The sequence below is a fragment of the Camelus bactrianus genome, chromosome 5, assembly GCF_048773025.1.
Source record: "Camelus bactrianus isolate YW-2024 breed Bactrian camel chromosome 5, ASM4877302v1, whole genome shotgun sequence".
NCBI lineage: Eukaryota > Metazoa > Chordata > Mammalia > Artiodactyla > Camelidae > Camelus > Camelus bactrianus.
This window is the reverse complement of record NC_133543.1, coordinates 7,914,898-8,203,255: the sequence shown is the minus strand read 5'-3', so window position 1 is coordinate 8,203,255 and position 288,358 is coordinate 7,914,898.

Genomic DNA, 288,358 nt, shown 5'->3' with positions numbered 1-288,358 from the left:
AAAAGTTTCTCCTGCAACCAGTTCCCTTTGTGCTAGATGAACGAACGTCTCTCCACATGCTCAGTTCTGAGAGATAAGTGTGTGTGAAAGCCGTCCTTCACCTAGCTTGTTGGGAACACAAAGTTTCTTTTCAGTTGCAAACTCCACTCCATACATATATATGGGGAGGTACTAGCTCCAACTCGGTTTTACAGTGAAAACTGCAGGAACTTCAAACCGGCACTTGGAAACAGACTGAGAAACCAGAGTAAAAGTTTCTCCTGCAACCCGTTCCCTTTGTGCTAGATGAACGAACGTCTCTCCACATGCTCAGTTCTGCGAGATAAGTGTGTGTGAAAGCCGTCCTTCACCTAGCTTGTTGGGAACACAAAGTTTCTTTTCAGTTGCAAACTCAACTATATATATATATATGGGGAGGTACTAGCTCCAACTCGGTTTTACAGTGAAAACTGCAGGAACTTCAAACCGGCACTAGGAAACAGACTGAGAAACCAGAGTAAAAGTTTCTCCTGCAACCCGTTCCCTTTGTGCTAGATGAACGAACGTCTCTCCACATGCTCAATTCTGAGAGATAAGTGTGTGTGAAAGCCGTCCTTCACCTAGCTTGTTGGGAACACAAAGTTTCTTTTCAGTTGCAAACTCCACTCCATACATATATATGGGGAGGTACTAGCTCCAACTCGGTTTTACAGTGAAAACTGCAGGAACTTCAAACCGGCACTAGGAAACAGACTGAGAAACCAGAGTAAAAGTTTCTCCTGCAACCCGTTCCCTTTGTGCTAGTTGAACGAACGTCTCTCCACATGCTCAGTTCTGAGAGATAAGTGTGTGTGAAAGCCGTCCTTCACCTAGCTTGTTGGGAACACAAAGTTTCTTTTCAGTTGCAAACTCCACTCCATACATATATATGGGGAGGTACTAGCTCCAACTCGGTTTTACAGTGAAAACTGCAGGAACTTCAAACCGGCACTAGGAAACAGACTGAGAAACCAGAGTAAAAGTTTCTCCTGCAACCCGTTCCCTTTGTGCTAGATGAACGAACGTCTCTCCACATGCTCAGTTCTGAGAGATAAGTGTGTGTGAAAGCCGTCCTTCACCTAGCTTGTTGGGAACACAAAGTTTCTTTTCAGTTGCAAACTCCACTCCATACATATATATGGGGAGGTACTAGCTCCAACTCGGTTTTACAGTGAAAACTGCAGGAACTTCAAACCGGCACTAGGAAACAGACTGAGAAACCACAGTAAAATTTCTCCTGCAACCCGTTCTCTTTGTGCTAGATGAACGAACGTCTCTCCACATGCTCAGTTCTGCGAGATAAGTGTGTGTGAAAGCCGTCCTTCACCTAGCTTGTTGGGAACACAAAGTTTCTTTTCAGTTGCAAACTCCACTCCATACATATATATGGGGAGGTACTAGCTCCAACTCGGTTTTACAGTGAAAACTGCAGGAACTTCAAACCGGCACTAGTAAACAGACTGAGAAACCAGAGTAAAAGTTTCTCCTGCAACCCGTTCCCTTTGTGCTAGATGAACGAACGTCTCTCCACATTCTCAGTTCTGAGAGATAAGTGTGTGTGAAAGCCGTCCTTCACCTAGCTTGTTGGGAACACAAAGTTTCTTTTCAGTTGCAAACTCCACTCCATACATATATATGGGGAGGTACTAGCTCCAACTCTGTTTTACAGTGAAAACTGCAGGAACTTCAAACCGGCACTAGGAAACAGCCTGAGAAACCAGAGTAAAAGTTTCTCCTGCAACCCGTTCCCTTTGTGCTAGATGAACGAACGTCTCTCCACATGCTCAGTTCTGAGAGATAAGTGTGTGTGAAAGCCGTCCTTCACCTAGCTTGTTGAGAACACAAAGTTTCTTTTCAGTTGCAAACTCCACTCCATACATGTATAAGGGGAGGTAGTAGCTCCAACTCGGTTTTACAGTGAAAACTGCAGGAACTTCAAACCGGCACTAGGAAACAGACTGAGACACCAGAGTAAAAGTTTCTCCTGCAACCCGTTCCCTTTGTGCTAGGTGAACGAACATCTCTCCACATGCTCAGTTCTGAGAGATAAGTGTGTGTGAAAGCCGTCCTTCACCTAGCTTGTTGGGAACACAAAGTTTCTTTTCAGTTGCAAACTCCACTCCATACATATATATGGGGAGGTACTAGCTCCAACTCGGTTTTACAGTGAAAACTGCAGGAACTTCAAACCGGCACTAGGAAACAGACTGAGAAACCAGAGTAAAAGTTTCTCCTGCAACCCGTTCCCTTTGTGCTAGATGAACGAACGTCTCTCCACATGCTCAGTTCTGAGAGATAAGTGTGTGTGAAAGCCGTCCTTCACCTAGCTTGTTGGGAACACAAAGTTTCTTTTCAGTTGCAAACTCCACTCCATACATATATATGGGGAGGTACTAGCTCCAACTCGGTTTTACAGTGAAAACTGCAGGAACTTCAAACCGGCACTAGGAAACAGACTGAGAAACCAGAGTAAAAGTTTCTCCTGCAACCCGTTCCCTTTGTGCTAGTTGAACGAACGTCTCTCCACATGCTCAGTTCTGAGAGATAAGTGTGTGTGAAAGCCGTCCTTCACCTAGCTTGTTGGGAACACCAAGATTCTTTTCAGTTGCAAACTCCACTCCATACATATATATGGGGAGGTACTAGCTCCAACTCGGTTTTACAGTGAAAACTGCAGGAACTTCAAACCGGCACTAGGAAACAGACTGAGAAACCAGAGTAAAAGTTTCTCCTGCAACCCGTTCCCTTTGTGCTAGTTGAACGAACGTCTCTCCACATGCTCAGTTCTGAGAGATAAGTGTGTGTGAAAGCCGTCCTTCACCTAGCTTGTTGGGAACACAAAGTTTCTTTTCAGTTGCAAACTCCACTCCATACATATATATGGGGAGGTACTAGCTCCAACTCGGTTTTCCAGTGAAAACTGCAGGAACTTCAAACCGGCACTAGGAAACAGACTGAGAAACCAGAGTAAAAGTTTCTCCTGCAACCCGTTCCCTTTGTGCTAGATGAACGAACGTCTCTCCACATGCTCAGTTCTGAGAGATAAGTGTGTGTGAAAGCCGTCCTTCACCTAGCTTGTTGGGAACACAAAGTTTCTTTTCAGTTGCAAACTCCACTCCATACATATATATGGGGAGGTACTAGCTCCAACTCGGTTTTACAGTGAAAACTGCAGGAACTTCAAACCGGCACTAGGAAACAGACTGAGAAACCAGAGTAAAAGTTTCTCCTGCAACCCGTTCCCTTTGTGCTAGTTGAACGAACGTCTCTCCACATGCTCAGTTCTGAGAGATAAGTGTGTGTGAAAGCCGTCCTTCACCTAGCTTGTTGGGAACACAAAGTTTCTTTTCAGTTGCAAACTCCACTCCATACATATATATGGGGAGGTACTAGCTCCAACTCGGTTTTACAGTGAATACTGCAGGAACTTCAAACCGGCACTAGGAAACAGACTGAGAAACCAGAGTAAAAGTTTCTCCTGCAACATGTTCCCTTTGTGCTAGATGAACGAACGTCTCTCCACATGCTCAGTTCTGCGAGATAAGTGTGTGTGAAAGCCGTCCTTCACCTAGCTTGTTGGGAACACAAAGTTTCTTTTCAGTTGCAAACTCCACTCCATACATATATATGGGGAGGTACTAGCTCCAACTCGGTTTTACAGTGAAAACTGCAGGAACTTCAAACCGGCACTAGGAAACAGCCTGAGAAACCAGAGTAAAAGTTTCTCCTGCAACCCGTTCCCTTTGTGCTAGTTGAACGAACGTCTCTCCGCATGCTCAGTTCTGAGAGATAAGTGTGTGTGAAAGCCGTCCTTCACCTAGCTTGTTGGGAACACAAAGTTTCTTTTCAGTTGCAAACTCCACTCCATACATATATATGGGGAGGTACTAGCTCCAACTCGGTTTTACAGTGAAAACTGCAGGAATTTCAAACCGGCACTAGGAAACAGACTGAGAAACCAGAGTAAAAGTTTCTCCTGCCACCCGTTCCCTTTGTGCTAGATGAACGAACGTCTCTCCACATGCTCAGTTCTGCGAGATAAGTGTGTGTGAAAGCCGTCCTTCACCTAGCTTGTTGGGAACACAAAGTTTCTTTTCAGTTGCAAACTCCACTCCATACATATATATGGGGAGGTACTAGCTCCAACTCGGTTTTACAGTGAAAACTGCAGGAACTTCAAACCGGCACTAGGAAACAGACTGAGAAACCAGAGTAAAAGTTTCTCCTGCAACCCGTTCCCTTTGTGCTAGTTGAACGAACGTCTCTCCACATGCTCAGTTCTGAGAGATAAGTGTGTGTGAAAGCCGTCCTTCACCTAGCTTGTTGGGAACACAAAGTTTCTTTTCATTTGCAAACTCCACTCCATACATATATATGGGGAGGTACTAGCTCCAACTCGGTTTTACAGTGAAAACTGCAGGAACTTCAAACCGGCACTAGGAAACAGACTGAGAAACCAGAGTAAAAGTTTCTCCTGCAACCCGTTCCCTTTGTGCTAGATGAACGAACGTCTCTCCACATGCTCAGTTCTGAGAGATAAGTGTGTGTGAAAGCCGTCCTTCACCTAGCTTGTTGGGAACGCAAAGTTTCTTTTCAGTTGCAAACTCCACTCCATACATATATATGGGGAGGTACTAGCTCCAACTCGGTTTTACAGTGAAAACTTCAGGAACTTCAAACCGGCACTAGGAAACAGACTGAGAAACCAGAGTAAAAGTTTCTCCTGCAAACCGTTCCCTTTGTGCTAGTTGAACGAACGTCTCTCCACATGCTCAGTTCTGCGAGATAAGTGTGTGTGAAAGCCGTCCTTCACCTAGCTTGTTGGGAACACAAAGTTTCTTTTCAGTTGCAAACTCCACTCCATATATATATATGGCGAGGTACTAGCTCCAACTCGGTTTTACAGTGAAAACTGCAGGAACTTCAAACCGGCACTAGGAAACAGACTGAGAAACCAGAGTAAAAGTTTCTCCTGCAACCCGTTCCCTTTGTGCTAGATGAACGAAAGTCTCTCCACATGCTCAGTTCTGAGAGATAAGTGTGTGTGAAAGCCGTCCTTCACCTAGCTTGTTGGGAACACAAAGTTTCTTTTCAGTTGCAAACTCCACTCCATACATATATATGGGGAGGTACTAGCTCCAACTCGGTTTTACAGTGAAAACTGCAGGAACTTCAAACCGGCACTAGGAAACAGACTGAGAAACCAGAGTAAAAGTTTCTCCTGCAACCCGTTCCCTTTGTGCTAGTTGAACGAACGTCTCTCCACATGCTCAGTTCTGAGAGATAAGTGTGTGTGAAAGCCGTCCTTCACCTAGCTTGTTGGGAACACAAAGTTTCTTTTCAGTTGCAAACTCCACTCCATACATATATATGGTGAGGTACTAGCTCCAACTCGGTTTTACAGTGAAAACTGCAGGAACTTCAAACCGGCACTAGGAAACAGACTGAGAAACCAGAGTAAAAGTTTCTCCTGCAACCCGTTCCCTTTGTGCTAGATGAACGAACGTCTCTCCACATGCTCAGTTCTGAGAGATAAGTGTGTGTGAAAGCCGTCCTTCACCTAGCTTGTTGGGAACACAAAGTTTCTTTTCAGTTGCAAACTCCACTCCATACATATATATGGGGAGGTACTAGCTCCAACTCGGTTTTACAGTGAAAACTGCAGGAACTTCAAACCGGCACTAGGAAACAGACTGAGAAACCAGAGTAAAAGTTTCTCCTGCAACGCGTTCTCTTTGTGCTAGATGAACGAACGTCTCTCCACATGCTCAGTTCTGCGAGATAAGTGTGTGTGAAAGCCGTCCTTCACCTAGCTTGTTGGGAACACAAAGTTTCTTTTCAGTTGCAAACTCCACTCCATACATATATATGGGGAGGTACTAGCTCCAACTCGGTTTTACAGTGAAAACTGCAGGAACTTCAAACCGGCACTAGGAAACAGACTGAGAAACCAGAGTAAAAGTTTCTCCTGCAACCCGTTCCCTTTGTGCTAGATGAACGAACGTCTCTCCACATGATCATTTCTGAGAGATAAGTGTGTGTGAAAGCCGTCCTTCACCTAGCTTGTTGGGAACACAAAGTTTCTTTTCAGTTGCAAACTCCACTCCATTCATATATAAGGGGAGGTAGTAGCTCCAACCCGGTACCAGTGAAAACTGCAGGAACTTCAAACCGGCACTAGGAAACAGACTGAGAAACCAGAGTAAAAGTTTCTCCTGCAACCCGTTCCCTTTGTGCTAGATGAACGAACGTCTCTCCACATGCTCAGTTCTGAGAGATAAGTGTGTGTGAAAGCCGTCCTTCACCTAGCTTGTTGGGAACACAAAGTTTCTTTTCAGTTGCAAACTCCACTCCATACATATATATGGGGAGGTACTAGCTCCAACTCTGTTTTACAGTGAAAACTGCAGGAACTTCAAACCGGCACTAGGAAACAGCCTGAGAAACCAGAGTAAAAGTTTCTCCTGCAACAAGTTCCCTTTGTGCTAGATGAACGAACGTCTCTCCACATGCTCAGTTCTGAGAGATAAGTGTGTGTGAAAGCCGTCCTTCACCTAGCTTGTTGGGAACACAAAGTTTCTTTTCAGTTGCAAACTCCACTCCATACATGTATAAGGGGAGGTTGTAGCTCCAACTCGGTTTTACAGTGAAAACTGCAGGAAATTCAAACCGGCACTAGGAAACAGACTGAGAAACCAGAGTAAAAGTTTCTCCTGCAACCCGTTCAATTTGTGCTAGGTGAACGAACGTCTCTCCACATGCTCAGTTCTGAGAGATAAGTGTGTGTGAAAGCCGTCCTTCACCTAGCTTGTTGGGAACACAAAGTTTCTTTTCAGTTGCAAACTCCACTCCATACATGTATATGGGGAGGTACTAGCTCCAACTCGGTTTTACAGTGAAAACTGCAGGAACTTCAAACCGGCACTAGGAAACAGACTGAGAAACCAGAGTAAAAGTTTCTCCTGCAACCCGTTCCCTTTGTGCTAGATGAACGAACGTCTCTCCACATGCTCAGTTCTGAGAGATAAGTGTGTGTGAAAGCCGTCCTTCACCTAGCTTGTTGGGAACACAAAGTTTCTTTTCAGTTGCAAACTCCACTCCATACATATATATGGGGAGGTACTAGCTCCAACTCGGTTTTACAGTGAAAACTGCAGGAACTTCAAACCGGCACTAGGAAACAGACTGAGAAACCAGAGTAAAAGTTTCTCCTGCAACCCGTTCCCTTTGTGCTAGTTGAACGATCGTCTCTCCACATGCTCAGTTCTGAGAGATAAGTGTGTGTGAAAGCCGTCCTTCACCTAGCTTGTTGGGAACACAAAGTTTCTTTTCAGTTGCAAACTCCACTCCATACATATATATGGGGAGGTACTAGCTCCAACTCGGTTTTACAGTGAAAACTGCAGGAACTTCAAACCGGCACTAGGAAACAGACTGAGAAACCAGAGTAAAAGTTTCTCCTGCAACCCGTTCCCTTTGTGCTAGATGAACGAACGTCTCTCCACATGCTCAGTTCTGCGAGATAAGTGTGTGTGAAAGCCGTCCTTCACCTAGCTTGTTGGGAACACAAAGTTTCTTTTCAGTTGCAAACTCCACTCCATACATATATATGGGGAGGTACTAGCTCCAACTCGTTTTTACAGTGAAAACTGCAGGAACTTCAAACCGGCACTAGGAAACAGACTGAGAAACCAGAGTAAAAGTTTCTCCTGCAACCCGTTCCCTTTGTGCTAGATGAACGAACGTCTCTCCACATGCTCAGTTCTGCGAGATAAGTGTGTGTGAAAGCCGTCCTTCACCTAGCTTGTTGGGAACACAAAGTTTCTTTTCAGTTGCAAACTCCACTCCATACATATATATGGGGAGGTACTAGCTCCAACTCGGTTTTACAGTGAAAACTGCAGGAACTTCAAACCGGCACTAGGAAACAGACTGAGAAACCAGAGTAAAAGTTTCTCCTGCAACCCGTTCCCTTTGTGCTAGATGAACGAACGTCTCTCCACATGCTCAGTTCTGAGAGATAAGTGTGTGTGAAAGCCGTCATTCACCTAGTTTGTTGGGAACACAAAGGTTCTTTTCAGTTGCAAACTCCACTCCATACATATATAAGGGGAGGTAGTAGCTCCAACTCGGTTTTACAGTGAAAACTGCAGGAACTTCAAACCGGCACTAGGAAACAGACTGAGAAACCAGAGAAAAAGTTTTCCCTGCAACCCGTTCCCTTTGTGCTAGATGAATGAACGTCTCTCCACATGCTCAGTTCTGAGAGATAAGTGTGTGTGAAAGCCGTCCTTCACCTAGCTTGTTGGGAACACAAAGTTTCTTTTCAGTTGCAAACTCCACTCCATACATATATATGGGGAGGTACTAGCTCCAACTCGATTTTACAGTGAAAACTGCAGGAACTTCAAACCGGCACTAGGAAACAGACTGAGAAACCAGAGTAAAAGTTTCTCCTGCAACCCGTTCCCTTTGTGCTAGATGAACGAACGTCTCTCCAAATGCTCAGTTCTGCGAGATAAGTGTGTGTGAAAGCCGTCCTTCACCTAGCTTGTTGGGAACACAAAGTTTCTTTTCAGTTGCAAACTCCACTCCTTACATATATATGGGGAGGTGCTTGCTTCAACACGGTTTTACAGTGAAAACTGCAGGAACTTCAAACCGGCACTAGGAAACAGACTGAGAAACCAGAGTAAAAGTTTCTCCTGCAACCCGTTCCATTTGTGCTAGATGAACGAACGTCTCTCCACATGCTCAGTTCTGAGAGATAAGTGTGTGTGAAAGCCGTCATTCACCTAGTTTGTTGGGAACACAAAGGTTCTTTTCAGTTGCAAACTCCACTCCATACATATATAAGGGGAGGTAGTAGCTCCAACTCGGTTTTACAGTGAAAACTGCAGGAACTTCAAACCGGCACTAGGAAACAGACTGAGAAACCAGAGTAAAAGTTTCCCCTGCAGCCCGTTCCCTTTGTGCTAGATGAACGAACGTCTCTCCACATGCTCAGTTCTGAGAGATAAGTGTGTGTGAAAGCCGTCCTTCACCTAGTTTGTTGGGAACACAAAGGTTCTTTTCAGTTGCAAACTCCACTCCATACATATATAAGGGGAGGTAGTAGCTCCAACTCGGTTTTACAGTGAAAACTGCAGGAACTTCAAACCGGCACTAGGAAACAGACTGAGAAACCAGAGTAAAAGTTTCCCCTGCAACCCGTTCCCTTTGTGCTAGATGAACGAACGTCTCTCCACATGCTCAGTTCTGAGAGATAAGTGTGTGTGAAAGCCGTCCTTCACCTAGCTTGTTGGGAACACAAAGTTTCTTTTCAGTTGCAAACTCCACTCCATACATATATATGGGGAGGTACTAGCTCCAACTCGGTTTTACAGTGAAAACTGCAGGAACTTCAAACCGGCACTAGGAAACAGACTAAGAAACCAGAGTAAAAGTTTCTCCTGCAACCCGTTCCCTTTGTGCTAGATGAACGAACGTCTCTCCACATGCTCAGTTCTGAGAGATAAGTGTGTGTGAAAGCCGTCCTTCACCTAGCTTGTTGGGAACACAAAGTTTCTTTTCAGTTGCAAACTCCACTCCATACATATATATGGGGAGGTACTAGCTCCAACTCGGTTTTACAGTGAAAACTGCAGGAACTTCAAACCGGCACTAGGAAACAGACTGAGAAACCAGAGTAAAAGTTTCTCCTGCAACCCGTTCCCTTTGTGCTAGATGAACGAACGTCTCTCCACATGCTCAGTTCTGCGAGATAAGTGTGTGTGAAAGCCGTCCTTCACCTAGCTTGTTGGGAACACAAAGTTTCTTTTCAGTTGCAAACTCCACTCCATACATATATATGGGGAGGTACTAGCTCCAACTCGGTTTTACAGTGAAAACTGCAGGAACTTCAAACCGGCACTAGGAAACAGACTGAGAAACCAGAGTAAAAGTTTCTCCTGCAACCCGTTCCCTTTGTGCTAGATGAACGAACGTCTCTCCACATGCTCAGTTCTGAGAGATAAGTGTGTGTGAAAGCCGTCCTTCACCTAGCTTGTTGGGAACACAAAGTTTCTTTTCAGTTGCAAACTCCACTCCATACATATATATGGGGAGGTACTAGCTCCAACTCGGTTTTACAGTGAAAACTGCAGGAACTTCAAACCGGCACTAGGAAACAGACTGAGAAACCAGAGTAAAAGTTTCTCCTGCAACCCGTTCCCTTTGTGCTAGATGAACGAACGTCTCTCCACATGCTCAGTTCTGAGAGATAAGTGTGTGTGAAAGCCGTCCTTCACCTAGCTTGTTGGGAACACAAAGTTTCTTTTCAGTTGCAAACTCCACTCCTTACATATATATGGGGAGGTGCTTGCTCCAACACGGTTTTACAGTGAAAACTGCAGGAACTTCAAACCGGCACTAGGAAACAGACTGAGAAACCAGAGTAAAAGTTTCTCCTGCAACCCGTTCCCTTTGTGCTAGATGAACGAACGTATCTCCACATGCTCAGTTCTGAGAGATAAGTGTGTGTGAAAGCCGTCATTCACCTAGTTTGTTGGGAACACAAAGGTTCTTTTCAGTTGCAAACTCCACTCCATACATATATAAGGGGAGGTAGTAGCTCCAACTCGGTTTTACAGTGAAAACTGCAGGAACTTCAAACCGGCACTAGGAAACAGACTGAGAAACCAGAGTAAAAGTTTTCCCTGCAACCCGTTCCCTTTGTGCTAGATGAATGAACGTCTCTCCACATGCTCAGTTCTGAGAGATAAGTGTGTGTGAAAGCCGTCCTTCACCTAGCTTGTTGGGAACACAAAGTTTCTTTTCAGTTGCAAACTCCACTCCATACATATATATGGGGAGGTACTAGCTCCAACTCGATTTTACAGTGAAAACTGCAGGAACTTCAAACCGGCACTAGGAAACAGACTGAGAAACCAGAGTAAAAGTTTCTCCTGCAACCCGTTCCCTTTGTGCTAGATGAACGAACGTCTCTCCACATGCTCAGTTCTGCGAGATAAGTGTGTGTGAAAGCCGTCCTTCACCTAGCTTGTTGGGAACACAAAGTTTCTTTTCAGTTGCAAACTCCACTCCTTACATATATATGGGAAGGTGCTTGCTCCAACACGGTTTTACAGTGAAAACTGCAGGAACTTCAAACCGGCACTAGGAAACAGACTGAGAAACCAGAGTAAAAGTTTCTCCTGCAACCCGTTCCCTTTGTGCTAGATGAACGAACGTCTCTCCACATGCTCAGTTCTGAGAGATAAGTGTGTGTGAAAGCCGTCATTCACCTAGTTTGTTGGGAACACAAAGGTTCTTTTCAGTTGCAAACTCCACTCCATACATATATAAGGGGAGGTAGTAGCTCCAACTCGGTTTTACAGTGAAAACTGCAGGAACTTCAAACCGGCACTAGGAAACAGACTGAGAAACCAGAGTAAAAGTTTCCCCTGCAACCCGTTCCGTTTGTGCTAGATGAACGAACGTCTCTCCACATGCTCAGTTCTGAGAGATAAGTGTGTGTGAAAGCCGTCCTTCACCTAGCTTGTTGGGAACACAAAGTTTCTTTTCAGTTGCAAACTCCACTCCATACATATATATGGGGAGGTACTAGCTCCAACTCGGTTTTACAGTGAAAACTGCAGGAACTTCAAACCGGCACTAGGAAACAGACTAAGAAACCAGAGTAAAAGTTTCTCCTGCAACCCGTTCCCTTTGTGCTAGATGAACGAACGTCTCTCCACATGCTCAGTTCTGCGAGATAAGTGTGTGTGAAAGCCGTCCTTCACCTAGCTTGTTGGGAACACAAAGTTTCTTTTCAGTTGCAAACTCCACTCCATACATATATATGGGGAGGTACTAGCTCCAACTCGGTTTTACAGTGAAAACTGCAGGAACTTCAAACCGGCACTAGGAAACAGACTGAGAAACCAGAGTAAAAGTTTCTCCTGCAACCCGTTCCCTTTGTGCTAGATGAACGAACGTCTCTCCACATGCTCAGTTCTGAGAGATAAGTGTGTGTGAAAGCCGTCCTTCACCTAGCTTGTTGGGAACACAAAGTTTCTTTTCAGTTGCAAACTCCACTCCATACATATATATGGGGAGGTACTAGCTCCAACTCGGTTTTACAGTGAAACCTGCAGGAACTTCAAACCGGCACTAGGAAACAGACTGAGAAACCAGAGTAAAAGTTTCTCCTGCAACCCGTTCCCTTTGTGCTAGATGAACGAACGTCTCTCCACATGCTCAGTTCTGAGAGATAAGTGTGTGTGAAAGCCGTCCTTCACCTAGCTTGTTGGGAACACAAAGTTTCTTTTCAGTTGCAAACTCCACTCCATACATATATATGGGGAGGTACTAGCTCCAACTCGGTTTTACAGTGAAAACTGCAGGAACTTCAAACCGGCACTAGGAAACAGACTGAGAAACCAGAGTAAAAGTTTCTCCTGCAACCCGTTCCCTTTGTGCTAGATGAACGAACGTCTCTCCACATGCTCAGTTCTGAGAGATAAGTGTGTGTGAAAGCCGTCCTTCACCTAGCTTGTTGGGAACACAAAGTTTCTTTTCAGTTGCAAACTCCACTCCATACATATATATGGGGAGGTACTAGCTCCAACTCGGTTTTACAGTGAAAACTGCAGGAACTTCAAACCGGCACTAGGAAACAGACTGAGAAACCAGAGTAAAAGTTTCTCCTGCAACCCGTTTCCTTTGTGCTAGATGAACGAACTTCTCTCCACATGCTCAGTTCTGCGAGATAAGTGTGTGTGAAAGCCGTCCTTCACCTAGCTTGTTGGGAACACAAAGTTTCTTTTCAGTTGCAAACTCCACTCCATACATATATATGGGGAGGTACTAGCTCCAACTCGGTTTTACAGTGAAAACTGCAGGAACTTCAAACCGGCACTAGGAAAAAGACTGAGAAACCAGAGTAAAAGTTTCTCCTGCAACCCGTTCCCTTTGTGCTAGATGAACGAACGTCTCTCCACATGCTCAGTTCTGCGAGATAAGTGTGTGTGAAAGCCGTCCTTCACCTAGCTTGTTGGGAACACAAAGTTTCTTTTCAGTTGCAAACTCCACTCCATACATATATATGGGGAGGTACTAGCTCCAACTCGGTTTTACAGTGAAAACTGCAGGAACTTCAAACCGGCACTAGGAAACAGACTGAGAAACCAGAGTAAAAGTTTCTCCTGCAACCCGTTCCCTTTGTGCTAGATGAACGAACGTCTCTCCACATGCTCAGTTCTGAGAGATAAGTGTGTGTGAAAGCCGTCATTCACCTAGCTTGTTGGGAACACAAAGTTTCTTTCCAGTTGCAAACTCCACTCCATACATATATAAGGGGAGGTCCTACCTCCAACTCTGTTTTACAGTGAAAACTGCAGGAACTTCAAACCGGCACTAGGAAACAGACTAAGAAACCAGAATAAAAGTATCTCCTGCAACCCGTTCCCTTTGTGCTAGATGAACGAACGTCTCTCCACATGCTCAGTTCTGAGAGATAAGTGTGTGTGAAAGCCGTCCTTCACCTAGCTTGTTGGGAACACAAAGTTTCTTTTCAGTTGCAAACTCCACTCCATACATATATATGGGGAGGTACTAGCTCCAACTCGGTTTTCCAGTGAAAACTGCAGGAACTTCAAACCGGCACTAGGAAACAGACTGAGAAACCAGAGTAAAAGTTTCTCCTGCAACCCGTTCCCTTTGTGCTAGATGAACGAACGTCTCTCCACATGCTCAGTTCTGAGAGATAACTGTGTGTGAAAGCCGTCCTTCACCTAGTTTGTTGGGAACACAAAGTTTCTTTTCAGTTGCAAACTCCACTCCATACATATATATGGGGAGGTAGTAGCTCCAACTCGGTTTTACAGTGAAAACTGCAGGAACTTCAAACCTGCACTAGGAAACAGACTGAGAAACCAGAGTAAAAGTTTCTCCTGCAACCCGTTCCCTTTGTGCTAGATGAACGAACGTCTCTCCACATGCTCAGTTCTGAGAGATAAGTGTGTGTGAAAGCCGTCCTTCACCTAGCTTGTTGGGAACACAAAGTTTCTTTTCAGTTGCAAACTCCACTCCATACATATATATGGGGAGGTACTAGCTCCAACTCGGTTTTCCAGTGAAAACTGCAGGAACTTCAAACCGGCACTAGGAAACAGACTGAGAAACCAGAGTAAAAGTTTCTCCTGCAACCCGTTCCCTTTGTGCTAGATGAACGAACGTCTCTCCACATGCTCAGTTCTGAGAGATAACTGTGTGTGAAAGCCGTCCTTCACCTAGTTTGTTGGGAACACAAAGTTTCTTTTCAGTTGCAAACTCCACTCCATACATATATATGGGGAGGTAGTAGCTCCAACTCGGTTTTACAGTGAAAACTGCAGGAACTTCAAACCTGCACTAGGAAACAGACTGAGAAACCAGAGTAAAAGTTTCTCCTGCAACCCGTTCCCTTTGTGCTAGATGAACGAACGTCTCTCCACATGCTCAGTTCTGAGAGATAAGTGTGTGTGAAAGCCGTCCTTCACCTAGCTTGTTGGGAACACAAAGTTTCTTTTCAGTTGCAAACTCCACTCCATAAATATATATGGGGAGGTACTAGCTCCAACTCGGTTTTACAGTGAAAACTGCAGGAACTTCAAACCGGCACTAGGAAACAGACTGAGAAACCAGAGTAAAAGTTTCTCCTGCAACCCGTTCCCTTTGTGCTAGATGAACGAACGTCTCTCCACATGCTCAGTTCTGCGAGATAAGTGTGTGTGAAAGCCGTCCTTCACCTAGCTTGTTGGGAACACAAAGTTTCTTTTCAGTTGCAAACTCCACTCCATACATATATATGGGGAGGTACTAGCTCCAACTCAGTTTTACAGTGAAAACTGCAGGAACTTCAAACCGGCACTAGGAAACAGACTAAGAAACCAGAATAAAAGTTTCTCCTGCAACCCGTTCCCTTTGTGCTAGATGAACGAACGTCTCTCCACATGCTCAGTTCTGAGAGATAAGTGTGTGTGAAAGCCGTCCTTCACCTAGCTTGTTGGGAACACAAAGTTTCTTTTCAGTTGCAAACTCCACTCCATACATATATATGGGGAGGTACTAGCTCCAACTCGGTTTTACAGTGAAAACTGCAGGAACTTCAAACCGGCACTAGGAAAAAGACTGAGAAACCAGAGTAAAAGTTTCTCCTGCAACCCGTTCCCTTTGTGCTAGATGAACGAACGTCTCTCCACATGCTCAGTTCTGAGAGATAAGTGTGTGTGAAAGCCGTCCTTCACCTAGCTTTTTGGGAACACAAAGTTTCTTTTCAGTTGCAAACTCCACTCCATACATATATATGGGGAGGTACTAGCTCCAACTCGGTTTTACAGTGAAAACTGCAGGAACTTCAAACCGGCACTAGGAAACAGACTGAGAAACCAGAGTAAAAGTTTCTCCTGCAACCCGTTCCCTTTGTGCTAGATGAACGAACGTCTCTCCACATGCTCAGTTCTGAGAGATAAGTGTGTGTGAAAGCCGTCCTTCACCTAGCTTGTTGGGAACACAAAGTTTCTTTTCAGTTGCAAACTCCACTCCATACATATATATGGGGAGGTACTAGCTCCAACTCGGTTTTACAGTGAAAACTGCAGGAAATTCAAACCGGCACTAGGAAACAGACTGAGAAACCAGAGTAAAAGTTTCTCCTGCAACCCGTTCCCTTTGTGCTAGATGAACGAACGTCTCTCCACATGCTCAGTTCTGAGAGATAAGTGTGTGTGAAAGCCGTCCTTCACCTAGCTTGTTGGGAACACAAAGTTTCTTTTCAGTTGCAAACTCCACTCCATACATATATATGGGGAGGTACTAGCTCCAACTCGGTTTTACAGTGAAAACTGCAGGAACTTCAAACCGGCACTAGGAAACAGACTGAGAAACCAGAGTAAAAGTTTCTCCTGCAACCCGTTCCCTTTGTGCTAGATGAACGAACGTCTCTCCACATGCTCAGTTCTGAGAGATAAGTGTGTGTGAAAGCCGCCATTCACCTAGCTTGTTGGGAACACAAAGTTTCTTTCCAGTTGCAAACTCCACTCCATACATATATAAGGGGTGGTACTACCTCCAACTCTGTTTTACAGTGAAAACTGCAGGAACTTCAAACCGGCACTAGGAAACAGACTAAGAAACCAGAATAAAAGTATCTCCTGCAACCCGTTCCCTTTGTGCTAGATGAACGAACGTCTCTCCACATGCTCAGTTCTGAGAGATAAGTGTGTGTGAAAGCCGTCCTTCACCTAGTTTGTTGGGAACACAAAGTTTCTTTTCAGTTGCAAACTCCACTCCATACATATATATGGGGAGGTAGTAGCTCCAACACGGTTTTACAGTGAAAACTGCAGGAACTTCAAACCTGCACTAGGAAACAGACTGAGAAACCAGAGTAAAAGTTTCTCCTGCAACCCGTTCCCTTTGTGCTAGATGAACGAACGTCTCTCCACATGCTCAGTTCTGAGAGATAAGTGTGTGTGAAAGCCGTCCTTCACCTAGCTTGTTGGGAACACAAAGTTTCTTTTCAGTTGCAAACTCCACTCCATAAATATATATGGGGAGGTACTAGCTCCAACTCGGTTTTACAGTGAAAACTGCAGGAACTTCAAACCGGCACTAGGAAACAGACTGAGAAACCAGAGTAAAAGTTTCTCCTGCAACCCGTTCCCTTTGTGCTAGATGAACGAACGTCTCTCCACATGCTCAGTTCTGCGAGATAAGTGTGTGTGAAAGCCGTCCTTCACCTAGCTTGTTGGGAACACAAAGTTTCTTTTCAGTTGCAAACTCCACTCCATACATATATATGGGGAGGTACTAGCTCCAACTCAGTTTTACAGTGAAAACTGCAGGAACTTCAAACCGGCACTAGGAAACAGACTAAGAAACCAGAATAAAAGTTTCTCCTGCAACCCGTTTCCTTTGTGCTAGTTGAACGAACGTCTCTCCACATGCTCAGTTCTGAGAGATAAGTGTGTGTGAAAGCCGTCCTTCACCTAGCTTGTTGGGAACACAAAGTTTCTTTTCAGTTGCAAACTCCACTCCTTACATATATATGGGGAGGTGCTTGCTCCAACACGGTTTTACAGTGAAAACTGCAGGAACTTCAAACCGGCACTAGGAAACAGACTGAGAAACCAGAGTAAAAGTTTCTCCTGCAACCCGTTCCCTTTGTGCTAGATGAACGAACGTCTCTCTACATGCTCAGTTCTGAGAGATAAGTGTGTGTGAAAGCCGTCCTTCACCTAGTTTGTTGGGAACACAAAGGTTCTTTTCAGTTGCAAACTCCACTCCATACATATATAAGGGGTGGTAGTAGCTCCAACTCGGTTTTACAGTGAAAACTGCAGGAACTTCAAACCGGCACTAGGAAACAGACTGAGAAACCAGAGTAAAAGTTTCCCCTGCAACCCTTTCCCTTTGTGCTAGATGAACGAACGTCTCTCCACATGCTCAGTTCTGAGAGATAAGTGTGTGTGAAAGCTGTCCTTCACCTAGCTTGTTGGGAACACAAAGTTTCTTTTCAGTTGCAAACTCCACTCCATACATTTATATGGGGAGGTAGTAGCTCCAACTCGGTTTTACAGTGAAAACTGCAGGAACTTCAAACCGGCACTAGGAAACAGACTAAGAAACCAGAGTAAAAGTTTCTCCTGCAACCCGTTCCCTTTGTGCTAGATGAACGAAAGTCTCTCCACATGCTCAGTTCTGAGAGATAAGTGTGTGTGAAAGCCGTCCTTCACCTAGCTTGTTGGGAACACAAAGTTTCTTTTCAGTTGCAAACTCCACTCCATACATATATATGGGGAGGTACTAGCTCCAACTCGGTTTTACAGTGAAAACTGCAGGAACTTCAAACCGGCACTAGGAAACAGACTGAGAAACCAGAGTAAAAGTTTCTCCTGCAACCCGTTCCCTTTGTGCTAGATGAACGAACGTCTCTCCACATGCTCAGTTCTGAGATATAAGTGTGTGTGAAAGCCGTCCTTCACCTAGCTTGTTGGGAACACAAAGTTTCTTTTCAGTTGCAAACTCCACTCCATACATATATATGGGGAGGTACTAGCTCCAACTCGGTTTTACAGTGAAAACTGCAGGAACTTCAAACCGGCACTAGGAAACAGACTGAGAAACCAGAGTAAAAGTTTCTCCTGCAACCCGTTCCCTTTGTGCTAGATGAACGAACGTCTCTCCACATGCTCAGTTCTGAGAGATAAGTGTGTGTGAAAGCCGTCCTTCACCTAGCTTGTTGGGAACACAAAGTTTCTTTCCAGTTGAAAACTCCACTCCATACATATATATAGGGAGGTACTAGCTCCAACTCGGTTTTACAGTGAAAACTGCAGGAACTTCAAACCGGCACTAGGAAACAGACTGAGAAACCAGAGTAAAAGTTTCTCCTGCAACCCGTTCCCTTTGTGCTAGATGAACGAACGTCTCTCCACATGCTCAGTTCTGAGAGATAAGTGTGTGTGAAAGCCGTCCTTCACCTAGCTTGTTGGGAACACAAAGTTTCTTTCCAGTTGCAAACTCCACTCCATACATATATATGGGGAGGTACTAGCTCCAACTCGGTTTTACAGTGAAAACTGCAGGAACTTCAAACCGGCACTAGGAAACAGACTGAGAAACCAGAGTAAAAGTTTCTCCTGCAACCCGTTCCCTTTGTGCTAGATGAACGAACGTCTCTCCACATGCTCAGTTCTGAGAGATAAGTGTGTGTGAAAGCCGTCCTTCACCTAGCTTGTTGGGAACACAAAGTTTCTTTTCAGTTGCAAACTCCACTCCATACATATATATGGGGAGGTACTAGCTCCAACTCGGTTTTACAGTGAAAACTGCAGGAACTTCAAACCGGCACTAGGAAACAGACTGAGAAACCAGAGTAAAAGTTTCTCCTGCAACCCGTTTCCTTTGTGCTAGATGAACGAACTTCTCTCCACATGCTCAGTTCTGCGAGATAAGTGTGTGTGAAAGCCGTCCTTCACCTAGCTTGTTGGGAACACAAAGTTTCTTTTCAGTTGCAAACTCCACTCCATACATATATATGGGGAGGTACTAGCTCCAACTCGGTTTTACAGTGAAAACTGCAGGAACTTCAAACCGGCACTAGGAAAAAGACTGAGAAACCAGAGTAAAAGTTTCTCCTGCAACCCGTTCCCTTTGTGCTAGATGAACGAACGTCTCTCCACATGCTCAGTTCTGCGAGATAAGTGTGTGTGAAAGCCGTCCTTCACCTAGCTTGTTGGGAACACAAAGTTTCTTTTCAGTTGCAAACTCCACTCCATACATATATATGGGGAGGTACTAGCTCCAACTCGGTTTTACAGTGAAAACTGCAGGAACTTCAAACCGGCACTAGGAAACAGACTGAGAAACCAGAATAAAAGTTTCTCCTGCAACCCGTTCCCTTTGTGCTAGATGAACGAACGTCTCTCCACATGCTCAGTTCTGAGAGATAAGTGTGTGTGAAAGCCGTCCTTCACCTAGCTTGTTGGGAACACAAAGTTTCTTTTCAGTTGCAAACTCCACTCCATACATATATATGGGGAGGTAGTAGCTCCAACTCGGTTTTACAGTGAAAACTGCAGGAACTTCAAACCGGCACTAGGAAACAGACTGAGAAACCAGAGTAAAAGTTTCTCCTGCAACCCGTTCCCTTTGTGCTAGGTGAACGAACGTCTCTCCACATGCTCAGTTCTGAGAGATAAGTGTGTGTGAAAGCCGTCCTTCACCTAGCTTGTTGGGAACACAAAGTTTCTTTTCAGTTGCAAACTCCACTCCATACATATATATGGGGAGGTACTAGCTCCAACTCGGTTTTACAGTGAAAACTGCAGGAACTTCAAACCGGCACTAGGAAACAGACTGAGAAACCAGAGTAAAAGTTTCTCCTGCAACCCGTTCCCTTTGTGCTAGGTGAACGAACGTCTCTCCACATGCTCAGTTCTGAGAGATAAGTGTGTGTGAAAGCCGTCCTTCACCTAGCTTGTTGGGAACACAAAGTTTCTTTTCAGTTGCAAACTCCACTCCATACATATATATGGGGAGGTACTAGCTCCAACTCGGTTTTCCAGTGAAAACTGCAGGAACTTCAAACCGGCACTAGGAAACAGACTGAGAAACCAGAGTAAAAGTTTCTCCTGCAACCCGTTCCCTTTGTGCTAGATGAACGAACGTCTCTCCACATGCTCAGTTCTGAGAGATAAGTGTGTGTGAAAGCCGTCCTTCACCTAGCTTGTTGGGAACACAAAGTTTCTTTTCAGTTGCAAACTCCACTCCATACATATATATGGGGAGGTACTAGCTCCAACTCGGTTTTACAGTGAAAACTGCAGGAACTTCAAACCGGCACTAGGAAACAGACTGAGAAACCAGAATAAAAGTTTCTCCTGCAACCCGTTCCCTTTGTGCTAGGTGAACGAACGTCTCTCCACATGCTCAGTTCTGAGAGATAAGTGTGTGTGAAAGCCGTCCTTCACCTAGCTTGTTGGGAACACAAAGTTTCTTTTCAGTTGCAAACTCCACTCCATACATATATATGGGGAGGTACTAGCTCCAACTCGGTTTTCCAGTGAAAACTGCAGGAACTTCAAACCGGCACTAGGAAACAGACTGAGAAACCAGAGTAAAAGTTTCTCCTGCAACCCGTTCCCTTTGTGCTAGATGAACGAACGTCTCTCCACATGCTCAGTTCTGAGAGATAAGTGTGTGTGAAAGCCGTCCTTCACCTAGCTTGTTGGGAACACAAAGTTTCTTTTCAGTTGCAAACTCCACTCCATACATATATATGGGGAGGTACTAGCTCCAACTCGGTTTTACAGTGAAAACTGCAGGAACTTCAAACCGGCACTAGGAAACAGACTGAGAAACCAGAGTAAAAGTTTCTCCTGCAACCCGTTCCCTTTGTGCTAGATGAACGAACGTCTCTCCACATGCTCAGTTCTGAGAGATAAGTGTGTGTGAAAGCCGTCCTTCACCTAGCTTGTTGGGAACACAAAGTTTCTTTTCAGTTGCAAACTCCACTCCATACATATATATGGGGAGGTACTAGCTCCAACTCGGTTTTACAGTGAAAACTGCAGGAACTTCAAACCGGCACTAGGAAACAGACTGAGAAACCAGAGTAAAAGTTTCTCCTGCAACCCGTTCCCTTTGTGCTAGATGAACGAACGTCTCTCCACATGCTCAGTTCTGAGAGATAAGTGTGTGTGAAAGCCGTCCTTCACCTAGCTTGTTGGGAACACAAAGTTTCTTTTCACTTGCAAACTCCACTCCATACATATATATGGGGAGGTACTAGCTCCAACTCGGTTTTACAGTGAAAACTGCAGGAACTTCAAACCGGCACTAGGAAACAGACTGAGAAACCAGAGTAAAAGTTTCCCCTGCAACCCGTTCCCTTTGTGCTAGATGAACGAACGTCTCTCCACATGCTCAGTTCTGAGAGATAAGTGTGTGTGAAAGCCGTCCTTCACCTAGCTTGTTGGGAACACAAAGTTTCTTTTCACTTGCAAACTCCACTCCATACATATATATGGGGAGGTACTAGCTCCAACTCTGTTTTACAGTGAAAACTGCAGGAACTTCAAACCGGCACTAGGAAACAGACTGAGAAACCAGAGTAAAAGTTTCTCCTGCAACCCGTTCCCTTTGTGCTAGATGAACGAACGTCTCTCCACATGCTCAGTTCTGAGAGATAAGTGTGTGTGAAAGCCGTCCTTCACCTAGCTTGTTGGTAACACAAAGTTTCTTTTCAGTTGCAAACTCCACTCCATACATATATATGGGGAGGTACTAGCTCCAACTCGGTTTTACAGTGAAAACTGCAGGAACTTCAAACCGGCACTAGGAAACAGACTGAGAAACCAGAGTAAAAGTTTCTCCTGCAACCCGTTCCCTTTGTGCTAGATGAACGAACGTCTCTCCACATGCTCAGTTCTGCGAAATAAGTGTGTGTGAAAGCCGTCCTTCACCTAGCTTGTTGGGAACACAAAGTTTCTTTTCAGTTGCAAACTCCACTCCATACATATATATGGGGAGGTACTAGCTCCAACTCGGTTTTACAGTGAAAACTGCAGGAACTTCAAACCGGCACTAGGAAACAGACTGAGAAACCAGAATAAAAGTTTCTCCTGCAACCCGTTCCCTTTGTGCTAGGTGAACGAACGTCTCTCCACATGCTCAGTTCTGAGAGATAAGTGTGTGTGAAAGCCGTCCTTCACCTAGCTTGTTGGGAACACAAAGTTTCTTTTCACTTGCAAACTCCACTCCATACATATATATGGGGAGGTACTATCTCCAACTCGGTTTTACAGTGAAAACTGCAGGAACTTCAAACCGGCACTAGGAAACAGACTGAGAAACCAGAGTAAAAGTTTCTCCTGCAACCCGTTCCCTTTGTGCTAGATGAACGAACGTCTCTCCACATGCTCAGTTCTGAGAGATAAGTGTGTGTGAAAGCCGTCCTTAACCTAGCTTGTTGGGAACACAAAGTTTCTTTTCACTTGCAAACTCCACTCCATACATATATATGGGGAGGTACTAGCTCCAACTCGGTTTTACAGTGAAAACTGCAGGAACTTCAAACCGGCACTAGGAAACAGACTGAGAAACCAGAGTAAAAGTTTCTCCTGCAACCCGTTCCCTTTGTGCTAGATGAACGAACGTCTCTCCACATGCTCAGTTCTGAGAGATAAGTGTGTGTGAAAGCCGTCCTTCACCTAGCTTGTTGGGAACACAAAGTTTCTTTTCAGTTGCAAACTCCAATCCATACATATATATGGGGAGGTACTAGCTCCAACTCGGTTTTACAGTGAAAACTGCAGGAACTTCAAACCGGCACTAGGAAACAGACTGAGAAACCAGAGTAAAAGTTTCTCCTGCAACCCGTTCCCTTTGTGCTAGATGAACGAACGTCTCTCCACATGCTCAGTTCTGAGAGATAAGTGTGTGTGAAAGCCGTCCTTCACCTAGCTTGTTGGGAACACAAAGTTTCTTTTCAGTTGCAAACTCCACTCCATACATATATATGGGGAGGTACTAGCTCCAACTCGGTTTTACAGTGAAAACTGCAGGAACTTCAAACCGGCACTAGGAAACAGACTGAGAAACCAGAGTAAAAGTTTCTCCTGCAACCCGTTCCCTTTGTGCTAGATGAACGAACGTCTCTCCACATGCTCAGTTCTGAGAGATAAGTGTGTGTGAAAGCCGTCCTTCACCTAGTTTGTTGGGAACACAAAGTTTCTTTTCAGTTGCAAACTCCACTCCATACATATATATGGGGAGGTAGTAGCTCCAACTCGGTTTTACAGTGAAAACTGCAGGAACTTCAAACCGGCACTAGGAAACAGACTAAGAAACCAGAGTAAAAGTTTCTCCTGCAACCCGTTCCCTTTGTGCTAGATGAACGAAAGTCTCTCCACATGCTCAGTTCTGAGAGATAAGTGTGTGTGAAAGCCGTTCTTCACCTAGCTTGTTGGGAACACAAAGTTTCTTTTCAGTTGCAAACTCCACTCCATACATATATATGGGGAGGTACTAGCTCCAACTCGGTTTTACAGTGAAAACTGCAGGAACTTCAAACCGGCACTAGGAAACAGACTGAGAAACCAGAGTAAAAGTTTCTCCTGCAACCCGTTCCCTTTGTGCTAGATGAACGAACGTCTCTCCACATGCTCAGTTCTGAGAGATAAATGTGTGTGAAAGCCGTCCTTCACCTAGCTTGTTGGGAACACAAAGTTTGTTTTCAGTTGCAAACTCCACTCCATACATATATATGGGGAGGTACTAGCTCCAACTCGGTTTTACAGTGAAAACTGCAGGAACTTCAAACCGGCACTAGGAAACAGACTGAGAAACCAGAGTAAAAGTTTCTCCTGCAACCCGTTCCCTTTGTGCTAGATGAACGAACGTCTCTCCACATGCTCAGTTCTGAGAGATAAGTGTGTGTGAAAGCCGTCCTTCACCTAGCTTGTTGGGAACACAAAGTTTCTTTCCAGTTGCAAACTCCACTCCATACATATATATGGGGAGGTACTAGCTCCAACTCGGTTTTACAGTGAAAACTGCAGGAACTTCAAACCGGCACTAGGAAACAGACTGAGAAACCAGAGTAAAAGTTTCTCCTGCAACCCGTTCCCTTTGTGCTAGATGAACGAACGTCTCTCCACATGCTCAGTTCTGAGAGATAAGTGTGTGTGAAAGCCGTCCTTCACCTAGCTTGTTGGGAACACAAAGTTTCTTTCCAGTTGCAAACTCCACTCCATACATATATATGGGGAGGTACTAGCTCCAACTCTGTTTTACAGTGAAAACTGCAGGAAATTCAAACCGGCACTAGGAAACAGACTGAGAAACCAGAGTAAAAGTTTCTCCTGCAACCCGTTCCCTTTGTGCTAGATGAACGAACGTCTCTCCACATGCTCAGTTCTGAGAGATAAGTGTGTGTGAAAGCCGTCCTTCACCTAGCTTGTTGGGAACACAAAGTTTCTTTTCAGTTCCAAACTCCACTCCATACATATATATGGGGAGGTACTAGCTCCAACTCGGTTTTACAGTGAAAACTGCAGGAACTTCAAACCGGCACTAGGAAACAGACTGAGAAACCAGAGTAAAAGTTTCTCCTGCAACCCGTTCCCTTTGTGCTAGATGAACGAACGTCTCTCCACATGCTCAGTTCTGAGAGATAAGTGTGTGTGAAAGCCGTCCTTCACCTAGCTTGTTGGGAACACAAAGTTTCTTTTCAGTTGCAAACTCCACTCCATACATATATATGGGGAGGTACTAGCTCCAACTCGGTTTTACAGTGAAAACTGCAGGAACTTCAAACCGGCACTAGGAAACAGACTGAGAAACCAGAGTAAAAGTTTCTCCTGCAACCCGTTCCCTTTGTGCTAGATGAACGAACGTCTCTCCACATGCTCAGTTCTGAGAGATAAGTGTGTGTGAAAGCCGTCCTTCACCTAGCTTGTTGGGAACACAAAGTTTCTTTTCAGTTGCAAACTCCACTCCATACATATATATGGGGAGGTACTAGCTCCAACTCGGTTTTACAGTGAAAACTGCAGGAACTTCAAACCGGCACTAGGAAACAGACTGAGAAACCAGAATAAAAGTTTCTCCTGCAACCCGTTCCCTTTGTGCTAGATGAACGAACGTCTCTCCACATGCTCAGTTCTGAGAGATAAGTGTGTGTGAAAGCCGTCCTTCACCTAGCTTGTTGGGAACACAAAGTTTCTTTTCAGTTGCAAACTCCACTCCATACATATATATGGGGAGGTACTAGCTCCAACTCGGTTTTACAGTGAAAACTGCAGGAACTTCAAACCGGCACTAGGAAACAGACTGAGAAACCAGAGTAAAAGTTTCTCCTGCAACCCGTTCCCTTTGTGCTAGATGAACGAACGTCTCTCCACATGCTCAGTTCTGAGAGATAAGTGTGTGTGAAAGCCGTCCTTCACCTAGCTTGTTGGGAACACAAAGTTTCTTTTCAGTTGCAAACTCCACTCCATACATATATATGGGGAGGTACTAGCTCCAACTCGGTTTTACAGTGAAAACTGCAGGAACTTCAAACCGGCACTAGGAAACAGACTGAGAAACCAGAGTAAAAGTTTCTCCTGCAACCCGTTCCCTTTGTGCTAGATGAACGAACGTCTCTCCACATGCTCAGTTCTGAGGGATAAGTGTGTGTGAAAGCCGTCCTTCACCTAGCTTGTTGGGAACACAAAGTTTCTTTTCAGTTGCAAACTCCACTCCATACATATATATGGGGAGGTACTAGCTCCAACTCGGTTTTACAGTGAAAACTGCAGGAACTTCAAACCGGCACTAGGAAACAGACTGAGAAACCAGAGTAAAAGTTTCTCCTGCAACCCGTTCCCTTTGTGCTAGATGAACGAACGTCTCTCCACATGCTCAGTTCTGAGAGATAAGTGTGTGTGAAAGCCGTCCTTCACCTAGCTTGTTGGGAACACAAAGTTTCTTTTCAGTTGCAAACTCCACTCCATACATATATATGGGGAGGTACTAGCTCCAACTCGGTTTTACAGTGAAAACTGCAGGAACTTCAAACCGGCACTAGGAAACAGACTGAGAAACCAGAGTAAAAGTTTCTCCTGCAACCCGTTCCCTTTGTGCTAGATGAACGAACGTCTCTCCACATGCTCAGTTCTGAGAGATAAGTGTGTGTGAAAGCCGTCCTTCACCTAGCTTGTTGGGAACACAAAGTTTCTTTTCAGTTGCAAACTCCACTCCATACATATATATGGGGAGGTACTAGCTCCAACTCGGTTTTACAGTGAAAACTGCAGGAACTTCAAACCGGCACTAGGAAACAGACTGAGAAACCAGAATAAAAGTTTCTCCTGCAACCCGTTCCCTTTGTGCTAGATGAACGAACGTCTCTCCACATGCTCAGTTCTGAGAGATAAGTGTGTGTGAAAGCCGTCCTTCACCTAGCTTGTTGGGAACACAAAGTTTCTTTTCAGTTGCAAACTCCACTCCATACATATATATGGGGAGGTACTAGCTCCAACTCGGTTTTACAGTGAAAACTGCAGGAACTTCAAACCGGCACTAGGAAACAGACTGAGAAACCAGAGTAAAAGTTTCTCCTGCAACCCGTTCCCTTTGTGCTAGATGAACGAACGTCTCTCCACATGCTCAGTTCTGAGAGATAAGTGTGTGTGAAAGCCGTCCTTCACCTAGATTGTTGGGAACACAAAGTTTCTTTTCAGTTGCAAACTCCACTCCATACATATATATGGGGAGGTACTAGCTCCAACTCGGTTTTACAGTGAAAACTGCAGGAACTTCAAACCGGCACTAGGAAACAGACTGAGAAACCAGAGTAAAAGTTTCTCCTGCAACCCGTTCCCTTTGTGCTAGATGAACGAACGTCTCTCCACATGCTCAGTTCTGAGAGATAAGTGTGTGTGAAAGCCGTCCTTCACCTAGCTTGTTGGGAACACAAAGTTTCTTTTCAGTTGCAAACTCCACTCCATACATATATATGGGGAGGTACTAGCTCCAACTCGGTTTTACAGTGAAAACTGCAGGAACTTCAAACCGGCACTAGGAAACAGACTGAGAAACCAGAATAAAAGTTTCTCCTGCAACCCGTTCCCTTTGTGCTAGATGAACGAACGTCTCTCCACATGCTCAGTTCTGAGAGATAAGTGTGTGTGAAAGCCGTCCTTCACCTAGCTTGTTGGGAACACAAAGTTTCTTTTCAGTTGCAAACTCCACTCCATACATATATATGGGGAGGTACTAGCTCCAACTCGGTTTTACAGTGAAAACTGCAGGAACTTCAAACCGGCACTAGGAAACAGACTGAGAAACCAGAGTAAAAGTTTCTCCTGCAACCCGTTCCCTTTGTGCTAGATGAACGAACGTCTCTCCACATGCTCAGTTCTGAGAGATAAGTGTGTGTGAAAGCCGTCCTTCACCTAGATTGTTGGGAACACAAAGTTTCTTTTCAGTTGCAAACTCCACTCCATACATATATATGGGGAGGTACTAGCTCCAACTCGGTTTTACAGTGAAAACTGCAGGAACTTCAAACCGGCACTAGGAAACAGACTGAGAAACCAGAGTAAAAGTTTCTCCTGCAACCCGTTCCCTTTGTGCTAGATGAACGAACGTCTCTCCACATGCTCAGTTCTGAGAGATAAGTGTGTGTGAAAGCCGTCCTTCACCTAGCTTGTTGGGAACACAAAGTTTCTTTTCAGTTGCAAACTCCACTCCATACATTTATAAGGGGAGGTAGTAGCTCCAACTCGGTTTTACAGTGAAAACTGCAGGAACTTCAAACCGGCACTAGGAAACAGACTAAGAAACCAGAGTAAAAGTTTCTCCTGCAACCCGTTCCCTTTGTGCTAGATGAACGAAAGTCTCTCCACATGCTCAGTTCTGAGAGATAAGTGTGTGTGAAAGCCGTCCTTCACCTAGCTTGTTGGGAACACAAAGTTTCTTTTCAGTTGCAAACTCCACTCCATACATATATATGGGGAGGTACTAGCTCCAACTCGGTTTTACAGTGAAAACTGCAGGAACTTCAAACCGGCACTAGGAAACAGACTGAGAAACCAGAGTAAAAGTTTCTCCTGCAACCCGTTCCCTTTGTGCTAGATGAACGAACGTCTCTCCACATGCTCAGTTCTGAGGGATAAGTGTGTGTGAAAGCCGTCCTTCACCTAGCTTGTTGGGAACACAAAGTTTCTTTTCAGTTGCAAACTCCACTCCATACATATATATGGGGAGGTACTAGCTCCAACTCGGTTTTACAGTGAAAACTGCAGGAACTTCAAACCGGCACTAGGAAACAGACTGAGAAACCAGAGTAAAAGTTTCTCCTGCAACCCGTTCCCTTTGTGCTAGATGAACGAACGTCTCTCCACATGCTCAGTTCTGAGAGATAAGTGTGTGTGAAAGCCGTCCTTCACCTAGCTTGTTGGGAACACAAAGTTTCTTTTCAGTTGCAAACTCCACTCCATACATATATATGGGGAGGTACTAGCTCCAACTCGGTTTTACAGTGAAAACTGCAGGAACTTCAAACCGGCACTAGGAAACAGACTGAGAAACCAGAGTAAAAGTTTCTCCTGCAACCCGTTCCCTTTGTGCTAGATGAACGAACGTCTCTCCACATGCTCAGTTCTGAGAGATAAGTGTGTGTGAAAGCCGTCCTTCACCTAGCTTGTTGGGAACACAAAGTTTCTTTTCAGTTGCAAACTCCACTCCATACATATATATGGGGAGGTACTAGCTCCAACTCGGTTTTACAGTGAAAACTGCAGGAACTTCAAACCGGCACTAGGAAACAGACTGAGAAACCAGAATAAAAGTTTCTCCTGCAACCCGTTCCCTTTGTGCTAGATGAACGAACGTCTCTCCACATGCTCAGTTCTGAGAGATAAGTGTGTGTGAAAGCCGTCCTTCACCTAGCTTGTTGGGAACACAAAGTTTCTTTTCAGTTGCAAACTCCACTCCTTACATATATATGGGGAGGTGCTTGCTCCAACACGGTTTTACAGTGAAAACTGCAGGAACTTCAAACCGGCACTAGGAAACAGACTGAGAAACCAGAGTAAAAGTTTCTCCTGCAACCCGTTCCCTTTGTGCTAGATGAACGAACGTCTCTCTACATGCTCAGTTCTGAGAGATAAGTGGGTGTGAAAGCCGTCCTTCACCTAGTTTGTTGGGAACACAAAGGTTCTTTTCAGTTGCAAACTCCACTCCATACATATATAAGGGGAGGTAGTAGCTCCAACTCGGTTTTACAGTGAAAACTGCAGGAACTTCAAACCGGCACTAGGAAACAGACTGAGAAACCAGAGTAAAAGTTTCCCCTGCAACCCGTTCCCTTTGTGCTAGATGAACGAACGTCTCTCCACATGCTCAGTTCTGAGAGATAAGTGTGTGTGAAAGCCGTCCTTCACCTAGCTTGTTGGGAACACAAAGTTTCTTTTCAGTTGCAAACTCCACTCCATACATTTATAAGGGGAGGTAGTAGCTCCAACTCGGTTTTACAGTGAAAACTGCAGGAACTTCAAACCGGCACTAGGAAACAGACTAAGAAACCAGAGTAAAAGTTTCTCCTGCAACCCGTTCCCTTTGTGCTAGATGAACGAAAGTCTCTCCACATGCTCAGTTCTGAGAGATAAGTGTGTGTGAAAGCCGTCCTTCACCTAGCTTGTTGGGAACACAAAGTTTCTTTTCAGTTGCAAACTCCACTCCATACATATATATGGGGAGGTACTAGCTCCAACTCGGTTTTACAGTGAAAACTGCAGGAACTTCAAACCGGCACTAGGAAACAGACTGAGAAACCAGAGTAAAAGTTTCTCCTGCAACCCGTTCCCTTTGTGCTAGATGAACGAACGTCTCTCCACATGCTCAGTTCTGAGAGATAAATGTGTGTGAAAGCCGTCCTTCACCTAGCTTGTTGGGAACACAAAGTTTCTTTTCAGTTGCAAACTCCACTCCATACATATATATGGGGAGGTACTAGCTCCAACTCGGTTTTACAGTGAAAACTGCAGGAACTTCAAACCGGCACTAGGAAACAGACTGAGAAACCAGAGTAAAAGTTTCTCCTGCAACCCGTTCCCTTTGTGCTAGATGAACGAACGTCTCTCCACATGCTCAGTTCTGAGAGATAAGTGTGTGTGAAAGCCGTCCTTCACCTAGCTTGTTGGGAACACAAAGTTTCTTTCCAGTTGCAAACTCCACTCCATACATATATATGGGGAGGTACTAGCTCCAACTCGGTTTTACAGTGAAAACTGCAGGAACTTCAAACCGGCACTAGGAAACAGACTGAGAAACCAGAGTAAAAGTTTCTCCTGCAACCCGTTCCCTTTGTGCTAGATGAACGAACGTCTCTCCACATGCTCAGTTCTGAGAGATAAGTGTGTGTGAAAGCCGTCCTTCACCTAGCTTGTTGGGAACACAAAGTTTCTTTCCAGTTGCAAACTCCACTCCATACATATATATGGGGAGGTACTAGCTCCAACTCTGTTTTACAGTGAAAACTGCAGGAAATTCAAACCGGCACTAGGAAACAGACTGAGAAACCAGAGTAAAAGTTTCTCCTGCAACCCGTTCCCTTTGTGCTAGATGAACGAACGTCTCTCCACATGCTCAGTTCTGAGAGATAAGTGTGTGTGAAAGCCGTCCTTCACCTAGCTTGTTGGGAACACAAAGTTTCTTTTCAGTTGCAAACTCCACTCCATACATATATATGGGGAGGTACTAGCTCCAACTCGGTTTTACAGTGAAAACTGCAGGAACTTCAAACCGGCACTAGGAAACAGACTGAGAAACCAGAGTAAAAGTTTCTCCTGCAACCCGTTCCCTTTGTGCTAGATGAACGAACGTCTCTCCACATGCTCAGTTCTGAGAGATAAGTGTGTGTGAAAGCCGTCCTTCACCTAGCTTGTTGGGAACACAAAGTTTCTTTTCAGTTGCAAACTCCACTCCATACATATATATGGGGAGGTACTAGCTCCAACTCGGTTTTACAGTGAAAACTGCAGGAACTTCAAACCGGCACTAGGAAACAGACTGAGAAACCAGAGTAAAAGTTTCTCCTGCAACCCGTTCCCTTTGTGCTAGATGAACGAACGTCTCTCCACATGCTCAGTTCTGAGAGATAAGTGTGTGTGAAAGCCGTCCTTCACCTAGCTTGTTGGGAACACAAAGTTTCTTTTCAGTTGCAAACTCCACTCCATACATATATATGGGGAGGTACTAGCTCCAACTCGGTTTTACAGTGAAAACTGCAGGAACTTCAAACCGGCACTAGGAAACAGACTGAGAAACCAGAATAAAAGTTTCTCCTGCAACCCGTTCCCTTTGTGCTAGATGAACGAACGTCTCTCCACATGCTCAGTTCTGAGAGATAAGTGTGTGTGAAAGCCGTCCTTCACCTAGCTTGTTGGGAACACAAAGTTTCTTTTCATTTGCAAACTCCACTCCATACATATATATGGGGAGGTAGTAGCTCCAACTCGGTTTTACAGTGAAAACTGCAGGAACTTCAAACCGGCACTAGGAAACAGACTGAGAAACCAGAGTAAAAGTTTCTCCTGCAACCCGTTCCCTTTGTGCTAGGTGAACGAACGTCTCTCCACATGCTCAGTTCTGAGAGATAAGTGTGTGTGAAAGCCGTCCTTCACCTAGCTTGTTGGGAACACAAAGTTTCTTTTCAGTTGCAAACTCCACTCCATACATATATATGGGGAGGTACTAGCTCCAACTCGGTTTTACAGTGAAAACTGCAGGAACTTCAAACCGGCACTAGGAAACAGACTGAGAAACCAGAGTAAAAGTTTCTCCTGCAACCCGTTCCCTTTGTGCTAGATGAACGAACGTCTCTCCACATGCTCAGTTCTGAGAGATAAGTGTGTGTGAAAGCCGTCCTTCACCTAGATTGTTGGGAACACAAAGTTTCTTTTCAGTTGCAAACTCCACTCCATACATATATATGGGGAGGTACTAGCTCCAACTCGGTTTTACAGTGAAAACTGCAGGAACTTCAAACCGGCACTAGGAAACAGACTGAGAAACCAGAGTAAAAGTTTCTCCTGCAACCCGTTCCCTTTGTGCTAGATGAACGAACGTCTCTCCACATGCTCAGTTCTGAGAGATAAGTGTGTGTGAAAGCCGTCCTTCACCTAGCTTGTTGGGAACACAAAGTTTCTTTTCAGTTGCAAACTCCACTCCATACATTTATAAGGGGAGGTAGTAGCTCCAACTCGGTTTTACAGTGAAAACTGCAGGAACTTCAAACCGGCACTAGGAAACAGACTAAGAAACCAGAGTAAAAGTTTCTCCTGCAACCCGTTCCCTTTGTGCTAGATGAACGAAAGTCTCTCCACATGCTCAGTTCTGAGAGATAAGTGTGTGTGAAAGCCGTCCTTCACCTAGCTTGTTGGGAACACAAAGTTTCTTTTCAGTTGCAAACTCCACTCCATACATATATATGGGGAGGTACTAGCTCCAACTCGGTTTTACAGTGAAAACTGCAGGAACTTCAAACCGGCACTAGGAAACAGACTGAGAAACCAGAGTAAAAGTTTCTCCTGCAACCCGTTCCCTTTGTGCTAGATGAACGAACGTCTCTCCACATGCTCAGTTCTGAGAGATAAGTGTGTGTGAAAGCCGTCCTTCACCTAGCTTGTTGGGAACACAAAGTTTCTTTTCAGTTGCAAACTCCACTCCATACATATATATGGGGAGGTACTAGCTCCAACTCGGTTTTACAGTGAAAACTGCAGGAACTTCAAACCGGCACTAGGAAACAGACTGAGAAACCAGAGTAAAAGTTTCTCCTGCAACCCGTTCCCTTTGTGCTAGATGAACGAACGTCTCTCCACATGCTCAGTTCTGAGAGATAAGTGTGTGTGAAAGCCGTCCTTCACCTAGCTTGTTGGGAACACAAAGTTTCTTTCCAGTTGCAAACTCCACTCCATACATATATATGGGGAGGTACTAGCTCCAACTCGGTTTTACAGTGAAAACTGCAGGAACTTCAAACCGGCACTAGGAAACAGACTGAGAAACCAGAGTAAAAGTTTCTCCTGCAACCCGTTCCCTTTGTGCTAGATGAACGAACGTCTCTCCACATGCTCAGTTCTGAGAGATAAGTGTGTGTGAAAGCCGTCCTTCACCTAGCTTGTTGGGAACACAAAGTTTCTTTCCAGTTGCAAACTCCACTCCATACATATATATGGGGAGGTACTAGCTCCAACTCTGTTTTACAGTGAAAACTGCAGGAAATTCAAACCGGCACTAGGAAACAGACTGAGAAACCAGAGTAAAAGTTTCTCCTGCAACCCGTTCCCTTTGTGCTAGATGAACGAACGTCTCTCCACATGCTCAGTTCTGAGAGATAAGTGTGTGTGAAAGCCGTCCTTCACCTAGCTTGTTGGGAACACAAAGTTTCTTTTCAGTTGCAAACTCCACTCCATACATATATATGGGGAGGTACTAGCTCCAACTCGGTTTTACAGTGAAAACTGCAGGAACTTCAAACCGGCACTAGGAAACAGACTGAGAAACCAGAGTAAAAGTTTCTCCTGCAACCCGTTCCCTTTGTGCTAGATGAACGAACGTCTCTCCACATGCTAAGTTCTGAGAGATAAGTGTGTGTGAAAGCCGTCCTTCACCTAGCTTGTTGGGAACACAAAGTTTCTTTTCAGTTGCAAACTCCACTCCATACATATATATGGGGAGGTACTAGCTCCAACTCGGTTTTACAGTGAAAACTGCAGGAACTTCAAACCGGCACTAGGAAACAGACTGAGAAACCAGAATAAAAGTTTCTCCTGCAACCCGTTCCCTTTGTGCTAGATGAACGAACGTCTCTCCACATGCTCAGTTCTGAGAGATAAGTGTGTGTGAAAGCCGTCCTTCACCTAGCTTGTTGGGAACACAAAGTTTCTTTTCAGTTGCAAATTCCACTCCATACATATATATGGGGAGGTAGTAGCTCCAACTCGGTTTTACAGTGAAAACTGCAGGAACTTCAAACCGGCACTAGGAAACAGACTGAGAAACCAGAGTAAAAGTTTCTCCTGCAACCCGTTCCCTTTGTGCTAGGTGAACGAACGTCTCTCCACATGCTCAGTTCTGAGAGATAAGTGTGTGTGAAAGCCGTCCTTCACCTAGCTTGTTGGGAACACAAAGTTTCTTTTCACTTGCAAACTCCACTCCATACATATATATGGGGAGGTACTAGCTCCAACTCGGTTTTACAGTGAAAACTGCAGGAACTTCAAACCGGCACTAGGAAACAGACTGAGAAACCAGAGTAAAAGTTTCTCCTGCAACCCGTTCCCTTTGTGCTAGATGAACGAACGTCTCTCCACATGCTCAGTTCTGAGAGATAAGTGTGTGTGAAAGCCGTCCTTCACCTAGCTTGTTGGGAACACAAAGTTTCGTTTCAGTTGCAAACTCCACTCCATACATATATATGGGGAGGTACTAGCTCCAACTCGGTTTTACAGTGAAAACTGCAGGAACTTCAAACCGGCACTAGGAAACAGACTGAGAAACCAGAATAAAAGTTTCTCCTGCAACGCGTTCCCTTTGTGCTAGGTGAACGAACGTCTCTCCACATGCTCAGTTCTGAGAGATAAGTGTGTGTGAAAGCCGTCCTTCACCTAGCTTGTTGGGAACACAAAGTTTCTTTTCAGTTGCAAACTCCACTCCATACATATATATGGGGAGGTACTAGCTCCAACTCGGTTTTACAGTGAAAACTGCAGGAACTTCAAACCGGCACTAGGAAACAGACTGAGAAACCAGAGTAAAAGTTTCTCCTGCAACCCGTTCCCTTTGTGCTAGATGAACGAACGTCTCTCCACATGCTCAGTTCTGAGAGATAAGTGTGTGTGAAAGCCGTCCTTCACCTAGCTTGTTGGGAACACAAAGTTTCTTTTCAGTTGCAAACTCCACTCCATACATATATATGGGGAGGTACTAGCTCCAACTCGGTTTTACAGTGAAAACTGCAGGAACTTCAAACCGGCACTAGGAAACAGACTGAGAAACCAGAGTAAAAGTTTCTCCTGCAACCCGTTCCCTTTGTGCTAGATGAACGAACGTCTCTCCACATGCTCAGTTCTGAGAGATAAGTGTGTGTGAAAGCCGTCCTTCACCTAGCTTGTTGGGAACACAAAGTTTCTTTTCACTTGCAAACTCCACTCCATACATATATATGGGGAGGTACTAGCTCCAACTCGGTTTTACAGTGAAAACTGCAGGAACTTCAAACCGGCACTAGGAAACAGACTGAGAAACCAGAGTAAAAGTTTCTCCTGCAACCCGTTCCCTTTGTGCTAGATGAACGAACGTCTCTCCACATGCTCAGTTCTGAGAGATAAGTGTGTGTGAAAGCCGTCCTTCACCTAGCTTGTTGGGAACACAAAGTTTCTTTTCAGTTGCAAACTCCACTCCATACATATATATGGGGAGGTACTAGCTCCAACTCGGTTTTACAGTGAAAACTGCAGGAACTTCAAACCGGCACTAGGAAACAGACTGAGAAACCAGAATAAAAGTTTCTCCTGCAACCCGTTCCCTTTGTGCTAGGTGAACGAACGTCTCTCCACATGCTCAGTTCTGAGAGATAAGTGTGTGTGAAAGCCGTCCTTCACCTAGCTTGTTGGGAACACAAAGTTTCTTTTCACTTGCAAACTCCACTCCATACATATATATGGGGAGGTACTAGCTCCAACTCGGTTTTACAGTGAAAACTGCAGGAACTTCAAACCGGCACTAGGAAACAGACTGAGAAACCAGAGTAAAAGTTTCTCCTGCAACCCGTTCCCTTTGTGCTAGATGAACGAACGTCTCTCCACATGCTCAGTTCTGAGAGATAAGTGTGTGTGAAAGCCGTCCTTCACCTAGCTTGTTGGGAACACAAAGTTTCTTTTCACTTGCAAACTCCACTCCATACATATATATGGGGAGGTACTAGCTCCAACTCGGTTTTACAGTGAAAACTGCAGGAACTTCAAACCGGCACTAGGAAACAGACTGAGAAACCAGAGTAAAAGTTTCTCCTGCAACCCGTTCCCTTTGTGCTAGATGAACGAACGTCTCTCCACATGCTCAGTTCTGAGAGATAAGTGTGTGTGAAAGCCGTCCTTCACCTAGCTTGTTGGGAACACAAAGTTTCTTTTCAGTTGCAAACTCCACTCCATACATATATATGGGGAGGTACTAGCTCCAACTCGGTTTTACAGTGAAAACTGCAGGAACTTCAAACCGGCACTAGGAAACAGACTGAGAAACCAGAATAAAAGTTTCTCCTGCAACCCGTTCCCTTTGTGCTAGGTGAACGAACGTCTCTCCACATGCTCAGTTCTGAGAGATAAGTGTGTGTGAAAGCCGTCCTTCACCTAGCTTGTTGGGAACACAAAGTTTCTTTTCACTTGCAAACTCCACTCCATACATATATATGGGGAGGTACTAGCTCCAACTCGGTTTTACAGTGAAAACTGCAGGAACTTCAAACCGGCACTAGGAAACAGACTGAGAAACCAGAGTAAAAGTTTCTCCTGCAACCCGTTCCCTTTGTGCTAGATGAACGAACGTCTCTCCACATGCTCAGTTCTGAGAGATAAGTGTGTGTGAAAGCCGTCCTTCACCTAGCTTGTTGGGAACACAAAGTTTCTTTTCACTTGCAAACTCCACTCCATACATATATATGGGTAGGTACTAGCTCCAACTCTGTTTTACAGTGAAAACTGCAGGAACTTCAAACCGGCACTAGGAAACAGACTGAGAAACCAGAGTAAAAGTTTCTCCTGCAACCCGTTCCCTTTGTGCTAGATGAACGAACGTCTCTCCACATGCTCAGTTCTGAGAGATAAGTGTGTGTGAAAGCCGTCCTTCACCTAGCTTGTTGGGAACACAAAGTTTCTTTTCACTTGCAAACTCCACTCCATACATATATATGGGGAGGTACTAGCTCCAACTCTGTTTTACAGTGAAAACTGCAGGAACTTCAAACCGGCACTAGGAAACAGACTGAGAAACCAGAGTAAAAGTTTCTCCTGCAACCCGTTCCCTTTGTGCTAGATGAACGAACGTCTCTCCACATGCTCAGTTCTGAGAGATAAGTGTGTGTGAAAGCCGTCCTTCACCTAGCTTGTTGGGAACACAAAGTTTCTTATCAGTTGCAAACTCCACTCCATACATATATATGGGGAGGTACTAGCTCCAACTCGGTTTTACAGTGAAAACTGCAGGAACTTCAAACCGGCACTAGGAAACAGACTGAGAAACCAGAATAAAAGTTTCTCCTGCAACCCGTTCCCTTTGTGCTAGGTGAACGAACGTCTCTCCACATGCTCAGTTCTGAGAGATAAGTGTGTGTGAAAGCCGTCCTTCACCTAGCTTGTTGGGAACACAAAGTTTCTTTTCACTTGCAAACTCCACTCCATACATATATATGGGGAGGTACTAGCTTCAACTCGGTTTTACAGTGAAAACTGCAGGAACTTCAAACCGGCACTAGGAAACAGACTGAGAAACCAGAGTAAAAGTTTCTCCTGCAACCCGTTCCCTTTGTGCTAGATGAACGAACGTCTCTCCACATGCTCAGTTCTGAGAGATAAGTGTGTGTGAAAGCCGTCCTTCACCTAGCTTGTTGGGAACACAAAGTTTCTTTTCAGTTGCAAACTCCACTCCATACATATATATGGGGAGGTACTAGCTCCAACTCGGTTTTACAGTGAAAACTGCAGGAACTTCAAACCGGCACTAGGAAACAGACTGAGAAACCAGAGTAAAAGTTTCTCCTGCAACCCGTTCCCTTTGTGCTAGATGAACGAACGTCTCTCCACATGCTCAGTTCTGAGAGATAAGTGTGTGTGAAAGCCGTCCTTCACCTAGCTTGTTGGGAACACAAAGTTTCTTTTCACTTGCAAACTCCACTCCATACATATATATGGGGAGGTACTAGCTCCAACTCGGTTTTACAGTGAAAACTGCAGGAACTTCAAACCGGCACTAGGAAACAGACTGAGAAACCAGAGTAAAAGTTTCTCCTGCAACCCGTTCCCTTTGTGCTAGATGAACGAACGTCTCTCCACATGCTCAGTTCTGAGAGATAAGTGTGTGTGAAAGCCGTCCTTCACCTAGCTTGTTGGGAACACAAAGTTTCTTTTCAGTTGCAAACTCCACTCCATACATATATATGGGGAGGTACTAGCTCCAACTCTGTTTTACAGTGAAAACTGCAGGAACTTCAAACCGGCACTAGGAAACAGACTGAGAAACCAGAGTAAAAGTTTCTCCTGCAACCCGTTCCCTTTGTGCTAGATGAACGAACGTCTCTCCACATGCTCAGTTCTGAGAGATAAGTGTGTGTGAAAGCCGTCCTTCACCTAGCTTGTTGGGAACACAAAGTTTCTTTTCAGTTGCAAACTCCACTCCATACATATATATGGGGAGGTACTAGCTCCAACTCAGTTTTACAGTGAAAACTGCAGGAACTTCAAACCGGCACTAGGAAACAGACTGAGAAACCAGAGTAAAAGTTTCTCCTGCAACCCGTTCCCTTTGTGCTAGATGAACGAACGTCTCTCCACATGCTCAGTTCTGAGAGATAAGTGTGTGTGAAAGCCGTCCTTCACCTAGCTTGTTGGGAACACAAAGTTTCTTTTCAGTTGCAAACTCCACTCCATACATATATATGGGGAGGTACTAGCTCCAACTCGGTTTTACAGTGAAAACTGCAGGAACTTCAAACCGGCACTACGAAACAGACTGAGAAACCAGAGTAAAAGTTTTTCCTGCAACCCGTTCCCTTTGTGCTAGATGAACGAACGTCTCTCCACATGCTCAGTTCTGCGAGATAAGTGTGTGTGAAAGCCGTCCTTCACCTAGCTTGTTGGGAACACAAAGTTTCTTTTCAGTTGCAAACTCCACTCCATACATATATATGGGGAGGTACTAGCTCCAACTCAGTTTTACAGTGAAAACTGCAGGAACTTCAAACCGGCACTAGGAAACAGACTGAGAAACCAGAGTAAAAGTTTCTCCTGCAACCCGTTCCCTTTGTGCTAGGTGAACGAACGTCTCTCCACATGCTCAGTTCTGAGAGATAAGTGTGTGTGAAAGCCGTCCTTCACCTAGCTTGTTGGGAACACAAAGTTTCTTTTCACTTGCAAACTCCACTCCATACATATATATGGGGAGGTACTAGCTCCAACTCGGTTTTACAGTGAAAACTGCAGGAACTTCAAACCGGCACTAGGAAACAGACTGAGAAACCAGAGTAAAAGTTTCTCCTGCAACCCGTTCCCTTTGTGCTAGATGAACGAACGTCTCTCCACATGCTCAGTTCTGAGAGATAAGTGTGTGTGAAAGCCGTCCTTCACCTAGCTTGTTGGGAACACCAAGTTTCTTTTCACTTGCAAACTCCACTCCATACATATATATGGGGAGGTACTAGCTCCAACTCGGTTTTACAGTGAAAACTGCAGGAACTTCAAACCGGCACTAGGAAACAGACTGAGAAACCAGAGTAAAAGTTTCTCCTGCAACCCGTTCCCTTTGTGCTAGATGAACGAACGTCTCTCCACATGCTCAGTTCTGAGAGATAAGTGTGTGTGAAAGCCGTCCTTCACCTAGCTTGTTGGGAACACAAAGTTTCTTTTCAGTTGCAAACTCCACTCCATACATATATATGGGGAGGTACTAGCTCCAACTCGGTTTTACAGTGAAAACTGCAGGAACTTCAAACCGGCACTAGGAAACAGACTGAGAAACCAGAGTAAAAGTTTCTCCTGCAACCCGTTCCCTTTGTGCTAGATGAACGAACGTCTTTCCACATGCTCAGTTCTGCGAGATAAGTGTGTGTGAAAGCCGTCCTTCACCTAGCTTGTTGGGAACACAAAGTTTCTTTTCAGTTGCAAACTCCACTCCATACATATATATGGGGAGGTACTAGCTCCAACTCGGTTTTACAGTGAAAACTGCAGGAACTTCAAACCGGCACTAGGAAACAGACTGAGAAACCAGAGTAAAAGTTTCTCCTGCAACCCGTTCCCTTTGTGCTAGATGAACGAACGTCTCTCCACATGCTCAGTTCTGAGAGATAAGTGTGTGTGAAAGCCGTCCTTCACCTAGCTTGTTGGGAACACAAAGTTTCTTTTCAGTTGCAAACTCCACTCCATTCATATATAAGGGGAGGTAGTAGCTCCAACTCGGTTTTACAGTGAAAACTGCAGGAACTTCAAACCGGCACTAGGAAACAGACTGAGAAACCAGAGTAAAAGTTTCTCCTGCAACCCGTTCCCTTTGTGCTAGATGAACGAACGTCTCTCCACATGCTCAGTTCTGAGAGATAAGTGTGTGTGAAAGCCGTCCTTCACCTAGCTTGTTGGGAACACAAAGTTTCTTTTCAGTTGCAAACTCCACTCCATACATATATATGGGGAGGTACTAGCTCCAACTCCGTTTTACAGTGAAAACTGCAGGAACTTCAAACCGGCACTAGGAAACAGACTGAGAAACCAGAGTAAAAGTTTCTCCTGCAACCCGTTCCCTTTGTGCTAGATGAACGAACGTCTCTCCACATGCTCACTTCTGAGAGATAAGTGTGTGTGAAAGCCGTCCTTCACCTAGCTTGTTGGGAACACAAAGTTTCTTTTCAGTTGCAAACTCCACTCCATTCATATATAAGGGGAGGTAGTAGCTCCAACCCGGTTTTCCAGTGAAAACTGCAGGAACTTCAAACCGGCACTAGGAAACAGACTGAGAAACCAGAGTAAAAGTTTCTCCTGCAACCCGTTCCCTTTGTGCTAGATGAACGAACGTCTCTCCACATGCTCAGTTCTGAGAGATAAGTGTGTGTGAAAGCCGTCCTTCACCTAGCTTGTTGGGAACACAAAGTTTCTTTTCAGTTGCATACTCCACTCCATACATATATATGGGGAGGTACTAGCACCAACTCTGTTTTACAGTGAAAACTGCAGGAACTTCAAACCGGCACTAGGAAACAGCCTGAGAAACCAGAGTAAAAGTTTCTCCTGCAACAAGTTCCCTGTGTGCTAGATGAACGAACGTCTCTCCACATGCTCAGTTCTGAGAGATAAGTGTGTGTGAAAGCCGTCCTTCACCTAGCTTGTTGGGAACACAAAGTTTCTTTTCACTTGCAAACTCCACTCCATACATATATATGGGGAGGTACTAGCTCCAACTCGGTTTTACAGTGAAAACTGCAGGAACTTCAAACCGGCACTAGGAAACAGACTGAGAAACCAGAGTAAAAGTTTCTCCTGCAACCCGTTCCCTTTGTGCTAGATGAACGAACGTCTCTCCACATGCTCAGTTCTGAGAGATAAGTGTGTGTGAAAGCCGTACTTCACCTAGCTTGTTGGGAACACAAAGTTTCTTTTCACTTGCAAACTCCACTCCATACATATATATGGGGAGGTACTAGCTCCAACTCGGTTTTACAGTGAAAACTGCAGGAACTTCAAACCGGCACTAGGAAACAGACTGAGAAACCAGAGTAAAAGTTTCTCCTGCAACCCGTTCCCTTTGTGCTAGATGAACGAACGTCTCTCCACATGCTCAGTTCTGAGAGATAAGTGTGTGTGAAAGCCGTCCTTCACCTAGCTTGTTGGGAACACAAAGTTTCTTTTCAGTTGCAAACTCCACTCCATACATATATATGGGGAGGTACTAGCTCCAACTCTGCTTTACAGTGAAAACTGCAGGAACTTCAAACCGGCACTAGGAAACAGCCTGAGAAACAAGAGTAAAAGTTTCTCCTGCAACAAGTTCCCTGTGTGCTAGATGAACGAACGTCTCTCCACATGCTCAGTTCTGAGAGATAAGTGTGTGTGAAAGCCGTCCTTCACCTAGCTTGTTGGGAACACAAAGTTTCTTTTCAGTTGCAAACTCCACTCCATACATATATAAGGGGAGGTAGTAGCTCCAACTCGGTTTTACAGTGAAAACTGCAGGAACTTCAAACCGGCACTAGGAAACAGACTGAGAAACCAGAGTAAAAGTTTCTCCTGCAAACCGTTCCCTTTGTGCTAGGTGAACGAACGTCTCTCCAAATGCTCAGTTCTGAGAGATAAGTGTGTGTGAAAGCCGTCCTTCAACTAGCTTGTTGGGAACACAAAGTTTCTTTTCAGTTGCAAACTCCACTCCATACATATATATGGGGAGGTACTAGCTCCAACTCCGTTTTACAGTGAAAACTGCAGGAACTTCAAACCGGCACTAGGAAACAGACTGAGAAACCAGAGTAAAAGTTTCTCCTGCAACCCGTTCCCTTTGTGCTAGATGAACGAACGTCTCTCCACATGCTCACTTCTGAGAGATAAGTGTGTGTGAAAGCCGTCCTTCACCTAGCTTGTTGGGAACACAAAGTTTCTTTTCAGTTGCAAACTCCACTCCATTCATATATAAGGGGAGGTAGTAGCTCCAACCCGGTTTTCCAGTGAAAACTGCAGGAACTTCAAACCGGCACTAGGAAACAGACTGAGAAACCAGAGTAAAAGTTTCTCCTGCAACCCGTTCCCTTTGTGCTAGATGAACGAACGTCTCTCCACATGCTCAGTTCTGAGAGATAAGTGTGTGTGAAAGCCGTCCTTCACCTAGCTTGTTGGGAACACAAAGTTTCTTTTCAGTTGCAAACTCCACTCCATACATATATATGGGGAGGTACTAGCTCCAACTCTGTTTTACAGTGAAAACTGCAGGAACTTCAAACCGGCACTAGGAAACAGCCTGAGAAACCAGAGTAAAAGTTTCTCCTGCAACAAGTTCCCTGTGTGCTAGATGAACGAACGTCTCTCCACATGCTCAGTTCTGAGAGATAAGTGTGTGTGAAAGCCGTCCTTCACCTAGCTTGTTGGGAACACAAAGTTTCTTTTCAGTTGCAAACTCCACTCCATACATATATATGGGGAGGTACTAGCTCCAACTCTGTTTTACAGTGAAAACTGCAGGAACTTCAAACCGGCACTAGGAAACAGCCTGAGAAACCAGAGTAAATGTTTCTCCTGCAACAAGTTCCCTTTGTGCTAGATGAACGAACGTCTCTCCACATGCTCAGTTCTGAGAGATAAGTGTGTGTGAAAGCCGTCCTTCACCTAGCTTGTTGGGAACACAAAGTTTCTTTTCAGTTGCAAACTCCACTCCATACATATATAAGGGGAGGTAGTAGCTCCAACTCGGTTTTACAGTGAAAACTGCAGGAACTTCAAACCGGCACTAGGAAACAGACTGAGAAACCAGAGTAAAAGTTTCTCCTGCAACCCGTTCCCTTTGTGCTAGGTGAACGAACGTCTCTCCACATGCTCAGTTCTGAGAGATAAGTGTGTGTGAAAGCCGTCCTTCACCTAGCTTGTTGGGAACACAAAGTTTCTTTTCAGTTGCAAACTCCACTCCATACATATATATGGGGAGGTACTAGCTCCAACTCTGTTTTACAGTGAAAACTGCAGGAACTTCAAACCGGCACTAGGAAACAGCCTGAGAAACCAGAGTAAAAGTTTCTCCTGCAACAAGTTCCCTGTGTGCTAGATGAACGAACGTCTCTCCACATGCTCAGTTCTGAGAGATAAGTGTGTGTGAAAGCCGTCCTTCACCTAGCTTGTTGGGAACACAAAGTTTCTTTTCAGTTGCAAACTCCACTCCATACATATATATGGGGAGGTACTAGCTCCAACTCGGTTTTACAGTGAAAACTGCAGGAACTTCAAACCGGCACTAGGAAACAGCCTGAGAAACCAGAGTAAATGTTTCTCCTGCAACAAGTTCCCTTTGTGCTAGATGAACGAACGTCTCTCCACATGCTCAGTTCTGAGAGATAAGTGTGTGTGAAAGCCGTCCTTCACCTAGCTTGTTGGGAACACAAAGTTTCTTTTCAGTTGCAAACTCCACTCCATACATATATAAGGGGAGGTAGTAGCTCCAACTCGGTTTTACAGTGAAAACTGCAGGAACTTCAAACCGGCACTAGGAAACAGACTGAGAAACCAGAGTAAAAGTTTCTCCTGCAACCCGTTCCCTTTGTGCTAGATGAACGAACGTCTCTCCACATGCTCAGTTCTGAGAGATAAGTGTGTGTGAAAGCCGTCCTTCACCTAGCTTGTTGGGAACACAAAGTTTCTTTTCAGTTGCAAACTCCACTCCATACATATATATGGGGAGGTACTAGCTCCAACTCTGTTTTACAGTGAAAACTGCAGGAACTTCAAACCGGCACTAGGAAACAGCCTGAGAAACCAGATTAAAAGTTTCTCCTGTAACAAGTTCCCTGTGTGCTAGATGAACGAACGTCTCTCCACATGCTCAGTTCTGAGAGATAAGTGTGTGTGAAAGCCGTCCTTCACCTAGCTTGTTGGGAACACAAAGTTTCTTTTCAGTTGCAAACTCCACTCCATACATATATATGGGGAGGTACTAGCTCCAACTCTGTTTTACAGTGAAAACTGCAGGAACTTCAAACCGGCACTAGGAAACAGACTGAGAAACCAGAGTAAATGTTTCTCCTGCAACAAGTTCCCTTTGTGCTAGATGAACGAACGTCTCTCCACATGCTCAGTTCTGAGAGATAAGTGTGTGTGAAAGCCGTCCTTCACCTAGCTTGTTGGGAACACAAAGTTTCTTTTCAGTTGCAAACTCCACTCCATACATATATAAGGGGAGGTAGTAGCTCCAACTCGGTTTTACAGTGAAAACTGCAGGAACTTCAAACCGGCACTAGGAAACAGACTGAGAAACCAGAGTAAAAGTTTCTCCTGCAACCCGTTCCCTTTGTGCTAGGTGAACGAACGTCTCTCCACATGCTCAGTTCTGAGAGATAAGTGTGTGTGAAAGCCGTCCTTCACCTAGCTAGTTGGGAACACAAAGTTTCTTTTCAGTTGCAAACTCCACTCCATACATATATATGGGGAGGTACTAGCTCCAACTCGGTTTTACAGTGAAAACTGCAGGAACTTCAAACCGGCACTAGGAAACAGACTGAGAAACCAGAGTAAAAGTTTCTCCTGCAACCCGTTCCCTTTGTGCTAGTTGAACGAACGTCTCTCCACATGCTCAGTTCTGAGAGATAAGTGTGTGTGAAAGCCGTCCTTCACCTAGCTTGTTGGGAACACAAAGTTTCTTTTCAGTTGCAAACTCCACTCCACACATATATATGGGGAGGTACTAGCTCCAACTCGGTTTTACAGTGAAAACTGCAGGAACTTCAAACCGGCACTAGGAAACAGACTGAGAAACCAGAGTAAAAGTTTCTCCTGCAACCCGTTCCCTTTGTGCTAGATGAACGAACGTCTCTACACATGCTCAGTTCTGAGAGATAAGTGTGTGTGAAAGCCGTCCTTCACCTAGCTTGTTGGGAACACAAAGTTTCTTTTCAGTTGCAAACTCCACTCCATACATATATATGGGGAGGTACTAGCTCCAACTCTGTTTTACAGTGAAAACTGCAGGAACTTCAAACCGGCACTAGGAAACAGCCTGAGAAACCAGAGTAAATGTTTCTCCTGCAACAAGTTCCCTTTGTGCTAGATGAACGAACGTCTCCACATGCTCAGTTCTGAGAGATAAGTGTGTGTGAAAGCCGTCCTTCACCTAGCTTGTTGGGAACACAAAGTTTCTTTTCAGTTGCAAACTCCACTCCACACATATATATGGGGAGGTACTAGCTCCAACTCGGTTTTACAGTGAAAACTGCAGGAACTTCAAACCGGCACTAGGAAACAGACTGAGAAACCAGAGTAAAAGTTTCTCCTGCAACCCGTTCCCTTTGTGCTAGATGAACGAACGTCTCTACACATGCTCAGTTCTGAGAGATAAGTGTGTGTGAAAGCCGTCCTTCACCTAGCTTGTTGGGAACACAAAGTTTCTTTTCAGTTGCAAACTCCACTCCACACATATATATGGGGAGGTACTAGCTCCAACTCGGTTTTACAGTGAAAACTGCAGGAACTTCAAACCGGCACTAGGAAACAGACTGAGAAACCAGAGTAAAAGTTTCTCCTGCAACCCGTTCCCTTTGTGCTAGATGAACGAACGTCTCTACACATGCTCAGTTCTGAGAGATAAGTGTGTGTGAAAGCCGTCCTTCACCTAGCTTGTTGGGAACACAAAGTTTCTTTTCAGTTGCAAACTCCACTCCACACATATATATGGGGAGGTACTAGCTCCAACTCGGTTTTACAGTGAAAACTGCAGGAACTTCAAACCGGCACTAGGAAACAGACTGAGAAACCAGAGTAAAAGTTTCTCCTGCAACCCGTTCCCTTTGTGCTAGATGAACGAACGTCTCTACACATGCTCAGTTCTGAGAGATAAGTGTGTGTGAAAGCCGTCCTTCACCTAGCTTGTTGGGAACACAAAGTTTCTTTTCAGTTGCAAACTCCACTCCACACATATATATGGGGAGGTACTAGCTCCAACTCGGTTTTACAGTGAAAACTGCAGGAACTTCAAACCGGCACTAGGAAACAGACTGAGAAACCAGAGTAAAAGTTTCTCCTGCAACCCGTTCCCTTTGTGCTAGATGAACGAACGTCTCTACACATGCTCAGTTCTGAGAGATAAGTGTGTGTGAAAGCCGTCCTTCACCTAGCTTGTTGGGAACACAAAGTTTCTTTTCAGTTGCAAACTCCACTCCATACATATATATGGGGAGGTACTAGCTCCAACTCGGTTTTACAGTGAAAACTGCAGGAACTTCAAACCGGCAGTAGGAAACAGACTGAGAAACCAGAGTAAAAGTTTCTCCTGCAACCCGTTCTCTTTGTGCTAGATGAACGAAAGTCTCTCCACATACTCAGTTCTGCGAGATAAGTGTCTGTGAAAGCCGTCCTTCACCTAGCTTGTTGGGAACACAAAGTTTCTTTTCAGTTGCAAACTCCACTCCATACATATATATGGGGAGGTACTAGCTCCAACTCGGTTTTACAGTGAAAACTGCAGGAACTTCAAACCGGCACTAGGAAACAGACTGAGAAACCAGAATAAAAGTTTCTCCTGCAACCCGTTCCCTTTGTGCTAGATGAACGAACGTCTCTCCACATGCTCACTTCTGAGAGATAAGTGTGTGTGAAAGCCGTCCTTCACCTAGCTTGTTGGGAACACAAAGTTTCTTTTCAGTTGCAAACTCCACTCCATTCATATATAAGGGGAGGTAGTAGCTCCAACCCGGTTTTCCAGTGAAAACTGCAGGAACTTCAAACCGGCACTAGGAAACAGACTGAGAAACCAGAGTAAAAGTTTCCCCTGCAACCCGTTCCCTTTGTGCTAGATGAACGAACGTCCCTCCACATGCTCAGTTCTGAGAGATAAGTGTGTGTGAAAGCCGTCCTTCACCTAGCTTGTTGGGAACACAAAGTTTCTTTTCAGTTGCAAACTCCACTCCATACATATATATGGGGAGGTACTAGCTCCAACTCTGTTTTACAGTGAAAACTGCAGGAACTTCAAACCGGCACTAGGAAACAGCCTGAGAAACCAGAGTAAATGTTTCTCCTGCAACAAGTTCCCTTTGTGCTAGATGAACGAACGTCTCTCCACATGCTCAGTTCTGAGAGATAAGTGTGTGTGAAAGCCGTCCTTCACCTAGCTTGTTGGGAACACAAAGTTTCTTTTCAGTTGCAAACTCCACTCCATACATATATATGGGGAGGTACTAGCTCCAACTCTGTTTTACAGTGAAAACTGCAGGAACTTCAAACCGGCACTAGGAAACAGCCTGAGAAACCAGAGTAAAAGTTTCTCCTGCAACAAGTTCCCTTTGTGCTAGATGAACGAACGTCTCTCCACATGCTCAGTTCTGAGAGATAAGTGTGTGTGAAAGCCGTCCTTCACCTAGCTTGTTGGGAACACAAAGTTTCTTTTCAGTTGCAAACTCCACTCCATACATATATAAGGGGAGGTAGTAGCTCCAACTCGGTTTTACAGTGAAAACTGCAGGAACTTCAAACCGGCACTAGGAAACAGACTGAGAAACCAGAGTAAAAGTTTCTCCTGCAACCCGTTCCCTTTGTGCTAGGTGAACGAACGTCTCTCCACATGATCAGTTCTGAGAGATAAGTGTGTGTGAAAGCCGTCCTTCACCTAGCTTGTTGGGAACACAAAGTTTCTTTTCAGTTGCAAACTCCACTCCATACATATATATGGGGAGGTACTAGCTCCAACTCGGTTTTACAGTGAAAACTGCAGGAACTTCAAACCGGCACTAGGAAACAGACTGAGAAACCAGAGTAAAAGTTTCTCCTGCAACCCGTTCCCTTTGTGCTAGATGAACGAACGTCTCTACACATGCTCAGTTCTGAGAGATAAGTGTGTGTGAAAGCCGTCCTTCACCTAGCTTGTTGGGAACACAAAGTTTCTTTTCAGTTGCAAACTCCACTCCATACATATATATGGGGAGGTACTAGCTCCAACTCGGTTTTACAGTGAAAACTGCAGGAACTTCAAACCGGCAGTAGGAAACAGACTGAGAAACCAGAGTAAAAGTTTCTCCTGCAACCCGTTCTCTTTGTGCTAGATGAACGAAAGTCTCTCCACATGCTCAGTTCTGAGAGATAAGTGTGTGTGAAAGCCGTCCTTCACCTAGCTTGTTGGGAACACAAAGTTTCTTTTCAGTTGCAAACTCCACTCCATACATATATATGGGGAGGTACTAGCTCCAACTCGGTTTTACAGTGAAAACTGCAGGAACTTCAAACCGGCACTAGGAAACAGACTGAGAAACCAGAATAAAAGTTTCTCCTGCAACCCGTTCCCTTTGTGCTAGATGAACGAACGTCTCTCCACATGCTCACTTCTGAGAGATAAGTGTGTGTGAAAGCCGTCCTTCACCTAGCTTGTTGGGAACACAAAGTTTCTTTTCAGTTGCAAACTCCACTCCATTCATATATAAGGGGAGGTAGTAGCTCCAACCCGGTTTTCCAGTGAAAACTGCAGGAACTTCAAACCGGCACTAGGAAACAGACTGAGAAACCAGAGTAAAAGTTTCCCCTGCAACCCGTTCCCTTTGTGCTAGATGAACGAACGTCCCTCCACATGCTCAGTTCTGAGAGATAAGTGTGTGTGAAAGCCGTCCTTCACCTAGCTTGTTGGGAACACAAAGTTTCTTTTCAGTTGCAAACTCCACTCCATACATATATATGGGGAGGTACTAGCTCCAACTCTGTTTTACAGTGAAAACTGCAGGAACTTCAAACCGGCACTAGGAAACAGCCTGAGAAACCAGAGTAAATGTTTCTCCTGCAACAAGTACCCTTTGTGCTAGATGAACGAACGTCTCTCCACATGCTCAGTTCTGAGAGATAAGTGTGTGTGAAAGCCGTCCTTCACCTAGCTTGTTGGGAACACAAAGTTTCTTTTCAGTTGCAAACTCCACTCCATACATATATATGGGGAGGTACTAGCTCCAACTCTGTTTTACAGTGAAAACTGCAGGAACTTCAAACCGGCACTAGGAAACAGCCTGAGAAACCAGAGTAAAAGTTTCTCCTGCAACAAGTTCCCTTTGTGCTAGATGAACGAACGTCTCTCCACATGCTCAGTTCTGAGAGATAAGTGTGTGTGAAAGCCGTCCTTCACCTAGCTTGTTGGGAACACAAAGTTTCTTTTCAGTTGCAAACTCCACTCCATACATATATAAGGGGAGGTAGTAGCTCCAACTCGGTTTTACAGTGAAAACTGCAGGAACTTCAAACCGGCACTAGGAAACAGACTGAGAAACCAGAGTAAAAGTTTCTCCTGCAACCCGTTCCCTTTGTGCTAGGTGAACGAACGTCTCTCCACATGATCAGTTCTGAGAGATAAGTGTGTGTGAAAGCCGTCCTTCACCTAGCTTGTTGGGAACACAAAGTTTCTTTTCAGTTGCAAACTCCACTCCATACATATATATGGGGAGGTACAAGCTCCAACTCGGTTTTACAGTGAAAACTGCAGGAACTTCAAACCGGCACTAGGAAACAGACTGAGAAACCAGAGTAAAAGTTTCTCCTGCAACCCGTTCCCTTTGTGCTAGATGAACGAACGTCTCTACACATGCTCAGTTCTGAGAGATAAGTGTGTGTGAAAGCCGTCCTTCACCTAGCTTGTTGGGAACACAAAGTTTCTTTTCAGTTGCAAACTCCACTCCATACATATATATGGGGAGGTACTAGCTCCAACTCGGTTTTACAGTGAAAACTGCAGGAACTTCAAACCGGCAGTAGGAAACAGACTGAGAAACCAGAGTAAAAGTTTCTCCTGCAACCCGTTCTCTTTGTGCTAGATGAACGAAAGTCTCTCCACATACTCAGTTCTGCGAGATAAGTGTCTGTGAAAGCCGTCCTTCACCTAGCTTGTTGGGAACACAAAGTTTCTTTTCAGTTGCAAACTCCACTCCATACATATATATGGGGAGGTACTAGCTCCAACTCGGTTTTACAGTGAAAACTGCAGGAACTTCAAACCGGCACTAGGAAACAGACTGAGAAACCAGAATAAAAGTTTCTCCTGCAACCCGTTCCCTTTGTGCTAGATGAACGAACGTCTCTCCACATGCTCACTTCTGAGAGATAAGTGTGTGTGAAAGCCGTCCTTCACCTAGCTTGTTGGGAACACAAAGTTTCTTTTCAGTTGCAAACTCCACTCCATTCATATATAAGGGGAGGTAGTAGCTCCAACCCGGTTTTCCAGTGAAAACTGCAGGAACTTCAAACCGGCACTAGGAAACAGACTGAGAAACCAGAGTAAAAGTTTCCCCTGCAACCCGTTCCCTTTGTGCTAGATGAACGAACGTCCCTCCACATGCTCAGTTCTGAGAGATAAGTGTGTGTGAAAGCCGTCCTTCACCTAGCTTGTTGGGAACACAAAGTTTCTTTTCAGTTGCAAACTCCACTCCATACATTTATATGGGGAGGTACTAGCTCCAACTCTGTTTTACAGTGAAAACTGCAGGAACTTCAAACCGGCACTAGGAAACAGCCTGAGAAACCAGAGTAAATGTTTCTCCTGCAACAAGTTCCCTTTGTGCTAGATGAACGAACGTCTCTCCACATGCTCACTTCTGAGAGATAAGTGTGTGTGAAAGCCGTCCTTCACCTAGCTTGTTGGGAACACAAAGTTTCTTTTCAGTTGCAAACTCCACTCCATACATATATATGGGGAGGTACTAGCTCCAACTCTGTTTTACAGTGAAAACTGCAGGAACTTCAAACCGGCACTAGGAAACAGCCTGAGAAACCAGAGTAAAAGTTTCTCCTGCAACAAGTTCCCTTTGTGCTAGATGAACGAACGTCTCTCCACATGCTCAGTTCTGAGAGATAAGTGTGTGTGAAAGCCGTCCTTCACCTAGCTTGTTGGGAACACAAAGTTTCTTTTCAGTTGCAAACTCCACTCCATACATATATAAGGGGAGGTAGTAGCTCCAACTCGGTTTTACAGTGAAAACTGCAGGAACTTCAAACCGGCACTAGGAAACAGACTGAGAAACCAGAGTAAAAGTTTCTCCTGCAACCCGTTCCCTTTGTGCTAGGTGAACGAACGTCTCTCCACATGATCAGTTCTGAGAGATAAGTGTGTGTGAAAGCCGTCCTTCACCTAGCTTGTTGGGAACACAAAGTTTCTTTTCAGTTGCAAACTCCACTCCATACATATATATGGGGAGGTACTAGCTCCAACTCGGTTTTACAGTGAAAACTGCAGGAACTTCAAACCGGCACTAGGAAACAGACTGAGAAACCAGAGTAAAAGTTTCTCCTGCAACCCGTTCCATTTGTGCTAGATGAACGAACGTCTCTCCACATGCTCAGTTCTGAGAGATAAGTGTGTGTGAAAGCCGTCCTTCACCTAGCTTGTTGGGAACACAAAGTTTCTTTTCAGTTGCAAACTCCACTCCATACATATATATGGGGAGGTACTAGCTCCAACTCGGTTTTACAGTGAAAACTGCAGGAACTTCAAACCGGCACTAGGAAACAGACTGAGAAACCAGAGTAAAAGTTTCTCCTGCAACCCGTTCCCTTTGTGCTAGATGAACGAACGTCTCTCCACATGCTCAGTTCTGAGAGATAAGTGTGTGTGAAAGCCGTCCTTCACCTAGCTTGTTGGGAACACAAAGTTTCTTTTCAGTTGCAAACTCCACTCCACACATATATATGGGGAGGTACTAGCTCCAACTCGGTTTTACAGTGAAAACTGCAGGAACTTCAAACCGGCACTAGGAAACAGACTGAGAAACCAGAGTAAAAGTTTCTCCTGCAACCCGTTCCCTTTGTGCTAGATGAACGAACGTCTCTACACATGCTCAGTTCTGAGAGATAAGTGTGTGTGAAAGCCGTCCTTCACCTAGCTTGTTGGGAACACAAAGTTTCTTTTCAGTTGCAAATTCCACTCCATACATATATATGGGGAGGTACTAGCTCCAACTCGGTTTTACAGTGAAAACTGCAGGAACTTCAAACCGGCACTAGGAAACAGACTGAGAAACCAGAGTAAAAGTTTCTCCTGCAACCCGTTCTCTTTGTGCTAGATGAACGAAAGTCTCTCCACATGCTCAGTTCTGCGAGATAAGTGTCTGTGAAAGCCGTCCTTCACCTAGCTTGTTGGGAACACAAAGTTTCTTTTCAGTTGCAAACTCCACTTCATACATATATATGGGGAGGTACTAGCTCCAACTCGGTTTTACAGTGAAAACTGCAGGAACTTCAAACCGGCACTAGGAAACAGACTGAGAAACCAGAGTAAAAGTTTCTCCTGCAACCCGTTCCCTTTGTGCTAGATGAACGAACGTCTCTCCACATGCTCACTTCTGAGAGATAAGTGTGTGTGAAAGCCGTCCTTCACCTAGCTTGTTGGGAACACAAAGTTTCTTTTCAGTTGCAAACTCCACTCCATTCATATATAAGGGGAGGTAGTAGCTCCAACCCGGTTTTCCAGTGAAAACTGCAGGAACTTCAAACCGGCACTAGGAAACAGACTGAGAAACCAGAGTAAAAGTTTCTCCTGCAACAAGTTCCCTTTGTGCTAGATGAACGAACGTCTCTCCACATGCTCAGTTCTGAGAGATAAGTGTGTGTGAAAGCCGTCCTTCACCTAGCTTGTTGGGAACACAAAGTTTCTTTTCAGTTGCAAACTCCACTCCATACATATATATGGGGAGGTACTAGCTCCAACTCGGTTTTACAGTGAAAACTGCAGGAACTTCAAACCGGCACTAGGAAACAGACTGAGAAACCAGAGTAAAAGTTTCTCCTGCAACCCGTTCCCTTTGTGCTAGATGAACGAACGTCTCTCCACATGCTCAGTTCTGAGAGATAAGTGTGTGTGAAAGCCGTCCTTCACCTAGCTTGTTGGGAACACAAAGTTTCTTTTCAGTTGCAAACTCCACTCCATACATATATATGGGGAGGTACTAGCTCCAACTCTGTTTTACAGTGAAAACTGCAGGAACTTCAAACCGGCACTAGGAAACAGCCTGAGAAACCAGAGTAAAAGTTTCTCCTGCAACAAGTTCCCTTTGTGCTAGATGAACGAACGTCTCTCCACATGCTCAGTTCTGAGAGATAAGTGTGTGTGAAAGCCGTCCTTCACCTAGCTTGTTGGGAACACAAAGTTTCTTTTCAGTTGCAAACTCCACTCCATACATATATAAGGGGAGGTAGTAGCTCCAACTCGGTTTTACAGTGAAAACTGCAGGAACTTCAAACCGGCACTAGGAAACAGACTGAGAAACCAGAGTAAAAGTTTCTCCTGCAACCCGTTCCCTTTGTGCTAGGTGAACGAACGTCTCTCCACATGCTCAGTTCTGAGAGATAAGTGTGTGTGAAAGCCGTCCTTCACCTAGCTTGTTGGGAACACAAAGTTTCTTTTCAGTTGCAAACTCCACTCCATACATATATATGGGGAGGTACTAGCTCCAACTCGGTTTTACAGTGAAAACTGCAGGAACTTCAAACCGGCACTAGGAAACAGACTGAGAAACCAGAGTAAAAGTTTCTCCTGCAACCCGTTCCATTTGTGCTAGATGAACGAACGTCTCTCCACATGCTCAGTTCTGAGAGATAAGTGTGTGTGAAAGCCGTCCTTCACCTAGCTTGTTGGGAACACAAAGTTTCTTTTCAGTTGCATACTGCACTCCATACATATATATGGGGAGGTACTAGCTCCAACTCGGTTTTACAGTGAAAACTGCAGGAACTTCAAACCGGCACTAGGAAACAGACTGAGAAACCAGAGTAAAAGTTTCTCCTGCAACCCGTTCCCTTTGTGCTAGATGAACGAACGTCTCTCCACATGCTCAGTTCTGAGAGATAAGTGTGTGTGAAAGCCGTCCTTCACCTAGCTTGTTGGGAACACAAAGTTTCTTTTCAGTTGCAAACTCCACTCCATACATATATATGGGGAGGTACTAGCTCCAACTCGGTTTTACAGTGAAAACTGCAGGAACTTCAAACCGGCACTAGGAAACAGACTGAGAAACCAGAGTAAAAGTTTCTCCTGCAACCCGTTCCCTTTGTGCTAGATGAACGAACGTCTCTCCACATGCTCAGTTCTGAGAGATAAGTGTGTGTGAAAGCCGTCCTTCACCTAGCTTGTTGGGAACACAAAGTTTCTTTTCAGTTGCAAACTCCACTCCATACATATATATGGGGAGGTACTAGCTCCAACTCGGTTTTACAGTGAAAACTGCAGGAACTTCAAACCGGCACTAGGAAACAGACTGAGAAACCAGAGTAAAAGTTTCTCCTGCAACCCGTTCCATTTGTGCTAGATGAACCAACGTCTCTCCACATGCTCAGTTCTGAGAGATAAGTGTGTGTGAAAGCCGTCCTTCACCTAGCTTGTTGGGAACACAAAGTTTCTTTTCAGTTGCAAACTCCACTCCATACATATATATGGGGAGGTACTAGCTCCAACTCGGTTTTACAGTGAAAACTGCAGGAACTTCAAACCGGCACTAGGAAACAGACTGAGAAACCAGAGTAAAAGTTTCTCCTGCAACCCGTTCCATTTGTGCTAGATGAACGAACGTCTCTCCACATGCTCAGTTCTGAGAGATAAGTGTGTGTGAAAGCCGTCCTTCACCTAGCTTGTTGGGAACACAAAGTTTCTTTTCAGTTGCAAACTGCACTCCATACATATATATGGGGAGGTACTAGCTCCAACTCGGTTTTACAGTGAAAACTGCAGGAACTTCAAACCGGCACTAGGAAACAGACTGAGAAACCAGAGTAAAAGTTTCTCCTGCAACCCGTTCCCTTTGTGCTAGATGAACGAACGTCTCTCCACATGCTCAGTTCTGAGAGATAAGTGTGTGTGAAAGCCGTCCTTCACCTAGCTTGTTGGGAACACAAAGTTTCTTTTCAGTTGCAAACTCCACTCCATACATATATATGGGGAGGTACTAGCTCCAACTCGGTTTTACAGTGAAAACTGCAGGAACTTCAAACCGGCACTAGGAAACAGACTGAGAAACCAGAGTAAAAGTTTCTCCTGCAACCCGTTCCCTTTGTGCTAGATGAACGAACGTCTCTCCACATGCTCAGTTCTGAGAGATAAGTGTGTGTGAAAGCCGTCCTTCACCTAGCTTGTTGGGAACACAAAGTTTCTTTTCAGTTGCAAACTCCACTCCATACATATATATGGGGAGGTACTAGCTCCAACTCGGTTTTACAGTGAAAACTGCAGGAACTTCAAACCGGCACTAGGAAACAGACTGAGAAACCAGAGTAAAAGTTTCTCCTGCAACCCGTTCCATTTGTGCTAGATGAACCAACGTCTCTCCACATGCTCAGTTCTGAGAGATAAGTGTGTGTGAAAGCCGTCCTTCACCTAGCTTGTTGGGAACACAAAGTTTCTTTTCAGTTGCAAACTCCACTCCATACATATATATGGGGAGGTACTAGCTCCAACTCGGTTTTACAGTGAAAACTGCAGGAACTTCAAACCGGCACTAGGAAACAGACTGAGAAACCAGAGTAAAAGTTTCTCCTGCAACCCGTTCCCTTTGTGCTAGATGAACGAACGTCTCTCCACATGCTCAGTTCTGAGAGATAAGTGTGTGTGAAAGCCGTCCTTCACCTAGCTTGTTGGGAACACAAAGTTTCTTTTCAGTTGCAAACTCCACTCCATACATATATATGGGGAGGTACTAGCTCCAACTCTGTTTTACAGTGAAAACTGCAGGAACTTCAAACCGGCACTAGGAAACAGCCTGAGAAACCAGAGTAAAAGTTTCTCCTGCAACAAGTTCCCTTTGTGCTAGATGAACGAACGTCTCTCCACATGCTCAGTTCTGAGAGATAAGTGTGTGTGAAAGCCGTCCTTCACCTAGCTTGTTGGGAACACAAAGTTTCTTTTCAGTTGCAAACTCCACTCCATACATATATAAGGGGAGGTAGTAGCTCCAACTCGGTTTTACAGTGAAAACTGCAGGAACTTCAAACCGGCACTAGGAAACAGACTGAGAAACCAGAGTAAAAGTTTCTCCTGCAACCCGTTCCCTTTGTGCTAGGTGAACGAACGTCTCTCCACATGCTCAGTTCTGAGAGATAAGTGTGTGTGAAAGCCGTCCTTCACCTAGCTTGTTGGGAACACAAAGTTTCTTTTCAGTTGCAAACTCCACTCCATACATATATATGGGGAGGTACTAGCTCCAACTCGGTTTTACAGTAAAAACTGCAGGAACTTCAAACCGGCAGTAGGAAACAGACTGAGAAACCAGAGTAAAAGTTTCTCCTGCAACCCGTTCCCTTTGTGCTAGGTGAACGAACGTCTCTCCACATGCTCAGTTCTGAGAGATAAGTGTGTGTGAAAGCCGTCCTTCACCTAGCTTGTTGGGAACACAAAGTTTCTTTTCAGTTGCAAACTCCACTCCATACATATATATGGGGAGGTACTAGCTCCAACTCGGTTTTACAGTGAAAACTGCAGGAACTTCAAACCGGCACTAGGAAACAGACTGAGAAACCAGAGTAAAAGTTTCTCCTGCAACCCGTTCCCTTTGTGCTAGATGAACGAACGTCTCTCCACATGCTCAGTTCTGAGAGATAAGTGTGTGTGAAAGCCGTCCTTCACCTAGCTTGTTGGGAACACAAAGTTTCTTTTCAGTTGCAAACTCCACTCCATACATATATATGGGGAGGTACTAGCTCCAACTCGGTTTTACAGTGAAAACTGCAGGAACTTCAAACCGGCACTAGGAAACAGACTGAGAAACCAGAGTAAAAGTTTCTCCTGCAACCCGTTCCCTTTGTGCTAGTTGAACGAACGTCTCTCCACATGCTCAGTTCTGAGAGATAAGTGTGTGTGAAAGCCGTCTTTCACCTAGCTTGTTGGGAACACAAAGTTTCTTTTCAGTTGCAAACTCCACTCCATACATATATATGGGGAGGTACTAGCTCCAACTCAGTTTTACAGTGAAAACTGCAGGAAGTTCAAACCGGCACTAGGAAACAGACTGAGAAACCAGAGTAAAAGTTTCTCCTGCAACCCGTTCCCTTTGTGCTAGATGAACGAACGTCTCTACACATGCTCAGTTCTGAGAGATAAGTGTGTGTGAAAGCCGTCCTTCACCTAGCTTGTTGGGAACACAAAGTTTCTTTTCAGTTGCAAACTCCACTCCATACATATATATGGGGAGGTACTAGCTCCAAATCGGTTTTACAGTGAAAACTGCAGGAACTTCAAACCGGCACTAGGAAACAGACTGAGAAACCAGAGTAAAAGTTTCTCCTGCAACCCGTTCTCTTTGTGCTAGACGAACGAAAGTCTCTCCACATGCTCAGTTCTGCGAGATAAGTGTCTGTGAAAGCCGTCCTTCACCTAGCTTGTTGGGAACACAAAGTTTCTTTTCAGTTGCAAACTCCACTCCATACATATATATGGGGAGGTACTAGCTCCAACTCGGTTTTACAGTGAAAACTGCAGGAACTTCAAACCGGCACTAGGAAACAGACTGAGAAACCAGAATAAAAGTTTCTCCTGCAACCCGTTCCCTTTGTGCTAGATGAACGAACGTCTCTCCACATGCTCACTTCTGAGAGATAAGTGTGTGTGAAAGCCGTCCTTCACCTAGCTTGTTGGGAACACAAAGTTTCTTTTCAGTTGCAAACTCCACTCCATTCATATATAAGGGGAGGTAGTAGCTCCAACCCGGTTTTCCAGTGAAAACTGCAGGAACTTCAAACCGGCACTAGGAAACAGACTGAGAAACCAGAGTAAAAGTTTCTCCTGCAACCCGTTCCCTTTGTGCTAGATGAACGAACGTCTCTCCACATGCTCAGTTCTGAGAGATAAGTGTGTGTGAAAGCCGTCCTTCACCTAGCTTGTTGGGAACACAAAGTTTCTTTTCAGTTGCAAACTCCACTCCATACATATATATGGGGAGGTACTAGCTCCAACTCTGTTTTACAGTGAAAACTGCAGGAACTTCAAACCGGCACTAGGAAACAGACTGAGAAACCAGAGTAAAAGTTTCCCCTGCAACCCGTTCTCTTTGTGCTAGATGAACGAAAGTCTCTCCACATGCTCAGTTCTGCGAGATAAGTGTCTGTGAAAGCCGTCCTTCACCTAGCTTGTTGGGAACACAAAGTTTCTTTTCAGTTGCAAACTCCACTCCATACATATATATGGGGAGGTACTAGCTCCAACTCGGTTTTACAGTGAAAACTGCAGGAACTTCAAACCGGCACTAGGAAACAGACTGAGAAACCAGAATAAAAGTTTCTCCTGCAACCCGTTCCCTTTGTGCTAGATGAACGAACGTCTCTCCACATGCTCACTTCTGAGAGATAAGTGTGTGTGAAAGCCGTCCTTCACCTAGCTTGTTGGGAACACAAAGTTTCTTTTCAGTTGCAAACTCCACTCCATTCATATATAAGGGGAGGTAGTAGCTCCAACCCGGTTTTCCAGTGAAAACTGCAGGAACTTCAAACCGGCACTAGGAAACAGACTGAGAAACCAGAGTAAAAGTTTCTCCTGCAACCCGTTCCCTTTGTGCTAGATGAACGAACGTCTCTCCACATGCTCAGTTCTGAGAGATAAGTGTGTGTGAAAGCCGTCCTTCACCTAGCTTGTTGGGAACACAAAGTTTCTTTTCAGTTGCAAACTCCACTCCATACATATATATGGGGAGGTACTAGCTCCAACTCTGTTTTACAGTGAAAACTGCAGGAACTTCAAACCGGCACTAGGAAACAGCCTGAGAAACCAGAGTAAAAGTTTCTCCTGCAACAAGTTCCCTTTGTGCTAGATGAACGAACGTCTCTCCACATGCTCAGTTCTGAGAGATAAGTGTGTGTGAAAGCCGTCCTTCACCTAGCTTGTTGGGAACACAAAGTTTCTTTTCAGTTGCAAACTCCACTCCATACATATATAAGGGGAGGTAGTAGCTCCAACTCGGTTTTACAGTGAAAACTGCAGGAACTTCAAACCGGCACTAGGAAACAGACTGAGAAACCAGAGTAAAAGTTTCTCCTGCAACCCGTTCCCTTTGTGCTAGGTGAACGAACGTCTCTCCACATGCTCAGTTCTGAGAGATAAGTGTGTGTGAAAGCCGTCCTTCACCTAGCTTGTTGGGAACACAAAGTTTCTTTTCAGTTGCAAACTCCACTCCATACATATATATGGGGAGGTACTAGCTCCAACTCGGTTTTACAGTGAAAACTGCAGGAACTTCAAACCGGCACTAGGAAACAGACTGAGAAACCAGAGTAAAAGTTTCTCCTGCAACCCGTTCCATTTGTGCTAGATGAACGAACGTCTCTCCACATGCTCAGTTCTGAGAGATAAGTGTGTGTGAAAGCCGTCCTTCACCTAGCTTGTTGGGAACACAAAGTTTCTTTTCAGTTGCAAACTCCACTCCATACATATATATGGGGAGGTACTAGCTCCAACTCGGTTTTACAGTGAAAACTGCAGGAACTTCAAACCGGCACTAGGAAACAGACTGAGAAACCAGAGTAAAAGTTTCTCCTGCAACCCGTTCTCTTTGTGCTAGATGAACGAAAGTCTCTCCACATGCTCAGTTCTGCGAGATAAGTGTCTGTGAAAGCCGTCCTTCACCTAGCTTGTTGGGAACACAAAGTTTCTTTTCAGTTGCAAACTCCACTCCATACATATATATGGGGAGGTACTAGCTCCAACTCGGTTTTACAGTGAAAACTGCAGGAACTTCAAACCGGCACTAGGAAACAGACTGAGAAACCAGAATAAAAGTTTCTCCTGCAACCCGTTCCCTTTGTGCTAGATGAACGAACGTCTCTCCACATGCTCACTTCTGAGAGATAAGTGTGTGTGAAAGCCGTCCTTCACCTAGCTTGTTGGGAACACAAAGTTTCTTTTCAGTTGCAAACTCCACTCCATTCATATATAAGGGGAGGTAGTAGCTCCAACCCGGTTTTCCAGTGAAAACTGCAGGAACTTCAAACCGGCACTAGGAAACAGACTGAGAAACCAGAGTAAAAGTTTCTCCTGCAACCCGTTCCCTTTGTGCTAGATGAACGAACGTCTCTCCACATGCTCAGTTCTGAGAGATAAGTGTGTGTGAAAGCCGTCCTTCACCTAGCTTGTTGGGAACACAAAGTTTCTTTTCAGTTGCAAACTCCACTCCATACATATATATGGGGAGGTACTAGCTCCAACTCTGTTTTACAGTGAAAACTGCAGGAACTTCAAACCGGCACTAGGAAACAGACTGAGAAACCAGAGTAAAAGTTTCTCCTGCAACAAGTTCCTTTTGTGCTAGATGAACGAACGTCTCTCCACATGCTCAGTTCTGAGAGATAAGTGTGTGTGAAAGCCGTCCTTCACCTAGCTTGTTGGGAACACAAAGTTTCTTTTCAGTTGCAAACTCCACTCCATACATATATAAGGGGAGGTAGTAGCTCCAACTCGGTTTTACAGTGAAAACTGCAGGAACTTCAAACCGGCACTAGGAAACAGACTGAGAAACCAGAGTAAAAGTTTCTCCTGCAACCCGTTCCCTTTGTGCTAGGTGAACGAACGTCTCTCCACATGCTCAGTTCTGAGAGATAAGTGTGTGTGAAAGCCGTCCTTCACCTAGCTTGTTGGGAACACAAAGTTTCTTTTCAGTTGCAAACTCCACTCCATACATATATATGGGGAGGTACTAGCTCCAACTCGGTTTTACAGTGAAAACTGCAGGAACTTCAAACCGGCACTAGGAAACAGACTGAGAAACCAGAGTAAAAGTTTCTCCTGCAAACCGTTCCATTTGTGCTAGATGAACGAACGTCTCTCCACATGCTCAGTTCTGAGAGATAAGTGTGTGTGAAAGCCGTCCTTCACCTAGCTTGTTGGGAACACAAAGTTTCTTTTCAGTTGCAAACTCCACTCCATACATATATATGGGGAGGTACTAGCTCCAACTCGGTTTTACAGTGAAAACTGAAGGAACTTCAAACCGGCACTAGGAAACAGACTGAGAAACCAGAGTAAAAGTTTCTCCTGCAACCCGTTCCCTTTGTGCTAGATGAACGAACGTCTCTCCACATGCTCAGTTCTGAGAGATAAGTGTGTGTGAAAGCCGTCCTTCACCTAGCTTGTTGGGAACACAAAGTTTCTTTTCAGTTGCAAACTCCACTCCATACATATATATGGGGAGGTACTAGCTCCAACTCGGTTTTACAGTGAAAACTGCAGGAACTTCAAACCGGCACTAGGAAACAGACTGAGAAACCAGAGTAAAAGTTTCTCCTGCAACCCGTTCCCTTTGTGCTAGTTGAACGAACGTCTCTCCACATGCTCAGTTCTGAGAGATAAGTGTGTGTGAAAGCCGTCTTTCACCTCGCTTGTTGGGAACACAAAGTTTCTTTTCAGTTGCAAACTCCACTCCATACATATATATGGGGAGGTACTAGCTCCAACTCAGTTTTACAGTGAAAACTGCAGGAACTTCAAACCGGCACTAGGAAACAGACTGAGAAACCAGAGTAAAAGTTTCTCCTGCAACCCGTTCCCTTTGTGCTAGATGAACGAACGTCTCTCCACATGCTCAGTTTTGCGAGATAAGTGTGTGTGAAAGCCGTCCTTCACCTAGCTTGTTGGGAACACAAAGTTTCTTTTCAGTTGCAAACTCCACTCCATACATATATATGGGGAGGTACTAGCTCCAACTCGGTTTTACAGTGAAAACTGCAGGAACTTCAAACCGGCACTAGGAAACAGACTGAGAAACCAGAGTAAAAGTTTCTCCTGCAACCCGTTCCCTTTGTGCTAGATGAACGAACGTCTCTCCACATGCTCAGTTCTGAGAGATAAGTGTGTGTGAAAGCCGTCCTTCACCTAGCTTGTTGGGAACACAAAGTTTCTTTTCAGTTGCAAACTCCACTCCATTCATATATAAGGGGAGGTAGTAGCTCCAACCCGGTTTTCCAGTGAAAACTGCAGGAACTTCAAACCGGCACTAGGAAACAGACTGAGAAACCAGAGTAAAAGTTTCTCCTGCAACCCGTTCCCTTTGTGCTAGATGAACGAACGTCTCTCCACATGCTCAGTTCTGAGAGATAAGTGTGTGTGAAAGCCGTCCTTCACCTAGCTTGTTGGGAACACAAAGTTTCTTTTCAGTTGCAAACTCCACTCCATACATATATATGGGGAGGTACTAGCTCCAACTCTGTTTTACAGTGAAAACTGCAGGAACTTCAAACCGGCACTAGGAAACAGACTGAGAAACCAGAGTAAAAGTTTCTCCTGCAACAAGTTCCTTTTGTGCTAGATGAACGAACGTCTCTCCACATGCTCAGTTCTGAGAGATAAGTGTGTGTGAAAGCCGTCCTTCACCTAGCTTGTTGGGAACACAAAGTTTCTTTTCAGTTGCAAACTCCACTCCATACATATATAAGGGGAGGTAGTAGCTCCAACTCGGTTTTACAGTGAAAACTGCAGGAACTTCAAACCGGCACTAGGAAACAGACTGAGAAACCAGAGTAAAAGTTTCTCCTGCAACCCGTTCCCTTTGTGCTAGGTGAACGAACGTCTCTCCACATGCTCAGTTCTGAGAGATAAGTGTGTGTGAAAGCCGTCCTTCACCTAGCTTGTTGGGAACACAAAGTTTCTTTTCAGTTGCAAACTCCACTCCATACATATATATGGGGAGGTACTAGCTCCAACTCGGTTTTACAGTGAAAACTGCAGGAACTTCAAACCGGCACTAGGAAACAGACTGAGAAACCAGAGTAAAAGTTTCTCCTGCAACCCGTTCCATTTGTGCTAGATGAACGAACGTCTCTCCACATGCTCAGTTCTGAGAGATAAGTGTGTGTGAAAGCCGTCCTTCACCTAGCTTGTTGGGAACACAAAGTTTCTTTTCAGTTGCAAACTCCACTCCATACATATATATGGGGAGGTACTAGCTCCAACTCGGTTTTACAGTGAAAACTGAAGGAACTTCAAACCGGCACTAGGAAACAGACTGAGAAACCAGAGTAAAAGTTTCTCCTGCAACCCGTTCCCTTTGTGCTAGATGAACGAACGTCTCTCCACATGCTCAGTTCTGAGAGATAAGTGTGTGTGAAAGCCGTCCTTCACCTAGCTTGTTGGGAACACAAAGTTTCTTTTCAGTTGCAAACTCCACTCCATACATATATATGGGGAGGTACTAGCTCCAACTCGGTTTTACAGTGAAAACTGCAGGAACTTCAAACCGGCACTAGGAAACAGACTGAGAAACCAGAGTAAAAGTTTCTCCTGCAACCCGTTCCCTTTGTGCTAGTTGAACGAACGTCTCTCCACATGCTCAGTTCTGAGAGATAAGTGTGTGTGAAAGCCGTCTTTCACCTCGCTTGTTGGGAACACAAAGTTTCTTTTCAGTTGCAAACTCCACTCCATACATATATATGGGGAGGTACTAGCTCCAACTCAGTTTTACAGTGAAAACTGCAGGAACTTCAAACCGGCACTAGGAAACAGACTGAGAAACCAGAGTAAAAGTTTCTCCTGCAACCCGTTCCCTTTGTGCTAGATGAACGAACGTCTCTCCACATGCTCAGTTTTGCGAGATAAGTGTGTGTGAAAGCCGTCCTTCACCTAGCTTGTTGGGAACACAAAGTTTCTTTTCAGTTGCAAACTCCACTCCATACATATATATGGGGAGGTACTAGCTCCAACTCGGTTTTACAGTGAAAACTGCAGGAACTTCAAACCGGCACTAGGAAACAGACTGAGAAACCAGAGTAAAAGTTTCTCCTGCAACCCGTTCCCTTTGTGCTAGATGAACGAACGTCTCTCCACATGCTCAGTTCTGAGAGATGAGTGTGTGTGAAAGCCGTCCTTCACCTAGCTTGTTGGGAACACAAAGTTTCTTTTCAGTTGCAAACTCCACTCCATACATATATATGGGGAGGTACTAGCTCCAACTCGGTTTTACAGTGAAAACTGCAGGAACTTCAAACCGGCACTAGGAAACAGACTGAGAAACCAGAGTAAAAGTTTCTCCTGCAACCCGTTCCCTTTGTGCTAGATGAACGAACGTCTCTCCACATGCTCAGTTCTGAGAGATAAGTGTGTGTGAAAGCCGTCCTTCACCTAGCTTGTTGGGAACACAAAGTTTCTTTTCAGTTGCAAACTCCACTCCATACATATATATGGGGAGGTACTAGCTCCAACTCGGTTTTACAGTGAAAACTGCAGGAACTTCAAACCGGCACTAGGAAACAGACTGAGAAACCAGAGTAAAAGTTTCTCCTGCAACCCGTTCCCTTTGTGCTAGTTGAACGAACGTCTCTCCACATGCTCAGTTCTGAGAGATAAGTGTGTGTGAAAGCCGTCTTTCACCTAGCTTGTTGGGAACACAAAGTTTCTTTTCAGTTGCAAACTCCACTCCATACATATATATGGGGAGGTACTAGCTCCAACTCAGTTTTACAGTGAAAACTGCAGGAACTTCAAACCGGCACTAGGAAACAGACTGAGAAACCAGAGTAAAAGTTTCTCCTGCACCCGTTCCCTTTGTGCTAGATGAACGAACGTCTCTCCACATGCTCAGTTTTGCGAGATAAGTGTGTGTGAAAGCCGTCCTTCACCTAGCTTGTTGGGAACACAAAGTTTCTTTTCAGTTGCAAACTCCACTCCATACATATATATGGGGAGGTACTAGCTCCAACTCGGTTTTACAGTGAAAACTGCAGGAACTTCAAACCGGCACTAGGAAACAGACTGAGAAACCAGAGTAAAAGTTTCTCCTGCAACCCGTTCCCTTTGTGCTAGGTGAACGAACGTCTCTCCACATGCTCAGTTCTGAGAGATAAGTGTGTGTGAAAGCCGTCCTTCACCTAGCTTGTTGGGAACACAAAGTTTCTTTTCAGTTGCAAACTCCACTCCATACATATATATGGGGAGGTACTAGCTCCAACTCGGTTTTACAGTGAAAACTGCAGGAACTTCAAACCGGCACTAGGAAACAGACTGAGAAACCAGAGTAAAAGTTTCTCCTGCAACCCGTTCTCTTTGTGCTAGATGAACGAACGTCTCTCCACATGCTCAGTTCTGCGAGATAAGTGTCTGTGAAAGCCGTCCTTCACCTAGCTTGTTGGGAACACAAAGTTTCTTTTCAGTTGCAAACTCCACTCCATACATATATATGGGGAGGTACTAGCTCCAACTCGGTTTTACAGTGAAAACTGCAGGAACTTCAAACCGGCACTAGGAAACAGACTGAGAAACCAGAATAAAAGTTTCTCCTGCAACCCGTTCCCTTTGTGCTAGATGAACGAACGTCTCTCCACATGCTCACTTCTGAGAGATAAGTGTGTGTGAAAGCCGTCCTTCACCTAGCTTGTTGGGAACACAAAGTTTCTTTTCAGTTGCAAACTCCACTCCATTCATATATAAGGGGAGGTAGTAGCTCCAACCCGGTTTTCCAGTGAAAACTGCAGGAACTTCAAACCGGCACTAGTAAACAGACTGAGAAACCAGAGTAAAAGTTTCTCCTGCAACCCGTTCCCTTTGTGCTAGATGAACGAACGTCTCTCCACATGCTCAGTTCTGAGAGATAAGTGTGTGTGAAAGCCGTCCTTCACCTAGCTTGTTGGGAACACAAAGTTTCTTTTCAGTTGCAAACTCCACTCCATACATATATATGGGGAGGTACTAGCTCCAACTCTGTTTTACAGTGAAAACTGCAGGAACTTCTAACCGGCACTAGGAAACAGCCTGAGAAACCAGAGTAAAAGTTTCTTCTGCAACCCGTTCCCTTTGTGCTAGGTGAAAGAACGTTTCTCCACATGCTCAGTTCTGAGAGATAAGTGTGTGTGAAAGCCGTCCTTCACCTAGCTTGTTGGGAACACAAAGTTTCTTTTCAGTTGCAAACTCCACTTCATACATATATATGGGGAGGTACTAGCTCCAACTCGGTTTTACAGTGAAAACTGCAGGAGCTTCAAACCGGCACTAGGAAACAGACTGAGAAACCAGAGTAAAAGTTTCTCCTGCAACCCGTTCCCTTTGTGCTAGTTGAACGAACGTCTCTCCACATGCTCAGTTCTGAGAGATAAGTGTGTGTGAAAGCCGTCTTTCACCTAGCTTGTTGGGAACACAAAGTTTCTTTTCAGTTGCAAACTCCACTCCATACATATATATGGGGAGGTACTAGCTCCAACTCAGTTTTACAGTGAAAACTGCAGGAACTTCAAACCGGCACTAGGAAACAGACTGAGAAACCAGAGTAAAAGTTTCTCCTGCAACCCGTTCCCTTTGTGCTAGATGAACGAACGTCTCTCCACGTGCTCAGTTCTGCGAGATAAGTGTGTGTGAAAGCCGTACTTCACCTAGCTTGTTGGGAACACAAAGTTTCTTTTCAGTTGCAAACTCCACTCCATACATATATATGGGGAGGTACTAGCTCCAACTCGGTTTTACAGTGAAAACTGCAGGAACTTCAAACCGGCACTAGGAAACAGACTGAGAAACCAGAGTAAAAGTTTCTCCTGCAACCCGTTCCCTTTGTGCTAGATGAACGAACGTCTCTCCACATGCTCAGTTCTGAGAGATAAGTGTGTGTGAAAGCCGTCCTTCACCTAGCTTGTTGGGAACACAAAGTTTCTTTTCAGTTGCAAACTCCACTCCATACATATATATGGGGAGGTACTAACTCCAACTCGGTTTTACAGTGAAAACTGCAGGAACTTCAAACCGGCACTAGGAAACAGACTGAGAAACCAGAGTAAAAGTTTCTCCTGCAACCCGTTCTCTTTGTGCTAGATGAACGAACGTCTCTCCACATGCTCAGTTCTGCGAGATAAGTGTCTGTGAAAGCCGTCCTTCACCTAGCTTGTTGGGAACACAAAGTTTCTTTTCAGTTGCAAACTCCACTCCATACATATATATGGGGAGGTACTAGCTCCAACTCGGTTTTACAGTGAAAACTGCAGGAACTTCAAACCGGCACTAGGAAACAGACTGAGAAACCAGAATAAAAGTTTCTCCTGCAACCCGTTCCCTTTGTGCTAGATGAACGAACGTCTCTCCACATGCTCACTTCTGAAAGATAAGTGTGTGTGAAAGCCGTCCTTCACCTAGCTTGTTGGGAACACAAAGTTTCTTTTCAGTTGCAAACTCCACTCCATTCATATATAAGGGGAGGTAGTAGCTCCAACCCGGTTTTCCAGTGAAAACTGCAGGAACTTCAAACCGGCACTAGGAAACAGACTGAGAAACCAGAGTAAAAGTTTCTCCTGCAACCCGTTCCCTTTGTGCTAGATGAACGAACGTCTCTCCACATGCTCAGTTCTGAGAGATAAGTGTGTGTGAAAGCCGTCCTTCACCTAGCTTGTTGGGAACACAAAGTTTCTTTTCAGTTGCAAACTCCACTCCATACATATATATGGGGAGGTACTAGCTCCAACTCTGTTTTACAGTGAAAACTGCAGGAACTTCAAACCGGCACTAGGAAACAGCCTGAGAAACCAGAGTAAAAGTTTCTCCTGCAACCCGTTCCCTTTGTGCTAGGTGAACGAACGTCTCTCCACATGCTCAGTTCTGAGAGATAAGTGTGTGTGAAAGCCGTCCTTCACCTAGCTTGTTGGGAACACAAAGTTTCTTTTCAGTTGCAAACTCCACTCCATACATATATATGGGGAGGTACTAGCTCCAACTCGGTTTTACAGTGAAAACTGCAGGAACTTCAAACCGGCACTAGGAAACAGACTGAGAAACCAGAGTAAAAGTTTCTCCTGCAACCCGTTCCCTTTGTGCTAGATGAACGAACGTCTCTCCACATGCTCAGTTCTGAGAGATAAGTGTGTGTGAAAGCCGTCCTTCACCTAGTTGTGGGGAACACAAAGTTTCTTTTCAGTTGCAAAATCCACTCCATACATATATATGGGGAGGTACTAGCTCCAACTCGGTTTTACAGTGAAAACTGCAGGAACTTCAAACCGGCACTAGGAAACAGACTGAGAAACCAGAGTAAAAGTTTCTCCTGCAACCCGTTCCCTTTGTGCTAGATGAACGAACGTCTCTCCACATGCTCAGTTCTGAGAGATAAGTGTGTGTGAAAGCCGTCCTTCACCTAGCTTGTTGGGAACACAAAGTTTCTTTTCAGTTGCAAACTCCACTCCATACATATATATGGGGAGGTACTAGCTCCAACTCGGTTTTACAGTGAAAACTGCAGGAACTTCAAACCGGCACTAGGAAACAGACTGAGAAACCAGAGTAAAAGTTTCTCCTGCAACCCGTTCTCTTTGTGCTAGATGAACGAACGTCTCTCCACATGCTCAGTTCTGCGAGATAAGTGTCTGTGAAAGCCGTCCTTCACCTAGCTTGTTGGGAACACAAAGTTTCTTTTCAGTTGCAAACTCCACTCCATACATATATATGGGGAGGTACTAGCTCCAACTCGGTTTTACAGTGAAAACTGCAGGAACTTCAAACCGGCACTAGGAAACAGACTGAGAATCCAGAATAAAAGTTTCTCCTGCAACCCGTTCCCTTTGTGCTAGATGAACGAACGTCTCTCCACATGCTCACTTCTGAGAGATAAGTGTGTGTGAAAGCCGTCCTTCACCTAGCTTGTTGGGAACACAAAGTTTCTTTTCAGTTGCAAACTCCACTCCATTCATATATAAGGGGAGGTAGTAGCTCCAACCCGGTTTTCCAGTGAAAACTGCAGGAACTTCAAACCGGCACTAGGAAACAGACTGAGAAACCAGAGTAAAAGTTTCTCCTGCAACCCGTTCCCTTTGTGCTAGATGAACGAACGTCTCTCCACATGCTCAGTTCTGAGAGATAAGTGTGTGTGAAAGCCGTCCTTCACCTAGCTTGTTGGGAACACAAAGTTTCTTTTCAGTTGCAAACTCCACTCCATACATATATATGGGGAGGTACTAGCTCCAACTCTGTTTTACAGTGAAAACTGCAGGAACTTCAAACCGGCACTAGGAAACAGCCTGAGAAACCAGAGTAAAAGTTTCTCCTGCAACCCGTTCCCTTTGTGCTAGATGAACGAACGTCTCTCCACATGCTCAGTTCTGAGAGATAAGTGTGTGTGAAAGCCGTCCTTCACCTAGCTTGTTGGGAACACAAAGTTTCTTTTCAGCTGCAAACTCCACTCCATACATATATATGGGGAGGTACTAGCTCCAACTCGGTTTTACAGTGAAAACTGCAGGAACTTCAAACCGGCACTAGGAAACAGACTGAGAAACCAGAGTAAAAGTTTCTCCTGCAACCCGTTCCCTTTGTGCTAGATGAACGAACGTCTCTCCACATGCTCAGTTCTGAGAGATAAGTGTGTGTGAAAGCCGTCCTTCACCTAGTTGTGGGGAACACAAAGTTTCTTTTCAGTTGCAAAATCCACTCCATACATATATATGGGGAGGTACTAGCTCCAACTCGGTTTTACAATGAAAACTGCAGGAACTTCAAACCGGCACTAGGAAACAGACTGAGAAACCAGAGTAAAAGTTTCTCCTGCAACCCGTTCCCTTTGTGCTAGATGAACGAACGTCTCTCCACATGCTCAGTTCTGAGAGATAAGTGTGTGTGAAAGCCGTCCTTCACCTAGCTTGTTGGGAACACAAAGTTTCTTTTCAGTTGCAAACTCCACTCCATACATATATATGGGGAGGTACTAGCTCCAACTCGGTTTTACAGTGAAAACTGCAGGAACTTCAAACCGGCACTAGGAAACAGACTGAGAAACCAGAGTAAAAGTTTCTCCTGCAACCCGTTCTCTTTGTGCTAGATGAACGAACGTCTCTCCACATGCTCAGTTCTGCGAGATAAGTGTCTGTGAAAGCCGTCCTTCACCTAGCTTGTTGGGAACACAAAGTTTCTTTTCAGTTGCAAACTCCACTCCATACATATATATGGGGAGGTACTAGCTCCAACTCGGTTTTACAGTGAAAACTGCAGGAACTTCAAACAGGCACTAGGAAACAGACTGAGAAACCAGAGTAAAAGTTTCTCCTGCAACCCGTTCCCTTTGTGCTAGATGAACGAACGTCTCTCCACATGCTCAGTTCTGAGAGATAAGTGTGTGTGAAAGCCGTCCTTCACCTAGCTTGTTGGGAACACAAAGTTTCTTTTCAGTTGCAAACTCCACTCCATACATATATATGGGGAGGTACTAGCTCCAACTCTGTTTTACAGTGAAAACTGCAGGAACTTCAAACCGGCACTAGGAAACAGACTGAGAAACCAGAGTAAAAGTTTCTCCTGCAACCCGTTCCCTTTGTGCTAGGTGAACGAACGTCTCTCCACATGCTCAGTTCTGAGAGATAAGTGTGTGTGAAAGCCGTCCTTCACCTAGCTTGTTGGGAACACAAAGTTTCTTTTCAGTTGCAAACTCCACTCCATCCATATATAAGGGGAGGTAGTAGCTCCAACTCGGTTTTACAGTGAAAACTGCAGGAACTTCAAACCGGCACTAGGAAACAGACTAAGAAACCAGAGTAAAAGTTTCTCCTGCAACCCGTTCCCTTTGTGCTAGATGAACGAACGTCTCTCCACATGCTCAGTTCTGAGAGATAAGTGTGTGTGAAAGCCGTCCTTCACCTAGCTTGTTGGGAACACAAAGTTTCTTTTCAGTTGCAAACTCCACTCCATACATATATATGGGGAGGTACTAGCTCCAACTCGGTTTTACAGTGAAAACTGCAGGAACTTCAAACCGGCACTAGGAAACAGACTGAGAAACCAGAGTAAAAGTTTCTCCTGCAACCCGTTCCCTTTGTGCTAGATGAACGAACGTCTCTCCACATGCTCAGTTCTGAGAGATAAGTGTGTGTGAAAGCCGTCCTTCACCTAGTTGTGGGGAACACAAAGTTTCTTTTCAGTTGCAAACTCCACTCCATACATATATATGGGGAGGTACTAGCTCCAACTCGGTTTTACAGTGAAAACTGCAGGAACTTCAAACCGGCACTAGGAAACAGACTGAGAAACCAGAGTAAAAGTTTCTCCTGCAACCCGTTCCCTTTGTGCTAGATGAACGAACGTCTCTCCACATGCTCAGTTCTGAGAGATAAGTGTGTGTGAAAGCCGTCCTTCACCTAGCTTGTTGGGAACACAAAGTTTCTTTTCAGTTGCAAACTCCACTCCATACATATATATGGGGAGGTACTAGCTCCAACTCGGTTTTACAGTGAAAACTGCAGGAACTTCAAACCGGCACTAGGAAACAGACTGAGAAACCAGAGTAAAAGTTTCTCCTGCAACCCGTTCTCTTTGTGCTAGATGAACGAACGTCTCTCCACATGCTCAGTTCTGCGAGATAAGTGTCTGTGAAAGCCGTCCTTCACCTAGCTTGTTGGGAACACAAAGTTTCTTTTCAGTTGCAAACTCCACTCCATACATATATATGGGGAGGTACTAGCTCCAACTCTGTTTTACAGTGAAAACTGCAGGAACTTCAAACCGGCACTAGGAAACAGACTGAGAAACCAGAGTAAAAGTTTCTCCTGCAACCCGTTCCCTTTGTGCTAGGTGAACGAACGTCTCTCCACATGCTCAGTTCTGAGAGATAAGTGTGTGTGAAAGCCGTCCTTCACCTAGCTTGTTGGGAACACAAAGTTTCTTTTCAGTTGCAAACTCCACTCCATCCATATATAAGGGGAGGTAGTAGCTCCAACTCGGTTTTACAGTGAAAACTGCAGGAACTTCAAACCGGCACTAGGAAACAGACTAAGAAACCAGAGTAAAAGTTTCTCCTGCAACCCGTTCCCTTTGTGCTAGATGAACGAACGTCTCTCCACATGCTCAGTTCTGAGAGATAAGTGTGTGTGAAAGCCGTCCTTCACCTAGCTTGTTGGGAACACAAAGTTTCTTTTCAGTTGCAAACTCCACTCCATACATATATATGGGGAGGTACTAGCTCCAACTCGGTTTTACAGTGAAAACTGCAGGAACTTCAAACCGGCACTAGGAAACAGACTGAGAAACCAGAGTAAAAGTTTCTCCTGCAACCCGTTCCCTTTGTGCTAGATGAACGAACGTCTCTCCACATGCTCAGTTCTGAGAGATAAGTGTGTGTGAAAGCCGTCCTTCACCTAGTTGTGGGGAACACAAAGTTTCTTTTCAGTTGCAAACTCCACTCCATACATATATATGGGGAGGTACTAGCTCCAACTCGGTTTTACAGTGAAAACTGCAGGAACTTCAAACCGGCACTAGGAAACAGACTGAGAAACCAGAGTAAAAGTTTCTCCTGCAACCCGTTCCCTTTGTGCTAGATGAACGAACGTCTCTCCACATGCTCAGTTCTGAGAGATAAGTGTGTGTGAAAGCCGTCCTTCACCTAGCTTGTTGGGAACACAAAGTTTCTTTTCAGTTGCAAACTCCACTCCATACATATATATGGGGAGGTACTAGCTCCAACTCGGTTTTACAGTGAAAACTGCAGGAACTTCAAACCGGCACTAGGAAACAGACTGAGAAACCAGAGTAAAAGTTTCTCCTGCAACCCGTTCTCTTTGTGCTAGATGAACGAACGTCTCTCCACATGCTCAGTTCTGCGAGATAAGTGTCTGTGAAAGCCGTCCTTCACCTAGCTTGTTGGGAACACAAAGTTTCTTTTCAGTTGCAAACTCCACTCCATACATATATATGGGGAGGTACTAGCTCCAATTCGGTTTTACAGTGAAAACTGCAGGAACTTCAAACCGGCACTAGGAAACAGACTGAGAAACCAGAATAAAAGTTTCTCCTGCAACCCGTTCCCTTTGTGCTAGATGAACGAACGTCTCTCCACATGCTCACTTCTGAGAGATAAGTGTGTGTGAAAGCCGTCCTTCACCTAGCTTGTTGGGAACACAAAGTTTCTTTTCAGTTGCAAACTCCACTCCATTCATATATAAGGGGAGGTAGTAGCTCCAACCCGGTTTTCCAGTGAAAACTGCAGGAACTTCAAACCGGCACTAGGAAACAGACTGAGAAACCAGAGTAAAAGTTTCTCCTGCAACCCGTTCTCTTTGTGCTAGATGAACGAACGTCTCTCCACATGCTCAGTTCTGCGAGATAAGTGTCTGTGAAAGCCGTCCTTCACCTAGCTTGTTGGGAACACAAAGTTTCTTTTCAGTTGCAAACTCCACTCCATACATATATATGGGGAGGTACTAGCTCCAACTCGGTTTTACAGTGAAAACTGCAGGAACTTCAAACCGGCACTAGGAAACCAACTGAGAAACCAGAATAAAAGTTTCTCCTGCAACCCGTTCCCTTTGTGCTAGATGAACGAACGTCTCTCCACATGCTCACTTCTGAGAGATAAGTGTGTGTGAAAGCCGTCCTTCACCTAGCTTGTTGGGAACACAAAGTTTCTTTTCAGTTGCAAACTCCACTCCATTCATATATAAGGGGAGGTAGTAGCTCCAACCCGGTTTTCCAGTGAAAACTGCAGGAAATTCAAACCGGCACTAGGAAACAGACTGAGAAACCAGAGTAAAAGTTTCTCCTGCAACCCGTTCCCTTTGTGCTAGATGAACGAACGTCTCTCCACATGCTCAGTTCTGAGAGATAAGTGTGTGTGAAAGCCGTCCTTCACCTAGCTTGTTGGGAACACAAAGTTTCTTTTCAGTTGCAAACTCCACTCCATACATATATATGGGGAGGTACTAGCTCCAACTCTGTTTTACAGTGAAAACTGCAGGAACTTCAAACCGGCACTAGGAAACAGCCTGAGAAACCAGAGTAAAAGTTTCTCCTGCAACAAGTTCCCTTTGTGCTAGATGAACGAACGTCTCTCCACATGCTCAGTTCTGCGAGATAAGTGTGTGTGAAAGCCGTCCTTCACCTAGCTTGTTGGGAACACAAAGTTTCTTTTCAGTTGCAAACTCCACTCCATTCATATATAAGGGGAGGTAGTAGCTCCAACTCGGTTTTCCAGTGAAAACTGCAGGAACTTCAAACCGGCACTAGGAAACAGACTGAGAAACCAGAGTAAAAGTTTCTCCTGCAACCCGTTCCCTTTGTGCTAGATGAACGAACGTCTCTCCACATGCTCAGTTCTGAGAGATAAGTGTGTGTGAAAGCCGTCCTTCACCTAGCTTGTTGGGAACACAAAGTTTCTTTTCAGTTGCAAACCCCACTCCATACATATATATGGGGAGGTACTAGCTCCAACTCTGTTTTACAGTGAAAACTGCAGGAACTTCAAACCGGCACTAGGAAACAGCCTGAGAAACCAGAGTAAAAGTTTCTCCTGCAACCCGTTCCCTTTGTGCTAGGTGAACGAACGTCTCTCCACATGCTCAGTTCTGAGAGATAAGTGTGTGTGAAAGCCGTCCTTCACCTAGCTTGTTGGGAACACAAAGTTTCTTTTCAGTTGCAAACTCCACTCCATACATATATAAGGGGAGGTAGTAGCTCCAACTCGGTTTTACAGTGAAAACTGCAGGAACTTCAAACCGGCACTAGGAAACAGACTGAGAAACCAGAGTAAAAGTTTCTCCTGCAACCCGTTCCCTTTGTGCTAGATGAACGAACGTCTCTCCACATGCTCACTTCTGAGAGATAAGTGTGTGTGAAAGCCGTCCTTCACCTAGCTTGTTGGGAACACAAAGTTTCTTTTCAGTTGCAAACTCCACTCCATTCATATATAAGGGGAGGTAGTAGCTCCAACCCGGTTTTCCAGTGAAAACTGCAGGAACTTCAAACCGGCACTAGGAAACAGACTGAGAAACCAGAGTAAAAGTTTCTCCTGCAACCCGTTCCCTTTGTGCTAGATGAACGAACGTCTCTCCACATGCTCAGTTCTGAGAGATAAGTGTGTGTGAAAGCCGTCCTTCACCTAGCTTGTTGGGAACACAAAGTTTCTTTTCAGTTGCAAACTCCACTCCATACATATATATGGGGAGGTACTAGCTCCAACTCGGTTTTACAGTGAAAACTGCAGGAACTTCAAACCGGCACTAGGAAACAGCCTGAGAAACCAGAGTAAAAGTTTCTCCTGCAACAAGTTCCCTTTGTGCTAGATGAACGAACGTCTCTCCACATGCTCAGTTCTGAGAGATAAGTGTGTGTGAAAGCCGTCCTTCACCTAGCTTGTTGGGAACACAAAGTTTCTTTTCAGTTGCAAACTCCACTCCATACATATATAAGGGGAGGTAGTAGCTCCAACTCGGTTTTACAGTGAAAACTGCAGGAACTTCAAACCGGCACTAGGAAACAGACTGAGAAACCAGAGTAAAAGTTTCTCCTGCAACCCGTTCCCTTTGTGCTAGGTGAACGAACGTCTCTCCACATGCTCAGTTCTGAGAGATAAGTGTGTGTGAAAGCCGTCCTTCACCTAGCTTGTTGGGAACACAAAGTTTCTTTTCAGTTGCAAACTCCACTCCATACATATATATGGGGAGGTACTAGCTCCAACTCGGTTTTACAGTGAAAACTGCAGGAACTTCAAACCGGCACTAGGAAACAGACTGAGAAACCAGAGTAAAAGTTTCTCCTGCAACCCTTTCCATTTGTGCTAGATGAACGAACGTCTCTCCACATGCTCAGTTCTGAGAGATAAGTGTGTGTGAAAGCCGTCCTTCACCTAGCTTGTTGGGAACACAAAGTTTCTTTTCAGTTGCAAACTCCACTCCATACATATATATGGGGAGGTACTAGCTCCAACTCGGTTTTACAGTGAAAACTGCAGGAACTTCAAACCGGCACTAGGAAACAGACTGAGAAACCAGAGTAAAAGTTTCTCCTGCAACCCGTTCCCTTTGTGCTAGATGAACGAACGTCTCTCCACATGCTCAGATCTGAGAGATAAGTGTGTGTGAAAGCCGTCCTTCACCTAGCTTGTTGGGAACACAAAGTTTCTTTTCAGTTGCAAACTCCACTCCATACATATATATGGGGAGGTACTAGCTCCAACTCGGTTTTACAGTGAAAACTGCAGGAACTTCAAACCGGCACTAGGAAACAGACTGAGAACCCAGAGTAAAAGTTTCTCCTGCAACCAGTTCCCTTTATGCTAGTTGAACGAACGTCTCTCCACATTCTCAGTTCTGAGAGATAAGTGTGTGTGAAAGCCGTCCTTCACCTAGCTTGTTGGGAAAACAAAGTTTCTTTTCAGTTGCAAACTCCACTCCATACATATATATGGGGAGGTACTAGCTCCAACTCGGTTTTACAGTGAAAACTGCAGGAACTTCAAACCGGCACTAGGAAACAGACTGAGAAACCAGAGTAAAAGTTTCTCCTGCAACCCGTTCCCTTTGTGCTAGTTGAACGAACGTCTCTCCACATGCTCAGTTCTGAGAGAAAAGTGTGTGTGAAAGCCGTCCTTCACCTAGCTTGTTGGGAACACAAAGTTTCTTTTCAGTTGCAAACTCCACTCCATACATATATATGGGTAGGTACTAGCTCCAACTCGGTTTTACAGTGAAAACTGCAGGAACTTCAAACCGGCACTAGGAAACAGACTGAGAAACCAGAGTAAAAGTTTCTCCTGCAACCCGTTCCCTTTGTGCTAGATGAACGAACGTCTCTCCACATGCTCAGTTCTGAGAGATAAGTGTGTGTGAAAGCCGTCCTTCACCTAGCTTGTTGGGAACACAAAGTTTCTTTTCAGTTGCAAACTCCACTCCATACATATATATGGGGAGGTACTAGCTCCAACTCGGTTTTACAGTGAAAACTGCAGGAACTTCAAACCGGCACTAGGAAACAGACTGAGAAACCAGAGTAAAAGTTTCTCCTGCAACCCGTTCCCTTTGTGCTAGATGAACGAACGTCTCTCCACATGCTCAGTTCTGCGAGATAAGTGTGTGTGAAAGCCGTCCTTCACCTAGCTTGTTGGGAACACAAAGTTTCTTTTCAGTTGCAAACTCCACTCCATACATATATATGGGGAGGTACTAGCTCCAACTCGGTTTTACAGTGAAAACTGCAGGAACTTCAAACCGGCACTAGGAAACAGCCTGAGAAACCAGAGTAAAAGTTTCTCCTGCAACCCGTTCCCTTTGTGCTAGATGAACGAACGTCTCTCCACATGCTCAGTTCTGAGAGATAAGTGTGTGTGAAAGCCGTCCTTCACCTAGCTTGTTGGGAACACAAAGTTTCTTTTCAGTTGCAAACTCCACTCCATTCATATATAAGGGGAGGTAGTAGCTCCAACCCGGTTTAACAGTGAAAACTGCAGGAACTTCAAACCGGCACTAGGAAACAGACTGAGAAACCAGAGTAAAAGTTTCTCCTGCAACCCGTTCCTTTGTGCTAGATGAACGAACGTCTCTCCACATGCTCAGTTCTGAGAGATAAGTGTGTGTGAAAGCCGTCCTTCACCTAGCTTGTTGGGAACACAAAGTTTCTTTTCAGTTGCAAACTCCACTCCATACATATATATGGGGAGGTACTAGCTCCAACTCGGTTTTACAGTGAAAACTGCAGGAACTTCAAACCGGCTCTAGGAAACAGACTGAGAAACCAGAGTAAAAGTTTCTCCTGCAACCCGTTCCCTTTGTGCTAGATGAACGAACGTCTCTCCACATGCTCAGTTCTGAGAGATAAGTGTGTGTGAAAGCCGTCCTTCACCTAGCTTGTTGGGAACACAAAGTTTCTTTTCAGTTACAAACTCCACTCCATACATATATATGGGGAGGTACTACCTCCAACTCGGTTTTACAGTGAAAACTGCAGGAACTTCAAACCGGCACTAGGAAACAGACTGAGAAACCAGAGTAAAAGTTTCTCCTGCAACCCGTTCCCTTTGTGCTAGTTGAACGAACGTCTCTCCACATGCTCAGTTCTGAGAGATAAGTGTGTGTGAAAGCCGTCCTTCACCTAGCTTGTTGGGAACACAAAGTTTCTTTTCAGTTGCAAACTCCACTCCATACATATATATGGGGAGGTACTAGCTCCAACTCGGTTTTACAGTGAAAACTGCAGGAACTTCAAACCGGCACTAGGAAACAGACTGAGAAACCAGAGTAAAAGTTTCTCCTGCAACCCGTTCCCTTTGTGCTAGATGAACGAACGTCTCTCCACATGCTCAGTTCTGAGAGATAAGTGTGTGTGAAAGCCGTCCTTCACCTAGCTTGTTGGGAACACAAAGTTTCTTTTCAGTTGCAAACTCCACTCCATTCATATATAAGGGGAGGTAGTAGCTCCAACCCGGTTTTACAGTGAAAACTGCAGGAACTTCAAACCGGCACTAGGAAACAGACTGAGAAACCAGAGTAAAAGTTTCTCCTGCAACCCGTTCCCTTTGTGCTAGATGAACGAACGTCTCTCCACATGCTCAGTTCTGAGAGATAAGTGTGTGTGAAAGCCGTCCTTCACCTAGCTTGTTGGGAACACAAAGTTTCTTTTCAGTTGCAAACTCCACTCCATACATATATAAGGGGAGGTAGTAGCTCCAACTCGGTTTTACAGTGAAAACTGCAGGAACTTCAAACCGGCACTAGGAAACAGACTGAGAAACCAGAGTAAAAGTTTCTCCTGCAACCCGTTCCCTTTGTGCTAGGTGAACGAACGTCTCTCCACATGCTCAGTTCTGAGAGATAAGTGTGTGTGAAAGCCGACCTTCACCTAGCTTGTTGGGAACACAAAGTTTCTTTTCAGTTGCAAACTCCACTCCATACATATATATGGGGAGGTACTAGCTCCAACTCGGTTTTACAGTGAAAACTGCAGGAACTTCAAACCGGCACTAGGAAACAGACTGAGAAACCAGAGTAAAAGTTTCTCCTGCAACCCGTTCCCTTTGTGCTAGATGAACGAACGTCTCTCCACATGCTCAGATCTGAGAGATAAGTGTGTGTGAAAGCCGTCCTTCACCTAGCTTGTTGGGAACACAAAGTTTCTTTTCAGTTGCAAACTCCACTCCATACATATATATGGGGAGGTACTAGCTCCAACTCGGTTTTACAGTGAAAACTGCAGGAACTTCAAACCGGCACTAGGAAACAGCCTGAGAAACCAGAGTAAAAGTTTCTCCTGCAACCCGTTCCCTTTGTGCTAGTTGAACGAACGTCTCTCCACATGCTCAGTTCTGAGAGATAAGTGTGTGTGAAAGCCGTCCTTCACCTAGCTTGTTGGGAACACAAAGTTTCTTTTCAGTTGCAAACTCCACTCCATACATATATAAGGGGAGGTAGTAGCTCCAACTCGGTTTTACAGTGAAAACTGCAGGAACTTCAAACCGGCACTAGGAAACAGACTGAGAAACCAGAGTAAAAGTTTCTCCTGCAACCCGTTCCCTTTGTGCTAGGTGAACGAACGTCTCTCCACATGCTCAGTTCTGAGAGATAAGTGTGTGTGAAAGCCGTCCTTCACCTAGCTTGTTGGGAACACAAAGTTTCTTTTCAGTTGCAAACTCCACTCCATACATATATATGGGGAGGTACTAGCTCCAACTCGGTTTTACAGTGAAAACTGCAGGAACTTCAAACCGGCACTAGGAAACAGACTGAGAAACCAGAGTAAAAGTTTCTCCTGCAACCCGTTCCATTTGTGCTAGATGAACGAACGTCTCTCCACATGCTCAGTTCTGAGAGATAAGTGTGTGTGAAAGCCGTCCTTCACCTAGCTTGTTGGGAACACAAAGTTTCTTTTCAGTTGCAAACTCCACTCCATACAAATATATGGGGAGGTACAAGCTCCAACTCGGTTTTACAGTGAAAACTGCAGGAACTTCAAACCGGCACTAGGAAACAGACTGAGAAACCAGAGTAAAAGTTTCTCCTGCAACCCGTTCCCTTTGTGCTAGATGAACGAACGTCTCTCCACATGCTCAGATCAGAGAGATAAGTGTGTGTGAAAGCCGTCCTTCACCTAGCTTGTTGGGAACACAAAGTTTCTTTTCAGTTGCAAACTCCACTCCATACATATATATGGGGAGGTACTAGCTCCAACTCGGTTTTACAGTGAAAACTGCAGGAACTTCAAACCGGCACTAGGAAACAGACTGAGAAACCTGAGTAAAAGTTTCTCCTGCAACCCGTTCCCTTTGTGCTAGGTGAACGAACGTCTCTCCACATGCTCAGTTCTGAGAGATAAGTGTGTGTGAAAGCCGTCCTTCACCTAGCTTGTTGGGAACACAAAGTTTCTTTTCAGTTGCAAACTCCACTCCATTCATATATAAGGGGAGGTAGTAGCTCCAACCCGGTTTTACAGTGAAAACTGCAGGAACTTCAAACCGGCACTAGGAAACAGACTGAGAAACCAGAGTAAAAGTTTCTCCTGCAACCCGTTCCCTTTGTGCTAGATGAACGAACGTCTCTCCACATGCTCACTTCTGAGAGATAAGTGTGTGTGAAAGCCGTCCTTCACCTAGCTTGTTGGGAACACAAAGTTTCTTTTCAGTTGCAAACTCCACTCCATACATATATATGGGGATTTACTAGCTCCAACTCGGTTTTCCAGTGAAAACTGCAGGAACTTCAAACCGGCTCTAGGAAACAGACTGAGAAACCAGAGTAAAAGTTTCTCCTGCAACCCGTTCCCTTTGTGCTAGATGAACGAACGTCTCTCCACATGCTCAGTTCTGAGAGATAAGTGTGTGTGAAAGCCGTCCTTCACCTAGCTTGTTGGGAACACAAAGTTTCTTTTCAGTTGCAAACTCCACTCCATACATATATATGGGGAGGTAATAGCTCCAACTCGGTTTTACAGTGAAAACTGCAGGAACTTCAAACCGGCACTAGGAAACAGACTGAGAAACCAGAGTAAAAGTTTCTCCTGCAACCCGTTCCCTTTGTGCTAGTTGAACGAACGTCTCTCCACATGCTCAGTTCTGAGAGATAAGTGTGTGTGAAAGCCGTCCTTCACCTAGCTTGTTGGGAACACAAAGTTTCTTTTCAGTTGCAAACTCCACTCCATACATATATATGGGGAGGTACTAGCTCCAACTCGGTTTTACAGTGAAAACTGCAGGAACTTCAAACCGGCACTAGGAAACAGACTGAGAAACCAGAGTAAAAGTTTCTCCTGCAACCCGTTCCCTTTGTGCTAGATGAACGAACGTCTCTCCACATGCTCAGTTCTGAGAGATAAGTGTGTGTGAAAGCCGTCCTTCACCTAGCTTGTTGGGAACACAAAGTTTCTTTTCAGTTGCAAACTCCACTCCATTCATATATAAGGGGAGGTAGTAGCTCCAACCCGGTTTTACAGTGAAAACTGCAGGAACTTCAAACCGGCACTAGGAAACAGACTGAGAAACCAGAGTAAAAGTTTCTCCTGCAACCCGTTCCCTTTGTGCTAGATGAACGAACGTCTCTCCACATGCTCAGTTCTGAGAGACAAGTGTGTGTGAAAGCCGTCCTTCACCTAGCTTGTTGGGAACACAAAGTTTCTTTTCAGTTGCAAACTCCACTCCATACATATATATGGGGAGGTACTAGCTCCAACTCTGTTTTACAGTGAAAACTGCAGGAACTTCAAACCGGCACTAGGAAACAGCCTGAGAAACCAGAGTAAAAGTTTCTCCTGCAACCCGTTCCCTTTACGCTAGATGAACGAACGTCTCTCCACATGCTCAGTTCTGCGAGATAAGTGTGTGTGAAAGCCGTCCTTCACCTAGCTTGTTGGGAACACAAAGTTTCTTTTCAGTTGCAAACTCCACTCCATACATATATATGGGGAGGTACTAGCTCCAACTCGATTTTACAGTGAAAACTGCAGGAACTTCAAACCGGCACTAGGAAACAGACTGAGAAACCAGAGTAAAAGTTTCTCCTGCAACCCGTTCCCTTTGTGCTAGATGAACGAACGTCTCTCCACATGCTCAGTTCTGAGAGATAAGTGTGTGTGAAAGCCGTCCTTCACCTAGCTTGTTGGGAACACAAAGTTTCTTTTCAGTTGCAAACTCCACTCCATACATATATATGGGGAGGTACTAGCTCCAACTCGATTTTACAGTGAAAACTGCAGGAACTTCAAACCGGCACTAGGAAACAGACTGAGAAACCAGAGTAAAAGTTTCTCCTGCAACCCGTTCCCTTTGTGCTAGGTGAACGAACGTCTCTCCACATGCTCAGTTCTGAGAGATAAGTGTGTGTGAAAGCCGTCCTTCACCTAGCTTGTTGGGAACACAAAGTTTCTTTTCAGTTGCAAACTCCACTCCATACATATATATGGGGAGGTACTAGCTCCAACTCGGTTTTACAGTGAAAACTGCAGGAACTTCAAACCGGCACTAGGAAACAGACTGAGAAACCAGAGTAAAAGTTTCTCCTGCAACCCGTTCCCTTTGTGCTAGATGAACGAACGTCTCTCCACATGCTCAGTTCTGAGAGATAAGTGTGTGTGAAAGCCGTCCTTCACCTAGCTTGTTGGGAACACAAAGTTTCTTTTCAGTTGCAAACTCCACTCCATTCATATATAAGTGGAGGTAGTATCTCCAACCCGGTTTTACAGTGAAAACTGCAGGAACTTCAAACCGGCACTAGGAAACAGACTGAGAAACCAGAGTAAAAGTTTCTCCTGCAACCCGTTCCCTTTGTTCTAGATGAACGAACGTCTCTCCACATGCTCAGTTCTGAGAGATAAGTGTGTGTGAAAGCCGTCCTTCACCTAGCTTGTTGGGAACACAAAGTTTCTTTTCAGTTGCAAACTCCACTCCATACATATATATGGGGAGGTACTAGTTCCAACTCGGTTTTACAGTGAAAACTGCAGGAACTTCAAACCGGCACTAGGAAACAGACTGAGAAACCAGAGTAAAAGTTTCTCCTGCAACCCGTTCCCTTTGTGCTAGTTGAACGAACGTCTCTCCACATGCTCAGTTCTGAGAGATAAGTGTGTGTGAAAGCCGTCCTTCACCTAGCTTGTTGGGAACACAAAGTTTCTTTTCAGTTGCAAACTCCACTCCATACATATATATGGGGAGGTACTAGCTCCAACTCGGTTTTACAGTGAAAACTGCAGGAACTTCAAACCGGCACTAGGAAACAGACTGAGAAACCAGAGTAAAAGTTTCTCCTGCAACCCGTTCCCTTTGTGCTAGATGAACGAACGTCTCTCCACATGCTCAGTTCTGAGAGATAAGTGTGTGTGAAAGCCGTCCTTCACCTAGCTTGTTGGGAACACAAAGTTTCTTTTCAGTTGCAAACTCCATTCCATACATATATATGGGGAGGTAATAGCTCCAACTCGGTTTTACAGTGAAAACTGCAGGAACTTCAAACCGGCACTAGGAAACAGACTGAGAAACCAGAGTAAAAGTTTCTCCTGCAACCCGTTCCCTTTGTGCTAGTTGAACGAACGTCTCTCCACATGCTCAGTTCTGAGAGATAAGTGTGTGTGAAAGCCGTCCTTCACCTAGCTTGTTGGGAACACAAAGTTTCTTTTCAGTTGCAAACTCCACTCCATACATATATATGGGGAGGTACTAGCTCCAACTCGGTTTTACAGTGAAAACTGCAGGAACTTCAAACCGGCACTAGGAAACAGACTGAGAAACCAGAGTAAAAGTTTCTCCTGCAACCCGTTCCCTTTGTGCTAGATGAACGAACGTCTCTCCACATGCTCAGTTCTGAGAGATAAGTGTGTGTGAAAGCCGTCCTTCACCTAGCTTGTTGGGAACACAAAGTTTCTTTTCAGTTGCAAACTCCACTCCATTCATATATAAGGGGAGGTAGTAGCTCCAACCCGGTTTTACAGTGAAAACTGCAGGAACTTCAAATCGGCACTAGGAAACAGACTGAGAAACCAGAGTAAAAGTTTCTCCTGCAACCCGTTCCCTTTGTGCTAGATGAACGAACGTCTCTCCACATGCTCAGTTCTGAGAGACAAGTGTGTGTGAAAGCCGTCCTTCACCTAGCTTGTTGGGAACACAAAGTTTCTTTTCAGTTGCAAACTCCACTCCATACATATATATGGGGAGGTACTAGCTCCAAATCGGTTTTACAGTGAAAACTGCAGGAACTTCAAACCGGCACTAGGAAACAGACTGAGAAACCAGAGTAAAAGTTTCTCCTGCAACCCGTTCCCTTTGCGCTAGATGAACGAACGTCTCTCCACATGCTCAGTTCTGAGAGATAAGTGTGTGTGAAAGCCGTCCTTCACCTAGCTTGTTGGGAACACAAAGTTTCTTTTCAGTTGCAAACTCCACTCCATACATATATATGGGGAGGTACTAGCTCCAACTCGATTTTACAGTGAAAACTGCAGGAACTTCAAACCGGCACTAGGAAACAGACTGAGAAACCAGAGTAAAAGTTTCTCCTGCAACCCGTTCCCTTTGTGCTAGGTGAACGAACGTCTCTCCACATGCTCAGTTCTGAGAGATAAGTGTGTGTGAAAGCCGTCCTTCACCTAGCTTGTTGGGAACACAAAGTTTCTTTTCAGTTGCAAACTCCACTCCATACATATATAAGGGGAGGTACTAGCTCCAACTCGGTTTTACAGTGAAAACTGCAGGAACTTCAAACCGGCACTAGGAAACAGACTGAGAAACCAGAGTAAAAGTTTCTCCTGCAACCCGTTCCCATTGTGCTAGGTGAACGAACGTCTCTCCACATGCTCAGTTCTGAGAGATAAGTGTGTGTGAAAGCCGTCCTTCACCTAGCTTGTTGGGAACACAAAGTTTCTTTTCAGTTGCAAACTCCACTCCATACATATATATGGGGAGGTACTAGCTCCAACTCGGTTTTACAGTGAAAACTGCAGGAACTTCAAACCGGCACTAGGAAACAGACTGAGAAACCAGAGTAAAAGTTTCTCCTGCAACCCGTTCCCTTTGTGCTAGATGAACGAACGTCTCTCCACATGCTCAGTTCTGAGAGATAAGTGTGTGTGAAAGCCGTCCTTCACCTAGCTTGTTGGGAACACAAAGTTTCTTTTCAGTTGCAAACTCCACTCCATTCATATATAAGTGGAGGTACTAGCTCCAACTCGGTTTTACAGTGAAAACTGCAGGAACTTCAAACCGGCACTAGGAAACAGACTGAGAAACCAGAGTAAAAGTTTCTCCTGCAACCCGTTCCCTTTGTGCTAGATGAACGAACGTCTCTCCACATGCTCAGTTCTGAGAGATAAGTGTGTGTGAAAGCCGTCCTTCACCTAGCTTGTTGGGAACACAAAGTTTCTTTTCAGTTGCAAACTCCACTCCATTCATATATAAGGGGAGGTAGTAGCTCCAACCCGGTTTTACAGTGAAAACTGCAGGAACTTCAAACCGGCACTAGGAAACAGACTGAGAAACCAGAGTAAAAGTTTCTCCTGCAACCCGTTCCCTTTGTGCTAGATGAACGAACGTCTCTCCACATGCTCAGTTCTGAGAGACAAGTGTGTGTGAAAGCCGTCCTTCACCTAGCTTGTTGGGAACACAAAGTTTCTTTTCAGTTGCAAACTCCACTCCATACATATATATGGGGAGGTACTAGCTCCAAATCGGTTTTACAGTGAAAACTGCAGGAACTTCAAACCGGCACTAGGAAACAGACTGAGAAACCAGAGTAAAAGTTTCTCCTGCAACCCGTTCCCTTTGCGCTAGATGAACGAACGTCTCTCCACATGCTCAGTTCTGAGAGATAAGTGTGTGTGAAAGCCGTCCTTCACCTAGCTTGTTGGGAACACAAAGTTTCTTTTCAGTTGCAAACTCCACTCCATACATATATATGGGGAGGTACTAGCTCCAACTCGATTTTACAGTGAAAACTGCAGGAACTTCAAACCGGCACTAGGAAACAGACTGAGAAACCAGAGTAAAAGTTTCTCCTGCAACCCGTTCCCTTTGTGCTAGGTGAACGAACGTCTCTCCACATGCTCAGTTCTGAGAGATAAGTGTGTGTGAAAGCCGTCCTTCACCTAGCTTGTTGGGAACACAAAGTTTCTTTTCAGTTGCAAACTCCACTCCATACATATATAAGGGGAGGTACTAGCTCCAACTCGGTTTTACAGTGAAAACTGCAGGAACTTCAAACCGGCACTAGGAAACAGACTGAGAAACCAGAGTAAAAGTTTCTCCTGCAACCCGTTCCCATTGTGCTAGGTGAACGAACGTCTCTCCACATGCTCAGTTCTGAGAGATAAGTGTGTGTGAAAGCCGTCCTTCACCTAGCTTGTTGGGAACACAAAGTTTCTTTTCAGTTGCAAACTCCACTCCATACATATATATGGGGAGGTACTAGCTCCAACTCGGTTTTACAGTGAAAACTGCAGGAACTTCAAACCGGCACTAGGAAACAGACTGAGAAACCAGAGTAAAAGTTTCTCCTGCAACCCGTTCCCTTTGTGCTAGATGAACGAACGTCTCTCCACATGCTCAGTTCTGAGAGATAAGTGTGTGTGAAAGCCGTCCTTCACCTAGCTTGTTGGGAACACAAAGTTTCTTTTCAGTTGCAAACTCCACTCCATTCATATATAAGTGGAGGTAGTATCTCCAACCCGGTTTTACAGTGAAAACTGCAGGAACTTCAAACCGGCACTAGGAAACAGACTGAGAAACCAGAGTAAAAGTTTCTCCTGCAACCCGTTCCCTTTGTGCTAGATGAACGAACGTCTCTCCACATGCTCAGTTCTGAGAGATAAGTGTGTGTGAAAGCCGTCCTTCACCTAGCTTGTTGGGAACACAAAGTTTCTTTTCAGTTGCAAACTCCACTCCATACATATATATGGGGAGGTACTAGCTCCAACTCGGTTTTACAGTGAAAACTGCAGGAACTTCAAACCGGAACTAGGAAACAGACTGAGAAACCAGAGTAAAAGTTTCTCCTGCAACCCGTTCCCTTTGTGCTAGTTGAACGAACGTCTCTCCACATGCTCAGTTCTGAGAGATAAGTGTGTGTGAAAGCCGTCCTTCACCTAGCTTGTTGGGAACACAAAGTTTCTTTTCAGTTGCAAACTCCACTCCATACATATATATGGGGAGGTACTAGCTCCAACTCGGTTTTACAGTGAAAACTGCAGGAACTTCAAACCGGCACTAGGAAACAGACTGAGAAACCAGAGTAAAAGTTTCTCCTGCAACCCGTTCCCTTTGTGCTAGATGAACGAACGTCTCTCCACATGCTCAGTTCTGAGAGATAAGTGTGTGTGAAAGCCGTCCTTCACCTAGCTTGTTGGGAACACAAAGTTTCTTTTCAGTTGCAAACTCCACTCCATTCATATATAAGGGGAGGTAGTAGCTCCAACCCGGTTTTACAGTGAAAACTGCAGGAACTTCAAACCGGCACTAGGAAACAGACTGAGAAACCAGAGTAAAAGTTTCTCCTGCAACCCGTTCCTTTGTGCTAGATGAACGAACGTCTCTCCACATGCTCAGTTCTGAGAGACAAGTGTGTGTGAAAGCCGTCCTTCACCTAGCTTGTTGGGAACACAAAGTTTCTTTTCAGTTGCAAACTCCACTCCATACATATATATGGGGAGGTACTAGCTCCAACTCTGTTTTACAGTGAAAACTGCAGGAACTTCAAACCGGCACTAGGAAACAGACTGAGAAACCAGAGTAAAAGTTTCTCCTGCAACCCGTTCCCTTTGTGCTAGGTGAACGAACGTCTCTCCACATGCTCAGTTCTGCGAGATAAGTGTGTGTGAAAGCCGTCCTTCACCTAGCTTGTTGGGAACACAAAGTTTCTTTTCAGTTGCAAACTTCACTCCATACATATATATGGGGAGGTACTAGCTCCAACTCGGTTTTACAGTGAAAACTGCAGGAACTTCAAACCGGCACTAGGAAACAGACTGAGAAACCAGAGTAAAAGTTTCTCCTGCAACCCGTTCCCTTTGTGCTAGGTGAACGAACGTCTCTCCACATGCTCAGTTCTGAGAGATAAGTGTGTGTGAAAGCCGTCCTTCACCTAGCTTGTTGGGAACACAAAGTTTCTTTTCAGTTGCAAACTCCACTCCATTCATATATATGGGGAGGTACTAGCTCCAACTCGGTTTTACAGTGAAAACTGCAGGAACTTCAAACCGGCACTAGGAAACAGACTGAGAAACCAGAGTAAAAGTTTCTCCTGCAACCCGTTCCCTTTGTGCTAGATGAACGAACGTCTCTCCACATGCTCAGTTCTGAGAGATAAGTGTGTGTGAAAGCCGTCCTTCACCTAGCTTGTTGGGAACACAAAGTTTCTTTTCAGTTGCAAACTCCACTCCATTCATATATAAGGGGAGGTAGTAGCTCCAACCCGGTTTTACAGTGAAAACTGCAGGAACTTCAAACCGGCACTAGGAAACAGACTGAGAAACCAGAGTAAAAGTTTCTCCTGCAACCCGTTCCCTTTGTGCTAGATGAACGAACGTCTCTCCACATGCTCAGTTCTGAGAGATAAGTGTGTGTGAAAGCCGTACTTCACCTAGCTTGTTGGGAACACAAAGTTTCTTTTCAGTTGCAAACTCCACTCCATACATATATATGGGGATTTACTAGCTCCAACTCGGTTTTACAGTGAAAACTGCAGGAAATTCAAACCGGCTCTAGGAAACAGACTGAGAAACCAGAGTAAAAGTTTCTCCTGCAACCCGTTCCCTTTGTGCTAGATGAACGAACGTCTCTCCACATGCTCAGTTCTGAGAGATAAGTGTGTGTGAAAGCCGTCCTTCACCTAGCTTGTTGGGAACACAAAGTTTCTTTTCAGTTGCAAACTCCACTCCATACATATATATGGGGAGGTACTAGCTCCAACTCGGTTTTACAGTGAAAACTGCAGGAACTTCAAACCGGCACTAGGAAACAGACTGAGAAACCAGAGTAAAAGTTTCTCCTGCAACCCGTTCCCTTTGTGCTAGGTGAACGAACGTCTATCCACATGCTCAGTTCTGAGAGATAAGTGTGTGTGAAAGCCGTCCTTCACCTAGCTTGTTGGGAACACAAAGTTTCTTTTCAGTTGCAAACTCCACTCCATACATATATATGGGGAGGTACTAGCTCCAACTCGGTTTTACAGTGAAAACTGCAGGAACTTCAAACCGGCACTAGGAAACAGACTGAGAAACCAGAGTAAAAGTTTCTCCTGCAACCCGTTCCCTTTGTGCTAGATGAACGAACGTCTCTCCACATGCTCAGTTCTGAGAGATAAGTGTGTGTGAAAGCCGTCCTTCACCTAGCTTGTTGGGAACACAAAGTTTCTTTTCAGTTGCAAACTCCACTCCATTCATATATAAGGGGAGGTAGTAGCTCCAACCCGGTTTTACAGTGAAAACTGCAGGAACTTCAAACCGGCACTAGGAAACAGACTGAGAAACCAGAGTAAAAGTTTCTCCTGCAACCCGTTCCCTTTGTGCTAGATGAACGAACGTCTCTCCACATGCTCAGTTCTGAGAGACAAGTGTGTGTGAAAGCCGTCCTTCACCTAGCTTGTTGGGAACACAAAGTTTCTTTTCAGTTGCAAACTCCACTCCATACATATATATGGGGAGGTACTAGCTCCAACTCGATTTTACAGTGAAAACTGCAGGAACTTCAAACCGGCACTAGGAAACAGACTGAGAAACCAGAGTAAAAGTTTCTCCTGCAACCCGTTCCCTTTGTGCTAGGTGAACGAACGTCTCTCCACATGCTCAGTTCTGAGAGATAAGTGTGTGTGAAAGCCGTCCTTCACCTAGCTTGTTGGGAACACAAAGTTTCTTTTCAGTTGCAAACTCCACTCCATACATATATATGGGGAGGTAGTAGCTCCATCTCTGTTTTACAGTGAAAACTGCAGGAACTTCAAACCGGCACTAGGAAACAGACTGAGAAACCAGAGTAAAAGTTTCTCCTGCAACAAGTTCCCTTTGTGCTAGATGAACGAACGTCTCTCCACATGCTCAGTTCTGAGAGATAAGTGTGTGTGAAAGCCGTCCTTCACCTAGCTTGTTGGGAACACAAAGTTTCTTTTCAGTTGCAAACTCCACTCCATACATATATAAGGGGAGGTAGAAGCTCCAACTCGGTTTTACAGTGAAAACTGCAGGAACTTCAAACCGGCACTAGGAAACAGACTGAGAAACCAGAGTAAAAGTTTCTCCTGCAACCCGTTCCCTTTGTGCTAGGTGAACGAACGTCTCTCCACATGCTCAGTTCTGCGAGATAAGTGTGTGTGAAAGCCGTCCTTCACCTAGCTTGTTGGGAACACAAAGTTTCTTTTCAGTTGCAAACTCCACTCCATACATATATATGGGGAGGTACTAGCTCCAACCCGGTTTTACAGTGAAAACTGCAGGAACTTCAAACCGGCACTAGGAAACAGACTGAGAAACCAGAGTAAAAGTTTCTCCTGCAACCCGTTCCTTTGTGCTAGGTGAACGAACGTCTCTCCACATGCTCAGTTCTGAGAGATAAGTGTGTGTGAAAGCCGTCCTTCACCTAGCTTGTTGGGAACACAAAGTTTCTTTTCAGTTGCAAACTCCACTCCATTCATATATATGGGGAGGTACTAGCTCCAACTCGGTTTTACAGTGAAAACTGCAGGAACTTCAAACCGGCACTAGGAAACAGACTGAGAAACCAGAGTAAAAGTTTCTCCTGCAACCCGTTCCCTTTGTGCTAGATGAACGAACGTCTCTCCACATGCTCAGTTCTGAGAGATAAGTGTGTGTGAAAGCCGTCCTTCACCTAGCTTGTTGGGAACACAAAGTTTCTTTTCAGTTGCAAACTCCACTCCATACATATATAAGGGGAGGTAGTAGCTCCAACCCGGTTTTACAGTGAAAACTGCAGGAACTTCAAACCGGCACTAGGAAACAGACTGAGAAACCAGAGTAAAAGTTTCTCCTGCAACCCGTTCCCTTTGTGCTAGATGAACGAACGTCTCTCCACATGCTCAGTTCTGAGAGATAAGTGTGTGTGAAAGCCGTCCTTCACCTAGCTTGTTGGGAACACAAAGTTTCTTTTCAGTTGCAAACTCCACTCCATACATATATATGGGGATTTACTAGCTCCAACTCGGTTTTACAGTGAAAACTGCAGGAAATTCAAACCGGCTCTAGGAAACAGACTGAGAAACCAGAGTAAAAGTTTCTCCTGCAACCCGTTCCCTTTGTGCTAGATGAACGAACGTCTCTCCACATGCTCAGTTCTGAGAGATAAGTGTGTGTGAAAGCCGTCCTTCACCTAGCTTGTTGGGAACACAAAGTTTCTTTTCAGTTGCAAACTCCACTCCATACATATATATGGGGAGGTACTAGCTCCAACTCGGTTTTACAGTGAAAACTGCAGGAACTTCAAACCGGCACTAGGAAACAGACTGAGAAACCAGAGTAAAAGTTTCTCCTGCAACCCGTTCCCTTTGTGCTAGTTGAACGAACGTCTCTCCACATGCTCAGTTCTGAGAGATAAGTGTGTGTGAAAGCCGTCCTTCACCTAGCTTGTTGGGAACACAAAGTTTCTTTTCAGTTGCAAACTCCACTCCATACATATATATGGGGAGGTACTAGCTCCAACTCGGTTTTACAGTGAAAACTGCAGGAACTTCAAACCGGCACTAGGAAACAGACTGAGAAACCAGAGTAAAAGTTTCTCCTGCAACCCGTTCCCTTTGTGCTAGATGAACGAACGTCTCTCCACATGCTCAGTTCTGAGAGATAAGTGTGTGTGAAAGCCGTCCTTCACCTAGCTTGTTGGGAACACAAAGTTTCTTTTCAGTTGCAAACTCCACTCCATTCATATATAAGGGGAGGTAGAAGCTCCAACCCGGTTTTACAGTGAAAACTGCAGGAACTTCAAACCGGCACTAGGAAACAGACTGAGAAACCAGAGTAAAAGTTTCTCCTGCAACCCGTTCCCTTTGTGCTAGATGAACGAACGTCTCTCCACATGCTCAGTTCTGAGAGACAAGTGTGTGTGAAAGCCGTCCTTCACCTAGCTTGTTGGGAACACAAAGTTTCTTTTCAGTTGCAAACTCCACTCCATTCATATATAAGGGGAGGTACTAGCTCCAACTCGATTTTACAGTGAAAACTGCAGGAACTTCAAACCGGCACTAGGAAACAGACTGAGAAACCAGAGTAAAAGTTTCTCCTGCAACCCGTTCCCTTTGTGCTAGGTGAACGAACGTCTCTCCACATGCTCAGTTCTGCGAGATAAGTGTGTGTGAAAGCCGTCCTTCACCTAGCTTGTTGGGAACACAAAGTTTCTTTTCAGTTGCAAACTCCACTCCATACATATATATGGGGATTTACTAGCTCCAACTCGGTTTTACAGTGAAAACTGCAGGAACTTCAAACCGGCACTAGGAAACAGCCTGAGAAACCAGAGTAAAAGTTTCTCCTGCAACCCGTTCCCTTTGTGCTAGGTGAACGAACGTCTCTCCACATGCTCAGTTCTGAGAGATAAGTGTGTGTGAAAGCCGTCCTTCACCTAGCTTGTTGGGAACACAAAGTTTCTTTTCAGTTGCAAACTCCACTCCATACATATATATGGGGAGGTACTAGCTCCAACTCTGTTTTACAGTGAAAACTGCAGGAACTTCAAACCGGCACTAGGAAACAGCCTGAGATACCAGAGTAAAAGTTTCTCCTGCAACAAGTTCCCTTTGTGCTAGATGAACGAACGTCTCTCCACATGCTCAGTTCTGAGAGATAAGTGTGTGTGAAAGCCGTCCTTCACCTAGCTTGTTGGGAACACAAAGTTTCTTTTCAGTTGCAAACTCCACTCCATTCATATATAAGGGGAGGTAGTAGCTCCAACCCGGTTTTACAGTGAAAACTGCAGGAACTTCAAACCGGCACTAGGAAACAGACTGAGAAACCAGAGTAAAAGTTTCTCCTGCAACCCGTTCCTTTGTGCTAGGTGAACGAACGTCTCTCCACATGCTCAGTTCTGAGAGATAAGTGTGTGTGAAAGCCGTCCTTCACCTAGCTTGTTGGGAACACAAAGTTTCTTTTCAGTTGCAAACTCCACTCCATACATATATATGGGGAGGTACTAGCTCCAACTCGGTTTTACAGTGAAAACTGCAGGAACTTCAAACCGGCACTAGGAAACAGACTGAGAAACCAGAGTAAAAGTTTCTCCTGCAACCCGTTCCCTTTGTGCTAGATGAACGAACGTCTCTCCACATGCTCAGTTCTGAGAGATAAGTGTGTGTGAAAGCCGTCCTTCACCTAGCTTGTTGGGAACACAAAGTTTCTTTTCAGTTGCAAACTCCACTCCATACATATATATGGGGAGGTACTAGCTCCAACTCGGTTTTACAGTGAAAACTGCAGGAACTTCAAACCGGCACTAGGAAACAGACTGAGAAACCAGAGTAAAAGTTTCTCCTGCAACCCGTTCCCTTTGTGCTAGATGAACGAACGTCTCTCCACATGCTCAGTTCTGAGAGATAAGTGTGTGTGAAAGCCGTCCTTCACCTAGCTTGTTGGGAACACAAAGTTTCTTTTCAGTTGCAAACTCCACTCCATACATATATATGGGGAGGTACTAGCTCCAACTCGGTTTTACAGTGAAAACTGCAGGAACTTCAAACCGGCACTAGGAAACAGACTGAGAAACCAGAGTAAAAGTTTCTCCTGCAACCCGTTCCCTTTGGGCTAGATGAACGAACGTCTCTCCACATGCTCAGTTCTGAGAGATAAGTGTGTGTGAAAGCCGTCCTTCACCTAGCTTGTTGGGAACACAAAGTTTCTTTTCAGTTGCAAACTCCACTCCATTCATATATAAGGGGAGGTACTAGCTCCAACTCGGTTTTACAGTGAAAACTGCAGGAACTTCAAACCGGCACTAGGAAACAGACTGAGAAACCAGAGTAAAAGTTTCTCCTGCAACCCGTTCCCTTTGTGCTAGATGAACGAACGTCTCTCCACATGCTCAGTTCTGAGAGATAAGTGTGTGTGAAAGCCGTCCTTCACCTAGCTTGTTGGGAACACAAAGTTTCTTTTCAGTTGCAAACTCCACTCCATACATATATATGGGGATTTACTAGCTCCAACTCGGTTTTACAGTGAAAACTGCAGGAACTTCAAACCGGCACTAGGAAACAGACTGAGAAACCAGAGTAAAAGTTTCTCCTGCAACCCGTTCCCTTTGTGCTAGATGAACGAACGTCTCTCCACATGCTCAGTTCTGCGAGATAAGTGTGTGTGAAAGCCGTCCTTCACCTAGCTTGTTGGGAACACAAAGTTTCTTTTCAGTTGCAAACTCCACTCCATTCATATATAAGGGGAGGTAGTAGCTCCAACCCGGTTTTACAGTGAAAACTGCAGGAACTTCAAACCGGCACTAGGAAACAGACTGAGAAACCAGAGTAAAAGTTTCTCCTGCAACCCGTTCCCTTTGTGCTAGATGAACGAACGTCTCTCCACATGCTCAGTTCTGAGAGACAAGTGTGTGTGAAAGCCGTCCTTCACCTAGCTTGTTGGGAACACAAAGTTTCTTTTCAGTTGCAAACTCCACTCCATACATATATATGGGGAGGTACTAGCTCCAACTCTGTTTTACAGTGAAAACTGCAGGAACTTCAAACCGGCACTAGGAAACAGACTGAGAAACCAGAGTAAAAGTTTCTCCTGCAACCCGTTCCCTTTGTGCTAGATGAACGAACGTCTCTCCACATGCTCAGTTCTGAGAGATAAGTGTGTGTGAAAGCCGTCCTTCACCTAGCTTGTTGGGAACACAAAGTTTCTTTTCAGTTGCAAACTCCACTCCATACATATATATGGGGAGGTACTAGCTCCAACTCTGTTTTACAGTGAAAACTGCAGGAACTTCAAACCGGCACTAGGAAACAGCCTGAGAAACCAGAGTAAAAGTTTCTCCTGCAACAAGTTCCCTTTGTGCTAGGTGAACGAACGTCTCTCCACATGCTCAGTTCTGAGAGATAAGTGTGTGTGAAAGCCGTCCTTCACCTAGCTTGTTGGGAACACAAAGTTTCTTTTCAGTTGCAAACTCCACTCCATACATATATAAGGGGAGGTAGAAGCTCCAACACGGTTTTACAGTGAAAACTGCAGGAACTTCAAACCGGCACTAGGAAACAGCCTGAGAAACCAGAGTAAAAGTTTCTCCTGCAACCCGTTCCCTTTGTGCTAGGTGAACGAACGTCTCTCCACATGCTCAGTTCTGAGAGATAAGTGTGTGTGAAAGCCGTCCTTCAACTAGCTTGTTGGGAACACAAAGTTTCTTTTCAGTTGCAAACTCCACTCCATATATATATATGGGGAGGTACTAGCTCCAATTCGGTTTTACAGTGAAAACTGCAGGAACTTCAAACCGGCACTAGGAAACAGACTGAGAAACCAGAGTAAAAGTTTCTCCTGCAACCCGTTCCCTTTGTGCTAGGTGAACGAACGTCTCTCCACATGCTCAGTTCTGAGAGATAAGTGTGTGTGAAAGCCGTCCTTCACCTAGCTTGTTGGGAACACAAAGTTTCTTTTCAGTTGCAAACTCCACTCCATACATATATATGGGGAGGTACTAGCTCCAACTCGGTTTTACAGTGAAAACTGCAGGAACTTCAAATCGGCACTAGGAAACAGACTGAGAAACCAGAGTAAAAGTTTCTCCTGCAACCCGTTCCCTTTGTGCTAGATGAACGAACGTCTCTCCACATGCTCAGTTCTGAGAGATAAGTGTGTGTGAAAGCCGTCCTTCACCTAGCTTGTTGGGAACACAAAGTTTCTTTTCAGTTGCAAACTCCACTCCATTCATATATATGGGGAGGTACTAGCTCCAACTCGGTTTTACAGTGAAAACTGCAGGAACTTCAAACCGGCACTAGGAAACATACTGAGAAACCAGAGTAAAAGTTTCTCCTGCAACCCGTTCCCTTTGTGCTAGATGAACGAACGTCTCTCCACATGCTCAGTTCTGAGAGATAAGTGTGTGTGAAAGCCGTCCTTCACCTAGCTTGTTGGGAACACAAAGTTTCTTTTCAGTTGCAAACTCCACTCCATACATATATATGGGGAGGTAGTAGCTCCAACCCGGTTTTACAGTGAAAACTGCAGGAACTTCAAACCGGCACTAGGAAACAGACTGAGAAACCAGAGTAAAAGTTTCTCCTGCAACCCGTTCCCTTTGGGCTAGTTGAACGAACGTCTCTCCACATGCTCAGTTCTGAGAGATAAGTGTGTGTGAAAGCCGTCCTTCACCTAGCTTGTTGGGAACACAAAGTTTCTTTTCAGTTGCAAACTCCACTCCATTCATATATAAGGGGAGGTAGTAGCTCCAACTCGGTTTTCCAGTGAAAACTGCAGGAACTTCAAACCGGCTCTAGGAAACAGACTGAGAAACCAGAGTAAAAGTTTCTCCTGCAACCCGTTCCCTTTGTGCTAGATGAACGAACGTCTCTCCACATGCTCAGTTCTGCGAGATAAGTGTGTGTGAAAGCCGTCCTTCACCTAGCTTGTTGGGAACACAAAGTTTCTTTTCAGTTGCAAACTCCACTCCATACATATATATGGGGAGGTACTAGCTCCAACTCGGTTTTACAGTGAAAACTGCAGGAACTTCAAACCGGCACTAGGAAACAGACTGAGAAACCAGAGTAAAAGTTTCTCCTGCAACCCGTTCCCTTTGTGCTAGTTGAACGAACGTCTCTCCACATGCTCAGTTCTGAGAGATAAGTGTGTGTGAAAGCCGTCCTTCACCTAGCTTGTTGGGAACACAAAGTTTCTTTTCAGTTGCAAACTCCACTCCATACATATATATGGGGAGGTAGTAGCTCCAACCCGGTTTTACAGTGAAAACTGCAGGAACTTCAAACCGGCACTAGGAAACAGACTGAGAAACCAGAGTAAAAGTTTCTCCTGCAACCCGTTCCCTTTGTGCTAGATGAACGAACGTCTCTCCACATGCTCAGTTCTGAGAGACAAGTGTGTGTGAAAGCCGTCCTTCACCTAGCTTGTTGGGAACACAAAGTTTCTTTTCAGTTGCAAACTCCACTCCATTCATATATAAGGGGAGGTAGTAGCTCCAACCCGGTTTTACAGTGAAAACTGCAGGAACTTCAAACCGGCACTAGGAAACAGACTGAGAAACCAGAGTAAAAGTTTCTCCTGCAACCCGTTCCCTTTGTGCTAGATGAACGAACGTCTCTCCACATGCTCAGTTCTGCGAGATAAGTGTGTGTGAAAGCCGTCCTTCACCTAGCTTGTTGGGAACACAAAGTTTCTTTTCAGTTGCAAACTCCACTCCATACATATATATGGGGAGGTACTAGCTCCAACTCTGTTTTACAGTGAAAACTGCAGGAACTTCAAACCGGCACTAGGAAACAGCCTGAGAAACCAGAGTAAAAGTTTCTCCTGCAACAAGTTCCCTTTGTGCTAGATGAACGAACGTCTCTCCACATGCTCAGTTCTGAGAGATAAGTGTGTGTGAAAGCCGTCCTTCACCTAGCTTGTTGGGAACACAAAGTTTCTTTTCAGTTGCAAACTCCACTCCATACATATATAAGGGGAGGTAGAAGCTCCAACACGGTTTTACAGTGAAAACTGCAGGAACTTCAAACCGGCACTAGGAAACAGACTGAGAAACCAGAGTAAAAGTTTCTCCTGCAATCCGTTCCCTTTGTGCTAGGTGAACGAACGTCTCTCCACATGCTCAGTTCTGAGAGATAAGTGTGTGTGAAAGCCGTCCTTCACCTAGCTTGTTGGGAACACAAAGTTTCTTTTCAGTTGCAAACTCCACTCCATACATATATATGGGGAGGTACTAGCTCCAACTCTGTTTTACAGTGAAAACTGCAGGAACTTCAAACCGGCACTAGGAAACAGCCTGAGAAACCAGAGTAAAAGTTTCTCCTGCAACAAGTTCCCTTTGTGCTAGATGAACGAACGTCTCTCCACATGCTCAGTTCTGAGAGATAAGTGTGTGTGAAAGCCGTCCTTCACCTAGCTTGTTGGGAACACAAAGTTTCTTTTCAGTTGCAAACTCCACTCCATACATATATAAGGGGAGGTAGAAGCTCCAAATCGGTTTTACAGTGAAAACTGCAGGAACTTCAAACCGGCACTAGGAAACAGACTGAGAAACCAGAGTAAAAGTTTCTCCTGCAACCCGTTCCCTTTGTGCTAGGTGAACGAACGTCTCTCCACATGCTCAGTTCTGAGAGATAAGTGTGTGTGAAAGCCGTCCTTCACCTAGCTTGTTGGGAACACAAAGTTTCTTTTCAGTTGCAAACTCCACTCCATACATATATATGGGGAGGTACTAGCTCCAACTCGGTTTTACAGTGAAAACTGCAGGAACTTCAAACCGGCACTAGGAAACAGACTGAGAAACCAGAGTAAAAGTTTCTCCTGCAACCCGTTCCCTTTGTGCTAGATGAACGAACGTCTCTCCACATGCTCAGTTCTGCGAGATAAGTGTGTGTGAAAGCCGTCCTTCACCTAGCTTGTTGGGAACACAAAGTTTCTTTTCAGTTGCAAACTCCACTCCATACATATATATGGGGAGGTACTAGCTCCAACTCGGTTTTACAGTGAAAACTGCAGGAACTTCAAACCGGCACTAGGAAACAGACTGAGAAACCAGAGTAAAAGTTTCTCCTGCAACCCGTTCCCTTTGTGCTAGATGAACGAACGTCTCTCCACATGCTCAGTTCTGAGAGATAAGTGTGTGTGAAAGCCGTCCTTCACCTAGCTTGTTGGGAACACAAAGTTTCTTTTCAGTTGCAAACTCCACTCCATTCATATATATGGGGATTTACTAGCTCCAACTCGGTTTTACAGTGAAAACTGCAGGAACTTCAAACCGGCTCTAGGAAACAGACTGAGAAACCAGAGTAAAAGTTTTTCCTGCAACCCGTTCCCTTTGTGCTAGATGAACGAAAGTCTCTCCACATGCTCAGTTCTGCGAGATAAGTGTGTGTGAAAGCCGTCCTTCACCTAGCTTGTTGGGAACACAAAGTTTCTTTTCAGTTGCAAACTCCACTCCATACATATATATGGGGATTTACTAGCTCCAACTCGGTTTTACAGTGAAAACTGCAGGAACTTCAAACCGGCACTAGGAAACAGACTGAGAAACCAGAGTAAAAGTTTCTCCTGCAACCCGTTCCCTTTGTGCTAGTTGAACGAACGTCTCTCCACATGCTCAGTTCTGAGAGATAAGTGTGTGTGAAAGCCGTCCTTCACCTAGCTTGTTGGGAACACAAAGTTTCTTTTCAGTTGCAAACTCCACTCCATACATATATATGGGGAGGTACTAGCTCCAACTCGGTTTTACAGTGAAAACTGCAGGAACTTCAAACCGGCACTAGGAAACAGACTGAGAAACCAGAGTAAAAGTTTCTCCTGCAACCCGTTCCCTTTGTGCTAGATGAACGAACGTCTCTCCACATGCTCAGTTCTGAGAGATAAGTGTGTGTGAAAGCCGTCCTTCACCTAGCTTGTTGGGAACACAAAGTTTCTTTTCAGTTGCAAACTCCACTCCATTCATATATAAGGGGAGGTAGTAGCTCCAACCCGGTTTTACAGTGAAAACTGCAGGAACTTCAAACCGGCACTAGGAAACAGACTGAGAAACCAGAGTAAAAGTTTCTCCTGCAACCCGTTCCCTTTGTGCTAGATGAGCGAACGTCTCTCCACATGCTCAGTTCTGAGAGACAAGTGTGTGTGAAAGCCGTCCTTCACCTAGCTTGTTGGGAACACAAAGTTTCTTTTCAGTTGCAAACACCACTCCATACATATATATGGGGAGGTACTAGCTCCAACTCTGTTTTACAGTGAAAACTGCAGGAACTTCAAACCGGCACTAGGAAACAGACTGAGAAACCAGAGTAAAAGTTTCTCCTGCAACCCGTTCCCTTTGTGCTAGGTGAACGAACGTCTCTCCACATGCTCAGTTCTGAGAGATAAGTGTGTGTGAAAGCCGTCCTTCACCTAGCTTGTTGGGAACACAAAGTTTCTTTTCAGTTGCAAACTCCACTCCATACATATATATGGGGAGGTACTAGCTCCAACTCTGTTTTACAGTGAAAACTGCAGGAACTTCAAACCGGCACTAGGAAACAGCCTGAGAAACCAGAGTAAAAGTTTCTCCTGCAACAAGTTCCCTTTGTGCTAGGTGAACGAACGTCTCTCCACATGCTCAGTTCTGAGAGATAAGTGTGTGTGAAAGCCGTCCTTCACCTAGCTTGTTGGGAACACAAAGTTTCTTTTCAGTTGCAAACTCCACTCCATACATATATATGGGGAGGTACTAGCTCCAACTCGGTTTTACAGTGAAAACTGCAGGAACTTCAAACCGGCACTAGGAAACAGACTGAGAAACCAGAGTAAAAGTTTCTCCTGCAACCCGTTCCCTTTGGGCTAGATGAACGAACGTCTCTCCACATGCTCAGTTCTGCTAGATAAGTGTGTGTGAAAGCCGTCCTTCACCTAGCTTGTTGGGAACACAAAGTTTCTTTTCAGTTGCAAACTCCACTCCATACATATATATGGGGAGGTACTAGCTCCAACTCGGTTTTACAGTGAAAACTGCAGGAACTTCAAACCGGCACTAGGAAACAGACTGAGAAACCAGAGTAAAAGTTTCTCCTGCAACCCGTTCCCTTTGTGCTAGATGAACGAAAGTCTCTCCACATGCTCAGTTCTGAGAGATAAGTGTGTGTGAAAGCCGTCCTTCACCTAGCTTGTTGGGAACACAAAGTTTCTTTTCAGTTGCAAACTCCACTCCATTCATATATAAGGGGAGGTAGTAGCTCCAACCCGGTTTTACAGTGAAAACTGCAGGAACTTCAAACCGGCACTAGGAAACAGACTGAGAAACCAGAGTAAAAGTTTCTCCTGCAACCCGTTCCTTTGTGCTAGATGAACGAACGGCTCTCCACATGCTCAGTTCTGAGAGATAAGTGTGTGTGAAAGCCGTCCTTCACCTAGCTTGTTGGGAACACAAAGTTTCTTTTCAGTTGCAAACTCCACTCCATTCATATATAAGGGGAGGTAGTAGCTCCAACCCGGTTTTACAGTGAAAACTGCAGGAACTTCAAACCGGCACTAGGAAACAGACTGAGAAACCAGAGTAAAAGTTTCTCCTGCAACCCGTTCCCTTTGTGCTAGATGAACGAACGTCTCTCCACATGCTCAGTTCTGAGAGACAAGTGTGTGTGAAAGCCGTCCTTCACCTAGCTTGTTGGGAACACAAAGTTTCTTTTCAGTTGCAAACTCCACTCCATACATATATATGGGGAGGTACTAGCTCCAACTCGGTTTTACAGTGAAAACTGCAGGAACTTCAAACCGGCACTAGGAAACAGACTGAGAAACCAGAGTAAAAGTTTCTCCTGCAACCCATTCCCTTTGTGCTAGATGAACGAACGTCTCTCCACATGCTCAGTTCTGCGAGATAAGTGTGTGTGAAAGCCGTCCTTCACCTAGCTTGTTGGGAACACAAAGTTTCTTTTCAGTTGCAAACTCCACTCCATACATATATATGGGGAGGTACTAGCTCCAACTCGGTTTTACAGTGAAAACTGCAGGAACTTCAAACCGGCACTAGGAAACAGACTGAGAAACCAGAGTAAAAGTTTCTCCTGCAACCCGTTCCCTTTGTGCTAGATGAACGAACGTCTCTCCACATGCTCAGTTCTGAGAGATAAGTGTGTGTGAAAGCCGTCCTTCACCTAGCTTGTTGGGAACACAAAGTTTCTTTTCAGTTGCAAACTCCACTCCATTCATATATATGGGGATTTACTAGCTCCAACTCGGTTTTACAGTGAAAACTGCAGGAACTTCAAACCAGCTCTAGGAAACAGACTGAGAAACCAGAGTAAAAGTTTCTCCTGCAACCCGTTCCCTTTGTGCTAGATGAACGAAAGTCTCTCCACATGCTCAGTTCTGCGAGATAAGTGTGTGTGAAAGCCGTCCTTCACCTAGCTTGTTGGGAACACAAAGTTTCTTTTCAGTTGCAAACTCCACTCCATACATATATATGGGGATTTACTAGCTCCAACTCGGTTTTACAGTGAAAACTGCAGGAACTTCAAACCGGCACTAGGAAACAGACTGAGAAACCAGAGTAAAAGTTTCTCCTGCAACCCGTTCCCTTTGTGCTAGTTGAACGAACGTCTCTCCACATGCTCAGTTCTGAGAGATAAGTGTGTGTGAAAGCCGTCCTTCACCTAGCTTGTTGGGAACACAAAGTTTCTTTTCAGTTGCAAACTCCACTCCATACATATATATGGGGAGGTACTAGCTCCAACTCGGTTTTACAGTGAAAACTGCAGGAACTTCAAACCGGCACTAGGAAACAGACTGAGAAACCAGAGTAAAAGTTTCTCCTGCAACCCGTTCCCTTTGTGCTAGATGAACGAACGTCTCTCCACATGCTCAGTTCTGAGAGATAAGTGTGTGTGAAAGCCGTCCTTCACCTAGCTTGTTGGGAACACAAAGTTTCTTTTCAGTTGCAAACTCCACTCCATTCATATATAAGGGGAGGTAGTAGCTCCAACCCGGTTTTACAGTGAAAACTGCAGGAACTTCAAACCGGCACTAGGAAACAGACTGAGAAACCAGAGTAAAAGTTTCTCCTGCAACCCGTTCCCTTTGTGCTAGATGAGCGAACGTCTCTCCACATGCTCAGTTCTGAGAGACAAGTGTGTGTGAAAGCCGTCCTTCACCTAGCTTGTTGGGAACACAAAGTTTCTTTTCAGTTGCAAACACCACTCCATACATATATATGGGGAGGTATTAGCTCCAACTCTGTTTTACAGTGAAAACTGCAGGAACTTCAAACCGGCACTAGGAAACAGACTGAGAAACCAGAGTAAAAGTTTCCCCTGCAACCCGTTCCCTTTGTGCTAGATGAACGAACGTCTCTCCACATGCTCAGTTCTGCGAGATAAGTGTGTGTGAAAGCCGTCCTTCACCTAGCTTGTTGGGAACACAAAGTTTCTTTTCAGTTGCAAACTCCACTCCATACATATATATGGGGAGGTACTAGCTCCAACTCTGTTTTACAGTGAAAACTGCAGGAACTTCAAACCGGCACTAGGAAACAGACTGAGAAACCAGAGTAAAAGTTTCTCCTGCAACCCGTTCCCTTTGTGCTAGGTGAACGAACGTCTCTCCACATGCTCAGTTCTGAGAGATAAGTGTGTGTGAAAGCCGTCCTTCACCTAGCTTGTTGGGAACACAAAGTTTCTTTTCAGTTGCAAACTCCACTCCATACATATATATGGGGAGGTACTAGCTCCAACTCTGTTTTACAGTGAAAACTGCAGGAACTTCAAACCGGCACTAGGAAACAGCCTGAGAAACCAGAGTAAAATTTCTCCTGCAACAAGTTCCCTTTGTGCTAGGTGAACGAACGTCTCTCCACATGCTCAGTTCTGAGAGATAAGTGTGTGTGAAAGCCGTCCTTCACCTAGCTTGTTGGGAACACAAAGTTTCTTTTCAGTTGCAAACTCCACTCCATACATATATATGGGGAGGTACTAGCTCCAACTCTGTTTTACAGTGAAAACTGCAGGAACTTCAAACCGGCACTAGGAAACAGACTGAGAAACCAGAGTAAAAGTTTCTCCTGCAACCCGTTCCCTTTGTGCTAGGTGAACGAACGTCTCTCCACATGCTCAGTTCTGAGAGATAAGTGTGTGTGAAAGCCGTCCTTCACCTAGCTTGTTGGGAACACAAAGTTTCTTTTCAGTTGCAAACTCCACTCCATACATATATATGGGGAGGTACTAGCTCCAAATCGGTTTTACAGTGAAAACTGCAGGAACTTCAAACCGGCACTAGGAAACAGACTGAGAAACCAGAGTAAAAGTTTCTCCTGCAACCCGTTCCCTTTGTGCTAGATGAACGAAAGTCTCTCCACATGCTCAGTTCTGAGAGATAAGTGTGTGTGAAAGCCGTCCTTCACCTAGCTTGTTGGGAACACAAAGTTTCTTTTCAGTTGCAAACTCCACTCCATTCATATATAAGGGGAGGTAGTAGCTCCAACCCGGTTTTACAGTGAAAACTGCAGGAACTTCAAACCGGCACTAGGAAACAGACTGAGAAACCAGAGTAAAAGTTTCTCCTGCAACCCGTTCCTTTGTGCTAGATGAACGAACGGCTCTCCACATGCTCAGTTCTGAGAGATAAGTGTGTGTGAAAGCCGTCCTTCACCTAGCTTGTTGGGAACACAAAGTTTCTTTTCAGTTGCAAACTCCACTCCATTCATATATAAGGGGAGGTAGTAGCTCCAACCCGGTTTTACAGTGAAAACTGCAGGAACTTCAAACCGGCACTAGGAAACAGACTGAGAAACCAGAGTAAAAGTTTCTCCTGCAACCCGTTCCTTTGTGCTAGATGAACGAACGTCTCTCCACATGCTCAGTTCTGAGAGATAAGTGTGTGTGAAAGCCGTCCTTCACCTAGCTTGTTGGGAACACAAAGTTTCTTTTCAGTTGCAAACTCCACTCCATACATATATATGGGGATTTACTAGCTCCAACTCGGTTTTACAGTGAAAACTGCAGGAACTTCATACCGGCTCTAGGAAACAGACTGAGAAACCAGAGTAAAAGTTTCTCCTGCAACCCATTCCCTTTGTGCTAGATGAACGAACGTCTCTCCACATGCTCAGTTCTGAGAGATAAGTGTGTGTGAAAGCCGTCCTTCACCTAGCTTGTTGGGAACACAAAGTTTCTTTTCAGTTGCAAACTCCACTCCATACATATATATGGGGAGGTAGTAGCTCCAACTAGGTTTTACAGTGAAAACTGCAGGAACTTCAAACCGGCACTAGGAAACAGACTGAGAAACCAGAGTAAAAGTTTCTCCTGCAACCCGTTCCCTTTGTGCTAGTTGAACGAACGTCTCTCCACATGCTCAGTTCTGAGAGATAAGTGTGTGTGAAAGCCGTCCTTCACCTAGCTTGTTGGGAACACAAAGTTTCTTTTCAGTTGCAAACTCCACTCCATTCATATATAACGGGAGGTAGTAGCTCCAACCCGGTTTTACAGTGAAAACTGCAGGAACTTCAAACCGGCACTAGGAAACAGACTGAGAAACCAGAGTAAAAGTTTCTCCTGCAACCCGTTCCCTTTGTGCTAGATGAACGAACGTCTCTCCACATGCTCAGTTCTGAGAGACAAGTGTGTGTGAAAGCCGTCCTTCACCTAGCTTGTTGGGAACACAAAGTTTCTTTTCAGTTGCAAACTCCACTCCATACATATATATGGGGAGGTACTAGCTCCAACTCGGTTTTACAGTGAAAACTGCAGGAACTTCAAACCGGCACTAGGAAACAGACTGAGAAACCAGAGTAAAAGTTTCTCCTGCAACCCGTTCCCTTTGTGCTAGATGAACGAACGTCTCTCCACATGCTCAGTTCTGCGAGATAAGTGTGTGTGAAAGCCGTCCTTCACCTAGCTTGTTGGGAACACAAAGTTTCTTTTCAGTTGCAAACTCCACTCCATAAATATATATGGGGAGGTACTAGCTCCAACTCGATTTTACAGTGAAAACTGCAGGAACTTCAAACCGGCACTAGGAAACAGATTGAGAAACCAGAGTAAAAGTTTCTCCTGCAACCCGTTCCCTTTGTGCTAGGTGAACGAACGTCTCTCCACATGCTCAGTTCTGAGAGATAAGTGTGTGTGAAAGCCGTCCTTCACCTAGCTTGTTGGGAACACAAAGTTTCTTTTCAGTTGCAAACTCCACTCCATACATATATATGGGGAGGTACTAGCTCCAACTCTGTTTTACAGTGAAAACTGCAGGAACTTCAAACCGGCACTAGGAAACAGACTGAGAAACCAGAGTAAAAGTTTCTCCTGCAACCCGTTCCCTTTGTGCTAGGTGAACGAACGTCTCTCCACATGCTCAGTTCTGAGAGATAAGTGTGTGTGAAAGCCGTCCTTCACCTAGCTTGTTGGGAACACAAAGTTTCTTTTCAGTTGCAAACTCCACTCCATACATATATATGGGGAGGTACTAGCTCCAAATCGGTTTTACAGTGAAAACTGCAGGAACTTCAAACCGGCACGAGGAAACAGACTGAGAAACCAGAGTAAAAGTTTCTCCTGCAACCCGTTCCCTTTGGGCTAGGTGAACGAACGTCTCTCCACATGCTCAGTTCTGAGAGATAAGTGTGTGTGAAAGCCGTCCTTCACCTAGCTTGTTGGGAACACAAAGTTTCTTTTCAGTTGCAAACTCCACTCCATTCATATATAAGGGGAGGTACTAGCTCCAACCCGGTTTTACAGTGAAAACTGCAGGAACTTCAAACCGGCTCTAGGAAACAGACTGAGAAACCAGAGTAAAAGTTTCTCCTGCAACCCGTTCCCTTTGTGCTAGATGAACGAACGTCTCTCCACATGCTCAGTTCTGAGAGATAAGTGTGTGTGAAAGCCGTCCTTCACCTAGCTTGTTGGGAACACAAAGTTTCTTTTCAGTTGCAAACTCCACTCCATACATATATATGGGGAGGTACTAGCTCCAACTCGGTTTTACAGTGAAAACTGCAGGAACTTCAAACCGGCACTAGGAAACAGACTGAGAAACCAGAGTAAAAGTTTCTCCTGCAACCCGTTCCCTTTGTGCTAGTTGAACGAACGTCTCTCCACATGCTCAGTTCTGAGAGATAAGTGTGTGTGAAAGCCGTCCTTCACCTAGCTTGTTGGGAACACAAAGTTTCTTTTCAGTTGCAAACTCCACTCCATACATATATAACGGGAGGTAGTAGCTCCAACCCGGTTTTACAGTGAAAACTGCAGGAACTTCAAACCGGCACTAGGAAACAGACTGAGAAACCAGAGTAAAAGTTTCTCCTGCAACCCGTTCCCTTTGTGCTAGATGAACGAACGTCTCTCCACATGCTCAGTTCTGAGAGACAAGTGTGTGTGAAAGCCGTCCTTCACCTAGCTTGTTGGGAACACAAAGTTTCTTTTCAGTTGCAAACTCCACTCCATACATATATATGGGGAGGTAGAAGCTCCAACTCGGTTTTACAGTGAAAACTGCAGGAACTTCAAACCGGCACTAGGAAACAGACTGAGAAACCAGAGTAAAAGTTTCTCCTGCAACCCGTTCCCTTTGTGCTAGATGAACGAACGTCTCTCCACATGCTCAGTTCTGAGAGATAAGTGTGTGTGAAAGCCGTCCTTCACCTAGCTTGTTGGGAACACAAAGTTTCTTTTCAGTTGCAAACTCCACTCCATACATATATATGGGGAGGTACTAGCTCCAACTCGATTTTACAGTGAAAACTGCAGGAACTTCAAACCGGCACTAGGAAACAGATTGAGAAACCAGAGTAAAAGTTTCTCCTGCAACCCGTTCCCTTTGTGCTAGGTGAACGAACGTCTCTCCACATGCTCAGTTCTGAGAGATAAGTGTGTGTGAAAGCCGTCCTTCACCTAGCTTGTTGGGAACACAAAGTTTCTTTTCAGTTGCAAACTCCACTCCATACATATATATGGGGAGGTACTAGCTCCAACTCTGTTTTACAGTGAAAACTGCAGGAACTTCAAACCGGCACTAGGAAACAGCCTGAGAAACCAGAGTAAAAGTTTCTCCTGCAACAAGTTCCCTTTGTGCTAGATGAACGAACGTCTCTCCACATGCTCAGTTCTGAGAGATAAGTGTGTGTGAAAGCCGTCCTTCACCTAGCTTGTTGGGAACACAAAGTTTCTTTTCAGTTGCAAACTCCACTCCATACATATATAAGGGGAGGTAGAAGCTCCAACTCGGTTTTACAGTGAAAACTGCAGGAACTTCAAACCGGCACTAGGAAACAGACTGAGAAACCAGAGTAAAAGTTTCTCCTGCAACCCGTTCCCTTTGGGCTAGATGAACGAACGTCTCTCCACATGCTCAGTTCTGCGAGATAAGTGTGTGTGAAAGCCGTCCTTCACCTAGCTTGTTGGGAACACAAAGTTTCTTTTCAGTTGCAAACTCCACTCCATACATATATATGGGGAGGTACTAGCTCCAACTCGGTTTTACAGTGAAAACTGCAGGAACTTCAAACCGGCACTAGGAAACAGACTGAGAAACCAGAGTAAAAGTTTCTCCTGCAACCCTTTCCATTTGTGCTAGATGAACGAACGTCTCTCCACATGCTCAGTTCTGAGAGATAAGTGTGTGTGAAAGCCGTCCTTCACCTAGCTTGTTGGGAACACAAAGTTTCTTTTCAGTTGCAAACTCCACTCCATACATATATATGGGGAGGTACTAGCTCCAACTCGGTTTTACAGTGAAAACTGCAGGAACTTCAAACCGGCACTAGGAAACAGACTGAGAAACCAGAGTAAAAGTTTCTCCTGCAACCCGTTCCCTTTGGGCTAGATGAACGAACGTCTCTCCACATGCTCTGTTCTGCGAGATAAGTGTGTGTGAAAGCCGTCCTTCACCTAGCTTGTTGGGAACACAAAGTTTCTTTTCAGTTGCAAACTCCACTCCATTCATATATAAGGGGAGGTAGTAGCTCCAACCCGGTTTTACAGTGAAAACTGCAGGAACTTCAAACCGGCACTAGGAAACAGACTGAGAAACCAGAGTAAAAGTTTCTCCTGCAACCCGTTCCCTTTGTGCTAGATGAACGAACGTCTCTCCACATGCTCAGTTCTGAGAGACAAGTGTGTGTGAAAGCCGTCCTTCACCTAGCTTGTTGGGAACACAAAGTTTCTTTTCAGTTGCAAACTCCACTCCATACATATATATGGGGAGGTACTAGCTCCAACTCGGTTTTACAGTGAAAACTGCAGGAACTTCAAACCGGCACTAGGAAACAGACTGAGAAACCAGAGTAAAAGTTTCTCCTGCAACCCGTTCCCTTTGTGCTAGATGAACGAACGTCTCTCCACATGCTCAGTTCTGAGAGATAAGTGTGTGTGAAAGCCGTCCTTCACCTAGCTTGTTGGGAACACAAAGTTTCTTTTCAGTTGCAAACTCCACTCCATTCATATATAAGGGGAGGTAGTAGCTCCAACCCGGTTTTACAGTGAAAACTGCAGGAACTTCAAACCGGCACTAGGAAACAGACTGAGAAACCAGAGTAAAAGTTTCTCCTGCAACCCGTTCCCTTTGTGCTAGATGAACGAACGTCTCTCCACATGCTCAGTTCTGAGAGACAAGTGTGTGTGAAAGCCGTCCTTCACCTAGCTTGTTGGGAACACAAAGTTTCTTTTCAGTTGCAAACTCCACTCCATACATATATATGGGGAGGTACTAGCTCCAACTCTGTTTTACAGTGAAAACTGCAGGAACTTCAAACCGGCACTAGGAAACAGCCTGAGAAACCAGAGTAAAAGTTTCTCCTGCAACAAGTTCCCTTTGTGCTAGATGAACGAACGTCTCTCCACATGCTCAGTTCTGAGAGATAAGTGTGTGTGAAAGCCGTCCTTCACCTAGCTTGTTGGGAACACAAAGTTTCTTTTCAGTTGCAAACTCCACTCCATACATATATAAGGGGAGGTAGAAGCTCCAACTCGGTTTTACAGTGAAAACTGCAGGAACTTCAAACCGGCACTAGGAAACAGACTGAGAAACCAGAGTAAAAGTTTCTCCTGCAACCCGTTCCCTTTGGGCTAGATGAACGAACGTCTCTCCACATGCTCAGTTCTGCGAGATAAGTGTGTGTGAAAGCCGTCCTTCACCTAGCTTGTTGGGAACACAAAGTTTCTTTTCAGTTGCAAAATCCACTCCATACATATATATGGGGAGGTACTAGCTCCAACTCGGTTTTACAGTGAAAACTGCAGGAACTTCAAACCGGCACTAGGAAACAGACTGAGAAACCAGAGTAAAAGTTTCTCCTGCAACCCTTTCCATTTGTGCTAGATGAACGAACGTCTCTCCACATGCTCAGTTCTGAGAGATAAGTGTGTGTGAAAGCCGTCCTTCACCTAGCTTGTTGGGAACACAAAGTTTCTTTTCAGTTGCAAACTCCACTCCATACATATATATGGGGAGGTACTAGCTCCAACTCGGTTTTACAGTGAAAACTGCAGGAACTTCAAACCGGCACTAGGAAACAGACTGAGAAACCAGAGTAAAAGTTTCTCCTGCAACCCGTTCCCTTTGGGCTAGATGAACGAACGTCTCTCCACATGCTCAGTTCTGCGAGATAAGTGTGTGTGAAAGCCGTCCTTCACCTAGCTTGTTGGGAACACAAAGTTTCTTTTCAGTTGCAAACTCCACTCCATTCATATATAAGGGGAGGTACTAGCTCCAACCCGGTTTTACAGTGAAAACTGCAGGAACTTCAAACCGGCACTAGGAAACAGACTGAGAAACCAGAGTAAAAGTTTCTCCTGCAACCCGTTCCCTTTGTGCTAGATGAACGAACGTCTCTCCACATGCTCAGTTCTGAGAGACAAGTGTGTGTGAAAGCCGTCCTTCACCTAGCTTGTTGGGAACACAAAGTTTCTTTTCAGTTGCAAACTCCACTCCATACATATATATGGGGAGGTACTAGCTCCAACTCGGTTTTACAGTGAAAACTGCAGGAACTTCAAACCGGCACTAGGAAACAGACTGAGAAACCAGAGTAAAAGTTTCTCCTGCAACCCGTTCCCTTTGTGCTAGATGAACGAACGTCTCTCCACATGCTCAGTTCTGAGAGATAAGTGTGTGTGAAAGCCGTCCTTCACCTAGCTTGTTGGGAACACAAAGTTTCTTTTCAGTTGCAAACTCCACTCCATTCATATATAAGGGGAGGTAGTAGCTCCAACCCGGTTTTACAGTGAAAACTGCAGGAACTTCAAACCGGCACTAGGAAACAGACTGAGAAACCAGAGTAAAAGTTTCTCCTGCAACCCGTTCCCTTTGTGCTAGATGAACGAACGTCTCTCCACATGCTCAGTTCTGAGAGACAAGTGTGTGTGAAAGCCGTCCTTCACCTAGCTTGTTGGGAAAACAAAGTTTCTTTTCAGTTGCAAACTCCACTCCATACATATATATGGGGAGGTACTAGCTCCAACTCTGTTTTACAGTGAAAACTGCAGGAACTTCAAACCGGCACTAGGAAACAGCCTGAGAAACCAGAGTAAAAGTTTCTCCTGCAACAAGTTCCCTTTGTGCTAGATGAACGAACGTCTCTCCACATGCTCAGTTCTGAGAGATAAGTGTGTGTGAAAGCCGTCCTTCACCTAGCTTGTTGGGAACACAAAGTTTCTTTTCAGTTGCAAACTCCACTCCATACATATATAAGGGGAGGTAGAAGCTCCAACTCGGTTTTACAGTGAAAACTGCAGGAACTTCAAACCGGCACTAGGAAACAGACTGAGAAACCAGAGTAAAAGTTTCTCCTGCAACCCTTTCCATTTGTGCTAGGTGAACGAACGTCTCTCCACATGCTCAGTTCTGAGAGATAAGTGTGTGTGAAAGCCGTCCTTCACCTAGCTTGTTGGGAACACAAAGTTTCTTTTCAGTTGCAAACTCCACTCCATACATATATATGGGGAGGTACTAGCTCCAACTCGGTTTTACAGTGAAAACTGCAGGAACTTCAAACCGGCACTAGGAAACAGACTGAGAAACGAGAGTAAAAGTTTCTCCTGCAACCCGTTCCCTTTGTGCTAGATGAACGAACGTCTCTCCACATGCTCAGTTCTGAGAGATAAGTGTGTGTGAAAGCCGTCCTTCACCTAGCTTGTTGGGAACACAAAGTTTCTTTTCAGTTGCAAACTCCACTCCATACATATATAAGGGGAGGTACTAGCTCCAACTCGGTTTTACAGTGAAAACTGCAGGAACTTCAAACCGGCACTAGGAAACAGACTGAGAAACCAGAGTAAAAGTTTCTCCTGCAACCCGTTCCCTTTGGGCTAGATGAACGAACGTCTCTCCACATGCTCAGTTCTGCGAGATAAGTGTGTGTGAAAGCCGTCCTTCACCTAGCTTGTTGGGAACACAAAGTTTCTTTTCAGTTGCAAACTCCACTCCATACATATATATGGGGAGGTACTAGCTCCAACTCGGTTTTACAGTGAAAACTGCAGGAACTTCAAACCGGCACTAGGAAACAGACTGAGAAACCAGAGTAAAAGTTTCTCCTGCAACCCGTTCCCTTTGTGCTAGATGAACGAACGTCTCTCCACATGCTCAGTTCTGAGAGATAAGTGTGTGTGAAAGCCGTCCTTCACCTAGCTTGTTGGGAACACAAAGTTTCTTTTCAGTTGCAAACTCCACTCCATTCATATATAAGGGGAGGTAGTAGCTCCAACCCGGTTTTACAGTGAAAACTGCAGGAACTTCAAACCGGCACTAGGAAACAGACTGAGAAACCAGAGTAAAAGTTTCTCCTGCAACCCGTTCCTTTGTGCTAGATGAACGAACGTCTCTCCACATGCTCAGTTCTGAGAGATAAGTGTGTGTGAAAGCCGTCCTTCACCTAGCTTGTTGGGAACACAAAGTTTCTTTTCAGTTGCAAACTCCACTCCATACATATATATGGGGAGGTACTAGCTCCAACTCGGTTTTACAGTGAAAACTGCAGGAACTTCAAACCGGCACTAGGAAACAGACTGAGAAACCAGAGTAAAAGTTTCTCCTGCAACCCGTTCCCTTTTTGCTAGATGAACGAACGTCTCTCCACATGCTCAGTTCTGAGAGATAAGTGTGTGTGAAAGCCGTCCTTCACCTAGCTTGTTGGGAACACAAAGTTTCTTTTCAGTTGCAAACTCCACTCCATACATATATAAGGGGAGGTACTAGCTCCAACTCGGTTTTACAGTGAAAACTGCAGGAACTTCAAACCGGCACTAGGAAACAGACTGAGAAACCAGAGTAAAAGTTTCTCCTGCAACCCGTTCCCTTTGTGCTAGTTGAACGAACGTCTCTCCACATGCTCAGTTCTGAGAGATAAGTGTGTGTGAAAGCCGTCCTTCACCTAGCTTGTTGGGAACACAAAGTTTCTTTTCAGTTGCAAACTCCACTCCATACATATATATGGGGAGGTACTAGCTCCAACTCGGTTTTACAGTGAAAACTGCAGGAACTTCAAACCGGCACTAGGAAACAGACTGAGAAACCAGAGTAAAAGTTTCTCCTGCAACCCGTTCCCTTTGTGCTAGATGAGCGAACGTCTCTCCACATGCTCAGTTCTGAGAGATAAGTGTGTGTGAAAGCCGTCCTTCACCTAGCTTGTTGGGAACACAAAGTTTCTTTTCAGTTGCAAACTCCACTCCATACATATATATGGGGAGGTACTAGCTCCAACTCGGTTTTACAGTGAAAACTGCAGGAACTTCAAACCGGCACTAGGAAACAGACTGAGAAACCAGAGTAAAAGTTTCTCCTGCAACCCGTTCCCTTTGTGCTAGGTGAACGAACGTCTCTCCACATGCTCAGTTCTGAGAGATAAGTGTGTGTGAAAGCCGTCCTTCACCTAGCTTGTTGGGAACACAAAGTTTCTTTTCAGTTGCAAACTCCACTCCATACATATATATGGGGAGGTACTAGCTCCAACTCGGTTTTACAGTGAAAACTGCAGGAACTTCAAACCGGCACTAGGAAACAGCCTGAGAAACCAGAGTAAAAGTTTCTCCTGCAACAAGTTCCCTTTGTGCTAGATGAACGAACGTCTCTCCACATGCTCAGTTCTGAGAGATAAGTGTGTGTGAAAGCCGTCCTTCACCTAGCTTGTTGGGAACACAAAGTTTCTTTTCAGTTGCAAACTCCACTCCATACATATATAAGGGGAGGTACTAGCTCCAACTCGGTTTTACAGAGAAAACTGCAGGAACTTCAAACCGGCACTAGGAAACAGACTGAGAAACCAGAGTAAAAGTTTCTCCTGCAACCCGTTCCCTTTGTGCTAGGTGAACGAACGTCTCTCCACATGCTCAGTTCTGAGAGATAAGTGAGTGTGAAAGCCGTCCTTCACCTAGCTTGTTGGGAACACAAAGTTTCTTTTCAGTTGCAAACTCCACTCCATACATATATATGGGGAGGTACTAGCTCCAACTCGGTTTTACAGTGAAAACTGCAGGAACTTCAAACCGGCACTAGGAAACAGCCTGAGAAACCAGAGTAAAAGTTTCTCCTGCAACAAGTTCCCTTTGTGCTAGATGAACGAACGTCTCTCCACATGCTCAGTTCTGAGAGATAAGTGTGTGTGAAAGCCGTCCTTCACCTAGCTTGTTGGGAACACAAAGTTTCTTTTCAGTTGCAAACTCCACTCCATACATATATATGGGGAGGTACTAGCTCCAACTCGGTTTTACAGTGAAAACTGCAGGAACTTCAAACCGGCACTAGGAAACAGACTGAGAAACCAGAGTAAAAGTTTCTCCTGCAACCCTTTCCCTTTGTGCTAGGTGAACGAACGTCTCTCCACATGCTCAGTTCTGAGAGATAAGTGTGTGTGAAAGCCGTCCTTCACCTAGCTTGTTGGGAACACAAAGTTTCTTTTCAGTTGCAAACTCCACTCCATACATATATATGGGGAGGTACTAGCTCCAACTCGGTTTTACAGTGAAAACTGCAGGAACTTCAAACCGGCACTAGGAAACAGACTGAGAAACCAGAGTAAAAGTTTCTCCTGCAACCCGTTCCCTTTTTGCTAGATGAACGAACGTCTCTCCACATGCTCAGTTCTGAGAGATAAGTGTGTGTGAAAGCCGTCCTTCACCTAGCTTGTTGGGAACACAAAGTTTCTTTTCAGTTGCAAACTCCACTCCATACATATATAAGGGGAGGTAGTAGCTCCAACTCGGTTTTACAGTGAAAACTGCAGGAACTTCAAACCGGCACTAGGAAACAGACTGAGAAACCAGAGTAAAAGTTTCTCCTGCAACCCGTTCCCTTTGTGCTAGGTGAACGAACGTCTCTCCACATGCTCAGTTCTGAGAGATATGTGTGTGTGAAAGCCGTCCTTCACCTAGCTTGTTGGGAACACAAAGTTTCTTTTCAGTTGCAAACTCCACTCCATACATATATATGGGGAGGTACTAGCTCCAACTCGGTTTTACAGTGAAAACTGCAGGAACTTCAAACCGGCACTAGGAAACAGACTGAGAAACCAGAGTAAAAGTTTCTCCTGCAACCCGTTCCCTTTTTGCTAGATGAACGAACGTCTCTCCACATGCTCAGTTCTGAGAGATAAGTGTGTGTGAAAGCCGTCCTTCACCTAGCTTGTTGGGAACACAAAGTTTCTTTTCAGTTGCAAACTCCACTCCATACATATATATGGGGAGGTACTAGCTCCAACTCGGTTTTACAGTGAAAACTGCAGGAACTTCAAACCGGCACTAGGAAACAGACTGAGAAACCAGAGTAAAAGTTTCTCCTGCAACCCTTTCCATTTGTGCTAGATGAACGAACGTCTCTCCACATGCTCAGTTCTGAGAGATAAGTGTGTGTGAAAGCCGTCCTTCACCTAGCTTGTTGGGAACACAAAGTTTCTTTTCAGTTGCAAACTCCACTCCATACATATATATGGGGAGGTACTAGCTCCAACTCGGTTTTACAGTGAAAACTGCAGGAACTTCAAACCGGCACTAGGAAACAGACTGAGAAACCAGAGTAAAAGTTTCTCCTGCAACCCGTTCCCTTTTTGCTAGATGAACGAACGTCTCTCCACATGCTCAGTTCTGAGAGATAAGTGTGTGTGAAAGCCGTCCTTCACCTAGCTTGTTGGGAACACAAAGTTTCTTTTCAGTTGCAAACTCCACTCCATACATATATAAGGGGAGGTAGTAGCTCCAACTCGGTTTTACAGTGAAAACTGCAGGAACTTCAAACCGGCACTAGGAAACAGACTGAGAAACCAGAGTAAAAGTTTCTCCTGCAACCCGTTCCCTTTGTGCTAGGTGAACGAACGTCTCTCCACATGCTCAGTTCTGAGAGATAAGTGTGTGTGAAAGCCGTCCTTCACCTAGCTTGTTGGGAACACAAAGTTTCTTTTCAGTTGCAAACTCCACTCCATACATATATATGGGGAGGTACTAGCTCCAACTCGGTTTTACAGTGAAAACTGCAGGAACTTCAAACCGGCACTAGGAAACAGACTGAGAAACCAGAGTAAAAGTTTCTCCTGCAACCCTTTCCATTTGTGCTAGATGAACGAACGTCTCTCCACATGCTCAGTTCTGAGAGATAAGTGTGTGTGAAAGCCGTCCTTCACCTAGCTTGTTGGGAACACAAAGTTTCTTTTCAGTTGCAAACTCCACTCCATACATATATATGGGGAGGTAGTAGCTCCAACTCGGTTTTACAGTGAAAACTGCAGGAACTTCAAACCGGCACTAGGAAACAGACTGAGAAACCAGAGTAAAAGTTTCTCCTGCAACCCGTTCCCTTTGTGCTAGGTGAACGAACGTCTCTCCACATGCTCAGTTCTGAGAGATAAGTGTGTGTGAAAGCCGTCCTTCACCTAGCTTGTTGGGAACACAAAGTTTCTTTTCAGTTGCAAACTCCACTCCATACATATATATGGGGAGGTACTAGCTCCAACTCTGTTTTACAGTGAAAACTGCAGGAACTTCAAACCGGCACTAGGAAACAGCCTGAGAAACCAGAGTAAAAGTTTCTCCTGCAACAAGTTCCCTTTGTGCTAGATGAACGAACGTCTCTCCACATGCTCAGTTCTGAGAGATAAGTGTGTGTGAAAGCCGTCCTTCACCTAGCTTGTTGGGAACACAAAGTTTCTTTTCAGTTGCAAACTCCACTCCATACATATATAAGGGGAGGTACTAGCTCCAACTCGGTTTTACAGTGAAAACTGCAGGAACTTCAAACCGGCACTAGGAAACAGACTGAGAAACCAGAGTAAAAGTTTCTCCTGCAACCCGTTCCCTTTGTGCTAGGTGAACGAACGTCTCTCCACATGCTCAGTTCTGAGAGATAAGTGTGTGTGAAAGCCGTCCTTCACCTAGCTTGTTGGGAACACAAAGTTTCTTTTCAGTTGCAAACTCCACTCCATACATATATATGGGGAGGTACTAGCTCCAACTCGGTTTTACAGTGAAAACTGCAGGAACTTCAAACCGGCACTAGGAAACAGACTGAGAAACCAGAGTAAAAGTTTCTCCTGCAACCCTTTCCATTTGTGCTAGATGAACGAACGTCTCTCCACATGCTCAGTTCTGAGAGATAAGTGTGTGTGAAAGCCGTCCTTCACCTAGCTTGTTGGGAACACAAAGTTTCTTTTCAGTTGCAAACTCCACTCCATACATATATATGGGGAGGTACTAGCTCCAACTCGGTTTTACAGTGAAAACTGCAGGAACTTCAAACCGGCACTAGGAAACAGACTGAGAAACCAGAGTAAAAGTTTCTCCTGCAACCCGTTCCCTTTGTGCTAGGTGAACGAACGTCTCTCCACATGCTCAGTTCTGAGAGATATGTGTGTGTGAAAGCCGTCCTTCACCTAGCTTGTTGGGAACACAAAGTTTCTTTTCAGTTGCAAACTCCACTCCATACATATATATGGGGAGGTACTAGCTCCAACTCGGTTTTACAGTGAAAACTGCAGGAACTTCAAACCGGCACTAGGAAACAGACTGAGAAACCAGAGTAAAAGTTTCTCCTGCAACCCTTTCCATTTGTGCTAGATGAACGAACGTCTCTCCACATGCTCAGTTCTGAGAGATAAGTGTGTGTGAAAGCCGTCCTTCACCTAGCTTGTTGGGAACACAAAGTTTCGTTTCAGTTGCAAACTCCACTCCATACATATATATGGGGAGGTACTAGCTCCAACTCGGTTTTACAGTGAAAACTGCAGGAACTTCAAACCGGCACTAGGAAACAGACTGAGAAACCAGAGTAAAAGTTTCTCCTGCAACCCTTTCCATTTGTGCTAGATGAACGAACGTCTCTCCACATGCTCAGTTCTGAGAGATAAGTGTGTGTGAAAGCCGTCCTTCACCTAGCTTGTTGGGAACACAAAGTTTCTTTTCAGTTGCAAACTCCACTCCATACATATATATGGGGAGGTACTAGCTCCAACTCGGTTTTACAGTGAAAACTGCAGGAACTTCAAACCGGCACTAGGAAACAGACTGAGAAACCAGAGTAAAAGTTTCTCCTGCAACCCGTTCCCTTTTTGCTAGATGAACGAACGTCTCTCCACATGCTCAGTTCTGAGAGATAAGTGTGTGTGAAAGCCGTCCTTCACCTAGCTTGTTGGGAACACAAAGTTTCTTTTCAGTTGCAAACTCCACTCCATACATATATAAGGGGAGGTAGTAGCTCCAACTCGGTTTTACAGTGAAAACTGCAGGAACTTCAAACCGGCACTAGGAAACAGACTGAGAAACCAGAGTAAAAGTTTCTCCTGCAACCCGTTCCCTTTGTGCTAGGTGAACGAACGTCTCTCCACATGCTCAGTTCTGAGAGATAAGTGTGTGTGAAAGCCGTCCTTCACCTAGCTTGTTGGGAACACAAAGTTTCTTTTCAGTTGCAAACTCCACTCCATACATATATATGGGGAGGTACTAGCTCCAACTCGGTTTTACAGTGAAAACTGCAGGAACTTCAAACCGGCACTAGGAAACAGACTGAGAAACCAGAGTAAAAGTTTCTCCTGCAACCCGTTCCCTTTGTGCTAGATGAACGAAAGTCTCTCCACATGCTCAGTTCTGCGAGATAAGTGTGTGTGAAAGCCGTCCTTCACCTAGCTTGTTGGGAAAACAAAGTTTCTTTTCAGTTGCAAACTCCACTCCATACATATATATGGGGAGGTACTAGCTCCAACTCGGTTTTACAGTGAAAACTGCAGGAACTTCAAACCGGCACTAGGAAACAGACTGAGAAACCAGAGTAAAAGTTTCTCCTGCAACCCGTTCCCTTTGTGCTAGGTGAACGAACGTCTTTCCACATGCTCAGTTCTGAGAGATAAGTGTGTGTGAAAGCCGTCCTTCACCTAGCTTGTTGGGAACACAAAGTTTCTTTTCAGTTGCAAACTCCACTCCATACATATATATGGGGAGGTACTAGCTCCAACTCTGTTTTACAGTGAAAACTGCAGGAACTTCAAACCGGCACTAGGAAACAGCCTGAGAAACCAGAGTAAAAGTTTCTCCTGCAACAAGTTCCCTTTGTGCTAGATGAACGAACGTCTCTCCACATGCTCAGTTCTGAGAGATAAGTGTGTGTGAAAGCCGTCCTTCACCTAGCTTGTTGGGAACACAAAGTTTCTTTTCAGTTGCAAACTCCACTCCATACATATATAAGGGGAGGTAGTAGCTCCAACTCGGTTTTACAGTGAAAACTGCAGGAAATTCAAACCGGCACTAGGAAACAGACTGAGAAACCAGAGTAAAAGTTTCTCCTGCAACCCGTTCCCTTTGTGCTAGGTGAACGAACGTCTCTCCACATGCTCAGTTCTGAGAGATAAGTGTGTGTGAAAGCCGTCCTTCACCTAGCTTGTTGGGAACACAAAGTTTCTTTTCAGTTGCAAACTCCACTCCATACATATATATGGGGAGGTACTAGCTCCAACTCGGTTTTACAGTGAAAACTGCAGGAACTTCAAACCGGCACTAGGAAACAGACTGAGAAACCAGAGTAAAAGTTTCTCCTGCAACCCTTTCCATTTGTGCTAGATGAACGAACGTCTCTCCACATGCTCAGTTCTGAGAGAAAAGTGTGTGTGAAAGCCGTCCTTCACCTAGCTTGTTGGGAACACAAAGTTTCTTTTCAGTTGCAAACTCCACTCCATACATATATATGGGGAGGTACTAGCTCCAACTCGGTTTTACAGTGAAAACTGCAGGAACTTCAAACCGGCACTAGGAAACAGACTGAGAAACCAGAGTAAAAGTTTCTCCTGCAACCCGTTCCCTTTGTGCTAGATGAACGAACGTCTCTCCACATGCTCAGTTCTGAGAGATAAGTGTGTGTGAAAGCCGTCCTTCACCTAGCTTGTTGGGAACACAAAGTTTCTTTTCAGTTGCAAACTCCACTCCATACATATATATGGGGAGGTACTAGCTCCAACTCGGTTTTACAGTGAAAACTGCAGGAACTTCAAACCGGCACTAGGAAACAGACTGAGAAACCAGAGTAAAAGTTTCTCCTGCAACCCGTTCCCTTTGTGCTAGATGAACGAACGTCTCTCCACATGCTCAGTTCTGCGAGATAAGTGTGTGTGAAAGCCGTCCTTCACCTAGCTTGTTGGGAACACAAAGTTTCTTTTCAGTTGCAAACTCCACTCCATACATATATATGGGGAGGTACTAGCTCCAACTCGGTTTTACAGTGAAAACTGCAGGAACTTCAAACCGGCACTAGGAAACAGACTGAGAAACCAGAGTAAAAGTTTCTCCTGCAACCCGTTCCCTTTGTGCTAGATGAACGAACGTCTCTCCACATGCTCAGTTCTGAGAGATAAGTGTGTGTGAAAGCCGTCCTTCACCTAGCTTGTTGGGAACACAAAGTTTCTTTTCAGTTGCAAACTCCACTCCATTCATATATAAGGGGAGGTAGTAGCTCCAACCCGGTTTTACAGTGAAAACTGCAGGAACTTCAAACCGGCACTAGGAAACAGACTGAGAAACCAGAGTAAAAGTTTCTCCTGCAACCCGTTCCTTTGTGCTAGATGAACGAACGTCTCTCCACATGCTCAGTTCTGAGAGATAAGTGTGTGTGAAAGCCGTCCTTCACCTAGCTTGTTGGGAACACAAAGTTTCTTTTCAGTTGCAAACTCCACTCCATACATATATATTGGGAGGTACTAGCTCCAACTCGGTTTTACAGTGAAAACTGCAGGAACTTCAAACCGGCACTAGGAAACAGACTGAGAAACCAGAGTAAAAGTTTCTCCTGCAACCCGTTCCCTTTTTGCTAGATGAACGAACGTCTCTCCACATGCTCAGTTCTGAGAGATAAGTGTGTGTGAAAGCCGTCCTTCACCTAGCTTGTTGGGAACACAAAGTTTCTTTTCAGTTGCAAACTCCACTCCATACATATATAAGGGGAGGTACTAGCTCCAACTCGGTTTTACAGTGAAAACTGCAGGAACTTCAAACCGGCACTAGGAAACAGACTGAGAAACCAGAGTAAAAGTTTCTCCTGCAACCCGTTCCCTTTGTGCTAGTTGAACGAACGTCTCTCCACATGCTCAGTTCTGAGAGATAAGTGTGTGTGAAAGCCGTCCTTCACCTAGCTTGTTGGGAACACAAAGTTTCTTTTCAGTTGCAAACTCCACTCCATACATATATATGGGGAGGTACTAGCTCCAACTCGGTTTTACAGTGAAAACTGCAGGAACTTCAAACCGGCACTAGGAAACAGACTGAGAAACCAGAGTAAAAGTTTCTCCTGCAACCCGTTCCCTTTGTGCTAGATGAACGAACGTCTCTCCACATGCTCAGTTCTGAGAGATAAGTGTGTGTGAAAGCCGTCCTTCACCTAGCTTGTTGGGAACACAAAGTTTCTTTTCAGTTGCAAACTCCACTCCATACATATATATGGGGAGGTACTAGCTCCAACTCGGTTTTACAGTGAAAACTGCAGGAACTTCAAACCGGCACTAGGAAACAGACTGAGAAACCAGAGTAAAAGTTTCTCCTGCAACCCGTTCCCTTTGTGCTAGGTGAACGAACGTCTCTCCACATGCTCAGTTCTGAGAGATAAGTGTGTGTGAAAGCCGTCCTTCACCTAGCTTGTTGGGAACACAAAGTTTCTTTTCAGTTGCAAACTCCACTCCATACATATATATGGGGAGGTACTAGCTCCAACTCGGTTTTACAGTGAAAACTGCAGGAACTTCAAACCGGCACTAGGAAACAGCCTGAGAAACCAGAGTAAAAGTTTCTCCTGCAACAAGTTCCCTTTGTGCTAGATGAACGAACGTCTCTCCACATGCTCAGTTCTGAGAGATAAGTGTGTGTGAAAGCCGTCCTTCACCTAGCTTGTTGGGAACACAAAGTTTCTTTTCAGTTGCAAACTCCACTCCATACATATATAAGGGGAGGTACTAGCTCCAACTCGGTTTTACAGTGAAAACTGCAGGAACTTCAAACCGGCACTAGGAAACAGACTGAGAAACCAGAGTAAAAGTTTCTCCTGCAACCCGTTCCCTTTGTGCTAGGTGAACGAACGTCTCTCCACATGCTCAGTTCTGAGAGATAAGTGTGTGTGAAAGCCGTCCTTCACCTAGCTTGTTGGGAACACAAAGTTTCTTTTCAGTTGCAAACTCCACTCCATACATATATATGGGGAGGTACTAGCTCCAACTCGGTTTTACAGTGAAAACTGCAGGAACTTCAAACCGGCACTAGGAAACACCCTGAGAAACCAGAGTAAAAGTTTCTCCTGCAACAAGTTCCCTTTGTGCTAGATGAACGAACGTCTCTCCACATGCTCAGTTCTGAGAGATAAGTGTGTGTGAAAGCCGTCCTTCACCTAGCTTGTTGGGAACACAAAGTTTCTTTTCAGTTGCAAACTCCACTCCATACATATATATGGGGAGGTACTAGCTCCAACTCGGTTTTACAGTGAAAACTGCAGGAACTTCAAACCGGCACTAGGAAACAGACTGAGAAACCAGAGTAAAAGTTTCTCCTGCAACCCGTTCCCTTTGTGCTAGGTGAACGAACGTCTCTCCACATGCTCAGTTCTGAGAGATAAGTGTGTGTGAAAGCCGTCCTTCACCTAGCTTGTTGGGAACACAAAGTTTCTTTTCAGTTGCAAACTCCACTCCATACATATATATGGGGAGGTACTAGCTCCAACTCGGTTTTACAGTGAAAACTGCAGGAACTTCAAACCGGCACTAGGAAACAGACTGAGAAACCAGAGTAAAAGTTTCTCCTGCAACCCGTTCCCTTTTTGCTAGATGAACGAACGTCTCTCCACATGCTCAGTTCTGAGAGATAAGTGTGTGTGAAAGCCGTCCTTCACCTAGCTTGTTGGGAACACAAAGTTTCTTTTCAGTTGCAAACTCCACTCCATACATATATAAGGGGAGGTAGTAGCTCCAACTCGGTTTTACAGTGAAAACTGCAGGAACTTCAAACCGGCACTAGGAAATAGACTGAGAAACCAGAGTAAAAGTTTCTCCTGCAACCCGTTCCCTTTGTGCTAGGTGAACGAACGTCTCTCCACATGCTCAGTTCTGAGAGATATGTGTGTGTGAAAGCCGTCCTTCACCTAGCTTGTTGGGAACACAAAGTTTCTTTTCAGTTGCAAACTCCACTCCATACATATATATGGGGAGGTACTAGCTCCAACTCGGTTTTACAGTGAAAACTGCAGGAACTTCAAACCGGCACTAGGAAACAGACTGAGAAACCAGAGTAAAAGTTTCTCCTGCAACCCGTTCCCTTTTTGCTAGATGAACGAACGTCTCTCCACATGCTCAGTTCTGAGAGATAAGTGTGTGTGAAAGCCGTCCTTCACCTAGCTTGTTGGGAACACAAAGTTTCTTTTCAGTTGCAAACTCCACTCCATACATATATATGGGGAGGTACTAGCTCCAACTCGGTTTTACAGTGAAAACTGCAGGAACTTCAAACCGGCACTAGGAAACAGACTGAGAAACCAGAGTAAAAGTTTCTCCTGCAACCCTTTCCATTTGTGCTAGATGAACGAACGTCTCTCCACATGCTCAGTTCTGAGAGATAAGTGTGTGTGAAAGCCGTCCTTCACCTAGCTTGTTGGGAACACAAAGTTTCTTTTCAGTTGCAAACTCCACTCCATACATATATATGGCGAGGTACTAGCTCCAACTCGGTTTTACAGTGAAAACTGCAGGAACTTCAAACCGGCACTAGGAAACAGACTGAGAAACCAGAGTAAAAGTTTCTCCTGCAACCCGTTCCCTTTTTGCTAGATGAACGAACGTCTCTCCACATGCTCAGTTCTGAGAGATAAGTGTGTGTGAAAGCCGTCCTTCACCTAGCTTGTTGGGAACACAAAGTTTCTTTTCAGTTGCAAACTCCACTCCATACATATATAAGGGGAGGTAGTAGCTCCAACTCGGTTTTACAGTGAAAACTGCAGGAACTTCAAACCGGCACTAGGAAACAGACTGAGAAACCAGAGTAAAAGTTTCTCCTGCAACCCGTTCCCTTTGTGCTAGGTGAACGAACGTCTCTCCACATGCTCAGTTCTGAGAGATAAGTGTGTGTGAAAGCCGTCCTTCACCTAGCTTGTTGGGAACACAAAGTTTCTTTTCAGTTGCAAACTCCACTCCATACATATATATGGGGAGGTACTAGCTCCAACTCGGTTTTACAGTGAAAACTGCAGGAACTTCAAACCGCCACTAGGAAACAGCCTGAGAAACCAGAGTAAAAGTTTCTCCTGCAACAAGTTCCCTTTGTGCTAGGTGAACGAACGTCTCTCCACATGCTCAGTTCTGAGAGATAAGTGTGTGTGAAAGCCGTCCTTCACCTAGCTTGTTGGGAACACAAAGTTTCTTTTCAGTTGCAAACTCCACTCCATACATATATATGGGGAGGTAGTAGCTCCAACTCGGTTTTACAGTGAAAACTGCAGGAACTTCAAACCGGCACTAGGAAACAGACTGAGAAACCAGAGTAAAAGTTTCTCCTGCAACCCGTTCCCTTTGTGCTAGGTGAACGAACGTCTCTCCACATGCTCAGTTCTGAGAGATAAGTGTGTGTGAAAGCCGTCCTTCACCTAGCTTGTTGGGAACACAAAGTTTCTTTTCAGTTGCAAACTCCACTCCATACATATATATGGGGAGGTACTAGCTCCAACTCTGTTTTACAGTGAAAACTGCAGGAACTTCAAACCGGCACTAGGAAACAGCCTGAGAAACCAGAGTAAAAGTTTCTCCTGCAACAAGTTCCCTTTGTGCTAGATGAACGAACGTCTCTCCACATGCTCAGTTCTGAGAGATAAGTGTGTGTGAAAGCCGTCCTTCACCTAGCTTGTTGGGAACACAAAGTTTCTTTTCAGTTGCAAACTCCACTCCATACATATATAAGGGGAGGTACTAGCTCCAACTCGGTTTTACAGTGAAAACTGCAGGAACTTCAAACCGGCACTAGGAAACAGACTGAGAAACCAGAGTAAAAGTTTCTCCTGCATCCCGTTCCCTTTGTGCTAGGTGAACGAACGTCTCTCCACATGCTCAGTTCTGAGAGATAAGTGTGTGTGAAAGCCGTCCTTCACCTAGCTTGTTGGGAACACAAAGTTTCTTTTCAGTTGCAAACTCCACTCCATACATATATATGGGGAGGTAGTAGCTCCAACTCGGTTTTACAGTGAAAACTGCAGGAACTTCAAACCGGCACTAGGAAACAGACTGAGAAACCAGAGTAAAAGTTTCTCCTGCAACCCGTTCCCTTTGTGCTAGGTGAACGAACGTCTCTCCACATGCTCAGTTCTGAGAGATAAGTGTGTGTGAAAGCCGTCCTTCACCTAGCTTGTTGGGAACACAAAGTTTCTTTTCAGTTGCAAACTCCACTCCATACATATATATGGGGAGGTACTAGCTCCAACTCTGTTTTACAGTGAAAACTGCAGGAACTTCAAACCGGCACTAGGAAACAGCCTGAGAAACCAGAGTAAAAGTTTCTCCTGCAACAAGTTCCCTTTGTGCTAGATGAACGAACGTCTCTCCACATGCTCAGTTCTGAGAGATAAGTGTGTGTGAAAGCCGTCCTTCACCTAGCTTGTTGGGAACACAAAGTTTCTTTTCAGTTGCAAACTCCACTCCATACATATATAAGGGGAGGTACTAGCTCCAACTCGGTTTTACAGTGAAAACTGCAGGAACTTCAAACCGGCACTAGGAAACAGACTGAGAAACCAGAGTAAAAGTTTCTCCTGCAACCCGTTCCCTTTGTGCTAGGTGAACGAACGTCTCTCCACATGCTCAGTTCTGAGAGATAAGTGTGTGTGAAAGCCGTCCTTCACCTAGCTTGTTGGGAACACAAAGTTTCTTTTCAGTTGCAAACTCCACTCCATACATATATATGGGGAGGTACTAGCTCCAACTCGGTTTTACAGTGAAAACTGCAGGAACTTCAAACCGGCACTAGGAAACAGACTGAGAAACCAGAGTAAAAGTTTCTCCTGCAACCCTTTCCATTTGTGCTAGATGAACGAACGTCTCTCCACATGCTCAGTTCTGAGAGATAAGTGTGTGTGAAAGCCGTCCTTCACCTAGCTTGTTGGGAACACAAAGTTTCTTTTCAGTTGCAAACTCCACTCCATACATATATATGGGGAGGTACTAGCTCCAACTCGGTTTTACAGTGAAAACTGCAGGAACTTCAAACCGGCACTAGGAAACAGACTGAGAAACCAGAGTAAAAGTTTCTCCTGCAACCCGTTCCCTTTGTGCTAGGTGAACGAACGTCTCTCCACATGCTCAGTTCTGAGAGATATGTGTGTGTGAAAGCCGTCCTTCACCTAGCTTGTTGGGAACACAAAGTTTCTTTTCAGTTGCAAACTCCACTCCATACATATATATGGGGAGGTACTAGCTCCAACTCGGTTTTACAGTGAAAACTGCAGGAACTTCAAACCGGCACTAGGAAACAGACTGAGAAACCAGAGTAAAAGTTTCTCCTGCAACCCTTTCCATTTGTGCTAGATGAACGAACGTCTCTCCACATGCTCAGTTCTGAGAGATAAGTGTGTGTGAAAGCCGTCCTTCACCTAGCTTGTTGGGAACACAAAGTTTCTTTTCAGTTGCAAACTCCACTCCATACATATATATGGGGAGGTAGTAGCTCCAACTCGGTTTTACAGTGAAAACTGCAGGAACTTCAAACCGGCACTAGGAAACAGACTGAGAAACCAGAGTAAAAGTTTCTCCTGCAACCCTTTCCATTTGTGCTAGATGAACGAACGTCTCTCCACATGCTCAGTTCTGAGAGATAAGTGTGTGTGAAAGCCGTCCTTCACCTAGCTTGTTGGGAACACAAAGTTTCTTTTCAGTTGCAAACTCCACTCCATACATATATATGGGGAGGTACTAGCTCCAACTCGGTTTTACAGTGAAAACTGCAGGAACTTCAAACCGGCACTAGGAAACAGACTGAGAAACCAGAGTAAAAGTTTCTCCTGCAACCCGTTCCCTTTTTGCTAGATGAACGAACGTCTCTCCACATGCTCAGTTCTGAGAGATAAGTGTGTGTGAAAGCCGTCCTTCACCTAGCTTGTTGGGAACACAAAGTTTCTTTTCAGTTGCAAACTCCACTCCATACATATATAAGGGGAGGTAGTAGCTCCAACTCGGTTTTACAGTGAAAACTGCAGGAACTTCAAACCGGCACTAGGAAACAGACTGAGAAACCAGAGTAAAAGTTTCTCCTGCAACCCGTTCCCTTTGTGCTAGGTGAACGAACGTCTCTCCACATGCTCAGTTCTGAGAGATAAGTGTGTGTGAAAGCCGTCCTTCACCTAGCTTGTTGGGAACACAAAGTTTCTTTTCAGTTGCAAACTCCACTCCATACATATATATGGGGAGGTACTAGCTCCAACTCGGTTTTACAGTGAAAACTGCAGGAACTTCAAACCGGCACTAGGAAACAGACTGAGAAACCAGAGTAAAAGTTTCTCCTGCAACCCGTTCCCTTTGTGCTAGATGAACGAACGTCTCTCCACATGCTCAGTTCTGCGAGATAAGTGTGTGTGAAAGCCGTCCTTCACCTAGCTTGTTGGGAAAACAAAGTTTCTTTTCAGTTGCAAACTCCACTCCATACATATATATGGGGAGGTACTAGCTCCAACTCGATTTTACAGTGAAAACTGCAGGAACTTCAAACCGGCACTAGGAAACAGACTGAGAAACCAGAGTAAAAGTTTCTCCTGCAACCCGTTCCCTTTGTGCTAGGTGAACGAACGTCTCTCCACATGCTCAGTTCTGAGAGATAAGTGTGTGTGAAAGCCGTCCTTCACCTAGCTTGTTGGGAACACAAAGTTTCTTTTCAGTTGCAAACTCCACTCCATACATATATATGGGGAGGTACTAGCTCCAACTCTGTTTTACAGTGAAAACTGCAGGAACTTCAAACCGGCACTAGGAAACAGCCTGAGAAACCAGAGTAAAAGTTTCTCCTGCAACAAGTTCCCTTTGTGCTAGATGAACGAACGTCTCTCCACATGCTCAGTTCTGAGAGATAAGTGTGTGTGAAAGCCGTCCTTCACCTAGCTTGTTGGGAACACAAAGTTTCTTTTCAGTTGCAAACTCCACTCCATACATATATAAGGGGAGGTAGTAGCTCCAACTCGGTTTTACAGTGAAAACTGCAGGAACTTCAAACCGGCACTAGGAAACAGACTGAGAAACCAGAGTAAAAGTTTCTCCTGCAACCCGTTCCCTTTGTGCTAGGTGAACGAACGTCTCTCCACATGCTCAGTTCTGAGAGATAAGTGTGTGTGAAAGCCGTCCTTCACCTAGCTTGTTGGGAACACAAAGTTTCTTTTCAGTTGCAAACTCCACTCCATACATATATATGGGGAGGTACTAGCTCCAACTCGGTTTTACAGTGAAAACTGCAGGAACTTCAAACCGGCACTAGGAAACAGACTGAGAAACCAGAGTAAAAGTTTCTCCTGCAACCCTTTCCATTTGTGCTAGATGAACGAACGTCTCTCCACATGCTCAGTTCTGAGAGAAAAGTGTGTGTGAAAGCCGTCCTTCACCTAGCTTGTTGGGAACACAAAGTTTCTTTTCAGTTGCAAACTCCACTCCATACATATATATGGGGAGGTACTAGCTCCAACTCGGTTTTACAGTGAAAACTGCAGGAACTTCAAACCGGCACTAGGAAACAGACTGAGAAACCAGAGTAAAAGTTTCTCCTGCAACCCGTTCCCTTTGTGCTAGATGAACGAACGTCTCTCCACATGCTCAGTTCTGAGAGATAAGTGTGTGTGAAAGCCGTCCTTCACCTAGCTTGTTGGGAACACAAAGTTTCTTTTCAGTTGCAAACTCCACTCCATACATATATATGGGGAGGTACTAGCTCCAACTCGGTTTTACAGTGAAAACTGCAGGAACTTCAAACCGGCACTAGGAAACAGACTGAGAAACCAGAGTAAAAGTTTCTCCTGCAACCCGTTCCCTTTGTGCTAGATGAACGAACGTCTCTCCACATGCTCAGTTCTGCGAGATAAGTGTGTGTGAAAGCCGTCCTTCACCTAGCTTGTTGGGAACACAAAGTTTCTTTTCAGTTGCAAACTCCACTCCATACATATATATGGGGAGGTACTAGCTCCAACTCTGTTTTACAGTGAAAACTGCAGGAACTTCAAACCGGCACTAGGAAACAGCCTGAGAAACCAGAGTAAAAGTTTCTCCTGCAACCCGTTCCCTTTGTGCTAGATGAACGAACGTCTCTCCACATGCTCAGTTCTGAGAGATAAGTGTGTGTGAAAGCCGTCCTTCACCTAGCTTGTTGGGAACACAAAGTTTCTTTTCAGTTGCAAACTCCACTCCATACATATATAAGGGGAGGTAGTAGCTCCAACTCGGTTTTACAGTGAAAACTGCAGGAACTTCAAACCGGCACTAGGAAACAGACTGAGAAACCCGAGTAAAAGTTTCTCCTGCAACCCGTTCCCTTTGTGCTAGGTGAACGAACGTCTCTCCACATGCTCAGTTCTGAGAGATAAGTGTGTGTGAAAGCCGTCCTTCACCTAGCTTGTTGGGAACACAAAGTTTCTTTTCAGTTGCAAACTCCACTCCATACATATATATGGGGAGGTACTAGCTCCAACTCGGTTTTACAGTGAAAACTGCAGGAACTTCAAACCGGCACTAGGAAACAGACTGAGAAACCAGAGTAAAAGTTTCTCCTGCAACCCTTTCCATTTGTGCTAGGTGAACGAACGTCTCTCCACATGCTCACTTCTGAGAGATAAGTGTGTGTGAAAGCCGTCCTTCACCTAGCTTGTTGGGAACACAAAGTTTCTTTTCAGTTGCAAACTCCACTCCATACATATATATGGGGAGGTACTAGCTCCAACCCGGTTTTCCAGTGAAAACTGCAGGAACTTCAAACCGGCACTAGGAAACAGACTGAGAAACCAGAGTAAAAGTTTCTCCTGCAACCCGTTCCCTTTGTGCTAGATGAACGAACGTCTCTCCACATGCTCAGTTCTGAGAGATAAGTGTGTGTGAAAGCCGTCCTTCACCTAGCTTGTTGGGAACACAAAGTTTCTTTTCAGTTGCAAACTCCACTCCATACATATATATGGGGAGGTACTAGCTCCAACTCTGTTTTACAGTGAAAACTGCAGGAACTTCAAACCGGCACTAGGAAACAGACTGAGAGACCAGAGTAAAAGTTTCTCCTGCAACCCGTTCCCTTTGTGCTAGATGAACGAACGTCTCTCCACATGCTCAGTTCTGCGAGATAAGTGTGTGTGAAAGCCGTCCTTCACCTAGCTTGTTGGGAACACAAAGTTTCTTTTCAGTTGCAAACTCCACTCCATACATATATATGGGGAGGTACTAGCTCCAAGTCGATTTTACAGTGAAAACTGCAGGAACTTCAAACCGGCACTAGGAAACAGACTGAGAAACCAGAGTAAAAGTTTCTCCTGCAACAAGTTCCCTTTGTGCTAGGTGAACGAACGTCTCTCCACATGCTCAGTTCTGAGAGATAAGTGTGTGTGAAAGCCGTCCTTCACCTAGCTTGTTGGGAACACAAAGTTTCTTTTCAGTTGCAAACTCCACTCCATACATATATATGGGGAGGTACTAGCTCCAACTCTGTTTTACAGTGAAAACTGCAGGAACTTCAAACCGGCACTAGGAAACAGCCTGAGAAACCAGAGTAAAAGTTTCTCCTGCAACAAGTTCCCTTTGTGCTAGATGAACGAACGTCTCTCCACATGCTCAGTTCTGAGAGATAAGTGTGTGTGAAAGCCGTCCTTCACCTAGCTTGTTGGGAACACAAAGTTTCTTTTCAGTTGCAAACTCCACTCCATACATATATAAGGGGAGGTAGTAGCTCCAACTCGGTTTTACAGTGAAAACTGCAGGAACTTCAAACCGGCACTAGGAAACAGACTGAGAAACCAGAGTAAAAGTTTCTCCTGCAACCCGTTCCCTTTGTGCTAGGTGAACGAACGTCTCTCCACATGCTCAGTTCTGAGAGATAAGTGTGTGTGAAAGCCGTCCTTCACCTAGCTTGTTGGGAACACAAAGTTTCTTTTCAGTTGCAAACTCCACTCCATACATATATATGGGGAGGTACTAGCTCCAACTCGGTTTTACAGTGAAAACTGCAGGAACTTCAAACCGGCACTAGGAAACAGACTGAGAAACCAGAGTAAAAGTTTCTCCTGCAACCCTTTCCATTTGTGCTAGATGAACGAACGTCTCTCCACATGCTCAGTTCTGAGAGATAAGTGTGTGTGAAAGCCGTCCTTCACCTAGCTTGTTGGGAACACAAAGTTTCTTTTCAGTTGCAAACTCCACTCCATACATATATATGGGGAGGTACTAGCTCCAACTCTGTTTTACAGTGAAAACTGCAGGAACTTCAAACCGGCACTAGGAAACAGACTGAGAAACCAGAGTAAAATTTTCTCCTGCAACCCGTTCCCTTTGTGCTAGATGAACGAACGTCTCTCCACATGCTCAGTTCTGCGAGATAAGTGTGTGTGAAAGCCGTCCTTCACCTAGCTTGTTGGGAACACAAAGTTTCTTTTCAGTTGCAAACTCCACTCCATACATATATATGGGGAGGTACTAGCTCCAACTCTGTTTTACAGTGAAAACTGCAGGAACTTCAAACCGGCACTAGGAAACAGCCTGAGAGACCAGAGTAAAAGTTTCTCCTGCAACAAGTTCCCTTTGTGCTAGATGAACGAACGTCTCTCCACATGCTCAGTTCTGAGAGATAAGTGTGTGTGAAAGCCGTCCTTCACCTAGCTTGTTGGGAACACAAAGTTTCTTTTCAGTTGCAAACTCCACTCCATACATATATAAGGGGAGGTAGTAGCTCCAACTCGGTTTTACAGTGAAAACTGCAGGAACTTCAAACCGGCACTAGGAAACAGACTGAGAAACCAGAGTAAAAGTTTCTCCTGCAACCCGTTCCCTTTGTGCTAGGTGAACGAACGTCTCTCCACATGCTCAGTTCTGAGAGATAAGTGTGTGTGAAAGCCGTCCTTCACCTAGCTTGTTGGGAACACAAAGTTTCTTTTCAGTTGCAAACTCCACTCCATACATATATATGGGGAGGTACTAGCTCCAACTCTGTTTTACAGTGAAAACTGCAGGAACTTCAAACCGGCACTAGGAAACAGACTGAGAAACCAGAGTAAAAGTTTCTCCTGCAACCCTTTCCATTTGTGCTAGATGAACGAACGTCTCTCCACATGCTCAGTTCTGAGAGATAAGTGTGTGTGAAAGCCGTCCTTCACCTAGCTTGTTGGGAACACAAAGTTTCTTTTCAGTTGCAAACTCCACTCCATACATATATATGGGGAGGTACTAGCTCCAACTCGGTTTTACAGTGAAAACTGCAGGAACTTCAAACCGGCACTAGGAAACAGACTGAGAAACCAGAGTAAAAGTTTCTCCTGCAACCCGTTCCCTTTGTGCTAGATGAACGAACGTCTCTCCACATGCTCAGTTCTGAGAGATAAGTGTGTGTGAAAGCCGTCCTTCACCTAGCTTGTTGGGAACACAAAGTTTCTTTTCAGTTGCAAACTCCACTCCATACATATATATGGGGAGGTACTAGCTCCAACTCTGTTTTACAGTGAAAACTGCAGGAACTTCAAACCGGCACTAGGAAACAGACTGAGAGACCAGAGTAAAAGTTTCTCCTGCAACCCGTTCCCTTTGTGCTAGATGAACGAACGTCTCTCCACATGCTCAGTTCTGCGAGATAAGTGTGTGTGAAAGCCGTCCTTCACCTAGCTTGTTGGGAACACAAAGTTTCTTTTCAGTTGCAAACTCCACTCCATATATATATATGGGGAGGTACTAGCTCCAAGTCGATTTTACAGTGAAAACTGCAGGAACTTCAAACCGGCACTAGGAAACAGACTGAGAAACCAGAGTAAAAGTTTCTCCTGCAACCCGTTCCCTTTGTGCTAGGTGAACGAACGTCTCTCCACATGCTCAGTTCTGAGAGATAAGTGTGTGTGAAAGCCGTCCTTCACCTAGCTTGTTGGGAACACAAAGTTTCTTTTCAGTTGCAAACTCCACTCCATACATATATATGGGGAGGTACTAGCTCCAACTCTGTTTTACAGTGAAAACTGCAGGAACTTCAAACCGGCACTAGGAAACAGCCTGAGAAACCAGAGTAAAAGTTTCTCCTGCAACAAGTTCCCTTTGTGCTAGATGAACGAACGTCTCTCCACATGCTCAGTTCTGAGAGATAAGTGTGTGTGAAAGCCGTCCTTCACCTAGCTTGTTGGGAACACAAAGTTTCTTTTCAGTTGCAAACTCCACTCCATACATATATATGGGGAGGTACTAGCTCCAACCCGGTTTTCCAGTGAAAACTGCAGGAACTTCAAACCGGCACTAGGAAACAGACTGAGAAACCAGAGTAAAAGTTTCTCCTGCAACCCGTTCCCTTTGTGCTAGATGAACGAACGTCTCTCCACATGCTCAGTTCTGAGAGATAAGTGTGTGTGAAAGCCGTCCTTCACCTAGCTTGTTGGGAACACAAAGTTTCTTTTCAGTTGCAAACTCCACTCCATACATATATAAGGGGAGGTACTAGCTCCAACTCGGTTTTACAGTGAAAACTGCAGGAACTTCAAACCGGCACTAGGAAACAGACTGAGAAACCAGAGTAAAAGTTTCTCCTGCAACCCTTTCCATTTGTGCTAGATGAACGAACGTCTCTCCACATGCTCAGTTCTGAGAGATAAGTGTGTGTGAAAGCCGTCCTTCACCTAGCTTGTTGGGAACACAAAGTTTCTTTTCAGTTGCAAACTCCACTCCATACATATATATGGGGAGGTACTAGCTCCAACTCTGTTTTACAGTGAAAACTGCAGGAACTTCAAACCGGCACTAGGAAACAGACTGAGAGACCAGAGTAAAAGTTTCTCCTGCAACCCGTTCCCTTTGTGCTAGATGAACGAACGTCTCTCCACATGCTCAGTTCTGCGAGATAAGTGTGTGTGAAAGCCGTCCTTCACCTAGCTTGTTGGGAACACAAAGTTTCTTTTCAGTTGCAAACTCCACTCCATATATATATATGGGGAGGTACTAGCTCCAAGTCGATTTTACAGTGAAAACTGCAGGAACTTCAAACCGGCACTAGGAAACAGACTGAGAAACCACAGTAAAAGTTTCTCCTGCAACCCGTTCCCTTTGTGCTAGGTGAACGAACGTCTCTCCACATGCTCAGTTCTGAGAGATAAGTGTGTGTGAAAGCCGTCCTTCACCTAGCTTGTTGGGAACACAAAGTTTCTTTTCAGTTGCAAACTCCACTCCATACATATATATGGGGAGGTACTAGCTCCAACTCTGTTTTACAGTGAAAACTGCAGGAACTTCAAACCGGCACTAGGAAACAGCCTGAGAAACCAGAGTAAAAGTTTCTCCTGCAACAAGTTCCCTTTGTGCTAGATGAACGAACGTCTCTCCACATGCTCAGTTCTGAGAGATAAGTGTGTGTGAAAGCCGTCCTTCACCTAGCTTGTTGGGAACACAAAGTTTCTTTTCAGTTGCAAACTCCACTCCATACATATATAAGGGGAGGTAGTAGCTCCAACTCGGTTTTACAGTGAAAACTGCAGGAACTTCAAACCGGCACTAGGAAACAGACTGAGAAACCAGAGTAAAAGTTTCTCCTGCAACCCGTTCCCTTTGTGCTAGGTGAACGAACGTCTCTCCACATGCTCAGTTCTGAGAGATAAGTGTGTGTGAAAGCCGTCCTTCACCTAGCTTGTTGGGAACACAAAGTTTCTTTTCAGTTGCAAACTCCACTCCATACATATATATGGGGAGGTACTAGCTCCAACTCGGTTTTACAGTGAAAACTGCAGGAACTTCAAACCGGCACTAGGAAACAGACTGAGAAACCAGAGTAAAAGTTTCTCCTGCAACCCTTTCCATTTGTGCTAGATGAACGAACGTCTCTCCACATGCTCAGTTCTGAGAGATAAGTGTGTGTGAAAGCCGTCCTACACCTAGCTTGTTGGGAACACAAAGTTTCTTTTCAGTTGCAAACTCCACTCCATACATATATATGGGGAGGTACTAGCTCCAACTCGGTTTTACAGTGTAAACTGCAGGAACTTCAAACCGGCACTAGGAAACAGACTGAGAAACCAGAGTAAAAGTTTCTCCTGCAACCCTTTCCATTTGTGCTAGATGAACGAACGTCTCTCCACATGCTCACTTCTGAGAGATAAGTGTGTGTGAAAGCCGTTCTTCACCTAGCTTGTTGGGAACACAAAGTTTCTTTTCAGTTGCAAACTCCACTCCATACATATATATGGGGAGGTACTAGCTCCAACTCGGTTTTACAGTGAAAACTGCAGGAACTTCAAACCGGCACTAGGAAACAGACTGAGAAACCAGAGTAAAAGTTTCTCCTGCAACCCGTTCCCTTTTTGCTAGATGAACGAACGTCTCTCCACATGCTCAGTTCTGAGAGATAAGTGTGTGTGAAAGCCGTCCTTCACCTAGCTTGTTGGGAACACAAAGTTTCTTTTCAGTTGCAAACTCCACTCCATACATATATAAGGGGAGGTAGTAGCTCCAACTCGGTTTTACAGTGAAAACTGCAGGAACTTCAAACCGGCACTAGGAAACAGACTGAGAAACCCGAGTAAAAGTTTCTCCTGCAACCCGTTCCCTTTGTGCTAGGTGAACGAACGTCTCTCCACATGCTCAGTTCTGAGAGATAAGTGTGTGTGAAAGCCGTCCTTCACCTAGCTTGTTGGGAACACAAAGTTTCTTTTCAGTTGCAAACTCCACTCCATACATATATATGGGGAGGTACTAGCTCCAACTCGGTTTTACAGTGAAAACTGCAGGAACTTCAAACCGGCACTAGGAAACAGACTGAGAAACCAGAGTAAAAGTTTCTCCTGCAACCCTTTCCATTTGTGCTAGGTGAACGAACGTCTCTCCACATGCTCACTTCTGAGAGATAAGTGTGTGTGAAAGCCGTCCTTCACCTAGCTTGTTGGGAACACAAAGTTTCTTTTCAGTTGCAAACTCCACTCCATACATATATATGGGGAGGTACTAGCTCCAACCCGGTTTTCCAGTGAAAACTGCAGGAACTTCAAACCGGCACTAGGAAACAGACTGAGAAACCAGAGTAAAAGTTTCTCCTGCAACCCGTTCCCTTTGTGCTAGATGAACGAACGTCTCTCCATATGCTCAGTTCTGAGAGATAAGTGTGTGTGAAAGCCGTCCTTCACCTAGCTTGTTGGGAACACAAAGTTTCTTTTCAGTTGCAAAGTCCACTCCATTCATATATATGGGGAGGTACTAGCTCCAAATCGATTTTACAGTGAAAACTGCAGGAACTTCAAACCGGCACTAGGAAACAGACTGAGAAACCAGAGTAAAAGTTTCTCCTGCAACCCGTTCCCTTTGTGCTAGATGAACGAACGTCTCTCCACATGCTCAGTTCTGAGAGATAAGTGTGTGTGAAAGCCGTCCTTCACCTAGCTTGTTGGGAACACAAAGTTTCTTTTCAGTTGCAAACTCCACTCCATACATATATATGGGGAGGTACTAGCTCCAACTCTGTTTTACAGTGAAAACTGCAGGAACTTCAAACCGGCACTAGGAAACAGCCTGAGAAACCAGAGTAAAAGTTTCTCCTGCAACCCGTTCCCTTTGTGCTAGATGAACGAACGTCTCTCCATATGCTCAGTTCTGAGAGATAAGTGTGTGTGAAAGCCGTCCTTCACCTAGCTTGTTGGGAACACAAAGTTTCTTTTCAGTTGCAAAGTCCACTCCATTCATATATATGGGGAGGTACTAGCTCCAAATCGATTTTACAGTGAAAACTGCAGGAACTTCAAACCGGCACTAGGAAACAGACTGAGAAACCAGAGTAAAAGTTTCTCCTGCAACCCGTTCCCTTTGTGCTAGATGAACGAACGTCTCTCCACATGCTCAGTTCTGAGAGATAAGTGTGTGTGAAAGCCGTCCTTCACCTAGCTTGTTGGGAACACAAAGTTTCTTTTCAGTTGCAAACTCCACTCCATACATATATATGGGGAGGTACTAGCTCCAACTCTGTTTTACAGTGAAAACTGCAGGAACTTCAAACCGGCACTAGGAAACAGCCTGAGAAACCAGAGTAAAAGTTTCTCCTGCAACAAGTTCCCTTTGTGCTAGATGAACGAACGTCTCTCCACATGCTCAGTTCTGAGAGATAAGTGTGTGTGAAAGCCGTCCTTCACCTAGCTTGTTGGGAACACAAAGTTTCTTTTCAGTTGCAAACTCCACTCCATACATATATAAGGAGAGGTAGTAGCTCCAACTCGGTTTTACAGTGAAAACTGCAGGAACTTCAAACCGGCACTAGGAAACAGACTGAGAAACCAGAGTAAAAGTTTCTCCTGCAACCCGTTCCCTTTGTGCTAGGTGAACGAACGTCTCTCCACATGCTCAGTTCTGAGAGATAAGTGTGTGTGAAAGCCGTCCTTCACCTAGCTTGTTGGGAACACAAAGTTTCTTTTCAGTTGCAAACTCCACTCCATACATATATATGGGGAGGTACTAGCTCCAACTCGGTTTTACAGTGAAAACTGCAGGAACTTCAAACCGGCACTAGGAAACAGACTGAGAAACCAGAGTAAAAGTTTCTCCTGCAACCCTTTCCATTTGTGCTAGATGAACGAACGTCTCTCCACATGCTCAGTTCTGAGAGATAAGTGTGTGTGAAAGCCGTCCTTCACCTAGCTTGTTGGGAACACAAAGTTTCTTTTCAGTTGCAAACTCCACTCCATACATATATATGGGGAGGTACTAGCTCCAACTCGGTTTTACAGTGAAAACTGCAGGAACTTCAAACCGGCACTAGGAAACAGACTGAGAAACCAGAGTAAAAGTTTCTCCTGCAACCCGTTCCCTTTGTGCTAGATGAACGAACGTCTCTCCACATGCTCAGTTCTGAGAGATAAGTGTGTGTGAAAGCCGTCCTTCACCTAGCTTGTTGGGAACACAAAGTTTCTTTTCAGTTGCAAACTCCACTCCATACATATATATGGGGAGGTACTAGCTCCAACTCGGTTTTACAGTGAAAACTGCAGGAACTTCAAACCGGCACTAGGAAACAGACTGAGAAACCAGAGTAAAAGTTTCTCCTGCAACCCTTTCCATTTGTGCTAGATGAACGAACGTCTCTCCACATGCTCAGTTCTGAGAGATAAGTGTGTGTGAAAGCCGTCCTTCACCTAGCTTGTTGGGAACACAAAGTTTCTTTTCAGTTGCAAACTCCACTCCATACATATATATGGGGAGGTACTAGCTCCAACTCGGTTTTACAGTGAAAACTGCAGGAACTTCAAACCGGCACTAGGAAACAGACTGAGAAACCAGAGTAAAAGTTTCTCCTGCAACCCGTTCCCTTTTTGCTAGATGAACGAACGTCTCTCCACATGCTCAGTTCTGAGAGATAAGTGTGTGTGAAAGCCGTCCTTCACCTAGCTTGTTGGGAACACAAAGTTTCTTTTCAGTTGCAAAGTCCACTCCATACATATATATGGGGAGGTACTAGCTCCAACTCTGTTTTACAGTGAAAACTGCAGGAACTTCAAACCGGCACTAGGAAACAGCCTGAGAAACCAGAGTAAAAGTTTCTCCTGCAACCCGTTCCCTTTGTGCTAGGTGAACGAACGTCTCTCCACATGCTCAGTTCTGAGAGATAAGTGTGTGTGAAAGCCGTCCTTCACCTAGCTTGTTGGGAACACAAAGTTTCTTTTCAGTTGCAAACTCCACTTCATACATATATATGGGGAGGTACTAGCTCCAACTCGGTTTTACAGTGAAAACTGCAGGAACTTCAAACCGGCACTAGGAAACAGACTGAGAAACCAGAGTAAAAGTTTCTCCTGCAACCCGTTCCCTTTGTGCTAGTTGAACGAACGTCTCTCCACATGCTCAGTTCTGAGAGATAAGTGTGTGTGAAAGCCGTCTTTCACCTAGCTTGTTGGGAACACAAAGTTTCTTTTCAGTTGCAAACTCCACTCCATACATATATATGGGGAGGTACTAGCTCCAACTCAGTTTTACAGTGAAAACTGCAGGAACTTCAAACCGGCACTAGGAAACAGACTGAGAAACCAGAGTAAAAGTTTCTCCTGCAACCCGTTCCCTTTGTGCTAGATGAACGAACGTCTCTCCACATGCTCAGTTCTGCGAGATAAGTGTGTGTGAAAGCCGTCCTTCACCTAGCTTGTTGGGAACACAAAGTTTCTTTTCAGTTGCAAACTCCACTCCATACATATATATGGGGAGGTACTAGCTCCAACTCGGTTTTACAGTGAAAACTGCAGGAACTTCAAACCGGCACTAGGAAACAGACTGAGAAACCAGAGGAAAAGTTTCTCCTGCAACCCGTTCCCTTTGTGCTAGATGAACGAACGTCTCTCCACATGCTCAGTTCTGAGAGATAAGTGTGTGTGAAAGCCGTCCTTCACCTAGCTTGTTGGGAACACAAAGTTTCTTTTCAGTTGCAAACTCCACTCCATACATATATATGGGGAGGTACTAGCTCCAACTCGGTTTTACAGTGAAAACTGCAGGAACTTCAAACCGGCACTAGGAAACAGCCTGAGAAACCAGAGTAAAAGTTTCTCCTGCAACCCGTTCCCTTTGTGCTAGATGAACGAACGTCTCTCCACATGCTCAGTTCTGCGAGATAAGTGTCTGTGAAAGCCGTCCTTCACCTAGCTTGTTGGGAACACAAAGTTTCTTTTCAGTTGCAAACTCCACTCCATACATATATATGGGGAGGTACTAGCTCCAACTCGGTTTTACAGTGAAAACTGCAGGAACTTCAAACCGGCACTAGGAAACAGACTGAGAAACCAGAGTAAAAGTTTCTCCTGCAACCCGTTCTCTTTGTGCTAGATGAACGTACGTCTCTCCACATGCTCAGTTCTGCGAGATAAGTGTCTGTGAAAGCCGTCCTTCACCTTGCTTGTTGGGAACACAAAGTTTCTTTTCAGTTGCAAACTCCACTCCATACATATATATGGGGAGGTACTAGCTCCAACTCGGTTTTACAGTGAAAACTGCAGGAACTTCAAACCGGCACTAGGAAACAGACTGAGAAACCAGAGTAAAAGTTTCTCCTGCAACCCGTTCTCTTTGTGCTAGATGAACGAACGTCTCTCCACATGCTCAGTTCTGCGAGATAAGTGTCTGTGAAAGCCGTCCTTCACCTAGCTTGTTGGGAACACAAAGTTTCTTTTCAGTTGCAAACTCCACTCCATACATATATATGGGGAGGTAGTAGCTCCAACTCGGTTTTACAGTGAAAACTGCAGGAACTTCAAACCGGCACTAGGAAACAGACTGAGAAACCAGAGTAAAAGTTTCTCCTGCAACCCTTTCCATTTGTGCTAGATGAACGAACGTCTCTCCACATGCTCAGTTCTGAGAGATAAGTGTGTGTGAAAGCCGTCCTTCACCTAGCTTGTTGGGAACACAAAGTTTCTTTTCAGTTGCAAACTCCACTCCATACATATATATGGGGAGGTACTAGCTCCAACTCGGTTTTACAGTGAAAACTGCAGGAACTTCAAACCGGCACTAGGAAACAGCCTGAGAAACCAGAGTAAAAGTTTCTCCTGCAACCCGTTCCCTTTTTGCTAGATGAACGAACGTCTCTCCACATGCTCAGTTCTGAGAGATAAGTATGTGTGAAAGCGGTCCTTCACCTAGCTTGTTGGGAACACAAAGTTTCTTTTCAGTTGCAAAGTCCACTCCATTCATATATAAGGGGAGGTAGTAGCTCCAACCCGGTTTTCCAGTGAAAACTTCAGGAACTTCAAACCGGCACTAGGAAACAGACTGAGAAACCAGAGTAAAAGTTTCTCCTGCAACCCGTTCCCTTTGTGCTAGATGAACGAACGTCTCTCCACATGCTCAGTTCTGAGAGATAAGTGTGTGTGAAAGCCGTCCTTCACCTAGCTTGTTGGGAACACAAAGTTTCTTTTCAGTTGCAAACTCCACTCCATACATATATATGGGGAGGTACTAGCTCCAACTCTGTTTTACAGTGAAAACTGCAGGAACTTCAAACCGGCACTAGGAAACAGCCTGAGAAACCAGAGTAAAAGTTTCTCCTGCAACCCGTTCCCTTTGTGCTAGGTGAACGAACGTCTCTCCACATGCTCAGTTCTGAGAGATAAGTGTGTGTGAAAGCCGTCCTTCACCTAGCTTGTTGGGAACACAAAGTTTCTTTTCAGTTGCAAAGTCCACTCCATTCATATATAAGGGGAGGTAGTAGCTCCAACCCGGTTTTCCAGTGAAAACTTCAGGAACTTCAAACCGGCACTAGGAAACAGACTGAGAAACCAGAGTAAAAGTTTCTCCTGCAACCCGTTCCCTTTGTGCTAGATGAACGAACGTCTCTCCACATGCTCAGTTCTGAGAGATAAGTGTGTGTGAAAGCCGTCCTTCACCTAGCTTGTTGGGAACACAAAGTTTCTTTTCAGTTGCAAACTCCACTCCATACATATATATGGGGAGGTACTAGCTCCAACTCTGTTTTACAGTGAAAACTGCAGGAACTTCAAACCGGCACTAGGAAACAGCCTGAGAAACCAGAGTAAAAGTTTCTCCTGCAACCCGTTCCCTTTGTGCTAGGTGAACGAACGTCTCTCCACATGCTCAGTTCTGAGAGATAAGTGTGTGTGAAAGCCGTCCTTCACCTAGCTTGTTGGGAACACAAAGTTTCTTTTCAGTTGCAAAGTCCACTCCATTCATATATAAGGGGAGGTAGTAGCTCCAACCCGGTTTTCCAGTGAAAACTTCAGGAACTTCAAACCGGCACTAGGAAACAGACTGAGAAACCAGAGTAAAAGTTTCTCCTGCAACCCGTTCCCTTTGTGCTAGATGAACGAACGTTTCTCCACATGCTCAGTTCTGAGAGATAAGTGTGTGTGAAAGCCGTCCTTCACCTAGCTTGTTGGGAACACAAAGTTTCTTTTCAGTTGCAAACTCCACTCCATACATATATATGGGGAGGTACTAGCTCCAACTCTGTTTTACAGTGAAAACTGCAGGAACTTCAAACCGGCACTAGGAAACAGCCTGAGAAACCAGAGTAAAAGTTTCTCCTGCAACCCGTTCCCTTTGTGCTAGGTGAACGAACGTCTCTCCACATGCTCAGTTCTGAGAGATAAGTGTGTGTGAAAGCCGTCCTTCACCTAGCTTGTTGGGAACACAAAGTTTCTTTTCAGTTGCAAACTCCACTTCATACATATATATGGGGAGGTACTAGCTCCAACTCGGTTTTACAGTGAAAACTGCAGGAACTTCAAACCGGCACTAGGAAACAGACTGAGAAACCAGAGTAAAAGTTTCTCCTGCAACCCGTTCCCTTTGTGCTAGTTGAACGAACGTCTCTCCACATGCTCAGTTCTGAGAGATAAGTGTGTGTGAAAGCCGTCTTTCACCTAGCTTGTTGGGAACACAAAGTTTCTTTTCAGTTGCAAACTCCACTCCATACATATATATGGGGAGGTACTAGCTCCAACTCGGTTTTACAGTGAAAACTGCAGGAACTTCAAACCGGCACTAGGAAACAGACTGAGAAACCAGAGTAAAAGTTTCTCCTGCAACCCGTTCCCTTTGTGCTAGATGAACGAACGTCTCTCCACATGCTCAGTTCTGCGAGATAAGTGTGTGTGAAAGCCGTCCTTCACCTAGCTTGTTGGGAACACAAAGTTTCTTTTCAGTTGCAAACTCCACTCCATACATATATATGGGGAGGTACTAGCTCCAACTCGGTTTTACAGTGAAAACTGCAGGAACTTCAAACCGGCACTAGGAAACAGACTGAGAAACCAGAGGAAAAGTTTCTCCTGCAACCCGTTCCCTTTGTGCTAGATGAACGAACGTCTCTCCACATGCTCAGTTCTGAGAGATAAGTGTGTGTGAAAGCCGTCCTTCACCTAGCTTGTTGGGAACACAAAGTTTCTTTTCAGTTGCAAACTCCACTCCATACATATATATGGGGAGGTACTAGCTCCAACTCGGTTTTACAGTGAAAACTGCAGGAACTTCAAACCGGCACTAGGAAACAGCCTGAGAAACCAGAGTAAAAGTTTCTCCTGCAACCCGTTCTCTTTGTGCTAGATGAACGAACGTCTCTCCACATGCTCAGTTCTGCGAGATAAGTGTGTGTGAAAGCCGTCCTTCACCTAGCTTGTTGGGAACACAAAGTTTCTTTTCAGTTGCAAACTCCACTCCATACATATATATGGGGAGGTACTAGCTCCAACTCGGTTTTACAGTGAAAACTGCAGGAACTTCAAACCGGCACTAGGAAACAGACTGAGAAACCAGAGTAAAAGTTTCTCCTGCAACCCGTTCTCTTTGTGCTAGATGAACGAACGTCTCTCCACATGCTCAGTTCTGCGAGATAAGTGTCTGTGAAAGCCGTCCTTCACCTAGCTTGTTGGGAACACAAAGTTTCTTTTCAGTTGCAAACTCCACTCCATACATATATATGGGGAGGTAGTAGCTCCAACTCGGTTTTACAGTGAAAACTGCAGGAACTTCAAACCGGCACTAGGAAACAGACTGAGAAACCAGAGTAAAAGTTTCTCCTGCAACCCGTTCTCTTTGTGCTAGATGAACGAACGTCTCTCCACATGCTCACTTCTGAGAGATAAGTGTGTGTGAAAGCCGTCCTTCACCTAGCTTGTTGGGAACACAAAGTTTCTTTTCAGTTGCAAACTCCACTCCATTCATATATAAGGGGAGGTAGTAGCTCCAACTCGGTTTTCCAGTGAAAACTGCAGGAACTTCAAACCGGCACTAGGAAACAGACTGAGAAACCAGAGTAAAAGTTTCTCCTGCAACCCGTTCCCTTTGTGCTAGATGAACGAACGTCTCTCCACATGCTCAGTTCTGAGAGATGAGTGTGTGTGAAAGCCGTCCTTCACCTAGCTTGTTGGGAACACAAAGTTTCTTTTCAGTTGCAAACTCCACTCCATACATATATATGGGGGGGTACTAGCTCCAACTCTGTTTTACAGTGAAAACTGCAGGAACTTCAAACCGGCACTAGGAAACAGCCTGAGAAACCAGAGTAAAAGTTTCTCCTGCAACCCGTTCCCTTTGTGCTAGGTGAACGAACGTCTCTCCACATGCTCAGTTCTGAGAGATAAGTGTGTGTGAAAGCCGTCCTTCACCTAGCTTGTTGGGAACACAAAGTTTCTTTTCAGTTGCAAACTCCACTCCATTCATATATAAGGGGAGGTACTAGCTCCAACTCGGTTTTACAGTGAAAACTGCAGGAACTTCAAACCGGCACTAGGAAACAGACTGAGAAACCAGAGTAAAAGTTTCTCCTGCAACCCGTTCCCTTTTTGCTAGTTGAACGAACGTCTCTCCACATGCTCAGTTCTGAGAGATAAGTGTGTGTGAAAGCCGTCCTTCACCTAGCTTGTTGGGAACACAAAGTTTCTTTTCAGTTGCAAACTCCACTCCATACATATATATGGGGAGGTACTAGCTCCAACTCGGTTTTACAGTGAAAACTGCAGGAACTTCAAACCGGCACTAGGAAACAGACTGAGAAACCAGAGTAAAAGTTTCTCCTGCAACCCGTTCCCTTTGTGCTAGATGAACGAACGTCTCTCCACATGCTCAGTTCTGAGAGATGAGTGTGTGTGAAAGCCGTCCTTCACCTAGTTGTGGGGAACACAAAGTTTCTTTTCAGTTGCAAACTCCACTCCATACATATATATGGGGAGGTACTAGCTCCAACTCGGTTTTACAGTGAAAACTGCAGGAACTTCAAACCGGCACTAGGAAACAGACTGAGAAACCAGAGTAAAAGTTTCTCCTGCAACCCGTTCCCTTTGTGCTAGATGAACGAACGTCTCTCCACATGCTCAGTTCTACGAGATAAGTGTGTGTGAAAGCCGTCCTTCACCTAGCTTGTTGGGAACACAAAGTTTCTTTTCAGTTGCAAACTCCACTCCATACATATATATGGGGAGGTACTAGCTCCAACTCGGTTTTACAGTGAAAACTGCAGGAACTTCAAACCGGCACTAGGAAACAGACTGAGAAACCAGAGTAAAAGTTTCTCCTGCAACCCGTTCTCTTTGTGCTAGATGAACGAACGTCTCTCCACATGCTCAGTTCTGCGAGATAAGTGTCTGTGAAGCCGTCCTTCACCTAGCTTGTTGGGAACACAAAGTTTCTTTTCAGTTGCAAACTCCACTCCATACATATATATGGGGAGGTACTAGCTCCAACTCGGTTTTACAGTGAAAACTGCAGGAACTTCAAACCGGCACTAGGAAACAGACTGAGAAACCAGAATAAAAGTTTCTCCTGCAACCCGTTCCCTTTGTGCTAGATGAACGAACGTCTCTCCACATGCTCACTTCTGAGAGATAAGTGTGTGTGAAAGCCGTCCTTCACCTAGCTTGTTGGGAACACAAAGTTTCTTTTCAGTTGCAAACTCCACTCCATTCATATATAAGGGGAGGTAGTAGCTCCAACCCGGTTTTCCAGTGAAAACTGCAGGAACTTCAAACCGGCACTAGGAAACAGACTGAGAAACCAGAGTAAAAGTTTCTCCTGCAACCCGTTCCCTTTGTGCTAGATGAACGAACGTCTCTCCACATGCTCAGTTCTGAGAGATAAGTGTGTGTGAAAGCCGTCCTTCACCTAGCTTGTTGGGAACACAAAGTTTCTTTTCAGTTGCAAACTCCACTCCATACATATATATGGGGAGGTACTAGCTCCAACTCTGTTTTACAGTGAAAACTGCAGGAACTTCAAACCGGCACTAGGAAACAGCCTGAGAAAACAGAGTAAAAGTTTCTCCTGCAACAAGTTCCCTTTGTGCTAGATGAACGAACGTCTCTCCACATGCTCAGTTCTGAGAGATAAGTGTGTGTGAAAGCCGTCCTTCACCTAGCTTGTTGGGAACACAAAGTTTCTTTTCAGTTGCAAACTCCACTCCATACATATAAAAGGGGAGGTAGTAGCTCCAACTCGGTTTTACAGTGAAAACTGCAGGAACTTCAAACCGGCACTAGGAAACAGACTGAGAAACCAGAGTAAAAGTTTCTCCTGCAACCCGTTCCCTTTGTGCTAGGTGAACGAACGTCTCTCCACATGCTCAGTTCTGAGAGATAAGTGTGTGTGATAGCCGTCCTTCACCTAGCTTGTTGGGAACACAAAGTTTCTTTTCAGTTGCAAACTCCACTCCATACATATATATGGGGAGGTACTAGCTCCAACTCGGTTTTACAGTGAAAACTGCAGGAACTTCAAACCGGCACTAGGAAACAGACTGAGAAACCAGAGTAAAAGTTTCTCCTGCAACCCGTTCCATTTGTGCTAGATGAACGAACGTCTCTCCACATGCTCAGTTCTGAGAGATGAGTGTGTGTGAAAGCCGTCCTTCACCTAGCTTGTTGGGAACACAAAGTTTCTTTTCAGTTGCAAACTCCACTCCATACATATATATGGGGAGGTACTAGCTCCAACTCGGTTTTACAGTGAAAACTGCAGGAACTTCAAACCGGCACTAGGAAACAGACTGAGAAACCAGAGTAAAAGTTTCTCCTGCAACCCGTTCCCTTTGTGCTAGATGAACGAACGTCTTTCCACATGCTCAGATCTGAGAGATAAGTGTGTGTGAAAGCCGTCCTTCACCTAGCTTGTTGGGAACACAAAGTTTCTTTTCAGTTGCAAACTCCACTCCATACATATATATGGGGAGGTACTAGCTCCAACTCGGTTTTACAGTGAAAACTGCAGGAACTTCAAACCGGCACTAGGAAACAGACTGAGAAACCAGAGTAAAAGTTTCTCCTGCAACCCGTTCCCTTTTTGCTAGTTGAACGAACGTCTCTCCACATGCTCAGTTCTGAGAGATAAGTGTGTGTGAAAGCCGTCCTTCACCTAGCTTGTTGGGAAAACAAAGTTTCTTTTCAGTTGCAAACTCCACTCCATACATATATATGGGGAGGTACTAGCTCCAACTCGGTTTTACAGTGAAAACTGCAGGAACTTCAAACCGGCACTAGGAAACAGACTGAGAAACCAGAGTAAAAGTTTCTCCTGCAACCCGTTCCCTTTGTGCTAGATGAACGAACGTCTCTCCACATGCTCAGTTCTGCGAGATAAGTGTGTGTGAAAGCCGTCCTTCACCTAGCTTGTTGGGAACACAAAGTTTCTTTTCAGTTGCAAACTCCACTCCATACATATATATGGGGAGGTACTAGCTCCAACTCGGTTTTACAGTGAAAACTGCAGGAACTTCAAACCGGCACTAGGAAACAGACTGAGAAACCAGAGTAAAAGTTTCTCCTGCAACCCGTTCTCTTTGTGCTAGATGAACGAACGTCTCTCCACAAGCTCAGTTCTGCGAGATAAGTGTGTGTGAAAGCCGTCCTTCACCTAGCTTGTTGGGAACACAAAGTTTCTTTTCAGTTGCAAACTCCACTCCATACATATATATGGGGAGGTACTAGCTCCAACTCTGTTTTACAGTGAAAACTGCAGGAACTTCAAACCGGCACTAGGAAACAGACTGAGAAACCAGAATAAAAGTTTCTCCTGCAACCCGTTCCCTTTGTGCTAGATGAACGAACGTCTCTCCACATGCTCACTTCTGAGAGATAAGTGTGTGTGAAAGCCGTCCTTCACCTAGCTTGTTGGGAACACAAAGTTTCTTTTCAGTTGCAAACTCCACTCCATTCATATATAAGGGGAGGTAGTAGCTCCAACCCGGTTTTCCAGTGAAAACTGCAGGAACTTCAAACCGGCACTAGGAAACAGACTGAGAAACCAGAGTAAAAGTTTCTCCTGCAACCCGTTCCCTTTGTGCTAGATGAACGAACGTCTCTCCACATGCTCAGTTCTGAGAGATAAGTGTGTGTGAAAGCCGTCCTTCACCTAGCTTGTTGGGAACACAAAGTTTCTTTTCAGTTGCAAACTCCACTCCATACATATATATGGGGAGGTACTAGCTCCAACTCTGTTTTACAGTGAAAACTGCAGGAACTTCAAACCGGCACTAGGAAACAGCCTGAGAAACCAGAGTAAAAGTTTCTCCTGCAACAAGTTCCCTTTGTGCTAGATGAACGAACGTCTCTCCACATGCTCAGTTCTGAGAGATAAGTGTGTGTGAAAGCCGTCCTTCACCTAGCTTGTTGGGAACACAAAGTTTCTTTTCAGTTGCAAACTCCACTCCATACATATATAAGGGGAGGTAGTAGCTCCAACTCGGTTTTACAGTGAAAACTGCAGGAACTTCAAACCGGCACTAGGAAACAGACTGAGAAACCAGAGTAAAAGTTTCTCCTGCAACCCGTTCCCTTTGTGCTAGGTGAACGAACGTCTCTCCACATGCTCAGTTCTGAGAGATAAGTGTGTGTGATAGCCGTCCTTCACCTAGCTTGTTGGGAACACAAAGTTTCTTTTCAGTTGCAAACTCCACTCCATACATATATATGGGGAGGTACTAGCTCCAACTCGGTTTTACAGTGAAAACTGCAGGAACTTCAAACCGGCACTAGGAAACAGACTGAGAAACCAGAGTAAAAGTTTCTCCTGCAACCCGTTCCATTTGTGCTAGATGAACGAACGTCTCTCCACATGCTCAGTTCTGAGAGATGAGTGTGTGTGAAAGCCGTCCTTCACCTAGCTTGTTGGGAACACAAAGTTTCTTTTCAGTTGCAAACTCCACTCCATACATATATATGGGGAGGTACTAGCTCCAACTCGGTTTTACAGTGAAAACTGCAGGAACTTCAAACCGGCACTAGGAAACAGACTGAGAAACCAGAGTAAAAGTTTCTCCTGCAACCCGTTCCCTTTGTGCTAGATGAACGAACGTCTTTCCACATGCTCAGATCTGAGAGATAAGTGTGTGTGAAAGCCGTCCTTCACCTAGCTTGTTGGGAACACAAAGTTTCTTTTCAGTTGCAAACTCCACTCCATACATATATATGGGGAGGTACTAGCTCCAACTCGGTTTTACAGTGAAAACTGCAGGAACTTCAAACCGGCACTAGGAAACAGACTGAGAAACCAGAGTAAAAGTTTCTCCTGCAACCCGTTCCCTTTTTGCTAGTTGAACGAACGTCTCTCCACATGCTCAGTTCTGAGAGATAAGTGTGTGTGAAAGCCGTCCTTCACCTAGCTTGTTGGGAAAACAAAGTTTCTTTTCAGTTGCAAACTCCACTCCATACATATATATGGGGAGGTACTAGCTCCAACTCGGTTTTACAGTGAAAACTGCAGGAACTTCAAACCGGCACTAGGAAACAGACTGAGAAACCAGAGTAAAAGTTTCTCCTGCAACCCGTTCCATTTGTGCTAGATGAACGAACGTCTCTCCACATGCTCAGTTCTGAGAGATGAGTGTGTGTGAAAGCCGTCCTTCACCTAGCTTGTTGGGAACACAAAGTTTCTTTTCAGTTGCAAACTCCACTCCATACATATATATGGGGAGGTACTAGCTCCAACTCGGTTTTACAGTGAAAACTGCAGGAACTTCAAACCGGCACTAGGAAACAGACTGAGAAACCAGAGTAAAAGTTTCTCCTGCAACCCGTTCCCTTTGTGCTAGATGAACGAACGTCTCTCCACATGCTCAGATCTGAGAGATAAGTGTGTGTGAAAGCCGTCCTTCACCTAGCTTGTTGGGAACACAAAGTTTCTTTTCAGTTGCAAACTCCACTCCATACATATATATGGGGAGGTACTAGCTCCAACTCGGTTTTACAGTGAAAACTGCAGGAACTTCAAACCGGCACTAGGAAACAGACTGAGAAACCAGAGTAAAAGTTTCTCCTGCAACCCGTTCCCTTTATGCTAGTTGAACGAACGTCTCTCCACATGCTCAGTTCTGAGAGATAAGTGTGTGTGAAAGCCGTCCTTCACCTAGCTTGTTGGGAACACAAAGTTTCTTTTCAGTTGCAAACTCCACTCCATACATATATATGGGGAGGTACTAGCTCCAACTCGGTTTTACAGTGAAAACTGCAGGAACTTCAAACCGGCACTAGGAAACAGACTGAGAAACCAGAGTAAAAGTTTCTCCTGAAACCCGTTCCATTTGTGCTAGATGAACGAACGTCTCTCCACATGCTCAGTTCTGAGAGATAAGTGTGTGTGAAAGCCGTCCTTCACCTAGCTTGTTGGGAACACAAAGTTTCTTTTCAGTTGCAAAGTCCACTCCATTCATATATATGGGGAGGTACTAGCTCCAACTCGGTTTTACAGTGAAAACTGCAGGAACTTCAAACCGGCACTAGGAAACAGACTGAGAAACCAGAGTAAAAGTTTCTCCTGCAACCCGTTCCCTTTGTGCTAGTTGAACGAACGTCTCTCCACATGCTCAGTTCTGAGAGATAAGTGTGTGTGAAAGCCGTCCTTCACCTAGCTTGTTGGGAAGACAAAGTTTCTTTTCAGTTGCAAACTCCACTCCATACATATATATGGGGAGGTACTAGCTCCAACTCGGTTTTACAGTGAAAACTGCAGGAACTTCAAACCGGCACTAGGAAACAGACTGAGAAACCAGAGTAAAAGTTTCTCCTGCAACCCGTTCCCTTTGTGCTAGTTGAACGAACGTCTCTCCACATGCTCAGTTCTGAGAGATAAGTGTGTGTGAAAGCCGTCCTTCACCTAGCTTGTTGGGAACACAAAGTTTCTTTTCAGTTGCAAACTCCACTCCATACATATATATGGGGAGGTACTAGCTCCAACTCGGTTTTACAGTGAAAACTGCAGGAACTTCAAACCGGCACTAGGAAACAGACTGAGAAACCAGAGTAAAAGTTTCTCCTGCAACCCGTTCCCTTTGTGCTAGATGAACGAACGTCTCTCCACATGCTCAGTTCTGCGAGATAAGTGGGTGTGAAAGCCGTCCTTCACCTAGCTTGTTGGGAACACAAAGTTTCTTTTCAGTTGCAAACTCCACTCCATACATATATATGGGGAGGTACTAGCTCCAACTCGGTTTTACAGTGAAAACTGCAGGAACTTCAAACCGGCACTAGGAAACAGCCTGAGAAACCAGAGTAAAAGTTTCTCCTGCAACCCGTTCCCTTTGTGCTAGATGAACGAACGTCTCTCCACATGCTCAGTTCTGAGAGATAAGTGTGTGTGAAAGCCGTCCTTCACCTAGCTTGTTGGGAACACAAAGTTTCTTTTCAGTTGCAAACTCCACTCCATTCATATATAAGGGGAGGTAGTAGCTCCAACCCGGTTTTACAGTGAAAACTGCAGGAACTTCAAACCGGCACTAGGAAACATACTGAGAAACCAGAGTAAAAGTTTCTCCTGCAACCCGTTCCTTTGTGCTAGATGAACGAACGTCTCTCCACATGCTCAGTTCTGAGAGATAAGTGTGTGTGAAAGCCGTCCTTCACCTAGCTTGTTGGGAACACAAAGTTTCTTTTCAGTTGCAAACTCCACTCCATACATATATATGGGGAGGTACTAGCTCCAACTCGGTTTTACAGTGAAAACTGCAGGAACTTCAAACCGGCTCTAGGAAACAGACTGAGAAACCAGAGTAAAAGTTTCTCCTGCAACCCGTTCCCTTTGTGCTAGATGAACGAACGTCTCTCCACATGCTCAGGTCTGCGAGATAAGTGTGTGTGAAAGCCGTCCTTCACCTAGCTTGTTGGGAACACAAAGTTTCTTTTCAGTTACAAACTCCACTCCATACATATATATGGGGAGGTACTAGCTCCAACTCGGTTTTACAGTGAAAACTGCAGGAACTTCAAACCGGCACTAGGAAACAGACTGAGAAACCAGAGTAAAAGTTTCTCCTGCAACCCGTTCCATTTGTGCTAGTTGAACGAACGTCTCTCCACATGCTCAGTTCTGAGAGATAAGTGTGTGTGAAAGCCGTCCTTCACCTAGCTTGTTGGGAACACAAAGTTTCTTTTCAGTTGCAAACTCCACTCCATACATATATATGGGGAGGTACTAGCTCCAACTCGGTTTTACAGTGAAAACTGCAGGAACTTCAAACCGGCACAAGGAAACAGACTGAGAAACCAGAGTAAAAGTTTCTCCTGCAACCCGTTCCCTTTGTGCTAGATGAACGAACGTCTCTCCACATGCTCAGTTCTGAGAGATAAGTGTGTGTGAAAGCCGTCCTTCACCTAGCTTGTTGGGAACACAAAGTTTCTTTTCAGTTGCAAACTCCACTCCATTCATATATAAGGGGAGGTAGTAGCTCCAACCCGGTTTTACAGTGAAAACTGCAGGAACTTCAAACCGGCACTAGGAAACAGACTGAGAAACCAGAGTAAAAGTTTCTCCTGCAACCCGTTCCCTTTGTGCTAGATGAACGAACTTCTCTCCACATGCTCAGTTCTGAGAGATAAGTGTGTGTGAAAGCCGTCCTTCACCTAGCTTGTTGGGAACACAAAGTTTCTTTTCAGTTGCAAACTCCACTCCATACATATATATGGGGAGGTACTAGCTCCAACTCGGTTTTACAGTGAAAACTGCAGGAACTTCTAACCGGCACTAGGAAACAGACTGAGAAACCAGAGTAAAAGTTTCTCCTGCAACCCGTTCCCTTTTTGCTAGATGAACGAACGTCTCTCCACATGCTCAGTTCTGAGAGATATGTGTGTGTGAAAGCGGTCCTTCACCTAGCTTGTTGGGAACACAAAGTTTCTTTTCAGTTGCAAAGTCCACTCCGTTCATATATAAGGGGAGGTAGTAGCTCCAACCCGGTTTTCCAGTGAAAACTTCAGGAACTTCAAACCGGCACTAGGAAACAGACTGAGAAACCAGAGTAAAAGTTTCTCCTGCAACCCGTTCCCTTTGTGCTAGATGAACGAACGTCTCTCCACATGCTCAGTTCTGAGAGATAAGTGTGTGTGAAAGCCGTCCTTCACCTAGCTTGTTGGGAACACAAAGTTTCTTTTCAGTTGCAAACTCCACTCCATACATATATATGGGGAGGTACTAGCTCCAACTCTGTTTTACAGTGAAAACTGCAGGAACTTCAAACCGGCACTAGGAAACAGACTGAGAAACCAGAGTAAAAGTTTCTCCTGCAACCCGTTCCCTTTGTGCTAGTTGAACGAACGTCTCTCCACATGCTCAGTTCTGAGAGATAAGTGTGTGTGAAAGCCGTCCTTCACCTAGCTTGTTGGGAACACAAAGTTTCTTTTCAGTTGCAAACTCCACTCCATACATATATATGGGGAGGTACTAGCTCCAACTCAGTTTTACAGTGAAAACTGCAGGAACTTCAAACCGGCACTAGGAAACAGACTGAGAAACCAGAGTAAAAGTTTCTCCTGCAACCCGTTCCATTTGTGCTAGATGAACGAACGTCTCTCCACATGCTCAGTTCTGCGAGATAAGTGTGTGTGAAAGCCGTCCTTCACCTAGCTTGTTGGGAACACAAAGTTTCTTTTCAGTTGCAAACTCCACTCCATACATATATATGGGGAGGTACTAGCTCCAACTCGGTTTTACAGTGAAAACTGCAGGAACTTCAAACCGGCACTAGGAAACAGCCTGAGAAACCAGAGTAAAAGTTTCTCCTGCAACCCGTTCCCTTTGTGCTAGATGAACGAACGTCTCTCCACATGCTCAGTTCTGAGAGATAAGTGTGTGTGAAAGCCGTCCTTCACCTAGCTTGTTGGGAACACAAAGTTTCTTTTCAGTTGCAAACTCCACTCCATACATATATAAGGGGAGGTAGTAGCTCCAACTCGGTTTTACAGTGAAAACTGCAGGAACTTCAAACCGGCACTAGGAAACAGACTGAGAAACCAGAGTAAAAGTTTCTCCTGCAAACCTTTCCCTTTGTGCTAGATGAACGAACGTCTCTCCACATGCTCAGTTCTGAGAGATAAGTGTGTGTGAAAGCCGTCCTTCACCTAGCTTGTTGGGAACACAAAGTTTCTTTTCAGTTGCAAACTCCACTCCATACATATATATGGGGAGGTACTAGCTCCAACTCGGTTTTACAGTGAAAACTGCAGGAACTTCAAACCGGCACTAGGAAACAGACTGAGAAACCAGAGTAAAAGTTTCTCCTGCAACCCGTTCCCTTTGTGCTAGGTGAACGAACGTCTCTCCACATGCTCAGTTCTGAGAGATAAGTGTGTGTGAAAGCCGTCCTTCACCTAGCTTGTTGGGAACACAAAGTTTCTTTTCAGTTGCAAACTCCACTCCATACATATATATGGGGAGGTACTAGCTCCAACTCTGTTTTACAGTGAAAACTGCAGGAAATTCAAACCGGCACTAGGAAACAGCCTGAGAAACCAGAGTAAAAGTTTCTCCTGCAACCCGTTCCCTTTGTGCTAGATGAACGAACGTCTCTCCACATGCTCAGTTCTGAGAGATAAGTGTGTGTGAAAGCCGTCCTTCACCTAGCTTGTTGGGAACACAAAGTTTCTTTTCAGTTGCAAACTCCACTCCATACATATATATGGGGAGGTAGTAGCTCCAATTCGGTTTTACAGTGAAAACTGCAGGAACTTCAAACCGGCACTAGGAAACAGACTGAGAAACCAGAGTAAAAGTTTCTCCTGCAACCCGTTCCCTTTGTGCTAGATGAACGAACGTCTCTCCACATGCTCAGTTCTGAGAGATAAGTGTGTGTGAAAGCCGTCCTTCACCTAGCTTGTTGGGAACACAAAGTTTCTTTTCAGTTGCAAACTCCACTCCATACATATATAAGGGGAGGTAGTAGCTCCAACTCGGTTTTACAGTGAAAACTGCAGGAACTTCAAACCGGCACTAGGAAACAGACTGAGAAACCAGAGTAAAAGTTTCTCCTGCAACCCGTTCCCTTTGTGCTAGGTGAACGAACGTCTCTCCACATGCTCAGTTCTGAGAGATAAGTGTGTGTGAAAGCCGTCCTTCACCTAGCTTGTTGGGAACACAAAGTTTCTTTTCAGTTGCAAACTCCACTCCATACATATATATGGGGAGGTACTAGCTCCAACTCTGTTTTACAGTGAAAACTGCAGGAACTTCAAACCGGCACTAGGAAACAGACTGAGAAACCAGAGTAAAAGTTTCTCCTGCAACCCGTTCCCTTTGTGCTAGATGAACGAACGTCTCTCCACATGCTCAGATCTGAGAGATAAGTGTGTGTGAAAGCCGTCCTTCACCTAGCTTGTTGGGAACACAAAGTTTCTTTTCAGTTGCAAACTCCACTCCATACATATATATGGGGAGGTACTAGCTCCAACTCGGTTTTACAGTGAAAACTGCAGGAACTTCAAACCGGCACTAGGAAACAGACTGAGAAACCAGAGTAAAAGTTTCTCCTGCAACCCTTTCCCTTTGTGCTAGATGAACGAACGTCTCTACACATGCTCAGTTCTGAGAGATAAGTGTGTGCGAAAGCCGTCCTTCACCTAGCTTGTTGGGAACACAAAGTTTCTTTTCAGTTGCAAACTCCACTCCATACATATATATGGGGAGGTACTAGCTCCAACTCGGTTTTACAGTGAAAACTGCAGGAACTTCAAACCGGCACTAGGAAACAGACTGAGAAACCAGAGTAAAAGTTTCTCCTGCAACCCGTTCCCTTTGTGCTAGGTGAACGAACGTCTCTCCACATGCTCAGTTCTGAGAGATAAGTGTGTGTGAAAGCCGTCCTTCACCTAGCTTGTTGGGAACACAAAGTTTCTTTTCAGTTGCAAACTCCACTCCATACATATATATGGGGAGGTACTAGCTCCAACTCGGTTTTACAGTGAAAACTGCAGGAACTTCAAACCGGCACTAGGAAACAGACTGAGAAACCAGAGTAAAAGTTTCTCCTGCAACAAGTTCCCTTTGTGCTAGATGAACGAACGTCTATCCACATGCTCAGTTCTGAGAGATAAGTGTGTGTGAAAGCCGTCCTTCACCTAGCTTGTTGGGAACACAAAGTTTCTTTTCAGTTGCAAACTCCACTCCATAGATATATAAGGGGAGGTAGTAGCTCCAACTCGGTTTTACAGTGAAAACTGCAGGAACTTCAAACCGGCACTAGGAAACAGACTGAGAAACCAGAGTAAAAGTTTCTCCTGCAACCCGTTCCCTTTGTGCTAGGTGAACGAACGTCTCTCCACATGCTCAGTTCTGAGAGATAAGTGTGTGTGAAAGCCGTCCTTCACCTAGCTTGTTGGGAACACAAAGTTTCTTTTCAGTTGCAAACTCCACTCCATACATATATATGGGGAGGTAGTAGCTCCAACCCGGTTTTACAGTGAAAACTGCAGGAACTTCAAACCGGCACTAGGAAACAGACTGAGAAACCAGAGTAAAAGTTTCTCCTGCAACCCGTTCCCTTTGTGCTAGATGAACGAAAGTCTCTCCACATGCTCAGTTCTGAGAGATAAGTGTGTGTGAAAGCCGTCCTTCACCTAGCTTGTTGGGAACACAAAGTTTCTTTTCAGTTGCAAACTCCACTCCATACATATATATGGGGAGGTACTAGCTCCAACTCGGTTTTACAGTGAAAACTGCAGGAACTTCAAACCGGCACTAGGAAACAGACTGAGAAACCAGAGTAAAAGTTTCTCCTGCAACCCGTTCCCTTTGTGCTAGATGAACGAACGTCTCTCCACATGCTCATTTCTGAGAGATATGTGTGTGTGAAAGCCGTCCTTCACCTAGCTTGTTGGGAACACAAAGTTTCTTTTCAGTTGCAAACTCCACTCCATACATATATATGGGGAGGTACTAGCTCCAACTCGGTTTTACAGTGAAAACTGCAGGAACTTCAAACCGACACTAGGAAACAGACTGAGAAACCAGAGTAAAAGTTTCTCCTGCAACCCGTTCCCTTTCTGCTAGATGAACGAACGTCTCTCCACATGCTCAGTTCTGCGAGATAAGTGTGTGTGAAAGCCGTCCTTCATCTAGCTTGTTGGGAACACAAAGTTTCTTTTCAGTTGCAAACTCCACTCCATACATATATATGGGGAGGTACTAGCTCCAATTCGGTTTTACAGTGAAAACTGCAGGAACTTCAAACCGGCACTAGGAAACAGACTGAGAAACCAGAGTAAAAGTTTCTCCTGCAACCCGTTCCCTTTGTGCTAGGTGAACGAACGTCTCTCCACATGCTCAGTTCTGAGAGATAAGTGTGTGTGAAAGCCGTCCTTCACCTAGCTTGTTGGGAACACAAAGTTTCTTTTCAGTTGCAAACTCCACTCCATACATATATAAGGGGAGGTAGTAGCTCCAACTCGGTTTTACAGTGAAAACTGCAGGAACTTCAAACCGGCACTAGGAAACAGACTGAGAAACCAGAGTAAAAGTTTCTCCTGCAACCCGTTCCCTTTGTGCTAGGTGAACGAACGTCTCTCCACATGCTCAGTTCTGAGAGATAAGTGTGTGTGAAAGCCGTCCTTCACCTAGCTTGTTGGGAACACAAAGTTTCTTTTCAGTTGCAAACTCCACTCCATACATATATATGGGGAGGTACTAGCTCCAACTCTGTTTTACAGTGAAAACTGCAGGAACTTCAAACCGGCACTAGGAAACAGACTGAGAAACCAGAGTAAAAGTTTCTCCTGCAACCCGTTCCCTTTGTGCTAGATGAACGAACGTCTCTCCACATGCTCAGATCTGAGAGATAAGTGTGTGTGAAAGCCGTCCTTCACCTAGCTTGTTGGGAACACAAAGTTTCTTTTCAGTTGCAAACTCCACTCCATACATATATATGGGGAGGTACTAGCTCCAACTCGGTTTTACAGTGAAAACTGCAGGAACTTCAAACCGGCACTAGGAAACAGACTGAGAAACCAGAGTAAAAGTTTCTCCTGCAACCCGTTCCCTTTGTGCTAGATGAACGAACGTCTCTACACATGCTCAGTTCTGAGAGATAAGTGTGTGTGAAAGCCGTCCTTCACCTAGCTTGTTGGGAACACAAAGTTTCTTTTCAGTTGCAAACTCCACTCCATACATATATATGGGGAGGTACTAGCTCCAACTCGGTTTTACAGTGAAAACTGCAGGAACTTCAAACCGGCACTAGGAAACAGACTGAGAAACCAGAGTAAAAGTTTCTCCTGCAACCCGTTCCCTTTGTGCTAGGTGAACGAACGTCTCTCCACATGCTCAGTTCTGAGAGATAAGTGTGTGTGAAAGCCGTCCTTCACCTAGCTTGTTGGGAACACAAAGTTTCTTTTCAGTTGCAAACTCCACTCCATACATATATATGGGGAGGTACTAGCTCCAACTCGGTTTTACAGTGAAAACTGCGGGAACTTCAAACCGGCACTAGGAAACAGCCTGAGAAACCAGAGTAAAAGTTTCTCCTGCAACCCGTTCCCTTTGTGCTAGATGAACGAACGTCTCTCCACATGCTCAATTCTGAGAGATAAGTGTGTGTGAAAGCCGTCCTTCACCTAGCTTGTTGGGAACACAAAGTTTCTTTTCAGTTGCAAACTCCACTCCATACATATATAAGGGGAGGTAGTAGCTCCAACTCGGTTTTACAGTGAAAACTGCAGGAACTTCAAACCGGCACTAGGAAACAGACTGAGAAACCAGAGTAAAAGTTTCTCCTGCAACCCGTTCCCTTTGTGCTAGATGAACGAACGTCTCTCCACATGCTCAGTTCTGAGAGATAAGTGTGTGTGAAAGCCGTCCTTCACCTAGCTTGTTGGGAACACAAAGTTTCTTTTCAGTTGCAAACTCCACTCCATACATATATATGGGGAGGTAGTAGCTCCAACTCGGTTTTACAGTGAAAACTGCAGGAACTTCAAACCGGCACTAGGAAACAGACTGAGAAACCAGAGTAAAAGTTTCTCCTGCAACCCGTTCCCTTTGTGCTAGATGAACGAACGTCTCTCCACATGCTCAGTTCTGAGAGATAAGTGTGTGTGAAAGCCGTCCTTCACCTAGCTTGTTGGGAACACAAAGTTTCTTTTCAGTTGCAAACTCCACTCCATACATATATATGGGGAGGTACTAGCTCCAACTCGGTTTTACAGTGAAAACTGCAGGAACTTCAAACCGGCACTAGGAAACAGACTGAGAAACCAGAGTAAAAGTTTCTCCTGCAACCCGTTCCCTTTGTGCTAGATGAACGAACGTCTCTCCACATGCTCAGTTCTGTGAGATAAGTGTGTGTGAAAGCCGTCCTTCACCTAGCTTGTTGGGAACACAAAGTTTCTTTTCAGTTGCAAACTCCACTCCATACATATATATGGGGAGGTACTAGCTCCAACTCGGTTTTACAGTGAAAACTGCAGGAACTTCAAACCGGCACTAGGAAACAGACTGAGAAACCAGAGTAAAAGTTTCTCCTGCAACCCGTTCCCTTTGTGCTAGTTGAACGAACGTCTCTCCACATGCTCACTTCTGAGAGATAAGTGTGTGTGAAAGCCGTCCTTCACCTAGCTTGTTGGGAACACAAAGTTTCTTTTCAGTTGCAAACTCCACTCCATACATATATATGGGGAGGTACTAGCTCCAACTCAGTTTTACAGTGAAAACTGCAGGAACTTCAAACCGGCACTACGAAACAGACTGAGAAACCAGAGTAAAAGTTTCTCCTGCAACCCGTTCCCTTTGTGCTAGATGAACGAACGTCTCTCCACATGCTCAGTTCTGAGAGATAAGTGTGTGTGAAAGCCGTCCTTCACCTAGCTTGTTGGGAACACAAAGTTTCTTTTCAGTTGCAAACTCCACTCCATACATATATATGGGGAGGTACTAGCTCCAACTCGGTTTTACAGTGAAAACTGCAGGAACTTCAAACCGGCACTAGGAAACAGACTGAGAAACCAGAGTAAAAGTTTCTCCTGCAACCCGTTCCCTTTGTGCTAGGTGAACGAAAGTCTCTACACATGCTCAGTTCTGAGAGATAAGTGTGTGTGAAAGCCGTCCTTCACCTAGCTTGTTGGGAACACAAAGTTTCTTTTCAGTTGCAAACTCCACTCCATACATATATATGGGGAGGTACTAGCTCCAAATCGGTTTTACAGTGAAAACTGCAGGAACTTCAAACTGGCACTAGGAAACAGACTGAGAAACCAGAGTAAAAGTTTCTCCTGCAACCCGTTCTCTTTGTGCTAGATGAACGAACGTCTCTCCACATGCTCAGTTCTGCGAGATAAGTGTCTGTGAAAGCCGTCCTTCACCTAGCTTGTTGGGAACACAAAGTTTCTTTTCAGTTGCAAACTCCACTCCATACATATATATGGGGAGGTACTAGCTCCAACTCGGTTTTACAGTGAAAACTGCAGGAACTTCAAACCGGCACTAGGAAACAGACTGAGAAACCAGAATAAAAGTTTCTCCTGCAACCCGTTCCCTTTGTGCTAGATGAACGAACGTCTCTCCACATGCTCAGTTCTGAGAGATAAGTGTGTGTGAAAGCCGTCCTTCACCTAGCTTGTTGGGAACACAAAGTTTCTTTTCAGTTGCAAACTCCACTCCATACATATATATGGGGAGGTACTAGCTCCAACCCGGTTTTACAGTGAAAACTGCAGGAACTTCAAACCGGCACTAGGAAACAGACTGAGAAACCAGAGTAAAAGTTTCTCCTGCAACCCGTTCCCTTTGTGCTAGATGAACGAACGTCTCTCCACATGCTCAGTTCTGAGAGATAAGTGTGTGTGAAAGCCGTCCTTCACCTAGCTTGTTGGGAACACAAAGTTTCTTTTCAGTTGCAAACTCCACTCCATACATATATATGGGGAGGTACTAGCTCCAACTCTGTTTTACAGTGAAAACTGCGGGAACTTCAAACCGGCACTAGGAAACAGCCTGAGAAACCAGAGTAAAAGTTTCTCCTGCAACCCGTTCCCTTTGTGCTAGGTGAACGAACGTCTCTCCACATGCTCAGTTCTGAGAGATAAGTGTGTGTGAAAGCCGTCCTTCACCTAGCTTGTTGGGAACACAAAGTTTCTTTTCAGTTGCAAACTCCACTCCATACATATATAAGGGGAGGTAGTAGCTCCAACTCGGTTTTACAGTGAAAACTGCAGGAACTTCAAACCGGCACTAGGAAACAGACTGAGAAACCAGAGTAAAAGTTTCTCCTGCAACCCGTTCCCTTTGTGCTAGATGAACGAACGTCTCTCCACATGCTCAGTTCTGAGAGATAAGTGTGTGTGAAAGCCGTCCTTCACCTAGCTTGTTGGGAACACAAAGTTTCTTTTCAGTTGCAAACTCCACTCCATACATATATATGGGGAGGTACTAGCTCCAACTCGGTTTTACAGTGAAAACTGCAGGAACTTCAAACCGGCACTAGGAAACAGACTGAGAAACCAGAGTAAAAGTTTCTCCTGCAACCCGTTCCCTTTGTGCTAGATGAACGAACGTCTCTACACATGCTCAGTTCTGAGAGATAAGTGTGTGTGAAAGCCGTCCTTCACCTAGCTTGTTGGGAACACAAAGTTTCTTTTCAGTTGCAAACTCCACTCCATACATATATATGGGGAGGTACTAGCTCCAACTCGGTTTTACAGTGAAAACTGCAGGAACTTCAAACCGGCACTAGGAAACAGACTGAGAAACCAGAGTAAAAGTTTCTCCTGCAACCCGTTCCCTTTGTGCTAGATGAACGAACGTCTCTCCACATGCTCAGTTCTGAGAGATAAGTGTGTGTGAAAGCCGTCCTTCACCTAGCTTGTTGGGAACACAAAGTTTCTTTTCAGTTGCAAACTCCACTCCAAACATATATATGGGGAGGTACTAGCTCCAACTCGGTTTTACAGTGAAAACTGCAGGAACTTCAAACCGGCACTAGGAAACAGCCTGAGAAACCAGAGTAAAAGTTTCTCCTGCAACCCGTTCCCTTTGTGCTAGGTGAACGAACGTCTCTCCACATGCTCAGTTCTGAGAGATAAGTGTGTGTGAAAGCCGTCCTTCACCTAGCTTGTTGGGAACACAAAGTTTCTTTTCAGTTGCAAACTCCACTCCATACATATATAAGGGGAGGTAGTAGCTCCAACTCGGTTTTACAGTGAAAACTGCAGGAACTTCAAACCGGCACTAGGAAACAGACTGAGAAACCAGAGTAAAAGTTTCTCCTGCAACCCGTTCCCTTTGTGCTAGATGAACGAACGTCTCTCCACATGCTCAGTTCTGAGAGATAAGTGTGTGTGAAAGCCGTCCTTCACCTAGCTTGTTGGGAACACAAAGTTTCTTTTCAGTTGCAAACTCCACTCCATACATATATATGGGGAGGTACTAGCTCCAACTCGGTTTTACAGTGAAAACTGCAGGAACTTCAAACCGGCACTAGGAAACAGACTGAGAAACCAGAGTAAAAGTTTCTCCTGCAACCCGTTCCCTTTGTGCTAGATGAACGAACGTCTCTCCACATGCTCAGTTCTGAGAGATAAGTGTGTGTGAAAGCCGTCCTTCACCTAGCTTGTTGGGAACACAAAGTTTCTTTTCAGTTGCAAACTCCACTCCATACATATATATGGGGAGGTACTAGCTCCAACTCGGTTTTACAGTGAAAACTGCAGGAACTTCAAACCGGCACTAGGAAACAGACTGAGAAACCAGAGTAAAAGTTTCTCCTGCAACCCGTTCCCTTTGTGCTAGATGAACGAACGTCTCTCCACATGCTCAGTTCTGAGAGATAAGTGTGTGTGAAAGCCGTCCTTCACCTAGCTTGTTGGGAACACAAAGTTTCTTTTCAGTTGCAAACTCCACTCCATACATATATATGGGGAGGTACTAGCTCCAACTCGGTTTTACAGTGAAAACTGCAGGAACTTCAAACCGGCACTAGTAAACAGACTGAGAAACCAGAGTAAAAGTTTCTCCTGCAACCCGTTCCCTTTGTGCTAGTTGAACGAACGTCTCTCCACATGCTCAGTTCTGAGAGATAAGTGTGTGTGAAAGCCGTCCTTCACCTAGCTTGTTGGGAAAACAAAGTTTCTTTTCAGTTGCAAACTCCACTCCATACATATATATGGGGAGGTACTAGCTCCAACTCGGTTTTACAGTGAAAACTGCAGGAACTTCAAACCGGCACTAGGAAACAGACTGAGAAACCAGAGTAAAAGTTTCTCCTGCAACCCGTTCCCTTTGTGCTAGGTGAACGAACGTCTCTCCACATGCTCAGTTCTGAGAGATAAGTGTGTGTGAAAGCCGTCCTTCACCTAGCTTGTTGGGAACACAAAGTTTCTTTTCAGTTGCAAACTCCACTCCATACATATATATGGGGAGGTACTAGCTCCAACTCGGTTTTACAGTGAAAACTGCAGGAACTTCAAACCGGCACTAGGAAACAGACTGAGAAACCAGAGTAAAAGTTTCTCCTGCAACCCGTTCCCTTTGTGCTAGGTGAACGAACGTCTCTCCACATGCTCAGTTCTGAGAGATAAGTGTGTGTGAAAGCCGTCCTTCACCTAGCTTGTTGGGAACACAAAGTTTCTTTTCAGTTGCAAACTCCACTCCATACATATATATGGGGAGGTACTAGCTCCAACTCGGTTTTACAGTGAAAACTGCAGGAACTTCAAACCGGCACTAGGAAACAGACTGAGAAACCAGAGTAAAAGTTTCTCCTGCAACCCGTTCCCTTTGTGCTAGGTGAACGAACGTCTCTCCACATGCTCAGTTCTGAGAGATAAGTGTGTGTGAAAGCCGTCCTTCACCTAGCTTGTTGGGAACACAAAGTTTCTTTTCAGTTGCAAACTCCACTCCATACATATATATGGGGAGGTACTAGCTCCAACTCGGTTTTACAGTGAAAACTGCAGGAACTTCAAACCGGCACTAGGAAACAGACTGAGAAAACAGACTAAAAGTTTCTCCTGCAACCCGTTCCCTTTGTGCTAGATGAACGAACGTCTCTCCACATGCTCAGTTCTGCGAGATAAGTGTCTGTGAAAGCCGTCCTTCACCTAGCTTGTTGGGAACACAAAGTTTCTTTTCAGTTGCAAACTCCACTCCATACATATATATGGGGAGGTACTAGCTCCAACTCGGTTTTACAGTGAAAACTGCAGGAACTTCAAACCGGCACTAGGAAACAGACTGAGAAACCAGAATAAAAGTTTCTCCTACAACCCGTTCCCTTTGTGCTAGATGAACGAACGTCTCTCCACATGCTCACTTCTGAGAGATAAGTGTGTGTGAAAGCCGTCCTTCACCTAGCTTGTTGGGAACACAAAGTTTCTTTTCAGTTGCAAACTCCACTCCATTCATATATAAGGGGAGGTACTAGCTCCAACCCGGTTTTCCAGTGAAAACTGCAGGAACTTCAAACCGGCACTAGGAAACAGACTGAGAAACCAGAGTAAAAGTTTCTCCTGCAACCCGTTCCCTTTGTGCTAGATGAACGAACGTCTCTCCACATGCTCAGTTCTGAGAGATAAGTGTGTGTGAAAGCCGTCCTTCACCTAGCTTGTTGGGAACACAAAGTTTCTTTTCAGTTGCAAACTCCACTCCAAACATATATATGGGGAGGTACAAGCTCCAACTCTGTTTTACAGTGAAAACTGCAGGAACTTCAAACCGGCACTAGGAAACAGCCTGAGAAACCAGAGTAAAAGTTTCTCCTGCAACCCGTTCCCTTTGTGCTAGGTGAACGAACGTCTCTCCACATGCTCAGTTCTGAGAGATAAGTGTGTGTGAAAGCCGTCCTTCACCTAGCTTGTTGGGAACACAAAGTTTCTTTTCAGTTGCAAACTCCACTCCATACATATATAAGGGGAGGTAGTAGCTCCAACTCGGTTTTACAGTGAAAACTGCAGGAACTTCAAACCGGCACTAGGAAACAGACTGAGAAACCAGAGTAAAAGTTTCTCCTGCAACCCGTTCCCTTTGTGCTAGATGAACGAACGTCTCTCCACATGCTCAGTTCTGAGAGATAAGTGTGTGTGAAAGCCGTCCTTCACCTAGCTTGTTGGGAACACAAAGTTTCTTTTCAGTTGCAAACTCCACTCCATACATATATATGGGGAGGGACTAGCTCCAACTCGGTTTTACAGTGAAAACTGCAGGAACTTCAAACCGGCACTAGGAAACAGACTGAGAAACCAGAGTAAAAGTTTCTACTGCAACCCGTTCCCTTTGTGCTAGATGAACGAACGTCTCTCCACATGCTCAGTTCTGAGAGATAAGTGTGTGTGAAAGCCGTCCTTCACCTAGCTTGTTGGGAACACAAAGTTTCTTTTCAGTTGCAAACTCCACTCCATACATATATATGGGGAGGTACTAGCTCCAACTCGGTTTTACAGTGAAAACTGCAGGAACTTCAAACCGGCACTAGGAAACAGACTGAGAAACCAGAGTAAAAGTTTCTCCTGCAACCCGTTCCCTTTGTGCTAGTTGAACGAACGTCTCTCCACATGCTCAGTTCTGAGAGATAAGTGTGTGTGAAAGCCGTCCTTCACCTAGCTTGTTGGGAACACAAAGTTTCTTTTCAGTTGCAAACTCCACTCCATACATATATATGGGGAGGTACTAGCTCCAACTCGGTTTTACAGTGAAAACTGCAGGAACTTCAAACCGGCACTAGGAAACAGACTGAGAAACCAGAGTAAAAGTTTCTCCTGCAACCCGTTCCCTTTGTGCTAGATGAACGAACGTCTCTCCACATGCTCAGTTCTGAGAGATAAGTGTGTGTGAAAGCCGTCCTTCACCTAGCTTGTTGGGAACACAAAGTTTCTTTTCAGTTGCAAACTCCACTCCATACATATATATGGGGAGGTACTAGCTCCAACTCGGTTTTACAGTGAAAACTGCAGGAACTTCAAACCGGCACTAGGAAACAGACTGAGAAACCAGAGTAAAAGTTTCTCCTGCAACCCGTTCCCTTTGTGCTAGATGAACGAACGTCTCTCCACATGCTCAGTTCTGAGAGATAAGTGTGTGTGAAAGCCGTCCTTCACCTAGCTTGTTGGGAACACAAAGTTTCTTTTCAGTTGCAAACTCCACTCCATACATATATATGGGGAGGTACTAGCTCCAACTCGGTTTTACAGTGAAAACTGCAGGAACTTCAAACCGGCACTAGTAAACAGACTGAGAAACCAGAGTAAAAGTTTCTCCTGCAACCCGTTCCCTTTGTGCTAGATGAACGAACGTCTCTCCACATGCTCAGTTCTGAGAGATAAGTGTGTGTGAAAGCCGTCCTTCACCTAGCTTGTTGGGAACACAAAGTTTCTTTTCAGTTGCAAACTCCACTCCATACATATATATGGGGAGGTACTAGCTCCAACTCGGTTTTACAGTGAAAACTGCAGGAACTTCAAACCGGCACTAGTAAACAGACTGAGAAACCAGAGTAAAAGTTTCTCCTGCAACCCGTTCCCTTTGTGCTAGTTGAACGAACGTCTCTCCACATGCTCAGTTCTGAGAGATAAGTGTGTGTGAAAGCCGTCCTTCACCTAGCTTGTTGGGAACACAACGTTTCTTTTCAGTTGCAAACTCCACTCCATACATATATATGGGGAGGTACTAGCTCCAACTCGGTTTTACAGTGAAAACTGCAGGAACTTCAAACCGGCACTAGGAAACAGACTGAGAAACCAGAGTAAAAGTTTCTCCTGCAACCCGTTCCCTTTGTGCTAGTTGAACGAACGTCTCTCCACATGCTCAGTTCTGAGAGATAAGTGTGTGTGAAAGCCGTCCTTCACCTAGCTTGTTGGGAACACAAAGTTTCTTTTCAGTTGCAAACTCCACTCCAAACATATATATGGGGAGGTACTAGCTCCAACTCGGTTTTACAGTGAAAACTGCAGGAACTTCAAACCGGCACTAGGAAACAGCCTGAGAAACCAGAGTAAAAGTTTCTCCTGCAACCCGTTCCCTTTGTGCTAGGTGAACGAACGTCTCTCCACATGCTCAGTTCTGAGAGATAAGTGTGTGTGAAAGCCGTCCTTCACCTAGCTTGTTGGGAACACAAAGTTTCTTTTCAGTTGCAAACTCCACTCCATACATATATAAGGGGAGGTAGTAGCTCCAACTCGGTTTTACAGTGAAAACTGCAGGAACTTCAAACCGGCACTAGGAAACAGACTGAGAAACCAGAGTAAAAGTTTCTCCTGCAACCCGTTCCCTTTGTGCTAGATGAACGAACGTCTCTCCACATGCTCAGTTCTGAGAGATAAGTGTGTGTGAAAGCCGTCCTTCACCTAGCTTGTTGGGAACACAAAGTTTCTTTTCAGTTGCAAACTCCACTCCATACATATATATGGGGAGGTACTAGCTCCAACTCGGTTTTACAGTGAAAACTGCAGGAACTTCAAACCGGCACTAGGAAACAGACTGAGAAACCAGAGTAAAAGTTTCTCCTGCAACCCGTTCCCTTTGTGCTAGATGAACGAACGTCTCTCCACATGCTCAGTTCTGAGAGATAAGTGTGTGTGAAAGCCGTCCTTCACCTAGCTTGTTGGGAACACAAAGTTTCTTTTCAGTTGCAAACTCCACTCCATACATATATATGGGGAGGTACTAGCTCCAACTCGGTTTTACAGTGAAAACTGCAGGAACTTCAAACCGGCACTAGGAAACAGACTGAGAAACCAGAGTAAAAGTTTCTCCTGCAACCCGTTCCCTTTGTGCTAGATGAACGAACGTCTCTCCACATGCTCAGTTCTGAGAGATAAGTGTGTGTGAAAGCCGTCCTTCACCTAGCTTGTTGGGAACACAAAGTTTCTTTTCAGTTGCAAACTCCACTCCATACATATATATGGGGAGGTACTAGCTCCAACTCGGTTTTACAGTGAAAACTGCAGGAACTTCAAACCGGCACTAGTAAACAGACTGAGAAACCAGAGTAAAAGTTTCTCCTGCAACCCGTTCCCTTTGTGCTAGTTGAACGAACGTCTCTCCACATGCTCAGTTCTGAGAGATAAGTGTGTGTGAAAGCCGTCCTTCACCTAGCTTGTTGGGAACACAAAGTTTCTTTTCAGTTGCAAACTCCACTCCATACATATATATGGGGAGGTACTAGCTCCAACTCGGTTTTACAGTGAAAACTGCAGGAACTTCAAACCGGCACTAGGAAACAGACTGAGAAACCAGAGTAAAAGTTTCTCCTGCAACCCGTTCCCTTTGTGCTAGGTGAACGAACGTCTCTCCACATGCTCAGTTCTGAGAGATAAGTGTGTGTGAAAGCCGTCCTTCACCTAGCTTGTTGGGAACACAAAGTTTCTTTTCAGTTGCAAACTCCACTCCATACATATATATGGGGAGGTACTAGCTCCAACTCGGTTTTACAGTGAAAACTGCAGGAACTTCAAACCGGCACTAGGAAACAGACTGAGAAACCAGAGTAAAAGTTTCTCCTGCAACCCGTTCCCTTTGTGCTAGGTGAACGAACGTCTCTCCACATGCTCAGTTCTGAGAGATAAGTGTCTGTGAAAGCCGTCCTTCACCTAGCTTGTTGGGAACACAAAGTTTCTTTTCAGTTGCAAACTCCACTCCATACATATATATGGGGAGGTACTAGCTCCAACTCGGTTTTACAGTGAAAACTGCAGGAACTTCAAACCGGCACTAGGAAACAGACTGAGAAACCAGAATAAAAGTTTCTCCTACAACCCGTTCCCTTTGTGCTAGATGAACGAACGTCTCTCCACATGCTCACTTCTGAGAGATAAGTGTGTGTGAAAGCCGTCCTTCACCTAGCTTGTTGGGAACACAAAGTTTCTTTTCAGTTGCAAACTCCACTCCATTCATATATAAGGGGAGGTACTAGCTCCAACCCGGTTTTCCAGTGAAAACTGCAGGAACTTCAAACCGGCACTAGGAAACAGACTGAGAAACCAGAGTAAAAGTTTCTCCTGCAACCCGTTCCCTTTGTGCTAGGTGAACGAACGTCTCTCCACATGCTCAGTTCTGAGAGATAAGTGTGTGTGAAAGCCGTCCTTCACCTAGCTTGTTGGGAACACAAAGTTTCTTTTCAGTTGCAAACTCCACTCCAAACATATATATGGGGAGGTACAAGCTCCAACTCTGTTTTACAGTGAAAACTGCAGGAACTTCAAACCGGCACTAGGAAACAGCCTGAGAAACCAGAGTAAAAGTTTCTCCTGCAACCCGTTCCCTTTGTGCTAGGTGAACGAACGTCTCTCCACATGCTCAGTTCTGAGAGATAAGTGTGTGTGAAAGCCGTCCTTCACCTAGCTTGTTGGGAACACAAAGTTTCTTTTCAGTTGCAAACTCCACTCCATACATATATAAGGGGAGGTAGTAGCTCCAACTCGGTTTTACAGTGAAAACTGCAGGAACTTCAAACCGGCACTAGGAAACAGACTGAGAAACCAGAGTAAAAGTTTCTCCTGCAACCCGTTCCCTTTGTGCTAGATGAACGAACGTCTCTCCACATGCTCAGTTCTGAGAGATAAGTGTGTGTGAAAGCCGTCCTTCACCTAGCTTGTTGGGAACACAAAGTTTCTTTTCAGTTGCAAACTCCACTCCATACATATATATGGGGAGGTACTAGCTCCAACTCGGTTTTACAGTGAAAACTGCAGGAACTTCAAACCGGCACTAGGAAACAGACTGAGAAACCAGAGTAAAAGTTTCTCCTGCAACCCGTTCCCTTTGTGCTAGATGAACGAACGTCTCTCCACATGCTCAGTTCTGAGAGATAAGTGTGTGTGAAAGCCGTCCTTCACCTAGCTTGTTGGGAACACAAAGTTTCTTTTCAGTTGCAAACTCCACTCCATACATATATATGGGGAGGTACTAGCTCCAACTCGGTTTTACAGTGAAAACTGCAGGAACTTCAAACCGGCACTAGGAAACAGACTGAGAAACCAGAGTAAAAGTTTCTCCTGCAACCCGTTCCCTTTGTGCTAGTTGAACGAACGTCTCTCCACATGCTCAGTTCTGAGAGATAAGTGTGTGTGAAAGCCGTCCTTCACCTAGCTTGTTGGGAACACAAAGTTTCTTTTCAGTTGCAAACTCCACTCCATACATATATATGGGGAGGTACTAGCTCCAACTCGGTTTTACAGTGAAAACTGCAGGAACTTCAAACCGGCACTAGGAAACAGACTGAGAAACCAGAGTAAAAGTTTCTCCTGCAACCCGTTCCCTTTGTGCTAGATGAACGAACGTCTCTCCACATGCTCAGTTCTGAGAGATAAGTGTGTGTGAAAGCCGTCCTTCACCTAGCTTGTTGGGAACACAAAGTTTCTTTTCAGTTGCAAACTCCACTCCATACATATATATGGGGAGGTACTAGCTCCAACTCGGTTTTACAGTGAAAACTGCAGGAACTTCAAACCGGCACTAGGAAACAGACTGAGAAACCAGAGTAAAAGTTTCTCCTGCAACCCGTTCCCTTTGTGCTAGATGAACGAACGTCTCTCCACATGCTCAGTTCTGAGAGATAAGTGTGTGTGAAAGCCGTCCTTCACCTAGCTTGTTGGGAACACAAAGTTTCTTTTCAGTTGCAAACTCCACTCCATACATATATATGGGGAGGTACTAGCTCCAACTCGGTTTTACAGTGAAAACTGCAGGAACTTCAAACCGGCACTAGGAAACAGACTGAGAAACCAGAGTAAAAGTTTCTCCTGCAACCCGTTCCCTTTGTGCTAGATGAACGAACGTCTCTCCACATGCTCAGTTCTGAGAGATAAGTGTGTGTGAAAGCCGTCCTTCACCTAGCTTGTTGGGAACACAAAGTTTCTTTTCAGTTGCAAACTCCACTCCATACATATATATGGGGAGGTACTAGCTCCAACTCGGTTTTACAGTGAAAACTGCAGGAACTTCAAACCGGCACTAGTAAACAGACTGAGAAACCAGAGTAAAAGTTTCTCCTGCAACCCGTTCCCTTTGTGCTAGTTGAACGAACGTCTCTCCACATGCTCAGTTCTGAGAGATAAGTGTGTGTGAAAGCCGTCCTTCACCTAGCTTGTTGGGAAAACAAAGTTTCTTTTCAGTTGCAAACTCCACTCCATACATATATATGGGGAGGTACTAGCTCCAACTCGGTTTTACAGTGAAAACTGCAGGAACTTCAAACCGGCACTAGGAAACAGACTGAGAAACCAGAGTAAAAGTTTCTCCTGCAACCCGTTCCCTTTGTGCTAGTTGAACGAACGTCTCTCCACATGCTCAGTTCTGAGAGATAAGTGTGTGTGAAAGCCGTCCTTCACCTAGCTTGTTCGGAACACAAAGTTTCTTTTCAGTTGCAAACTCCACTCCAAACATATATATGGGGAGGTACTAGCTCCAACTCGGTTTTACAGTGAAAACTGCAGGAACTTCAAACCGGCACTAGGAAACAGCCTGAGAAACCAGAGTAAAAGTTTCTCCTGCAACCCGTTCCCTTTGTGCTAGGTGAACGAACGTCTCTCCACATGCTCAGTTCTGAGAGATAAGTGTGTGTGAAAGCCGTCCTTCACCTAGCTTGTTGGGAACACAAAGTTTCTTTTCAGTTGCAAACTCCACTCCATACATATATAAGGGGAGGTAGTAGCTCCACCTCGGTTTTACAGTGAAAACTGCAGGAACTTCAAACTGGCACTAGGAAACAGACTGAGAAACCAGAGTAAAAGTTTCTCCTGCAACCCGTTCCCTTTGTGCTAGATGAACGAACGTCTCTCCACATGCTCAGTTCTGAGAGATAAGTGTGTGTGAAAGCCGTCCTTCACCTAGCTTGTTGGGAACACAAAGTTTCTTTTCAGTTGCAAACTCCACTCCATACATATATATGGGGAGGTACTAGCTCCAACTCGGTTTTACAGTGAAAACTGCAGGAACTTCAAACCGGCACTAGGAAACAGACTGAGAAACCAGAGTAAAAGTTTCTCCTGCAACCCGTTCCCTTTGTGCTAGATGAACGAACGTCTCTCCACATGCTCAGTTCTGAGAGATAAGTGTGTGTGAAAGCCGTCCTTCACCTAGCTTGTTGGGAACACAAAGTTTCTTTTCAGTTGCAAACTCCACTCCATACATATATATGGGGAGGTACTAGCTCCAACTCGGTTTTACAGTGAAAACTGCAGGAACTTCAAACCGGCACTAGGAAACAGACTGAGAAACCAGAGTAAAAGTTTCTCCTGCAACCCGTTCCCTTTGTGCTAGATGAACGAACGTCTCTCCACATGCTCAGTTCTGAGAGATAAGTGTGTGTGAAAGCCGTCCTTCACCTAGCTTGTTGGGAACACAAAGTTTCTTTTCAGTTGCAAACTCCACTCCATACATATATATGGGGAGGTACTAGCTCCAACTCGGTTTTACAGTGAAAACTGCAGGAACTTCAAACCGGCACTAGTAAACAGACTGAGAAACCAGAGTAAAAGTTTCTCCTGCAACCCGTTCCCTTTGTGCTAGTTGAACGAACGTCTCTCCACATGCTCAGTTCTGAGAGATAAGTGTGTGTGAAAGCCGTCCTTCACCTAGCTTGTTGGGAAAACAAAGTTTCTTTTCAGTTGCAAACTCCACTCCATACATATATAAGGGGAGGTACTAGCTCCAACTCGGTTTTACAGTGAAAACTGCAGGAACTTCAAACCGGCACTAGGAAACAGACTGAGAAACCAGAGTAAAAGTTTCTCCTGCAACCCGTTCCCTTTGTGCTAGGTGAACGAACGTCTCTCCACATGCTCAGTTCTGAGAGATAAGTGTGTGTGAAAGCCGTCCTTCACCTAGCTTGTTGGGAACACAAAGTTTCTTTTCAGTTGCAAACTCCACTCCATACATATATATGGGGAGGTACTAGCTCCAACTCGGTTTTACAGTGAAAACTGCAGGAACTTCAAACCGGCACTAGGAAACAGACTGAGAAACCAGAGTAAAAGTTTCTCCTGCAACCCGTTCCCTTTGTGCTAGGTGAACGAACGTCTCTCCACATGCTCAGTTCTGAGAGATAAGTGTGTGTGAAAGCCGTCCTTCACCTAGCTTGTTGGGAACACAAAGTTTCTTTTCAGTTGCAAACTCCACTCCATACATATATATGGGGAGGTACTAGCTCCAACTCGGTTTTACAGTGAAAACTGCAGGAACTTCAAACCGGCACTAGGAAACAGACTGAGAAACCAGAGTAAAAGTTTCTCCTGCAACCCGTTCCCTTTGTGCTAGGTGAACGAACGTCTCTCCACATGCTCAGTTCTGCGAGATAAGTGTGTGTGAAAGCCGTCCTTCACCTAGCTTGTTGGGAACACAAAGTTTCTTTTCAGTTGCAAACTCCACTCCATACATATATATGGGGAGGTACTAGCTCCAACTCGGTTTTACAGTGAAAACTGCAGGAACTTCAAACCGGCACTAGGAAACAGACTGAGAAAACAGACTAAAAGTTTCTCCTGCAACCCGTTCCCTTTGTGCTAGATGAACGAACGTCTCTCCACATGCTCAGTTCTGCGAGATAAGTGTCTGTGAAAGCCGTCCTTCACCTAGCTTGTTGGGAACACAAAGTTTCTTTTCAGTTGCAAACTCCACTCCATACATATATATGGGGAGGTACTAGCTCCAACTCGGTTTTACAGTGAAAACTGCAGGAACTTCAAACCGGCACTAGGAAACAGACTGAGAAACCAGAATAAAAGTTTCTCCTACAACCCGTTCCCTTTGTGCTAGATGAACGAACGTCTCTCCACATGCTCACTTCTGAGAGATAAGTGTGTGTGAAAGCCGTCCTTCACCTAGCTTGTTGGGAACACAAAGTTTCTTTTCAGTTGCAAACTCCACTCCATTCATATATAAGGGGAGGTACTAGCTCCAACCCGGTTTTCCAGTGAAAACTGCAGGAACTTCAAACCGGCACTAGGAAACAGACTGAGAAACCAGAGTAAAAGTTTCTCCTGCAACCCGTTCCCTTTGTGCTAGATGAACGAACGTCTCTCCACATGCTCAGTTCTGAGAGATAAGTGTGTGTGAAAGCCGTCCTTCACCTAGCTTGTTGGGAACACAAAGTTTCTTTTCAGTTGCAAACTCCACTCCAAACATATATATGGGGAGGTACAAGCTCCAACTCTGTTTTACAGTGAAAACTGCAGGAACTTCAAACCGGCACTAGGAAACAGCCTGAGAAACCAGAGTAAAAGTTTCTCCTGCAACCCGTTCCCTTTGTGCTAGGTGAACGAACGTCTCTCCACATGCTCAGTTCTGAGAGATAAGTGTGTGTGAAAGCCGTCCTTCACCTAGCTTGTTGGGAACACAAAGTTTCTTTTCAGTTGCAAACTCCACTCCATACATATATAAGGGGAGGTAGTAGCTCCAACTCGGTTTTACAGTGAAAACTGCAGGAACTTCAAACCGGCACTAGGAAACAGACTGAGAAACCAGAGTAAAAGTTTCTCCTGCAACCCGTTCCCTTTGTGCTAGATGAACGAACGTCTCTCCACATGCTCAGTTCTGAGAGATAAGTGTGTGTGAAAGCCGTCCTTCACCTAGCTTGTTGGGAACACAAAGTTTCTTTTCAGTTGCAAACTCCACTCCATACATATATATGGGGAGGTACTAGCTCCAACTCGGTTTTACAGTGAAAACTGCAGGAACTTCAAACCGGCACTAGTAAACAGACTGAGAAACCAGAGTAAAAGTTTCTCCTGCAACCCGTTCCCTTTGTGCTAGATGAACGAACGTCTCTCCACATGCTCAGTTCTGAGAGATAAGTGTGTGTGAAAGCCGTCCTTCACCTAGCTTGTTGGGAACACAAAGTTTCTTTTCAGTTGCAAACTCCACTCCATACATATATATGGGGAGGTACTAGCTCCAACTCGGTTTTACAGTGAAAACTGCAGGAACTTCAAACCGGCACTAGGAAACAGACTGAGAAACCAGAGTAAAAGTTTCTCCTGCAACCCGTTCCCTTTGTGCTAGTTGAACGAACGTCTCTCCACATGCTCAGTTCTGAGAGATAAGTGTGTGTGAAAGCCGTCCTTCACCTAGCTTGTTGGGAACACAAAGTTTCTTTTCAGTTGCAAACTCCACTCCATACATATATATGGGGAGGTACTAGCTCCAACTCGGTTTTACAGTGAAAACTGCAGGAACTTCAAACCGGCACTAGGAAACAGACTGAGAAACCAGAGTAAAAGTTTCTCCTGCAACCCGTTCCCTTTGTGCTAGATGAACGAACGTCTCTCCACATGCTCAGTTCTGAGAGATAAGTGTGTGTGAAAGCCGTCCTTCACCTAGCTTGTTGGGAACACAAAGTTTCTTTTCAGTTGCAAACTCCACTCCATACATATATATGGGGAGGTACTAGCTCCAACTCGGTTTTACAGTGAAAACTGCAGGAACTTCAAACCGGCACTAGGAAACAGACTGAGAAACCAGAGTAAAAGTTTCTCCTGCAACCCGTTCCCTTTGTGCTAGATGAACGAACGTCTCTCCACATGCTCAGTTCTGCGAGATAAGTGTGTGTGAAAGCCGTCCTTCACCTAGCTTGTTGGGAACACAAAGTTTCTTTTCAGTTGCAAACTCCACTCCATACATATATATGGGGAGGTACTAGCTCCAACTCGGTTTTACAGTGAAAACTGCAGGAACTTCAAACCGGCACTAGGAAACAGACTGAGAAACCAGAGTAAAAGTTTCTCCTGCAACCCGTTCCCTTTGTGCTAGGTGAACGAACGTCTCTCCACATGCTCAGTTCTGAGAGATAAGTGTGTGTGAAAGCCGTCCTTCACCTAGCTTGTTGGGAACACAAAGTTTCTTTTCAGTTGCAAACTCCACTCCATAAATATATATGGGGAGGTACTAGCTCCAACTCGGTTTTACAGTGAAAACTGCAGGAACTTCAAACCGGCACTAGGAAACAGACTGAGAAACCAGAGTAAAAGTTTCTCCTGCAACCCGTTCCCTTTGTGCTAGATGAACGAACGTCTCTCCACATGCTCAGTTCTGCGAGATAAGTGTGTGTGAAAGCCGTCCTTCACCTAGCTTGTTGGGAACACAAAGTTTCTTTTCAGTTGCAAACTCCACTCCATACATATATATGGGGAGGTACTAGCTCCAACTCGGTTTTACAGTGAAAACTGCAGGAACTTCAAACCGGCACTAGGAAACAGACTGAGAAACCAGAGTAAAAGTTTCTCCTGCAAACCGTTCCCTTTGTGCTAGATGAACGAACGTCTCTCCACATGCTCAGTTCTGAGAGATAAGTGTGTTTGAAAGCCGTCCTTCACCTAGCTTGTTGGGAACACAAAGTTTCTTTTCAGTTGCAAACTCCACTCCATACATATATATGGGGAGGTACTAGCTCCAACTCGGTTTTACAGTGAAAAATGCAGGAACTTCAAACCGGCACTAGGAAACAGACTGAGAAACCAGAGTAAAAGTTTCTCCTGCAACCCGTTCCCTTTGTGCTAGATGAACGAACGTCTCTCCACATGCTCACTTCTGAGAGATAAGTGTGTGTGAAAGCCGTCCTTCACCTAGCTTGTTGGGAACACAAAGTTTCTTTTCAGTTGCAAACTCCACTCCATTCATATATAAGGGGAGGTAGTAGCTCCAACCCGGTTTTCCAGTGAAAACTGCAGGAACTTCAAACCGGCACTAGGAAACAGACTGAGAAACCAGAGTAAAAGTTTCTACTGCAACCCGTTCCCTTTGTGCTAGATGAACGAACGTCTCTCCACATGCTCAGTTCTGCGAGATAAGTGTGTGTGAAAGCCGTCCTTCACCTAGCTTGTTGGGAACACAAAGTTTCTTTTCAGTTGCAAACTCCACTCCATACATATATATGGGGAGGTACTAGCTCCAACTCGGTTTTACAGTGAAAACTGCAGGAACTTCAAACCGGCACTAGGAAACAGACTGAGAAACCAGAGTAAAAGTTTCTCCTGCAACCCGTTCCCTTTGTGCTAGATGAACGAACGTCTCTCCACATGCTCAGTTCTGAGAGATAAGTGTGTGTGAAAGCCGTCCTTCACCTAGCTTGTTGGGAACACAAAGTTTCTTTTCAGTTGCAAACTCCACTCCATACATATATATGGGGAGGTACTAGCTCCAACTCGGTTTTACAGTGAAAACTGCAGGAACTTCAAACCGGCACTAGGAAACAGACTGAGAAACCAGAGTAAAAGTTTCTCCTGCAACCCGTTCCCTTTGTGCTAGATGAACGAACGTCTCTCCACATGCTCAGTTCTGAGAGATAAGTGTGTGTGAAAGCCGTCCTTCACCTAGCTTGTTGGGAAAACAAAGTTTCTTTTCAGTTGCAAACTCCACTCCATACATATATATGGGGAGGTACTAGCTCCAACTCGGTTTTACAGTGAAAACTGCAGGAACTTCAAACCGGCACTAGGAAACAGACTGAGAAACCAGAGTAAAAGTTTCTCCTGCAACCCGTTCCCTTTGTGCTAGTTGAACGAACGTCTCTCCACATGCTCAGTTCTGAGAGATAAGTGTGTGTGAAAGCCGTCCTTCACCTAGCTTGTTGGGAACACAAAGTTTCTTTTCAGTTGCAAACTCCACTCCATACATATATATGGGGAGGTACTAGCTCCAACTCGGTTTTACAGTGAAAACTGCAGGAACTTCAAACCGGCTCTAGGAAACAGACTGAGAAACCAGAGTAAAAGTTTCCCCTGCAACCCGTTCCCTTTGTGCTAGATGAACGAACGTCTCTCCACATGCTCAGTTCTGAGAGATAAGTGTGTGTGAAAGCCGTCCTTCACCTAGCTTGTTGGGAACACAAAGTTTCTTTTCAGTTGCAAACTCCACTCCATACATATATATGGGGAGGTACTAGCTCCAACTCGGTTTTACAGTGAAAACTGCAGGAACTTCAAACCGGCACTAGGAAACAGACTGAGAAACCAGAGTAAAAGTTTCTCCTGCAACCCGTTCCCTTTGTGCTAGATGAACGAACGTCTCTCCACATGCTCAGTTCTGCGAGATAAGTGTGTGTGAAAGCCGTCCTTCACCTAGCTTGTTGGGAACACAAAGTTTCTTTTCAGTTGCAAACTCCACTCCATACATATATATGGGGAGGTACTAGCTCCAACTCGGTTTTACAGTGAAAACTGCAGGAACTTCAAACCGGCACTAGGAAACAGACTGAGAAACCAGAGTAAAAGTTTCTCCTGCAACCCGTTCCCTTTGTGCTAGGTGAACGAACGTCTCTCCACATGCTCAGTTCTGAGAGATAAGTGTGTGTGAAAGCCGTCCTTCACCTAGCTTGTTGGGAACACAAAGTTTCTTTTCAGTTGCAAACTCCACTCCATACATATATATGGGGAGGTACTAGCTCCAACTCGGTTTTACAGTGAAAACTGCAGGAACTTCAAACCGGCACTAGGAAACAGACTGAGAAACCAGAGTAAAAGTTTCTCCTGCAACCCGTTCCCTTTGTGCTAGATGAACGAACGTCTCTCCACATGCTCAGTTCTGAGAGATAAGTGTGTGTGAAAGCCGTCCTTCACCTAGCTTGTTGGGAACACAAAGTTTCTTTTCAGTTGCAAACTCCACTCCATACATATATATGGGGAGGTACTAGCTCCAACTCGGTTTTACAGTGAAAACTGCAGGAACTTCAAACCGGCACTAGGAAACAGACTGAGAAACCAGAGTAAAAGTTTCTCCTGCAACCCGTTCCCTTTGTGCTAGATGAACGAACGTCTCTCCACATGCTCAGTTCTGAGAGATAAGTGTGTGTGAAAGCCGTCCTTCACCTAGCTTGTTGGGAACACAAAGTTTCTTTTCAGTTGCAAACTCCACTCCATACATATATATGGGGAGGTACTAGCTCCAACTCGGTTTTACAGTGAAAACTGCAGGAACTTCAAACCGGCTCTAGGAAACAGACTGAGAAACCAGAGTAAAAGTTTCTCCTGCAACCCGTTCCCTTTGTGCTAGATGAACGAACGTCTCTCCACATGCTCAGGTCTGCGACATAAGTGTGTGTGAAAGCCGTCCTTCACCTAGCTTGTTGGGAACACAAAGTTTCTTTTCAGTTGCAAACTCCACTCCATACATATATATGGGGAGGTACTAGCTCCAACTCGGTTTTACAGTGAAAACTGCAGGAACTTCAAACCGGCTCTAGGAAACAGACTGAGAAACCAGAGTAAAAGTTTCTCCTGCAACCCGTTCCCTTTGTGCTAGATGAACGAACGTCTCTCCACATGCTCAGGTCTGCGAGATAAGTGTGTGTGAAAGCCGTCCTTCACCTAGCTTGTTGGGAACACAAAGTTTCTTTTCAGTTGCAAACTCCACTCCATACATATATATGGGGAGGTACTAGCTCCAACTCGGTTTTACAGTGAAAACTGCAGGAACTTCAAACCGGCACTAGGAAACAGACTGAGAAACCAGAGTAAAAGTTTCTCCTGCAACCCGTTCCCTTTGTGCTAGATGAACGAACGTCTCTCCACATGCTCAGTTCTGCGAGATAAGTGTGTGTGAAAGCCGTCCTTCACCTAGCTTGTTGGGAACACAAAGTTTCTTTTCAGTTGCAAACTCCACTCCATAAATATATATGGGGAGGTACTAGCTCCAACTCGGTTTTACAGTGAAAACTGCAGGAACTTCAAACCGGCACTAGGAAACAGACTGAGAAACCAGAGTAAAAGTTTCTCCTGCAACCCGTTCCCTTTGTGCTAGATGAACGAACGTCTCTCCACATGCTCAGTTCTGAGAGATAAGTGTGTGTGAAAGCCGTCCTTCACCTAGCTTGTTGGCAACACAAAGTTTCTTTTCAGTTGCAAACTCCACTCCATACATATATATGGGGAGGTACTAGCTCCAACTCGGTTTTACAGTGAAAACTGCAGGAACTTCAAACCGGCACTAGTAAACAGACTGAGAAACCAGAGTAAAAGTTTCTCCTGCAACCCGTTCCCTTTGTGCTAGTTGAACGAACGTCTCTCCACATGCTCAGTTCTGAGAGATAAGTGTGTGTGAAAGCCGTCCTTCACCTAGCTTGTTGGGAACACAAAGTTTCTTTTCAGTTGCAAACTCCACTCCATACATATATATGGGGAGTTACTAGCTCCAACTCGGTTTTACAGTGAAAACTGCAGGAACTTCAAACCGGCACTAGGAAACAGACTGAGAAACCAGAGTAAAAGTTTCTCCTGCAAACCGTTCCCTTTGTGCTAGATGAACGAACGTCTCTCCACATGCTCAGTTCTGAGAGATAAGTGTGTGTGAAAGCCGTCCTTCACCTAGCTTGTTGGGAACACAAAGTTTCTTTTCAGTTGCAAACTCCACTCCATACATATATATGGGGAGGTACTAGCTCCAACTCGGTTTTACAGTGAAAACTGCAGGAACTTCAAACCGGCACTAGGAAACAGACTGAGAAACCAGAGTAAAAGTTTCTCCTGCAACCCGTTCCCTTTGTGCTAGATGAACGAACGTCTCTCCACATGCTCAGTTCTGCGAGATAAGTGTGTGTGAAAGCCGTCCTTCACCTAGCTTGTTGGGAACACAAAGTTTCTTTTCAGTTGCAAACTCCACTCCATACATATATATGGGGAGGTACTAGCTCCAACTCGGTTTTACAGTGAAAACTGCAGGAACTTCAAATCGGCACTAGGAAACAGACTGAGAAACCAGAGTAAAAGTTTTCCTGCAACCCGTTCCCTTTGTGCTAGTTGAACGAACGTCTCTCCACATGCTCAGTTCTGAGAGATAAGTGTGTTTGAAAGCCGTCCTTCACCTAGCTTGTTGGGAACACAAAGTTTCTTTTCAGTTGCAAACTCCACTCCATACATATATATGGGGAGGTACTAGCTCCAACTCGGTTTTACAGTGAAAAATGCAGGAACTTCAAACCGGCACTAGGAAACAGACTGAGAAACCAGAGTAAAAGTTTCTCCTGCAACCCGTTCCCTTTGTGCTAGATGAACGAACGTCTCTCCACATGCTCACTTCTGAGAGATAAGTGTGTGTGAAAGCCGTCCTTCACCTAGCTTGTTGGGAACACAAAGTTTCTTTTCAGTTGCAAACTCCACTCCATTCATATATAAGGGGAGGTAGTAGCTCCAACCCGGTTTTCCAGTGAAATCTGCAGGATCTTCAAACCGGCACTAGGAAACAGACTGAGAAACCAGAGTAAAAGTTTCTCCTGCAACCCGTTCCCTTTGTGCTAGATGAACGAACGTCTCTCCACATGCTCAGGTCTGCGAGATAAGTGTGTGTGAAAGCCGTCCTTCACCTAGCTTGTTGGGAACACAAAGTTTCTTTTCAGTTGCAAACTCCACTCCATACATATATATGGGGAGGTACTAGCTCCAACTCGGTTTTACAGTGAAAACTGCAGGAACTTCAAACCGGCACTAGGAAACAGACTGAGAAACCAGAGTAAAAGTTTCTCCTGCAACCCGTTCCCTTTGTGCTAGATGAACGAACGTCTCTCCACATGCTCAGTTCTGCGAGATAAGTGTGTGTGAAAGCCGTCCTTCACCTAGCTTGTTGGGAACACAAAGTTTCTTTTCAGTTGCAAACTCCACTCCATACATATATATGGGGAGGTACTAGCTCCAACTCGGTTTTACAGTGAAAACTGCAGGAACTTCAAACCGGCACTAGGAAACAGACTGAGAAACCAGAGTAAGAGTTTCTCCTGCAACCCGTTCCCTTTGTGTTAGATGAACGAACGTCTCTCCACATGCTCAGTTCTGAGAGATAAGTGTGTGTGAAAGCCGTCCTTCACCTAGCTTGTTGGGAACACAAAGTTTCTTTTCAGTTGCAAACTCCACTCCATACATATATATGGGGAGGTAGTAGCTCCAAAGCGGTTTTACAGTGAAAACTGCAGGAACTTCAAACCGGCACTAGGAAACAAACTGAGAAACCAGAGTAAAAGTTTCTCCTGCAATCCGTTCCCTTTGTGCTAGATGAACGAACGTCTCTCCACATGCTCAGTTCTGAGAGATAAGTGTGTGTGAAAGCCGTCCTTCACCTAGCTTGTTGGGAACACAAAGTTTCTTTTCAGTTGCAAACTCCACTCCATACATATATATGGGGAGGTACTAGCTCCGACTCGGTTTTACAGTGAAAACTGCAGGAACTTCAAACCGGCTCTAGGAAACAGACTGAGAAACCAGAGTAAAAGTTTCTCCTGCAACCCGTTCCCTTTGTGCTAGATGAACGAACGTCTCTCCACATGCTCAGTTCTGAGAGATAAGTGTGTGTGAAAGCCGTCCTTCACCTAGCTTGTTGGGAACACAAAGTTTCTTTTCAGTTGCAAACTCCACTCCATACATATATAAGGGGAGGTAGTAGCTCCAACTCGGTTTTACAGTGAAAACTGCAGGAACTTCAAACCGGCACTAGGAAACAGACTGAGAAACCAGAGTAAAAGTTTCTCCTGCAACCCGTTCCCTTTGTGCTAGGTGAACGAACGTCTCTCCACATGCTCAGTTCTGAGAGATAAGTGTGTGTGAAAGCCGTCCTTCACATAGCTTGTTGGGAACACAAAGTTTCTTTTCAGTTGCAAACTCCACTCCATTCATATATAAGGGGAGGTAGTAGCTCCAACCCGGTTTTACAGTGAAAACTGCAGGAACTTCAAACCGGCACTAGGAAACAGACTGAGAAACCAGAGTAAAAGTTTCTCCTGCAACCCGTTCCCTTTGTGCTAGATGAACGAACGTCTCTCCACATGCTCAGTTCTGCGAGATAAGTGTGTGTGAAAGCCGTCCTTCACCTAGCTTGTTGGGAACACAAAGTTTCTTTTCAGTTGCAAACTCCACTCCATACATATATATGGGGAGGTACTAGCTCCAACTCGGTTTTACAGTGAAAACTGCAGGAACTTCAAACCGGCACTAGGAAACAGACTGAGAAACCAGAGTAAAAGTTTCTCCTGCAACCCGTTCCCTTTGTGCTAGATGAACGAACGTCTCTCCACATGCTCAGTTCTGAGAGATAAGTGTGTGTGAAAGCCGTCCTTCACCTAGCTTGTTGGGAACACAAAGTTTCTTTTCAGTTGCAAACTCCACCCCATACATATATATGGGGAGGTACTAGCTCCAACTCGGTTTTACAGTGAAAACTGCAGGAACTTCAAACCGGCACTAGGAAACAGACTGAGAAACCAGAGTAAAAGTTTCTCCTGCAACCCGTTCCCTTTGTGCTAGATGAACGAACGTCTCTCCACATGCTCAGGTCTGCGAGATAAGTGTGTGTGAAAGCCGTCCTTCACCTAGCTTGTTGGGAACACAAAGTTTCTTTTCAGTTGCAAACTCCACTCCATACATATATATGGGGAGGGACTAGCTCCAACTCGGTTTTACAGTGAAAACTGCAGGAACTTCAAACCGGCACTAGGAAACAGACTGAGAAACCAGAGTAAGAGTTTCTCCTGCAACCCGTTCCCTTTGTGCTAGATGAACGAACGTCTCTCCACATGCTCAGTTCTGAGAGATAAGTGTGTGTGAAAGCCGTCCTTCACCTAGCTTGTTGGGAACACAAAGTTTCTTTTCAGTTGCAAACTCCACTCCATACATATATATGGGGAGGTAGTAGCTCCAAAGCGGTTTTACAGTGAAAACTGCAGGAACTTCAAACCGGCACTAGGAAACAGACTGAGAAACCAGAGTAAAAGTTTCTCCTGCAACCCGTTCCCTTTGTGCTAGTTGAACGAACGTCTCTCCACATGCTCAGTTCTGAGAGATAAGTGTGTGTGAAAGCCGTCCTTCACCTAGCTTGTTGGGAACACAAAGTTTCTTTTCAGTTGCAAACTCCACTCCATACATATATATGGGGAGGTACTAGCTCCAACTCGGTTTTACAGTGAAAACTGCAGGAACTTCAAACCGGCACTAGGAAACAGACTGAGAAACCAGAGTAAAAGTTTCTCCTGCAACCCGTTCCCTTTGTGCTAGATGAACGAACGTCTCTCCACATGCTCATTTCTGAGAGATAAGTGTGTGTGAAAGCCGTCCTTCACCTAGCTTGTTGGGAACACAAAGTTTCTTTTCAGTTGCAAACTCCACTCCATACATATATATGGGGAGGTACTAGCTCTAACTCGGTTTTACAGTGAAAACTGCAGGAACTTCAAACCGGCACTAGGAAACAAACTGAGAAACCAGAGTAAAAGTTTCTCCTGCAACCCGTTCCCTTTGTGCTAGATGAACGAACGTCTCTCCACATGCTCAGTTCTGAGAGATAAGTGTGTGTGAAAGCCGTCCTTCACCTAGCTTGTTGGGAACACAAAGTTTCTTTTCAGTTGCAAACTCCACTCCGTACATATATATATAGGGAGGTACTAGCTCCAACTCGGTTTTACAGTGAAAACTGCAGGAACTTCAAACCGGCTCTAGGAAACAGACTGAGAAACCAGAGTAAAAGTTTCTCCTGCAACCCGTTCCCTTTGTGCTAGATGAACGAACGTCTCTCCACATGCTCAGGTCTGCGAGATATGTGTGTGTGAAAGCCGTCCTTCACCTAGCTTGTTGGGAACACAAAGTTTCTTTTCAGTTGCAAACTCCACTCCATACATATATATGGGGAGGTACTAGCTCCAACTCGGTTTTACAGTGAAAACTGCAGGAACTTCAAACCGGCTCTAGGAAACAGACTGAGAAACCAGAGTAAAAGTTTCTCCTGCAACCCGTTCCCTTTGTGCTAGATGAACGAACGTCTCTCCACATGCTCAGGTCTGCGAGATAAGTGTGTGTGAAAGCCGTCCTTCACCTAGCTTGTTGGGAACACAAAGTTTCTTTTCAGTTGCAAACTCCACTCCATACATATATATGGGGAGGTAGTAGCTCCAACTCGGTTTTACAGTGAAAACTGCAGGAACTTCAAACCGGCACTAGGAAACAGACTGAGAAACCAGAGTAAAAGTTTCTCCTGCAACCCGTTCCCTTTATGCTAGATGAACGAACGTCTCTCCACATGCTCAGTTCTGAGAGATAAGTGTGTGTGAAAGCCGTCCTTCACCTAGCTTGTTGGGAACACAAAGTTTCTTTTCAGTTGCAAACTCCACTCCATACATATATATGGGGAGGTAGTAGCTCCAACCCGGTTTTACAGTGAAAACTGCAGGAACTTCAAACCGGCACTAGGAAACAGACTGAGAAACCAGAGTAAAAGTTTCTCCTGCAACCCTTTCCCTTTGTGCTAGATGAACGAACGTCTCTCCACATGCTCAGTTCTGAGAGATAAGTGTGTGTGAAAGCCGTCCTTCACCTAGCTTGTTGGGAACACAAAGTTTCTTTTCAGTTGCAAACTCCACTCCATACATATATATGGGGAGGTACTAGCTCCAACTCGGTTTTACAGTGAAAACTGCAGGAACTTCAAACCGGCACTAGGAAACAGACTGAGAAACCAGAGTAAAAGTTTCTCCTGCAACCCGTTCCCTTTGTGCTAGATGAACGAACGTCTCTCCACATGCTCAGTTCTGAGAGATAAGTGTGTGTGAAAGCCGTCCTTCACCTAGCTTGTTGGGAACACAAAGTTTCTTTTCAGTTGCAAACTCCACCCCATACATATATATGGGGAGGTACTAGCTCCAACCCGGTTTTACAGTGAAAACTGCAGGAACTTCAAACCGGCACTAGGAAACAGACTGAGAAACCAGAGTAAAAGTTTCTCCTGCAACCCGTTCCCTTTGTGCTAGATGAACGAACGTCTCTCCACATGCTCAGGTCTGCGAGATAAGTGTGTGTGAAAGCCGTCCTTCACCTAGCTTGTTGGGAACACAAAGTTTCTTTTCAGTTGCAAACTCCACTCCATACATATATATGGGGAGGTACTAGCTCCAACTCGGTTTTACAGTGATAACTGCAGGAACTTCAAACCGGCTCTAGGAAACAGACTGAGAAACCAGAGTAAAAGTTTCTCCTGCAACCCGTTCCCTTTGTGCTAGATGAACGAACGTCTCTCCACATGCTCAGGTCTGCGAGATAAGTGTGTGTGAAAGCCGTCCTTCACCTAGCTTGTTGGGAACACAAAGTTTCTTTTCAGTTGCAAACTCCACTCCATACATATATATGGGGAGGTACTAGCTCCAACTCGGTTTTACAGTGAAAACTGCAGGAACTTCAAACCGGCACTAGGAAACAGACTGAGAAACCAGAGTAAAAGTTTCTCCTGCAACCCGTTCCCTTTGTGCTAGTTGAACGAACGTCTCTCCACATGCTCAGTTCTGAGAGATAAGTGTGTGTGAAAGCCGTCCTTCACCTAGCTTGTTGGGAACACAAAGTTTCTTTTCAGTTGCAAACTCCACTCCATACATATATATGGGGAGGTACTAGCTCCAACTCGGTTTTACAGTGAAAACTGCAGGAACTTCAAACCGGCACTAGGAAACAGACTGAGAAACCAGAGTAAAAGTTTCTCCTGCAACCCGTTCCCTTTGTGCTAGATGAACGAACGTCTCTCCACATGCTCATTTCTGAGAGATAAGTGTGTGTGAAAGCCGTCCTTCACCTACCTTGTTGGGAACACAAAGTTTCTTTTCAGTTGCAAACTCCACTCCATACATATATATGGGGAGGTACTAGCTCTAACTCGGTTTTACAGTGAAAACTGCAGGAACTTCAAACCGGCACTAGGAAACAGACTGAGAAACCAGAGTAAAAGTTTCTCCTGCAACCCGTTCCCTTTGTGCTAGATGAACGAACGTCTCTCCACATGCTCAGTTCTGAGAGATAAGTGTGTGTGAAAGCCGTCCTTCACCTAGCTTGTTGGGAACACAAAGTTTCTTTTCAGTTGCAAACTCCACTTAGTACATATATATGGGGAGGTACTAGCTCCAACTCGGTTTTACAGTGAAAACTGCAGGAACTTCAAACCGGCTCTAGGAAACAGACTGAGAAACCAGAGTAAAAGTTTCTCCTGCAACCCGTTCCCTTTGTGCTAGATGAACGAACGTCTCTCCACATGCTCAGGTCTGCGAGATAAGTGTGTGTGAAAGCCGTCCTTCACCTAGCTTGTTGGGAACACAAAGTTTCTTTTCAGTTGCAAACTCCACTCCATACATATATATGGGGAGGTACTAGCTCCAACTCGGTTTTACAGTGAAAACTGCAGGAACTTCAAACCGGCACTAGGAAACAGACTGAGAAACCAGAGTAAAAGTTTCTCCTGCAACCCGTTCCCTTTGTGCTAGATGAACGAACGTCTCTCCACATGCTCAGTTCTGCGAGATAAGTGTGTGTGAAAGCCGTCCTTCACCTAGCTTGTTGGGAACACAAAGTTTCTTTTCAGTTGCAAACTCCACTCCATAAATATATATGGGGAGGTACTAGCTCCAACTCGGTTTTACAGTGAAAACTGCAGGAACTTCAAACCGGCACTAGGAAACAGACTGAGAAACCAGAGTAAAAGTTTCTCCTGCAACCCGTTCCCTTTGTGCTAGATGAACGAACGTCTCTCCACATGCTCAGTTCTGAGAGATAAGTGTGTGTGAAAGCCGTCCTTCACCTAGCTTGTTGGCAACACAAAGTTTCTTTTCAGTTGCAAACTCCACTCCATACATATATATGGGGAGGTACTAGCTCCAACTCGGTTTTACAGTGAAAACTGCAGGAACTTCAAACCGGCACTAGTAAACAGACTGAGAAACCAGAGTAAAAGTTTCTCCTGCAACCCGTTCCCTTTGTGCTAGTTGAACGAACGTCTCTCCACATGCTCAGTTCTGAGAGATAAGTGTGTGTGAAAGCCGTCCTTCACCTAGCTTGTTGGGAACACAAAGTTTCTTTTCAGTTGCAAACTCCACTCCATACATATATATGGGGAGTTACTAGCTCCAACTCGGTTTTACAGTGAAAACTGCAGGAACTTCAAACCGGCACTAGGAAACAGACTGAGAAACCAGAGTAAAAGTTTCTCCTGCAAACCGTTCCCTTTGTGCTAGATGAACGAACGTCTCTCCACATGCTCAGTTCTGAGAGATAAGTGTGTGTGAAAGCCGTCCTTCACCTAGCTTGTTGGGAACACAAAGTTTCTTTTCAGTTGCAAACTCCACTCCATACATATATATGGGTAGGTACTAGCTCCAACTCGGTTTTACAGTGAAAACTGCAGGAACTTCAAACCGGCACTAGGAAACAGACTGAGAAACCAGAGTAAAAGTTTCTCCTGCAACCCGTTCCCTTTGTGCTAGATGAACGAACGTCTCTCCACATGCTCAGTTCTGCGAGATAAGTGTGTGTGAAAGCCGTCCTTCACCTAGCTTGTTGGGAACACAAAGTTTCTTTTCAGTTGCAAACTCCACTCCATACATATATATGGGGAGGTACTAGCTCCAACTCGGTTTTACAGTGAAAACTGCAGGAACTTCAAATCGGCACTAGGAAACAGACTGAGAAACCAGAGTAAAAGTTTTCCTGCAACCCGTTCCCTTTGTGCTAGTTGAACGAACGTCTCTCCACATGCTCAGTTCTGAGAGATAAGTGTGTTTGAAAGCCGTCCTTCACCTAGCTTGTTGGGAACACAAAGTTTCTTTTCAGTTGCAAACTCCACTCCATACATATATATGGGGAGGTACTAGCTCCAACTCGGTTTTACAGTGAAAAATGCAGGAACTTCAAACCGGCACTAGGAAACAGACTGAGAAACCAGAGTAAAAGTTTCTCCTGCAACCCGTTCCCTTTGTGCTAGATGAACGAACGTCTCTCCACATGCTCACTTCTGAGAGATAAGTGTGTGTGAAAGCCGTCCTTCACCTAGCTTGTTGGGAACACAAAGTTTCTTTTCAGTTGCAAACTCCACTCCATTCATATATAAGGGGAGGTAGTAGCTCCAACCCGGTTTTCCAGTGAAATCTGCAGGATCTTCAAACCGGCACTAGGAAACAGACTGAGAAACCAGAGTAAAAGTTTCTCCTGCAACCCGTTCCCTTTGTGCTAGATGAACGAACGTCTCTCCACATGCTCAGGTCTGCGAGATAAGTGTGTGTGAAAGCCGTCCTTCACCTAGCTTGTTGGGAACACAAAGTTTCTTTTCAGTTGCAAACTCCACTCCATACATATATATGGGGAGGTACTAGCTCCAACTCGGTTTTACAGTGAAAACTGCAGGAACTTCAAACCGGCACTAGGAAACAGACTGAGAAACCAGAGTAAAAGTTTCTCCTGCAACCCGTTCCCTTTGTGCTAGATGAACGAACGTCTCTCCACATGCTCAGTTCTGCGAGATAAGTGTGTGTGAAAGCCGTCCTTCACCTAGCTTGTTGGGAACACAAAGTTTCTTTTCAGTTGCAAACTCCACTCCATACATATATATGGGGAGGTACTAGCTCCAACTCGGTTTTACAGTGAAAACTGCAGGAACTTCAAACCGGCACTAGGAAACAGACTGAGAAACCAGAGTAAGAGTTTCTCCTGCAACCCGTTCCCTTTGTGTTAGATGAACGAACGTCTCTCCACATGCTCAGTTCTGAGAGATAAGTGTGTGTGAAAGCCGTCCTTCACCTAGCTTGTTGGGAACACAAAGTTTCTTTTCAGTTGCAAACTCCACTCCATACATATATATGGGGAGGTAGTAGCTCCAAAGCGGTTTTACAGTGAAAACTGCAGGAACTTCAAACCGGCACTAGGAAACAAACTGAGAAACCAGAGTATAAGTTTCTCCTGCAATCCGTTCCCTTTGTGCTAGATGAACGAACGTCTCTCCACATGCTCAGTTCTGAGAGATAAGTGTGTGTGAAAGCCGTCCTTCACCTAGCTTGTTGGGAACACAAAGTTTCTTTTCAGTTGCAAACTCCACTCCATACATATATATGGGGAGGTACTAGCTCCGACTCGGTTTTACAGTGAAAACTGCAGGAACTTCAAACCGGCTCTAGGAAACAGACTGAGAAACCAGAGTAAAAGTTTCTCCTGCAACCCGTTCCCTTTGTGCTAGATGAACGAACGTCTCTCCACATGCTCAGTTCTGAGAGATAAGTGTGTGTGAAAGCCGTCCTTCACCTAGCTTGTTGGGAACACAAAGTTTCTTTTCAGTTGCAAACTCCACTCCATACATATATAAGGGGAGGTAGTAGCTCCAACTCGGTTTTACAGTGAAAACTGCAGGAACTTCAAACCGGCACTAGGAAACAGACTGAGAAACCAGAGTAAAAGTTTCTCCTGCAACCCGTTCCCTTTGTGCTAGGTGAACGAACGTCTCTCCACATGCTCAGTTCTGAGAGATAAGTGTGTGTGAAAGCCGTCCTTCACATAGCTTGTTGGGAACACAAAGTTTCTTTTCAGTTGCAAACTCCACTCCATTCATATATAAGGGGAGGTAGTAGCTCCAACCCGGTTTTACAGTGAAAACTGCAGGAACTTCAAACCGGCACTAGGAAACAGACTGAGAAACCAGAGTAAAAGTTTCTCCTGCAACCCGTTCCCTTTGTGCTAGATGAACGAACGTCTCTCCACATGCTCAGTTCTGCGAGATAAGTGTGTGTGAAAGCCGTCCTTCACCTAGCTTGTTGGGAACACAAAGTTTCTTTTCAGTTGCAAACTCCACTCCATACATATATATGGGGAGGTACTAGCTCCAACTCGGTTTTACAGTGAAAACTGCAGGAACTTCAAACCGGCACTAGGAAACAGACTGAGAAACCAGAGTAAAAGTTTCTCCTGCAACCCGTTCCCTTTGTGCTAGATGAACGAACGTCTCTCCACATGCTCAGTTCTGAGAGATAAGTGTGTGTGAAAGCCGTCCTTCACCTAGCTTGTTGGGAACACAAAGTTTCTTTTCAGTTGCAAACTCCACCCCATACATATATATGGGGAGGTACTAGCTCCAACTCGGTTTTACAGTGAAAACTGCAGGAACTTCAAACCGGCACTAGGAAACAGACTGAGAAACCAGAGTAAAAGTTTCTCCTGCAACCCGTTCCCTTTGTGCTAGATGAACGAACGTCTCTCCACATGCTCAGGTCTGCGAGATAAGTGTGTGTGAAAGCCGTCCTTCACCTAGCTTGTTGGGAACACAAAGTTTCTTTTCAGTTGCAAACTCCACTCCATACATATATATGGGGAGGGACTAGCTCCAACTCGGTTTTACAGTGAAAACTGCAGGAACTTCAAACCGGCACTAGGAAACAGACTGAGAAACCAGAGTAAGAGTTTCTCCTGCAACCCGTTCCCTTTGTGCTAGATGAACGAACGTCTCTCCACATGCTCAGTTCTGAGAGATAAGTGTGTGTGAAAGCCGTCCTTCACCTAGCTTGTTGGGAACACAAAGTTTCTTTTCAGTTGCAAACTCCACTCCATACATATATATGGGGAGGTAGTAGCTCCAAAGCGGTTTTACAGTGAAAACTGCAGGAACTTCAAACCGGCACTAGGAAACAGACTGAGAAACCAGAGTAAAAGTTTCTCCTGCAACCCGTTCCCTTTGTGCTAGTTGAACGAACGTCTCTCCACATGCTCAGTTCTGAGAGATAAGTGTGTGTGAAAGCCGTCCTTCACCTAGCTTGTTGGGAACACAAAGTTTCTTTTCAGTTGCAAACTCCACTCCATACATATATATGGGGAGGTACTAGCTCCAACTCGGTTTTACAGTGAAAACTGCAGGAACTTCAAACCGGCACTAGGAAACAGACTGAGAAACCAGAGTAAAAGTTTCTCCTGCAACCCGTTCCCTTTGTGCTAGATGAACGAACGTCTCTCCACATGCTCATTTCTGAGAGATAAGTGTGTGTGAAAGCCGTCCTTCACCTAGCTTGTTGGGAACACAAAGTTTCTTTTCAGTTGCAAACTCCACTCCATACATATATATGGGGAGGTACTAGCTCTAACTCGGTTTTACAGTGAAAACTGCAGGAACTTCAAACCGGCACTAGGAAACAAACTGAGAAACCAGAGTAAAAGTTTCTCCTGCAACCCGTTCCCTTTGTGCTAGATGAACGAACGTCTCTCCACATGCTCAGTTCTGAGAGATAAGTGTGTGTGAAAGCCGTCCTTCACCTAGCTTGTTGGGAACACAAAGTTTCTTTTCAGTTGCAAACTCCACTCCGTACATATATATATAGGGAGGTACTAGCTCCAACTCGGTTTTACAGTGAAAACTGCAGGAACTTCAAACCGGCTCTAGGAAACAGACTGAGAAACCAGAGTAAAAGTTTCTCCTGCAACCCGTTCCCTTTGTGCTAGATGAACGAACGTCTCTCCACATGCTCAGGTCTGCGAGATATGTGTGTGTGAAAGCCGTCCTTCACCTAGCTTGTTGGGAACACAAAGTTTCTTTTCAGTTGCAAACTCCACTCCATACATATATATGGGGAGGTACTAGCTCCAACTCGGTTTTACAGTGAAAACTGCAGGAACTTCAAACCGGCTCTAGGAAACAGACTGAGAAACCAGAGTAAAAGTTTCTCCTGCAACCCGTTCCCTTTGTGCTAGATGAACGAACGTCTCTCCACATGCTCAGGTCTGCGAGATAAGTGTGTGTGAAAGCCGTCCTTCACCTAGCTTGTTGGGAACACAAAGTTTCTTTTCAGTTGCAAACTCCACTCCATACATATATATGGGGAGGTAGTAGCTCCAACTCGGTTTTACAGTGAAAACTGCAGGAACTTCAAACCGGCACTAGGAAACAGACTGAGAAACCAGAGTAAAAGTTTCTCCTGCAACCCGTTCCCTTTATGCTAGATGAACGAACGTCTCTCCACATGCTCAGTTCTGAGAGATAAGTGTGTGTGAAAGCCGTCCTTCACCTAGCTTGTTGGGAACACAAAGTTTCTTTTCAGTTGCAAACTCCACTCCATACATATATATGGGGAGGTAGTAGCTCCAACCCGGTTTTACAGTGAAAACTGCAGGAACTTCAAACCGGCACTAGGAAACAGACTGAGAAACCAGAGTAAAAGTTTCTCCTGCAACCCTTTCCCTTTGTGCTAGATGAACGAACGTCTCTCCACATGCTCAGTTCTGAGAGATAAGTGTGTGTGAAAGCCGTCCTTCACCTAGCTTGTTGGGAACACAAAGTTTCTTTTCAGTTGCAAACTCCACTCCATACATATATATGGGGAGGTACTAGCTCCAACTCGGTTTTACAGTGAAAACTGCAGGAACTTCAAACCGGCACTAGGAAACAGACTGAGAAACCAGAGTAAAAGTTTCTCCTGCAACCCGTTCCCTTTGTGCTAGATGAACGAACGTCTCTCCACATGCTCAGTTCTGAGAGATAAGTGTGTGTGAAAGCCGTCCTTCACCTAGCTTGTTGGGAACACAAAGTTTCTTTTCAGTTGCAAACTCCACCCCATACATATATATGGGGAGGTACTAGCTCCAACCCGGTTTTACAGTGAAAACTGCAGGAACTTCAAACCGGCACTAGGAAACAGACTGAGAAACCAGAGTAAAAGTTTCTCCTGCAACCCGTTCCCTTTGTGCTAGATGAACGAACGTCTCTCCACATGCTCAGGTCTGCGAGATAAGTGTGTGTGAAAGCCGTCCTTCACCTAGCTTGTTGGGAACACAAAGTTTCTTTTCAGTTGCAAACTCCACTCCATACATATATATGGGGAGGTACTAGCTCCAACTCGGTTTTACAGTGATAACTGCAGGAACTTCAAACCGGCTCTAGGAAACAGACTGAGAAACCAGAGTAAAAGTTTCTCCTGCAACCCGTTCCCTTTGTGCTAGATGAACGAACGTCTCTCCACATGCTCAGGTCTGCGAGATAAGTGTGTGTGAAAGCCGTCCTTCACCTAGCTTGTTGGGAACACAAAGTTTCTTTTCAGTTGCAAACTCCACTCCATACATATATATGGGGAGGTACTAGCTCCAACTCGGTTTTACAGTGAAAACTGCAGGAACTTCAAACCGGCACTAGGAAACAGACTGAGAAACCAGAGTAAAAGTTTCTCCTGCAACCCGTTCCCTTTGTGCTAGTTGAACGAACGTCTCTCCACATGCTCAGTTCTGAGAGATAAGTGTGTGTGAAAGCCGTCCTTCACCTAGCTTGTTGGGAACACAAAGTTTCTTTTCAGTTGCAAACTCCACTCCATACATATATATGGGGAGGTACTAGCTCCAACTCGGTTTTACAGTGAAAACTGCAGGAACTTCAAACCGGCACTAGGAAACAGACTGAGAAACCAGAGTAAAAGTTTCTCCTGCAACCCGTTCCCTTTGTGCTAGATGAACGAACGTCTCTCCACATGCTCATTTCTGAGAGATAAGTGTGTGTGAAAGCCGTCCTTCACCTACCTTGTTGGGAACACAAAGTTTCTTTTCAGTTGCAAACTCCACTCCATACATATATATGGGGAGGTACTAGCTCTAACTCGGTTTTACAGTGAAAACTGCAGGAACTTCAAACCGGCACTAGGAAACAGACTGAGAAACCAGAGTAAAAGTTTCTCCTGCAACCCGTTCCCTTTGTGCTAGATGAACGAACGTCTCTCCACATGCTCAGTTCTGAGAGATAAGTGTGTGTGAAAGCCGTCCTTCACCTAGCTTGTTGGGAACACAAAGTTTCTTTTCAGTTGCAAACTCCACTTAGTACATATATATGGGGAGGTACTAGCTCCAACTCGGTTTTACAGTGAAAACTGCAGGAACTTCAAACCGGCTCTAGGAAACAGACTGAGAAACCAGAGTAAAAGTTTCTCCTGCAACCCGTTCCCTTTGTGCTAGATGAACGAACGTCTCTCCACATGCTCAGGTCTGCGAGATAAGTGTGTGTGAAAGCCGTCCTTCACCTAGCTTGTTGGGAACACAAAGTTTCTTTTCAGTTGCAAACTCCACTCCATACATATATATGGGGAGGTACTAGCACCAACTCGGTTTTACAGTGAAAACTGCAGGAACTTCAAACCGGCACTAGGAAACAGACTGAGAAACCAGAGTAAAAGTTTCTCCTGCAACCCGTTCCCTTTGTGCTAGATGAACGAACGTCTCTCCACATGCTCAGTTCTGCGAGATAAGTGTGTGTGAAAGCCGTCCTTCACCTAGCTTGTTGGGAACACAAAGTTTCTTTTCAGTTGCAAACTCCACTCCTTACATATATATGGGGAGGTAGTAGCTCCAACCCGGTTTTACAGTGAAAACTGCAGGAACTTCAAACCGGCACTAGGAAACAGACTGAGAAACCAGAGTAAAAGTTTCTCCTGCAACCCGTTCCCTTTGTGCTAGATGAACGAACGTCTCTCCACATGCTCAGTTCTGAGAGATAAGTGTGTGTGAAAGCCGTCCTTCACCTAGCTTGTTGGGAACACAAAGTTTCTTTTCAGTTGCAAACTCCACTCCATACATATATATGGGGAGGTACTAGCTCCAACTCGGTTTTACAGTGAAAACTGCAGGAACTTCAAACCGGCACTAGGAAACAGACTGAGAAACCAGAGTAAAAGTTTCTCCTGCAACCCGTTCCCTTTGTGCTAGATGAACGAACGTCTCTCCACATGCTCAGTTCTGAGAGATAAGTGTGTGTGAAAGCCGTCCTTCACCTAGCTTGTTGGGAACACAAAATTTCTTTCCAGTTGCAAATTCCACTCCATACATATATATGGGGAGGTACTAGCTCCAACTCGGTTTACAGTGAAAACTGCAGGAACTTCAAACCGGCACTAGGAAACAGACTGAGAAACCAGAGTAAAAGTTTCTCCTGCAACCCGTTCCCTTTGTGCTAGATGAACGAACGTCTCTCCACATGCTCAGTTCTGAGAAATAAGTGTGTGTGAAAGCCGTCCTTCACCTAGCTTGTTGGGAACACAAAGTTTCTTTTCAGTTGCAAACTCCACTCCATACATATATATGGGGAGGTACTAGCTCCAACTCGGTTTTACAGTGAAAACTGCAGGAACTTCAAACCGGCACTAGGAAACAGACTGAGAAACCAGAGTAGAAGTTTCTCATGCAACCCGTTCCCTTTGTGCTAGATGAACGAACGTCTCTCCACATGCTCAGTTCTGCGAGATAAGTGTGTGTGAAAGCCGTCCTTCACCTAGCTTGTTGGGAACACAAAGTTTCTTTTCAGTTGCAAACTCCACTCCATACATATATATGGGGAGGTACTAGCTGCAACTCGGTTTTACAGTGAAAACTGCAGGAACTTCAAACCGGCACTAGGAAACAGACTGAGAAACCAGAGTAAAAGTTTCTCCTGCAACCCGTTCCCTTTGTGCTAGATGAACGAACGTCTCTCCACATGCTCAGTTCTGAGCGATAAGTGTGTGTGAAAGCCGTCCTTCACCTAGCTTGTTGGGAACACAACGTTTCTTTTCAGTTGCAAACTCCACTCCATACATATATAAGGGGAGGTAGTAGCTCCAACCCGGTTTTACACTGAAAACTGCAGGAACTTCAAACCGGCACTAGGAAACAGACTGAGAAACCAGAGTAAAAGTTTCTCCTGCAACCCGTTCCCTTTGTGCTAGATGAACGAACGTCCCTCCACATGCTCAGTTCTGAGAGATAAGTGTGTGTGAAAGCCGTCCTTCACCTAGCTTGTTGGGAACACAAAGTTTCTTTTCAGTTGCAAACTCCACTCCATACATATATATGGGGAGGTACTAGCTCCAACTCGGTTTTACAGTGAAAACTGCAGGAACTTCAAACCGGCACTAGGAAACAGACTGAGAAACCAGAGTAAAAGTTTCTCCTGCAACCCGTTCCATTTGTGCTAGATGAACGAACGTCTCTCCACATGCTCAGTTCTGAGAGATAAGTGTGTGTGAAAGCCGTCCTTCACCTAGCTTGTTGGGAACACAAAGTTTCTTTTCAGTTGCAAACTCCACTCCATACATATATATGGGGAGGTACTAGCTCCAACTCGGTTTTACAGTGAAAACTGCAGGAACTTCAAACCGGCACTAGGAAACAGACTGAGAAACCAGAGTAAAAGTTTCTCCTGCAACCCGTTCCCTTTGTGCTAGATGAACGAACGTCTCTCCACATGCTCAGTTCTGCGAGATAAGTGTGTGTGAAAGCCGTCCTTCACCTAGCTTGTTGGGAACACAAAGTTTCTTTTCAGTTGCAAACTCCACTCCATACATATATATGGGGAGGTACTAGCTCCAACTCGGTTTTACAGTGAAAACTGCAGGAACTTCAAACCGGCACTAGGAAACAGACTGAGAAACCAGAGTAAAAGTTTCTCCTGCAACCCGTTCCCTTTGTGCTAGTTGAACGAACGTCTCTCCACATGCTCAGTTCTGAGAGATAAGTGTGTGTGAAAGCCGTCCTTCACCTAGCTTGTTGGGAACACAAAGTTTCTTTTCAGTTGCAAACTCCACTCCATACATATATATGGGGAGGTACTAGCTCCAACTCGGTTTTACAGTGAAAACTGCAGGAACTTCAAACCGGCACTAGGAAACAGACTGAGAAACAAGAGTAAAAGTTTCTCCTGCAACAAGTTCCCTTTGTGCTAGATGAACGAACGTCTCTCCACATGCTCAGTTCTGAGAGATAAGTGTGTGTGAAAGCCGTCCTTCACCTAGCTTGTTGGGAACACAAAGTTTCTTTTCAGTTGCAAACTCCACTCCATACATATATATGGGGAGGTACTAGCTCCAACTCGGTTTTACAGTGAAAACTGCAGGAACTTCAAACCGGCACTAGGAAACAGACTGAGAAACCAGAGTAAAAGTTTCTCCTGCAACAAGTTCCCTTTGTGCTAGATGAACGAACGTCTCTCCACATGCTCAGTTCTGAGAGATAAGTGTGTGTGAAAGCCGTCCTTCACCTAGCTTGTTGGGAACACAAAGTTTCTTTTCAGTTACAAACTCCACTCCATTCATATATAAGGGGAGGTAGTAGCTCCAAAGCGGTTTTACAGTGAAAACTGCAGGAACTTCAAACCGGCACTAGGAAGCAGACTGAGAAACCAGAGTAAAAGTTTCTCCTGCAACCCGTTCCCTTTGTGCTAGGTGAACGAACGTCCCTCCACATGCTCAGTTCTGAGAGATAAGTGTGTGTGAAAGCCGTACTTCACCTAGCTTGTTGGGAACACAAAGTTTCTTTTCAGTTGCAAACTCCACTCCATACATATATATGGGGAGGTACTAGCTCCAACTCGGTTTTACAGTGAAAACTGCAGGAACTTCAAACCGGCACTAGGAAACAGACTGAGAAACCAGAGTAAAAGTTTCTCCTGCAACCCGTTCCCTTTGTGCTAGATGAACGAACGTCTCTCCACATGCTCAGTTCTGCGAGATAAGTGTGTGTGAAAGCCGTCCTTCACCTAGCTTGTTGGGAACACAAAGTTTCTTTTCAGTTGCAAACTCCACTCCATACATATATATGGGGAGGTACTAGCTCCAACTCGGTTTTACAGTGAAAACTGCAGGAACTTCAAACCGGCACTAGGAAACAGACTGAGAAACCAGAGTAAAAGTTTCTCCTGCAACCCGTTCCCTTTGTGCTAGGTGAACGAACGTCTCTCCACATGCTCAGTTCTGCGAGATAAGTGTGTGTGAAAGCCGTCCTTCACCTAGCTTGTTGGGAACACAAAGTTTCTTTTCAGTTGCAAACTCCACTCCATACATATATATGGGGTGGTACTAGCTCCAACTCGGTTTTACAGTGAAAACTGCAGGAACTTCAAACCGGCACTAGGAAACAGCCTGAGAAACAAGAGTAAAAGTTTCTCCTGCAACAAGTTCCCTTTGTGCTAGATGAACGAACGTCTCTCCACATGCTCAGTTCTGAGAGATAAGTGTGTGTGAAAGCCGTCCTTCACCTAGCTTGTTGGGAACACAAAGTTTCTTTTCAGTTGCAAACTCCACTCCATACATATATATTGGGAGGTACTAGCTCCAACTCGGTTTTACAGTGAAAACTGCAGGAACTTCAAACCGGCACTAGGAAACAGCCTGAGAAACAAGAGTAAAAGTTTCTCCTGCAACAAGTTCCCTTTGTGCTAGATGAACGAACGTCTCTCCACATGCTCAGTTCTGAGAGATAAGTGTGTGTGAAAGCCGTCCTTCACCTAGCTTGTTGGGAACACAAAGTTTCTTTTCAGTTGCAAACTCCACTCCATACATATATATGGGGAGGTACTAGCTCCAACTCGGTTTTACAGTGAAAACTGCAGGAACTTCAAACCGGCACTAGGAAACAGCCTGAGAAACCAGAGTAAAAGTTTCTCCTGCAACAAGTTCCCTTTGTGCTAGATGAACGAACGTCTCTCCACATGCTCAGTTCTGAGAGATAAGTGTGTGTGAAAGCCGTCCTTCACCTAGCTTGTTGGGAACACAAAGTTTCTTTTCAGTTACAAACTCCACTCCATTCATATATAAGGGGAGGTAGTAGCTCCAAAGCGGTTTTACAGTGAAAACTGCAGGAACTTCAAACCGGCACTAGGAAGCAGACTGAGAAACCAGAGTAAAAGTTTCTCCTGCAACCCGTTCCCTTTGTGCTAGATGAACGGACGTCTCTCCACATGCTCTGTTCTGAGAGATAAGTGTGTGTGAAAGCCGTCCTTCACCTAGCTTGTTGGGAACACAAAGTTTCTTTTCAGTTGCAAACTCCACTCCATACATATATATGGGGAGGTACTAGCTCCAACTCGGTTTTACAGTGAAAACTGCAGGAACTTCAAACCGGCCCTAGGAAACAGACTGAGAAACCAGAGTAAAAGTTTCTCCTGCAACCCGTTCCCTTTGTGCTAGATGAACGAACGTCTCTCCACATGCTCAGTTCTGAGACATAAGTGTGTGTGAAAGCCGTCCTTCACCTAGCTTGTTGGGAACACAAAGTTTCTTTTCAGTTGCAAACTCCACTCCATACATATATATGGGGAGGTACTAGCTCCAACTCGGTTTTACAGTGAAAACTGCAGGAACTTCAAACCGGCTCTAGGAAACAGACTGAGAAACCAGAGTAAAAGTTTCTCCTGCAACCCGTTCCTTTGTGCTAGATGAACGAACGTCTCTCCACATGCTCAGTTCTGAGAGATAAGTGTGTGTGAAAGCCGTCCTTCACCTAGCTTGTTGGGAACACAAAGTTTCTTTTCAGTTGCAAACTCCACTCCATTCATATATAAGGGGAGGTAGTAGCTCCAACCCGGTTTTCCAGTGAAAACTGCAGGAACTTCAAACCGGCACTAGGAAACAGACTGAGAAACCAGAGTAAAAGTTTCTCCTGCAACCCGTTCCCTTTGTGCTAGATGAACGAACGTCTCTCCACATGCTCAGTTCTGAGAGATAACTGTGTGTGAAAGCCGTCCTTCACCTAGCTTGTTGGGAACACAAAGTTTCTTTTCAGTTGCAAACTCCACTCCATACATATATATGGGGAGGTACTAGCTCCAACTCGGTTTTACAGTGAAAACTGCAGGAACTTCAAACCGGCACTAGGAAACAGACTGAGAAACCAGAGTAAAAGTTTCTCCTGCAACCCGTTCCCTTTGTGCTAGGTGAACGAACGTCTCTCCACATGCTCAGTTCTGAGAGATAAGTGTGTGTGAAAGCCGTCCTTCACCTAGCTTGTTGGGAACACAAAGTTTCTTTTCAGTTGCAAACTCCACTCCATACATATATATGGGGAGGTACTAGCTCCAACTCGGTTTTACAGTGAAAACTGCAGGAACTTCAAACCGGCACTAGGAAACAGACTGAGAAACCAGAGTAAAAGTTTCTCCTGCAACCCGTTCCCTTTGTGCTAGATGAACGAACGTCTCTCCACATGCTCAGTTCTGCGAGATAAGTGTGTGTGAAAGCCGTCCTTCACCTAGCTTGTTGGGAACACAAAGTTTCTTTTCAGTTGCAAACTCCACTCCATACATATATATGGGGAGGTACTAGCTCCAACTCGGTTTTACAGTGAAAACTGCAGGAACTTCAAACCGGCACTAGGAAACAGACTGAGAAACCAGAGTAAAAGTTTCTCCTGCAACCCGTTCCCTTTGTGCTAGGTGAACGAACGTCTCTCCACATGCTCAGTTCTGAGAGATAAGTGTGTGTGAAAGCCGTCCTTCACCTAGCTTGTTGGGAACACAAAGTTTCTTTTCAGTTGCAAACTCCACTCCATACATATATATGGGGTGGTACTAGCTCCAACTCGGTTTTACAGTGAAAACTGCAGGAACTTCAAACCGGCTCTAGGAAACAGCCTGAGAAACAAGAGTAAAAGTTTCTCCTGCAACAAGTTCCCTTTGTGCTAGATGAACGAACGTCTCTCCACATGCTCAGTTCTGAGAGATAAGTGTGTGTGAAAGCCGTCCTTCACCTAGCTTGTTGGGAACACAAAGTTTCTTTTCAGTTGCAAACTCCACTCCATTCATATATAAGGGGAGGTAGTAGCTCCAAAGCGGTTTTACAGTGAAAACTGCAGGAACTTCAAACCGGCACTAGGAAACAGCCTGAGAAACCAGAGTAAAAGTTTCTCCTGCAACCCGTTCCCTTTGTGCTAGATGAACGAACGTCTCTCCACATGCTCAGTTCTGAGAGATAAGTGTGTGTGAAAGCCGTCCTTCACCTAGCTTGTTGGGAACACAAAGTTTCTTTTCAGTTGCAAACTCCACTCCATACATATATAAGGGGAGGTAGTAGCTCCAACTCGGTTTTACAGTGAAAACTGCAGGAACTTCAAACCGGCACTAGGAAACAGACTGAGAAACCAGAGTAAAAGTTTCTCCTGCAACCCGTTCCCTTTGTGCTAGATGAACGAACGTCTCTCCACATGCTCAGTTCTGAGAGATAAGTGTGTGTGAAAGCCGTCCTTCACCTAGCTTGTTGGGAACACAAAGTTTCTTTTCAGTTGCAAACTCCACTCCATTCATATATAAGGGGAGGTAGTAGCTCCAACCCGGTTTACAGTGAAAACTGCAGGAACTTCAAACCGGCACTAGGAAACAGACTGAGAAACCAGAGTAAAAGTTTCTCCTGCAACCCGTTCCTTTGTGCTAGATGAACGAACGTCTCTCCACATGCTCAGTTCTGAGACATAAGTGTGTGTGAAAGCCGTCCTTCACCTAGCTTGTTGGGAACACAAAGTTTCTTTTCAGTTGCAAACTCCACTCCATACATATATATGGGGAGGTACTAGCTCCAACTCGGTTTTACAGTGAAAACTGCAGGAACTTCAAACCGGCTCTAGGAAACAGACTGAGAAACCAGAGTAAAAGTTTCTCCTGCAACCCGTTCCCTTTGTGCTAGGTGAACGAACGTCTCTCCACATGCTCAGTTCTGAGAGATAAGTGTGTGTGAAAGCCGTCCTTCACCTAGCTTGTTGGGAACACAAAGTTTCTTTTCAGTTGCAAACTCCACTCCATACATATATATGGGGAGGTACTAGCTCCAACTCGGTTTTACAGTGAAAACTGCAGGAACTTCAAACCGGCACTAGGAAACAGCCTGAGAAAAAAGAGTAAAAGTTTCTCCTGCAACCCGTTCCCTTTGTGCTAGTTGAACGAACGTCTCTCCACATGCTCAGTTCTGAGAGATAAGTGTGTGTGAAAGCCGTCCTTCACCTAGCTTGTTGGGAACACAAAGTTTCTTTTCAGTTGCAAACTCCACTCCATACATATATATGGGGAGGTACTAGCTCCAACTCGGTTTTACAGTGAAAACTGCAGGAACTTCAAACCGGCACTAGGAAACAGACTGAGAAACCAGAGTAAAAGTTTCTCCTGCAACCCGTTCCCTTTGTGCTAGATGAACGAACGTCTCTCCACATGCTCAGTTCTGAGAGATAAGTGTGTGTGAAAGCCGTCCTTCACCTAGCTTGTTGGGAACACAAAGTTTCTTTTCAGTTGCAAACTCCACTCCATACATATATATGGGGAGATACTAGCTCTAACCCGGTTTTACAGTGAAAAAAGCAGGAACTTCAAACCGGCACTAGGAAACAAACTGAGAAACCAGAGTAAAAGTTTCTCCTGCAACCCGTTCCCTTTGTGCTAGATGAACGAACGTCTCTCCACATGCTCAGTTCTGAGAGATAAGTGTGTGTGAAAGCCGTCCTTCACCTAGCTTGTTGGGAACACAAAGTTTCTTTTCAGTTGCAAACTCCACTCCATTCATATATAAGGGGAGGTAGTAGCTCCAACCCGGTTTTACAGTGAAAACTGCAGGAACTTCAAACCGGCACTAGGAAACAGACTGAGAAACCAGAGTAAAAGTTTCTCCTGCAACCCGTTCCCTTTGTGCTAGATGAACGAACGTCTCTCCACATGCTCAGTTCTGAGAGATAAGTGTGTGTGAAAGCCGTCCTTCACCTAGCTTGTTGGGAACACAAAGTTTCTTTTCAGTTGCAAACTCCACTCCATACATATATATGGGTAGGTACTAGCTCCAACTCGGTTTTACAGTGAAAACTGCAGGAACTTCAAACCGGCACTAGGAAACAGACTGAGAAACCAGAGTAAAAGTTTCTCCTGCAACCCGTTCCCTTTGTGCTAGATGAACGAACGTCTCTCCACATGCTCAGTTCTGAGAGATAAGTGTGTGTGAAAGCCGTCCTTCACCTAGCTTGTTGGGAACACAAAGTTTCTTTTAAGTTGCAAACTCCACTCCATACATATATATGGGGAGGTAGTAGCTCCAACTCGGTTTTACAGTGAAAACTGCAGGAACTTCAAACCGGCACTAGGAAACAGACTGAGAAACCAGAGTAAAAGTTTCTCCTGGAACCCGTTCCCTTTGTGCTAGGTGAACGAACGTCTCTCCACATGCTCAGTTCTGAGAGATAAGTGTGTGTGAAAGCCGTCCTTCACCTAGCTTGTTGGGAACACAAAGTTTCTTTTCAGTTGCAAACTCCACTCCATTCATATATAAGGGGAGGTAGTAGCTCCAACTCGGTTTTACAGTGAAAACTGCAGGAACTTCAAACCGGCACTAGTAAACAGACTGAGAAACCAGAGAAAAAGTTTCTCCTGCAACCCGTTCCCTTTGTGCTAGATGAACGAACGTCTCTCCACATGCTCAGTTCTGAGAGATAAGTGTGTGTGAAAGCCGTCCTTCACCTAGCTTGTTGGGAACACAAAGTTTCTTTTCAGTTGCAAACTCCACTCCATACATATATATGGGGAGGTACTAGCTCCAACTCGGTTTTACAGTGAAAACTGCAGGAACTTCAAACCGGCACTAGGAAACAGACTGAGAAACCAGAGTAAAAGTTTCTCCTGCAACCCGTTCCCTTTGTGCTAGATGAACGAACGACTCTCCACATGCTCAGTTCTGAGAGACAAGTGTGTGTGAAAGCCGTCCTTCACCTAGCTTGTTGGGAACACAAAGTTTCTTTTCAGTTGCAAACTCCACTCCATACATATAAAAGGGGAGGTAGTAGCTCCAACTCGGTTTTACAGTGAAAACTGCAGGAACTTCAAACCGGCACTAGGAAACAGACTGAGAAACCAGAGTAAAAGTTTCTCCTGCAACCCGTTCCCTTTGTGCTAGGTGAACGAACGTCTCTCCACATGCTCAGTTCTGAGAGATAAGTGTGTGTGAAAGCCGTCCTTCACCTAGCTTGTTGGGAACACAAAGTTTCTTTTCAGTTGCAAACTCCACTCCATACATATATATAGGGAGGTACTAGCTCCAACTCGGTTTTACAGTGAAAACTGCAGGAACTTCAAACCGGCTCTAGGAAACAGACTGAGAAACCAGAGTAAAGTTTCTCCTGCAACCCGTTCCCTTTGTGCTAGATGAACGAACGTCTATCCACATGCTCAGGTCTGCGAGATAATTGTGTGTGAAAGCCGTCCTTCACCTAGCTTGTTGGGAACACAAAGTTTCTTTTCAGTTGCAAACTCCACTCCATACATATATATGGGGAGGTACTAGCTCCAACTCGGTTTTACAGTGAAAACTGCAGGAACTTCAAACCGGCTCTAGGAAACAGACTGAGAAACCAGAGTAAAAGTTTCTCCTGCAACCCGTTCCCTTTGTGCTAGATGAACGAACGTCTCTCCACATGCTCAGGTCTGCGAGATAAGTGTGTGTGAAAGCCGTGCTTCACCTAGCTTGTTGGGAACACAAAGTTTCTTTTCAGTTGCAAACTCCACTCCATACATATATAAGGGGAGGTACTAGCTCCAACTCGGTTTTACAGTGAAAACTGCAGGAACTTCAAACCGGCACTAGGAAACAGACTGAGAAACCAGAGTAAAAGTTTCTCCTGCAACCCGTTCCCTTTGTGCTAGATGAACGAACGTCTCTCCACATGCTCAGTTCTGAGAGATAAGTGTGTGTGAAAGCCGTCCTTCACCTAGCTTGTTGGGAACACAAAGTTTCTTTTCAGTTGCAAACTCCACTCCATACATATATATGGGGAGGTACTAGCTCCAACTCGGTTTTACAGTGAAAACTGCAGGAACTTCAAACCGGCACTAGGAAACAGACTGAGAAACCAGAGTAAAAGTTTCTCCTGCAACCCGTTCCCTTTGTGCTAGATGAACGAACGTCTCTCCACATGCTCAGTTCTGAGAGTTAAGTGTGTGTGAAAGCCGTCCTTCACCTAGCTTGTTGGGAACACAAAGTTTCTTTTCAGTTGCAAACTCCACTCCATACATATATATGGGGAGGTACTAGCTCTAACTCGGTTTTACAGTGAAAACTGCAGGAACTTCAAACCGGCACTAGGAAACAAACTGAGAAACCAGAGTAAAAGTTTCCCCTGCAACCCGTTCCCTTTGTGCTAGATGAACGAACGTCTCTCCACATGCTCAGTTCTGAGAGATAAGTGTGTGTGAAAGCTGTCCTTCACCTAGCTTGTTGGGAACACAAAGTTTCTTTTCACTTGCAAACTCCACTCCATTCATATATATGGGGAGGTAGTAGCTCCAACCCGGTTTTACAGTGAAAACTGCAGGAACTTCAAACCGGCTCTAGGAAACAGACTGAGAAACCAGAGTAAAAGTTTCTCCTGCAACCCGTTCCCTTTGTGCTAGATGAACGAACGTCTCTCCACATGCTCAGTTCTGAGAGATAAGTGTGTGTGAAAGCCGTCCTTCACCTAGCTTGTTGGGAACACAAAGTTTCTTTTCAGTTGCAAACTCCACTCCATACATATATAAGGGGAGGTAGTAGCTCCAACTCGGTTTTACAGTGAAAACTGCAGGAACTTCAAACCGGCACTAGGAAACAGACTGAGAAACCAGAGTAAAAGTTTCTCCTGCAACCCGTTCCCTTTGTGCTAGGTGAACGAACGTCTCTCCACATGCTCAGTTCTGCGAGATAAGTGTGTGTGAAAGCCGTCCTTCACCTAGCTTGTTGGGAACACAAAGTTTCTTTTCAGTTGAAAACTCCACTCCATACATATATATGGGGAGGTAGTAGCTCCAACTCGGTTTTACAATGAAAACTGCAGGAACTTCAAACCGGCACTAGGAAACAGACTGAGAAACCAGAGTAAAAGTTTCTCCTGCAACCCGTTCCCTTTGTGCTAGATGAACGAACGTCTCTCCACATGCTCAGGTCTGCGAGATAAGTGTGTGTGAAAGCCGTCCTTCACCTAGCTTGTTGGGAACACAAAGTTTCTTTTCAGTTGCAAACTCCACTCCATACATATATATATGGGGAGGTACTAGCTCCAACTCGGTTTTACAGTGAAAACTGCAGGAACTTCAAACCGGCTCTAGGAAACAGACTGAGAAACCAGAGTAAAAGTTTCTCCTGCAACCCGTTCCCTTTGTGCTAGATGAACGAACGTCTCTCCACATGCTCAGTTCTGAGAGATAAGTGTGTGTGAAAGCCGTCCTTCACCTAGCTTGTTGGGAACACAAAGTTTCTTTTCAGTTGCAAACTCCACTCCATACATATATATGGGGAGGTACTAGCTCCAACTCGGTTTTACAGTGAAAACTGCAGGAACTTCAAACCGGCACTAGGAAACAGACTGAGAAACCAGAGTAAAAGTTTCTCCTGCAACCCGTTCCCTTTGTGCTAGATGAACGAACGTCTCTCCACATGCTCAGTTCTGAGAGATAAGTGTGTGTGAAAGCCGTCCTTCACCTAGCTTGTTGGGAACACAAAGTTTCTTTTCAGTTGCAAACTCCACTCCATACATATATATGGGGAGGTACTAGCTCCAACTCGGTTTTACAGTGAAAACTGCAGGAACTTCAAACCGGCACTAGGAAACAGACTGAGAAACCAGAGTAAAAGTTTCTCCTGGAACCCGTTCCCTTTGTGCTAGGTGAACGAACGTCTCTCCACATGCTCAGTTCTGAGAGATAATTGTGTGTGAAAGCCGTCCTTCACCTAGCTTGTTGGGAACACAAAGTTTCTTTTCAGTTGCAAACTCCACTCCATACATATATATGGGGAGGTACTAGCTCCAACTCGGTTTTACAGTGAAAACTGCAGGAACTTCAAACCGGCTCTAGGAAACAGACTGAGAAACCAGAGTAAAAGTTTCTCCTGCAACCCGTTCCCTTTGTGCTAGATGAACGAACGTCTCTCCACATGCTCAGTTCTGAGAGATAAGTGTGTGTGAAAGCCGTCCTTCACCTAGCTTGTTGGGAACACAAAGTTTCTTTTCAGTTGCAAACTCCACTCCATACATATATATGGGGAGGTACTAGCTCCAACTCGGTTTTACAGTGAAAACTGCAGGAACTTCAAACCGGCACTAGGAAACAGACTGAGAAACCAGAGTAAAAGTTTCTCCTGCAACCCGTTCCCTTTGTGCTAGATGAACGAACGTCTCTCCACATGCTCAGTTCTGAGAGACAAGTGTGTGTGAAAGCCGTCCTTCACCTAGCTTGTTGGGAACACAAAGTTTCTTTTCAGTTGCAAACTCCACTCCATACATATATAAGGGGAGGTACTAGCTCCAACTCGGTTTTACAGTGAAAACTGCAGGAACTTCAAACCGGCACTAGGAAACAGACTGAGAAACCAGAGTAAAAGTTTCTCCTGCAACCCGTTCCCTTTGTGCTAGGTGAACGAACGTCTCTCCACATGCTCAGTTCTGCGAGATAAGTGTGTGTGAAAGCCGTCCTTCACCTAGCTTGTTGGGAACACAAAGTTTCTTTTCAGTTGCAAACTCCACTCCATACATATATATGGGGAGGTACTAGCTCCAACTCGGTTTTACAGTGAAAACTGCAGGAACTTCAAACCGGCACTAGGAAACAGACTGAGAAACCAGAGTAAAAGTTTCTCCTGCAACCCGTTCCCTTTGTGCTAGATGAACGAACGTCTCTCCACATGCTCAGTTCTGAGAGTTAAGTGTGTGTGAAAGCCGTCCTTCACCTAGCTTGTTGGGAACACAAAGTTTCTTTTCAGTTGCAAACTCCACTCCATACATATATATGGGGAGGTACTAGCTCTAACTCGGTTTTACAGTGAAAACTGCAGGAACTTCAAACCGGCACTAGGAAACAAACTGAGAAACCAGAGTAAAAGTTTCCCCTGCAACCCGTTCCCTTTGTGCTAGATGAACGAACGTCTCTCCACATGCTCAGGTCTGAGAGATAAGTGTGTGTGAAAGCCGTGCTTCACCTAGCTTGTTGGGAACACAAAGTTTCTTTTCAGTTGCAAACTCCACTCCATACATATATATGGGGAGGTACTAGCTCCAACTCGGTTTTACAGTGAAAACTGCAGGAACTTCAAACCGGCTCTAGGAAACAGACTGAGAAACCAGAGTAAAAGTTTCTCCTGCAACCCGTTCCCTTTGTGCTAGATGAACGAACGTCTCTCCACATGCTCAGTTCTGAGAGATAAGTGTGTGTGAAAGCCGTCCTTCACCTACCTTGTTGGGAACACAAAGTTTCTTTTCAGTTGCAAACTCCACTCCATACATATATAAGGGGAGGTAGTAGCTCCAACTCGGTTTTACAGTGAAAACTGCAGGAACTTCAAACCGGCACTAGGAAACAGACTGAGAAACCAGAGTAAAAGTTTCTCCTGCAACCCGTTCCCTTTGTGCTAGGTGAACGAACGTCTCTCCACATGCTCAGTTCTGAGAGTTAAGTGTGTGTGAAAGCCGTCCTTCACCTAGCTTGTTGGGAACACAAAGTTTCTTTTCAGTTGCAAACTCCACTCCATACATATATATATAGGGAGGTACTAGCTCCAACTCGGTTTTACAGTGAAAACTGCAGGAACTTCAAACCGTCTCTAGGAAACAGACTGAGAAACCAGAGTAAAAGTTTCTCCTGCAACCCGTTCCCTTTGTGCTAGATGAACGAACGTCTCTCCACATGCTCAGGTCTGCGAGATAAGTGTGTGTGAAAGCCGTCCTTCACCTAGCTTGTTGGGAACACAAAGTTTCTTTTCAGTTGCAAACTCCACTCCATACATATATATGGGGAGGTACTAGCTCCAACTCGGTTTTACAGTGAAAACTGCAGGAACTTCAAACCGGCTCTAGGAAACAGACTGAGAAACCAGAGTAAAAGTTTCTCCTGCAACCCGTTCCCTTTGTGCTAGATGAACGAACGTCTCTCCACATGCTCAGGTCTGAGAGATAAGTGTGTGTGAAAGCCGTCCTTCACCTAGCTTGTTGGGAACACAAAGTTTCTTTTCAGTTGCAAACTCCACTCCATACATATATATGGGGAGGTACTAGCTCCAACTCGGTTTTACAGTGAAAACTGCAGGAACTTCAAACCGGCACTAGGAAACAGACTGAGAAACCAGAGTAAAAGTTTCTCCTGCAACCCGTTCCCTTTGTGCTAGATGAACGAACGTCTCTCCACATGCTCAGTTCTGAGAGATAAGTGTGTGTGAAAGCCGTCCTTCACCTAGCTTGTTGGGAACACAAAGTTTCTTTTCAGTTGCAAACTCCACTCCATACATATATATGGGGAGGTAGTAGCTCCAACTCGGTTTTACAGTGAAAACTGCAGGAACTTCAAACCGGCACTAGGAAACAGACTGAGAAACCAGAGTAAAAGTTTCTCCTGGAACCCGTTCCCTTTGTGCTAGATGAACGAACGTCTCTCCACATGCTCAGTTCTGAGAGATAAGTGTGTGTGAAAGCCGTCCTTCACCTAGCTTGTTGGGAACACAAAGTTTCTTTTCAGTTGCAAACTCCACTCCATACATATAAAAGGGGAGGTAGTAGCTCCAACTCGGTTTTACAGTGAAAACTGCAGGAACTTCAAACCGGCACTAGGAAACAGACTGAGAAACCAGAGTAAAAGTTTCTCCTGCAACCCGTTCCCTTTGTGCTAGGTGAACGAACGTCTCTCCACATGCTCAGTTCTGAGAGATAAGTGTGTGTGAAAGCCGTCCTTCACCTAGCTTGTTGGGAACACAAAGTTTCTTTTCAGTTGCAAACTCCACTCCATACATATATATGGGGAGGTACTAGCTCCAACTCGGTTTTACAGTGAAAACTGCAGGAACTTCAAACCGGCTCTAGGAAACAGACTGAGAAACCAGAGTAAAAGTTTCTCCTGCAACCCGTTCCCTTTGTGCTAGATGAACGAACGTCTCTCCACATGCTCAGTTCTGAGAGATAAGTGTGTGTGAAAGCCGTCCTTCACCTAGCTTGTTGGGAACACAAAGTTTCTTTTCAGTTGCAAACTCCACTCCATACATATATAAGGGGAGGTAGTAGCTCCAACTCGGTTTTACAGTGAAAACTGCAGGAACTTCAAACCGGCACTAGGAAACAGACTGAGAAACCAGAGTAAAAGTTTCTCCTGCAACCCGTTCCCTTTGTGCTAGGTGAACGAACGTCTCTCCACATGCTCAGTTCTGAGAGATAAGTGTGTGTGAAAGCCGTCCTTCACCTAGCTTGTTGGGAACACAAAGTTTCTTTTCAGTTGCAAACTCCACTCCATACATATATATATAGGGAGGTACTAGCTCCAACTCGGTTTTACAGTGAAAACTGCAGGAACTTCAAACCGGCACTAGGAAACAGACTGAGAAACCAGATTAAAAGTTTCTCCTGCAACCCGTTCCCATTGTGCTAGATGAACGAACGTCTCTCCACATGCTCAGGTCTGCGAGATATGTGTGTCTGAAAGCCGTCCTTCACCTAGCTTGTTGGGAACACAAAGTTTCTTTTCAGTTGCAAACTCCACTCCATACATATATATGGGGAGGTACTAGCTCCAACTCGGTTTTACAGTGAAAACTGCAGGAACTTCAAACCGGCACTAGGAAACAGACTGAGAAACCAGAGTAAAAGTTTCTCCTGCAACCCGTTCCCTTTGTGCTAGTTGAACGAACGTCTCTCCACTTGCTCAGTTCTGAGAGATAAGTGTGTGTGAAAGCCGTCCTTCACCTAGCTTGTTGGGAACACAAAGTTTCTTTTCAGTTGCAAACTCCACTCCATACATATATATGGGGAGGTACCAGCTCCAACTCGATTTTACAGTGAAAACTGCAGGAACTTCAAACCGGCACTAGGAAACAGACTGAGAAACCAGAGTAAAAGTTTCTCCTGCAACCCTTTCCCTTTGTGCTAGATGAACGAACGTCTCTCCACATGCTCAGGTCTGCGAGATAAGTGTGTGTGAAAGCCGTCCTTCACCTAGCTTGTTGGGAACACAAAGTTTCTTTTCAGTTGCAAACTCCACTCCATACATATAAAAGGGGAGGTAGTAGCTCCAACTCGGTTTTACAGTGAAAACTGCAGGAACTTCAAACCGGCACTAGGAAACAGACTGAGAAACCAGAGTAAAAGTTTCTCCTGCAACCCGTTCCCTTTGTGCTAGGTGAACGAACGTCTCTCCACATGCTCAGTTCTGAGAGATAAGTGTGTGTGAAAGCCGTCCTTCACCTAGCTTGTTGGGAACACAAAGTTTCTTTTCAGTTGCAAACTCCACTCCATACATATATATGGGGAGGTACTAGCTCCAACTCGGTTTTACAGTGAAAACTGCAGGAACTTCAAACCGGCTCTAGGAAACAGACTGAGAAACCAGAGTAAAAGTTTCTCCTGCAACCCGTTCCCTTTGTGCTAGATGAACGAACGTCTCTCCACATGCTCAGGTCTGCGAGACAAGTGTGTGTGAAAGCCGTCCTTCACCTAGCTTGTTGGGAACACAAAGTTTCTTTTCAGTTGCAAACTCCACTCCATACATATATATGGGGAGGTACTAGCTCCAACTCGGTTTTACAGTGAAAACTGCAGGAACTTCAAACCGGCTCTAGGAAACAGACTGAGAAACCAGAGTAAAAGTTTCTCCTGCAACCCGTTCCCTTTGTGCTAGGTGAACGAACGTCTCTCCACATGCTCAGTTCTGAGAGATAAGTGTGTGTGAAAGCCGTCCTTCACCTAGCTTGTTGGGAACACAAAGTTTCTTTTCAGTTGCAAACTCCACTCCATACATATATATGGGGAGGTACTAGCTCCAACTCGGTTTTACAGTGAAAACTGCAGGAACTTCAAACCGGCTCTAGGAAACAGACTGAGAAACCAGAGTAAAAGTTTCTCCTGCAACCCGTTCCCTTTGTGCTAGATGAACGAACGTCTCTCCACATGCTCAGGTCTGCGAGACAAGTGTGTGTGAAAGCCGTCCTTCACCTAGCTTGTTGGGAACACAAAGTTTCTTTTCAGTTGCAAACTCCACTCCATACATATATATGGGGAGGTACTAGCTCCAACTCGGTTTTACAGTGAAAACTGCAGGAACTTCAAACCGGCTCTAGGAAACAGACTGAGAAACCAGAGTAAAAGTTTCTCCTGCAACCCGTTCCCTTTGTGCTAGATGAACGAACGTCTCTCCACATGCTCAGGTCTGCGAGATAAGTGTGTGTGAAAGCCGTGCTTCACCTAGCTTGTTGGGAACACAAAGTTTCTTTTCAGTTGCAAACTCCACTCCATACATATATATGGGGAGGTACTAGCTCCAACTCGGTTTTACAGTGAAAACTGCAGGAACTTCAAACCGGCACTAGGAAACAGACTGAGAATCCAGAGTAAAAGTTTCTCCTGCAACCCGTTCCCTTTGTGCTAGATGAACGAACGTCTCTCCACATGCTCAGTTCTGCGAGATAAGTGTGTGTGAAAGCCGTCCTTCACCTAGCTTGTTGGGAACACAAAGTTTCTTTTCAGTTGCAAACTCCACTCCATACATATATATGGGGAGGTACTAGCTCCAACTCGGTTTTACAGTGAAAACTGCAGGAACTTCAAACCGGCACTAGGAAACAGACTGAGAAACCAGAGTAAAAGTTTCTCCTGCAACCCGTTCCCTTTGTGCTAGATGAACGAACGTCTCTCCACATGCTCAGTTCTGAGAGTTAAGTGTGTGTGAAAGCCGTCCTTCACCTAGCTTGTTGGGAACACAAAGTTTCTTTTCAGTTGCAAACTCCACTCCATACATATATATGGGGAGGTACTAGCTCTAACTCGGTTTTACAGTGAAAACTGCAGGAACTTCAAACCGGCACTAGGAAACAGACTGAGAAACCAGAGTAAAAGTTTCTCCTGCAACCCGTTCCCTTTGTGCTAGATGAACGAACGTCTCTCCACATGCTCAGTTCTGAGAGATAAGTGTGTGTGAAAGCCGTCCTTCACCTAGCTTGTTGGGAACACAAAGTTTCTTTTCAGTTGCAAACTCCACTCCATACATATATATGGGGAGGTACTAGCTCCAACTCGGTTTTACAGTGAAAACTGCAGGAACTTCAAACCGGCTCTAGGAAACAGACTGAGAAACCAGAGTAAAAGTTTCTCCTGCAACCCGTTCCCTTTGTGCTAGATGAACGAACGTCTCTCCACATGCTCAGTTCTGAGAGATAAGTGTGTGTGAAAGCCGTCCTTCACCTAGCTTGTTGGGAACACAAAGTTTCTTTTCAGTTGCAAACTCCACTCCATACATATATATATAGGGAGGTACTAGCTCCAACTCGGTTTTACAGTGAAAACTGCAGGAACTTCAAACCGGCTCTAGGAAACAGACTGAGAAACCAGATTAAAAGTTTCTCCTGCAACCCGTTCCCTTTGTGCTAGGTGAACGAACGTCTCTCCACATGCTCAGGTCTGCGAGATAAGTGTGTCTGAAAGCCGTCCTTCACCTAGCTTGTTGGGAACACAAAGTTTCTTTTCAGTTGCAAACTCCACTCCATACATATATATATAGGGAGGTACTAGCTCCAACTCGGTTTTACAGTGAAAACTGCAGGAACTTCAAACCGGCACTAGGAAACAGACTGAGAAACCAGAGTAAAAGTTTCTCCTGCAACCCGTTCCCTTTGTGCTAGATGAACGAACGTCTCTCCACATGCTCAGTTCTGAGAGATAAGTGTGAGTGAAAGCCGTCCTTCACCTAGCTTGTTGGGAACACAAAGTTTCTTTTCAGTTGCAAACTCCACTCCATTCATATATAAGGGGAGGTACTAGCTCCAACTCGGTTTTACAGTGAAAACTGCAGGAACTTCAAACCGGCACTAGGAAACAGACTGAGAAACCAGAGAAAAAGTTTCTCCTGCAACCCGTTCCCTTTGTGCTAGTTGAACGAACGTCTCTCCACTTGCTCAGTTCTGAGAGATAAGTGTGTGTGAAAGCCGTCCTTCACCTAGCTTGTTGGGAACACAAAGTTACTTTTCAGTTGCAAACTCCACTCCATACATATATATGGGGAGGTACCAGCTCCAACCCGGTTTTACAGTGAAAACTGCAGGAACTTCAAACCGGCACTAGGAAACAGACTGAGAAACCAGAGTAAAAGTTTCTCCTGCAACCCTTTCCCTTTGTGCTAGATGAACGAACGTCTCTCCACATGCTCAGGTCTACGAGATAAGTGTGTGTGAAAGCCGTCCTTCACCTAGCTTGTTGGGAACACAAAGTTTCTTTTCAGTTGCAAACTCCACTCCATACATATATATGGGGAGGTACTAGCTCCAACTCGGTTTTACAGTGAAAACTGCAGGAACTTCAAACCGGCACTAGGAAACAGACTGAGAAACCAGAGTAAAAGTTTCTCCTGCAACCCGTTCCATTTGTGCTAGTTGAACGAACGTCTCTCCACATGCTCAGTTCTGAGAGATAAGTGTGTGTGAAAGCCGTCCTTCACCTAGCTTGTTGGGAACACAAAGTTTCTTTTCAGTTGCAAACTCCACTCCATACATATATATGGGGAGGTACTAGCTCCAACTCGGTTTTACAGTGAAAACTGCAGGAACTTCAAACCGGCACTAGGAAACAGACTGAGAAACCAGAGTAAAAGTTTCTACTGCAACCCGTTCCCTTTGTGCTAGATGAACGAACGTCTCTCCACATGCTCAGTTCTGAGAGATAAGTGTGTGTGAAAGCCGTCCTTCACCTAGCTTGTTGGGAACACAAAGTTTCTTTTCAGTTGCAAACTCCACTCCATACATATATATGGGGAGGTACTAGCTCTAACTCGGTTTTACAGTGAAAACTGCAGGAACTTCAAACCGGCACTAGGAAACAGACTGAGAAACCAGAGTAAAAGTTTCTCCTGCAACCCGTTCCCTTTGTGCTAGATGAACGAACGTCTCTCCACATTCTCAGTTCTGAGAGATAAGTGTGTGTGAAAGCCGTCCTTCACCTAGCTTGTTGGGAACACAAAGTTTCTTTTCAGTTGCAAACTCCACTCCATTCATATATAAGGGGAGGTAGTAGCTCCAACCCGGTTTTACAGTGAAAACTGCAGGAACTTCAAACCGGCACTAGGAAACAGACTGAGAAACCAGAGTAAAAGTTTCTCCTGCAACCCGTTCCCTTTGTGCTAGATGAACGAACGTCTCTCCACATGCTCAGTTCTGAGAGATAAGTGTGTGTGAAAGCCGTCCTTCACCTAGCTTGTTGGGAACACAAAGTTTCTTTTCAGTTGCAAACTCCACTCCATACATATATATGGGGAGGTACTAGCTCCAACTCGGTTTTACAGTGAAAACTGCAGGAACTTCAAACCGGCACTAGGAAACAGACTGAGAAACCAGAGTAAAAGTTTCTCCTGCAACCCGTTCCCTTTGTGCTAGGTGAACGAACGTCTCTCCACATGCTCAGTTCTGAGAGATAAGTGTGTGTGAAAGCCGTCCTTCACCTAGCTTGTTGGGAACACAAAGTTTCTTTTCAGTTGCAAACTCCACTCCATACATATATAAGGGGAGGTAGTAGCTCCAACCCGGTTTTACAGTGAAAACTGCAGGAACTTCAAACCGGCACTAGGAAACAGACTGAGAAACCAGAGTAAAAGTTTCTCCTGCAACCCGTTCCCTTTGTGCTAGATGAACGAACGTCTCTCCACATGCTCAGTTCTGAGAGATAAGTGTGTGTGAAAGCCGTCCTTCACCTAGCTTGTTGGGAACACAAAGTTTCTTTTCAGTTGCAAACTCCACTCCATACATATATAAGGGGAGGTACTAGCTCCAACCCGGTTTTACAGTGAAAACTGCAGGAACTTCAAACCGGCACTAGGAAACAGACTGAGAAACCAGAGTAAAAGTTTCTCCTGCAACCCGTTCCCTTTGTGCTAGATGAACGAACGTCTCTCCACATGCTCAGTTCTGAGAGATAAGTGTGTGTGAAAGCCGTCCTTCACCTAGCTTGTTGGGAACACAAAGTTTCTTTTCAGTTGCAAACTCCACTCCATTCATATATAAGGGGAGGTAGTAGCTCCAACCCGGTTTTACAATGAAAACTGCAGGAACTTCAAACCGGCACTAGGAAACAGACTGAGAAACCAGAGTAAAAGTTTCTCCTGCAACCCGTTCCCTTTGTGCTAGATGAACGAACGTCTCTCCACATGCTCAGTTCTGAGAGATAAGTGTGTGTGAAAGCCGTCCTTCACCTAGCTTGTTGGGAACAGAAAGTTTCTTTTCAGTTGCAAACTCCACTCCATACATATATATGGGGAGGTACTAGCTCCAACTCGGTTTTACAGTGAAAACTGCAGGAACTTCAAACCGGCACTAGGAAACAGACTGAGAAACCAGAGTAAAAGTTTCTCCTGCAACCCGTTCCCTTTGTGCTAGATGAACGAACGTCTCTCCACATGCTCAGTTCTGAGAGATAAGTGTGTGTGAAAGCCGTCCTTCACCTAGCTTGTTGGGAACACAAAGTTTCTTTTCAGTTGCAAACTCCACTCCATTCATATATAAGGGGAGGTAGTAGCTCCAACCCGGTTTTACAGTGAAAACTGCAGGAACTTCAAACCGGCACTAGGAAACAGACTGAGAAACCAGAGTAAAAGTTTCTCCTGCAACCCGTTCCCTTTGTGCTAGATGAACGAACGTCTCTCCACATGCTCAGTTCTGAGAGATAAGTGTGTGTGAAAGCCGTCCTTCACCTAGCTTGTTGGGAACACAAAGTTTCTTTTCAGTTGCAAACTCCACTCCATACATATATATGGGGAGGTACTAGCTCCAACCCGGTTTTACAGTGAAAACTGCAGGAACTTCAAACCGGCACTAGGAAACAGACTGAGAAACCAGAGTAAAAGTTTCTCCTGCAACCCGTTCCCTTTGTGCTAGATGAACGAACGTCTCTCCACATGCTCAGTTCTGAGAGATAAGTGTGTGTCAAAGCCGTCCTTCACCTAGCTTGTTGGGAACACAAAGTTTCTTTTCAGTTGCAAACTCCACTCCATTCATATATAAGGGGAGGTAGTAGCTCCAACCCGGTTTTACAGTGAAAACTGCAGGAACTTCAAACCGGCACTAGGAAACAGACTGAGAAACCAGAGTAAAAGTTTCTCCTGCAACCCGTTCCCTTTGTGCTAGATGAACGAACGTCTCTCCACATGCTCAGTTCTGAGAGATAAGTGTGTGTGAAAGCCGTCCTTCACCTAGCTTGTTGGGAACACAAAGTTTCTTTTCAGTTGCAAACTCCACTCCATACATATATATGGGGAGGTACTAGCTCCAACTCGGTTTTACAGTGAAAACTGCAGGAACTTCAAACCGGCACTAGGAAACAGACTGAGAAACCAGAGTAAAAGTTTCTCCTGCAACCCGTTCCCTTTGTGCTAGGTGAACGAACGTCTCTCCACATGCTCAGTTCTGAGAGATAAGTGTGTGTGAAAGCCGTCCTTCACCTAGCTTGTTGGGAACACAAAGTTTCTTTTCAGTTGCAAACTCCACTCCATACATATATAAGGGGAGGTAGTAGCTCCAACTCGGTTTTACAGTGAAAACTGCAGGAACTTCAAACCGGCACTAGGAAACAGACTGAGAAACCAGAGTAAAAGTTTCTCCTGCAACCCGTTCCCTTTGTGCTAGGTGAACGAACGTCTCTCCACATGCTCAGTTCTGAGAGATAAGTGTGTGTGAAAGCCGTCCTTCACCTAGCTTGTTGGGAACACAACGTTTCTTTTCAGTTGCAAACTCCACTCCATACATATATAAGGGGAGGTAGTAGCTCCAACCCGGTTTTACACTGAAAACTGCAGGAACTTCAAACCGGCACTAGGAAACAGACTGAGAAACCAGAGTAAAAGTTTCTCCTGCAACCCGTTCCCTTTGTGCTAGATGAACGAACGTCTCTCCACATGCTCAGTTCTGAGAGATAAGTGTGTGTGAAAGCCGTCCTTCACCTAGCTTGTTGGGAACACAAAGTTTCTTTTCAGTTGCAAACTCCACTCCATACATATATATGGGGAGGTTCTAGCTCCAACTCGGTTTTACAGTGAAAACTGCAGGAACTTCAAACCGGCACTAGGAAACAGACTGAGAAACCAGAGTAAAAGTTTCTCCTGCAACCCGTTCCCTTTGTGCTAGATGAACGAACGTCTCTCCACATGCTCAGTTCTGAGAGATAAGTGTGTGTGAAAGCCGTCCTTCACCTAGCTTGTTGGGAACACAAAGTTTCTTTTCAGTTGCAAACTCCACTCCATACATATATATGGGGAGGTACTAGCTCCAACTCGGTTTTACAGTTAAAACTGCAGGAACTTCAAACCGGCACTAGGAAACAGACTGAGAAACCAGAGTAAAAGTTTCTCCTGCAACCCGTTCCCTTTGTGCTAGTTGAACGAACGTCTCTCCACATGCTCAGTTCTGAGAGATAAGTGTGTGTGAAAGCCGTCCTTCACCTAGCTTGTTGGGAACACAAAGTTTCTTTTCAGTTGCAAACTCCACTCCATACATATATAAGGGGAGGTAGTAGCTCCAACTCGGTTTTACAGTGAAAACTGCAGGAACTTCAAACCGGCACTAGGAAACAGACTGAGAAACCAGAGTAAAAGTTTCTCCTGCAACCCGTTCCCTTTGTGCTAGGTGAACGAACGTCTCTCCACATGCTCAGTTCTGAGAGATAAGTGTGTGTGAAAGCCGTCCTTCACCTAGCTTGTTGGGAACACAAAGTTTCTTTTCAGTAGCAAACTCCACTCCATACATATATATATAGGGAGGTACTAGCTCCAACTCGGTTTTACAGTGAAAACTGCAGGAACTTCAAACCGGCTCTAGGAAACAGACTGAGAAACCAGAGTAAAAGTTTCTCCTGCAACCCGTTCCCTTTGTGCTAGATGAACGAACGTCTCTCCACATGCTCAGGTCTGCGAGATAAGTGTGTGTGAAAGCCGTCCTTCACCTAGCTTGTTGGGAACACAAAGTTTCTTTTCAGTTGCAAACTCCACTCCATACATATATATGGGGAGGTACTAGCTCCAACTCGGTTTTACAGTGAAAACTGCAGGAACTTCAAACCGGCTCTAGGAAACAGACTGAGAAACCAGAGTAAAAGTTTCTCCTGCAACCCGTTCCCTTTGTGCTAGATGAACGAACGTCTCTCCACATGCTCAGTTCTGAGAGATAAGTGTGTCTGAAAGCCGTCCTTCACCTAGCTTGTTGGGAACACAAAGTTTCTTTTCAGTTGCAAACTCCACTCCATACATATATATGGGGAGGTACTAGCTCCAACTCGGTTTTACAGTGAAAACTGCAGGAACTTCAAACCGGCACTAGGAAACAGACTGAGAAACTAGAGTAAAAGTTTCTCCTGCAACCCGTTCCCTTTGTGCTAGATGAACGAACGTCTCTCCACATGCTCAGGTCTGAGAGATAAGTGTGTGTGAAAGCCGTCCTTCACCTAGCTTGTTGGGAACACAAAATTTCTTTCCAGTTGCAAACTCCACTCCATACATATATATGGGAAGGTACTAGCTCCAACTCGGTTTTACAGTGAAAACTGCAGGAACTTCAAACCGGCACTAGGAAACAGACTGAGAAACCAGAGTAAAAGTTTCTCCTGCAACCCGTTCCCTTTGTGCTAGATGAACGAACGTCTCTCCACATGCTCAGGTCTGCGAGATATGTGTGTGTGAAAGCCGTCCTTCACCTAGCTTGTTGGGAACACAAAGTTTCTTTTCAGTTGCAAACTCCACTCCATACATATATATGGGGAGGTACTAGCTCCAACTCGGTTTTACAGTGAAAACTGCAGGAACTTCAAACCGGCACTAGGAAACAGACTGAGAAACCAGAGTAAAAGTTTCTCCTGCAACCCGTTCCCTTTGTGCTAGATGAACGAACGTCTCTCCACATGCTCAGTTCTGCGAGATAAGTGTGTGTGAAAGCCGTCCTTCACCTAGCTTGTTGGGAACACAAAGTTTCTTTTCAGTTGCAAACTCCACTCCATACATATATATGGGGAGGTACTAGCTCCAACTCGGTTTTACAGTGAAAACTGCAGGAACTTCAAACCGGCACTAGGAAACAGACTGAGAAACCAGAGTAAAAGTTTCTCCTGCAACCCGTTCCCTTTGTGCTAGATGAACGAACGTCTCTCCACATGCTCAGTTCTGAGAGATAAGTGTGTGTGAAAGCCGTCCTTCACCTAGCTTGTTGGGAACACAACGTTTCTTTTCAGTTGCAAACTCCACTCCATACATATATAAGGGGAGGTAGTAGCTCCAACCCGGTTTTACACTGAAAACTGCAGGAACTTCAAACCGGCACTAGGAAACAGACTGAGAAACCAGAGTAAAAGTTTCTCCTGCAACCCGTTCCCTTTGTGCTAGATGAACGAACGTCTCTCCACATGCTCAGTTCTGAGAGATAAGTGTGTGTGAAAGCCGTCCTTCACCTAGCTTGTTGGGAACACAAAGTTTCTTTTCAGTTGCAAACTCCACTCCATACATATATAAGGGGAGGTAGTAGCTCCAACTCGGTTTTACAGTGAAAACTGCAGGAACTTCAAACCGGCACTAGGAAACAGACTGAGAAACCAGAGTAAAAGTTTCTCCTGCAACCCGTTCCCTTTGTGCTAGATGAACGAACGTCTCTCCACATGCTCAGTTCTGAGAGATAAGTGTGTGTGAAAGCCGTCCTTCACCTAGCTTGTTGGGAACACAAAGTTTCTTTTCAGTTGCAAACTCCACTCCATACATATATAAGGGGAGGTAGTAGCTCCAACTCGGTTTTACAGTGAAAACTGCAGGAACTTCAAACCGGCACTAGGAAACAGACTGAGAAACCAGAGTAAAAGTTTCTCCTGCAACCCGTTCCCTTTGTGCTAGATGAACGAACGTCTCTCCACATGCTCAGTTCTGAGAGATAAGTGTGTGTGAAAGCCGTCCTTCACCTAGCTTGTTGGGAACACAAAGTTTCTTTTCAGTTGCAAACTCCACTCCATACATATATAAGGGGAGGTAGTAGCTCCAACTCGGTTTTACACTGAAAACTGCAGGAACTTCAAAACGGCACTAGGAAACAGACTGAGAAACCAGAGTAAAAGTTTCTCCTGCAACCCGTTCCCTTTGTGCTAGGTGAACGAACGTCTCTCCACATGCTCAGTTCTGAGAGATAAGTGTGTGTGAAAGCCGTCCTTCACCTAGCTTGTTGGGAACACAAAGTTTCTTTTCAGTTGCAAACTCCACTCCATTCATATATAAGGGGAGGTAGTAGCTCCAACCCGGTTTTACAATGAAAATTGCAGGAACTTCAAACCGGCACTAGGAAACAGACTGAGAAACCAGAGTAAAAGTTTCTCCTGCAACCCGTTCCCTTTGTGCTAGATGAACGAACGTCTCTCCACATGCTCAGTTCTGAGAGATAAGTGTGTGTGAAAGCCGTCCTTCACCTAGCTTGTTGGGAACACAAAGTTTCTTTTCAGTTGCAAACTCCACTCCATACATATATATGGGGAGGTACTAGCTCCAACTCGGTTTTACAGTGAAAACTGCAGGAACTTCAAACCGGCACTAGGAAACAGACTGAGAAACCAGAGTAAAAGTTTCTCCTGCAACCCGTTCCCTTTGTGCTAGATGAACGAACGTCTCTCCACATGCTCAGTTCTGAGAGATAAGTGTGTGTGAAAGCCGTCCTTCACCTAGCTTGTTGGGAACACAAAGTTTCTTTTCAGTTGCAAACTCCACTCCATTCATATATAAGGGGAGGTAGTAGCTCCAACCCGGTTTTACAGTGAAAACTGCAGGAACTTCAAACCGGCACTAGGAAACAGACTGAGAAACCAGAGTAAAAGTTTCTCCTGCAACCCGTTCCCTTTGTGCTAGATGAACGAACGTCTCTCCACATGCTCAGTTCTGAGAGATAAGTGTGTGTGAAAGCCGTCCTTCACCTAGCTTGTTGGGAACACAAAGTTTCTTTTCAGTTGCAAACTCCACTCCATACATATATATGGGGAGGTACTAGCTCCAACCCGGTTTTACAGTGAAAACTGCAGGAACTTCAAACCGGCACTAGGAAACAGACTGAGAAACCAGAGTAAAAGTTTCTCCTGCAACCCGTTCCCTTTGTGCTAGATGAACGAACGTCTCTCCACATGCTCAGTTCTGAGAGATAAGTGTGTGTCAAAGCCGTCCTTCACCTAGCTTGTTGGGAACACAAAGTTTCTTTTCAGTTGCAAACTCCACTCCATTCATATATAAGGGGAGGTAGTAGCTCCAACCCGGTTTTACAGTGAAAACTGCAGGAACTTCAAACCGGCACTAGGAAACAGACTGAGAAACCAGAGTAAAAGTTTCTCCTGCAACCCGTTCCCTTTGTGCTAGATGAACGAACGTCTCTCCACATGCTCAGTTCTGAGAGATAAGTGTGTGTGAAAGCCGTCCTTCACCTAGCTTGTTGGGAACACAAAGTTTCTTTTCAGTTGCAAACTCCACTCCATACATATATATGGGGAGGTACTAGCTCCAACTCGGTTTTACAGTGAAAACTGCAGGAACTTCAAACCGGCACTAGGAAACAGACTGAGAAACCAGAGTAAAAGTTTCTCCTGCAACCCGTTCCCTTTGTGCTAGATGAACGAACGTCTCTCCACATGCTCAGTTCTGAGAGATAAGTGTGTGTGAAAGCCGTCCTTCACCTAGCTTGTTGGGAACACAAAGTTTCTTTTCAGTTGCAAACTCCACTCCATACATATATAAGGGGAGGTAGTAGCTCCAACTCGGTTTTACAGTGAAAACTGCAGGAACTTCAAACCGGCACTAGGAAACAGACTGAGAAACCAGAGTAAAAGTTTCTCCTGCAACCCGTTCCCTTTGTGCTAGGTGAACGAACGTCTCTCCACATGCTCAGTTCTGAGAGATAAGTGTGTGTGAAAGCCGTCCTTCACCTAGCTTGTTGGGAACACAACGTTTCTTTTCAGTTGCAAACTCCACTCCATACATATATAAGGGGAGGTAGTAGCTCCAACCCGGTTTTACACTGAAAACTGCAGGAACTTCAAACCGGCACTAGGAAACAGACTGAGAAACCAGAGTAAAAGTTTCTCCTGCAACCCGTTCCCTTTGTGCTAGATGAACGAACGTCTCTCCACATGCTCAGTTCTGAGAGATAAGTGTGTGTGAAAGCCGTCCTTCACCTAGCTTGTTGGGAACACAAAGTTTCTTTTCAGTTGCAAACTCCACTCCATACATATATATGGGGAGGTTCTAGCTCCAACTCGGTTTTACAGTGAAAACTGCAGGAACTTCAAACCGGCACTAGGAAACAGACTGAGAAACCAGAGTAAAAGTTTTTCCTGCAACCCGTTCCCTTTGTGCTAGATGAACGAACGTCTCTCCACATGCTCAGTTCTGAGAGATAAGTGTGTGTGAAAGCCGTCCTTCACCTAGCTTGTTGGGAACACAAAGTTTCTTTTCAGTTGCAAACTCCACTCCATACATATATATGGGGAGGTACTAGCTCCAACTCGGTTTTACAGTTAAAACTGCAGGAACTTCAAACCGGCACTAGGAAACAGACTGAGAAACCAGAGTAAAAGTTTCTCCTGCAACCCGTTCCCTTTGTGCTAGTTGAACGAACGTCTCTCCACATGCTCAGTTCTGAGAGATAAGTGTGTGTGAAAGCCGTCCTTCACCTAGCTTGTTGGGAACACAAAGTTTCTTTTCAGTTGCAAACTCCACTCCATACATATATAAGGGGAGGTAGTAGCTCCAACTCGGTTTTACAGTGAAAACTGCAGGAACTTCAAACCGGCACTAGGAAACAGACTGAGAAACCAGAGTAAAAGTTTCTCCTGCAACCCGTTCCCTTTGTGCTAGGTGAACGAACGTCTCTCCACATGCTCAGTTCTGAGAGATAAGTGTGTGTGAAAGCCGTCCTTCACCTAGCTTGTTGGGAACACAAAGTTTCTTTTCAGTAGCAAACTCCACTCCATACATATATATATAGGGAGGTACTAGCTCCAACTCGGTTTTACAGTGAAAACTGCAGGAACTTCAAACCGGCTCTAGGAAACAGACTGAGAAACCAGAGTAAAAGTTTCTCCTGCAACCCGTTCCCTTTGTGCTAGATGAACGAACGTCTCTCCACATGCTCAGGTCTGCGAGATAAGTGTGTGTGAAAGCCGTCCTTCACCTAGCTTGTTGGGAACACAAAGTTTCTTTTCAGTTGCAAACTCCACTCCATACATATATATGGGGAGGTACTAGCTCCAACTCGGTTTTACAGTGAAAACTGCAGGAACTTCAAACCGGCTCTAGGAAACAGACTGAGAAACCAGAGTAAAAGTTTCCCCTGCAACCCGTTCCCTTTGTGCTAGATGAACGAACGTCTCTCCACATGCTCAGTTCTGAGAGATAAGTGTGTCTGAAAGCCGTCCTTCACCTAGCTTGTTGGGAACACAAAGTTTCTTTTCAGTTGCAAACTCCACTCCATACATATATATGGGGAGGTACTAGCTCCAACTCGGTTTTACAGTGAAAACTGCAGGAACTTCAAACCGGCACTAGGAAACAGACTGAGAAACCAGAGTAAAAGTTTCTCCTGCAACCCGTTCCCTTTGTGCTAGATGAACGAACGTCTCTCCACATGCTCAGGTCTGAGAGATAAGTGTGTGTGAAAGCCGTCCTTCACCTAGCTTGTTGGGAACACAAAATTTCTTTCCAGTTGCAAACTCCACTCCATACATATATATGGGAAGGTACTAGCTCCAACTCGGTTTTACAGTGAAAACTGCAGGAACTTCAAACCGGCACTAGGAAACAGACTGAGAAACCAGAGTAAAAGTTTCTCCTGCAACCCGTTCCCTTTGTGCTAGATGAACGAACGTCTCTCCACATGCTCAGGTCTGCGAGATATGTGTGTGTGAAAGCCGTCCTTCACCTAGCTTGTTGGGAACACAAAGTTTCTTTTCAGTTGCAAACTCCACTCCATACATATATATGGGGAGGTACTAGCTCCAACTCGGTTTTACAGTGAAAACTGCAGGAACTTCAAACCGGCACTAGGAAACAGACTGAGAAACCAGAGTAAAAGTTTCTCCTGCAACCCGTTCCCTTTGTGCTAGATGAACGAACGTCTCTCCACATGCTCAGTTCTGCGAGATAAGTGTGTGTGAAAGCCGTCCTTCACCTAGCTTGTTGGGAACACAAAGTTTCTTTTCAGTTGCAAACTCCACTCCATACATATATATGGGGAGGTACTAGCTCCAACTCGGTTTTACAGTGAAAACTGCAGGAACTTCAAACCGGCACTAGGAAACAGACTGAGAAACCAGAGTAAAAGTTTCTCCTGCAACCCGTTCCCTTTGTGCTAGATGAACGAACGTCTCTCCACATGCTCAGTTCTGAGAGATAAGTGTGTGTGAAAGCCGTCCTTCACCTAGCTTGTTGGGAACACAACGTTTCTTTTCAGTTGCAAACTCCACTCCATACATATATAAGGGGAGGTAGTAGCTCCAACCCGGTTTTACACTGAAAACTGCAGGAACTTCAAACCGGCACTAGGAAACAGACTGAGAAACCAGAGTAAAAGTTTCTCCTGCAACCCGTTCCCTTTGTGCTAGATGAACGAACGTCTCTCCACATGCTCAGTTCTGAGAGATAAGTGTGTGTGAAAGCCGTCCTTCACCTAGCTTGTTGGGAACACAAAGTTTCTTTTCAGTTGCAAACTCCACTCCATACATATATAAGGGGAGGTAGTAGCTCCAACTCGGTTTTACAGTGAAAACTGCAGGAACTTCAAACCGGCACTAGGAAACAGACTGAGAAACCAGAGTAAAAGTTTCTCCTGCAACCCGTTCCCTTTGTGCTAGATGAACGAACGTCTCTCCACATGCTCAGTTCTGAGAGATAAGTGTGTGTGAAAGCCGTCCTTCACCTAGCTTGTTGGGAACACAAAGTTTCTTTTCAGTTGCAAACTCCACTCCATACATATATAAGGGGAGGTAGTAGCTCCAACTCGGTTTTACAGTGAAAACTGCAGGAACTTCAAACCGGCACTAGGAAACAGACTGAGAAACCAGAGTAAAAGTTTCTCCTGCAACCCGTTCCCTTTGTGCTAGATGAACGAACGTCTCTCCACATGCTCAGTTCTGAGAGATAAGTGTGTGTGAAAGCCGTCCTTCACCTAGCTTGTTGGGAACACAAAGTTTCTTTTCAGTTGCAAACTCCACTCCATACATATATAAGGGGAGGTAGTAGCTCCAACTCGGTTTTACACTGAAAACTGCAGGAACTTCAAAACGGCACTAGGAAACAGACTGAGAAACCAGAGTAAAAGTTTCTCCTGCAACCCGATCCCTTTGTGCTAGATGAACGAACGTCTCTCCACATGCTCAGTTCTGAGAGATAAGTGTGTGTGAAAGCCGTCCTTCACCTAGCTTGTTGGGAACACAAAGTTTCTTTTCAGTTGCAAACTCCACTCCATACATATATAAGGGGAGGTACTAGCTCCAACTCGGTTTTACAGTGAAAACTGCAGGAACTTCAAACCGGCACTAGGAAACAGACTGAGAAACCAGAGTAAAAGTTTCTCCTGCAACCCGTTCCCTTTGTGCTAGGTGAACGAACGTCTCTCCACATGCTCAGTTCTGAGAGATAAGTGTGTGTGAAAGCCGTCCTTCACCTAGCTTGTTGGGAACACAACGTTTCTTTTCAGTTGCAAACTCCACTCCATACATATATATATAGGGAGGTAGTAGCTCCAACCCGGTTTTACACTGAAAACTGCAGGAACTTCAAACCGGCACTAGGAAACAGACTGAGAAACCAGAGTAAAAGTTTCTCCTGCAACCCGTTCCCTTTGTGCTAGATGAACGAACGTCTCTCCACATGCTCAGTTCTGAGAGATAAGTGTGTGTGAAAGCCGTCCTTCACCTAGCTTGTTGGGAACACAAAGTTTCTTTTCAGTTGCAAACTCCACTCCATACATATATAAGGGGAGGTAGTAGCTCCAACTCGGTTTTACAGTGAAAACTGCAGGAACTTCAAACCGGCACTAGGAAACAGACTGAGAAACCAGAGTAAAAGTTTCTCCTGCAACCCGTTCCCTTTGTGCTAGATGAACGAACGTCTCTCCACATGCTCAGTTCTGAGAGATAAGTGTGTGTGAAAGCCGTCCTTCACCTAGCTTGTTGGGAACACAAAGTTTCTTTTCAGTTGCAAACTCCACTCCATACATATATAAGGGGAGGTAGTAGCTCCAACTCGGTTTTACACTGAAAACTGCAGGAACTTCAAACCGGCACTAGGAAACAGACTGAGAAACCAGAGTAAAAGTTTCTCCTGCAACCCGTTCCCTTTGTGCTAGATGAACGAACGTCTCTCCACATGCTCAGTTCTGAGAGATAAGTGTGTGTGAAAGCCGTCCTTCACCTAGCTTGTTGGGAACACAAAGTTTCTTTTCAGTTGCAAACTCCACTCCATACATATATAAGGGGAGGTAGTAGCTCCAACTCGGTTTTACAGTGAAAACTGCAGGAACTTTAAACCGGCACTAGGAAACAGAGTGAGAAACCAGAGTAAAAGTTTCTCCTGCAACCCGTTCCCTTTGTGCTAGGTGAACGAACGTCTCTCCACATGCTCAGGTCTGCGAGATAAGTGTGTGTGAAAGCCGTCCTTCACCTAGCTTGTTGGGAACACAAAGTTTCTTTTCAGTTGCAAACTCCACTCCATACATATATATATAGGGAGGTACTAGCTCCAACTCGGTTTTACAGTGAAAACTGCAGGAACTTCAAACCGGCTCTAGGAAACAGACTGAGAAACCAGAGTAAAAGTTTCTCCTGCAACCCGTTCCCTTTGTGCTAGGTGAACGAACGTCTCTCCACATGATCAGTTCTGAGAGATAAGTGTGTGTGAAAGCCGTCCTTCACCTAGCTTGTTGGGAACACAAAGTTTCTTTTCAGTTGCAAACTCCACTCCATACATATATATGGGGAGGTACTAGCTCCAACTCGGTTTTACAGTGAAAACTGCAGGAACTTCAAACCGGCACTAGGAAACAGACTGAGAAACCAGAGTAAAAGTTTCTCCTGCAACCCGTTCCCTTTGTGCTAGGTGAACGAACGTCTCTCCACATGCTCAGTTCTGAGAGATAAGTGTGTGTGAAAGCCGTCCTTCACCTAGCTTGTTGGGAACACAACGTTTCTTTTCAGTTGCAAACTCCACTCCATACATATATATATAGGGAGGTAGTAGCTCCAACCCGGTTTTACACTGAAAACTGCAGGAACTTCAAACCGGCACTAGGAAACAGACTGAGAAACCAGAGTAAAAGTTTCTCCTGCAACCCGTTCCCTTTGTGCTAGATGAACGAACGTCTCTCCACATGCTCAGTTCTGAGAGATAAGTGTGTGTGAAAGCCGTCCTTCACCTAGCTTGTTGGGAACACAAAGTTTCTTTTCAGTTGCAAACTCCACTCCATACATATATAAGGGGAGGTAGTAGCTCCAACTCGGTTTTACAGTGAAAACTGCAGGAACTTCAAACCGGCACTAGGAAACAGACTGAGAAACCAGAGTAAAAGTTTCTCCTGCAACCCGTTCCCTTTGTGCTAGATGAACGAACGTCTCTCCACATGCTCAGTTCTGAGAGATAAGTGTGTGTGAAAGCCGTCCTTCACCTAGCTTGTTGGGAACACAAAGTTTCTTTTCAGTTGCAAACTCCACTCCATACATATATAAGGGGAGGTAGTAGCTCCAACTCGGTTTTACACTGAAAACTGCAGGAACTTCAAACCGGCACTAGGAAACAGACTGAGAAACCAGAGTAAAAGTTTCTCCTGCAACCCGTTCCCTTTGTGCTAGATGAACGAACGTCTCTCCACATGCTCAGTTCTGAGAGATAAGTGTGTGTGAAAGCCGTCCTTCACCTAGCTTGTTGGGAACACAAAGTTTCTTTTCAGTTGCAAACTCCACTCCATACATATATAAGGGGAGGTAGTAGCTCCAACTCGGTTTTACAGTGAAAACTGCAGGAACTTCAAACCGGCACTAGGAAACAGACTGAGAAACCAGAGTAAAAGTTTCTCCTGCAACCCGTTCCCTTTGTGCTAGATGAACGAACGTCTCTCCACATGCTCAGGTCTGCGAGATAAGTGTGTGTGAAAGCCGTCCTTCACCTAGCTTGTTGGGAACACAAAGTTTCTTTTCAGTTGCAAACTCCACTCCATACATATATATATAGGGAGGTACTAGCTCCAACTCGGTTTTACAGTGAAAACTGCAGGAACTTCAAACCGGCTCTAGGAAACAGACTGAGAAACCAGAGTAAAAGTTTCTCTTGCAACCCGTTCCCTTTGTGCTAGTTGAACGAACGTCTCTCCACATGCTCAGTTCTGAGAGATAAGTGTGTGTGAAAGCCGTCCTTCACCTAGCTTGTTGGGAACACAAAGATTCTTTTCAGTTGCAAACTCCACTCCATACATATATATGGGGAGGTACTAGCTCCAACTCGGTTTTACAGTGAAAACTGCAGGAACTTCAAACCGGCACTAGGAAACAGACTGAGAAACCAGAGTAAAAGTTTCTCCTGCAACCCGTTCCCTTTGTGCTAGATGAACGAACGTCTCTCCACATGCTCAGTTCTGAGAGATAAGTGTGTGTGAAAGCCGTCCTTCACCTAGCTTGTTGGGAACACAAAGTTTCTTTTCAGTTGCAAACTCCACTCCATACATATATATGGGGAGGTACTAGCTCTAACTCGGTTTTACAGTGAAAACTGCAGGAACTTCAAACCGGCACTAGGAAACAAACTGAGAAACCAGAGTAAAAGTTTCTCCTGCAACCCGTTCCCTTTGTGCTAGATGAACGAACGTCTCTCCACATGCTCAGTTCTGAGAGATAAGTGTGTGTGAAAGCCGTCCTTCACCTAGCTTGTTGGGAACACAAAGTTTCTTTTCAGTTGCAAACTCCACTCCATTCATATATAAGGGGAGGTAGTAGCTCCAACCCGGTTTTACAGTGAAAACTGCAGGAACTTCAAACCGGCACTAGGAAACAGACTGAGAAACCAGAGTAAAAGTTTCTCCTGCAACCCGTTCCCTTTGTGCTAGATGAACGAACGTCTCTCCACATGCTCAGTTCTGCGAGATAAGTGTGTGTGAAAGCCGTCCTTCACCTAGCTTGTTGGGAACACAAAGTTTCTTTTCAGTTGCAAACTCCACTCCATACATATATAAGGGGAGGTAGTAGCTCCAACTCGGTTTTACAGTGAAAACTGCAGGAACTTCAAACCGGCACTAGGAAACAGACTGAGAAACCAGAGTAAAAGTTTCTCCTGCAACCCGTTCCCTTTGTGCTAGATGAACGAACGTCTCTCCACATGCTCAGTTCTGAGAGATAAGTGTGTGTGAAAGCCGTCCTTCACCTAGCTTGTTGGGAACACAAAATTTCTTTCCAGTTGCAAACTCCACTCCATACATATATATGGGAAGGTACTAGCTCCAACTCGGTTTTACAGTGAAAACTGCAGGAACTTCAAACCGGCACTAGGAAACAGACTGAGAAACCAGAGTAAAAGTTTCTCCTGCAACCCGTTCCCTTTGTGCTAGATGAACGAACGTCTCTCCACATGCTCAGTTCTGAGAGATATGTGTGTGTGAAAGCCGTCCTTCACCTAGCTTGTTGGGAACACAAAGTTTCTTTTCAGTTGCAAACTCCACTCCATACATATATATGGGGAGGTACTAGCTCCAACCCGGTTTTACAGTGAAAACTGCAGGAACTTCAAACCGGCACTAGGAAACAGACTGAGAAACCAGAGTAAAAGTTTCTCCTGCAACCCGTTCCCTTTGTGCTAGATGAACGAACGTCTCTCCACATGCTCAGTTCTGCGATATAAGTGTGTGTGAAAGCCGTCCTTCACCTAGCTTGTTGGGAACACAACGTTTCTTTTCAGTTGCAAACTCCACTCCATACATATATATGGGGAGGTAGTAGCTCCAACCCGGTTTTACACTGAAAACTGCAGGAACTTCAAAACGGCACTAGGAAACAGACTGAGAAACCAGAGTAAAAGTTTCTCCTGCAACCCGTTCCCTTTGTGCTAGATGAACGAACGTCTCTCCACATGCTCAGTTCTGAGAGATAAGTGTGTGTGAAAGCCGTCCTTCACCTAGCTTGTTGGGAACACAAAGTTTCTTTTCAGTTGCAAACTCCACTCCATACAGATATAAGGGGAGGTAGTAGCTCCAACTCGGTTTTACAGTGAAAACTGCAGGAACTTCAAACCGGCACTAGGAAACAGACTGAGAAACCAGAGTAAAAGTTTCTCCTGCAACCCGTTCCCTTTGTGCTAGATGAACGAACGTCTCTCCACATGCTCAGTTCTGAGAGATAAGTGTGTGTGAAAGCCGTCCTTCACCTAGCTTGTTGGGAACACAAAGTTTCTTTTCAGTTGCAAACTCCACTCCATACATATATAAGGGGAGGTAGTAGCTCCAACTCGGTTTTACAGTGAAAACTGCAGGAACTTCAAAACGGCACTAGGAAACAGACTGAGAAACCAGAGTAAAAGTTTCTCCTGCAACCCGTTCCCTTTGTGCTAGGTGAACGAACGTCTCTCCACATGCTCAGTTCTGAGAGATAAGTGTGTGTGAAAGCCGTCCTTCACCTAGCTTGTTGGGAACACAAAGTTTCTTTTCAGTTGCAAACTCCACTCCATACATATATATATAGGGAGGTACTAGCTCCAACTCGGTTTTACAGTGAAAACTGCAGGAACTTCAAACCGGCACTAGGAAACAGACTGAGAAACCAGAGTAAAAGTTTCTCCTGCAACCCGTTCCCTTTGTGCTAGATGAACGAACGTCTCTCCACATGCTCAGTTCTGAGAGATAAGTGTGTGTGAAAGCCGTCCTTCACCTAGCTTGTTGGGAACACAAAGTTTCTTTTCAGTTGCAAACTCCACTCCATACAGATATAAGGGGAGGTAGTAGCTCCAACTCGGTTTTACAGTGAAAACTGCAGGAACTTCAAACCGGCACTAGGAAACAGACTGAGAAACCAGAGTAAAAGTTTCTCCTGCAACCCGTTCCCTTTGTGCTAGATGAACGAACGTCTCTCCACATGCTCAGTTCTGAGAGATAAGTGTGTGTGAAAGCCGTCCTTCACCTAGATTGTTGGGAACACAAAGTTTCTTTTCAGTTGCAAACTCCACTCCATACATATATAAGGGGAGGTAGTAGCTCCAACTCGGTTTTACAGTGAAAACTGCAGGAACTTCAAAACGGCACTAGGAAACAGACTGAGAAACCAGAGTAAAAGTTTCTCCTGCAACCCGTTCCCTTTGTGCTAGGTGAACGAACGTCTCTCCACATGCTCAGTTCTGAGAGATAAGTGTGTGTGAAAGCCGTCCTTCACCTAGCTTGTTGGGAACACAAAGTTTCTTTTCAGTTGCAAACTCCACTCCATACATATATATATAGGGAGGTACTAGCTCCAACTCGGTTTTACAGTGAAAACTGCAGGAACTTCAAACCGGCACTAGGAAACAGACTGAGAAACCAGAGTAAAAGTTTCTCCTGCAACCCGTTCCCTTTGTGCTAGATGAACGAACGTCTCTCCACATGCTCAGTTCTGAGAGATAAGTGTGTGTGAAAGCCGTCCTTCACCTAGCTTGTTGGGAACACAAAGATTCTTTTCAGTTGCAAACTCCACTCCATACATATATATGGGAAGGTACTAGCTCCAACTCGGTTTTACAGTGAAAACTGCAGGAACTTCAAACCGGCACTAGGAAACAGACTGAGAAACCAGAGTAAAAGTTTCTCCTGCAACCCGTTCCCTTTGTGCTAGATGAACGAACGTCTCTCCACATGCTCAGTTCTGCGAGATAAGTGTGTGTGAAAGCCGTCCTTCACCTAGCTTGTTGGGAACACAAAGTTTCTTTTCAGTTGCAAACTCCACTCCATACATATATAAGGGGAGGTAGTAGCTCCAACTCGGTTTTACAGTGAAAACTGCAGGAACTTCAAACCGGCACTAGGAAACAGACTGAGAAACCAGAGTAAAAGTTTCTCCTGCAACCCGTTCCCTTTGTGCTAGATGAACGAACGTCTCTCCACATGCTCAGTTCTGAGAGATATGTGTGTGTGAAAGCCGTCCTTCACCTAGCTTGTTGGGAACACAAAGTTTCTTTTCAGTTGCAAACTCCACTCCATACATATATATGGGGAGGTACTAGCTCCAACCCGGTTTTACAGTGAAAACTGCAGGAACTTCAAACCGGCACTAGGAAACAGACTGAGAAACCAGAGTAAAAGTTTCTCCTGCAACCCGTTCCCTTTGTGCTAGATGAACGAACGTCTCTCCACATGCTCAGTTCTGCGATATAAGTGTGTGTGAAAGCCGTCCTTCACCTAGCTTTTTGGGAACACAACGTTTCTTTTCAGTTGCAAACTCCACTCCATACATATATATGGGGAGGTAGTAGCTCCAACCCGGTTTTACACTGAAAACTGCAGGAACTTCAAAACGGCACTAGGAAACAGACTGAGAAACCAGAGTAAAAGTTTCTCCTGCAACCCGTTCCCTTTGTGCTAGATGAACGAACGTCTCTCCACATGCTCAATTCTGAGAGATAAGTGTGTGTGAAAGCCGTCCTTCACCTAGCTTGTTGGGAACACAAAGTTTCTTTTCAGTTGCAAACTCCACTCCATACAGATATAAGGGGAGGTAGTAGCTCCAACTCGGTTTTACAGTGAAAACTGCAGGAACTTCAAACCGGCACTAGGGAACAGACTGAGAAACCAGAGTAAAAGTTTCTCCTGCAACCCGTTCCCTTTGTGCTAGATGAACGAACGTCTCTCCACATGCTCAGTTCTGAGAGATAAGTGTGTGTGAAAGCCGTCCTTCACCTAGCTTGTTGGGAACACAAAGTTTCTTTTCAGTTGCAAACTCCACTCCATACATATATAAGGGGAGGTAGTAGCTCCAACTCGGTTTTACAGTGAAAACTGCAGGAACTTCAAACCGGCACTAGGAAACAGACTGAGAAACCAGAGTAAAAGTTTCTCCTGCAACCCGTTCCCTTTGTGCTAGATGAACGAACGTCTCTCCACATGCTCAGTTCTGAGAGATAAGTGTGTGTGAAAGCCGTCCTTCACCTAGCTTGTTGGGAACACAAAGATTCTTTTCAGTTGCAAACTCCACTCCATACATATATATGGGAAGGTACTAGCTCCAAATCGGTTTTACAGTGAAAACTGCAGGAACTTCAAACCGGCACTAGGAAACAGACTGAGAAACCAGAGTAAAAGTTTCTCCTGCAACCCGTTCCCTTTGTGCTAGATGAACGAACGTCTCTCCACATGCTCAGTTCTGCGAGATAAGTGTGTGTGAAAGCCGTCCTTCACCTAGCTTGTTGGGAACACAAAGTTTCTTTTCAGTTGCAAACTCCACTCCATACATATATAAGGGGAGGTAGTAGCTCCAACTCGGTTTTACAGTGAAAACTGCAGGAACTTCAAACCGGCACTAGGAAACAGACTGAGAAACCAGAGTAAAAGTTTCTCCTGCAACCCGTTCCCTTTGTGCTAGATGAACGAACGTCTCTCCACATGCTCAGTTCTGAGAGATATGTGTGTGTGAAAGCCGTCCTTCACCTAGCTTGTTGGGAACACAAAGTTTCTTTTCAGTTGCAAACTCCACTCCATACATATATATGGGGAGGTACTAGCTCCAACCCGGTTTTACAGTGAAAACTGCAGGAACTTCAAACCGGCACTAGGAAACAGACTGAGAAACCAGAGTAAAAGTTTCTCCTGCAACCCGTTCCCTTTGTGCTAGATGAACGAACGTCTCTCCACATGCTCAGTTCTGCGATATAAGTGTGTGTGAAAGCCGTCCTTCACCTAGCTTGTTGGGAACACAACGTTTCTTTTCAGTTGCAAACTCCACTCCATACATATATATGGGGAGGTAGTAGCTCCAACCCGGTTTTACACTGAAAACTGCAGGAACTTCAAAACGGCACTAGGAAACAGACTGAGAAACCAGAGTAAAAGTTTCTCCTGCAACCCGTTCCCTTTGTGCTAGATGAACGAACGTCTCTCCACATGCTCAGTTCTGAGAGATAAGTGTGTGTGAAAGCCGTCCTTCACCTAGCTTGTTGGGAACACAAAGTTTCTTTTCAGTTGCAAACTCCACTCCATACAGATATAAGGGGAGGTAGTAGCTCCAACTCGGTTTTACAGTGAAAACTGCAGGAACTTCAAACCGGCACTAGGAAACAGACTGAGAAACCAGAGTAAAAGTTTCTCCTGCAACCCGTTCCCTTTGTGCTAGATGAACGAACGTCTCTCCACATGCTCAGTTCTGAGAGATAAGTGTGTGTGAAAGCCGTCCTTCACCTAGCTTGTTGGGAACACAAAGTTTCTTTTCAGTTGCAAACTCCACTCCATACATATATAAGGGGAGGTAGTAGCTCCAACTCGGTTTTACAGTGAAAACTGCAGGAACTTCAAAACGGCACTAGGAAACAGACTGAGAAACCAGAGTAAAAGTTTCTCCTGCAACCCGTTCCCTTTGTGCTAGATGAACGAACGTCTCTCCACATGCTCAGTTCTGCGAGATAAGTGTGTGTGAAAGCCGTCCTTCACCTAGCTTGTTGGGAACACAAAGTTTCTTTTCAGTTGCAAACTCCACTCCATACATATATAAGGGGAGGTAGTAGCTCCAACTCGGTTTTACAGTGAAAACTGCAGGAACTTCAAAACGGCACTAGGAAACAGACTGAGAAACCAGAGTAAAAGTTTCTCCTGCAACCCGTTCCCTTTGTGCTAGATGAACGAACGTCTCTCCACATGCTCAGTTCTGCGAGATAAGTGTGTGTGAAAGCCGTCCTTCACCTAGCTTGTTGGGAACACAAAGTTTCTTTTCAGTTGCAAACTCCACTCCATACATATATAAGGGGAGGTAGTAGCTCCAACTCGGTTTTACAGTGAAAACTGCAGGAAATTCAAACCGGCACTAGGAAACAGACTGAGAAACCAGAGTAAAAGTTTCTCCTGCAACCCGTTCCCTTTGTGCTAGATGAACGAACGTCTCTCCACATGCTCAGTTCTGAGAGATATGTGTGTGTGAAAGCCGTCCTTCACCTAGCTTGTTGGGAACACAAAGTTTCTTTTCAGTTGCAAACTCCACTCCATACATATATATGGGGAGGTACTAGCTCCAACCCGGTTTTACAGTGAAAACTGCAGGAACTTCAAACCGGCACTAGGAAACAGACTGAGAAACCAGAGTAAAAGTTTCTCCTGCAACCCGTTCCCTTTGTGCTAGATGAACGAACGTCTCTCCACATGCTCAGTTCTGCGATATAAGTGTGTGTGAAAGCCGTCCTTCACCTAGCTTGTTGGGAACACAACGTTTCTTTTCAGTTGCAAACTCCACTCCATACATATATATGGGGAGGTAGTAGCTCCAACCCGGTTTTACACTGAAAACTGCAGGAACTTCAAAACGGCACTAGGAAACAGACTGAGAAACCAGAGTAAAAGTTTCTCCTGCAACCCGTTCCCTTTGTGCTAGATGAACGAACGTCTCTCCACATGCTCAGTTCTGAGAGATAAGTGTGTGTGAAAGCCGTCCTTCACCTAGCTTGTTGGGAACACAAAGTTTCTTTTCAGTTGCAAACTCCACTCCATACAGATATAAGGGGAGGTAGTAGCTCCAACTCGGTTTTACAGTGAAAACTGCAGGAACTTCAAAACGGCACTAGGAAACAGACTGAGAAACCAGAGTAAAAGTTTCTCCTGCAACCCGTTCCCTTTGTGCTAGATGAACGAACGTCTCTCCACATGCTCAGTTCTGAGAGATAAGTGTGTGTGAAAGCCGTCCTTCACCTAGCTTGTTGGGAACACAAAGTTTCTTTTCAGTTGCAAACTCCACTCCATACATATATAAGGGGAGGTAGTAGCTCCAACTCGGTTTTACAGTGAAAACTGCAGGAACTTCAAAACGGCACTAGGAAACAGACTGAGAAACCAGAGTAAAAGTTTCTCCTGCAACCCGTTCCCTTTGTGCTAGGTGAACGAACGTCTCTCCACATGCTCAGTTCTGAGAGATAAGTGTGTGTGAAAGCCGTCCTTCACCTAGCTTGTTGGGAACACAAAGTTTCTTTTCAGTTGCAAACTCCACTCCATACATATATATATAGGGAGGTACTAGCTCCAACTCGGTTTTACAGTGAAAACTGCAGGAACTTCAAACCGGCACTAGGAAACAGACTGAGAAACCAGAGTAAAAGTTTCTCCTGCAACCCGTTCCCTTTGTGCTAGATGAACGAACGTCTCTCCACATGCTCAGTTCTGAGAGATAAGTGTGTGTGAAAGCCGTCCTTCACCTAGCTTGTTGGGAACACAAAGTTTCTTTTCAGTTGCAAACTCCACTCCATACATATATAAGGGGAGGTAGTAGCTCCAACTCGGTTTTACAGTGAAAACTGCAGGAACTTCAAAACGGCACTAGGAAACAGACTGAGAAACCAGAGTAAAAGTTTCTCCTGCAACCCGTTCCCTTTGTGCTAGGTGAACGAACGTCTCTCCACATGCTCAGTTCTGAGAGATAAGTGTGTGTGAAAGCCGTCCTTCACCTAGCTTGTTGGGAACACAAAGTTTCTTTTCAGTTGCAAACTCCACTCCATACATATATATATAGGGAGGTACTAGCTCCAACTCGGTTTTACAGTGAAAACTGCAGGAACTTCAAACCGGCACTAGGAAACAGACTGAGAAACCAGAGTAAAAGTTTCTCCTGCAACCCGTTCCCTTTGTGCTAGATGAACGAACGTCTCTCCACATGCTCAGTTCTGAGAGATAAGTGTGTGTGAAAGCCGTCCTTCACCTAGCTTGTTGGGAACACAAAGATTCTTTTCAGTTGCAAACTCCACTCCATACATATATATGGGAAGGTACTAGCTCCAACTCGGTTTTACAGTGAAAACTGCAGGAACTTCAAACCGGCACTAGGAAACAGACTGAGAAACCAGAGTAAAAGTTTCTCCTGCAACCCGTTCCCTTTGTGCTAGATGAACGAACGTCTCTCCACATGCTCAGTTCTGCGAGATAAGTGTGTGTGAAAGCCGTCCTTCACCTAGCTTGTTGGGAACACAAAGTTTCTTTTCAGTTGCAAACTCCACTCCATACATATATAAGGGGAGGTAGTAGCTCCAACTCGGTTTTACAGTGAAAACTGCAGGAACTTCAAACCGGCACTAGGAAACAGACTGAGAAACCAGAGTAAAAGTTTCTCCTGCAACCCGTTCCCTTTGTGCTAGATGAACGAACGTCTCTCCACATGCTCAGTTCTGAGAGATAAGTGTGTGTGAAAGCCGTCCTTCACCTAGCTTGTTGGGAACACAAAATTTCTTTCCAGTTGCAAACTCCACTCCATACATATATATGGGAAGGTACTAGCTCCAACTCGGTTTTACAGTGAAAACTGCAGGAACTTCAAACCGGCACTAGGAAACAGACTGAGAAACCAGAGTAAAAGTTTCTCCTGCAACCCGTTCCCTTTGTGCTAGATGAACGAACGTCTCTCCACATGCTCAGTTCTGAGAGATATGTGTGTGTGAAAGCCGTCCTTCACCTAGCTTGTTGGGAACACAAAGTTTCTTTTCAGTTGCAAACTCCACTCCATACATATATATGGGGAGGTACTAGCTCCAACCCGGTTTTACAGTGAAAACTGCAGGAACTTCAAACCGGCACTAGGAAACAGACTGAGAAACCAGAGTAAAAGTTTCTCCTGCAACCCGTTCCCTTTGTGCTAGATGAACGAACGTCTCTCCACATGCTCAGTTCTGCGATATAAGTGTGTGTGAAAGCCGTCCTTCACCTAGCTTGTTGGGAACACAACGTTTCTTTTCAGTTGCAAACTCCACTCCATACATATATATGGGGAGGTAGTAGCTCCAACCCGGTTTTACACTGAAAACTGCAGGAACTTCAAAACGGCACTAGGAAACAGACTGAGAAACCAGAGTAAAAGTTTCTCCTGCAACCCGTTCCCTTTGTGCTAGATGAACGAACGTCTCTCCACATGCTCAGTTCTGAGAGATAAGTGTGTGTGAAAGCCGTCCTTCACCTAGCTTGTTGGGAACACAAAGTTTCTTTTCAGTTGCAAACTCCACTCCATACAGATATAAGGGGAGGTAGTAGCTCCAACTCGGTTTTACAGTGAAAACTGCAGGAACTTCAAACCGGCACTAGGAAACAGACTGAGAAACCAGAGTAAAAGTTTCTCCTGCAACCCGTTCCCTTTGTGCTAGATGAACGAACGTCTCTCCACATGCTCAGTTCTGAGAGATAAGTGTGTGTGAAAGCCGTCCTTCACCTAGCTTGTTGGGAACACAAAGTTTCTTTTCAGTTGCAAACTCCACTCCATACATATATAAGGGGAGGTAGTAGCTCCAACTCGGTTTTACAGTGAAAACTGCAGGAACTTCAAAACGGCACTAGGAAACAGACTGAGAAACCAGAGTAAAAGTTTCTCCTGCAACCCGTTCCCTTTGTGCTAGGTGAACGAACGTCTCTCCACATGCTCAGTTCTGAGAGATAAGTGTGTGTGAAAGCCGTCCTTCACCTAGCTTGTTGGGAACACAAAGTTTCTTTTCAGTTGCAAACTCCACTCCATACATATATATATAGGGAGGTACTAGCTCCAACTCGGTTTTACAGTGAAAACTGCAGGAACTTCAAACCGGCACTAGGAAACAGACTGAGAAACCAGAGTAAAAGTTTCTCCTGCAACCCGTTCCCTTTGTGCTAGATGAACGAACGTCTCTCCACATGCTCAGTTCTGAGAGATAAGTGTGTGTGAAAGCCGTCCTTCACCTAGCTTGTTGGGAACACAAAGATTCTTTTCAGTTGCAAACTCCACTCCATACATATATATGGGAAGGTACTAGCTCCAACTCGGTTTTACAGTGAAAACTGCAGGAACTTCAAACCGGCACTAGGAAACAGACTGAGAAACCAGAGTAAAAGTTTCTCCTGCAACCCGTTCCCTTTGTGCTAGATGAACGAACGTCTCTCCACATGCTCAGTTCTGAGAGATATGTGTGTGTGAAAGCCGTCCTTCACCTAGCTTGTTGGGAACACAAAGTTTCTTTTCAGTTGCAAACTCCACTCCATACATATATATGGGGAGGTACTAGCTCCAACTCGGTTTTACAGTGAAAACTGCAGGAACTTCAAACCGGCACTAGGAAACAGACTGAGAAACCAGAGTAAAAGTTTCTCCTGCAACCCGTTCCCTTTGTGCTAGATGAACGAACGTCTCTCCACATGCTCAGTTCTGCGAGATAAGTGTGTGTGAAAGCCGTCCTTCACCTAGCTTGTTGGGAACACAAAGTTTCTTTTCAGTTGCAAACTCCACTCCATACATATATAAGGGGAGGTAGTAGCTCCAACCCGGTTTTACAGTGAAAACTGCAGGAACTTCAAACCGGCACTAGGAAACAGACTGAGAAACCAGAGTAAAAGTTTCTCCTGCAACCCGTTCCCTTTGTGCTAGATGAACGAACGTCTCTCCACATGCTCAGTTCTGAGAGATAAGTGTGTGTGAAAGCCGTCCTTCACCTAGCTTGTTGGGAACACAAAGTTTCTTTTCAGTTGCAAACTCCACTCCATACATATATAAGGGGAGGTAGTAGCTCCAACTCGGTTTTACAGTGAAAACTGCAGGAACTTCAAACCGGCACTAGGAAACAGACTGAGAAACCAGAGTAAAAGTTTCTCCTGCAACCCGTTCCCTTTGTGCTAGATGAACGAACGTCTCTCCACATGCTCAGTTCTGAGAGATAAGTGTGTGTGAAAGCCGTCCTTCACCTAGCTTGTTGGGAACACAAAGTTTCTTTTCAGTTGCAAACTCCACTCCATACATATATAATGGGAGGTAGTAGCTCCAACTCGGTTTTACAGTGAAAACTGCAGGAACTTCAAACCGGCACTAGGAAACAGACTGAGAAACCAGAGTAAAAGTTTCTCCTGCAACCCGTTCCCTTTGTGCTAGATGAACGAACGTCTCTCCACATGCTCAGTTCTGAGAGATAAGTGTGTGTGAAAGCCGTCCTTCACCTAGCTTGTTGGGAACACAAAGTTTCTTTTCAGTTGCAAACTCCACTCCATACATATATAAGGGGAGGTAGTAGCTCCAACTCGGTTTTACAGTGAAAACTGCAGGAACTTCAAACCGGCACTAGGAAACAGACTGAGAAACCAGAGTAAAAGTTTCTCCTGCAACCCGTTCCCTTTGTGCTAGGTGAACGAACGTCTCTCCACATGCTCAGTTCTGAGAGATAAGTGTGTGTGAAAGCCGTCCTTCACCTAGCTTGTTGGGAACACAAAGTTTCTTTTCAGTTGCAAACTCCACTCCATACATATACATATAGGGAGGTACTAGCTCCAACTCGGTTTTACAGTGAAAACTGCAGGAACTTCAAACCGGCTCTAGGAAACAGACTGAGAAACCAGAGTAAAAGTTTCTCCTGCAACCCGTTCCCTTTGTGCTAGGTGAACGAACGTCTCTCCACATGCTCAGGTCTGCGAGATAAGTGTGTGTGAAAGCCGTCCTTCACCTAGCTTGTTGGGAACACAAAGTTTCTTTTCAGTTGCAAACTCCACTCCATACAGATATATGGGGAGGTACTAGCTCCAACTCGGTTTTACAGTGAAAACTGCAGGAACTTCAAACCGGCACTAGGAAACAGACTGAGAAACCAGAGTAAAAGTTTCTCCTGCAACCCGTTCCCTTTGTGCTAGATGAACGAACGTCTCTCCACATGCTCAGTTCTGAGAGATAAGTGTGTGTGAAAGCCGTCCTTCACCTAGCTTGTTGGGAACACAAAGTTTCTTTTCAGTTGCAAACTCCACTCCATTCATATATAAGGGGAGGTAGTAGCTCCAACCCGGTTTTACAGTGAAAACTGCAGGAACTTCAAACCGGCACTAGGAAACAGACTGAGAAACCAGAGTAAAAGTTTCTCCTGCAACCCGTTCCCTTTGTGCTAGATGAACGAACGTCTCTCCACATGCTCAGTTCTGAGAGATAAGTGTGTGTGAAAGCCGTCCTTCACCTAGCTTGTTGGGAACACAAAGTTTCTTTTCAGTTGCAAACTCCACTCAATACATATATATGGGGAGGTAGTAGCTCCAACTCGGTTTTACAGTGAAAACTGCAGGAACTTCAAACCGGCACTAGGAAACAGACTGAGAAACCAGAGTAAAAGTTTCTCCTGCAACCCGTTCCCTTTGTGCTAGATGAACGAACGTCTCTCCACATGCTCAGGTCTGAGAGATAAGTGTGTGTGAAAGCCGTCCTTCACCTAGCTTGTTGGGAACACAAAGTTTCTTTCCAGTTGCAAACTCCACTCCATACATATATATGGGGTGGTACTAGCTCCAACTCGGTTTTACAGTGAAAACTGCAGGAACTTCAAACCGGCACTAGGAAACAGACTGAGAAACCAGAGTAAAAGTTTCTCCTGCAACCCGTTCCCTTTGTGCTAGTTGAACGAACGTCTCTCCACATGCTCAGTTCTGAGAGATAAGTGTGTGTGAAAGCCGTCCTTCACCTAGCTTGTTGGGAACACAAAGTTTCTTTTCAGTTGCAAACTCCACTCCATACATATATATGGGGAGGTACTAGCTCCAACTCGGTTTTACAGTGAAAACTGCAGGAACTTCAAACCGGCACTAGGAAACAGACTGAGAAACCAGAGTAAAAGTTTCTCCTGCAACCCGTTCCCTTTGTGCTAGATGAACGAACGTCTCTCCACATGCTCAGTTCTGCGAGATAAGTGTGTGTGAAAGCCGTCCTTCACCTAGCTTGTTGGGAACACAAAGTTTCTTTTCAGTTGCAAACTCCACTCCATACATATATAAGGGGAGGTAGTAGCTCCAACCCGGTTTTACACTGAAAACTGCAGGAACTTCAAACCGGCACTAGGAAACAGACTGAGAAACCAGAGTAAAAGTTCCTCCTGCAACCCGTTCCCTTTGTGCTAGATGAACGAACGTCTCTCCACATGCTCAGTTCTGAGAGATAAGTGTGTGTGAAAGCCGTCCTTCAACTAGCTTGTTGGGAACACAAAGTTTCTTTTCAGTTGCAAACTCCACTCCATTCATATATAAGGGGAGGTAGTAGCTCCAACCCGGTTTTACAGTGAAAACTGCAGGAACTTCAAACCGGCACTAGGAAACAGACTGAGAAACCAGAGTAAAAGTTTCTCCTGCAACCCGTTCCCTTTGTGCTAGATGAACGAACGTCTCTCCACATGCTCAGTTCTGAGAGATAAGTGTGTGTGAAAGCCGTCCTTCACCTAGCTTGTTGGGAACACAAAGTTTCTTTTCAGTTGCAAACTCCACTCCATACATATATAATGGGAGGTAGTAGCTCCAACTCGGTTTTACAGTGAAAACTGCAGGAACTTCAAACCGGCACTAGGAAACAGACTGAGAAACCAGAGTAAAAGTTTCTCCTGCAACCCTTTCCCTTTGTGCTAGATGAACGAACGTCTCTCCACATGCTCAGTTCTGAGAGATAAGTGTGTGTGAAAGCCGTCCTTCACCTAGCTTGTTGGGAACACAAAGTTTCTTTTCAGTTGCAAACTCCACTCCATACATATATAAGGGGAGGTAGTAGCTCCAACCCGGTTTTACAGTGAAAACTGCAGGAACTTCAAACCGGCACTAGGAAACAGACTGAGAAACCAGAGTAAAAGTTTCTCCTGCAACCCGTTCCCTTTGTGCTAGATGAACGAACGTCTCTCCACATGCTCAGTTCTGAGAGATAAGTGTGTGTGAAAGCCGTCCTTCACCTAGCTTGTTGGGAACACAAAGTTTCTTTTCAGTTGCAAACTCCACTCCATACATATATATATAGGGAGGTACTAGCTCCAACTCGGTTTTACAGTGAAAACTGCAGGAACTTCAAACCGGCACTAGGAAACAGACTGAGAAACCAGAGTAAAAGTTTCTCCTGCAACCCGTTCCCTTTGTGCTAGATGAACGAACGTCTCTCCACATGCTCAGTTCTGAGAGATAAGTGTGTGTGAAAGCCGTCCTTCACCTAGCTTGTTGGGAACACAAAGTTTCTTTTCAGTTGCAAACTCCACTCCATTCATATATAAGGGGAGGTAGTAGCTCCAACCCGGTTTTACAGTGAAAACTGCAGGAACTTCAAACCGGCTCTAGGAAACAGACTGAGAAACCAGAGTAAAAGTTTCTCCTGCAACCCGTTCCCTTTGTGCTAGATGAACGAACGTCTCTCCACATGCTCAGTTCTGCGAGATAAGTGTGTGTGAAAGCCGTCCTTCACCTAGCTTGTTGGGAACACAAAGTTTCTTTTCAGTTGCAAACTCCACTCCATACATATATATGGGGAGGTACTAGCTCCAACTCGGTTTTACAGTGAAAACTGCAGGAACTTCAAACCGGCACTAGGAAACAGACTGAGAAACCAGAGTAAAAGTTTCTCCTGCAACCCGTTCCCTTTGTGCTAGATGAACGAACGTCTCTCCACATGCTCAGTTCTGAGAGATAAGTGTGTGTGAAAGCCGTCCTTCACCTAGCTTGTTGGGAACACAAAGTTTCTTTTCAGTTGCAAACTCCACTCCATACATATATAAGGGGAGGTAGTAGCTCCAACTCGGTTTTACAGTGAAAACTGCAGGAACTTCAAACCGGCACTAGGAAACAGACTGAGAAACCAGAGTAAAAGTTTCTCCTGCAACCCGTTCCCTTTGTGCTAGGTGAACGAACGTCTCTCCACATGCTCAGTTCTGAGAGATAAGTGTGTGTGAAAGCCGTCCTTCACCTAGCTTGTTGGGAACACAAAGTTTCTTTTCAGTTGCAAACTCCACTCCATACATATATATGGGGAGGTACTAGCTCCAACTCGGTTTTACAGTGAAAACTGCAGGAACTTCAAACCGGCACTAGGAAACAGACTGAGAAACCAGAGTAAAAGTTTCTCCTGCAACCCGTTCCCTTTGTGCTAGTTGAACGAACGTCTCTCCACATGCTCAGTTCTGAGAGATAAGTGTGTGTGAAAGCCGTCCTTCACCTAGCTTGTTGGGAACACAAAGTTTCTTTTCAGTTGCAAACTCCACTCCATACATATATATGGGGAGGTTCTAGCTCCAACTCGGTTTTACAGTGAAAACTGCAGGAACTTCAAACCGGCACTAGGAAACAGACTGAGAAACCAGAGTAAAAGTTTCTCCTGCAACCCGTTCCCTTTGTGCTAGATGAACGAACGTCTCTCCACATGCTCAGTTCTGAGAGATAAGTGTGTGTGAAAGCCGTCCTTCACCTAGCTTGTTGGGAACACAAAGTTTCTTTTCAGTTGCAAACTCCACTCCATACATATATATGGGGAGGTACTAGCTCCAACTCGGTTTTACAGTGAAAACTGCAGGAACTTCAAACCGGCACTAGGAAACAGACTGAGAAACCAGAGTAAAAGTTTCTCCTGCAACCCGTTCCCTTTGTGCTAGATGAACGAACGTCTCTCCACATGCTCAGTTCTGAGAGATAAGTGTGTGTGAAAGCCGTCCTTCACCTAGCTTGTTGGGAACACAAAGTTTCTTTTCAGTTGCAAACTCCACTCCATACATATATAAGGGGAGGTAGTAGCTCCAACTCGGTTTTACAGTGAAAACTGCAGGAACTTCAAACCGGCACTAGGAAACAGACTGAGAAACCAGAGTAAAAGTTTCTCCTGCAACCCGTTCCCTTTGTGCTAGATGAACGAACGTCTCTCCACATGCTCAGTTCTGAGAGATAAGTGTGTGTGAAAGCCGTCCTTCACCTAGCTTGTTGGGAACACAAAGTTTCTTTTCAGTTGCAAACTCCACTCCATACATATATATGGGGAGGTACTAGCTCCAACTCGGTTTTACAGTGAAAACTGCAGGAACTTCAAACCGGCACTAGGAAACAGACTGAGAAACCAGAGTAAAAGTTTCTCCTGCAAACCGTTCCATTTGTGCTAGATGAACGAACGTCTCTCCACATGCTCAGTTCTGAGAGATAAGTGTGTGTGAAAGCCGTCCTTCACCTAGCTTGTTGGGAACACAAAGTTTCTTTTCAGTTGCAAACTCCACTCCATACATATATATGGGGAGGTAGTAGCTCCAACCCGGTTTTACAGTGAAAACTGCAGGAACTTCAAACCGGCACTAGGAAACAGACTGAGAAACCAGAGTAAAAGTTTCTCCTGCAACCCGTTCCCTTTGTGCTAGATGAACGAACGTCTCTCCACATGCTCAGTTCTGAGAGATAAGTGTGTGTGAAAGCCGTCCTTCACCTAGCTTGTTGGGAACACAAAGTTTCTTTTCAGTTGCAAACTCCACTCCATACATATATATGGGGAGGTACTAGCTCCAACCCGGTTTTACAGTGAAAACTGCAGGAACTTCAAACCGGCACTAGGAAACAGACTGAGAAACCAGAGTAAAAGTTTCTCCTGCAACCCGTTCCCTTTGTGCTAGATGAACGAACGTCTCTCCACATGCTCAGTTCTGAGAGATAAGTGTGTGTGAAAGCCGTCCTTCACCTAGCTTGTTGGGAACACAAAGTTTCTTTTCAGTTGCAAACTCCACTCCATACATATATATGGGAAGGTACTAGCTCCAACCCGGTTTTACAGTGAAAACTGCAGGAACTTCAAACCGGCACTAGGAAACAGACTGAGAAACCAGAGTAAAAGTTTCTCCTGCAACCCGTTCCCTTTGTGCTAGATGAACGAACGTCTCTCCACATGCTCAGTTCTGAGAGATATGTGTGTGTGAAAGCCGTCCTTCACCTAGCTTGTTGGGAACACAAAGTTTCTTTTCAGTTGCAAACTCCACTCCATACATATATATGGGGAGGTACTAGCTCCAACTCGGTTTTACAGTGAAAACTGCAGGAACTTCAAACCGGCACTAGGAAACAGACTGAGAAACCAGAGTAAAAGTTTCTCCTGCAACCCGTTCCCTTTGTGCTAGATGAACGAACGTCTCTCCACATGCTCAGTTCTGCGAGATAAGTGTGTGTGAAAGCCGTCCTTCACCTAGCTTGTTGGGAACACAAAGTTTCTTTTCAGTTGCAAACTCCACTCCATACATATATATGGGGAGGTACTAGCTCCAACTCGGTTTTACAGTGAAAACTGCAGGAACTTCAAAACGGCACTAGGAAACAGACTGAGAAACCAGAGTAAAAGTTTCTCCTGCAACCCGTTCCCTTTGTGCTAGATGAACGAACGTCTCTCCACATGCTCAGTTCTGAGAGATAAGTGTGTGTGAAAGCCGTCCTTCACCTAGCTTGTTGGGAACACAACGTTTCTTTTCAGTTGCAAACTCCACTCCATACATATATAAGGGGAGGTAGTAGCTCCAACCCGGTTTTACACTGAAAACTGCAGGAACTTCAAACCGGCACTAGGAAACAGACTGAGAAACCAGAGTAAAAGTTTCTCCTGCAACCCGTTCCCTTTGTGCTAGATGAACGAACGTCTCTCCACATGCTCAGTTCTGAGAGATAAGTGTGTGTGAAAGCCGTCCTTCACCTAGCTTGTTGGGAACACAAAATTTCTTTTCAGTTGCAAACTCCACTCCATACATATATATGGGGAGGTACTAGCTCCAACTCGGTTTTACAGTGAAAACTGCAGGAACTTCAAACCAGCACTAGGAAAGAGACTGAGAAACCAGAGTAAAAGTTTCTCCTGCAACCCGTTCCCTTTGTGCTAGATGAACGAACGTCTCTCCACATGCTCAGTTCTGAGAGATAAGTGTGTGTGAAAGCCGTCCTTCACCTAGCTTGTTGGGAACACAAAATTTCTTTCCAGTAGCAAACTCCACTCCATACATATATATGGGAAGGTACTAGCTCCAACTCGGTTTTACAGTGAAAACTGCAGGAACTTCAAACCGGCACTAGGAAACAGACTGAGAAACCAGAGTAAAAGTTTCTCCTGCAACCCGTTCCCTTTGTGCTAGGTGAACGAACGTCTCTCCACATGCTCAGTTCTGAGAGATAAGTGTGTGTGAAAGCTGTCCTTCACCTAGCTTGTTGGGAACACAAAGTTTCTTTTCAGTTGCAAACTCCACTCCATACATATATATGGGGAGGTAGTAGCTCCAACTCGGTTTTACAGTGAAAACTGCAGGAACTTCAAACCGGCACTAGGAAACAGACTGAGAAACCAGAGTAAAAGTTTCTCCTGCAACCCGTTCCCTTTGTGCTAGATGAACGAACGTCTCTCCACATGCTCAGTTCTGAGAGATAAGTGTGTGTGAAAGCCGTCCTTCACCTAGCTTGTTGGGAACACAAAGTTTCTTTTCAGTTGCAAACTCCACTCCATACATATATATGGGGAGGTACTAGCTCCAACTCGGTTTTACAGTGAAAACTGCAGGAACTTCAAACCGGCACTAGGAAACAGACTGAGAAACCAGAGTAAAAGTTTCTCCTGCAACCCGTTCCCTTTGTGCTAGATGAACGAACGTCTCTCCACATGCTCAGTTCTGAGAGAAAAGTGTGTGTGAAAGCCGTCCTTCACCTAGCTTGTTGGGAACACAAAGTTTCTTTTCAGTTGCAAACTCCACTCCATACATATATATGGGGAGGTTCTAGCTCCAACTCGGTTTTACAGTGAAAACTGCAGGAACTTCAAACCGGCACTAGGAAACAGACTGAGAAACCAGAGTAAAAGTTTCTCCTGCAACCCGTTCCCTTTGTGCTAGATGAACGGACGTCTCTCCACATGCTCAGTTCTGAGAGATAAGTGTGTGTGAAAGCCGTCCTTCACCTAGCTTGTTGGGAACACAAAGTTTCTTTTCAGTTGCAAACTCCACTCCATACATATATATGGGGAGGTACTAGCTCCAACTCGGTTTTACAGTGAAAACTGCAGGAACTTCAAACCGGCACTAGGAAACAGACTGAGAAACCAGAGTAAAAGTTTCTCCTGCAACCCGTTCCCTTTGTGCTAGATGAACGAACGTCTCTCCACATGCTCAGTTCTGAGAGATAAGTGTGTGTGAAAGCCGTCCTTCACCTAGCTTGTTGGGAACACAAAATTTCTTTCCAGTTGCAAACTCCACTCCATACATATATATGGGGAGGTACTAGCTCCAACTCGGTTTTACAGTGAAAACTGCAGGAACTTCAAACCGGCACTAGGAAACAGACTGAGAAACCAGAGTAAAAGTTTCTCCTGCAACCCGTTCCCTTTGTGCTAGATGAACGAACGTCTCTCCACATGCTCAGTTCTGAGAGATATGTGTGTGTGAAAGCCGTCCTTCACCTAGCTTGTTGGGAACACAAAGTTTCTTTTCAGTTGCAAACTCCACTCCATACATATATATGGGGAGGTACTAGCTCCAACTCGGTTTTACAGTGAAAACTGCAGGAACTTCAAACCGGCACTAGGAAACAGACTGAGAAACCAGAGTAAAAGTTTCTCCTGCAACCCGTTCCCTTTGTGCTAGATGAACGAACGTCTCTCCACATGCTCAGTTCTGCGAGATAAGTGTGTGTGAAAGCCGTCCTTCACCTAGCTTGTTGGGAACACAAAGTTTCTTTTCAGTTGCAAACTCCACTCCATACATATATATGGGGAGGTACTAGCTCCAACTCGGTTTTACAGTGAAAACTGCAGGAACTTCAAACCGGCACTAGGAAACAGACTGAGAAACCAGAGTAAAAGTTTCTCCTGCAACCCGTTCCCTTTGTGCTAGATGAACGAACGTCTCTCCACATGCTCAGTTCTGAGAGATAAGTGTGTGTGAAAGCCGTCCTTCACCTAGCTTGTTGGGAACACAACGTTTCTTTTCAGTTGCAAACTCCACTCCATACATATATAAGGGGAGGTAGTAGCTCCAACCCGGTTTTACACTGAAAACTGCAGGAACTTCAAACCGGCACTAGGAAACAGACTGAGAAACCAGAGTAAAAGTTTCTCCTGCAACCCGTTCCCTTTGTGCTAGATGAACGAACGTCTCTCCACATGCTCAGTTCTGAGAGATAAGTGTGTGTGAAAGCCGTCCTTCACCTAGCTTGTTGGGAACACAAAATTTCTTTTCAGTTGCAAACTCCACTCCATACATATATATGGGGAGGTACTAGCTCCAACTCGGTTTTACAGTGAAAACTGCAGGAACTTCAAACCGGCACTAGGAAACAGACTGAGAAACCAGAGTAAAAGTTTCTCCTGCAACCCGTTCCCTTTGTGCTAGATGAACGAACGTCTCTCCACATGCTCAGTTCTGAGAGATAAGTGTGTGTGAAAGCCGTCCTTCACCTAGCTTGTTGGGAACACAAAATTTCTTTCCAGTTGCAAACTCCACTCCATACATATATATGGGAGGTACTAGCTCCAACTCGGTTTTACAGTGAAAACTGCAGGAACTTCAAACCGGCACTAGGAAACAAACTGAGAAACCAGAGTAAAAGTTTCTCCTGCAACCCGTTCCCTTTGTGCTAGATGAACGAACGTCTCTCCACATGCTCAGTTCTGAGAGATATGTGTGTGTGAAAGCCGTCCTTCACCTAGCTTGTTGGGAACACAAAGTTTCTTTTCAGTTGCAAACTCCACTCCATACATATATATGGGGAGGTACTAGCTCCAACTCGGTTTTACAGTGAAAACTGCAGGAACTTCAAACCGGCACTAGGAAACAGACTGAGAAACCAGAGTAAAAGTTTCTCCTGCAACCCGTTCCCTTTGTGCTAGATGAACGAACGTCTCTCCACATGCTCAGTTCTGCGAGATAAGTGTGTGTGAAAGCCGTCCTTCACCTAGCTTGTTGGGAACACAAAGTTTCTTTTCAGTTGCAAACTCCACTCCATACATATATATGGGGAGGTACTAGCTCCAACTCGGTTTTACAGTGAAAACTGCAGGAACTTCAAACCGGCACTAGGAAACAGACTGAGAAACCAGAGTAAAAGTTTCTCCTGCAACCCGTTCCCTTTGTGCTAGATGAACGAACGTCTCTCCACATGCTCAGTTCTGAGAGATAAGTGTGTGTGAAAGCCGTCCTTCACCTAGCTTGTTGGGAACACAAAATTTCTTTCCAGTTGCAAACTCCACTCCATACATATATATGGGAAGGTACTAGCTCCAACTCGGTTTTACAGTGAAAACTGCAGGAACTTCAAACCGGCACTAGGAAACAGACTGAGAAACCAGAGTAAAAGTTTCTCCTGCAACCCGTTCCCTTTGTGCTAGATGAACGGACGTCTCTCCACATGCTCAGTTCTGAGAGATATGTGTGTGTGAAAGCCGTCCTTCACCTAGCTTGTTGGGAACACAAAGTTTCTTTTCAGTTGCAAACTCCACTCCATACATATATATGGGGAGGTACTAGCTCCAACTCGGTTTTACAGTGAAAACTGCAGGAACTTCAAACCGGCACTAGGAAACAGACTGAGAAACCAGAGTAAAAGTTTCTCCTGCAACCCGTTCCCTTTGTGCTAGGTGAACGAACGTCTCTCCACATGCTCAGTTCTGAGAGATAAGTGTGTGTGAAAGCCGTCCTTCACCTAGCTTGTTGGGAACACAAAGTTTCTTTTCAGTTGCAAACTCCACTCCATACATATATATGGGGAGGTACTAGCTCCAACTCGGTTTTACAGTGAAAACTGCAGGAACTTCAAACCGGCACTAGGAAACAGCCTGAGAAACCAGAGTAAAAGTTTCTCCTGCAACCCGTTCCCTTTGTGCTAGATGAACGAACGTCTCTCCACATGCTCAGTTCTGCGAGATAAGTGTGTGTGAAAGCCGTCCTTCAACTAGCTTGTTGGGAACACAAAGTTTCTTTTCACTTGCAAACTCCACTCCATACATATATATGGGGAGGTACTAGCTCCAACTCGGTTTTACAGTGAAAACTGCAGGAACTTCAAACCGGCACTAGGAAACAGACTGAGAAACCAGAGTAAAAGTTTCTCCTGCAACCCGTTCCCTTTGTGCTAGGTGAACGAACGTCTCTCCACATGCTCAGTTCTGAGAGATAAGTGTGTGTGAAAGCCGTCCTTCACCTAGCTTGTTGGGAACACAAAGTTTCTTTTCAGTTGCAAACTCCACTCCATACATATATATGGGGAGGTACTAGCTCCAACTCTGTTTTACAGTGAAAACTGCAGGAAATTCAAACCGGCACTAGGAAACAGCCTGAGAAACCAGTGTAAAAGTTTCTCCTGCAACAAGTTCCCTTTGTGCTAGATGAACGAACGTCTCTCCACATGCTCAGTTCTGAGAGATAAGTGTGTGTGAAAGCCGTCCTTCACCTAGCTTGTTGGGAACACAAAGTTTCTTTTCAGTTGCAAACTCCACTCCATACATATATAAGGGAGGTAGTAGCTCCAACTCGGTTTTACAGTGAAAACTGCAGGAACTTCAAACCGGCACTAGGAAACAGACTGAGAAACCAGAGTAAAAGTTTCTCCTGCAACCCGTTCCCTTTGTGCTAGATGAACGAACGTCTCTCCACATGCTCAGTTCTGAGAGATATGTGTGTGTGAAAGCCGTCCTTCACCTAGCTTGTTGGGAACACAAAGTTTCTTTTCAGTTGCAAACTCCACTCCATACATATATATGGGGAGGTACTAGCTCCAACTCGGTTTTACAGTGAAAACTGCAGGAACTTCAAACCGGCACTAGGAAACAGACTGAGAAACCAGAGTAAAAGTTTCTCCTGCAACCCGTTCCCTTTGTGCTAGATGAACGAACGTCTCTCCACATGCTCAGTTCTGCGAGATAAGTGTGTGTGAAAGCCGTCCTTCACCTAGCTTGTTGGGAACACAAAGTTTCTTTTCAGTTGCAAACTCCACTCCATACATATATATGGGGAGGTACTAGCTCCAACTCTGTTTTACAGTGAAAACTGCAGGAACTTCAAACCTACACTAGGAAACAGCCTGAGAAACCAGTGTAAAAGTTTCTCCTGCAACAAGTTCCCTTTGTGCTAGATGAACGAACGTCTCTCCACATGCTCAGTTCTGAGAGATAAGTGTGTGTGAAAGCCGTCCTTCACCTAGCTTGTTGGGAACACAAAGTTTCTTTTCAGTTGCAAACTCCACTCCATACATATATAAGGGGAGGTAGTAGCTCCAACTCGGTTTTACAGTGAAAACTGCAGGAACTTCAAACCGGCACTAGGAAACAGACTGAGAAACCAGAGTAAAAGTTTCTCCTGCAACCCGTTCCCTTTGTGCTAGATGAACGAACGTCTCTCCACATGCTCAGTTCTGAGAGATATGTGTGTGTGAAAGCCGTCCTTCACCTAGCTTGTTGGGAACACAAAGTTTCTTTTCAGTTGCAAACTCCACTCCATACATATATATGGGGAGGTACTAGCTCCAACTCGGTTTTACAGTGAAAACTGCAGGAACTTCAAACCGGCACTAGGAAACAGACTGAGAAACCAGAGTAAAAGTTTCTCCTGCAACCCGTTCCCTTTGTGCTAGATGAACGAACGTCTCTCCACATGCTCAGTTCTGCGAGATAAGTGTGTGTGAAAGCCGTCCTTCACCTAGCTTGTTGGGAACACAAAGTTTCTTTTCAGTTGCAAACTCCACTCCATACATATATATGGGGAGGTACTAGCTCCAACCCGGTTTTACAGTGAAAACTGCAGGAACTTCAAACCGGCACTAGGAAACAGACTGAGAAACCAGAGTAAAAGTTTCTCCTGCAACCCGTTCCCTTTGTGCTAGATGAACGAACGTCTCTCCACATGCTCAGTTCTGAGAGATAAGTGTGTGTGAAAGCCGTCCTTCACCTAGCTTGTTGGGAACACAACGTTTCTTTTCAGTTGCAAACTCCACTCCATACATATATATGGGGAGGTAGTAGCTCCAACCCGGTTTTACACTGAAAACTGCAGGAACTTCAAACCGGCACTAGGAAACAGACTGAGAAACCAGAGTAAAAGTTTCTCCTGCAACCCGTTCCCTTTGTGCTAGATGAACGAACGTCTCTCCACATGCTCAGTTCTGAGAGATAAGTGTGTGTGAAAGCCGTCCTTCACCTAGCTTGTTGGGAACACAAAGTTTCTTTTCAGTTGCAAACTCCACTCCATACATATATATGGGGAGGTACTAGCTCCAACCCGGTTTTACAGTGAAAACTGCAGGAACTTCAAACCGGCACTAGGAAACAGACTGAGAAACCAGAGTAAAAGTTTCTCCTGCAACCCGTTCCCTTTGTGCTAGATGAACGAACGTCTCTCCACATGCTCAGTTCTGAGAGATAAGTGTGTGTGAAAGCCGTCCTTCACCTAGCTTGTTGGGAACACAACGTTTCTTTTCAGTTGCAAACTCCACTCCATACATATATAAGGGGAGGTAGTAGCTCCAACCCGGTTTTACACTGAAAACTGCAGGAACTTCAAACCGGCACTAGGAAACAGACTGAGAAACCAGAGTAAAAGTTTCTCCTGCAACCCGTTCCCTTTGTGCTAGATGAACGAACGTCTCTCCACATGCTCAGTTCTGAGAGATAAGTGTGTGTGAAAGCCGTCCTTCACCTAGCTTGTTGGGAACACAAAGTTTCTTTTCAGTTGCAAACTCCACTCCATACATATATATGGGGAGGTACTAGCTCCAACTCGGTTTTACAGTGAAAACTGCAGGAACTTCAAACCGGCACTAGGAAACAGCCTGAGAAACCAGAGTAAAAGTTTCTCCTGCAACCCGTTCCCTTTGTGCTAGGTGAACGAACGTCTCTCCACATGCTCAGTTCTGCGAGATAAGTGTGTGTGAAAGCCGTCCTTCACCTAGCTTGTTGGGAACACAAAGTTTCTTTTCAGTTGCAAACTCCACTCCATACATATATATGGGGAGGTACTAGCTCCAACTCGGTTTTACAGTGAAAACTGCAGGAACTTCAAACCGGCACTAGGAAACAGCCTGAGAAACCAGAGTAAAAGTTTCTCCTGCAACCCGTTCCCTTTGTGCTAGATGAACGAACGTCTCTCCACATGCTCAGTTCTGCGAGATAAGTGTGTGTGAAAGCCGTCCTTCAACTAGCTTGTTGGGAACACAAAGTTTCTTTTCACTTGCAAACTCCACTCCATACATATATATGGGGAGGTACTAGCTCCAACTCGGTTTTACAGTGAAAACTGCAGGAACTTCAAACCGGCACTAGGAAACAGACTGAGAAACCAGAGTAAAAGTTTCTCCTGCAACCCGTTCCCTTTGTGCTAGGTGAACGAACGTCTCTCCACATGCTCAGTTCTGAGAGATAAGTGTGTGTGAAAGCCGTCCTTCACCTAGCTTGTTGGGAACACAAAGTTTCTTTTCAGTTGCAAACTCCACTCCATACATATATATGGGGAGGTACTAGCTCCAACTCTGTTTTACAGTGAAAACTGCAGGAAATTCAAACCGGCACTAGGAAACAGCCTGAGAAACCAGAGTAAAAGTTTCTCCTGCAACAAGTTCCCTTTGTGCTAGATGAACGAACGTCTCTCCACATGCTCAGTTCTGAGAGATATGTGTGTGTGAAAGCCGTCCTTCACCTAGCTTGTTGGGAACACAAAGTTTCTTTTCAGTTGCAAACTCCACTCCATACATATATATGGGGAGGTACTAGCTCCAACTCGGTTTTACAGTGAAAACTGCAGGAACTTCAAACCGGCACTAGGAAACAGACTGAGAAACCAGAGTAAAAGTTTCTCCTGCAACCCGTTCCCTTTGTGCTAGATGAACGAACGTCTCTCCACATGCTCAGTTCTGCGAGATAAGTGTGTGTGAAAGCCGTCCTTCACCTAGCTTGTTGGGAACACAAAGTTTCTTTTCAGTTGCAAACTCCACTCCATGCATATATATGGGGAGGTACTAGCTCCAACTCGGTTTTACAGTGAAAACTGCAGGAACTTCAAACCGGCACTAGGAAACAGACTGAGAAACCAGAGTAAATGTTTCTCCTGCAACCCGTTCCCTTTGTGCTAGTTGAACGAACGTCTCTCCACATGCTCAGTTCTGAGAGATAAGTGTGTGTGAAAGCCGTCCTTCACCTAGCTTGTTGGGAACACAAAGTTTCTTTTCAGTTGCAAACTCCACTCCATACATATATAAGGGGAGGTAATAGCTCCAACTCGGTTTTACAGTGAAAACTGCAGGAACTTCAAACCGGCACTAGGAAACAGACTGAGAAACCAGAGTAAAAGTTTCTCCTGCAACCCGTTCCCTTTGTGCTAGATGAACGAACGTCTCTCCACATGCTCAGTTCTGAGAGATATGTGTGTGTGAAAGCCGTCCTTCACCTAGCTTGTTGGGAACACAAAGTTTCTTTTCAGTTGCAAACTCCACTCCATACATATATATGGGGAGGTACTAGCTCCAACTCGGTTTTACAGTGAAAACTGCAGGAACTTCAAACCGGCACTAGGAAACAGACTGAGAAACCAGAGTAAAAGTTTCTCCTGCAACCCGTTCCCTTTGTGCTAGATGAACGAACGTCTCTCCACATGCTCAGTTCTGCGAGATAAGTGTGTGTGAAAGCCGTCCTTCACCTAGCTTGTTGGGAACACAAAGTTTCTTTTCAGTTGCAAACTCCACTCCATACATATATATGGGGAGGTACTAGCTCCAACTCGGTTTTACAGTGAAAACTGCAGGAACTTCAAACCGGCACTAGGAAACAGACTGAGAAACCAGAGTAAAAGTTTCTCCTGCAACCCGTTCCCTTTGTGCTAGATGAACGAACGTCTCTCCACATGCTCAGTTCTGAGAGATAAGTGTGTGTGAAAGCCGTCCTTCACCTAGCTTGTTGGGAACACAACGTTTCTTTTCAGTTGCAAACTCCACTCCATACATATATAAGGGGAGGTAGTAGCTCCAACCCGGTTTTACACTGAAAACTGCAGGAACTTCAAACCGGCACTAGGAAACAGACTGAGAAACCAGAGTAAAAGTTTCTCCTGCAACCCGTTCCCTTTGTGCTAGATGAACGAACGTCTCTCCACATGCTCAGTTCTCAGAGATAAGTGTGTGTGAAAGCCGTCCTTCACCTAGCTTGTTGGGAACACAAAGTTTCTTTTCAGTTGCAAACTCCACTCCATACATATATATGGGGAGGTACTAGCTCCAACTCGGTTTTACAGTGAAAACTGCAGGAACTTCAAACCGGCACTAGGAAACAGACTGAGAAACCAGAGTAAAAGTTTCTCCTGCAACCCGTTCCCTTTGTGCTAGGTGAACGAACGTCTCTCCACATGCTCAGTTCTGAGAGATAAGTGTGTGTGAAAGCCGTCCTTCACCTAGCTTGTTGGGAACACAAAGTTTCTTTTCAGTTGCAAACTCCACTCCATACATATATATGGGGAGGTACTAGCTCCAACTCGGTTTTACAGTGAAAACTGCAGGAACTTCAAACCGGCACTAGGAAACAGCCTGAGAAACCAGAGTAAAAGTTTCTCCTGCAACCCGTTCCCTTTGTGCTAGATGAACGAACGTCTCTCCACATGCTCAGTTCTGCGAGATAAGTGTGTGTGAAAGCCGTCCTTCAACTAGCTTGTTGGGAACACAAAGTTTCTTTTCACTTGCAAACTCCACTCCATACATATATATGGGGAGGTACTAGCTCCAACTCGGTTTTACAGTGAAAACTGCAGGAACTTCAAACCGGCACTAGGAAACAGACTGAGAAACCAGAGTAAAAGTTTCTCCTGCAACCCGTTCCCTTTGTGCTAGTTGAACGAACGTCTCTCCACATGCTCAGTTCTGAGAGATAAGTGTGTGTGAACGCCGTCCTTCACCTAGCTTGTTGGGAACACAAAGTTTCTTTTCAGTTGCAAACTCCACTCCATACATATATATGGGGAGGTACTAGCTCCAACTCGGTTTTACAGTGAAAACTGCAGGAACTTCAAACCGGCACTAGGAAACAGACTGAGAAACCAGAGTAAAAGTTTCTCCTGCAACCCGTTCCCTTTGTGCTAGATGAACGAACGTCTCTCCACATGCTCAGTTCTGAGAGATAAGTGTGTGTGAAAGCCGTCCTTCACCTAGCTTGTTGGGAACACAAAGTTTCTTTTCAGTTGCAAACTCCACTCCATACATATATATGGGGAGGTACTAGCTCCAACTCGGTTTTACAGTGAAAACTGCAGGAACTTCAAACCGGCACTAGGAAACAGACTGAGAAACCAGAGTAAAAGTTTCTCCTGCAACCCGTTCCCTTTGTGCTAGATGAACGAACGTCTCTCCACATGCTCAGTTCTGCGAGATAAGTGTGTGTGAAAGCCGTCCTTCAAATAGCTTGTTGGGAACACAAAGTTTCTTTTCACTTGCAAACTCCACTCCATGCATATATATGGGGAGGTACTAGCTCCAACTCGGTTTTACAGTGAAAACTGCAGGAACTTCAAACCGGCACTAGGAAACAGACTGAGAAACCAGAGTAAAAGTTTCTCCTGCAACCCGTTCCCTTTGTGCTAGGTGAACGAACGTCTCTCCACATGCTCAGTTCTGAGAGATAAGTGTGTGTGAAAGCCGTCCTTCACCTAGCTTGTTGGGAACACAAAGTTTCTTTTCAGTTGCAAACTCCACTCCATACATATATATGGGGAGGTACTAGCTCCAACTCTGTTTTACAGTGAAAACTGCAGGAAATTCAAACCGGCACTAGGAAACAGCCTGAGAAACCAGAGTAAAAGTTTCTCCTGCAACAAGTTCCCTTTGTGCTAGATGAACGAACGTCTCTCCACATGCTCAGTTCTGAGAGATAACTGTGTGTGAAAGCCGTCCTTCACCTAGCTTGTTGGGAACACAAAGTTTCTTTTCAGTTGCAAACTCCACTCCATACATATATAAGGGGAGGTAGTAGCTCCAACTCGGTTTTACAGTGAAAACTGCAGGAACTTCAAACCGGCACTAGGAAACAGACTGAGAAACCAGAGTAAAAGTTTCTCCTGCAACCCGTTCCCTTTGTGCTAGGTGAACGAACGTCTCTCCACATGCTCAGTTCTGAGAGATAAGTGTGTGTGAAAGCCGTCCTTCACCTAGCTTGTTGGGAACACAAAGTTTCTTTTCAGTTGCAAACTCCACTCCATACATATATATGGGGAGGTACTAGCTCCAACTCGGTTTTACAGTGAAAACTGCAGGAACTTCAAACCGGCACTAGGAAACAGACTGAGAAACCAGAGTAAAAGTTTCTCCTGCAACCCGTTCCCTTTGTGCTAGTTGAACGAACGTCTCTCCACATGCTCAGTTCTGAGAGATAAGTGTGTGTGAAAGCCGTCCTTCACCTAGCTTGTTGGGAAAACAAAGTTTCTTTTCAGTTGCAAACTCCACTCCATACATATATATGGGGAGGTACTAGCTCCAACTCGGTTTTACAGTGAAAACTGCAGGAACTTCAAACCGGCACTAGGAAACAGACTGAGAAACCAGAGTAAAAGTTTCTCCTGCAACCCGTTCCCTTTGTGCTAGTTGAACGAACGTCTCTCCACATGCTCAGTTCTGAGAGATAAGTGTGTGTGAAAGCCGTCCTTCACCTAGCTTGTTGGGAACACAAAGTTTCTTTTCAGTTGCAAACTCCACTCCATTCATATATAAGGGGAGGTAGTAGCTCCAACCCGGTTTTACAGTGAAAACTGCAGGAACTTCAAACCGGCACTAGGAAACAGACTGAGAAACCAGAGTAAAAGTTTCTCCTGCAACCCGTTCCCTTTGTGCTAGATGAACGAACGTCTCTCCACATGCTCAGTTCTGAGAGATAAGTGTGTGTGAAAGCCGTCCTTCACCTAGCTTGTTGGGAACACAAAGTTTCTTTTCAGTTGCAAACTCCACTCCATACATATATATGGGGAGGTACTAGCTCCAACTCGGTTTTACAGTGAAAACTGCAGGAACTTCAAACCGGCACTAGGAAACAGACTGAGAAACCAGAGTAAAAGTTTCTCCTGCAACCCGTTCCCTTTGTGCTAGATGAACGAACGTCTCTCCACATGCTCAGGTCTGCGAGATAAGTGTGTGTGAAAGCAGTCCTTCACCTAGCTTGTTGGGAACACAAAGTTTCTTTTCAGTTGCAAACTCCACTCCATACATATATATGGGGAGGTACTAGCTCCAACTCGGTTTTACAGTGAAAACTGCAGGAACTTCAAATCGGCACTAGGAAACAGACTGAGAAACCAGAGTAAAAGTTTCTCCTGCAACCCGTTCCCTTTGTGCTAGATGAACGAACGTCTCTCCACATGCTCAGTTCTGAGAGATAAGTGTGTGTGAAAGCCGTCCTTCACCTAGCTTGTTGGGAACACAAAGTTTCTTTTCAGTTGCAAACTCCACTCCATACATATATATGGGGAGGTACTAGCTCCAACTCGGTTTTACAGTGAAAACTGCAGGAACTTCAAACCGGCACTAGGAAACAGACTGAGAAACCAGAGTAAAAGTTTCTCCTGCAACCCGTTCCCTTTGTGCTAGATGAACGAACGTCTCTCCACATGCTCAGTTCTGAGAGATAAGTGTGTGTGAAAGCCGTCCTTCACCTAGCTTGTTGGGAACACAAAGTTTCTTTTCAGTTGCAAACTCCACTCCATACATATATATGGGGAGGTAGTAGCTCCAACTCGGTTTTACAGTGAAAACTGCAGGAACTTCAAACCGGCTCTAGGAAACAGACTGAGAAACCAGAGTAAAAGTTTCTCCTGCAACCCGTTCCCTTTGTGCTAGATGAACGAACGTCTCTCCACATGCTCAGTTCTGCGAGATAAGTGTGTGTGAAAGCCGTCCTTCACCTAGCTTGTTGGGAACACAAAGTTTCTTTTCACTTGCAAACTCAACTCCATACATATATATGGGGAGGTACTAGCTCCAACTCGGTTTTACAGTGAAAACTGCAGGAACTTCAAACCGGCACTAGGAAACAGACTGAGAAACCAGAGTAAAAGTTTCTCCTGCAACCCGTTCCCTTTGTGCTAGTTGAACGAACGTCTCTCCACATGCTCAGTTCTGAGAGATAAGTGTGTGTGAAAGCCGTCCTTCACCTAGCTTGTTGGGAACACAAAGTTTCTTTTCAGTTGCAAACTCCACTCCATACATATATATGGGGAGGTACTAGCTCCAACTCGGTTTTACAGTGAAAACTGCAGGAACTTCAAACCGGCACTAGGAAACAGCCTGAGAAACCAGAGTAAAAGTTTCTCCTGCAACCCGTTCCCTTTGTGCTAGATGAACGAACGTCTCTCCACATGCTCAGTTCTGAGAGATAAGTGTGTGTGAAAGCCGTCCTTCACCTAGCTTGTTGGGAACACAAAGTTTCTTTTCAGTTGCAAACTCCACTCCATACATATATATGGGGAGGTACTAGCTCTAACTCGGTTTTACAGTGAAAACTGCAGGAACTTCAAACCGGCACTAGGAAACAGACTGAGAAACCAGAGTAAAAGTTTCTCCTGCAACCCGTTCCCTTTGTGCTAGATGAACGAACGTCTCTCCACATGCTCAGTTCTGAGAGATAAGTGTGTGTGAAAGCCGTCCTTCACCTAGCTTGTTGGGAACACAAAGTTTCTTTTCAGTTGCAAACTCCACTCCATTCATATATAAGGGGAGGTAGTAGCTCCAACCCGGTTTTACAGTGAAAACTGCAGGAACTTCAAACCGGCACTAGGAAACAGACTGAGAAACCAGAGTAAAAGTTTCTCCTGCAACCCGTTCCCTTTGTGCTAGATGAACGAACGTCTCTCCACATGCTCAGTTCTGAGAGATAAGTGTGTGTGAAAGCCGTCCTTCACCTAGCTTGTTGGGAACACAAAGTTTCTTTTCAGTTGCAAACTCCACTCCATACATATATATGGGGAGGTACTAGCTCCAACTCGGTTTTACAGTGAAAACTGCAGGAACTTCAAACCGGCACTAGGAAACAGACTGAGAAACCAGAGTAAAAGTTTCTCCTGCAACCCGTTCCCTTTGTGCTAGATGAACGAACGTCTCTCCACATGCTCAGTTCTGAGAGATAAGTGTGTGTGAAAGCCGTCCTTCACCTAGCTTGTTGGGAACACAAAGTTTCTTTTCAGTTGCAAACTCCACTCCATACATATATATGGGGAGGTACTAGCTCCAACTCGGTTTTACAGTGAAAACTGCAGGAACTTCAAACCGGCACTAGGAAACAGACTGAGAAACCAGAGTAAAAGTTTCTCCTGCAACCCGTTCCCTTTGTGCTAGATGAACGAACGTCTCTCCACATGCTCAGTTCTGAGAGATAAGTGTGTGTGAAAGCCGTCCTTCACCTAGCTTGTTGGGAACACAAAGTTTCTTTTCAGTTGCAAACTCCACTCCATACATATATATGGGGAGGTACTAGCTCCAACTCGGTTTTACAGTGAAAACTGCAGGAACTTCAAACCGGCACTAGGAAACAGACTGAGAAACCAGAGTAAAAGTTTCTCCTGCAACCCGTTCCCTTTGTGCTAGATGAACGAACGTCTCTCCACATGCTCAGTTCTGAGAGATAAGTGTGTGTGAAAGCCGTCCTTCACCTAGCTTGTTGGGAACACAAAGTTTCTTTTCAGTTGCAAACTCCACTCCATACATATATATGGGGAGGTACTAGCTCCAACTCGGTTTTACAGTGAAAACTGCAGGAACTTCAAAACGGCACTAGGAAACAGACTGAGAAACCAGAGTAAAAGTTTCTCCTGCAACCCGTTCCCTTTGTGCTAGATGAACGAACGTCTCTCCACATGCTCAGTTCTGAGAGATAAGTGTGTGTGAAAGCCGTCCTTCACCTAGCTTGTTGGGAACACAAAGTTTCTTTTCAGTTGCAAACTCCACTCCATACATATATATGGGGAGGTACTAGCTCCAACTCGGTTTTACAGTGAAAACTGCAGGAACTTCAAACCGGCACTAGGAAACAGACTGAGAAACCAGAGTAAAAGTTTCTCCTGCAACCCGTTCCCTTTGTGCTAGATGAACGAACGTCTCTCCACATGCTCAGTTCTGCGAGATAAGTGTGTGTGAAAGCCGTCCTTCACCTAGCTTGTTGGGAACACAAAGTTTCTTTTCAGTTGCAAACTCCACTCCATACATATATATGGGGAGGTACTAGCTCCAACTCGGTTTTACAGTGAAAACTGCAGGAACTTCAAATCGGCACTAGGAAACAGACTGAGAAACCAGAGTAAAAGTTTCTCCTGCAACCCGTTCCCTTTGTGCTAGATGAACGAACGTCTCTCCACATGCTCAGTTCTGAGAGATAAGTGTGTGTGAAAGCCGTCCTTCACCTAGCTTGTTGGGAACACAAAGTTTCTTTTCAGTTGCAAACTCCACTCCATTCATATATAAGGGGAGGTAGTAGCTCCAACCCGGTTTTACAGTGAAAACTGCAGGAACTTCAAACCGGCACTAGGAAACAGACTGAGAAACCAGAGTAAAAGTTTCTCCTGCAACCCGTTCCTTTGTGCTAGATGAACGAACGTCTCTCCACATGCTCAGTTCTGAGAGATAAGTGTGTGTGAAAGCCGTCCTTCACCTAGCTTGTTGGGAACACAAAGTTTCTTTTCAGTTGCAAACTCCACTCCATACATATATATGGGGAGGTAGTAGCTCCAACTCGGTTTTACAGTGAAAACTGCAGGAACTTCAAACCGGCTCTAGGAAACAGACTGAGAAACCAGAGTAAAAGTTTCTCCTGCAACCCGTTTCCTTTGTGCTAGATGAACGAACGTCTCTCCACATGCTCAGGTCTGCGAGATAAGTGTGTGTGAAAGCCGTCCTTCACCTAGCTTGTTGGGAACACAAAGTTTCTTTTCAGTTGCAAACTCCACTCCATACATATATATGGGGAGGTACTAGCTCCAACTCGGTTTTACAGTGAAAACTGCAGGAACTTCAAACCGGCACTAGGAAACAGACTGAGAAACCAGAGTAAAAGTTTCTCCTGCAACCCGTTCCCTTTGTGCTAGATGAACGAACGTCTCTCCACATGCTCAGTTCTGAGAGATAAGTGTGTGTGAAAGCCGTCCTTCACCTAGCTTGTTGGGAACACAAAGTTTCTTTTCAGTTGCAAACTCCACTCCATTCATATATAAGGGGAGGTAGTAGCTCCAACCCGGTTTTACAGTGAAAACTGCAGGAACTTCAAACCGGCACTAGGAAACAGACTGAGAAACCAGAGTAAAAGTTTCTCCTGCAACCCGTTCCCTTTGTGCTAGATGAACGAACGTCTCTCCACATGCTCAGTTCTGAGAGATAAGTGTGTGTGAAAGCCGTCCTTCACCTAGCTTGTTGGGAACACAAAGTTTCTTTTCAGTTGCAAACTCCACTCCATACATATATATGGGGAGGTTCTAGCTCCAACTCGGTTTTACAGTGAAAACTGCAGGAACTTCAAACCGGCACTAGGAAACAGACTGAGAAACCAGAGTAAAAGTTTCTCCTGCAACCCGTTCCCTTTGTGCTAGATGAACGAACGTCTCTCCACATGCTCAGTTCTGAGAGATAAGTGTGTGTGAAAGCCGTCCTTCACCTAGCTTGTTGGGAACACAAAGTTTCTTTTCAGTTGCAAACTCCACTCCATACATATATATGGGGAGGTAGTAGCTCCAACCCGGTTTTACAGTGAAAACTGCAGGAACTTCAAACAGGCACTAGGAAACAGACTGAGAAACCAGAGTAAAAGTTTCTCCTGCAACCCGTTCCCTTTGTGCTAGATGAACGAACGTCTCTCCACGTGCTCAGTTCTGAGAGATAAGTGTGTGTGAAAGCCGTCCTTCACCTAGCTTGTTGGGAACACAAAGTTTCTTTTCAGTTGCAAACTCCACTCCATACATATATATGGGGAGGTACTAGCTCCAACTCGGTTTTACAGTGAAAACTGCAGGAACTTCAAACCGGCACTAGGAAACAGACTGAGAAACCAGAGTAAAAGTTTCTCCTGCAACCCGTTCCCTTTGTGCTAGATGAACGAACGTCTCTCCACATGCTCAGTTCTGAGAGATAAGTGTGTGTGAAAGCCGTCCTTCACCTAGCTTGTTGGGAACACAAAGTTTCTTTTCAGTTGCAAACTCCACTCCATACATATATATGGGGAGGTACTAGCTCCAACTCGGTTTTACAGTGAAAACTGCAGGAACTTCAAACCGGCACTAGGAAACAGACTGAGAAACCAGAGTAAAAGTTTCTCCTGCAACCCGTTCCCTTTGTGCTAGATGAACGAACGTCTCTCCACATGCTCAGTTCTGAGAGATAAGTGTGTGTGAAAGCCGTCCTTCACCTAGCTTGTTGGGAACACAAAGTTTCTTTTCAGTTGCAAACTCCACTCCATACATATATATGGGGAGGTACTAGCTCCAACTCGGTTTTACAGTGAAAACTGCAGGAACTTCAAACCGGCACTAGGAAACAGACTGAGAAACCAGAGTAAAAGTTTCTCCTGCAACCCGTTCCCTTTGTGCTAGATGAACGAACGTCTCTCCACATGCTCAGTTCTGAGAGATAAGTGTGTGTGAAAGCCGTCCTTCACCTAGCTTGTTGGGAACACAAAGTTTCTTTTCAGTTGCAAACTCCACTCCATACATATATATGGGGAGGTACTAGCTCCAACTCGGTTTTACAGTGAAAACTGCAGGAACTTCAAATCGGCACTAGGAAACAGACTGAGAAACCAGAGTAAAAGTTTCTCCTGCAACCCGTTCCCTTTGTGCTAGATGAACGAACGTCTCTCCACATGCTCAGTTCTGAGAGATAAGTGTGTGTGAAAGCCGTCCTTCACCTAGCTTGTTGGGAACACAAAGTTTCTTTTCAGTTGCAAACTCCACTCCATTCATATATAAGGGGAGGTAGTAGCTCCAACCCGGTTTTACAGTGAAAACTGCAGGAACTTCAAACCGGCACTAGGAAACAGACTGAGAAACCAGAGTAAAAGTTTCTCCTGCAACCCGTTCCTTTGTGCTAGATGAACGAACGTCTCTCCACATGCTCAGTTCTGAGAGATAAGTGTGTGTGAAAGCCGTCCTTCACCTAGCTTGTTGGGAACACAAAGTTTCTTTTCAGTTGCAAATTCCACTCCATACATATATATGGGGAGGTACTAGCTCCAACTCGGTTTTACAGTGAAAACTGCAGGAACTTCAAACCGGCTCTAGGAAACAGACTGAGAAACCAGAGTAAAAGTTTCTCCTGCAACCCGTTCCCTTTGTGCTAGATGAACGAACGTCTCTCCACATGCTCAGGTCTGCGAGATAAGTGTGTGTGAAAGCCGTCCTTCACCTAGCTTGTTGGGAACACAAAGTTTCTTTTCAGTTGCAAACTCCACTCCATACATATATATGGGGAGGTACTAGCTCCAACTCGGTTTTACAGTGAAAACTGCAGGAACTTCAAACCGGCACTCGGAAACAGACTGAGAAACCAGAGTAAAAGTTTCTCCTGCAACCCGTTCCCTTTGTGCTAGATGAACGAACGTCTCTCCACATGCTCAGTTCTGAGAGATAAGTGTGTGTGAAAGCCGTCCTTCACCTAGCTTGTTGGGAACACAAAGTTTCTTTTCAGTTGCAAACTCCACTCCATTCATATATAAGGGGAGGTAGTAGCTCCAACCCGGTTTTACAGTGAAAACTGCAGGAACTTCAAACCGGCACTAGGAAACAGACTGAGAAACCAGAGTAAAAGTTTCTCCTGCAACCCGTTCCCTTTGTGCTAGATGAATGAACGTCTCTCCACATGCTCAGTTCTGAGAGATAAGTGTGTGTGAAAGCCGTCCTTCACCTAGCTTGTTGGGAACACAAAGTTTCTTTTCAGTTGCAAACTCCACTCCATACATATATATGGGGAGGTTCTAGCTCCAACTCGGTTTTACAGTGAAAACTGCAGGAACTTCAAACCGGCACTAGGAAACAGACTGAGAAACCAGAGTAAAAGTTTCTCCTGCAACCCGTTCCCTTTGTGCTAGGTGAACGAACGTCTCTCCACATGCTCAGTTCTGAGAGATAAGTGTGTGTGAAAGCCGTCCTTCACCTAGCTTGTTGGGAACACAAAGTTTCTTTTCAGTTGCAAACTCCACTCCATACATATATATGGGGAGGTACTAGCTCCAACTCGGTTTTACAGTGAAAACTGCAGGAACTTCAAACCGGCACTAGGAAACAGACTGAGAAACCAGAGTAAAAGTTTCTCCTGCAACCCGTTCCCTTTGTGCTAGATGAACGAACGTCTCTCCACGTGCTCAGTTCTGAGAGATAAGTGTGTGTGAAAGCCGTCCTTCACCTAGCTTGTTGGGAACACAAAGTTTCTTTTCAGTTGCAAACTCCACTCCATACATATATATGGGGAGGTACTAGCTCCAACTCGGTTTTACAGTGAAAACTGCAGGAACTTCAAACCGGCACTAGGAAACAGACTGAGAAACCAGAGTAAAAGTTTCTCCTGCAACCCGTTCCCTTTGTGCTAGATGAACGAACGTCTCTCCACATGCTCAGTTCTGAGAGATAAGTGTGTGTGAAAGCCGTCCTTCACCTAGCTTGTTGGGAACACAAAGTTTCTTTTCAGTTGCAAACTCCACTCCATACATATATATGGGGAGGTACTAGCTCCAACTCGGTTTTACAGTGAAAACTGCAGGAACTTCAAACCGGCACTAGGAAACAGACTGAGAAACCAGAGTAAAAGTTTCTCCTGCAACCCGTTCCCTTTGTGCTAGATGAACGAACGTCTCTCCACATGCTCAGTTCTGAGAGATAAGTGTGTGTGAAAGCCGTCCTTCACCTAGCTTGTTGGGAACACAAAGTTTCTTTTCAGTTGCAAACTCCACTCCATACATATATATGGGGAGGTACTAGCTCCAACTCGGTTTTACAGTGAAAACTGCAGGAACTTCAAACCGGCACTAGGAAACAGACTGAGAAACCAGAGTAAAAGTTTCTCCTGCAACCCGTTCCCTTTGTGCTAGATGAACGAACGTCTCTCCACATGCTCAGTTCTGAGAGATAAGTGTGTGTGAAAGCCGTCCTTCACCTAGCTTGTTGGGAACACAAAGTTTCTTTTCAGTTGCAAACTCCACTCCATACATATATATGGGGAGGTACTAGCTCCAACTCGGTTTTACAGTGAAAACTGCAGGAACTTCAAATCGGCACTAGGAAACAGACTGAGAAACCAGAGTAAAAGTTTCTCCTGCAACCCGTTCCCTTTGTGCTAGATGAACGAACGTCTCTCCACATGCTCAGTTCTGAGAGATAAGTGTGTGTGAAAGCCGTCCTTCACCTAGCTTGTTGGGAACACAAAGTTTCTTTTCAGTTGCAAACTCCACTCCATTCATATATAAGGGGAGGTAGTAGCTCCAACCCGGTTTTACAGTGAAAACTGCAGGAACTTCAAACCGGCACTAGGAAACAGACTGAGAAACCAGAGTAAAAGTTTCTCCTGCAACCCGTTCCTTTGTGCTAGATGAACGAACGTCTCTCCACATGCTCAGTTCTGAGAGATAAGTGTGTGTGAAAGCCGTCCTTCACCTAGCTTGTTGGGAACACAAAGTTTCTTTTCAGTTGCAAATTCCACTCCATACATATATATGGGGAGGTACTAGCTCCAACTCGGTTTTACAGTGAAAACTGCAGGAACTTCAAACCGGCTCTAGGAAACAGACTGAGAAACCAGAGTAAAAGTTTCTCCTGCAACCCGTTCCCTTTGTGCTAGATGAACGAACGTCTCTCCACATGCTCAGGTCTGCGAGATAAGTGTGTGTGAAAGCCGTCCTTCACCTAGCTTGTTGGGAACACAAAGTTTCTTTTCAGTTGCAAACTCCACTCCATACATATATATGGGGAGGTACTAGCTCCAACTCGGTTTTACAGTGAAAACTGCAGGAACTTCAAACCGGCACTCGGAAACAGACTGAGAAACCAGAGTAAAAGTTTCTCCTGCAACCCGTTCCCTTTGTGCTAGATGAACGAACGTCTCTCCACATGCTCAGTTCTGAGAGATAAGTGTGTGTGAAAGCCGTCCTTCACCTAGCTTGTTGGGAACACAAAGTTTCTTTTCAGTTGCAAACTCCACTCCATTCATATATAAGGGGAGGTAGTAGCTCCAACCCGGTTTTACAGTGAAAACTGCAGGAACTTCAAACCGGCACTAGGAAACAGACTGAGAAACCAGAGTAAAAGTTTCTCCTGCAACCCGTTCCCTTTGTGCTAGATGAATGAACGTCTCTCCACATGCTCAGTTCTGAGAGATAAGTGTGTGTGAAAGCCGTCCTTCACCTAGCTTGTTGGGAACACAAAGTTTCTTTTCAGTTGCAAACTCCACTCCATACATATATATGGGGAGGTTCTAGCTCCAACTCGGTTTTACAGTGAAAACTGCAGGAACTTCAAACCGGCACTAGGAAACAGACTGAGAAACCAGAGTAAAAGTTTCTCCTGCAACCCGTTCCCTTTGTGCTAGGTGAACGAACGTCTCTCCACATGCTCAGTTCTGAGAGATAAGTGTGTGTGAAAGCCGTCCTTCACCTAGCTTGTTGGGAACACAAAGTTTCTTTTCAGTTACAAACTCCACTCCATACATATATATGGGGAGGTACTAGCTCCAACTCGGTTTTACAGTGAAAACTGCAGGAACTTCAAACCGGCACTAGGAAACAGACTGAGAAACCAGAGTAAAAGTTTCTCCTGCAACCCGTTCCCTTTGTGCTAGATGAACGAACGTCTCTCCACGTGCTCAGTTCTGAGAGATAAGTGTGTGTGAAAGCCGTCCTTCACCTAGCTTGTTGGGAACACAAAGTTTCTTTTCAGTTGCAAACTCCACTCCATACATATATATGGGGAGGTACTAGCTCCAACTCGGTTTTACAGTGAAAACTGCAGGAACTTCAAACCGGCACTAGGAAACAGACTGAGAAACCAGAGTAAAAGTTTCTCCTGCAACCCGTTCCCTTTGTGCTAGATGAACGAACGTCTCTCCACATGCTCAGTTCTGAGAGATAAGTGTGTGTGAAAGCCGTCCTTCACCTAGCTTGTTGGGAACACAAAGTTTCTTTTCAGTTGCAAACTCCACTCCATACATATATATGGGGAGGTACTAGCTCCAACTCGGTTTTACAGTGAAAACTGCAGGAACTTCAAATCGGCACTAGGAAACAGACTGAGAAACCAGAGTAAAAGTTTCTCCTGCAACCCGTTCCCTTTGTGCTAGATGAACGAACGTCTCTCCACATGCTCAGTTCTGAGAGATAAGTGTGTGTGAAAGCCGTCCTTCACCTAGCTTGTTGGGAACACAAAGTTTCTTTTCAGTTGCAAACTCCACTCCATTCATATATAAGGGGAGGTAGTAGCTCCAACCCGGTTTTACAGTGAAAACTGCAGGAACTTCAAACCGGCACTAGGAAACAGACTGAGAAACCAGAGTAAAAGTTTCTCCTGCAACCCGTTCCTTTGTGCTAGATGAACGAACGTCTCTCCACATGCTCAGTTCTGAGAGATAAGTGTGTGTGAAAGCCGTACTTCACCTAGCTTGTTGGGAAATCAAAGTTTCTTTTCAGTTGCAAACTCCACTCCATACATATATATGGGGAGGTACTAGCTCCAACTCGGTTTTACAGTGAAAACTGCAGGAACTTCAAACCGGCTCTAGGAAACAGACTGAGAAACCAGAGTAAAAGTTTCTCCTGCAACCCGTTCCCTTTGTGCTAGATGAACGAACGTCTCTCCACATGCTCAGTTCTGCGAGATAAGTGTGTGTGAAAGCCGTCCTTCACCTAGCTTGTTGGGAACACAAAGTTTCTTTTCAGTTGCAAACTCCACTCCATACATATATATGGGGAGGTACTAGCTCCAACTCGGTTTTACAGTGAAAACTGCAGGAACTTCAAACCGGCACTAGGAAACAGACTGAGAAACCAGAGTAAAAGTTTCTCCTGCAACCCGTTCCCTTTGTGCTAGTTGAACGAACGTCTCTCCACATGCTCAGTTCTGAGAGATAAGTGTGTGTGAAAGCCGTCCTTCACCTAGCTTGTTGGGAACACAAAGTTTCTTTTCAGTTGCAAACTCCACTCCATACATATATATGGGGAGGTACTAGCTCCAACTCGGTTTTACAGTGAAAACTGCAGGAACTTCAAACCGGCACTAGGAAACAGACTGAGAAACCAGAGTAAAAGTTTCTCCTGCAACCCGTTCCCTTTGTGCTAGATGAACGAACGTCTCTCCACATGCTCAGTTCTGAGAGATAAGTGTGTGTGAAAGCCGTCCTTCACCTAGCTTGTTGGGAACACAAAGTTTCTTTTCAGTTGCAAACTCCACTCCATACATATATATGGGGAGGTACTAGCTCTAACTCGGTTTTACAGTGAAAACTGCAGGAACTTCAAACCGGCACTAGGAAACAGACTGAGAAACCAGAGTAAAAGTTTCTCCTGCAACCCGTTCCCTTTGTGCTAGATGAACGAACGTCTCTCCACATGCTCAGTTCTGAGAGATAAGTGTGTGTGAAAGCCGTCCTTCACCTAGCTTGTTGGGAACACAAAGTTTCTTTTCAGTTGCAAACTCCACTCCATTCATATATAAGGGGAGGTAGTAGCTCCAACCCGGTTTTACAGTGAAAACTGCAGGAACTTCAAACCGGCACTAGGAAACAGACTGAGAAACCAGAGTAAAAGTTTCTCCTGCAACCCGTTCCCTTTGTGCTAGATGAACGAACGTCTCTCCACATGCTCAGTTCTGAGAGATAAGTGTGTGTGAAAGCCGTCCTTCACCTAGCTTGTTGGGAACACAAAGTTTCTTTTCAGTTGCAAACTCCACTCCATACATATATATGGGGAGGTACTAGCTCCAACTCGGTTTTACAGTGAAAACTGCAGGAACTTCAAACCGGCACTAGGAAACAGACTGAGAAACCAGAGTAAAAGTTTCTCCTGCAACCCGTTCCCTTTGTGCTAGATGAACGAACGTCTCTCCACATGCTCAGTTCTGAGAGATAAGTGTGTGTGAAAGCCGTCCTTCACCTAGCTTGTTGGGAACACAAAGTTTCTTTTCAGTTGCAAACTCCACTCCATACATATATATGGGGAGGTACTAGCTCCAACTCGGTTTTACAGTGAAAACTGCAGGAACTTCAAACCGGCACTAGGAAACAGACTGAGAAACCAGAGTAAAAGTTTCTCCTGCAACCCGTTCCCTTTGTGCTAGATGAACGAACGTCTCTCCACGTGCTCAGTTCTGAGAGATAAGTGTGTGTGAAAGCCGTCCTTCACCTAGCTTGTTGGGAACACAAAGTTTCTTATCAGTTGCAAACTCCACTCCATACATATATATGGGGAGGTACTAGCTCCAACTCGGTTTTACAGTGAAAACTGCAGGAACTTCAAACCGGCACTAGGAAACAGAATGAGAAAGCAGAGTAAAAGTTTCTCCTGCAACCCGTTCCCTTTGTGCTAGATGAACGAACGTCTCTCCACATGCTCAGTTCTGAGAGATAAGTGTGTGTGAAAGCCGTCCTTCACCTAGCTTGTTGGGAACACAAAGTTTCTTTTCAGTTGCAAACTCCACTCCATACATATATATGGGGAGGTACTAGCTCCAACTCGGTTTTACAGTGAAAACTGCAGGAACTTCAAACCGGCACTAGGAAACAGACTGAGAAACCAGAGTAAAAGTTTCTCCTGCAACCCGTTCCCTTTGTGCTAGATGAACGAACGTCTCTCCACATGCTCAGTTCTGAGAGATAAGTGTGTGTGAAAGCCGTCCTTCACCTAGCTTGTTGGGAACACAAAGTTTCTTTTCAGTTGCAAACTCCACTCCATACATATATATGGGGAGGTACTAGCTCCAACTCGGTTTTACAGTGAAAACTGCAGGAACTTCAAACCGGCACTAGGAAACAGACTGAGAAACCAGAGTAAAAGTTTCTCCTGCAACCCGTTCCCTTTGTGCTAGATGAACGAACGTCTCTCCACATGCTCAGTTCTGAGAGATATGTGTGTGTGAAAGCCGTACTTCACCTAGCTTGTTGGGAAATCAAAGTTTCTTTTCAGTTGCAAACTCCACTCCATACATATATATGGGGAGGTACTAGCTCCAACTCGGTTTTACAGTGAAAACTGCAGGAACTTCAAACCGGCACTAGGAAACAGACTGAGAAACCAGAGTAAAAGTTTCTCCTGCAACCCGTTCCCTTTGTGCTAGATGAACGAACGTCTCTCCACATGCTCAGTTCTGCGAGATAAGTGTGTGTGAAAGCCGTCCTTCACCTAGCTTGTTGGGAACACAAAGTTTCTTTTCAGTTGCAAACTCCACTCCATACATATATATGGGGAGGTACTAGCTCCAACTCGGTTTTACAGTGAAAACTGCAGGAACTTCAAACCGGCACTAGGAAACAGACTGAGAAACCAGAGTAAAAGTTTCTCCTGCAACCCGTTCCCTTTGTGCTAGATGAACGAACGTCTCTCCACATGCTCAGTTCTGAGAGATAAGTGTGTGTGAAAGCCGTCCTTCACCTAGCTTGTTGGGAACACAAAGTTTCTTTTCAGTTGCAAACTCCACTCCATACATATATAAGGGGAGGTAGTAGCTCCAACTCGGTTTTACAGTGAAAACTGCAGGAACTTCAAACCGGCACTAGGAAACAGAATGAGAAACCAGAGTAAAAGTTTCTCCTGCAACCCGTTCCCTTTGTGCTAGGTGAACGAACGTCTCTCCACATGCTCAGTTCTGAGAGATAAGTGTGTGTGAAAGCCGTCCTTCACCTAGCTTGTTGGGAACACAAAGTTTCTTTTCAGTTGCAAACTCCACTCCATACATATATATGGGGAGGTACTAGCTCCAACTCTGTTTTACAGTGAAAACTGCAGGAACTTCAAACCGGCACTAGGAAACAGCCTGAGAAACCAGAGTAAAAGTTTCTCCTGCAACAAGTTCCCTGTGTGCTAGATGAACGAACGTCTCTCCACATGCTCAGTTCTGAGAGATAAGTGTGTGTGAAAGCCGTCCTTCACCTAGCTTGTTGGGAACACAAAGTTTCTTTTCAGTTGCAAACTCCACTCCATACATATATAAGGGGAGGTAGTAGCTCCAACTCGGTTTTACAGTGAAAACTGCAGGAACTTCAAACCGGCACTAGGAAACAGACTGAGAAACCAGAGTAAAAGTTTCTCCTGCAACCCGTTCCCTTTGTGCTAGATGAACGAACGTCTCTCCACATGCTCAGTTCTGAGAGATAAGTGTGTGTGAAAGCCGTCCTTCACCTAGCTTGTTGGGAACACAAAGTTTCTTTTCAGTTGCAAACTCCACTCCATGCATATATAAGGGGAGGTACTAGCTCCAACTCGGTTTTACAGTGAAAACTGCAGGAACTTCAAACCGGCACTAGGAAACAGACTGAGAAACCAGAGTAAAAGTTTCTCCTGCAACCCGTTCCCTTTGTGCTAGATGAACGAACGTCTCTCCACATGCTCAGTTCTGAGAGATAAGTGTGTGTGAAAGCCGTCCTTCACCTAGCTTGTTGGGAACACAAAGTTTCTTTTCAGTTGCAAACTCCACTCCATACATATATATGGGGAGGTACTAGCTCCAACTCGGTTTTACAGTGAAAACTGCAGGAACTTCAAACCGGCACTAGGAAACAGACTGAGAAACCAGAGTAAAAGTTTCTCCTGCAACCCGTTCCCTTTGTGCTAGATGAAAGAACGTCTCTCCACATGCTCAGTTCTGAGAGATAAGTGTGTGTGAAAGCCGTCCTTCACCTAGCTTGTTGGGAACACAAAGTTTCTTTTCAGTTGCAAACTCCACTCCATACATATATATGGGGAGGTACTAGCTCCAACTCGGTTTTACAGTGAAAACTGCAGGAACTTCAAACCGGCACTAGGAAACAGACTGAGAAACCAGAGTAAAAGTTTCTCCTGCAACCCGTTCCCTTTGTGCTAGATGAACGAACGTCTCTCCACGTGCTCAGTTCTGAGAGATAAGTGTGTGTGAAAGCCGTCCTTCACCTAGCTTGTTGGGAACACAAAGTTTCTTTTCAGTTGCAAACTCCACTCCATACATATATATGGGGAGGTACTAGCTCCAACTCGGTTTTACAGTGAAAACTGCAGGAACTTCAAACCGGCACTAGGAAACAGACTGAGAAACCAGAGTAAAAGTTTCTCCTGCAACCCGTTCCCTTTGTGCTAGATGAACGAACGTCTCTCCACATGCTCAGTTCTGAGAGATAAGTGTGTGTGAAAGCCGTCCTTCACCTAGCTTGTTGGGAACACAAAGTTTCTTTTCAGTTGCAAACTCCACTCCATACATATATAAGGGGAGGTACTAGCTCCAACTCGGTTTTACAGTGAAAACTGCAGGAACTTCAAACCGGCACTAGGAAACAGACTGAGAAACCAGAGTAAAAGTTTCTCCTGCAACCCGTTCCCTTTGTGCTAGATGAACGAACGTCTCTCCACATGCTCAGTTCTGAGAGATAAGTGTGTGTGAAAGCCGTCCTTCACCTAGCTTGTTGGGAACACAAAGTTTCTTTTCAGTTGCAAACTCCACTCCATACATATATATGGGGAGGTACTAGCTCCAACTCGGTTTTACAGTGAAAACTGCAGGAACTTCAAACCGGCACTAGGAAACAGCCTGAGAAACCAGAGTAAAAGTTTCTCCTGCAACCCGTTCCCTTTGTGCTAGATGAACGAACGTCTCTCCACATGCTCAGTTCTGAGAGATATGTGTGTGTGAAAGCCGTCCTTCACCTAGCTTGTTGGGAAATCAAAGTTTCTTTTCAGTTGCAAACTCCACTCCATACATATATATGGGGAGGTACTAGCTCCAACTCGGTTTTACAGTGAAAACTGCAGGAACTTCAAACCGGCACTAGGAAACAGACTGAGAAACCAGAGTAAAAGTTTCTCCTGCAACCCGTTCCCTTTGTGCTAGATGAACGAACGTCTCTCCACATGCTCAGTTCTGCGAGATAAGTGTGTGTGAAAGCCGTCCTTCACCTAGCTTGTTGGGAACACAAAGTTTCTTTTCAGTTGCAAACTCCACTCCATACATATATATGGGGAGGTACTAGCTCCAACTCGGTTTTACAGTGAAAACTGCAGGAACTTCAAACCGGCACTAGGAAACAGACTGAGAAACCAGAGTAAAAGTTTCTCCTGCAACCCGTTCCCTTTGTGCTAGATGAACGAACGTCTCTCCACATGCTCAGTTCTGAGAGATAAGTGTGTGTGAAAGCCGTCCTTCACCTAGCTTGTTGGGAACACAAAGTTTCTTTTCAGTTGCAAACTCCACTCCATACATATATAAGGGGAGGTAGTAGCTCCAACCCGGTTTTACAGTGAAAACTGCAGGAACTTCAAACCGGCACTAGGAAACAGACTGAGAAACCAGAGTAAAAGTTTCTCCTGCAACCCGTTCCCTTTGTGCTAGGTGAACGAACGTCTCTCCACATGCTCAGTTCTGAGAGATAAGTGTGTGTGAAAGCCGTCCTTCACCTAGCTTGTTGGGAACACAAAGTTTCTTTTCAGTTGCAAACTCCACTCCATACATATATATGGGGAGGTACTAGCTCCAACTCGGTTTTACAGTGAAAACTGCAGGAACTTAAAACCGGCACTAGGAAACAGCCTGAGAAACCAGAGTAAAAGTTCTCCTGCAACAAGTTCCCTGTGTGCTAGATGAACGAACGTCTCTCCACATGCTCAGTTCTGAGAGATAAGTGTGTGTGAAAGCCGTCCTTCACCTAGCTTGTTGGGAACACAAAGTTTCTTTTCAGTTGCAAACTCCACTCCATACATATATAAGGGGAGGTAGTAGCTCCAACTCGGTTTTACAGTGAAAACTGCAGGAACTTCAAACCGGCACTAGGAAACAGACTGAGAAACCAGAGTAAAAGTTTCTCCTGCAACCCGTTCCCTTTGTGCTAGATGAACGAACGTCTCTCCACATGCTCAGTTCTGAGAGATATGTGTGTGTGAAAGCCGTCCTTCACCTAGCTTGTTGGGAACACAAAGTTTCTTTTCAGTTGCAAACTCAACTTCATAAATATATATGGGGAGGTACTAGCTCCAACTCGGTTTTACAGTGAAAACTGCAGGAACTTCAAACCGGCACTAGGAAACAGACTGAGAAACCAGAGTAAAAGTTTCTCCTGCAACCCGTTCCCTTTGTGCTAGATGAACGAACGTCTCTCCACATGCTCAGTTCTGCGAGATAAGTGTGTGTGAAAGCCGTCCTTCACCTAGCTTGTTGGGAACACAAAGTTTCTTTTCAGTTGCAAACTCCACTCCATACATATATATGGGGAGGTACTAGCTCCAACTCGGTTTTACAGTGAAAACTGCAGGAACTTCAAACCGGCACTAGGAAACAGACTGAGAAACCAGAATAAAAGTTTCTCCTGCAACCCGTTCCCTTTGTGCTAGATGAACGAACGTCTCTCCACATGCTCAGTTCTGAGAGATAAGTGTGTGTGAAAGCCGTCCTTCACCTAGCTTGTTGGGAACACAAAGTTTCTTTTCAGTTGCAAACTCCACTCCATACATATATAAGGGGAGGTACTAGCTCCAACTCGGTTTTACAGTGAAAACTGGAGGAACTTCAAACCCGCACTAGGAAACAGACTGAGAAACCAGAGTAAAAGTTTCTCCTGCAACCCGTTTCCTTTGTGCTAGATGAACGAACGTCTCTCCACATGCTCAGTTCTGAGAGATAAGTGTGTGTGAAAGCCGTCCTTCACCTAGCTTGTTGGGAACACAAAGTTTCTTTTCAGTTGCAAACTCCACTCCATACATATATATGGGGAGGTACTAGCTCCAACTCTGTTTTACAGTGAAAACTGCAGGAACTTCAAACCGGCACTAGGAAACAGACTGAGAAACCAGAGTAAAAGTTTCTCCTGCAACCCGTTCCCTTTGTGCTAGATGAACGAACGTCTCTCCACATGCTCAGTTCTGAGAGATAAGTGTGTGTGAAAGCCGTCCTTCACCTAGCTTGTTGGGAACACAAAGTTTCTTTTCAGTTGCAAACTCCACTCCATACATATATATGGGGAGGTACTAGCTCCAACTCGGTTTTACAGTGAAAACTGCAGGAACTTCAAACCGGCACTAGGAAACAGACTGAGAAACCAGAGTAAAAGTTTCTCCTGCAACCCGTTCCCTTTGTGCTAGATGAACGAACGTCTCTCCACATGCTCAGTTCTGAGAGATAAGTGTGTGTGAAAGCCGTCCTTCACCTAGCTTGTTGGAAACACAAAGTTTCTTTTCAGTTGCAAACTCCACTCCATTCATATATAAGGGGAGGCAGTAGCTCCAACCCGGTTTTACAGTGAAAACTGCAGGAACTTCAAACCGGCACTAGGAAACAGACTGAGAAACCAGAGTAAAAGTTTCTCCTGCAACCCGTTCCCTTTGTGCTAGATGAACGAACGTCTCTCCACATGCTCAGTTCTGAGAGATAAGTGTGTGTGAAAGCCGTCCTTCACCTAGCTTGTTGGGAACACAAAGTTTCTTTTCAGTTGCAAACTCCACTCCATACATATATATGGGGAGGTACTAGCTCCAACTCTGTTTTACAGTGAAAACTGCAGGAACTTCAAACCGGCACTAGGAAACAGACTGAGAAACCAGAGTAAAAGTTTCTCCTGCAACCCGTTCCCTTTGTGCTAGGTGAACGAACGTCTCTCCACATGCTCCGTTCTGAGAGATAAGTGTGTGTGAAAGCCGTCCTTCACCTAGCTTGTTGGCAACACAAAGTTTCTTTTCAGTTGCAAACTCCACTCCATACATATATATGGGGAGGTACTAGCTCCAACTCGGTTTTACAGTGAAAACTGCAGGAACTTCAAACCGGCACTAGGAAACAGACTGAGAAACCAGAGTAAAAGTTTCTCCTGCAAACCGTTTCCTTTGTGCTAGTTGAACGAACGTCTCTCCACATGCTCAGTTCTGAGAGATAAGTGTGTGTGAAAGCCGTCCTTCACCTAGCTTGTTGGGAACACAAAGTTTCTTTTCAGTTGCAAACTCCACTCCTTACATATATATGGGGAGGTGCTTGTTCCAACACGGTTTTACAGTGAAAACTGCAGGAACTTCAAACCGGCACTAGGAAACAGACTGAGAACCAGAGTATAAGTTTCTCCTGCAACCCGTTCCCTTTGTGCTAGATGAACGAACGTCTCTCCACATGCTCAATTCTGAGAGATAAGTGTGTGTGAAAGCCGTCCTTCACCTAGTTTGTTGGGAACACAAAGTTTCTTTTCAGTTGCAAACTCCACTCCATACATATATATGGGGAGGTACTAGCTCCAACTCGGTTTTACAGTGAAAACTGCAGGAACTTCAAACCGGCACTAGGAAACAGACTGAGAAACCAGAATAAAAGTTTCTCCTGCAACCCGTTCCCTTTGTGCTAGATGAACGAACGTCTCTCCACATGCTCAGTTCTGAGAGATAAGTGTGTGTGAAAGCCGTCCTTCACCTAGCTTGTTGGGAACACAAAGTTTCTTTTCAGTTGCAAACTCCACTCCTTACATATATATGGGGAGGTGCTTGCTCCAACTCGGTTTTACAGTGAAAACTGCAGGAACTTCAAACCGGCACTAGGAAACAGACTGAGAAACCAGAGTAAAAGTTTCTCCTGCAACCCGTTCCCTTTGTGCTAGGTGAACGAACGTCTCTCCACATGCTCAGTTCTGAGAGATAAGTGTGTGTCAAAGCCGTCCTTCACCTAGTTTGTTGGGAACACAAAGTTTCTTTTCAGTTGCAAACTCCACTCCATACATATATATGGGGAGGTACTAGCTCCAACTCGGTTTTACAGTGAAAACTGCAGGAACTTCAAACCGGCACTAGAAACAGACTGAGAAACCAGAATAAAAGTTTCTCCTGCAACCCGTTCCCTTTGTGCTAGATGAACGAACGTCTCTCCACATGCTCAGTTCTGAGAGATAAGTGTGTGTGAAAGCCGTCCTTCACCTAGCTTGTTGGGAACACAAAGTTTCTTTTCAGTTGCAAACTCCACTCCATACATATATATGGGGAGGTACTAGCTCCAACTCGGTTTTACAGTGAAAACTGCAGGAACTTCAAACCGGCACTAGGAAACAGACTGAGAAACCAGAGTAAAAGTTTCTCCTGCAACCCGTTCCCTTTGTGCTAGATGAACGAACGTCTCTCCACATGCTCAGTTCTGAGAGATAAGTGTGTGTGAAAGCCGTCCTTCACCTAGCTTGTTGGGAACACAAAGTTTCTTTTCAGTTGCAAACTCCACTCCATACATTTATATGGGGAGGTACCAGCTCCAACTCGGTTTTACAGTGAAAACTGCAGGAACTTCAAACCGGCACTAGGAAACAGACTGAGAAACCAGAGAAAAAGTTTCTCCTGCAACCCGTTTCCTTTGTGCTAGGTGAACGAACGTCTCTCCACATGCTCAGTTCTGAGAGATAAGTGTGTGTGAAAGCCGTCCTTCACCTAGCTTGTTGGGAACACAAAGTTTCTTTTCAGTTGCAAACTCCACTCCATACATATATATGGGGAGGTACTAGCTCCAACTCGGTTTTACAGTGAAAACTGCAGGAACTTCAAACCGGCACTAGGAAACAGACTGAGAAACCAGAGTAAAAGTTTCTCCTGCAACCCGTTCCCTTTGTGCTAGATGAACGAACGTCTCTCCACATGCTCAGTTCTGAGAGATAAGTGTGTGTGAAAGCCGTCCTTCACCTAGCTTGTTGGGAACACAAAGTTTCTTTTCAGTTGCAAACTCCACTCCATACATATATATGGGGAGGTACTAGCTCCAACTCGGTTTTACAGTGAAAACTGCAGGAACTTCAAACCGGCAGTAGGAAAAAGACTGAGAAACCAGAGTAAATGTTTCTCCTGCAACCCGTTCCCTTTGTGCTAGATGAACGAACGTCTCTCCACATGCTCAGTTCTGAGAGATAAGTGTGTGTGAAAGCCGTCCTTCACCTAGCTTGTTGGGAACACAAAGTTTCTTTTCAGTTGCAAACTCCACTCCATACATATATATGGGGAGGTACTAGCTCCAACTCGGTTTTACAGTGAAAACTGCAGGAACTTCAAACCGGCACTAGGAAACAGACTGAGAAACCAGAGTAAAAGATTCTCCTGCAACCCGTTCCCTTTGTGCTAGGTGAACGAACGTCTCTCCACATGCTCAGTTCTGAGAGATAAGTGTGTGTGAAAGCCGTCCTTCACCTAGCTTGTTGGGAACACAAAGTTTCTTTTCAGTTGCAAACTCCACTCCATTCATATATAAGGGGAGGTAGTAGCTCCAACCCGGTTTTCCAGTGAAAACTGCAGGAACTTCAAACCGGCACTAGGAAACAGACTGAGAAACCAGAGTAAAAGTTTCTCCTGCAACCCGTTCCCTTTGTGCTAGATGAACGAACGTCTCTCCACATGCTCAGTTCTGAGAGATAAGTGTGTGTGAAAGCCGTCCTTCACCTAGCTTGTTGGGAACACAAAGTTTCTTTTCAGTTGCAAACTCCACTCCATACATATATATGGGGAGGTACTAGCTCCAACTCGGTTTTACAGTGAAAACTGCAGGAACTTCAAACCGGCACTAGGAAACAGACTGAGAAACCAGAATAAAAGTTTCTCCTGCAACCCGTTCCCTTTGTGCTAGGTGAACGAACGTCTCTCCACATGCTCAGTTCTGAGAGATAAGTGTGTGTGAAAGCCGTCCTTCACCTAGCTTGTTGGGAACACAAAGTTTCTTTTCAGTTGCAAACTCCACTCCATACATATATATGGGGAGGTACTAGCTCCAACTCGGTTTTACAGTGAAAACTGCAGGAACTTCAAACCGGCACTAGGAAACAGACTGAGAAACCAGAGTAAAAGTTTCTCCTGCAACCCGTTCCCTTTGTGCTAGGTGAACGAACGTCTCTCCACATGCTCAGTTCTGAGAGATAAGTGTGTGTGAAAGCCGTCCTTCACCTAGCTTGTTGGGAACACAAAGTTTCTTTTCAGTTGCAAACTCCACTCCATACATATATATGGGGAGGTACTAGCTCCAACTCGGTTTTACAGTGAAAACTGCAGGAACTTCAAACCGGCACTAGGAAACAGACTGAGAAACCAGAGTAAAAGTTTCTCCTGCAACCCGTTCCCTTTGTGCTAGATGAACGAACGTCTCTCCACATGCTCAGTTCTGAGAGATAAGTTTGTGTGAAAGCCGTCCTTCACCTAGCTTGTTGGGAACACAAAGTTTCTTTTCAGTTGCAAACTCCACTCCATACATATATATGGAGAGGTACTAGCTCCAACTCGGTTTTACAGTGAAAACTGCAGGAACTTCAAACCGGCACTAGGAAACAGACTGAGAAACCAGAGTAAAAGTTTCTCCTGCAACCCGTTCCCTTTGTGCTAGGTGAACGAACGTCTCTCCACATGCTCAGTTCTGAGAGATAAGTGTGTGTGAAAGCCGTCCTTCACCTAGCTTGTTGGGAACACAAAGTTTCTTTTCAGTTGCAAACTCCACTCCATACATATATATGGGGAGGTACTAGCTCCAACTCGATTTTACAGTGAAAACTGCAGGAACTTCAAACCGGCACTAGGAAACAGACTGAGAAACCAGAGTAAAAGTTTCTCCTGCAACCCGTTCCCTTTGTGCTAGATGAACGAACGTCTCTCCACATGCTCAGTTCTGAGAGATAAGTGTGTGTGAAAGCCGTCCTTCACCTAGCTTGTTGGGAACACAAAGTTTCTTTTCAGTTGCAAACTCCACTCCATACATATATATGGGGAGGTACTAGCTCCAACTCGGTTTTACAGTGAAAACTGCAGGAACTTCAAACCGGCACTAGGAAACAGACTGAGAAACCAGAGTAAAAGTTTCTCCTGCAACCCGTTCCCTTTGTGCTAGGTGAACGAACGTCTCTCCACATGCTCAGTTCTGAGAGATAAGTGTGTGTGAAAGCCGCCCTTCACCTAACTTGTTGGGAACACAAAGTTTCTTTTCAGTTGCAAACTCCACTCCATACATATATATGGGGAGGTACTAGCTCCAACTCGGTTTTACAGTGAAAACTGCAGGAACTTCAAACCGGCACTAGGAAACAGACTGAGAAACCAGAGTAAAAGTTTCTCCTGCAACCCGTTCCCTTTGTGCTAGGTGAACGAACGTCTCTCCACATGCTCAGTTCTGAGAGATAAGTGTGTGTGAAAGCCGTCCTTCACCTAGCTTGTTGGGAACACAAAGTTTCTTTTCAGTTGCAAACTCCACTCCATACATATATATGGGGAGGTACTAGCTCCAACTCGGTTTTACAGTGAAAACTGCAGGAACTTCAAACCGGCACTAGGAAACAGACTGAGAAACCAGAGTAAAAGTTTCTCCTGCGAACCTTTTCCTTTGTGCTAGGTGAACGAACGTCTCTCCACATGCTCAGTTCTGAGAGATAAGTGTGTGTGAAAGCCGTCCTTCACCTAGCTTGTTGGGAACACAAAGTTTCTTTTCAGTTGCAAACTCCACTCCATACATATATATGGGGAGGTACTAGCTCCAACTCGGTTTTACAGTGAAAACTGCAGGAACTTCAAACCGGCACTAGGAAACAGACTGAGAAACCAGAGTAAAAGTTTCTCCTGCAACCCTTTTCCTTTGTGCTAGGTGAACGAACGTCTCTCCACATGCTCAGTTCTGAGAGATAAGTGTGTGTGAAAGCCGTCCTTCACCTAGCTTGTTGGGAACACAAAGTTTCTTTTCAGTTGCAAACTCCACTCCATACATATATATGGGGAGGTACTAGCTCCAACTCGGTTTTACAGTGAAAACTGCAGGAACTTCAAACCGGCACTAGGAAACAGACTGAGAAACCAGAGTAAAAGTTTCTCCTGCAACCCGTTCCCTTTGTGCTAGATGAACGAACGTCTCTCCACATGCTCAGTTCTCCGAGATAAGTGTGTGTGAAAGCCGTCCTTCACCTAGCTTGTTGGGAACACAAAGTTTCTTTTCAGTTGCAAACTCCACTCCATACATATATATGGGGAGGTACTAGCTCCAACTCGGTTTTACAGTGAAAACTGCAGGAACTTCAAACCGGCACTAGGAAACAGACTGAGAAACCAGAGTAAAAGTTTCTCCTGCAACCCGTTCCCTTTGTGCTAGATGAACGAACGTCTCTCCACATGCTCAGTTCTGAGAGATAAGTGTGTGTGAAAGCCGTCCTTCACCTAGCTTGTTGGGAACACAAAGTTTCTTTTCAGTTGCAAACTCCACTCCATACATATATATGGGGAGGTACTAGCTCCAACTCGGTTTTACAGTGAAAACTGCAGGAACTTCAAACCGGCAGTAGGAAACAGACTGAGAAACCAGAGTAAAAGTTTCTCCTGCAACCCGTTCCCTTTGTGCTAGATGAACGAACGTCTCTCCACATGCTCAGTTCTGAGAGATAAGTGTGTGTGAAAGCCGTCCTTCACCTAGCTTGTTGGGAACACAAAGTTTCTTTTCAGTTGCAAACTCCACTCCATTCATATATAAGGGGAGGCAGTAGCTCCAACCCGGTTTTACAGTGAAAACTGCAGGAACTTCAAACCGGCACTAGGAAACAGACTGAGAAACCAGAGTAAAAGTTTCTCCTGCAACCCGTTCCCTTTGTGCTAGGTGAACGAACGTCTCTCCACATGCTCAGTTCTGAGAGATAAGTGTGTGTGAAAGCCGTCCTTCACCTAGCTTGTTGGGAACACAAAGTTTCTTTTCAGTTGCAAACTCCACTCCATACATATATATGGGGAGGTACTAGCTTCAACTCGGTTTTACAGTGAAAACTGCAGGAACTTCAAACCGGCACTAGGAAACAGACTGAGAAACCAGAGTAAAAGTTTCTCCTGCAACCCGTTCCCTTTGTGCTAGATGAACGAACGTCTCTCCACATGCTCAGTTCTGAGAGATAAGTGTGTGTGAAAGCCGTCCTTCACCTAGCTTGTTGGGAACACAAAGTTTCTTTTCAGTTGCAAACTCCACTCCATACATATATATGGGGAGGTACTAGCTCCAACTCGGTTTTACAGTGAAAACTGCAGGAACTTCAAACCGGCACTAGGAAACAGACTGAGAAACCAGAGTAAAAGTTTCTCCTGCAACCCGTTCCCTTTGTGCTAGATGAACGAAAGTCTCTCCACATGCTCAGTTCTGAGAGATAAGTGTGTGTGAAAGCCGTCCTTCACCTAGCTTGTTGGGAACACAAAGTTTCTTTTCAGTTGCAAACTCCACTCCATACATATATATGGGGAGGTACTAGCTCCAACTCGGTTTTACAGTGAAAACTGCAGGAACTTCAAACCGGCACTAGGAAACAGACTGAGAAACCAGAGTAAAAGTTTCTCCTGCAACCCGTTCCCTTTGTGCTAGGTGAACGAACGTCTCTCCACATGCTCAGTTCTGAGAGATAAGTGTGTGTGAAAGCCGTCCTTCACCTAGCTTGTTGGGAACACAAAGTTTCTTTTCAGTTGCAAACTCCACTCCATTCATATATAAGGGGAGGTAGTAGCTCCAACCCGGTTTTCCAGTGAAAACTGCAGGAACTTCAAACCGGCACTAGGAAACAGACTGAGAAACCAGAGTAAAAGTTTCTCCTGCAACCCGTTCCCTTTGTGCTAGATGAACGAACGTCTCTCCACATGCTCAGTTCTGAGAGATAAGTGTGTGTGAAAGCCGTCCTTCACCTAGCTTGTTGGGAACACAAAGTTTCTTTTCAGTTGCAAACTCCACTCCATACATATATATGGGGAGGTACTAGCTCCAACTCGGTTTTACAGTGAAAACTGCAGGAACTTCAAACCGGCACTAGGAAACAGACTGAGAAACCAGAGTAAAAGTTTCTCCTGCAACCCGTTCCCTTTGTGCTAGATGAACGAACGTCTCTCCACATGCTCAGTTCTGAGAGATAAGTGTGTGTGAAAGCCGTCCTTCACCTAGCTTGTTGGGAACACAAAGTTTCTTTTCAGTTGCAAACTCCACTCCATACATATATATGGGGAGGTACTAGCTCCAACTCGGTTTTACAGTGAAAACTGCAGGAACTTCAAACCGGCAGTAGGAAACAGACTGAGAAACCAGAGTAAAAGTTTCTCCTGCAACCCGTTCCCTTTGTGCTAGATGAACGAACGTCTCTCCACATGCTCAGTTCTGAGAGATAAGTGTGTGTGAAAGCCGTCCTTCACCTAGCTTGTTGGGAACACAAAGTTTCTTTTCAGTTGCAAACTCCACTCCATACATATATATGGGGAGGTACTAGCTCCAACTCGGTTTTACAGTGAAAACTGCAGGAACTTCAAACCTGCACTAGGAAACAGACTGAGAAACCAGAGTAAAAGTTTCTCCTGCAACCCGTTCCCTTTGTGCTAGGTGAACGAACGTCTCTCCACATGCTCAGTTCTGAGAGATAAGTGTGTGTGAAAGCCGTCCTTCACCTAGCTTGTTGGGAACACAAAGTTTCTTTTCAGTTGCAAACTCCACTCCATTCATATATAAGGGGAGGTAGTAGCTCCAACCCGGTTTTCCAGTGAAAACTGCAGGAACTTCAAACCGGCACTAGGAAACAGACTGAGAAACCAGAGTAAAAGTTTCTCCTGCAACCCGTTCCCTTTGTGCTAGATGAACGAACGTCTCTCCACATGCTCAGTTCTGAGAGATAAGTGTGTGTGAAAGCCGTCCTTCACCTAGCTTGTTGGGAACACAAAGTTTCTTTTCAGTTGCAAACTCCACTCCATACATATATATGGGGAGGTACTAGCTCCAACTCGGTTTTACAGTGAAAACTGCAGGAACTTCAAACCGGCACTAGGAAACAGACTGAGAAACCAGAATAAAAGTTTCTCCTGCAACCCGTTCCCTTTGTGCTAGGTGAACGAACGTCTCTCCACATGCTCAGTTCTGAGAGATAAGTGTGTGTGAAAGCCGTCCTTCACCTAGCTTGTTGGGAACACAAAGTTTCTTTTCAGTTGCAAACTCCACTCCATACATATATATGGGGAGGTACTAGCTCCAACTCGGTTTTACAGTGAAAACTGCAGGAACTTCAAACCGGCACTAGGAAACAGACTGAGAAACCAGAGTAAAAGTTTCTCCTGCAACCCGTTCCCTTTGTGCTAGGTGAACGAACGTCTCTCCACATGCTCAGTTCTGAGAGATAAGTGTGTGTGAAAGCCGTCCTTCACCTAGCTTGTTGGGAACACAAAGTTTCTTTTCAGTTGCAAACTCCACTCCATACATATATATGGGGAGGTACTAGCTTCAACTCGGTTTTACAGTGAAAACTGCAGGAACTTCAAACCGGCACTAGGAAACAGACTGAGAAACCAGAGTAAAAGTTTCTCCTGCAACCCGTTCCCTTTGTGCTAGATGAACGAACGTCTCTCCACATGCTCAGTTCTGAGAGATAAGTGTGTGTGAAAGCCGTCCTTCACCTAGCTTGTTGGGAACACAAAGTTTCTTTTCAGTTGCAAACTCCACTCCATACATATATATGGGGAGGTACTAGCTCCAACTCGGTTTTACAGTGAAAACTGCAGGAACTTCAAACCGGCACTAGGAAACAGACTGAGAAACCAGAGTAAAAGTTTCTCCTGCAACCCGTTCCCTTTGTGCTAGATGAACGAAAGTCTCTCCACATGCTCAGTTCTGAGAGATAAGTGTGTGTGAAAGCCGTCCTTCACCTAGCTTGTTGGGAACACAAAGTTTCTTTTCAGTTGCAAACTCCACTCCATACATATATATGGGGAGGTACTAGCTCCAACTCGGTTTTACAGTGAAAACTGCAGGAACTTCAAACCGGCACTAGGAAACAGACTGAGAAACCAGAGTAAAAGTTTCTCCTGC